General features: G+C 39.2%; 3 protein-coding genes across 4 annotated transcripts; 2 read left to right on the plus strand and 1 right to left on the minus strand.

Moving 5' to 3' along the window:
- Positions 1 to 1,579: 1,579 nt before the first annotated feature.
- On the plus strand, positions 1,580 to 28,984 carry gxylt2 (glucoside xylosyltransferase 2). The gene is made up of 7 exons (XM_023353387.1): positions 1,580 to 2,047; positions 9,248 to 9,446; positions 13,605 to 13,736; positions 15,795 to 16,046; positions 16,291 to 16,414; positions 19,744 to 19,916; positions 26,784 to 28,984. Exons 1-7 carry the CDS (start codon positions 1,761 to 1,763, stop codon positions 26,958 to 26,960), a joined length of 1,344 nt encoding a protein of 447 aa, XP_023209155.1. The 5' UTR covers positions 1,580 to 1,760; the 3' UTR covers positions 26,961 to 28,984.
- A 1,377-nt stretch (positions 28,985 to 30,361) lies between these two features.
- ppp4r2 (protein phosphatase 4 regulatory subunit 2) lies at positions 30,362 to 42,850 on the plus strand. The gene is made up of 9 exons (XM_005814681.3): positions 30,362 to 30,499; positions 31,156 to 31,237; positions 36,616 to 36,786; positions 38,353 to 38,446; positions 38,536 to 38,573; positions 38,677 to 38,751; positions 39,182 to 39,322; positions 39,415 to 39,692; positions 41,476 to 42,850. Exons 1-9 carry the CDS (start codon positions 30,466 to 30,468, stop codon positions 41,814 to 41,816), a joined length of 1,254 nt encoding a protein of 417 aa, XP_005814738.1. The 5' UTR covers positions 30,362 to 30,465; the 3' UTR covers positions 41,817 to 42,850.
- A 6,390-nt stretch (positions 42,851 to 49,240) lies between these two features.
- pdzrn3 (PDZ domain containing ring finger 3) lies at positions 49,241 to 175,807 on the minus strand. Of its 2 annotated transcripts, XM_023325438.1 has the most exons (10): positions 174,845 to 175,807; positions 161,010 to 161,096; positions 156,839 to 156,946; positions 59,287 to 59,540; positions 56,452 to 56,539; positions 53,728 to 53,826; positions 53,546 to 53,608; positions 53,339 to 53,440; positions 52,368 to 52,487; positions 49,241 to 51,085 (listed from the first exon to the last, which is right to left on the minus strand). In XM_023325438.1, the coding sequence occupies exons 1-10, from the start codon at positions 175,556 to 175,558 to the stop codon at positions 49,562 to 49,564; spliced, it is 3,159 nt and encodes a 1,052-aa protein (XP_023181206.1). In that variant the 5' UTR covers positions 175,559 to 175,807; the 3' UTR covers positions 49,241 to 49,561. The 2 variants fall into 2 exon arrangements, with proteins under 2 accessions (XP_023181206.1, XP_023181207.1); XM_023325439.1 differs by lacking the exons at positions 156,839 to 156,946; positions 161,010 to 161,096; positions 174,845 to 175,807 and adding an exon at positions 74,310 to 74,430.
- Between the last annotated feature and the right edge of the window lie 112,551 nt (positions 175,808 to 288,358).

A 288,358-nucleotide genomic window follows, 5' to 3' on the forward strand; every position in this document is an offset into this window, starting at 1 on the left:
AAATTACTGCATAAATTTAGTTCCACAGGTTGAAGTTTCAGCTTGAAGTGTACTCTGCCTAATTCCTAACCCGTCATAAATATAGAAAAACTAGATAATATAGATTTTTTTTTCCCGGAGTTTTGTAAAGAAAAAACATTTTAGAAATGTTCTCTTTATAACGATATGCAAACTTGTTTAAAATAAGAATGTTTCTTGTTATAAAAATAATCTATGTTGTTATAACAAGATATAAAACTTGTCATAACAAGATTTATAGCTCATTAAAACCAAAATGTTATTGTTTAAACATATAGCGATACTTTGCAGGACGTTTGACATTGGCAGAAACAGAGTGGCTACGCAAGTGTTTAACTGCCAAGCTTAGGAAATAAATTCAGGAGAAATATCTCATGATGAGCAATGTTCTCTTTTTAACAAGATACAAAACTCGTTTAAACAGGAACGTTTCTTCTTGTAGCAAGAAACTTGTTTTATCGTTTTTTGTCTAAATGAGAAAACTTGTCATTTTAATGAGTTTTGCAGTAATGTTTCTTTGTGTAACGATTTTGGCATCAAAATTTCTTGTTTGCATCTCATTGTAACAAGAATATTTCTTGTTATAGTGAGATACTCCTCCTGAATTTATTTCCTATCTCTGGCACCCATGATCTAAAACTATGGGTAGCCTATATGTGGAAGTCCAAAAGTACCACCAAATGTGGCAAGATCAATACTTCAGGCTCACAATTGCTCTTTAAATTTTACTTCTATTTTTTTTTTATTAGTCTCGCAACCCTAGCTCAAAAGAGTTTTTGGTTTTAATTTGCTCTCAAATAATATTTTGCACTTTCTGTAGGAAGAAATGCAATTACATGTGTAATTAAAATATTTTGTAGACACCTATAAACTTTACCCAAATCCTGTCCTAAAATTTAGCAAAACAATTAAAAGGAAAAACCACAAAAACACCGTAAGGTAAGAAGTTTCATTCTACATCACATAAGTAATAGTAATGTAATAGTAATAAGTAATGCCGATATATTGGCATTGATATCGGCAACACTGGCCCTGTATTTGGTATGGCATCATACCAAAATATGCAGTACCGCACAGCTCTGGTGTCTGGATGTGTCAACTGGTAACTCCCCAGAGTTGCAGCTGTTTTTACAGCAAAGAAGTACTGATGCAAAGTATTATAATAAATCCTGAAGCAATCCATCAAATAATTTCACAAATATGCACTACTTTGTTTTGGGAAATCACATTAAATCCCAATAAAATACTCAGAAGTTTGTGGTATTACAGCCTAACAAAATGTGGCATGACTGTGGAGAGGAAATAGTCTCAAAATACCTGTGCGTGTGTAATACTGGATTTATAATCGGTTTAAGCGTCTTTGTGTGTAACTTTGGATAGCTGTATCTGTGAAACATGATTTGTAAACCGTTAAAAAAATGTGCGTAACTCCGGGTACTTGTAAACATGTGGTCATGTGGTCACTTAAGAAATTGTGAATACAAGTACACGACTACTTTTGCAATGTATGTGCAACTTTAGCTGTCCGTGCAACATTACGGTAAAGCTGTAGAAACCCCTCCTCCGCCGTCTGAAACCCTCCGTGGACTGAGAAACTGCTCTCCGCTCTCCATCATCATCTGCCCAAAATTGCGAGCGGGGTGCGGTGACAAAAATGTCAACTTGGGCCACTCGCCCTCCGCCGTAGACATGAGCTCGGCCGTGGCTGTCGCTTCTTCCACCCGCAACAAGTCGTTCTCACCATGCGAATCCACTGCAAAGTAGTTGCGATCGCCGTGGGTTTCGGAGTTTTTCTACTTCTGTACTTCTTCGGGTGGAACGGCGGCGCGGATGAGCCGCCGCCGAAGGAAGTTGGAGGGGATCGGGAGTTGGAGGAGGTCGGCAGATCCCCACCTTCGCTTCTCTCCGATTATGTGGGAGGTGATGCCGTGGCGAAGTTGGCCAGAAAATCAGCCACTGGAGTCGGCGAGCGTGTGGGGCGAAAAGAGGGCAAGGCGACTGGAAGAGAGGGCAGCGTGAATGCAAAAAGGTAAAAGGACAGTTTGAGCCTCTCTTTGCTTAGGATCCAACGTTCTCATCATTCTTTCTTTAGTCTCTTTTTTAGTCATATTTTAAACTGAATTCCTCTATTTCAAAAATTTGTTATCAAGGGCGAAGCTTCATCTACAAAGATTCTCCCTTGTGTGCATTTAACATAATGTATTGTATTTGGCTGAAAATATGTATGTACTGTGTGCATAGGCACTACAGGAGGCAATAAATGTCAGTATGTTCATCATTTAATCCCATTTTGTAGGAACTAGGCCATCATCTCATTCTTCTAATTGACTTAAAGCTGCAAAAGTGACCATAATAGACAGGTTTTGCATTAATAATAATAAAAAAGGAATTGCACATGTGTACAAACTGACTCAGTGAGATATTATTAGAAGCAGCATATAAAGGAAGCCCATCCTGTTCATCTGAAAATTATCTGATCTATATTTTATTTTATTATTATTATTTCTTTTGCTGTTCTTTTTCTCTCTTTTTGGGGAGTTACAGAAAATCTCTGATCAGGCTTGGAACGTCACTTTCACTTTCTGCTATACAGGATGGACCCAGTTTTTTATGTTCTCGAGCCTCATGCATCCCTTGTGCTTTCACCTTCAGTCTGACTGACAGCGTCACAAGTGGAGACACCCTCCTCTACCGTAATATGTATTCAGCACCGACACCGGGGCTGGAGCCCCCAGACGCCGCTTGCTAGATAAAGAGCCATCAAGGCATTGCACTGAAGAAAAGTCCTTTGCGTCCTTGCAGAAGGCACGCCGCTGTTGCGTGTGCTCAGTGTTGATAAGAGAGATGGGTGGAAAGGGGTCACCGGTGGGCCTGCTTAGAGAAAAAAAGGAGAGGAAATAAGAGACTTAACCAGATGAAAAATGTTCCAGAGTGACTGCTAAGAATAGAGGAGGTAGTGAAGAAAAGGTTCAGGTTTTTTGTTTGCTACAGACGATCAATGTGAAAATGTTTGGATGGAACCGTTCATGCAGTGCCAGATTGATATTCTGGGATATAAATTACTCATGGTTGTCCTTTTCAATCCCTGTTCTGTGGTGAATCCGCTGTTCTGTTTGTCTATAAGTCAGAACGCCAGACAGATTTCCTGCAAGACTTACCAGATGAACACATGTCCAAGTTTTAATCTTTAAATTTCCTCTGGACACATCACATCACTTCCTGCAGCCAAAAATAGAGAAAAAATGGCTCCAGTTTATCCCCTCATCCTCACAATTTAAACTGTTGTCACAGTTTTGCTCAAAGTACAGACATTTTTCTTACTTTTAAAACAATTGTTTAGTCATATTTACTAGATATTCAATCTGCAGTTTTTGTAAAGCTTTGGGTTGTAAATAAACAAGCAGTAAATAAACACGCAGCTTCAGACCCCTCTTTAGAAATCATGTTGACCTTTCACATTGTTGAAGTTGATCCATGAGGTCACCAGCTGTGTGTTCTTACACAGTGCACAGTGACTGTCTGCATTCAGGGACTGCACCTATAATTCCAGTGGTGTACCATCACAGGAAACTAAGGAATCTCTATTTGTCTGCAACAAGTAGATGTTTTACACACAGATAGAAAACTAATTGTCTTCTTTCTCAAGTGCAGTCCACTTACTTAGACAGTTTGACCCTCTGCAGTCAGGAGACCCACACCAGTTTGATCCTCCAGAGGGTGGTTGGAGAAGTACTGTGGCCTCCTTCATGATAGAGAAATGTGTGGGCTTCTGTAAATGTGGTCTCTCTGGTATCCTCCTCGCCTCCACAGAGGCTGTACGCCTTCATGACATACAGTACAGACCAAAAGTTTGGACACACCTTCTAATTCAATGGGTTTTCTTTATTTTCATGACTATTTATAAGGCAAGAAATCCCACTTATTAACCTGACAGGACACACCTATGCAGTGAAAACCATTTCAGGTGACGACCTCTTGAAGCTCATCAAGAAAATGCAGAGTGTGTGCAAAGCAGTAATCACAGCAAAAGGTTGATACTTTGAAGAAACTAGAATATAAGGGGTATTTTCAGTTGTTTTATACTTTTTTGTTTAGTGCATATTTCCACATGTGTTATTCATAGTTTTGATGCCTTCAGTGTGAATCTACAATGTCAATAGTCATGAAAATAAAGGAAACTCATTGAATTAAAAGGTGTGTCCAAACTTTTGGTCTGTACTGTAGTTCTCTCCTGCAAATACTTGTGAAGCATCTTCCTCAGACAGCGTTATCATGGCAACACTAAGCGCATCCCTGATGTTTTTCATGTTTTCATGATTTTTGCCCTTTGCAATATGATATTGTATGAGTTTGTTTAGATGATGATACTAAGCTTTTCACAATAAGCAATTAATCAGTTACTTGCGTGATAAATTTAGATGAGCTCAATTTGCATTTTGACTATAATATTCACATTTCTGTGGGAATGTCACTATATCACTTAAATGGTCTCAAAACAACATTATTGTTCACAATCACGGGGCAACTTATTGCCCCGTGATTGTGATAAATCGGCAATTTATTGCCAATAACATTTATTTGTTATTTGTTTACAATAACAAATAAAAAATTTTATTGTGACAGGCCTAATCACAATATGATATTATATCAATGTGTTTAGATGACAATATGTCTCTTGATATGACAAAGACTGTCATGATACAAATTTCGATTCAGTTCGATTCTCAAGTCTGCGATTGATATGACACAATATAATATGCTGACCTAAAATCTAAATCTAAAATGGGGAATCCACCTGATTTCTCTTTGTATCCCAAATCTTTAGTCAATCGTAAGTCAAAAAGTTATCAGTTCTGTGTAAAAACATCTTTGCAACACTTCCTTAAAAGATTCACTTTATGACTGCATGCTTCTTAAAACACTGTCATTTCCTTGAAGTCTGTGGCTGTTTGTTGCAACATCTCTTCTTTACATGCCCTTCTTTCCTTTGCATATCTAATAAACCTTGCTGTGGTGCTGCTTTGCAGACAGAGAGTTCATGTCCTGCTGTCAATTTGTGACTGAGATGTTGTATTTGACCTGGCCAGTGAAACACTTTCACACTGGATGCTAGAATACTTTGGTATACAGAGGAGTACTGAGTATTTTCAAGAACCTTGGTGAATGACCCAGTGGCTCTACTAGCCCAAACCATTAAACTTCTACCACGATGCGTCACAGTCAACAGGAGGTGACAAGCATTCATGATTTCAAGTAGTACTTATTCATCTCCGCTTTGGTGTCGGGGAAACAAAATAGTCTTTCTCCTGACATCCATCGAGTTACCACAGCATTTGGTTTGAGACACTGCCTTCTTTCCTGCATATGTTAATATGCAGGATTATATTTCTGTTGATGTTTTGTGTTAAAACAAATCTCTTGCCCTGTCACTTCAACTATAGTTAAGCAGTGTTTCTGGCAGTAAAGAAGTCACTCTCTCACCGCAGCATTACGCAGAGTCATAAAAATGTCGTCTTGCATGACTGAGCGCTCTCTCTGCTCTGGGTGTTATGAGATCTCCCTGCTGGCCTGAGTAGCCCGATGTGCTGATGAGACTCTCATGGTGAGTGAGAAGTCAGGAGAAGTCTGCTGTATATGTGTGTTCAGAAATTACAGCTAAATGAGTCATTAGGAGCAAAGGAAACACTCATTCAAAGTGAAATGCAGGTTGCATTAAAATAAAAAATTCTAGTGCAAAACTGCCTGTGAGCATGGCTAACAGTTTTGTGCTGCATCTGCACCTGGAGAAGGCAGAGGAGCTCGATTTTTTTTCATAGATTATCTATCTCATGTTTGGACAGCAAAAGTTTGAATATGTTTTTTTTTTTTTTTAGTTACATGCTACAGCTTTAAGGAGATGTTAGATGTGAAACTCCACTATCTGGTAGACCTCCAATACATCTGTAAAATATTATGTCTCAGTAGGGCAAAGTGGCGATCCAGCAGCCAGAGCAGAACCCAGCGTCTTGCACTGCTAACCATGACTTAAAATATTTTTTAGGTTTTGTGCATTTTGTGCTCATCTGGGTGATTATTGACAATTATGTGCTGCTTTCCACCACTTCTGATTTTGACATTAGAAGAGAAGAAATTGTGCTGTAATAAAGAAGTTCCAAGACTATTGCTATTTAATATACTGCATGTTCCCAACCTTGATCTGATTTTTATTGAACTCAGAAAAGTGAAACAAATTACAGTACATATATAACAGCAAACAGTAGCAGTTCTTCATTCAGACTTTCCCGTGGCAAATAATGCCATTTCCATTCCTTCGGCGATTGATTAGGGAATCACCTTTATGAAAGAACTCTGCTTTGTTCCTTCCTCAGATGTTCAGAGAACGTCTTTGATTCCAGCATCCTCAGAGTCCATTAAATGACCCAGTTCCATTCTAATAGCTAAAAAGCCCTGAAGTTGTGCTTTGGTACAGCTGTTGCTCTGGTTGTTCCCTCTGCATGTCTCAGTTTTTCTTCCACATTATTGTTAATCGTGCTGTAAAATTTTGCCCTTCTTTCCTTTGCATATCTAATAAACCTTGTTGTGGTGCTGCTTTGCAGACAGAGAGTTCATGTCCTGCTGTCTCTCTGGCGACTGCAATGGCTTCAATTGACTGCTTCCAGATGTGGGGAGCAGTCCTTCAACATGGTCCACTGTGCACGGCATGCCACATTTGCCAAACAAGGACACATTTCTGTTTGGTCTCTTTTTTTTAGAACTTTATTTGTCTATTTTTTCAATTTAATATACAGAAGTACAGTATATTCAGATAACATGTTCACAAAACATAAACAAAGCACCCCAAGTAAGAGAGAGAAAGTAAATAAATGTGTATATAAAATAAAATTAGATAATAAGACAATAATACTTTATTGATTCCCTAAGAGGGAGATATTTTGTTTGTCCCAGCATAGTACACAATGAAAATTAAAATAAATAAAGTAATAAGAATAAACATACAACAACAATAAATAACAATATATATAAATACATACACACATGAATGTATATACAAAGAAAAAAAGAGCATTGGGGGGGACCTTGGGAGGATCCTGGGGACTCTGGGTTGGCCTCTCCAATCTCTGGGGATGAGGTTGCCGACATGGTTACAAAGCTCCTTGGTGGCAAGGCCCCAGGTGTGGTTGAGATTCACCCAGAATTCCTTAAGGCTCTGGATGTTATAGGGTGACGCGACTCTGCAATATCACATAGACATCGGGGGAAGTCCCCCTGGATTGGCAGACTGGGGTGGTGGTCTCCCTGTTCAAAAAGAGGGACCGGAGGGTGTGCTCCAATTACAGAGGGGTCACACTGTTAAGCCTCCCTGGCAAGGTCTATTCAGGGGTCCTGGAGAGGAGGGTCCATCGGATAGTCGAACCTTGGATTCAGGAAGAGCAGTGTAGTTTCCGTCCTGGTTGTAGAACACTGGACCAGCTCTACACCCTCAGATGGGTCCTGAAGGGTATGTGGAAGTTTGCCTAACCAGTCTACATGTGTTTTGTGGACTTGGGGAAAGCGTTTGACTGTGTCCCTCGGGGAACCCTGTGGAGGGTTCTCCGGGAAAATGGGGTAATGGGCCTTTTTCGGGCTGTTAGGTCCCTGTATGACCGGTGTCACAGTCTGGTCCACATTGCCAGCAGTAAGTCTGGCCCGTTTCCGGTGAGAGTTGGACTCTGCCAAGGCCTTTGTCACCAATTCTCTTCTTTACTTTCATGGACAGAATTTGTAAGCGCAGCCAAGGTGTGGAGGGTATCTGTTTTGGTGGCCTTAGGATTGCATCTCTGCTTTTTGCAGATGACGTGGCCCTACTGACTTCATCAGGTCGTGATCTACAGCTTTCACTGGAGCGGTTCGCATCCGAGTGTGAAGCAGCCGGGATGAGGATCAGTGCCTCCGAGGATCAGTAAATCCGAGGCCATGGTCTTGAGCCAGAAAAGCATAGAATGCCTTCTCTTCTTCGGGGACAGATGTCCTGCCCCAAGTGGAGGAGATTAAGTATCCTACTATTTTGCTCACAAATGAGAGAAAAATGGAATGGGAGATTGACAGATGGATGGTGCAGCGTCTGCAGTGAAGCGGGCGCTGTAATGGTCTGCCGTGGTGAAGAGAGAGCTGAGTCAAAAAGCTAGGGCGTAGTGATGGGCATTTATTGTTTATTGTTTATTTGAAAAATTTCACATCGCGATAAGGGTTTTGATTTATTCTGACAATGATAAATTTCAATTAATGGTGTCTGATAACTCCAAATACCAAAAATATTGTTGGTATTGTTAATTTTACTACTTTCTCCAATGTTGGTTCGTGAGAGCATCAATAAAAATCAATAAATTTTCTAATTTATTAAAAATCAATAAATTAGAAAATCTAATTATACATAATTTGGAGTTTAGCCACAAAATCTCACATCTTTATGTAGCTGGTGTCCCAAAGCTGCCTATTTTGACGCTGGATTTGTCTTTTAAGAACAGTATTTGTATGCAGTAAGAGCCATAAAAAAAGACTGCAGGGACATTGTAAATACTTTTTTATCCTCACTTTGGTCATTGTTGCAATAAATACCTCAAAATATCTTAATACAATTTTAAGTCCATATTGCACATCCCTATTAGAGTGTCAGTTGATCCAATCAATGGAATATATTCAGACATCTGGACAAAAGTAAGGTACCCCATCCTGATGCAGAGAAACACTTTGGATTCTATACTTTTGTGTGTATGGTGCCAAAATGATGAAAGTTTAAAATGAACATGAAAATAAATTTTGGTATTGAAAACTCTATTTCTAACTTTAAAAAATATAACATTGGTTGAAGTAAGTCAAACAAGGCCTTATGTTTTTTTCAAATATCTAAATGTATTTTACTGAGTGTAGGTTTCTAATTGCAACCTAACTTTGGTTTCTTTTGTAATATATTTTTATAAAAGATATGGCTTTATGCCCATACATTTTGTGTAGTAGTATTAAAATCTTGCAGCATATAAACTATTCAACAACCAAACAGGAAATGATCATCTTTCTCATTCCTGATATCCACACACACATGTAGGTTTAAAAACTTGACAACCCAAATGGATTCTGGCAGTAATTTCTTAATATCTGGATTATTATTGTTGTTATGTCCCCCCCTCTATATGTTATTGATCATTCATCTGTTTTTCATATCTGAAGCTTTTTTTTTTCTTGTGTATTCCAGTAAATTTCTGGGCAACGCGATCCGACCTGTGACCAGGCGCAGGCGGCCTGAGGAAGTCATGCACTTAGCTGTGGTGGCTTGTGGGAAACGTCTGGACGAGACCCTGACAATGCTCAAGTCGGCCTTGCTATTCAGCTTGAAGAAGATCAAGTTTCACATTTTTGCTGAGGACTCCTTGGCCCCTCAGTTTGAAGAAAGGGTAAAAGACCTTCATCATGCAAATTCTAGGAGTATGTGTACAAGTTGTTAAATGGCTCAATAATGTCACACAGGAAATCAATGCACACAATGATTCCATGAAAAGACCTTAGGTTTTTATATCTCTGGTGTGTCTTTTCCCTGGAAATAGATTACATACTTACATACCACTTCTTCTCACTGCTTACAGTGCTTACAATTCAAAATTGATGTTTTGTCTCAAAACAGGAACATATTACGTAACTGAGATTTTTAGATCAACCTTTCATGGTGTGGGATCTTTCCAGTAATGTTATAAGTCACCAGCTACATAAACAATTCAAATTAATGAACCTCAAGCTGAACTCTAAACCATTCATTCAAATGTTGAGTTTACAAGCCTGCCTTCGTGCATGCTGAATCAGTGCTGCGTGTTGACTGTTGTTTGGGAGGAAAAAAGGGGAATTATGGCAGTCTGGGCTTGGATAGTGTTGCACATATGCTGGGACCAGCCACAGTGCTGAGAGACTCAAGGTAGGTGCTTGCCAAGTCCTTGTGGCTCTCAAAGCCAGTTCTGGACCAAAATTCACTGATTAGCAAAGACATATTCACTGACCTTCAGCTATTTTTATCTATTCTTTATTTAGGCTGTAGCTTCTGTAAAATGTATTTCTAGTAGTGTGCTGATTGATTGGCCACCAATTATAATGGTCATTTAGGATTCATAAGGACACTTACTGACTTAGACTTAGACTTAGACTTAGACTTGTACTTTATTGATCCCTTGGGAAGACTCCCTCAGGAAATTGAAGTTACCAGCAGCTCCCAGGCAAAAAACAAAGATAACACACAGTAAGCAAAAGTGCAAAAGAATACAAAAATACAAATTAAATACTAAGGTACACACTAAATGTGAGTAACCAAAACCTTAAATTATGCAAGAAACAAGGAATAAGAATATAGAATATAAGAATTTGGCGGATAGATTGACCAGTGATATCGTATTGCACTATGTGGTTTGACCTGATAAGTATGGAGAAAAATACAAGGGGTCACTACTCCTTCTACCCTCTGTCCTGTGTCACCTCCCCCCCCCAGTGAGGAATTGTACAGTCTGAAGGCATGGGGGACAAAAGAGTTCTTAAATCTATTGGTCCGGCACTTGGGAAGCAGCAGTCTGTCACTGAACAGGCTCCTCTGGCTGCTGATGACGGCATGTAGAGGGTGGCTGCTATCGTTCATGATGTCCAGCAGTTTGTTCAGTGTCCTCGCCTCTGCCACCGTCACCAGAGAGTCCAGCTTCATGCCGACCACAGAGCCGGCACGCCTGGTCAGTTTGTCCAGTCTGGAAGTGTCCTTCTTGGATATGCTGCCTCCCCAGCAAACCACGGTGTAGAAGAGGACACTGGCAATCACAGACTGGTAGAACATCCAGAGCAGTTTGCTGCAGATGTTAAAGGACCGCAGTCTCCTCAGGAAGTACATCCTGCTCTGCACTTTCCCATACAGGTGGCTAGTGTGTTTTGACCAATCTAGTTTACTGTCCAGCCACAGCCCGAGGTATTTGTAGGAGTCCACGACCTCAACCTCAGCTCCCTCTAATGCGACTGGTCTCGGCTTTGGTCTGGACCTCCCAAAGTCTATAACCAGCTCCTTCGTCTTAGCGGTGTTGAGTTCCAGGTGGTTTGTGTGGCACCAGAGAGCAAAGTCCCTCACCAGACAGCGATACTCCTCCTCTCTGTTGTCCCTGATACATCCGACTATGGCTGTGTCATCAGCATACTTCTGTATGTGACACAGCTCCGAGTTGTAGTGGAAGTCAGAGGAGTACAGGGTGAAGAGAAGAGGGGCCAGCACTGTGCCCTGGGGGGCTCCTGTGCTGCTGACCACAGTGTCAGACACGGTGTCCTTCAGCCTGACATACTGATGGTGAAATCAAACCCTCAGGCTGTTAAATAGGCAAATAAACACAAGTGAATAAAGAAAACCAATATGACATCACTCTCTTGAAAACTCCCCCGCTCCACCATGATGGACTTGAAACAACCTATGCGCTCCTGTAAAGCCTGTCATAAAGCGTGTGTGTTGATAACTACAGGGAAAATAAAATCTTTCATAGCACCCTAAATAAAACGCTTATCCATCCCTTAGCACCTGCAGAAAAACATTTCTGGAGCTGCCACTACACAGAAAGCCTTATACTCTTACTTTGTTTTGTATACGAAGCTAAAGTTGTCTTCTGAATGTAGCTTCTGATTCTGTAAATGGCTAAAGGGCTAGTCCACCCAATTTTTCACAACTTTGAGAGCCGTTTCTGTTCTAGCTTAAAAACTACAATTTGAGATGCTCAGACCACAACCAGAACATTCTGCCAGTCATTCAAACCCTATAGTTTTTTGTTTAAGTTTTTTCTTTCTGAATAGCATTAGCTTGGCAATTATAATCCCTTATGTCATGAGCCAGCATGGAGAAAAATATAATAAAAATATACAAAATATACAAAGTATACAATAAAAATGTAGCTATCTTCCAAATTTACCAAGTAGGAAGTATTTGAAATATTGTGCCATTGTTATTAAATCATTAAAATGTTTACTAAATAAATATTTACCTGCGGAAGGGGATTAGGGTTACGGAAAAAAAAATTCTGACTTTAATCTCAGTGTCCTGAGATCAAAGTGACAATTTAACCTTAAATTCTGACCTTTGAAGTTAAATTTATTGGAAGTTTTTTTTTTTCAATGACGTATCTTCAAAAATAAGTTAGTTAAAAAAAAAATCCAAATCACAGAGCTCAGAGCTGCAACTCCCAGCTCTGTAGCTAAGAGTTACAGTGCTGTCTTCTCTACATAACTGAAAACTACAGGTATAGCAAAAGCCTCCATGTTATTATTGGACAGAGGGATTAAAAAAAACTGCCAGAAGCTGGTTTTACATTTATTTCAAAAAATAGAAAATTATGTCAGTTAACATTTTGTCTTGTCTAAACTCCAGCATCTCTCAATTTGCACGATTAGCTCGATTAGTATCGTCAGCAACCTAAACAGCATCCTGTTTGTTTCCAAACAAACAATTCAAAACAATTTCCAAAATGGCAATAAAATTTTAAAATGTATTTGTCATCTTCTGGGACAAATCAAATTGTTCCTTTTAAATTGACAAAAAAAAGTAACTTTGCTGCACTGCTGCCTTCCTGTTACATGACGACGTTACATCGTGTTTAAAAGAAACTACAGTACAGTTTCCTTTCTAGATATTTTCTTTAGCTTTTGTGCCTTCTCTGAATGATTTTTGAAAATCAGTAATAAAGAAAGTAACTAACTCAGTCTTCTCTCAATATTATCTTCAATACTGAAGAGTGTTGTGAGCATGAAGTACTGGCATTTAAGCATGGTGCATTCACTGATTGGAAAACATGATCAACCTTTTAAGTTGTGTTTCCATTAGAAATGTGTGCAAAACTTTGTTGATTTTCTTCTAATGTCCAAAAAACACAATTTTGCAAAATTGTGCCGTTTTTCTATTAAATAAGAAATGCAACTAAAATTACACATGGGTTCACACAATAAGTGATAAGTGAAAAACGTGCTGCACCATCATCCTCCAACTCTTTTGGATCATCTCCTCCTCGTGGTTTGCGCAAGTGGCAACATCTGGTTGTTCATCAGATGACTAGTGATGTGAAGAAAATGTTTCCATTGCAGTTTTGCAAAATAATCCAATTTCAATATGGCCTAAAGAGCTATCTCAACTAACTACTTATTCTTAAACATGGGTTATACTTTTTGTTTTCTTTTTTCCTTCCTTTGGTTTCTTATTTTGTTAGTATGTCCTTCTAATTTATGTGAAGCACTTTGAATTGCCTTGTTGCTGAAAATGTGCTATATAAATAAAATTATCTTGCCTTACTTTCACTCAAACTTTTTATTGAAAAACTATTTTTTTCTGAATTGGTGTATTTCCATTAAGCGAACTTATTTTTTACATTTCAAATTGCGCAATGATAGGGTCAATGGAAACGCAGCTACTATCTGTGATTATCAAATCCTCAATCATTAAGCGTATTTTCGCTCTGTACTGGTCACCAACCAATTTCCTGGTGCATCGCTTTCATCTCTTACTTCCTTTTTGCCTTTATTTAAAATATATTTTCATGAGATGTGTATATCTTCCCATGCAGCTGAACCAGTGGCCTCAGTCGGTCTCAGCTAGGTTCCAGTACAGCATCTATCCCATCTCTTTCTCTGTGGGCGACGCTGAGGAGTGGAAGAAGCTCTTCAAACCCTGTGCTGCTCAGAGACTCTTCCTACCTGTAAGACCACAGCACAGTTTCTCATCTTATATCCTCAATATGCTTAATGTCACTAGTAGGCTAGCAAGCAAATATTTTTTTTCTCTTTTAGAGAAACATATTGTTTTTCCCGCTCCTGCAGTTAATTCTAGGTGTAGTTTATGGATATAATTAATTACAAGGGTGACTTCTCACATTTGTCTGCAGTGCGCACTCAAAGAAACAGACTTGTCTCTAGAGACGGAAACCAATGATTTCATTAAGCGGAGCTTGTGCTCTGGTATTGATTTTTCTTTTCAGACCGTTGTCCATTGAAATAGCAGTTGGCTTTCTAGCAATAAAAGGGACATAATGCTGGTGCAGCAGATTTGTAATGTTCTCCTCTCACTGCAAAGCAATCAGTCACTATTAACCCCAAAACAAGTCAGAGTTAACATATTACAGTTTCAAGTGCAAAAGAAAAAACAAACAGGTGAGGAATGAAATCCTGACAAAAGCTTCATCTGGCTCAGGAAACTGGAAATTATACTGAGGTCTTTTGGAATAAGATCTTAATTTCTATTGTGATTTGGATTTTTCTTTTAAAACTAACTGCTGTTTTTGAAGATATTTCATAGAAAAAAAACTTTCAATAAATTAAGTGAAAACCCACTGTAAATACACATTTAAAAGTGTGTTTTGTTGTTGTTGATGTTTTTTTTTTAAGAAAACCTTTGACTAGTTGTTGCAGCTGGCTGATTAATAGGAAACATGACCCCAACAAGAGAGCTGCTGGTGGAAAACAATGGAAAGTTATAGTGGAAGTTGGAACAAAAAAAGCATGCAGTTCCAGGCTCCATCCTGCAAACTTGCTGTGTCAGCTGCAAAAGAAAAAAGAACTGCAAGCTGACTTAAAATTATATCAGTGTGGGAATTGCTTATTATTTGTAAGCAGTACCTTTTAGCCTTATGAATATTGTATATGCAAAATATTGTATGTTGTAAAGAAGAATACTCCAATAACGTCAGGTTTTATCTCAACATTGTCTCTTCTGACAGTATGGCTCCACACTGCAGCTTCCAACCTTTACAGTTCCACTACACTGCTTCACTCTTGCATAACATTGTTTTGTGTGCAGGCGTGTGCGTGTGTGTGGGCGTGTGTGTGTGTTTGTGGGCGGGGGTGTGCATGTGTGTGTGTGTTTTTCCAAAGTAAAAATGTCACTAACAAATATCCCTAAAATCAGAGTGGCTCCTCTTCAAAGAGCAACAATACAATCCAGTGTCCAGTGATAGCAGAATCAGAGAATGGAAAGCTTATTTAGGATTATTTAAATGTATTGAAAAAACTGTTTTCTATGAAATGTGCTTAAAGATGCTAGACTTTTTAAATTATAGCATGTTATTACTCTATTAAAACATAACTTAAAAAAACACCTAAAAATGATATGCTAATTTTAAATTCTAAAAGTTTTTAAAAGTGTGTTTGCACCCAACGGCAAACACACAATGAGTTTTTTTGTCACGGTCAGAAGTTTCACAATGTCAAACATATCCTGAATACATACGGAAAGTTTTAAGATCATGATTTAATTAATTAAAGAAGTAGAACATTTGGAAAAAAAAGTTTGTCTTCTCTTGTTAAATCATAAAATTATTTTGACAACCCTGTTTTATTAGAAAGCTAAGTTCATTATATCTCATAGCCAAGCCTGAGTACTGCCGGACTCTTAGCCTCCAGAAGTCACTTCAGTTGAACCTGTCGCACAACGTGAAGTAGGCTGAAAAATTTCAAAAAGCAACTCATCTTACTTTGATCTAAATAAGTTCAGCAACAGCTGATAATATAATCTATATGAAAAAGGATGCCAATTTCTCAGTCTTCATTACTGTCATTATTCCTTAATAGACAAAAACACAGAAAGATATAAGGGTTGTATTTTTATTGGCCAAACTACAATACTAAATGAATTTGTAAGCTGATGTTAATTAGTCCTTAGTTAATCGATTAGAACAAACTTTAATCTAATAAACCATTAATTGTCAATGGTAAGCTGATTAATTGTTTGCATCTCTGTTATGTACTACTGTTGCCTCCAGATAATCCTGAAAGATGTGGACTCATTGCTTTACGTGGACACCGATGTTCTGTTTCTGCGGCCTATGGACGATATCTGGATGTTCCTCAAGTCCTTTAATGAGTCCCAGCTGGCGGCCATGGCTCCAGAGCACGAGGTGCCCAAGATCGGCTGGTACAGCCGCTTTGCCCGGCACCCTTTCTACGGCGTGACGGGGGTCAACTCTGGCGTGATGCTGATGAACCTGACAAGGATCCGCAGAACATTGTTTAAGGTGAGCTCCGAACACAGCCCCCCCCGTCACTCCACACTGTGATAAACACACTAAAGTGGCCTGTAATTTCTCCCCCCACCCCTGATTGCTCAGAGTGGCTCTGAACAAGACTTTTCAGATCACCACACAGACATCATGCCTCAGAGCTCAATTTAGCATCTCTACTGGCAGTACTTGGAAAGCGGAATGCAAATGTCCCACAGCTTTGATGACTTTCTTTCTCCTGCTCGTCTTGCTCTTGCAGAGTAGCCTGATTGCTGGTGGTCTGTTGTGGGAAGATCTTCTTCATCCGCTTCACCAGAAGTACAAGAACCACATAACGTGGGGAGACCAGGATCTCCTCAATATTATCTTCCACTATAACCCAGGTGCAGTGTTTGTTTCACTTTATTCATCACATCTAATGTGGATAAAGAAACCAAAACTACTCTGAAACGTTCTATATTAAAGGTTGAAAAGCATACCCTGCTCTGCTCACTAATCCTGTAGTGTTTTAAAGCGGTCCTTGTCATGGCTGCGGCTGCAGACCGAGTTTCCGCTGCAACTGTCAGATATGGGCATTAACTTCTCAGATGCAGCGGCAGAACGCTGGCTGCCAACCAACGAAGCCAAAACAAGCTCCGCTCCGATGTCTTCGGATGAATCCTTTACGTTTTTCTATAGACAAGAGTCCAATTCTTTACTCTGAAATCAGAAGCAACTTTTAGAGACTGAGATGTGAGGCAAGAGAGATGATTCGTAGATGAGATCTAAAAAGAAAGGCAAAGGAATTAGCATTTCAATTTGCTATTTTTTGGTGAAAGACTGCACCCTCTCTGTTTGTGCAGTTCTACACAAAGATTTTATGATAGATCATATAGATATAATCTATCTATAATAGATAGATTATATCTATATGGAATCTAGATAAAATCTAGATTCCATATAGATTATATTATCTTTTAGAAAGCAATAGAAATATCTTGAGGTTGCAAACATCTACGTTCTTTCCCAGCATCTGTTACCTATTATTCACCAACTCTTGAGCCAATGTATTGCAGCAACTGGAGGACATTTTACTTTGACAGAAACACTTTGTTCTACCTGCCTTGTGTGGCTGGCAGGTCGTAGACACCATGTAAAACATAAAACTGATCGTTTTCCTGATCCTAGGTTTCTTTTATAGACAACTCTACCTCCATTTCTCCAATTTTCATTTTCAAGATGCATCTATACAATTTTCTTTAAAATGTCCTTTTTTGGCGTGATTATTTTTTTTTTGCATAAATTACATTTTAAAATAAATTTAAAAACAATACACAATCCACAGCCATACGCAAATAACTAAATTCTTTGAATCCTTGATACCTCCTTCAAAACTGCTTATAACTGCCCCGCTTTAATAGTTCAAACACCAAAAATACCTTAATATGCATTGATATGCACAGTGAAAACTGTCTTAGAACTACCACAGAAGCTAACATCTACAGTCTTCCTTATCTCCACTCTTAGGTGTTCAGCCAGTCAGTGCCAAGAAAAGTTAACGGCACTCCAGGATTACCTGCTTTCCAAACTCCAGTCAGTGTGAAGTAGCATTGTGTTTAGGTGTTTTAGCTTCCAAGCTGCATTTTCTATCAAATAGTTCACAAATTTGATACAAAATATTTGTACATTTAATAGGGATGCATCAGATTTTTCCTGCAGATCACTGATACGGAGCACATGGATTAGCTGTTACTTTTTCTCCGTAGAGACCAGAGAAAAAGTAGAGATCACTATGTGATCTAGCAAAATGGAACCATAAAATCACCTAACGTAGACAAAAATATGCAAAATATTTGTAGGCACAATGCAGCAGGTATTCAGTCAAAATGACAACAGAAAAACCTGCAGTCAGTAAAACAATATTTCACAGTAAGGCCTAAAATTATAAATGAAGTCTAATAAATCTCCCAACACTGTCTATATCAAATATTGTCAAGTAAAAAAGGAAACAATCATTCAAAGTCAAATGCAGGTTGCATTAAAATAAACAATCCTGAGTTACTAAATCAAAACTGCCTGGTTAGTGCTGGTTCTGATGGGTTATAATTCTGTAGAACACCTGCAGGAGGTAGATCAGCTCAATTTTTTTCACAGATTATCTGTCTCATGTTAGGACCTTGGAAGTTTTAATATATATGTTAAATGTTGTCTGGTATGTCAGATGTTCAATGTGAGAGACGACTGTCTGGTTGAGCAAAGTTCCCCTTCACTTTCAGAGAGTTAAAGTTCCACACACCATTGCTTATTTGCTGGTGCGAGCCGACATAGTCTAGGGGTGAAACGATTAATCGGATTCATTTAGATTAACTAATTGTTCATTAATTAATCTAACTGATTAATTAATTGTAATTAATTAACTGGAATATACACACTCAGAAAAAGACCATCTGCTGAAAGAACACAATCAGAGCTGAAATTAAGCCAAAACACCACAAAATATATACATTTTGCATTTAAGATATCAAAAAATATTTTTCTGAAAACATTTCCTGCCAAGGTTTCATTTGTAGACCGTAGTACATTTCAGCAGCAGGATAGCCCGAAGTGCCCCATGTCACGACAGAAACGTTACATCTCTCAAAGTACTGTCATTACCCGTCAAATGCTGGTTAATGATTCATAGATTATGCGACAAAGCGGCTATAAAAGGTGGGTTTAAACTATATTTAAAGGATTTCTGATTCAGCTGTTTTATAGTATTTTCAGAAATGTTCTGGGATTGTAGTGCACGAGGCTGAAAACTGCTTTTGTTTGGTTCTGGGGAGGCAGAGCAGATCAGAACCAGAAGACCGAATGACCAGAAGGATGATAGGACAGCAGATGTTTAATGCGTCGAGGTGCTAGACCGTTCAGAGATTTATGAACCAACAACGTTTTAGGTCTGTTCTCTAAGCTGTGATGGCCGATGAGAGGACTTTAGAACTGGGGTGATGTGCTGCGTCTCCCTAGTTTTAATTAAGATGCTGCTGCAGTAATCAATGTGACTACAGATAAATGCATCGTTAAGTTTCTCGAGATCTTGAAATATTTTCATTTTGCACTGAGGGCGATGAGATTAAGTTTGGATCGCTACGAGATGAGCATGACTTTGTGGAATGCGGAGCACCTAGATAATAGGGACCTTCATCTGTCCTGTAAAACCCCCCAAAAATGAATTATTCTGAAAACGTGGAAAGACGGGTAGAATAAGACAGGATTCTTGCTGAAGCGGAAACTAGAGCGCGGTACGCAAGACCAGAATGAGTCAACATCGGGGGCTGGTGTTCTGTTAGGACGCCGAATGACTGATCGCCATACGCCTGGCACAAACGGATGGCTGCAACTGACAGAAAGGGATTACCAAAAACACTTTTTAAACTTTCCTAATAATTGATACCTTTACAGTAAGGATCATTTAGATAATTTGTAGCTTAATTATAGACTATCGCCACAGCTAAAGGCTGTAAAATGAATAAATGCCAAGAAATGTACTACTAAGTCAGCTTAATTAACTAGATTTGTTTGTTTTTTAGTTTAATTGTACAGAATGTATGTCACATTAAGGTGGAAATAGTTTTAAAATATATTTTTTCCCCTGCAAAAAGCAGGTTCTGTATCAGGGGTGTTTACACTTTAGTAAATGTATTAAATTTGAACATGTGATGACATGTTCTTTTTTTTTCTTCTGTTGCAGAGAATCTCTATGTCTTTCCCTGCCAGTGGAACTACAGGCCTGACCACTGCATGTATGGGAGTAACTGTAAAGGAGCTGAACAGGAAGGCGTGTCTATTCTCCATGGCAACCGTGGAGTTTATCATGACGACAAGCAGCCTGCGTTTAAAGTAGTCTATGATGCAATACGTAATGTAAGTACAGGGGGGAAAAAAACTAAATATTTATATTTTTGGACAAAAATTTCTCTCAATATTATTCAATCAAACGAAAACGAATCTCAATTAAAAAAATAAGTTGTGGTCAAATCTTTGAATTGTAATGAAATTTTTTGTTTTGTAATGGAATATTTAATTTTGCAAGAAAAAAATTGTCTAAAAAACTATTTTTTTAATTCAAATCACTTATTTTGGTCTCATGAAGAGAAAAAGTTATTTGCAAAATATAAACTTTTATTTGCGCATGTCAGAAATCTTTGGTTGCAATTCTCAAACTTTTGGTTTTGATGCTCACTTTTTTTTGGTTGAACTCAAATTGGATTGCTGGAAACATGAACATTGTGGACGGGGCCTAAGATCCCTATTGGTTAGCACTGATTAAAGCGGAAAACTCTGACTCCCTCCCACCTCAGAACTGATCCCCAAACTGCAGGGTTTGCTGCTCCGCTTCAGTGACAGGACACAGAATGTGAATGACAAGTAATCTGCACAAAATTATACCGTTTAACAGCTAGTAAAGTGTCCACGCTTTTTTCAAAGAAGAAATTTTACGCAACTTGTGATGACAGTCATATATTTTGTGTGTTGTGGTCCCAGTTAGCATCAGTGTTGTATAAAGTACTGAAATCTCAGAGTCAAGTAAAAGTATAGGTACCTCTCCAAAATATGACTTTGGTAAAAGTCCAAGTCACTGACTGAAATGTTACTTGAGTTAAAGTCTTAAAGTATCTGAAACTTCTTGTACTTAAGTATGGAAATTGCTGTAAAAATGGATGTACTCAAGTAATGTAATGAAAAGTATAAGTAAAAAGTAAAACAAGGCAAACTTGTCAAATACACTTAAAATAATGTACACAACCAAGTGCAGGCAAAATTAAACCTGCTAATAGATATACCTGCAGGCATAATTTAGTTAAGAAAATTAGGTGCTTTACCTATAGCACAAGGTTAACTTAACCTGCTTTACAACTGATTATTATTCGTTAAATTTAGTCTAAATTGCTATCACTATGGCTTCTGTCCCCCCTTGAACAGAGGAGTCTAGGTAGCCTGCTACAGTCAACATTAGGCCTAAGCTAAATACACCACGTGTGGAACTGAAACAATGCCAAACAAAGTTCATTTATACAGGTAACGTTATGCTCAAGATTTCACAATAGTGCCTAGTGACCAAGCTATAGTTACTGAAACAGGAGGATTATAACCATTTCATAAGACGTTACCTTGATGTGTTTCTTCAAGTTGGACGGGGAGTTTTTGTAAGATAGAATTTCCACATCTTTGGGCAGGAATAACATAAACTGCATGCGGTACGACGAATCTTTAACACCCACGAAAGAGTGTATTGTGTTTAAATAAGGCCATGGGCTCTCATCACCAGCTGGTGGTTCCCCTGGAGCCGTGTCCGACGCAGTTGCAGTCGTTGTGGTCTCCGTCTCCTCCTCCATGTGGCTGCTGCTGATTGCAAGACTTGCTTTGTGTTTAATTGGAGAAGCGAAACAGGTGTATCCTATTGGTGGTGATGAACAAGCCCAGGCAAGCAGGCTACCGACTTTGTTGCAGTCAATCAGTAGGTGGGGTCAAAACACTTGCGTTTCTCTCTCTCGCTTTTTTGTAACGAGTAACTAAACCACACATTGAAAATGTATCGGAGTAAAAGTATGCAATTAAGTTTGGAAATGTAGTGAAGTAAAAGTGAAAGTTATCAAAAATGTTCATACTCGAGGAAAGTATGAAGTACTCCAAAATATACTTAAGTAAAGTAGTGAAGTGTTTTTACTTTGTTACTTTACAACACTGGTTAGCATATCATGCTAGCTAATGTTAGCATCAGGTAAAGTGCCTACCCTAGGCTTGTGTAATATTTGCTTGTCTTTATGTTGGATTGGTTAACCAGCGCACTTTTGACGAATTGCATTAAGTATGGCAAAATACCAAATATATCTAGAGGAAATATATGTTACAAAACTATTATGCAAGGCCTCTTTGTGTGTATTGACTAGCAGCAAAGTTAAAGTGGGAAAACTCACCAGACCCAGTGTGTCATTAGGTCCACGTTAACCTACAACACACATGCAGGGGTGGAGCTGTAGGGGGAACTGGGAGGGCGGCATCACTATGGCTAGGCTGCTTTAAATTTGTGTTGTTTTTTTCATTAGTGACCATGTAGCCTGATGTTTTTGGGGTTTTTTCATGTCTTTTCTTCATGTCTGTTTGATGAACTTTCTCTCTCTGTGGTTCCAAAGCTTGTAAGTCCTGCTGTTGCAGGGATGTGTATGCTGTAAAATGATGTTATCATGAGCTTTGTCCTGCCCCGGGCCCAACTCTGATTTATTCCACTAGTGCACACATGTGTGCAATCAGATTATTTATTTACCAAGCACATAGTCAATGCTGTGGATGAGGAGAGACAATGTAACTCCTAAATATATATTTACTTCCAGTTGCAAAATGGAAAACCAAGTTGGTAGATCATGAGCTGAGGTAGGATATTCACATAATTTCTGTATTTCTTATTAGTGTTACAGTGTATGTGTCTTGTATTTAGTTTTATTTTGAATTGTATTATTTTGAATGCCTTTTGCCTTGTTATGCTATGAGATTATTCATTAAGCTTTGTTGCTACAGGACTATCAGGAGTGACAGCTGCTAATCAGACAAGTCTCACATTAAAGATATTTGATTCCTGCCAGTTTAATAAGGTCATTATTCAGGGACAGAAATATGATAATTGGTTAAGATGCTGTGGCAAACTTGGTTTTGACAAGACAAATATAAATGAGCATGCATATGTGTTGATAATGACATTTTTTGCAAGAAAAATAAAAAGTTACCACCAACATCCTGGCAGAAGTCTGAAACAGGTTTATATCTGAACTTTTTTTTGCATCTGGAACACATTAGAACCGAATGATCAAATTTCCTTTATTTCATGTTATTTTAGTTTTCTATTTTCCCTCTTTTCATCTTCATTGTAGCTGAAGCTGGACTGGAGTTCTGTTTGGCTTTGGTGGCTTTCTGAAGGGAGACATTGGCTGAGCTAATACTGCTAAGAACTTAACATGTTCCCTCTCCTGTCATTATCTTGTTTTGCTTTACTTTGACATATAAAGTAATAACCTCTAGTTTGAAACGGTGTGTGGCTGTTAGCTTTAGTGGTTAAGTTTTCTCTGCGGATAGCCATGGTCCTTTGTCGCCTTGACATCAACAGGAAAGTAATAAGAACTTAGCACTGGATTGTACCTGCTAATCACTGGATGGATACAACAGCACACAACAAAAAATAGTTGTTGTAAGAGTAGCTTGCAGATATTCTAGCTTTTGTGTCTTGATCACAGTACAGCTCTTTCAGCTGTCGCTAAAAACAATATGTAGAAAGAGGCAACCGGAAATGATTCAATGAATGATTGAGGTCCAAATTTAAATGGAAGTATGTCACCACTACTTGTGGCTTACAATTGGTTGTTTAAGGCACAGTTCAGAGGTGGGTTAGTCAGCACTAACCATTGGGACACATCTTTATGCCCCACCCAGGATGTTCATTTTTCCAGCAATTAAAACTCTGAGTTCAACCAAATAAAGGGACCAAAAGTTTAAGAATCGCAACCAAAGTTATGTGCAAATAAAAGTTTATGTGTTGCAAGTAATTTTTTCTCTTCATGAGACAAAAATGAAAGACATTTTTCAAAATGTTGTCAATCATTCATGATGTTCGACTGGTTGGAAAGCTGAAAAGGTCTTTGGAAATACTGCATCAGTAGCCATGTTTCCATTCAATTATGATGTAAATTTTTAGCAAATTTTTTAAATCTTGCAAAGAAGAAAATGTGAATTAGACGTGCTTCCCTCTACTGGTTTGAAGTGAATCAACCAGACCACGCAAAGAGTGATTTCAGCAGATGTTGACGTTACTCATGGCTGCAAAAACAAAAAAAAAGATGTAGTAAGACGTAGATACTTTTGCTCACATGTAGCACATACTGTACATGTAGCTTGCATTCAAATTATGAACGTGGGTATAAATTGTTCACCCACTTGTCAATCAAATTCCTCAGGGCTTTGACATGGAGGCTGAATCCACACTGCAGCTGCACTGGATTGGAATTACAAGTGGCAGCTAAAGTTTTGTGTAAACCATTGTACTATATGGTTGGACATTAGTATCTTTTTGTTATCCAAAAACTGATAGAAAAACATCTCACACTTCACAACAGTTGGCTGAAAAGGGTGGGACTGCTTCTTTAGCTTACAAGAAAGGGCTCACTGAAAAAATCTCTCAGGCTGGCTGTCGACTGTGATGTTAATTCTCTTGAGCTCACATTAAACAATCTGGGTCAGTTTTTTAATTTCAGACGGCAGTTTCGCTGTCAGCGAAGATAAACCTCTTAAAGACGAGGCGGGACGTAATTTATGATTAATACACAAACCATACCCCACCTTGCTGACAGAATTTGTAAATGCTGTTTACAGACTGTGATGAATTATTTTTTTAAAATACTCTTCATCTAACCTTTTTCATTATTACAGTAAAACATACAAAGCACACAGAACTTGGGGCACGGATTTGTAGTTTAGTGGGAGAAAAACAATATTGCAAAATGTTAGATCTTATGATTCCGTTGCTCTTATATGTAAACCATTTACACCAATGTTTGTTGAAAGAGTGTCCTTTGATACATAGAAGATATACCAGCTTTTCCATAGAGGGAATCTCCTCCACGAATTGCCAATGGGGAGGGTGTTTCTTTAGCCAAGACCAGGTTACAGTTTTTTTGTGGCTACCGATAGAATTTTAAATAGATAAATGTATTCTTTTTGATGCACCTTTCCAGATATTATTACCCAAAAGGGGAATGCTGGGGTTCATGGGGATGACATATCCCAGTATTGAATAGTAGAAAGGTTCTACTTTGGACAGGACCAAAATAAGAGAGTAATTGTTGTTCTCATGGCCAGACACATTCTCTCCAACATTGCTATTTGAAAACTAATAAGTGCCCACATAGTGATGGTACAACATGTTCAGGGAGGAGCTTTCCCCTGTCCTCCTCGAGTCTCTTAGCTGGACTCTGGAATAGGGCAGAGATGCCACCATCTTGGAGAGAAGCTGTAATATCTGTCCTCCTTAAAGAAGGGAAAAACATTGAGTACTGTGAATCATATTGAATAATCTCAATTCTGAATGTTGATTCTAAACTTTTTACATCAATAATCTCAATGGGAATAGAGCATTATTTGACAGATTCATGAAGACCAAATGGGGTTCAGTAAAGGCCAGCAAATTCATGACACCACAATACAAACACTACATATAATAGACCACGCTAAGAAGCAGCTGCAGCACTGCGGGGGGTGGAGAAGAGAGCACGGTGATCTGAGAAACACTAAAGGAATCTTAGTGTGTGGAATATGCACTAACCTGGTCTGCCGATTAGATACTGTACTGATCAACGAAGAAGGGAGCAGGTGGTGCACTGATGGGAGGCTCAGGGGTGAGAACCCGGGGAGGAGGAGTGTTGATGCGGGGTGGCGCTCCTGCTGTCTGCTTCGGTCCCCTACATGTTCAGCAAAATCACAATTCCTAATCCAAATTCCTGGGTCAGACGGGCTACAGTCATACATGAAGAGGCAGTGAACAGAATATTTATCCACAGGAGGATTTAGAGTGGGTGGGAATCTGTAATACAGGCGTGTGCCGAGATCCAGATAGACAACCAGCAACAATCTGACCAGGGCAAAGCCAGGGGGCAAATCCAGGGAACAAGAGAGCACAACAATGATGGTGAGATGAAGAGTGCTGGAAACCTACTTGCATAATACATTCGATAATATTGCAGCATGAGTGTGAATGAGAAAGGAAAAAACAAGAGAAAAAGAGAAAGAAGGGAAACAATCAGGGAGTAGCACAGGTGCAAGAAATAATGATAATGAGGAACATAAAATGGATCGGCTCAAAACAAAAGATACAAATCACCATATGAACATCGCAGTTCCATATTTGGAACAGGTTGAAGTCACGATCAACCTATTGGATCTCACGTTCTCACGATCAGCTTTTGGATATAAACATTTTGGTAAATGTTTATATCAAATAGCTTTATTTTTTTCCCAATAGCTGTATAAATTTTTTTTGTGCAATGGGTTGCAGCTGGCTTCTCAAAAGCATCTCAATAAATTGTATGACAGAGTTACCCTCCTGTCCTTCTGGGACCCCAAAGATACACACGTTTCTTCTGGAGTGGGACTCTAAATAAAGTACTTAGACTGGAGTTTCCTCTGCTGCTCGATGCAGGAGCCCAGCACCTCGATTGCTACCTTCGCCCAGTTGTAGGCCCTGTACATCAGTGACAATACTGTCCAGCTTACCGTTAATCTCATGTCCCAAATGGTCAATGTCTTGTTTTGGTTTTCCATTGTTCCCCTTTAAGGCCATCTTCAAATCATCGATACCCTTAAGTATTCCATCCGAGTCCATGATTGTTCCGCGGTTCTCAACTCCTGGCTCAGCCACGTTGTTGCTAGCTTCATTCGGACGCTTGTTAGTTTTTTGCGGCCGGAGTACTTTTATCCTAAGCTCTGAGCATCTTTATCAATTTTTTATGGCTCAACGTGCTTCTCCTTCTGTTCGTAAATTACGTTGTCAAGGTAGCAAGCAGATTAATGAATGGAAGTTTTTGATATTAAGGTAGGAGAGAGGTTCTGGTGCGACCATTATTCCATATGCTTCATGAAATCCAAAACTTGATGACTTCCCTTTTTTCAAAAATAAAAAATAAAAAAAGAAGCTAATTACACTGAAATAACTTTGGTGTTGGATGCTGATGACTGACTGTTTCTCCACAGTTCCCCTTTGAGGACAACATGTTCCAGTCACTCTTCTATCCCATCCAGAACAAGTTCTTGGACACTGTCAACACTCTGTGTGGTCGGATTCCCCAGGTCTTCCTCAAGCAGATAGAAAAGGCGATGAAGACGGTGTTTGAGGCGAATGTAGTGCGCCATGTCAGACCGCACAAGTGACTGAGGTTGGAGAGCTGGACTTTCTATGGATTGTGAGCAGCAATGGGATATGTTGAAGCAAACTGGAGGTTGTGTGGGTTGGTAGTGCTGGACACTATGAACCTCCTAGAATGGGTTACTTTACAAGACAATGGACTGCGATGATTTGGTGGAATGAACAGACAGTGCCTTGCTAAAGTATTTCCACCCCCTTTAACTGGAGTTTCATATTTTACTACGTTGCAATGCCAAGCTTTAATGTGTTTTATTAGGGTGGACCAACACAAAGGAGTTTGATTAAGCCCCCTAGTCAATACTTTTTCCAAACAAATTTTTGCCCATTCCTCTCACACTGCAGAGCGTTCCTTAAACTAACGATGCACCGATTCACTTTTTTCACTTTCGATACTGATACCAATGAGGTTTAGTATCAGCTGATACAGTACAGAAAAACAATGCTGAATTGACGTAGGTAGTATCTTTTTTTAAACACAAATATAAATGTACTGTATCAAATTATAAATTTGATAACTGCACCAGTACAGCTCATTTAAATACAGAACAGCTTAACAAGGTTGGTCAAACGTATGAAAACAGTACAGCATTAATTTAAGTCAGTGCAATTAGGAATATCACAGCCAATGTAAAATAATGAAGAAACTAAAACTGACAAAAATAACAGGTTGACTGCCTTGGTCAAACATGTAAAAAATAAACTTCAAGAAAACATATTGATCTTATTTCTGGCTTATTTAAAAAGATTTTAGCCGATACCAATTTTTTTAGTAACAAAGATGCTAAGTTGAGAACAATGGGGTGACTATTTTAACCACACATGCAGACGTGACCCGTCAGCCTTCCCTCCCCAAAAGAACAAAAGGTTGATTTTCAGACTTGTCGAGGTAGATAAGATCTGTGGATGAATTTTTTTTCTCATGTAAGTATTGGCTGATCGCCAGTCTCCCAAAATAAAGGAAATTGGGGGCAATTTATCAGTGCACTCATATTTATAGTGCTTTCATTAGCAACACAACTACAATTCTTGATATTTTTAATAGAATAATAGGTGCTATAAAATATAGCATTTTTTAAAATAAATATGCAAAACTCCATTGTAAATTACTTACACCTTGCAATTCAAATTAAATGTTGAAAAATTTAACATTTTTGCACTGGATAAAAAAGTAGAAAACTGGTTATCTATTATTAGCTCAGTTCTTTTGTTTCACTTTAAATATGCACTGTTTAGTGTTGGTCTGTCATAAAAAATCATATCAGGCCGCATTGTGGTTGTAATTTGACAAAATATGTGCAGTTCAAGGAGTATGAATATTTAAGTAAAGGCACAATGCTGATCAATGATGCAACAAAATATTTTTGCCTTTTTTTTATCCTGTGGTTCTACAAAAATAAGAATGTATCACATAAATTGCCATGGGTAAAGAAAATAATGAAGGTAGCACCTCATCAAAAGCGCAGAAGAATATTTTTAGGTATTTTTTTTTTGTTATGCGTTTTCCAAATTGATATTTTTTCTCACTTTTCATGCAATATTTAATAACAAACGAGTAACTTTCAGAAATATGAACCTTTTAGCAGTATTTTGAATCATAGGCATGTAAATGAGAACAATCCAATAATTCTGGGTCTGTTTTGCAATTATGCCACTATCAGTACACAATAAATTAAATATTATATTTTATGTTGAAGACAGATCCTTAAAATGCACTTTGTGACATTAAAATAGGTTTTTATTATTATTCTTTTAAAGTGAATGTACACATTTTAAGCAACTTTGCTTGACTTAAATCAAACCAAATGTGCAAGGTTTTTTTTATGGACTTAGTATGGTTGAGAATGTGCCATAAAAATATTATTGTGTGCCATGTTTACTATCAGAAGATTTGGAAGTGTGTGTGTGTTTGAAAAAGTGTCTCTGCTTGAAGATTTGTTGTGTGCCTGAGTTGTTTTTTTTATGTGTTATAATAGTGTAATTGTGTCACATATCTCGACTTGCAAATTTAAAATATAGTCCACATGTTTCTAAATAAAACAATGTAATGTTTTGAAGCTGCTTCAGTCCAATTTTTCTTACACTATATTCAATTAAAAAAACTTGTTTGTCCTGAGAGGCAAAAAGTTGTCCCTGGGGGGTAATTTTAAAAATGCTGCAAGTATGGTTCTATTTAAATATTAAATACGCTCATCTTGAGGATGCATTTAAGACAAATGCCTTCTGGGAGAAAAATATGGTCTTGGGAGATAATAAATATATTTAAAGGAAATGTTTGCACATTCTATTCCAAAAAGTATGTAAGCAGAGCTCCAAGCTTAAGTCACAGAAGTTTCCCTTTCAAAAAGATTTAGGATTTATAAGAAAAATAACACAGATTAATAAGAAATTACATGACATAGGTCATCATTTTCTACATGTTTCTGAACTGATCCTGACTTTAGATAAAAAAAAATAGTGAGTTATTCCAACTAATTTAAATAAACTTTAAATTCTGGAGGCAAATATTCAGTCACAAGTATGCCAAAAGCTTGTTGAGTTCTATAGACAGTGCATAACTGACACATAAGGAACTTTTAACCAAAAAATGTGGGGAGTGTAAGTACAGTCGTATTTAATAAATTACAATGTGCATTCAAATGAGGCCAGTTTGTCAGATTAAATGTACCTTTTTAAAATAACATTTATTTTTTAAATAAATGTTACTTATTAGAAGTACTACGCCATTTTCATGAAGTCCACATTTCTGTTTTTAAATATAGTTTTTTATTGGTGTGATTTAATATTATAATTTTAAATGTCTTGATCTTATTACTTGCACGTAAAAAAATAAATAAATAACAGATATACAGGCTTTCAAACATTCTTCTGTGTGTAATTAACTTATATAATGGGTTTCACTTTAGTGATAAAGTTCCTGACATAAATGTGATTTTCAGTAATATTCTAATTTATTGAATGGGTCAGTATAAATTTGACCATGCATTTGTAAGTAACTATTAAAAGGATTTTAGCTGTTATATTGAACAAACCCTCCATCATGGAAAAAGAGTTCAGACGAAGTATAATATTTTTACCAGAACTTTATAGAATGACATAATGCAATTTAGAATCTTGAATTACTTAAATAATAAGAAAGAAAATAGGATGTTTTTGTAAATAAGAAATTGTGCCTTCTCGGGTTGTGTCTAATGTAGGACAGACACCATAAGTAACAAACAATACTATCTAATATCTGGACAATATGGGGATACAAAATTTCGTTTTGTTCTTCTACAAAGTTTTTCTTTTATATATTTGTAAAACTTCCTCCCAGTGATATTTTAAAGGCTGTGGGGATAGAGTGTGGTCCACTCTACATGAAGTTGTGTCTGCTGCTAAACAGCCGGTGACCTCACGGCGCCATATTAAAATGCTCCCTCCTGTCTGCCTGTGAGCTTGTAGCTTAGCAGCAGCGGCTAGCCACCACTCTGCCTTTTACATCCTCAAGCCTGACAAGAGGGCAACGACGTGATGGAAATTGACTCGCTTGAAGAGGCGCTCAGAGGTCACAAATAGAATTTCGATTTCTTCGTTTTGATTAAGAACGCCTCGTAAAACAGATGTTTCGAAATAGTTGTTTTTCTAAAAGAAAAACGTGTTGCTAGCTAGCTACCTGTTTAGCTTTAGCTGATGCTAACATAACAAGTGCTTTTACGGAACTGTTAGCCGTGTGCTCACGGTGTTCGCTACAATAAGCCAACATGTTAAAATGATTAACCAGTACATTTAAACGCTAATACTGTTTTCCTATTTTAAGTAGTTGGCTTAGACTGACTTTTAGGCCACTGCTTTCAGGTTTTGTGTAGAACCGTTTAGCGGTCGCCTTGTTCGGACTAACTTAGCATTCCAAGCTATTCGGGTAACTTGTGCCAGTTTTAGCTAGAAAGCGCTCTGAACTAGATTGATTATGTAAATAAACTAGGCGAATCAAATGTTCCGACGGCTTGACTGAGACAGGTGTAACCGACCACCTGCTAACTGATAGCATATTTGGTTGAAGTAGATGATAACTGAAGGAAATTAAACATCCAGTTTTACGTCACAGAGTTACCACAATTGAGCATTATGCCAGGATAAATGAAAACTCCTTCTTCTAAACAACAGTGTCAACAGTTTACGTTTGTTGACGCTACTGTCTCCTCCTTTTTGACCTCATTACAGATTTTGATAAGAAAGCGAAGAAGGAGCCTATCCCCCTTTTGGAACAATTTTTATGCCATGTTGCCAAGACTGGACAGACCATGTAAGTGAAACCCACAGGCCCCATTTTTGCTATTCAATCGTGCATATATGCAAAGAAAAGTGGCTGATCAATGTACATTTCATAGCTGTTCAGTACAAGTTAAAAGAATGTTTAGGTTCAAGACAGACTTTTTTTCTTTTGTCTGGTGTGTGTGTGGGGGGGGGGAAGCGGGGGTGTTTGGATATTTCACAACTCTTAAGCATACACATAAATGTATGCTAGGCAGAAAAAAATAAAAGAATTGCCATTCCTATTGAAGACATGAGTGTATCAATGATGTTCTGTTCAAACTGAGAAATACGATTATTTTTCAGCAAGTGTGAAAGGACCTTCTGTGCTGTAAAAAATTGGGAGACGTTATCATCTTGCATAGATGAGCCAAGATATGTGTAACTACTAAAATCATGATCGAATGAGTCAGATTTATAAGGGATTATAAATAATCCCAAAACTTTATGTAGTTATTGGTTGTTCTGGTTAAAGATTAATGTAGCTTTATGGATAGCGTATGCTATACTTGGGTGTAAGCTATAGGTCAGGGGTCACCAACTTTTTTGAGACTGGGAGTTACTTCATGGGTACAGAAGAACAAGAAGGGCTACTTGTTTAATACAGACATCAATTATATTTTCTCAGCCTTTATGACAGTAATACATATATGATTACATGCTGCCTGATTATATTAATGTTAGGGACTACTCACAATAGGTATCAGTAAGGATTTACCGTTGCAGATATGGTTAATCGTTATTATGTGATCAGAAGTTCTTAGTTCACAGAGTTTTAAGTTTGATTTCTTTTTGAAGCTCTTCTGTGTGATTCTAAATTGCCCACAAGTGTGACTGAGGATTGTTGCAGTAGCACCTGCTGCTGTACGCACTGTGCCTATATTGAGATTTTCCTTTAAATTAAAAAACAAAAAGAATAGTTATTGTATTTTTTATTATCCAACCCTCTTTACTATTAACAAAATTGTGAAGAAAAAAAGATCTTTTGTGTCAAAACATCTTGTATGTAGCGCAGATCAGTGTCAGTCTATGTGGGTGGGCACGCCAAAGCCTAAATCTTATTGGTCAGTTTGCTTTTGTTTATTTTTCAGCTTGGCGCCTTTTCTGTAAGCTAAAAATGAATGAGTGGCGTTTTATCCTCCCGTAGTTCTAAGAGCTTTTGTTTGGATCGTGGCTGAGCTTTTTACAGTGTCCGCGGTTCTGGTGAGGTAGCAGGTTTATTAGCCTTTTTGTGGTTTCGCGAACAGAAAAGCTGACTTGTCACCTGTTGTCTAGAGGGGGGGGGGGGAGTCAGACGGATCGGAGGGTACACACAAAACGATCACTGCACCTGACCTGCAAGAGCACAACCACCTCTCCAACGCGCATCATGTGCACGTCGCACAAAACCAGCACAAACCTAAACCACAAAAGCAGCGCACCTTTTTTTTTTTTTTTTTTACAAACGATGCTAAGTAATAAAGGCATGGAAGTGAAACCTACCCATGTGATCCATGGAAAGTGGATGATGTTGATTCCCAGGTTGAAGTCCAGACGTCCAGAGGAGGAGAAGGTGAAGCAACAATATTTGCTTAATGTCTTTCTACTCTTTTGGGGAACGTTTGGACTAGATTAAATTATTTAACCCACAGTCTGAGATGCTCAGTAAGAGCGGCAGATGTCAGCCAAATGGTGACCCATCGGCTCTTCAGTTCAAGAAACATCAAAGAAGCTCATAAACTGGTGACCCACCAGAACCGCGCACAAGGTATAAAACTCAGCCGGGATCCAAACAACCGCTCTTAGAACTACGGGGGGATCAAACTCTGCTCATTCGTCTTTAGCTTGCAGAAAAAGCACCAAGCTGCCAAATAAACAAAAGCAAACTGACCAATAAGATTTAGGCTTTGGCGTGCCCACCCACATAGACAAGATGTTTTGACACAAAAGATCAGTTTTTCTCCACAATTTTATTAATAGTAAAGAGGGTTGAATAATACAAATTCCAGAAATTATTCTTTTTACTTAAAGGAAAATCTGAAGGTACTCTGAATGGGTCCAGCCGTATAGCTGCAGGCGCTACTGCCCTCCGATAATATCCTGCAGGCATCTGCGCATAATTCTGAACTTTAACCCTAGAAAAGACTTTTATACATAAAGCAATTTATTTTAAATGTTTTCATAATTGACTTTTTAAAATCTAAATATAAACAATTGTTATTACTTAAATGTAGAAACATTTAATTAAATATATAAAAAAAAATTTTTATAGTGCTCCCCAATGACAATGGCTATTTTTAGAACTTGCTCTGCGGGTGACTGACAATGTCCCCTCGGCGATTGGGTGCCTGCAGGGACCCTGTTGGTGACTCATATTATAGACAATGAATTAATTTTGGTAATAAGTATTTTTTCTCAATGTGGAAAGTATTTAGACTGAAATGCACAATGTGTATACTGAATGAGTCAAATGGGAGTTGGAATTTATAATGGTTGACTTATCTCTGCTCTTAAGTAAAATATGAAGGTTTTATTTTATGCTTGATTTCTATATCAAATCACACTGTTATGCCAAGTAGTTATTTGCAAACACAAATAACTACTTGGATTCAATATTTGGTAGGATATCATATTTTAAGTGAGATTCTAATAGTATATTGGGCCAGCTTGATGGTCTGTAATCCCTTGAGACAGTCGATATTTATATTTCCAGTGTATTGTATTAAATACGATACAATAGCTGTATGACACCATTAGCTCACTGCAGATGAAGCACCCAGAGATGTTTTACTTGTTTGTGGGAGACTTTATTCACATAAAACTGCCCATTTTTTACCAGCATGTCACCTTTTCTACATGGGGAAGCAACACTGTGTGTACACTAACATTCACTCTGCATACAGAGCTTTTCTTTGCCAACATTTTGGCCTCTCTGACCACATCTCTATTCTGCTGGCGTCAGCATATCATCCGCTGATGATACGGATTAGTCACTGTTTGGCCCAGGGATGCAGCCTGTGTTCTCCAAGACTGTTTTCAGTCTTGGAATTCACAGACTGGCAGGTCTTCAGAGAGGGAGAGGTAGACCCGGAGGAATACACCTCCTCTGTTCTTGGCTTCATTTCCAAGTGTGATGATAATGTCACCAACACTAAGACAGTAACCTGTCACCCGAACCAGAAACTCTGACTGAAGGCTAAGGTGAGATCTCTGCTGAAATCTAGGGATGCTGCATTCAGGACTGGTGAGGCATCAGCACTCTGAGAGGTGAGGAAAGGACTGACTGTTGGCATTCTGAGGGCCAAAGCCACACATACCCAGAAAATTCAAGGTTACTTCACCACCAACGACCCCCAGCGCATGTGGAAGGGCATCAAGTGCATCAGAGATTACAATATCAGGGATGCAGAATGCAGAAACCCCTCATTGCCAGATGTACTCAGTAAGTTCTTTGCCTGCTTTGAGGATCCTGACACCCCCTCAGCACCAGATTCATGCCACCACCTGGTGACGCACTCCTCTGTAAGACCACATCAGATGTGAGGAAGTCCCTTCGGGAAACCAATCCCCATAAAGCTGCAGGCCCTGACAACATCCCAGGGTGGATACTGAGGGATTGTGCACATCAGTTGTCTGAGGTGTCGGCAATAGTGATGGGCAGATAAGGCCTCATTGGGTGTATGGCACATTTCCCAAACTGTGTCAATTCTGTGTTGAAACTGTGTTACTATATCACTTGATGGTGACATCTGTTTGATTTTAAAAGCCATTCCAGGCAAATGCAATGAAGACTGGAGACAGACTGAACAGGGTTCATTCATGTATTTAAAAACATCAGCTGCTGTAACAACTTTGGGTCGAGGCGATTGCACCATTTCTCCTGCTTTTGAGGACACCCTTTCACAGGGCACTAATGATGACGGTGTACAGAGAAATTTAATTGCAAGTTTGTATAACGTAGGGTAATGTAGTCATTGCGTTTCCCAGTAGTGGATCTTGTGATCTTGGCGTGTTCGCCTCAGAGATGCGTCTTTGAACCTTGATAATGGCATTGGTGGTGACATTTGAATTAGCCTTGTTCTCTTCAGCTTCCATGTCCAGCTGCTGCCACAAGTTATCATCTGAGGAAAAAAATAAAATGCATAAATTACACTCCATGTAATTCGTTGTAATTACATGGAGTGATTTGCAAGAACATTAAAATACACATTTAACAATCATGACAAACCTGAACTGGGAGCAGATGGTTGAGTTGAAGGTCCAGATTTGGGCATCTTCCATTTGTCCGTCCAGTGTTTCTCATTTCTGCTGCGCACTCTAATTTTAGTCTTTTCATTGCATCATTGGCTTTTGAAGCACCTAAGAATCCCATCGTCTTGTACAAAGGGTCCACTAATGTTGGTATAGTCATTCCACTTAATGACTCCAGGTTGCACAGTGTTTCTAGTGTTCTTCTCTTAAGGTTTTCCACAAGATTAATTGCGGTTTTCATGGTTACATTTAATGCATTGTGTGCAATGATGCACCATTTTAAGCATTGGAATTACACTTTCCACTCCCCCCAGACCCAACAGCTTGGTTAAATAGAGCAAGCACACGGAATGTGTTCTCTATGATTTTATCATCTGTAGTTAGCTGAGGTATGTCGCTTTTTAAAGAGGCCAGGGACACCAACACTGACTCCTTCTGTTCCACCATGCGTTCCAGCATTAAATACATGCTGTTCCATCTAGTTGATACTTCATTCATTAATTTCTTCACTGGTCCTCTAGTCTGTAGCTGGACTTCTTCTCTTTCTTCTTTTCTCTCTGCCAGCTCCTCTTTGGCTGTAGTACTGGTTCTAATGTATGCAACGATCTGCCTTGTTTTATTTCTGATATCAGTGAGAGTCAATTTGGTAACATGATTTTGGAACTGTTGAATTTAAAGAATGCGCTATGCAAATCGTGTGCCTGATTAGGAACTTTCTGACACATCCAATCATGTTTGCAGTCACATCTGTGACCAGACATGTCACTTTCTCTGATATGGCCTACTTCTCCATTATTTATTTATTTTTTCCTTGGGCCAGATTTTCAGCAGTGTTCCACTCCCAACATTTACTTACAAAAATGTATGGTTCTCATTGTTGACATAGTGACAGATCACAGCCAAGTAAGTCTCCATGGATGTTGTTGATGGATGTTCACATGTCAGTTGTTAGGCTAACTGCAACTGCAGATACATTTCTACGATTTCTGGCTACATAGTTAACATGAATTTACATAAAAGCTACTTTTTCTGATTTAAAAACCTCAGAAAAAGGTTTTCTGAACCTGTTCTGAATGCAGAACCTCTGTTTTGGTTTTTGTATTTCACCTCATGATTTTATTTATTTTTTTATTCCTCCAGGGTTCCATGGTCACAATTCAAGAACTACTTCCTGTTTAAATTGGAAAATGTGATGGATGACTTCAAAGCCTCCACACCTGAGCAAAGAGCTTCGGCGAACCCAAACGTGGAGTCGGTTCCGTTTGAGGATATGAAGGAGAGAATCTTGAAGATAGTGAAGGGATACAATGGGTAGGTGCCTCCGAGAAATGTTACATCCGGTAAATTATCTTAAAAGAGGTGTGTCCAAAGTGCAGCCCATGTGCCATTTGTGGCCATTGGAGTGATGTCTTGTAGCCCACAACTGCAGTTCAAGAATGATACAAATTTGTTTCTTGAATTTTTTATTATCAGAAATTAATACGGACAATTTTCAACATTAATGCTGCTAAATTTGATGCAGCTGCGCGCATTAACTCTAAGTGGACAAAGCAATCGATTTGGTTTGATGCACCATGTAAACGTAAAAATAATAAAATATGGTCACGCATCCTGCTGGTTTTGAGGTGAGCGCGAAAGCTCCATCACAGGCTGATGAGTGGTTAACACTAGTTTGTTAACCACTGGCCAACCGGGAACACATGCAAACACTTTAAATTGCAGACAGAACCACACGCTGGGCAGCATGTTGAGATGTAAACTCATACGCTGCTCTTAATTCTTTGTTCACAGATATAAATCATTCTCACCGCTTGCTCAACACTTACCCCTGAAATGCGACTACGGGTTATACCTGTCTTTCACATAGATCTGCGCAACCAGAGCTAACGCGGTGGGTTTTCTTGACTCCTACATTGATCAAAAACTCTGGAAGGAAACATACGGGGTTGATGTAAATATCCATACAGGTCAGCCCTTGTCCAGTTTGAGTGAAAGGAGGGACGCTGAGGGCAAACATCAGAGATCAAGCAGTGGGAGCGCGCGAGGCAACGCGTAGAGGCGCTAACGGTGTGATTGGTTGCTCTCCTGGCTTTGTACCATTTAAATGCATCAACTATAAACCTTTCTTTTAGGAATAATTCTGCTCTGCAAGTAAAATGCTCAGCACAACTGAGACGCTTGCAGTGGCGTGCTGTGGTGGCGCAGCGGGTTAGCACACCCCACATTTGGAGGCCTTAGACCCACGGACGTCGCGGGTTCGACTCCCGGTCCCGACGACCTCTGCCGCATGTCCAAAAAATGGCGCCGGCTCAGCTGGCTGCCTGCAGACACAGCTCCTGTCGTGTGCTGTAACTGCGAAATAATTTCCCTGCTGGGATGAATAAAGTAAAAATTAATTAATTAATTAAATTAAAATTTAATTATTATTTAAAGAAAAATAATTAAAAATTAGGCAATTTTTTTTCTTTTCCCTAAAAACATAAACATGTAACGCTTAGCTTGGTGGAGAGTCAAGCAAAGCATGGGGGTGCCGCCAGGCTTTTAATACACTGAGGAGAATCCTGCTTCAGATATTTCACAATTTTATTCCAGCAGTGTGATTAATACATCTTTTCTTTTAAAAAGACTCACCTTCCAGCCTGAATGGAAACATTTAAATCGAACTTTATTCATGGGTTGTAATGACCAACCCATGTTGAGTTTAAACCTAAATCTAAATGAGTCTATAACTGACGCATTTCACTGTTTTTATTTGTAAAACATTGAAAAAAAACCTTATGTAAAAGGCAACAATTCTGCATTGTTTGATTTTTAGGTTACAAACTTATGTTAGAAACTGTAAAAAAAAAAAAGTTTTTTGTTTGTTTTTTTTCTTAGAATCCCCTTCACAATCCAGCGATTGTGTGAGCTGCTCACAGAGCCCAAAAGGAACTACACTGGAACAGATAAGTTCCTTCGAGGCGTGGAGAAGGTTGGTTCTAATCGGTGTCTGTGATTGTGCCTCTAAACTTTTCAAATGGTTGTTTTGTTCTAAATTGAGCTTCGTTGTTTCTGTTTTAGAATGTGTTGGTGGTAAGCTGTGTCCATCCAACTTCAGAGTAAGTGTATGGTGTACGCTAAAGAATCACTGTATTTTTAGATGCACCAGTGGGACAATCACATTTTTAATCTTGTTTTAATCTTTTTTTCTTTTTCTTCCAGGAAAAACGGATGCAGCACTGTTAACCGAATGAATGGAGTGATGCTTCCAGGAAATGCATCTGCTTTTATAGAGAGGTAGAAAACTGAAATCAATCGTCTTTTTTTTTGTAACTCTTGAGTCCTCGTTCTTAAAAAGTCTTATATTAATGTGTCTAAATTCAAGGCCTTAAAATATCTTACAGGGTTTCCCCTAGAAAACTTGCTAAGCCCGGTGGTTGGGGCACCAGGGCAAAAATTTGAGTCGCACACAAATATTTTTATTGCATTTTGTGACTCAAGGTGGTACCTTTGCTAGCTACCTGGCCAGGTAGTTGTGACTGTATCATTGGTGCAGTTTTTGCTATGGTTGATTATAGTGGAACAAGTTCCGTCAACCATCCCCTCTAGTTATAGATTTTTCAATTTTAAATTTTATTAAAGATTGCATTAAAAAAGTCTTATAGTCTTAAATTTGGCTTATTGAAAAATGCAGATACTCTGTAACTATTTTTTTAATGTCTGTCAGGAAAGTAAACGGTCCAGGAACCCCTCGACCATTGAACAGACCAAAGGTGTCACTGGTCAACTCACTAGCAGCCAATGGTCTACCAGACAGCACAGACAACAAAGACCTCAACACAGAGCAAGATGATAACCAAGACACCAGGTAGGACAGGATCTATAGAAAACACATCTGCCCTCTTCAACACAACCAGCAGTCGGAATCTGTTTCTGTCATTTGTCTCCATTCCTCGTTAGCAACGTTTTGCCTTCAGAAGGCTCCCCGGGGAGCGCTGTGAAGAACAAACACTCGGACGAAGAGGAGGAGGAAGAGGACATGGAGGCTGAACACCAAGAGGTGAAGAGACTGAAGTTCTGTAAAGACGAGGAGGAAGAAGAGCAGGAAGTGGAGACGCCGAGGTCCTCAGACAGCAGCCACCACTCTAAAGAAGCAGAAGCCATGGTTCAAGAGGAAGAGGAGGAGGAGGAGGAGAAGAAGGAGGCGTTCAGCACTGAAGCTGCCACTGAGGAGCTAGGTGGGTTCTGATTGGATTCATTTCTTTTTTAATGTTCTCCCCATCAGGCTTACAGACAAGGGTTCTACTCCAAGCTGCCGAGAGTTTTTGGCTTGCTGTCAAAGTTGGCTTTAAATAGTTTATCTACTTCAAAATGTGCATTACACAAAATAATTAGCTGAATAATAGACTACTGGAAGTGCTATGGAGAATACTGAGGCATAAATTTGCTGCTCCACCAGACCCACTAATAAATAGTGATAACTATGAAAAGTGATAACAGAGTACCAAACTGAAGAGAGAGCTCAAGAGGATGGGGTTCTGTGTGGATATATATATATAAAATACGAAATTATTTTTTTAACTGTCCTGCCTACTGATTTAAAAAAAAAAAAGGAAAAAACGTTTCTGGTTGGGTGATGACCAGCCTGGTTTGTGGTGTATCTCTAGCTGTTGACAACTGCTTTATAAAAACAGATGCGTGTATTTAAATGTAGCCGTATATTTAGGCCTGTCGCGATAAACGGTAAATCAATTAATCGTACGATAAATTAATTATCAGCATTATCGTCTCTTCCGGCCTTTTTCTCTTTCTGTTGATGACACCGAATGAAAAAGGCTCAACTCTGGTGCTCTCCACTGACCCTCCCTTCCTCATTTTACTTAGTGTAAAGCCCAGCGCACACGAGCTGTCGGCCGATTGTCGGCCCATTTTCAAAACCTGACAGATCACACATTACCCACAGAAATCCTAGGTATAACGGTTCCATCGGGTTCGGTCCTGCCCTGTGGTGTCCAACAATGGGCACAAAATAATTGCTATAAGTTCAGTGAACTAATTTTAAAACCAGGCATTAATCAATGCTTTACTACAATCTACCTGCAATGCATGTGGCTAGTGTCAGTTCTGACTGAATGAAAATCATTATAACCTATTTACGTCACGTTAACGAAGAACAGCTGAAAAGTTACCGGGTTTATCAACTGCGGTAGCAATTTCGCTCCAACTCCTCCTCTTGGCATTTCTATATTCTTTGTATGTTGAATAAACATTAATATTGTTTCCACATATCATCTCCAATGTCGGCTGGACTTCGGGTTGCGCCGTATCAGCTGTTTGGGATTCCTCTCTGTAATTTCCCCTCAGAAAGCACGAAGGAGAATCCAGCTTTCTGATTGGCTCCCTGTCACATTCAACAGGCTGCGTTAACGATCCCAGTCGGGGAAAACCTCTGATTTAGATCAGAGCCTAGGATCTGTAACACACCACACAATCTTAGAAAGACCAACGTTCTAAGATTGTCATAAGGGGAAAAATAAGAGCAAAAAATCATGTAGTGTGAACTATTGCATCAGGTAGTCGAAGTGCCCATTTTCTCTATTTAAATCTAATTATTACTGAAGGGCAACATAATATACATACTTCATAATCTGCACTCTTTTGGTTGAATGCAGTATTTATTTCCACTTTGGCTTTATGTTGTTTAGTTTTTTTTTTCAAGTGAGTTTTTTGTTAATGGAGACTGAGAATCCATTTTATTTTTGGTTGTTTTGTTTATTTTGTTTATCAGTTCCAGTGTTCAGTGTTCTTTTGAAAATAAAGTGTATCTATCTTTGGCAGGAAATCGCATGCATTATTATGTCATTTCCATTAAATCAGTGTAAAAAGGTCTTCAAACAATATTATCGTTTATCGCAATAATTTTTTGAGACAATTAATCGTTCAGCAAAGTTTGTTATAGTGACAGGCCTACGTATATTGTACAATTATAAAAACTTGTTGTACCCCCTTCTTGTTGTTTAGAACCAACTAGCGGCACAGTGTCTGAGAGTTGCGAAGGATCCAAGCAGGATGGGGGTGATCCGGCTGAGAGGGAGGTACCATGCGCTTCAGAAGAGGAGGGTAGCGACATGGACCAGACAGACCAGCAGGCCCCCACTAGCGTCCAGGAGAACCAGGAGAGCAGCCGGGACGGAGAGGAGAGAAGCAGCGACCCGGTCAGCAGCAGCAGCAGTACAGAGGAGGGGGCAGAGGCAGCCCAAGAGGAGGCTGCTGTCGCTCCCTCCTTCAGTACAACTGAACCTCCTACAGAGGGCGCCACCTTAAACACTGAGACCACCGAGGAGCCTATGGAGCAGGATTAGACTGAAGGCCACCCCTTCTTCCTGCAGTCGCATGTGACCGTAAACCAGCTCGTTCTTTCCATCAGTGGTCGCCAAGACGACAGATGAACACCTCGCCCCGTCTCTGGACACTCCTCCAAAATAGCTACTATTTTGGAGGAGTGCATTTTCTGGGCTCCAGAAAATATTTTTTCTTTTTATTGGAATATTTTACAGGTTTTTGTTTTAAAATCCAGCAGGGTTGATTTTATTAGCCTTGGAATTTTTTTCCTCTAATTATTTTGATGATCAGTGAGTTTATTTTGACCTCTGTGGTTTATGGCTCAAGTTTTGGACCATTTACTCCAACTTGTAACAGGAAGTAACTTGCCATTCTACAGACTATTATCATTTAGGAGACTTTTCATAAGAAGTAAAACCACTTCTGAGTTTTCAAGTGTTGATTTATCTTTAATCCACCAGGCTCCATCAACCATCAGCTCCCTCAATTTTACAATTGATTTCTCAGTTCCTGTGAGATGAGAAGCTTTTATTTTTACCACTTGCTATCCTCATATTTGAAGCGTCTTTCCACAGTGATACACTACCAGTTCCACTGAACTATACAGACATGCTCCCTTTTGTAGTAGCATCCTCTGTAAACTGACGTTTTCTTGGATGCATACAACCATAATTTATTATGATTTCAGTTCACTGACTTCTTCTGGAGTAAGTTTTTGGGGGTGTTTTTTGTCTGCCGGTTGTAGTTCCTGAAAAAACCAGCTGTAAGTACAAAGATGGAGCGCTTTCTTTGTATCGTGATGTCACCATGTTGTTTCACCGACTGACCGATATCCAGTTTTTGGTTACAGTTCTACACCTGTTTCTGCAGCTGTACTTTTTTGATATTTAGAATTTTAAATTTCTGTAAAGTAGATTTTTTTGTAGATTGTAATACAGTATGTGTTCACTGCCTTTGTGAAACAATATATTATTGTATAATTTCTGTGTATACTCTGAATGCTTTTGCTTTCAGCGCGGTATTCAGAAATAGCAATAAATGTTAACATTTTTAAGTGTGGTGGTCGTGCTTATTTATAGGGCTCAGAACTGTTACAGCAGAGCACAGTTGTGAAGGAGAAAGAGAATATTCTAGGTTTAGACCTCTGAAAAGTGCTGTGCGTTTCCATCCATCTGTTTTCTTACACTCTTCTTCTATTGAGGTTAAGAGGTGCTGGTGCCTGTCTCCAGCTGTCAATGGGTGAGAGGTGGGGTCACCCTGGACAGGTCACCAGTCCATTGCTGGACAAGCAACCAGGCACACACACTCTCACCTAAGGAGAATTTATACAGACAAATTATGTATTTACAGTCATGTATTTGAACTGTGGAAGGAACCCAGAGAGAACCCACACACAAACAGGGAGAACATGCAAAAAGACCCCGGGTCGGGAATCGAACCCAGGATCATCTAGTTGCAAGGCAACAGTTCTACCAACCGCACTGTGTTGTGCATTTGTAATCAACTTTTTTACTTTGATACTCATAAATTCTATTGCAACCAGTAACCTTTAACTTTAGTGACATTTTTTCTCCCTTTTAAAATTTTTTTTATGAAAGCAAGAAGAACAAGCATTTTTGCAAAATTAATAAATGTTTACTTTTATTAATTTAAAGGTAATTTATCATAAATGACCTTCAGGATGGTTTGCACCACAGTGGAAAAAGTTCTAGGCAAACGACCAGAGCATAACACGTGAAAAGTTGTGGCAAGGCTTGATTGGTTGGTGTAGAGCTGATCTAGCTGTAATTTCAAGCAAATGTTATGTTGAAGTAGGGTGGAGGAGGTAAGGCAGGAAATGATGGTGAGAGGATAGTAAAGGGGAAAAGATGGAGACCTCTAAAATATGCAAGGCACTGTGCCTGGAAGACCAGGGTTGGGAAACACTCTTAACTTATCTTTTCTGAGTTCACGTAAACAATTCATTCCTTCACTTTAGCCCGTGCCCTTACGGTTTGTTTTGATAATTGACTTGCAGGCAAGCCACTGGAAAAAGTTCATTAATGATTCCAACAATAGATAAAGGAATAACTAAATCAAAGTGTTTGTTTTCTTAAACTCTTCTTATTACCCGCTCAATGTACACTCACGTGTGATTTTCTGTGTCTGGAGGACATTTTGAGCTGGCCTGGATTTTTTTTGCTGAGAAATGGTGGACAGTACACCTGGCACTTCACACAGAGATGAGGAATTCTTTGTCTAGCACTATGACCATGTCTTCAGTACGCAGGCTAGCCAACTCTGACCTCATAAAGAGTTGTTTTGTCATTTATTGACCCCTGAGAGTGAAGAAACAAAGGTCACCTCAACCAGTGGCGCAAAAAATGGGTATGCAGTGTATGCAACGCTGCATACAGAGGGGGCGCAAAAAGTTCAGGAAATCTGTTGAAGCAGCTGCAGATCTACTAGAGCCATGGCTGGACAGAACTCTGTCTCCCCACTCATTAGTCCAGAAGCTGATGTCTGAAGCTCAGGAGTGAGTTTATCATAGGAAAACACAATTCAATTTTTGTCCTTTACAAAAAAGAAAAATGGCTTTTCATTTTGCTATCTTACGATTTTAAAGTTGTTATCCAACTGGAGCCAGCACATTAACAACTTAATTCTGATTAAGGTCCACTATGGTTGTTTCTTGCCGCTTGCGCATATCAAGATGGAGAACAGTGATGCTTGTCGAATATCAATGTTGTTCAGGCTGGATGAACGCGACCTGGCTGTACAGACTCGGGTCACGTTTGAAAACATCTGGCACATATCGGATTTAGAACCACATATCCAAGAGGCCTGGGTCACATTCAAAAAAATCCAATCTGTGTTGTTCAGACTTTTATGAAAAAATCAGATTCAGGTCACATTAAGGTAAAAATTTGGATCACTTCAGACTGCAGTGTGAACATAGCCATAGCTATTTGATTGTGCTATAAAGTGGCACTATGTGCCTGGAAAACACATAATACTGCCTCTTTAAATATGAAAATGAATGGTCAACACATTGAGCAGCTTTCAGATTCTCATCTAAACTCAGAAAAATATTTAATACGTCAACAGAAAGCAAATTCAGGATAATTAGAACATTTCAAACTGCAAACATTTAAGTTACTTATCTCAAGCAACATCAACAACCAATCGGCCTCAGAAGATGATACAGAACCGAGCGATTAAAATTTTGGACTGAAATCCTGTTAGATTTCATCATTGTCATGTTTTGTGATTTCTCTCATCTGAAGCAGGATGTTTTTGTGTCAGACACCCTGACTGGGTTCAGCTGGAGGACACACATCTCCTTCTCCACACACGCGTTCTCCGTGTCATCCAACAGAGGGTACTGTTTAGTTTCCACAGCAGGGCGATGAAGTTCAGAGACCCAGAGATTAAAATGCAGACCAACTCTTCCTGCTGCTGGCGTCACATTCCCTACATGTCCTTATGAATCACCTTGAACCCCCTCCAAAAAAAACTGAAGCTCAGTCATCATGACCTTCTTCGGCTTCTCCAAACCCCGTCTGAAGAATGTCGCATTTTTTCTCTTCAGCCTCGAGCTACACACTCTAAATGTAGCCAATTTGCATTGAGAGCGCTGTTTGCTGTTGCTGCAGCTCGGTGTTAAAACACACTTTCATCTCGCCTTGTAAGGAAAAACCCACAGGCAAAACCAGCGTGTCCCACTCCTCACAACAGAAAAATATCAGATCCTCTTTCTTCTCCCATGCTGCCACAGTAAGACTGCAGAAATACACCAATCCGTCAGAAACAACCAATCAGACGGTCTTACTGCTGTCAAGACTCATGTTAGACCCATGGGGAAGTGAAGGGCCAATGTGGCTCTTCTGGCCTTAAGGGTCTTGTTCATAATAGTCATGAGCTTTTAGAGGCAATTTGAACTGCCTTATTGCTGAAAAAGTGCTATATATATAAAACTTCTTCAGTTTGTTGAGCTGGAGCCTGCTCTTTGGGGCAGGTTGTTAAAGAGTGAATGGGAGACTAACATACATGCAATTATAGAGTGTGTTTACATGCAGTGCTGCTCCTGCTGGCTGGGACTCTGTATGTGCACCATGTCATGAAGGAGCTGGGCTGGATGATGATGAGGGTAAGGAATATGCTGTGACACAGGATGGAGGAATCCGAGTCTTTCCATGCTGGAAAACGTCTCTTTCAGATGTACAAAATGTGAACGGGACAGAAGGTGTGTATTGTTATTTATCTTTGTATATAACAGAGTTAAATAGTACAAACTTCTTTGTTTCAGCCACTCAAGCTGTATTGATTGGTTTTTTAGTTGGAGCAACATAAAATTGGAATGTAACTGGTGAGAACATGCCACAGATTTTTGACCTCCATGTGAGGTCTGAAATATTTAATATAACAACTCTAGATGAAATAATAGGTGAACAGATCTGGCTCATTATCTGGCAAGAAACCAGTCAGTTGTGTTTCTTTCTTACCCTTAATTAATGCATAATAAGCAGTTATTCATGATTTATAAAGTGTTTATAGTTTATTTAATAACATAGCTACAAACTATTTATAAGCCATCTGCAGGGGGAGCCTTATTGTAAAGAGCCATTTATTTGCCATATCTGACTGTCTTGTTCAACATCAGATCTTGAAATATCCACTCTCCAAACCAACGTAAAACAGTCACTTAACCATAAAGAACAGAAAGGAAACTTTAGATTCCAAAGTTGGGGTCCTCAACAAATGAGCCTGAACTTGGCTAGGAAAGCCATCTAGCCCTGGGGAAAAATCCTTCCTTTGAAAAGAGAGGAGGGCCCCTGTTTCGCTGGGGGTTAGCATTGTTTTTTTTCCTTTAAAGGTTTTATTGGCTCTGGTGGCCTTTATTTGGTAGTAAATGGACTAGAAAGTGTCACCCACTGAAGCTGTTTTTGTCCTTTATTTGTGTGAACAGTACATCTTTTTTGCCTAAGTTGAGGTTAAGGAAAATGTCAAATATCACATCTATCATGTCCCTTGTACAGAGCAAACTATCCATGATCTGGGAGATCATGGATCCCGATCTGAGTCTTCACAGGCATCAAATTTATCATAAAGACAGCGTAACAAACTTTTAAAAAATATTGCCAAAATTGGATGACTGTCCCAACAAGTTTTCTGAAAGATTAGTTCATACGTTTGTTTTTAGTAGATTTGATAATTGCAACACATTTTTACTGGATTTACTGATTAATTAATAAAATAGCTCCAGGTTTCCTTTCTAAAACAAGAGATCAGCACATCAGTCCCATTCTGAGATCCTTCCACTGGTTTCCAGTTGTTCAAAGAATAGAATTTAAAATTTCATTAATGGTTTATAAAGCACTTAACAATAAAAGCCCAGGCTACATTTCTGGTCTTTTTCAACCCTCCATGCGCTAAGACCTTTAAAATAACCTGAATTAAACCTATTCATAATTCCAAGAGTTACAACTAAACACACTGAAACAGTTTCAGTTTTTATGCACCAACATAAAGGCTTCCTGCTCACTGTAAGACTGATCTCACCCTGAGTTTATTTAAAACAAGGTTAAAAATCTTTTTATTTGCGGTTGCCATTAAATTTTTATTTACTTATAATTTTTTTAATAAAAATGTTTATATTTAATCTGTCTAATTTTAATATGTTTGATGTGTTTTTGTTTGTATGTTGTTTTTAACTTCTTTGTACAAGCACTGAATTGTCTTTGGCTGAAACCTGCTATATAAATTAAATTCCCTTGCCTTGTGGAAGTTCTTTGTGGTTTTCTTCTTTCCATCCCATTTCTCCATTCAAGACCCCCTTACAATCTCCACTTTGCTCACCCTTTATCATATTTAGCAAGGTATGGGGGCTATATTCGGAGGAGCAACCAGCTTACGTGGCCAGATTAGAAGGTGACCGGAACTCTGGTGTTTAGGGTTTGGTAAGGAGAGTTCAGACTCACCATGGAATTCGGAAGTCAAGTGTTTCATCCAGCTGCCAATAGTTCCAAACTGCAGCAGTTCCAGCATTGAAAGCAGTTAAATCTCTGTGTCTAAGACGTGTTTCTCTGGTAAGTTGATGAAAATATATTTTCTTGCGGAAGCATTTAGCTGACTGTTCTGTATCACAATTTATCAACATTGATGTTTTGATGTATTATGTTGCCAGTTTTTGTTACTTAAGCATGTTTTCTTGCTAGGTGTATTTTTACTGCAGCTAGCTCATGATTTCAGTGAGCTGTTGAAGCTTGTTGCATACAAAGCATGACAAACTTAAGTTCTCATTTTCGGTCCTACAAAATAAGAGCTGAATCAAGATATTGGAACAAAATGACCATAACTTTCACAAAATGCCTCTCTATATATACATGTATAATTGTAGCTAGTGTCTTCTGATCGACTCTTGTGGAAAAAACACTTGTTCTTTAAAGTGGGTGTTAAATGACTAAAATGTTTCCTCATCTAATAAAAGTCCCAAACGTGCTAAAGCTAGCGGTGGCCTACATTATCTGTGCACCCAGACAGTGTCCTCCAAGAATGGCATCAGATTTGTATTTTTTTTCTCCTTTTTTGTTAATTTTTCACTGCAACTTTACAAACAGCACCTATGTAGAACAGCTTCATTTTATTCATTATAAATTACACATAAGTAGACTCAACTTATTAGGTCACATTTTAAGACTATTGGCCTGGGCTGAATACAAATCTGTGCAATGTATCAATTTTCTTAAACTGCATGATGACTCACTACTTTGCTTTGGACTATAACATAAAATTCTGGTAAAATGTACTTAGGTTTTTTGCTGTAATGTCACACAATATGAAAAAGTTCAATGAATATCAATGCGTCTTGAGCAGCTGCACAAATATGACAATAAAATTAGCCTTACAAGGATTTCTGATCTGCTTTTACTAGTTTAGGTCCTCAGTAATTCTCATAAATGAAACTTCAAAAACATTTCAAAGTTCATCATATATAAAACAATAATTTATTATCTCTCATTGTACAAGACTCAAATTGTGAGGCTAACTAGGGATTTGTTAAGCTGGTTTCTCTTCCCGATACATAAAATTCTACAAAAGCAAGAGCATCTATATGTGTGCACAACATAAAACACATACTCCACATCTTACTCTAAAGGTTATCGTACATACACACACATCAGTATCAATGTTCTCTTCATGTTGGGATAGATGGTACACCGCCGGTAGTCTTTAACTTTGGGAAATCAGCATCTTTTGGGAGAAATTAAAACAAAAAAACCCACACATTTTATACAAATTATATTTTATAATTCTCCAAAATCCTTATACAAAGGTTTTCTTGATTGACTTTTTTTTAAAGGTAAAATGACATTTTCTCCATAAAAGTATCACACTAAAATCACATATATATATATATATATATATATATATATATATATATATATATATATATATATATATATATATAAATGCTGGCTGGTAAAGTATGGCTCACATTTTTTTACACACTTTCAAAACCTTCCAAAAAGAGTCAATATTGCAGTTTCCAAAAAATATCTAAAAGAGCTCAAAGGTAGAAAAGGTTACTGAAAAAAATCATTGCTTCAGTTGCAAAGTCCCATTCAGTGAAACCCAGCCATCACTTAATGGAGCCCTATAATGAAAATGTAGGAACTGAAAGGCTTTTCTGATTTCCTATGTACACATGTTGGTGGCAGCCCTCTCTGTCCAAGCCAGTACCGCCATATGTACACGCTGGCCCACTTCCACCTTGGAGTGGGAGTCACACCGTGGTCACAGACAGAAGTGAGTTATAAACCCTAGTCCCATCAGGTGACTTGGTGCCATGGGTCAGCAGTTCCTGGATGGTCATCCAGTTGTCAAAAATTTTCTTATTTCTCTTTTTCATCATCTTTTTGTGGCTGAGTTCGATGATGTTTGGCTCCTTCTTGTCCTCGGGAGCACTCTGGTCCTTCAGACAGTCCACTCGGCTCTGCTTCATGAACTCGCGGCGTTGCTTCTGCTCCTTGGCCCGCATGGCGTGCTGCTTCCGCTCCTCCTTGCTCCAGTAGCGGCCCATCTTCAGTTCGCTGATGGCGTCGTCGTCCGTGGTCATGCCGCTGCGCTCTTCATGGATACGGAGAGCACGCTCCCTCAGCAGCCTGTCCCGGACCGGCCGCTTCGTGATGTACCGCGTGCCGTCGCTGCGGATCTTTACCTTCCACTCCATCCTGGGCTCATGGTCACCGGGGCTGACTGCATCCCGGCACATGCTGACCAGACTCATCTGACTCTGGGCATATTCCACTGCAGATTTCTGCTGGATCAGCTGCATGTAGCTTTGGTAGTGCTGGGCGTGGGCCGGGATGTGAGCGTGCTTGTAAGGGGAATGTGGTTGAGAGCCTCGTCCACCCTTACCCGTCTCCCCAAGCTTCCTCTCTTTGCTCTCGGCTTGTAGCTCTCCGTCCAGGTCTTTAGAGGAGACTCTGCACCGCCTGGGGCTTCCGGCTTCCTGCACCGGGGACAAGAGGGGCTTGTGAATCTTGCCATTTGAGACTCCAGATCCAGACAGTCCTACTGCGCCCTGATTCTCTGCTCCACGACGGAGGGAGTTATCCGGAGACAGTTCTAGAGTGAGAGGAGTGCTGCGGCAGCTCTCGCCGGTGTTGTAGGCACTTGAGCTATCCTTGTCTGATTTCTCAGGCAGCTCTGTGATGTCCGGCAGTTCGTGGCGGCGAGCGTCTATGCTGGTATTGTAGTTGTGGAAGCCACTGTTGTGGAGCATCCATGATTCTCGGCACTGCTCCCTCAGCTGCTGCATCTTGTGGGCACGGACGATGTTCAGGCACTCCAGCTCGATGCTGCGCAGCTCCTCATTGAGCAACTCCAGCTCCTTATCCACGCCCTCCTCTGTCTGACCCTCAGTGCCCCCAGCGGCCAGGCTGAACAGGCCCTGAGCGCCGCCACTCCTCATCTGACACTTTAGTTCCAGGAGCTCTCGGAAGCGCTCACACTCGTCGACTGGGATGCCCAGGAAGTCGGTGTCGGCGTAGTCTGCAGAGATGAGCGACTCGCCGCTGAAGGGCAGGTCAGTGCTGCCGAGGGTGTCCTGGCTATAGGTCAGTTTCCTGCAGCTGCCCAGCGTGTTGGAAGCTGTGGTCGTCTGATCGTCACCGAGGTTCTCTTGCTCAGAGCTCTCATCGTTCCGGGTGCTCTCGTCTGTGCGGCCAACACCGCTGTCCTTTTCGTGGTGGTTGGAGAGCAACGTGGCCGTGTCTGTGGTGCCCCCGTCCTCCTCATGCTTCTTCTGCAAAGACAAACAACCAAGTAAATTTGGAAAGTTGTCTAGTCGACCATAAAAGATCTTAAACTCAGATGCACACCAACATCCACATTTTCAATTAACTTTGTAGTCATCTTAGGGATCAACATCTTGAACTGATTACATTTTGTGCAAAGCTTCATTAAATTCTAGGATATTTGGTAATGTAGATGTGCTATTACTCTTACTTCAACAGTTCAGTCTGAATTAATGGATGTTTTAACTATTCTCTTGTAGATTTACAGACAGTTTTTGAATCAATGTCCTGTTGTTGACCATATTGAGACCAAGCTTCTGTTGTCACAAAATACTTACCAAAGGTACTACAAGCTGCAAAATAAGCCAAATGATCAACTTTCTACTACTGTGCTTGGTGTGAGGTTTTCTAATGTGTTAGTTTTTCTCTATATGTGGTTTTGTTCATTATGTCTGAACATCTGTACTTTGTTCCTGCTCATTGCTAAACTATGCCTCGGTTTGCAAAGTTGTATTTTCAGAAATAATTTCCTTCTTATATCTTCCAAACAACCCATACTTGTTTTTCAAAGTATACCGTCAACATTATAGGACCTGACATGTACCTCTTGTCACCTCTTGGATGACCAGTAAGTGGTTTATCGTTAACATCAACCTGAAAGCTTGTCCACTTCAGGGAAGGTCTAGAGCTGAACCATTCTCAATTTTAAACAATGTTTCCTATTTTAGAATGATGGACTTCTAAAATAGAAGTCCATTGGCTTTTTGAGTTGGTCTGCAATAATTGCCTCACTAAGATCATTGATGATGTCTTTCCACCAGGGCATTGTGTTAATACACACTGGACTGAAGACTAGTTAATACACACTGGACTCCAGACTACTAAACTGACAAACATTTAGCTGTTGTGTTTGATGCTCTCTTTTTTCAAAGATATAGGAAGAAATGTCTGGTTTTTTTTTTCACCATTAGTTCTAGTAGCTAACATTTAAGACTTTGTTCCTCCTTTACGTCAGGACTTAGTGAGCTTTAAGTATTTCCTGCAAACAGAATGTAAAGATTCTGTGAAAAGATGTATACACTGCATAAAAGTAAAGGCCCATGTTTTATCTACAAATACTGCAAGAAACTAGTTACAGATTAAAAGGTTTTATTCATGAACCAATGTCTTCCTAGTCTCCTTCTGTTAACAATGAAAACAAGAAACCCGAAACCAGTCAAACATTAATTACTCAGATTGATTGTGTGTCTTCCTGCTCAGCATGCTGTGAAGGTGTGTGTGTGTGTGTACCTGCTGCTCTAGCACGCTGGCAGTGAACTGCATGGCCTGATGGTGTTGCTGCTCCAGCATGTCCATGTGGAGGTCATCCAGGAAGTCGTTCCTATCATCATCCATCCAGCCCCCGTCCAGCTGGGATGCCATAAGGAGCACAAGAGAGACGCATTTTTAGACACACATATGAAACATGAAAATGTTTCATATGTGAGCCATAAAAACAAAAAACACAAAAAAACCCACACAAAAACACTCAGGGAGCAGAGGACATGCTTCTGATATTCAAGGCCTATTTGTCATCCAAAAAGCATTATACAGTGTTACCGGTTATCAGTTATTGGTCAAAAGTTTCAAAAAGTTTCATTTTAATCAGAATTTTATGGTCAATTTAGATACAGATTTAAGACGCAACATTAATAATCTTTTTCTCTGCTTCCTGTAAGCTATACTTTAGCAGCAGAAGTAATGTCACATTGTGTGGATGGATGACCAATCGCTGTAAAACGGGTAACAAGTCCAGTTTACTTCAGGAGGTGTGAATCACAACTGAATTCTGATGTGGACCAAAAAAGCAATCTCTGGTTCGCCTAAAAACCTAGGTCATGATTTGGTTGAAGTGAACCACTAGTGGACCAGAGACTGCTCCAAAAGCAGAAAGCAGACTAAAGCGCATGGCATTCTGGGTAAATACAACCAAAACAAATGTGTGTGTCTAACGCTAGCAGGAGAAATGAGGGAAAGGGAAATCCTACAAACACAACCCACAACAAAATTGTAGAACAAAAAACACAATTTTGTTGTAGGTTGTGGTTGTAGGATTTCATTTCTCCTGCTAGCATTGATCAGAAAATTAGCAGATTTTTGAGTTTCTGGGTTGATCAAGATGAAAATCATCCAATTCCAATCACCAGATGATTTTTCTGTGAATCTCTGGGTTTACAGTACGAACCTGTACTATACCACACATATTCTGACATGCTTATTACCTGAATCTCTGGTCGGGCCACCAGCAGAGAGATGTTCTGGTTGCCCTCAGTGGTCAACAGCGCCACTGCATCCTCTCGGTTTTGGATCTCAACACCATTGATCTGGACGAACATAAAAATTGGCTGTTTATCTGTTTTTAACACTAATTATTTCTAGTTCTACTCAAACCAACTGAAGCTTCTAGCATTAGTTTTTGTAACTCTTACCTGTATGATTTTGTCCCCTTCTCTAATTCTACCATCCTTTGCAGCGATGCTGTTTGGATCGATCTAAAGGAACATGTTTAAATTATGAATTAAAGCAAACATTATTCCTTTTGACAAGTACAGTTTGTTTACATTATTCCTAAGTGTTAAAGTAGATCTGAGCATAACCCTGGAACTTTTACCTCACTAATGTAGATCCCAGCCTCATCCTCGTCATCAGTCCTGTAACAGATGGTCAGGCCCAGTTTGTCTTGGATGTTTGCTCGGTACAGATCCACCTCCTGGTTAGATACAAATTAAACCTGAAATTACTTTTTTCCCCCCAGCGAAGCAGGAGAAAAATAGCTGGGAGCTCGTGTAAGTGTGTTTCTAGACAAAGTAAATGTATTGACCACAAAATGGGGCCAGAGAGCAACGCAAATCTATCAATCACTGTAATGAATCTTTCAGCTGGATGCAGGAGGCCATCGGCTTTTCTTAGAGGCCCACTGACAGCATGAAGGATGATGCAGTGAGCTGCAGACAGCCAATGTGCTGTTTTTCACTTGTCAACACCTTTAATCTCACAGATCCAGATAAAGTTAAGAACAGCATTGGTCTCAGAGGCCAAAGGCCACGCTCTGTGAGGGGTAGCCCCTAAAAAAACTAAGCCATGAGTGATTTGGTGGCTAAATCTGGAGTGATACTCTGCTTTTGGCCCAGAGTTGGATGTAATGCTTCATGTTGAATGCTAACATTTATCGCAATTTCATACAAATCCACAAACAAGTGCGATTAGCTAACTGATGAGGTTAGACAGCATGCTAACTAAACCAACTGAACTATCAGTGCCGCCTTTTTTCTTCCTCGCTGACCATTTTTTTTACTAGTAGACAAGCATGAAAGAATGGTGATGTGCAAAATTTGACCGTTTTTCTATGAGGTAAAATGAGGTTAAATGCACATTTGAAAATAAGCAGTTAATTCCTTCAGATTTTCAGTTTTGTAGTTCAGGAATGGTGAAAGTATGAAAACCCCAAAGTTTTTTTTTCTTTCAACACACATTTTGTCCAATCAAATTTTTTTCTCTTTTGACATTAAAGTCATGCGCAAGTAAAAACAAAAACTTGTAGATTAAAATATTAATGTTTTTTTCCCCTTCTTCGCACTCCATTTTTTCCTAGTAGACAAGCATGAAAGAATGGTGGTGTGCAAAATTTGACTGTTTTTCTATTAAGTGTTTCTCACTATATAAACCGCATTTCTTTTATTTCTACAGTAAATAACCAAAAGAGAAGAAAAAAGTCTTTTAAGTCCTTGTTTTGTTTTAGCTCTAATGGCAAGTGCAAAAATATTGTGCCATTTTTTTTCCAACACAGAAAAAAGCAAAAAGACTTACCAAAAAATGTGTTTCATTTTCTATGTGCAGGAGAACAAATAAAAGACCAAAAAAAAAAGAAATTATTAAAAACATTATAATCTTCAATTTTTCTCTTTTGATGCACATGAATTTTAAAGTTAATAGAAAAAATTAATTTGGTCAGACATAGAAAATTGATTTAAAAAAAAAAAGTTCTGCCCTGCCTTGCTGTAAAAAAGTCAACATTTCCCATTGGAGGGGAATTCCTACTGGCTTATTTTTAAAATCTACGTAATCAATTAATCAAATGAACATATTAAAGCCCCTGCTCTGCTTTTAAGACCACTGCTAAACTGGGGGCCACCATTCAAGGATTTGGATTAATCCTCTGTGGGTGCCTTTAACATCAGGGAGAAGATCACCTCCAACTAGAGGGGTCAAATGTGTCAAAGGTCATCAGAGTGAACATCATACACTCACCCAGCAGCTGTCAGCGGTGGATGCAGCTGTTATCTGTGCCGACTAATTATCTGTGTTGTCTCCCTTGGAATATTTTGTTTGATTTTAGTTATTGTGAAACAAAAGTTGTACAACAGAATTTTACTGCCACCTGGTGGACATCGGTCAATAAGTTTGACCTTCTAATTTGGTCTGAACTGGTCAGGCTGAACGCATGGCGTCACTGGCTGTCCTTAAAATACATTGTTCCTTGGAGATTATTCATATGTAGGTTCATGTTATCAATAATTATTTGAATATTATGTAGTGCTTTGTTAGTTAAACTACTCATTTCTATGTGCTTCAGCTAATTGTACAAGGTACATCCTTGGCTAATTATCTATGTTAAGAAGCATCTCCAGGGGAGTCAAACTCCAGTCCCCAAGGGCCGCTGTCCTGCAGTTTTTAGATGTGCCACTGGTACAAAACACTAGAATGAAATGACTTAATGACCTCCTCCTTGTGTAGATCAGTTCTCCAGAGCCTTAATGACCTAATTATTCTATTCAGGTGATGCAGCAGAGGCACATCTAAAAGTTTCAGGACAGTGGCCTGTGAGGACTGAAGTTTGACATCTGTGATCTATGCTATTATTAGTTGAAGTCTAGTCACCTTTAGTATTTTATGTATAATTAATAAATACTTACCCTCATATTTTGTTAAGGCTTTACAAAACAAAATGAAATAGAGTTGTGAATAAAACCAAAAAACAATCGAGGACTGGATTATTCCCACTTCAGGTGTTAGCTAACTGTCTGGCTAGCTGTATCGCTAGGTTTGTTAGCTTTGTAAAGTAACACATTGTGAGGACAGCATATTATCTGACGAGCCCCTTGTTTACTGCATGAAGTCAGGTTAATGTTGCTAATAAATAATGAAGTCAGTGCTGTGCATGTTAAAAGAAAACAGCTTCTCCAGTCTTGTCATTGATAGCTAACAATTGATAGCTAACAGGACGTGGTCACCACTAAAAAAGGCGATTCAGCTGGATTATTTCATCTCAGGTCTACCTCTGCTCTCGTGTTACTGATAAAACAGCAGAGAGATCTAAATTGAGATTAAGTTTTACCTCATATTCAAGCCCCTCACGCTCTATCTCCTGTTGGATGCCCTCCAGGAAATCGTTGGGGTCAAAATATGTGTGCTCTGGAGGAGACCTGGGAGAGGAAAGAGTGTGTGTGAGATAAATCCGAAAAAAGTGAAAAATAAATTAGGGAAACAGTTCATAACGAAGCCCAAAGCTCAGGAACCCTTTAATGTGTTTGGAATTAATTTTACCCCAGGTTCTAAAAATAAAATGACACAAAGAGGGAATGCAATTGGAAGGAAATCAGTCTAAAATCAGATATACTGAAGCTACACCCAGAGGCTAATTACAAATTAGCATGTCACATTATTCATTTGACTAAAATTAAAAGAAACCACTTATTATTCATTAGAGGCCACATTCCTGATGTCACGGTGCATGTGTACTCATGGTGTTGGAGCTGTGATGTCTCCCACACACACAGAAAGAGGAGCAGCAGCTTGAGAATATGCAATTATAAAAGAGCAGAACTGTTGTTTTAATGTGCCCCGGAGCTGCCGTCATCTCTGGTGATTGGCAAGAACATTTTCCGTCAGACTGTGACGCTTGCTTGCTCTTTGTTATCAAAGCTTTCTCCAGAGGCAAGACAAGCCATCATTCATGGGGTGTTGATGGCTTGAGACCATAAGAGAGAAAATCCAAATATCAGATGACCTCATTCTTTGGGCTCATAATGTTGCTGAATCTAGACCTGATCAACCACAGCAACCACTGAAGCCACAGGCTTGTACAGTAGGCACATCACTGCATCTGTCTGTACTGAAGCATCGTCACGTTGGAAGAGTGTAATAATGGACTCATTAGACTTTTTATTGCTTCAGAGCCTAACTTTATGCTACCCTGCAAATTAAAGGGGGGTTGTTATGTGTTTTCCAGGCACTTGTAATTTTACAGCGCAATAAAGCAACTGTCTCCTTCAGTTGCTATGAAAATGCTGTATATATCAAAAGTAAGAAAAGAAATTTGACTTCACATCTGGCAATATGAAATTGGCCTCTGTCTCTTTAAGAAGCTTCTACCCTTTCTGGCACTTCAGCATCACAACAATGTTTGTGATGCCTTTTACAACTGTTCTTAGGAGCATTGGCATTTTTTCAGCAGATGCTGAGTTCCACCAGGTGTTTGCTCATTTCTGCTGCCGCTAGTCTGGAGGAGTTGAGTGGTGGAGTGGTTCTTTGCCACTCCACAAGGTGGAGCTTTGTATGAGCAGGGGATCAGCTCATACAGAGATTCAAGGTTTTCTCAAACATACAGTAATGAGTCAAAGCAACCCTCCAGGCATGGACGGAAATACAAAAGGGGTGGGGGGGATCCAGACTCCCCAATCTTGGAAAAGTCTAGAATTGAATGTCTGGCAAGTATTTTCTTTTTTACTGTCAGCTGCTCTGATCTCGGCTCCCATACAGAGCTGTTGGCTAATGGTAATACTCAGCCCCTCCAGTTTCAAACTCTTCTTATGAAAGTAAGAGTTAGAAAGCTTAATATAATTGAAATACCTTCAACAGAAAAAAGAGCAAAGTCTATGAAAGCAATGTAGCCAGTTTAGCTAGTTTTGATTTAAGGCAAAACGAGGCTGTTTATCATGACTCAGCCAAATCAAACTGCAACTATCTGCAGTCTGATATTTATTGTTAATGTCTTTCACTCTATTGAGCAGTGGAAGTAAATAAAATGTGTTACATGTCTTTTGCTTTAAGTATTTATTTACTGGAGGGTTTTTTGTTTGTGCTGCAGAGCCACAGCTAGCTCCTCACATCAGCGGCTCTGACGGAGCCTGTGGTTCAGCGCTGCTGTTGCTCCTCCTACACTTTGGACTCTAACTAAGGTGGGAGTGGGCTAAAAAAGTGGGCAGCAACAACTTTATCTTCCAATGTAACGAATGCCCACTAAACATCCCAGAGCAAACCGTGTGCTTTGATCAGATGAGACATTGAGCTGTTTAGCGATTAACGCTACATAAAACACAGGATGCCCATTGTAAAGCACGGTGGAGGAACTGTAATGCCGAGTATCTATTGTTCTTGGAGTGCAAAGTATCAGCAACTTTTTCTTTGTGAAAATTAATTTGTTAGTAAACTGAACACAATTGTGTTTATATATTTTTTTTATGTACATCTTGAAGTGTCACATTAGAAATGGCTGATTAAAGCAGCAAAATTCAAAATAATTTCCTCAATTTCGCAAAATATTTTTTCCCGCCAGCTTGAGGTAGTTTTTGGCTTTTCCGAACAAGAAAGGGATGATGGGAAGATATGCTGAATAAGTTCTGATGTGGCAAACATTCCCAGTCCAACCCATAAGCACGGAGGGGAAGACTAGCCGGTCCATGCTAGTTTGCAACCTTTATATATATTTCTATGTTACAAAATGTTTAAAAGTGGTGACTGATCAGTCAGATCTTAGAGAACCAGAGCGGACCAGAACTAACACCTGATTGGTGCATCTCTAGAGTTTGTTGGGTTCAACCACATTCTGTTTTCATCCCAGGCCACACACACAAAACATTTGTGGTGAGAGAAGAGGTTAAGAAATTGTACACAAAAAGAACAGTTTAAGATCCCTCTAAGTTGGTCACAAACACATCTTTACCAGGTGTGTCAGCAACGTCATTTTGTCTGTATGTTTCCTTTTACATCAAGATGGACTTTTAATTTGTAGAAAAGGAATTTTCCTGGTTCATCCTCTAAGACTCCATGGAAAAAAAAGATTAACTAAGTGGAAGAATAATCTATGCCAAGACCTTGACCGTATTCGGTCTTTGATCGCTCTGAAGTTCCCATGAATCTGCGATGCAGCGCTATCAGTCACTCTACTCACTCCTCCGGCAGAAGATACTCCTCCAGCTCCGTCATCGGGGGTGAGGCGGGAGGCAGCTTGGTGAGAGCCACGATATGCTGGAGGGTGATGTCGGTCTGGGTGCTGATGTCCGACACCTGGGTGTCTGTGATGGGGGCGAGCAGTTGGGGGTAAGGACCCTGGCGTAGAACTTGAATCATGATGGGGTCCTTGGCGGTGCGGAATGCCTCCACTGCTTGCTCATGGGTGGCTTTTGAGAGGTCCTTCCCATTAACCTGCAGGACAAAGACAGAAATGACAGAATTAAATGTTTTCCTCTCTCCTCGCAAACAAACTAACGTAATCACTCTTTAATTAAGACTATCAAATAAAACAATGAGTACAAACTTCTCTTTGGTAAATGAGGTACCACAGTTTCCCCCCTATTGTTACAGGGTCATAGTCAGATCAAGTGCAATAAGACATTAATTAGGAAGAGTCTCTGTTTAATTAATCAAGTTCATTAGCTGTGGCTGTGTACAGGATTCATCTTTTAGCTAAGTAGTCTCCCTTCTGTCAGAGACGGTCGGTGGAGGGAGTGCTGGGCATTAACCTGAGAAGATTAGTTTGAGCAAAAGGCTGCGGTGTGCCACAGAGAAGAGGCTAATTAAGTCTGCTTGAGCCACTTAAAGGCTCCATGTGCTGATGAAAGCACAAAGCCTCTAAATGCCCTGCTCTCACAGGAATTTGCAGAGATCCAAGAAGTCTGAGACCAGATCTAAATGAAGATTCGCCTCTCAAACGGCAGAGATTGAAATCAGATGTCAGACAAAAAATTTCATGTTTTCTTGACAGCAATCTTTCAGAATCATTTTAAGTCATGAGTGAAATGGGCTAATATAAGAAAAAAAATGTCATTAGATAACAATATTTGCTTGCTTTGAAGTTAAAAAATTGATCATGTTAGCTGTTTGTGGTTGCTAAACATCAGTGTGTATTGAGAATATAGAAGATAAATTACTAAACACTTACAGTACAGTGAACCCTCGCTATAACGCTGTTCACCTTTCACGGCCTCGCTGCTTTGAGGATTTTTTTGTGCAGTTTTTTTTTCACTGTGCATTGTGTTCTGCGTCCTGATTGGCTAAACAGTCTCCATGCTTCTTCTCTACCTGTGTGCCAATAATGTTACGGTATTTAAATATACGTAATACAGCTTGGAAAATTTTGGTAAATGTTTTTGCCCAGAAGAAAAAAAGAGCAACAACAACTACTGATAATAATTATGTTCCTCTCCCGAAAAAACACACCTGCACCACAGGCTTCAGAAGAAAAAGACACTAGAGAACGGAGTCAGGCCACAGCGTCACAGTCAGAGGAACAGTGAAATATGCGAGTCACAATTTGTCCTGCTGGGGGCTTAATACAAATGCACTTTGTATTTTCAGGGGGGGCTTTTTATAGGAAAAGGAACAATGTATCTTTTTCCGTCCACTTTATTGTGTGAAAAAGTTAAAGGAGAATAAATAATTCTGCAAGACAACATAAAATAGAAAATGCAGGTTATTATTGCACAGAAATAAAGGAAGTTCAGAGAAAAAAAAAGTCGTCAACCTCTTTATTGTGAGTTTAAATCTAGAGACGCACCAATCAGTTTAATTCTATGATTTGTGCTATGAGCAACATCATGCTCATAAATCATTATTTATTTAGCATTATACTTAGAATTTGTAATTGCACTTTCTAATCCATTTGAAAGGTTTGTTGAAGACATGTTTTGTGAAACATGTTTTTGACATGTTTGACAAACATAGTCAACCAACTGTTTTTGTCAGTTTCTTTAGGATTTATTTTACATTGGCTGTTATACTCCTTTAAGCAGTTCTGACTGCACAAAGTAAAGTTATGTTGTTTTTACATGTTTGACCAAGCTTGTGGAACTGTTTATTTAAGTGTGCTGAGCTGCTGCAGAGTAATCAAATAAATTTATAATTCTGTACATACGGTATCGCAAGTAAAAAATGTGGCTCCGTATTTAAATCCAAACAAAAACAAATGCTGGCACAACTTAAAGAGAAAAGACGTCTTATTACTGCCTTTATCTTTTGTGAGCTGCTCTAATTTACCCAGAATTTGACATCCCCAGTTTTTGTCTCCCACAGCAAGGTGTGACGTTACACATCAGCTGAGGAACACAGCTGATGTGTTCCTGAGGCAGGGTTTTGTGCTGCCCTCTCACTGCACGGAGGCTCCAGCAGTCCAACATGGCTCTCTGGAATCTCGGCACTCCAACAAAGCATTACAGTGATCCAGAATTAGTTGAACATATTGGCTTAGATATGTTGTAATTTTCCTATTAACTAAAAAATTTGTGATATGCCAAAACTCATAATCACTTCAAAAAATGTATATTGTTCTATTTCCCACCAATGGAGGTCGCCATTTTTTCACCTAATGGGTTAATGACATCATTTGGTCTGTTCTGTACTGGAATCTACAGAGTAAACAAGGAAGGCTGACTTTGTCTGAGTAGTTGTTTATCATATTATAAATTTAGATAATGCCACACTGTGTCACTATTGGATGTAATTTAAAACAAAACAAGACAGTGAGGTGAATCTGGATCACTTCCAGATGAGAAATAAAAGAGCGCAGTGGGAGAGAGCCAGACCTGAACACAACATCCAAAAGACCTACATTTGTGCCTGCAACGTTTCTCTCCAGAAGACTTTGAGTCATTTGTACGAGGAAAACTGACCAGACCTTAAACAGAGATTAGCAGACCTGACACAAAGGTATAGAAGTACTTTCCGGATCACACGGTCTGACCAGAGGTTTAAAAAATAAATCAGTGACCAACCCTTCCTTTCAATAACAGTTATAAGCCTTCCATTCATGGGGTCTTGATCTGTGGATGACCAACTTTTTGTGCAGCAGCAACCACAGTCTCCCAGACACTGTTCAGAGATGTGTTGTTTTTCTTCACCATAAATCTCCCGATTAAGAAGGGCCCATAGGTTCTCATTGGGGTTTAGGTCTGGTGATGAAGGGGGGCACTTAATTGTATTTTCATCTTTAAGGCCTTTACTGGTTAGCCACATAGTGGAGTATTTTGATGTATGTGATAGAGCACTGTCCTGCATAACAATCATGGTCTTCTTGAAAGATGCAGACCACTGTATTTTGGATGTACCACCTGTACCACTGCTTGAAGAAAGTGTCTTCTATTCAAGTTTACACAATGTGGAGTTTTAAAATATGCATAAAAATGTTGCTTTGGTCAAAACTAAGACTTGCCTAATAATTGCGCACATAGTGTATTGTTACAACTAATCAGAGACGAAGCCTTTAGCCTGGTGAGCCCGAGGCATTCTGCATCGGTGCTTTTAATGAGGGGGACCAAATGGGGCATGGAGGTCTCTCAGTCAGCCTCAGTTCAGTGGGCTGAGAAGCTCATTCGGCTTCGCTTGCACGGACTCCATGCAGATAAAGACACTGGACCTTTACAGGCTTGCTGCTCTGAAAACCTCTAACAGAAGGTCTGGGTTGCATGTACAGAACACAATGCTTCTGTTCCTGTGTACAAACACAGAAGGATCTCTAGTACATCTTGAAATGGGTTTCTCTTAAATCTATTTTAACAGCAGGAGGGTAGCCATTCCCTTCTTAAAAGAATACTAATTAGATCAAAATCAAACGTATTCTGTTCCACTGTCAGGAGAGGAATTTACACAGCTGCGGCTTTGTTATTCGCAGCCCATTTTCTTTCATTAAAATGTCACATTTGACCTCTAAGACAACACTGGAAACGACTACCTGCTCTGGATTTGGCTTTTGTTTTGCAGCTAATTTAGAATTTCACTTCTCCTCAATGTGCCATATGGCAGCTTATATGGTTCTTCAGCCTGTTGGTAATAATTAGGGGCAGCAGGAGGCAGCTGTGCTTTGAACTGTGATGTCAGCTCATCTCTGTGAAGCAAATCAAGTTGGACTGAGCCATCAATGAGGGAGTTTGTGTGTTTTCCTGTCTATTCCGAGGCTGGAAAACATACAGCAGAAAACTGTTCATCTGCCAGGCAGCTGGCTCGAGATTTCCCATTATTGTCTTTGCATTACTGTGGATGGAGTGAGGCAGCAACAGTTTTATTAGACCTTTATTTAATCCTGCACTGTCTGGGAAATCAAAATTCAATTATTTATTAGTTATGAGAATTGTGAAAGAGGGAAAAATTAATATTTTCATATCTTCATAATTTCACTGATGCTACACAAAGGCATATAGTTATTGTGGTTGTGAATGTCACATTTGTTGGAGGAAAAGCATCAGTTTTAATATATCATTTGTATTTTTAATTTGTATGATAATACATGTGTTGGTGACATCTTGACATTTTTTATCTGAAATGGGCCTTAGTGATTAATAATAATAAAAACAAACAGACGTTTTTAGACACTTTTGTTCAAGTTTGATTTCATCTGCTTTTCTGACTGAGTTAAAGTTAGCTCAATAGAATGGTTAGCTTGGCTGTGTTTTACCTGATAAAGTACTCAAAAAATAGAACAAAGGATCAAGCTACTGTGAGAAAACATTTTATTAGGTGAGAATATTAATTTGCCCTTAGTCAGAAAATTTGCTCATGCTAGCTTCTTTTGGTTAATGAACAAATTGAAATGAGAATATAGAAGATAAAACACTAATCATTTATAGTGCATGTCTTGAAGCAATATTTTGTTCTTTGCTAACTGAGTTAACGTTAGCTCCAATAAAAGGTTGGCTGAGCTGTATTCTTAAGGATAGCAAGACCAATACATTTTAACTGAAATTATTGGATAAAATATCTAGTTACTGTAAGCAAAAACCTGATGAGATGTAAATAAATATTGTTTGATATTAGCAATCAGAAAATTCCTCATGCTGCTAATGCTAACTATTTTCTGTAACTAAACATCCATTTGAAATGACAATATACAGTAGAAGATAAAGTTTTGTGCAAGCAGTTCTTAGTACAAACAAATGTAACTTTCAGATATTCTGGGAGGAATAATAATGGCCACTGGTACTTGAGAATATGTTTTTTTTTTTTGCTTTGCTAATCTAGCTAAAGTTAGCACCACAGAATGGCTAGCTGTGCTTTTAAGTTACCTCTGAAATGGTCCATGAATATTATCTTGTAAAATACTACAAATGATGGGGCTCTAGTGAACAAAACCTTCATTAACTGTGAATTTTGGACTTAGAAATTGGAAAAATTACCAACACTGCTGTTAGCTGTTGCTAAACATCAGTTTAAGGAAACTAGAAAAGATCAAACACTAAATATTTAAGTCTTTCATATAAACCTTTACCCATCAAAAGATTTCAACTATTAATTCACTAAGAAAATATAAAGAAAGGTTTATATTTCTTTACCAAAAGAGGGGCTCCACAGGGAACTGTGCTTTCTCCCTTTCTCTTCACCCTGTACACCACTGATTTCCAGTACAACTCTGAATCGTGTCACCTACAGAAGTTTTCTGATGACTCAGCGGTTGTCGGGTGTATAGGGGATAGAGGGGAGGGGGATAACAGGACACTGGTGGACAGCTTTGTGGAGTGGTCTGACCAGAATCACCTGAGGCTCAACATTAGTAAGACCAGAGAGATGGTGATTGACTTCAGAAGGAAGAAGATACCTTCACGGCCACTAAAGATCAAAGGGGAAGTGGTGGAGGAGGTGGAGGATTACAAATACCTGGGAGTTGTAATCGGCAACAGACTGGACTGGGCATCTAACACTGACGCTGTGTGCAGGAAGGGGATGAGCAGACTCTATTTTTTAAGGAAGCTGAGATCCTTCAATGTGTGCAGCAAGATGTTGGAGACCTTCTATCACAGTGTTGTTGATGGTGCCATCTTCTTTGCTGCTGTGTGTTGGGGAAACAGCATCAGAGCCAGCGACTCTAATAGACTAGACAAAATCATCAGGAAAGCTGGCTCTGTACTGGGACTAAGGCTGGAGTCCCTGGAAACTGTGGTGGAGAGGAGGACACTGAAGAAGGTTCTGTCTATTATGGAGAATAAACAAACCCTCTCCACCACATAGTGGACAGACAGCGGAGCACCTTCTCACATAGGCTGCTCCAGCTCCGCTGTCGTAGGGACAGATACAGGAAATCCTTCCTGCCACATGCCATCTCACTGTACAATAAAAGCTAAATCATTGTTCTGCACTAATCAGTCCAATTTTGCACAACTGCACTGTGGCACACTTGCTGTACATATATTTACATATACATACTGTATCTGCATTTTTTGAATCTTTGCTAGGACTGCTCTAAGCAGCTTTTTATATTGACAGCATGTTATATTTTATTTTTATTTTATCTTGTCTACAATTGCTACTCAGTGGTGGTTGTTGTGTGTCTTGTCTCTATGCTGCTGTAACTGCGAAATAATTTCCCTGCTGGGATGAATAAAGTAATTCTATTCTATTCTATTCTATTCTATTCTATTCTATACTGTATAAACCTGTATACTGTTGCTCTGACAGAAATCAGAATAGTTTTAAATGGGTATTTGTAAGAAGTTTGAGAAATTGGTGATCAGAAATGAGCCACTTAGAACCACAACTCTGGTAAGTACATCTCTAATATTAGGAGACTGGTCTTATTATTGCATTTTAGAAATGTTCTGCCAAATCCACCTTTCATAAAAGGACAAAATTACCTTCAAAACGACACATAAGTAACATATGCTAATTTTATAGCTGTGGAAAAGGCTTTGAACAGATGTTAACATGAGTTTATGATATGGCCTTTTAATCCCCACATAATCCTTTAATAAAGAGGAGGGTTATTAAAGAGCCTTTGTCTTCCTTCCTTGGGGATATGCAGTGAGATGAACAGAGGGGAAGCTGTTAGGGAAACGAGGCCTTTCAGTGTGGCGGATGGAGCCCCAGAGAACCTCACACTGTAGACAAGCATTTAGAAGAGGCATGAGAGCCAGGCTGTTCTGCTGCTCTTTATGGTTGAATACACCTTTAAGAAAAAATCCTCAAAACCTCCATTTCAGAACAGAGAGGATTGTTGACATGATCGAGACCATGAACACTTGAAAGGTTATTTCGAGGGGGGCCTATAGAGAGGTTTGAGTGGCAGTCTGAATGTAGGTCATTCCTCCTGCCAAGCAGTGTTAATCCACCCTTTATTTAACTTTAACCTTTCTCATAAAAAACTAACTGTGAGCAGTATAGTGGTTTTCTGTATGTGGATGTTCAGTCTTAAAAGTGCTTTAAAAAAATCCAAACATATTGTTTATTAAACTGAACAGAAATAAGACCCTCCACAGTGTGAGGCTGAAAAACAGCAGTCTTTATTTACAGCAGAACTCCAGTTTACTGAGGATTACAGAACAAACAGCTAAAAACTCCACACAGGCTCAGAGAAACAGCCTTGTTTTCTTTCCCCTAATCAGATTTAAGTATGGGATGTTGTGTTATCCACAGATGGTCAATTAACAACGCAAATTCCTTCCAGTACTCTGTTGCCTCCCTGAGAGTTTGATGAACACAGATGAAGGTATAAAGTGCGTCTCTCAGAGAGCTTAACCCGACTTTAATGCCAGACTTTTCGGCAACAAAAAGACTTCAGATAAAAACAGTTGATTATCTTGTCATGATTGTAATTTGGCACAAAAATAACATTTGACACTGTCTCCTCACAAAGCCTGAAAGATTAAAGAGCATTCAGCAGAGAGCATCGTTCTCTGCTTTGTGTGAGGAAAGCCGACATGGAGCAAAGTGCATGGTGGGCTTCACAGAAAAGCCAATATCTGTAACTGGACTGAAACCCAGTTATAGATATTGGTAAGTACTGTACGTCTCTAATATTAGTGGATTAATATTAGAGATTAGTCTCCAACAACAACAACAACTGCTTCTACAGGGTTGTGTCATTAACAGTGTTATCTCACATCACTGCCCCGGGGTTCCCTTTCTCCCCACAACAAACACAGCAATTCCCTATGAAGGCTAGCAGCACATCAAAGACCCTGGTCATATCTCACTGACCACTCAGTGGAAATGAGGCACAAGTGACTTGCTGTGAAATTCGACATTGTGAAAATAAATTTGCTCAATGGAAACAAAGCAATTTTGAAAAGATTCTTATTTTTCACTAAAAGGTTTTGGTACAAGAGTGTTTATATATATATAAACACTCTTGTATATATATATATATATATATATATATATATATATATATATATATATATATATATATATATATATATATATATATATATATATATATACTGTATATATAATATTGGCCAATTTCAATAGGGCCAATATTTGGCTATGTTGAAATTGATTTATTTTTCAATACTGCAATGGAAACACTTTTGTTGCATCATGTCACATGATCAACAACCAGATGTGGCTACTGGCGCAAACCACGAAGAAGACAACAGGAAGTAGTTGGATAATGATGGCGTGGCATGTTTTCTTTTAATGACTCATTGTGTGAATAAACATATTATATCATAGTCTCAAGTCTTTTAAAATTCTTTGACATGTTTTTATGTATCCATTTTCCAATCAACTCCCACCATGTTGTCTGTCCCTACTAAAGAAAGTCATCCCTCAGATGTTGCCACCACCGTCTCGCACCACAAATGCACATCTCAGAGTATCATTTTCTTCCCAGCATGTTTAACTTTTTAACTAAGAGGTTGGGTGTTGTATTGGGTGATGGATAGATTAATAGATGGGCCGATGGAATGAGGAATAGATGATATACGGATGGCTGGACAAGAAGATAGTGCTGTGGATGAATGGACGATGGATGGACACGCATAGACAAACGATTCATGGATGGATTTGTTTTTCCTAACATATGATTGACTTGATTACAGTAAGGTTTGGATGCCTAGTTGTATCACTTGTATACAGTTTAAGCAAACAAAAAAAGTATGAAAAACAAAGGCGATTCATCAGGATATTTATAGATCACCAATCTGAGCAAATGTCAAACCAAATACCATCCATGGTTTGTCTTTAGATCATTACTGCTCTCGTGGGGATCTTGATACATAATTTATCCCTCTAAATATCATTCATCTTTCGTTTTAAACAACCGTAGGACTTCCTGTGAGTTCTCCTGCACTGCAGCCACCTCCTCCATGGTTTACCAGATGTGGTTGCTCACCATTGCCAATCTTAGCGATTGTTAAAAACTCAAGTGGTTGTGGTTGGTGCTGCTGGTCCCCACATTGTCTCCTTATGCAGTTGGTGTCAGACCTCATTACTGGCACCAGGATCAATCTGGCCAGACTGCCTCTTCACAAACCCTCTCCCGCCCTTATGTTGTGGAACTGGCCTTAGTGGTGGCAGAGACTGACAGTGGGCCGGACTGGATGAAGGACAGTCTTGTGAAAACATTTCCATTCCAATTCTCAGTTAATTTGGCCATACTGAGAACGTCTGGTGGCGACTTAGCTCCTTGAACTAACTGCAACATATTTCCTCAATAATAAATGTGGCTAATTAGGCAGCTTCCTAGAGGAAACGTTCCTCTAGGAAGAGCAGGAGCAAATGAGCAGGCTATTTCTCTGCAGATCAATCACTTTTCTTGCAATTTGTCTGCAAATTTCAGAAAACAAAGGTGATCAGAAAAAAAAAGGAAAGGTTTTAGTAGAAACATGATCCAGCGTGGACCGCAGACTGAACTGGCAGCTTATGCTCAGGCTCTAATTAAGCTCAGAGTCTTGGAAGACCTGCAGTGAGGCGCCACAGCTGTAACAGGGTGCTTCTGGACAGATTAACTGACCTCTGACTGTCAAATAGAGTTTCCAAAGCTGCTGCACTAAAGTACCTGACAAAGGAAAGTGAGCCTGCATCTCCACATGGTGCTTACCGCTGCTTTGAAGTGAGAGCTGAGGGATCCACAGCTGTCAAATAGGTCAAGTATTAAAAAAAGAGAAAAAAAGAATGCAGAAAAAAAGAATGCTGTAACTCGAGACTATCAAAATAAGGGGAACGTGTTTGTCTACTCTACATCCACAGAGTCAGATGTCTTTAAATAACGTCTGATTACGTACAGCAATAAAACAAAACAAAAAAAGTATTAATGCAACTTTTTCCCGTTTTTTCACATTGCAAAAAAAACCTTCAATATGTTGTGTAAAACTATTATTTGATAATCCAACAGAAATGATTGCATAAATGTGAAGTAGAAGGAAAATTATACATAGTCTTTAGGATTCTTTGTAAAATCTTGAAGAGTGTATTCAGCTGGTACAATCCAATATTTTTGGCAAACTTCAATCTAGAAAAATTAATTATATGAAATTTTCCTTTGTTTTTTACATTTTATTTTTCCAGGAGTAAACAACAAATATTTTTCAGTTTTTGAATTTAATTTGATTTTATTATGTTCTAACATTAAAAAAAGTGGAAAATTTAGAACTGACTGGAGATTTTGATGGATTTCTTTTCAATTATTTCAATAGTATGTAGTTTACCTTCCCATAAACTCAGACCTTCTGAAGTAAAATACTCCTAAAGCATGATGCGCCCATCACCATATTTCACTGTGGGGACAGCATATTTAGCGTGATTTCCCAGTACACGCAGTATTTTAAGTGGAGGCCAAAACAGTAACATTTAGGTCTCATTTAACCACAGTAATTTCTTCCTCCTGCTTGCTGTGTTCCCTGATGGTTTGTGACAAACTGTCAAAAGGAGTTGTTTTTTTCAACAATAGGTTTCGTATCAACACTTTTCAAGCAAGGCCACAAAACTAGCTGTCTGCCTGAAGTAGGGCTGTAGCGATTTCTCGAATGATTCGAGAACCTTGATTATTAAAATTCCTAGAGGAAATTACCTGCCTTGAAGCTAAATAATCTGTTATTATTTAGCACACCTAACACGGTGCGCTAAATAATAACAAATAATCACCGGCTAGGTGATTATTTATGTTACGCTCTTACTTCCATCTCTGAGTTGTTGATAACAGCTAAGTGTTAGCAGCATAACATTCAATTTTGAAGTGTAGTCCAGGGGAATTTCATTGATTTTGGGTAATATCTGGGTTTTTATCGTTTTTCGGGGATCAATAAGAATAAAAAATAACTGGCACGATGCCTGGAGTACGGCAGACTTTTTCCTCCCAGAGCTGCTGCCTGGTGGCCGGTTCAGAGTGAATGGCGAGAAAGAGTGTGGCAAGTGTATTTATACAGATGAGCAAACAGACTGAACATAGTGGGCGGCTGTGCTGTAAATGATGCTTAACCTAAAACTACCAGAAAGTGTATCTTTATGGACAAATCAGAAAATATATTTTATATCATCATGGTAGCAACAAATTTGGGCGGAGCGCATCGTGGCAGTACATAGCTGGTAAATGTGTTTCTGTGTGTGATAAAGGAACTAAAACCCGCCGCTAACATGGACACAAAAGCTATGAATGGCTGTGCAAAGTGAGAGTTCATCCATTAAATTGACTGAAGATGAATACATAATCTAAAAACCGAAGTATAAACATTTTTTAGCCTACCTCTTTATTATAAAATTCAGATTTTTGTATAATTTTTCTTCAGGTTAACTTAGAAAGTGAGCTATTATTGTTACAGGTTACATTTCTAAAGGTAATTGTTAGGGATGCTCAAATATGAATAGTAACAATAGTAATACTGCTGTTATGGCAGAATTTACCAATATTTTATTTGACCAAATTCTTATTCAATTTCTCAATTAATCGTCAAAATAATCATTAGAATACTTGATACAATACTCGATCACTAACATAATAGTTTACAACAGCAATAATCTGAAGCACACTGAAGTTCATATGACATGACACAAAGTAAAAAGTTCTAACAGTATGAATGAAACCAATTAACTGAAGCTCCTTATAGTGTTTAATCAGATGTTTAAAAGCCACCAAGTGTAGTAAATGCTTCTTATCCTGCCAAGTCTTTAGAAACACCTGCAGGTGAAGGACGATGTGCTGGCTGTTAACTTTTAGAGAACCGTATTTTTCATGACTTCAATATGCTTAACTGCTAAATGAACTGGAAAGATTTCAAGTGTTCATGGATTATTAACACGCCTAAGAGAAATGATGAGAAGAGCAGAGCAGGCGCTGCGCCAGGCTTTCTGATCTCCATGATCGTCTGTACTAACAGCAAAGCAGAAACAAAGAGAACTTCCCAGAATCACATACTTTCAAATCAAGACACTTGCTTACACACCTTTCAATTCTTAACCATGACTTTTATGTAGGACAATGAGCCATTAAAGTACTCCACTACCTGGTTAACCAGTAAAGGCCTTAAAGATGAAAGAGTAATGAAGTGGCCCCTTCATCACCAGGCCTAAACCTCACTGAGAACCTGTGGGCCCTTCTGAAACACAACACATCTCTGAACAGTGTCAGGAACCCTGTGGTTGCTGCTGCACAAAACGCTGATCGTCAACAGATCAAGAAACTGACAGACTCCATGAATGAAAGGCTTATAACTGTTAATGAAAAAATGGTGGATATGTTGGTCACTGATTAATTTTTTAAATGTCAGAAATATTTGTCAATTTTGAGTTCTATGTTTATTATTCTCACTTTATCAGATGATAATAAATAAGTGAGATCAGAAAGTTTTCAGTTTTAATTCAGTTGCATAATAATCCTGCACACTAATAGTTTCCCAATTGTTAACACATTTATATTGTCCTAAGAAAGTCAAAATCTCACTTTTTTCTCAAATATTCAGGTTTGAGAGGTTATTGATATTTTGGATTGACCAATAGCACGGTAGTTGTTCAACAATAAAATTAATCCTCAAAAATACAACTTGCATAATGGTTGTGCACACAGTGTAGAAGATAATGTATCCATTTTCTTTTTGCAAACATCTTATGTTGGTTTTCACTTTATTTTAAAATCTAAGCATAGAAATAAAATGTAAACTTGGGCTTTTCCGAAAGTTTGTAATGTGTGTGGCTCTAAACAAGGTTTCTTTTAACCTGCACTGATGGTATAAAAATGTCTCTTTGGACTGAGAAGGTTGCAGACCCCTGGTATCCAACAAACTGCTGTTGGAATATGTTCAACAAAACTTTGATTAATAAGTGTTTTCCTGGCACATTTTAACTCACAGGAGTTTCTCAAGACTTCTGTGAAGAAAGTGATTTTAAAATCTTCAGTGCGACATATCATGAGAAACAGAACCTTGTCTAATAAAATGACAATGAATCATTCTGCTTTAGCTCTAATTCGATGACAAGCTTCCATGATACGTGCTTTGTAATACGTACAAAGTACGTATTACAAAGTACTACGCTTACAAAGTAATCATACCATCCTGGTAGCTTACTTCGTAAGCGTATGATTTCAGTACCTGTAATACCATCCTCATATATCATCCTCAAAATAAGCAACATCTTTAATTCAAAAGCTTTTTATTAAATAAATAGATCTCAACAATCCAGTTTATTGTTTTTAATCTGTGATTTAGGTTATTCAACAATCTAATTGGACTCCTTTGAAAAAAAAAACTTCTTTAAATATGTGAACACTGGCATGTTTTGGATTGAGGTGAATAGCTAACTCCTTTAAGCACAACTTGAGCAGCAACATTTCTTTCCAGCGTCCCAGTAGTTTGATGTTTGAAGCAAAAATGAACTAGTGGGTCAAGAGAAACAACAGTCGTTTACTGCTACTGTTTGAAGATGTTGCTTGTGCATAGATTTATGAGTGTATCAGAAACATGTGAATACAAGGTTCTGGCTCAGGAATTTTGCATATAAAAAATATAAAGAAATACATTAACTGTGTTAAAATTTTGAACACATTGAGATTGATGTAATTAATCTATATTAAGGCATTAAAGTAGGGGTGGGTAATATGAATTTAAAGTTTTAGCTCAGAATTTTGGGGTAGTGATATCATTATCACTATTGTGATAATTATAGAAAGTGTTGGTAAAAACTATTTATAGCATCTTTTTAGGTTAATGTATGACTGTGTGAATTTAGGACACCTCATAAATATCTCATAAAGAATATTGTGCACAGTAACTGCATTTCAAATTTATTGGGATTTTGTTAAATACTTTCATTGAACAAACAGGAGAAAATAGTAAAATGATCAATACCAACAATAAGGACAGTTGGGGGGATTTCAAACATCACTAATTGGAATTTATTGTGACAACAATGAATCAAAATTCTTCTAAGAAATTTATGATGATAAATGAAAAACGATATGCAAATGCCCAACCCTGCGTTAACACCCCCGACCTTCTTTCTACCATTGGTGGAAACAACAAAAAAGGGAATTGTTGCTTTTTCTTAAAATACCACTACAGTCCAGGTTTTGTCCACTCAGTATACACCAATCCACTTCTGAGGGCAAGAAACATAAATGATGCATACACTGTAAACTTCAGCTGACGCATGTTGGTGGGCAGATGGAAATCTAGTTTTAAAGCATGAGAACAATCTGCTGGAGTTCAGGAGTTTGTGGTATCTCTGACGTGAGCGTATGTTGCAGCGTAAAAAAAACACTTGGCGAAACCCATTAAACGTTTCTGCCTCTAATCAGGGTTTGCACTCAGCTGCCGAAGAATGCAAAAAGAAGAACCCCAAATCCTGCTCCAGTCCTTGGGTCTGAGAATGCTCTTCAAATGATGCATCTGCTACAATACCTGCTCTATTTTCTTTTCCATAAAGAGAATTTGCAAAATAAGCACTCAACTGTTAAATATAAACTTTGGTGAAAAAGTGAAGTGAGGATAGTCAGCGTTCGGAGGTTGGCTGCAGAGCCACCGGGTCATTAAGAGAGCTGTCACCTCTTCATCACCTCCTTTTAAGCACAGCACGCCGCCTCTCGCTGACCCCAGCATCCAGAGGTCAGACCCCCTTTAAGTTGGCAACAGTTTCCACTTCACTCCGCTGAAACTCAACCCAATGACCCCTGAGACCGACAACAAGTCAGCAATGATAAATGACTGAAAACCGGAAAAAGATTGCAACAAAGGAAAAAACACCCAAAAACTCCTGAAGTTTGAAAGCACACGGTCACAGTACCTTGCAGACTTCGTAGAGTAGCTTATATTGCTCACGAGGCTTCCTCAAAGAACAGAGGCTGCATCCCATGGTGGAGAAGATCCCAGCATCCAGGGTCTCCCCTGCAGCCACACAGGCAGGAGAAGAAATCCCAGTTTCTCCCCTCACTCAGCCCACTCTCTCTTCTGACTGTTTTCAGCTGACGGGACCGACTGCCCCTCCGCCCCCAGCTGGAGGCTGTCTCGACACGGCTCAGCACACCCTCCCTCTGTTGTTCTCTTGCCCACTGCTGAGCTCTCGGAGGTCAGGTCTCTTCTGTACACACACCCCTTTATGTTTATTAAGCAGCTGCTCATTGAGAATTCATAGAGAAGGCTGAGGAAGGGGGGGAGGTTGTTTTTATTAACTGAGCACCATTAGATTTAATGTGGGAAAAAAAGCTGAGCAACGGAAGCTTTTCATTTCATAACAAAGCAAATGTTTGTTTCTTCAGATGCCGTCCAGTTGCTTGGTCTGCTGCAGACTCTCACATTTTAAAGCTGCAGTAGGTAACTTAAATAATTTTTTTAAAGATATTTGTTAAAACTATGACCATGACAGTATGTTATGATCAGTGGTTATGATCAGTGGTGGGATGTAATTACTTAAGTTGCTGTACTTAAGTACATTGTTCATGCGTCTGTACTTTACTTAAGTAGATTTAGTTATGGGTACCTTAGACTTTTACTCCACCACATTTTACAGTAAGTATCTGTACTTTCTACTTTACTAAATTTCCATTAAGCGTTGCGTTACATTTCATCCAAGTCCACTGCAAAGCAGAAAAGTACCATTAGACCCTCAATCAAGAACAGCAAGGCAGGTATTCAGCACCTCCAGAATCACTAACACCCAAAATGGAGTCCACCAAGCTGTCAGGATCTGTGTTTTCTGTGTTCATTTAGAGTTTTTTGTGTCCTTGCGTCTCTTCGTTGTCCTGTCCTCCCCTTGATTGTTCCCAGGTGTGTCTCGTCTCTGTGATTACCCTCCCGTGTATTTAACTCCACCTGTGTTCTTTGTTCCTCGTCGGGTCCTCGTCGAATGTGTGCTCTGTCTTCCGTGTTTCTGTCTGTTAGCGGTTGCTACCGGCGTCGAGCCCTGGCTTCAGCTCGGCCGTGCGGCCCGTTCCTAGAGTGTGTTTACCCTTCATTAAAGACATCCTTTTCATCTTACCTGGGTCTACAGCGTCTGCCTCACCAACCCTCACCACACCTTATGACAGAAGGACCCGACCAGGAAGTACGGTGAGGCACGCGTTTTTCTTTTCACCATGGACCCGGTGGAGTTAAAGGAGCTGACGGACACGATCGGGGAATATAAGGAGGCGATGGCCAAACCGTACGCTGCCTGCAGACGGCTCGGTTTCGCCATCCGCTTGGGGCTCCTACTGGACTACTGGGTTCCTCGTTTTCCGCACCAGGGGTTGGTGGAGTTGCAGAGGGAGGCAGAGTGGGAGCGTATGGCGGCTCTAGCCGTCATGGCTGGCGAACCTCTGCCTCCCAAGCCGCACAGTTTCTCCGCCAGCCCGGATCCAGCTCCAGCTCCGGGACCAGCACCCCCAACCGGTGCGGCCGGCGCACCCGGGGCCGTTTCAGCCGGCGTTCCAGCCGGCGCACCCGAGGCCGTTTCAGCCGGCGTTCCAGCCGGCGCACCCGAGGCCGAATCAGCCGGCGTTCCAGCCGGCGCACCGCAGGCCGAATCAGCCGGCGTTCCAGCCGGCGCACCCCAGGCCGAATCAGCCGGCGTTCCAGCAGGCGCACCCCAGGCCGCCCGGAGACAGCGACGTGAGCCGCCGGTGGACCCGGCCCCTCGTCGCCTTCCGGAGCTGTCACCTCCGCAGCCGGTTCCAAGGCTTCGCTGCGGCTCGCCTCCGCGGCCGGTTCCAAGGCTTCGCTGCGGCTCGCCTCCGCGGCCGGTTCCAAGGCTTCGCTGCGGCTCGCCTCCGCGGCCGGTTCCAAGGCTTCGCTGCGGCTCGCCTACGCGGCCGGTTCCAAGGCTTCGCTCCGGCGCACCCGAGGCCGAGTCAGCCGGCGTTCCAGCCGGCGCACCCGAGGCCGAGTCAGCCGGCGTTCCAGCCGGCGCACCTGAGACCGAGACTCCCTGTGTTCCTACCGAGACTCCCTGCGTTCCTCCAGAGACCCTGACCTCCAGCGTTCCTCCAGAGACCCTGACCTCCAGTGTTCCTCCAGAGACCCTGACCTCCAGCGTTCCTCCAGAGACCCTGACCTCCAGCGTTCCTCCAGAGACCCTGACCTCCAGCGTTCCTCCAGAGACCCTGACCTCCAGCGTTCCTCCAGAGACCGAGACCCCCAGCGTTCCTCCAGAGACCGAGACCCCCAGCGTTCCACCCGAGACCGAGACCCCCAGCGTTCCACCCGAGACCGAGACCCCCAGCGTTCCACCCGAGACCGAGACCCCCAGCGTTCCACCCGAGACCGAGACCCCCAGCGTTCCACCCGAGACCGAGACCCCCTGCGCTCCGACCGAGACCCCCTGCGCTCCGACCGAGACCCCCTGCGCTCCGACCGAGACCCCTTGTGCTCCGACCGAGACCCCCTGTGCTCCACCAGAGACCCTGCCTCGGGGGGCTCGTCGTCGCCGTCTGTGGGCGGCCCCCGGGACTCATCGCCACCTCCAGCGCCGCGGACGGCCGCCGGACCGCCTCCGTGGTTCCCGCCTCCAGCGCCGCGGACGGCCGCCGGACCGCCTCCGTGGTTCCCGCCTCCAGCGCCGCGGACGGCCGCCGGACCGCCTCCATGGTTCCCGCCTCCAGCGCCGCGGACGGCCGCCGGACCGCCTCCGTGGTTCCCGCCTCCGGGGTTCCCGTCTCCGTGGTTCCCGCCTCCAGCGCCGCGGACGGCCGCCGGACCGCCTCCGTGGTTCCCGCCTCCAGCGCCGCGGACGGCCGCCGGACCGCCTCCGTGGTTCCCGCCTCCGTGATTCCCGCCTCCAGCGCCGCGGACGGCCGCCGGACCGCCTCTGTGGTTCCCGCCTCCAGCGCCGCGGACGACCACCGGACCACCTCCGTGGTTCCCGCCGCCGCGGACGACCACCGGACCACCTCCGTGGTTCCCGCCTCCTTTGCCTCCGCCCACCCTGTGGGTAGTTTTTTGTTTGTTTATGGACTCTTGGCCCTTCTTGTGTTTCCGCCCACGATGGTGGGTAGTTTTTTGTTTTTCTGGACTCTGGCCCCCCGTCCAGCGCCCCTCCGCCCACCCTTGTTGTGTTTTTGTTTTTTCTGGACTCTGGCCCCCCATCCGGCGCCCCTCCGCCCACCCTTGTTGTGGTTTTTTTTTTTTGGGCGTCTGGTAGCCGCCCTTGAGGGGGGGGGTACTGTCAGGATCTGTGTTTTCTGTGTTCATTTAGAGTTTTTTGTGTCCTTGCGTCTCTTCGTTGTCCTGTCCTCCCCTTGATTGTTCCCAGGTGTGTCTCGTCTCTGTGATTACCCTCCCGTGTATTTAACTCCACCTGTGTTCTTTGTTCCTCGTCGGGTCCTCGTCGAATGTGTGCTCTGTCTTCCGTGTTTCTGTCTGTTAGCGGTTGCTACCGGCGTCGAGCCCTGGCTTCAGCTCGGCCGTGCGGCCCGTTCCTAGAGTGTGTTTACCCTTCATTAAAGACATCCTTTTCATCTTACCTGGGTCTACAGCGTCTGCCTCACCAACCCTCACCACACCTTATGACACAAGCGTAATCATCCAGAAGACCAGCGTCAGCCATGGCCTTATTTAAAAGATTTATTTGAGTTAACCGGGTCAAAAAATGACTCCTGCAGATTCTGGTGCCACCTCTGCCTCCCCAGAAAGCATGAACTTCTAGCTTTCAAAAATTCACTGTAGAATCTGAAAAAACATATTGAGATAAGTTAAGTTGCTAACCGCTATCTGACATTTGGATGTGAAATTGCTTTAGGTTAGTGAAGTTTTAAGTAATTTCACCAACTTGTTGTTGAAATCGACTGCAATAAGTAAACTAAATTGTTATAAGCTAGCGTGAACTGGCCAGTAACATTGATTACTGCGGTCGGGGGCACATGGAGCACAGGATCTCCTGCCATGAATGTCCCAGGTAACCTCCTCTCTGTGCTGCTATTGCCGCATGAAGAAATGCACCACTCCTAACCAAAAACAACCAATCAGAGCTAGGAGGAGGGGCTTAGTGCTGTCAATCAAACTTGTGAACCACTGTAAATGTGCTAATGGCAGATAACATATCTTTAGAAAAGCTACACTGCAGCTTTAATCTGAAAGAAGAGCCCCCACTCACACGTCAAACAGCAGAAGAAAGGCTACATGCTCATGATGGCACATCTAAAGCTCTGCAGCTTTATTAAAGCATTCTCTTTCAATGCCCCAGTTAAATTAGCACTCAGTGACCTCTGGTATGCTAATCCAGCAAAGAGACACAGTGCTCCCCCCGCCACCACCCTTCCAACTGTGTATATTTTACTCTAAACATACATGCCTGAAGCCAGAAGGAGAAAATAAAACGGATAAAAAATTATGCTGGACCCTCTCCTGTGAGACAAAGTTTACCCAGTGGGACAGCTATAGCAAAGCGACATGCATTTCTTTTGGTCAGCTCCGCTGCCCATCTTACCAACAAAGGGTATGGCTGCATAAGCCACATTTGGCCTTTTCCTGGGGTTTTTTATTATCATACATAAACACAAAATAGTGGAAAATTTGTTTACCAATAAAAATGTGTAGAGTGATATTTCCTCCAACCAGATATGTCCCCTGATCCATATCTATCTCTGAAATGCTCCCAGTAAGAGCAGTGATGAATTTCCCTTTTAACACAAATGCAACAGACCATACAAGTCTGTACAGTGAATATTTCTCTAAATAATTCAGCTTCCTTTAAAAAAAAAAAAAATCCATATAACAACACCTATAAGGGTGGGTATCAAGATTAACGCATGCAATTAGTCTAAAAGCGTAACGGTTTATATTACACACACACACACACACACACATATATATATACAGTATATATATATATATATACAGTATATATATATATATATATATATATATATATAATTCTGTTTTTTTGACAGAAAAAGCTTGTTAATTTGTCTGTATTACCATTTTTATTATTATTATGTATTGCATTTATACTGATTGTAACCTACAGATGTAAACTAGCCTTTATGGCCAGCGCTGTTATATTTTGTGATGTGCATTGTCCCTTTTGAAATAAACAACAATCTCCATGTCAGTCTTGAAATAAATCCTCATCTATTTGTTCCCACAACTACAACTGTAGAAAATAACAGAACAGCTCTGCCAGGAAATATCTTAGATACGAGATCGGCATCGCAGAAAAAAAGATGGAGATAAAAAAAAGTTGCCTTGGGCAACAAAGGTGTCTGTGTGAACTCAACAATCAGTCATTATTACAGTGGGCTTTGCTCGTCTGGCTCCTAAAGGCTCTGACTTTCATCCGGAGTAGCGTGGAAACTAATTCTCCACTCACATTAGCCGCACTGTGGTGCCTGAGGCGCTGGGATCAGTGTTGAGTTTTAAGCCAGTGATCTTCCTGGGCTAATCTTTCTTTCGTGCCGAGATTATCCCATTCACAAAGCTGGCAAAGGGAGAGCAGTGCTTCGATACCAACAACTGCACAGGAAGGGTTACGGCAGCCGAGGCCGAACAAACACGTGTATAAATGAGCAATTAGGAGCACAGAGAAGCTGCGGTTGCTAGTTCCATCTCCTTTGTTGGAGGTTTGATGTATGAAGATTCAAGTTTGTGCTTGAATTAAGTTTCATCTGTGGCCTTGCAGAGAAAATCACATGTGGGCTTTTTTTTCATAGATGTAACATCAACTGAGGCTTCCATGTCTGTGGGACTGACAAATAATCAGGCAAGTTGTCATAATGAATAGTAACATATGCTTTTGTCTGACAGATAAAAGACAGAGGTGACAACTGAAAGTTTTGTCACAATATTTTAGCGGAACCATAGCGATGATGATAAGAACAATTTTTTGCTTCTTTTCACATAAAGAAGCAAGATTTGTATCACTAAATTGCTCACAGTAACTGCACTTAATCACATTTTCAATTATATTGATATATAATTATACCATCATGGATGGTATATAATCCATGGTATAAGTCCAATAATCTGGACAGTTTTGTCTTTTTTAAACAACATTAATTGGAATTTAATGTTGGAATTTAATTCTTATCATATTATCATATCTTACCGTGATATGCAATTCCATTTGATTCTCATCTCCCTTTGGCTCAATGTCTTCAGGTTGAATTTCAACCAGTCAGCAAACAGAAAGAAGACATTGATTTTCTGCATCGTTTTGAATCCTATTCTGCTTCTATTGGATTGTAGTTTGGCAATGGCAGCAGAGGAAGTGAATGAAGCCTTTCAGTCCATGTTGGCCACACTTTCAAATATTGAACAACTAGGCCTGTCGTGATAAACAATAAATCAATTAATCGTACGATAAATTAAAACTATCGACGTCATTTTAATTATCAGCATTATCGTCTCTTCCGGCCTTTTTCTCTTTCTGTTGATGACACCGAATGAAAATGGGCTCAACTCCGGTGTTCTCCACTGACCCTCCCTTCCTCATTTTACTTAGTGTAAAGCCCAGCGCACACGAGCTGTCGGCCGATTGTCGGCCCATTTTCAAAACCTGACAGATCACACATTACCCACAGAAATCCTAGGTATAACGGTTCCATCGGGTTCGGTCCTGCCCTGTGGTGTCCAACAATGGGCACAAAATAATGGCTACAAGTTCAGTGAACTAATTTTAAAACCAGGCATTAATCAATGCTTTACTACAATCTACCTGCAATGCATGTTGCTAGTGTCAGTGTAAAGTCCTGACTGAATGAAAATCATTATAAACTATTTATGTCACATTAACGAAGAACAGCTGAAAAGTTACTGAGTTTATCAACTGCGGTAGCAATTTCGCTCCAACTCCTCCTCTTGGCATTTCTATATTCTTTGTATGTTGAATAAACATTAATATTGTTTCCACATATCATCTCCAATGTCCGCTGGACTTTGGGTTGCAGTATCAGCTGTTTGGGATTCCTCTCTGTAATTTCCCCTCAGAAAGCGTGGAGGAGAATCCTCGCTTTCTGATTGGCTACCTGTCACATTCAACAGGCTGAGTTAACGATCCCAGTCGGGGAAAACCTCTGATTTAGATCGGAGCGGCAATGACGATCTACCGTAACACACCACACAATCTTAGAAAGACCAACGTTTTAAGATTGTCATAAGGGGAAAAATAGGAGCAAAAAATCATGTAGTGTGAACTATTGCATCAGGTAGTCGATGTGCCCATTTTCTCTATTTAAATCTAATTATTACTGAAGGGCAACATAATATACAGACTTCATAATCTGCACTCTTTTGATTGAATGCAGTATTTATTTCCACTTTGGCTTTATGTTGTTTAGTTTTTTTTTTCAAGTGAGTTTTTTGTTAATGGAGACTGAGAATCCATTTTATTTTTGTTTTTGGTTGTTTTGTTTATTTTGTTTATCAGTTCCAGTGTTCAGTGTTCTTTTGAAAATAAAGTGTATCTATCTTTGGCAGGAAATCGCATGCATTATTATGTCATTTCCATTAAATCAGTGTAAAAAGGTCTTCAAACAATATTATCGTTTATCACAATAATGTTTGAGACAATTAATCGTTGAGCAAAATTTGCTATCGTGACAGGCCTATGAACAACTCAAGGAAGAGGAAGACGAAAGCTAAAGACATGTTATTGTTAGCAAAGATATAGGGACCTATTCGCTCTGGGGTTGCCAACAGCGGCCACACCTCCAGCTAGCAATTGTTTTTCAACAGGATCCAGATGACCCCACATGCCTGTTGTAACTCTTCTGGTTTGTTGTGGCCCTCCAGGTACTTTAAGCACTACTATATAGTCTGATTAAGACACAACCTTTTCAAAATAATTTCGTGGTACACAGCATTGAATAGATTTGACTACTCATAAATAACAAAAAAATTATTCAGGTAATGCACACATTGAACATGATCCTAACTGACCGCAGTCAGCTAAATGTTTTTAACCTGAGCACTGTTTTTCAACCTGCCATATGACAAAACACAGAACTATTTATCTTTCCGTCACCAGAGCAGAGGGGAATTTTAAGAGGGTGGGAGGGTAAAGAGTGACGACGTGGCAACAAGCAAAGAAACTGGACACTGATGGCACACAGAGATAATGTGAGAACGCATGATGATGTCTGAGTCCCAGGAATGTTCTGGCCAGACAGCGGGATGAAACTAAGGTCAGACATGTGGAAAGTTAGTGTGAAAATAATTAATAATCTGGCCATTTTATTAAGTTGAGAACTACATCTCTATAAAGCGTTGCATTACATGTTTCATCCAAGTCCACTGCAAAGTAGAAAAGCACCATTAAAACCTCCCTCAAGAAGAGCAAGCAAGACCACCAGTAGATGGAAACACACAATCTCTTTTCCAATATTTGAAAAGTTTGTTCAAATTTTGCATGTAAATTGGAAACATAGCTACTGTGGCAGAGTTGAACATTGAATTCCACACCCTTGATTCAACATCACACACAACATTCTTAAAGTGAATGCAACAAAAACAACACACATACTCCTAAGAGGTCAGAAGACTTACTGCTGAAAACAAGATCTCATTAATTTTCTCACATTGTGATCAATGTTGCCTTTTTTATTCTAATACATCAGCAAGATAGGGAATAATGACAGCACCAGTTGTTGGTAGAAATTCAGATGCATATAGAATAGCTTACACTGAACAGGAAATTGATAAGTTCTATTAATTAAAAGCAAGAGTTTTGCTGTAGCAAAAGGCAGCTACAGCCTTTTGCTGAGTTGCCTTTGACCACAACTTAATGTGTATGTATGTGTATGTTGCTCTAGCCCTGAAAAAAAATCGTTTAAAGTCTGAAGAGGATATGAGAGGAGAAAGGATCTGTGTTGTCTGAGCAGTAATGGAGATGCCAGATGAGCAAACACTAGCGACAAGAGGGAGTGAAAACTAACACAGGAGATGTTAAAAGGAGGTGTGAAGTAGAGACAGAAACCTCAGAGGAAGCGGGACAGAGGTACAAACCAAAATGTGTGGAGGAGTTTAATGAGTCTCCAGTTCCATCTCAACTGTACCACGAGGGCATGACAATCCGTGTGTAAGCGTGTGTGTGTGTGTGTAGTCTAAAAACACTAGACTATGCATAATTTATCAGACAGCTGTCAGCTTTGTATTCCTATGTACTGTGGAAGGGGAGATTTTCGGCCAACAGGGACCCAGCAGGAGGAATGACAGCCACTGAAACTGTTTAATTGGAGTCAAAGCACTAAGAATGCCATCACTATCTCTCTAATGCAATTGCTTGAAAATGCTGAGCTGTTAGTAAGTCAGACATTGTGTGATATTCTTCACTAGAAAAAGACAGAAGTTTTTAACCCGTTTACTGGTTTTAACATTTTCTCAGGGGATTTCTACATATAAGATCCAGATAAATAAAAGGCTGCAATATTTTTGCTTTAGGCAGTACAAAATAACTTCATTTGTCATACTCGTGGAAAAAAAAAACGTATGATTTTGTTTTGTTGGGGAATACCGAGGTGGTTTACTCAACCGTTTAGACCACTTAGTAATTATGAATTTATGGTGTACTATGAGTTTTCTATTGGTTAAATCTGCAAAGTTTTGCTTGTTTCATAAAGTTCTCCAGAGCATAAAACTGATATTTAATGGGTATCTAAACAGGCCTGTGTGGATGCCAAGTTAACAGAGGCTTGATTGGTAATTGCCTGATTAATTTGGTTTTATGCACAGGGGTTAGTGCTGGTAGTGAACATCCTGGCTTGACCCTGCAACCTATCACCACCTGCATTTAACGCCATGACAGAATCTGGACAATTACCCCTTAACCTTTGCTTCATTAATGCCATATCCACTACACTGTTATGATGTAGTAGAGCAAAAATACCATCTAAGTGCCAATAATTTAAAAGTCAAGGCATTCCTTCAGAGGGTAAGCCATGGTGCTTGTCAACACAGTTATTAGGAGAGATATTAAAAGGAGATCATATAACTGTTACCCTTTTAAGCAAATTAAAAACTGTAAATATGTTTGTTGCTGAGTTCATACATGTATTTAGGATTTTGAATTGAAAATGTTGCTTATTTTGTTAATCATCATTATTTATTTAATTAGTTACAGACCCTGCAATTAACTCAATGAAAATCTTTAATCTAGTCTTCCCATTAACTCAAAGGCAAAATTGTCTGTAAAATGGACTCTGCTAACAATAACTACAACCCATAGGTAAGAGATACTAACCTGATGGGTTATGGATTCTAGCTAAACATGGAATAGGTTTAGCTAGAATGCCCTTGACCAGTGACAGGCTGGTTGGAACTCAAATCTAATTTTTTTTTATCAAGATCACTGAACAATGAATACACATACAGAACTACTGGCAGGAGGAAAGAATACTTTTAGTAATTTAGGTAAAGTATTTAAAATAACAGCGGAAACACAATAAGCAAAAAACTATTTCAAAGAAAACTGTTTTCTCCAATATGTTGGGACACGTCGTCAGTTATCAACGGGTAGCAACAAAAACATGTGTTAAGAGTTAAACCAACAGATTGGTTGGTCTGATACTTGCTCATTGTGTTAAGTGATTCACAATCTGAAAAGACTCAAATGTCTCCATGTTCAAGTGTCAGAGAGGGTCTAATGTCAGAATACAATTGAACACTTTGTCTCCTCAGCCCACAGTCAAAGACCGGCTCAATTCTGAGGACCTCTCTGCTGCAATGAAATGAGAGGGAATAGAGAAAATAGCTGTTTTGTTACAGTGCCTGCATGTTATGGGGAAATTGGTTTGGTTCCTTAGGTGAAATGGAAGAATGAGACAACCTGTTTGACTGAAAGTAATTTACAGCCTAATCCGACAACAAACACCACAATCTTAGTGACAGACATGTTGGTTGACATCACCCAGATGCCTCAGTGCCCTGATAGACAGCTGAGTTCGACTTCGTCAAGCCACTGCCTCAGAGGAGACGGGGTGGCAGGGCGGATGTTGAGCTTTATCCCGATCCCCATCTTTAGCCTTTCACAGGAAATTTGATGGATTGCTAGTGATGCTAACTGGATGTCTTGACCAGTCTGTAAATCTCTTTACTGTGTGACCCCTGGCCCTTTGGTCCATCCAAAGCAGTGACCTCAAAAGGCTTCTGGGCAGTGAAGACTGAATCACAGCCACCCTGTCGTTTATTTGCTGAACCAGTGAGCTGCTTCAAAGAGAGATGTTCATTCCTCTTCAGAGCTGTTAGGCTCCACTGGCTGCTAGATGACACATTCTGAACATGAGCTTTAATCATGGCTTGCTCATCAAGTGTAGTTGAAGAAAACATTGGACAAAGGGCAAGACTTTAGCAAAAAGCAGAGTTTAATATTCTCAAAAAAGAAAACAGAAGCCTCAAACAGTACTGCAGGAGGACTGTCCTCCTCTTTAGCATTTTTACTTAACTTTTAAGAAGTGTGAAATGACAAGCTGTACATGTGTGAGATTCATCAATGCATAAGTCTCATTGGATAATGGAGATAATCTGCTTAGAGTATAAGGGCTGACTTTTGGGATTAGATAGGCAAAACCTTAATGTTTCTTGTCCCTGGCCATTCGAAAGTTAACATTACTTTGAACAATGCATTTAATTATGGTCTGTAATTCCACATGGTCTTATGTAACTGCACTTACCCTAAGGCTCTGCTTCACAAATTACATAGGCTACTATAAGACTATGTACACATAGCAGTGGAAAAAGTAGCCAAACTCAGTTACTTTTTAAAAATAGAAATTTTGCTCATGCCGCCCTGGGCAATTGCCGATATCACCCATATTAGAAACCGCCACAGAATACAGGGGACTATGAATATAATATAGATAATTTTGATGAAGTACCATGGGTTTGTTAAGACCACATTTAATACTAAGAAGAATTCATTTTATAGACCATAACAGTTATACAGAATTGATCACTTATTAGATTTTATTTTATATATTTAGTTTTTCAATATTATTTTTCATGTCAATGTTAATGTCATGGGGCTGTTAAGTGACTCCATGACACTTTCAATTTGACTCATTAGGATTTGATTACAAATCAGTTTTGTTCTTCGTAATTTCTACAGTAAAACTATAATTTATAAATCAATAGACAGATCTCTATGAAGATATAATCCATGTTTCTGTTCCTTATTTGTATAATATTAAAAGGATCTGGAACTTTTGTTTTTCTAATTAAAGCACTGGTTCTTACAGTAAATGCCATTTTAGTGAAATGTTATAGAAAATACTCTGATGTCCCGTTCTCCTGAAGGCAGCACAGAGCTGCATCACAAGAAACTGAAAGAAATAATGCAGAGCAGAAGAGTTATGATTAATATAGATACAGTTCTACCCATGTTTTAATGTTGCAGAGCACAGTCTTTTGTAAATAGTTCAGCGTTTAAACTGGTAATGTTGTGAATCTTGTATTTGGCCACTTTGATTCAGATTTAGCAACTAGCATCAGGCAATGGCACAGAACAAGAAAAAGCTGATAAAGTTCCAATTAATTTGTTTATTTATTTATTTTTCACTCTGATTGGCTGCCATTAGGCCTACCGATTTTAAATTGAACATCCATTGCATTTTTCTTAGACACCTGTAAAAATGATTTCTTTTCACATGACTTTTTTACTCTTTGGGAAACTAATAATTCAGTAATGTGTTTTTCTTTCAGCAGATAACTGGCCTGTTTCTGACTCTGCCCTAAAACACTGGCAGGCACAGAGAGAAGATGGCTGCCTCAGTGCATATTGACCTAGACAATGTATACCGATAATGAATTGTATCAAAGGAGTAACATCCACCAAAATCTAGAGAGGAATCAGCTGATTCATGTCACCTTAAGCAGAACCAACACATAACATTTTCTTACTCTGACACTTTCATTCAACAATGGTTGTCTTTTTGACACTCTTTCACCAGATTTGTGGACTCTTTGACCAATTGACCATACTCTTTCCATTCTCAGAAGATGAACCGAACAGTGCTCTGTGATCCATCAAATCTCTGGATGTTGTTTCTTAACTCCATTCACTATTTGTAACTTCTGAAGGCAGTTGGTTGAAATAGATTTTATTTAGGGGTGTCAGAGTGAACAGACTGTACTGCAACATACTGTATGCCACATTTAACAGATTCTGAAAGTCAGGTGTCATTGTCCTTCCACTTCACAATAATGCTAATCCGGCATGTTGCTTCTTGTTACTTTACCACATAAAATCTTATCATGTTTGTAAAGAACTGTATATGCATGAGGATCAGATACAATTGAGACAATTTGACCTTTTTTGACAATTTGTTTTATTTGGAATCCCTTATCATGTAAATTATCACAAATGGCCTATAAATGTCTTGCTAATGTGTCCCATGACACACGTGCTCAGGACAATGCAAACCAGGTTTGACTGAAGTTAATTCAATTATCATCCACCAGGGATTCCATTTGTGCACAATGCTCCCATTATCTGCCACTGATCCAATGATGCCCCTCTAAACAGCAAGGCTTTTAAAAAAGAACATGCTAATGACATTTGCTAAATGGAAACCTCATTTGTGGGATGTGTCAATAAATGTCTTGATGTGATTGTGCCAGGTGGTTCTTGGGAGTGCAAATAAAGACATTTATGATGTTGATGTGGTATTCAGCAAATGTCATAAAGCTAAGCCAAGCACACACACATTAGGACACAAAAGACGAAACATCAGCAACAACAGAAAAACACAGTTTGTGTTGTTGGTCATAAAAGAGACTAATGTCACATTGTAGTATGGTCATTCGAAATTATGTTGAAATTGCCAGCCAAGACAAAGGTAAAACACAGCTGCAAATACGTAGAGAAGGTGGATTTCTTTTTTATGTTCTGACTTCCCCAGAAAGTCAGAGTATTTCATACCAATACGAGAAATGAAAAATGGCCAACAAATGCAGGTTTTCCTTTGATTCTCTGAACAGCATTAATCCAAATATAATTAATGAGCCCTCTTACCACTAAAACACTTTCAGATGGAGTGCAATTGATTGAAAAACGAACCAAAAACAGTCACATTCGGCCTGTTGGTACGTGCTTTCACACCCCATTCCTTTCCAAATGGAAGAGAAGAAAAGAATGCTTTTAGGGAACCAGAGCCTGTAATTTCCATCTCGTTCCAGCCTAATTTGCCGCAAAGTATCCTGCGAATGCTGCCTCCCCAGGTGAGTGCCGAAAAGAGTAGCTAGTTCATTAACGGGGAGTGAGACAAAACCATCCTGTGTGCGCAAGAAGTGGACAGACTAGGCGAGTGACAATAGAGCAGCAGACCAAAAAAGAACGACGGTTAGATGGAAGAAGAAGGGAGAGACAGCTGTAGCTTAATGAAGAGACAGTGATTACAGGAGGTAATGGGAATGGGATGTGGGTTGATCTTTGACCTTTTAGATCCCTTGGTATGTGTGACAGGCATGTGTTTAGAGGGTGGATTAAGGTAATCAAGGGTACTAATGAGAACAGAACACACATTCATGAGCCCCGACACTCCAAGAAAGCAACAGTTACTATCCAAGCCACCGACTTCCATGTTCCTGTATCTGGACAATGTCTTTACCTGTGCTGGCTTACAATGCAACACAAAAACAGGATGGAATCGAGAGAAAAGTGTTAAAAATAATCTTAAACTCAATGTTAACCCAATGCTTTAAATGAAGGAATATTCTTCAAAAAGACATAGTGCTCTGTTTATAGAACTTTGAATTAAACAAAGCTGGATGGTGGGGAATGAGAAAAAAATACTGATCTGACATGAAATAAATCATAGCCAACCATGATTACTAGTTATTCTTAAAACCCAAATTACTCATTGCAGCAATTTGATTTGTTAAAAACCACCTCCAAAATAATCAAACTCACAATACAGTCAATCCTCTGGATAATGGCTAAAACCTAGGAGTAAGCCACTCCATCCAAGCATTTGGAAACATCATAAATCTCCTGTCATCTTTGACTATCTCAAGATCCCAACAATGCTCAGCCAAAGATGTTTCTGGAATCAATCCAGGAGCCCTGAATTGAAAAGTACTGGAACTTTGACGCCACTCTCCGCAACAAATCTTACATGAACATGGACATAACGTAGCATGAATGTTGGTGCCAGACACGCTAGTATGAATATTTCCAAAAACGTCTGACCTGTTGGATTTTCATGCACAACAATAATGATAAAATGTTCTGGAAAAGATGAGCAATGCAGCGAGCTGCAGTTGTGAAGTCAGAGGTCACAGCTTCAGGCTCATAATGGTTGTGAGGGGGAGATGTCCTTTTGCACACTTTGGATCTTTCAGGACAAATCAAGCATTGTGTACACACCACAGCCCACCTGCTTATCATGTTCATCCCTGTAGGACTAATGACCTCCAGTCACCAGATCCCAATCAAACAGAACACCATTGGGAGGTGATGGAATGGGAGATTTGGGTCACAAATGATCAAAAGATAAATCTGCAGCCAGTACATGTGGAAATCAAGTCAGTATGAATCAGGTTCTCCAAGGGATGATTTCAACACCTTGCTGAATCCATACCACAAAGATTTAAGGTATTTCTTTTTTAAAGGTTTTGTTGGCTCTAGTGGCCTTTATTTGAAAGTAGTTGGACAGGAAAGAGGGTAATGAGAGAGGGGTAAGACATGCGGCAAATGTCGCCTGGCTGGGAATTGAACCTGCGACTACCACCACGAGAATTATGGCCTCAATATATGGGTCATGCTTTGCCCCTGCGCCACCACAGCACCCCGATTTAAGGTATTTCTGAAGATGAAAAGGGTTCAACAGTGTACAGTGTAGGTAGTACTATATTTGGGCACCACTAAAATGTCAGCTGAGCTAACCCTAAAGCACTAATCATAAACATTAGCCCCCCTACAGCTACATCATACAACAAGCTAATGCTAAATTGTTGACCTCAATTCCAAATATATCTGCAGTTGAAAGGCTACAACACTGGAGCACCAAAGTAATTTTGATTTTATAATTTAAACGTTCTATAATGTCCTTAGATATTGTACTCATTGTTATATCTTGTTCTCTACTGCCCATGTTTTATTTTGTTTCTGTATGTTACAAAAGAGAGAGAATGAGAGGAAATGGAACTGCTGCATAAACAGTCTTCACCCACTTCCAAATAAGAGCATGAATTAAATGTACTTGATCAATTCATGGCAGTCGATAACTAAAACTTCAACAGAGATGTCAAACTTTATTCAGTTGAAAGTTTACAAAACAGTCAAATAACTGAGTGATTAAAATTTTATCCAAATATATATATAAATATGTATAAATATATACGGTATATATACAGTACATATATATAGGGGAAGCTAAGAGCACTAAACATGTTCAAAGTTAGCAAAAGCAGTACACAAAAAACTAGCTCAACTATCAGCCCATTAGCAGGAGTGTACCCACCACTGGTGGGGTAGGCTTACTTAATTAAGTGCCGGGTAAGTGTATAATTTTACAGGATAGTCTTAAAATAGAGAAATATGGATTAAAAAAGTACTTTAAAACTACCAATAAAAACCAGTGCTGTAGTTTTGATATATTGTAGCACTTTCTGAAATGTGATTGAGATTTAACAAAAAAAACATCAGCGATCAACTATAAACAGACAAAAGACCCTAAATACAATACATATGAGAAAAATAAATATGCTTTCTAAAATTCAGAAAAACGTAGCTTAAAGAGGCCATGTGAGGAAAACAGTGACAGAGGATAAGTTGTGGATTTCAATTGACTGAATCCTTTCCGGTCTATGCTAAAAACAGAAACCCACCAGAGGAAAGCTACTACACCACAGTGTGCAAAATGGATGAATCCAGAGTGCTCTGTATTGAAGATAAATTAGTTAAAAAAACTACTTTCATATGATTCAACACCATGGTACACAAACCCATTAAAATTCCATTGCATTTCTTCCAGAAGGTAACCTATAATAGTTTTTAACTTAAAGAAGGTGAAATATTTGACATCTTTCTTTTGCTTCAGGAGAAAGGAGGGGAACAATCCCCCAGTATCCCTGCAGACACCCTGACTAAGTCAAGAGTGAGGAGGTACCTTAAAGGGTCACGCTCCGTCTGCAGAAGACAAGAACATGACTTCATCCTGAGGTCAGCGCAATCCTTTTCATCCACTTCAATAAACCCCTCACTCTGGCCTAACACCTACAAAGAGACATTTGAGCCCCATAATGAGGATGCCACATGTCCATATCACCTTTCACAGGCTCTACTTGACCGCCGCTCCTGTTGGATGGAGTCACGTTCACTGGAGCATGTCATGCCTTTTTTTTCTTTAAGTCACATGTTTGCAATTACCTTAACAGTTCACAGAACTGACTTTTTTTTGTTGCTTTAATTAAATGAGGACACATGGTGATAGGTCAGGCGGCTGGAGGAGGCAGAGGTTGGTTGTGGGGCTTTGTCCAAGACAACTGAGTGACAGGAGTGAGATTAGGCCCTGAGGGCACGCAGTTATTACTTTGTACCCGTCAGTCAGCCATGACACAGACAACCTGCTGAGAGGCTGAGGGGGGGCATGCATGTAGAGAAGAGTGAGGTGAGAGGTCCCTGGCATAGGGCACATACCCCACCACCGGATGACCTCCACTCACCTCTCTGAAAAAGAACAACCTTACATAACAATAGCTGGTGCAGAGCATCTGGCTCCTGCAAAACTACCTCAATTGTTATGAAATTACAAAAAATATCCTTGCTCAAGCAAAGATAAACGGATCGACCAATCAGTCTTCTGGACGTTGCCTGATATTAGAATTTTGCAATTTGTGATGCGCTGCTACTGGTTTTAACTGGCTCTGATTTCCCTTTTACTTTCTTTTGAATTTGCAGTCTTGTATTAAATAACCCATGGAACGGTACTGGTCTGAAGTTCAATAGTTTGGGACTTCTGGTTTACAGTGTTACTGGTGATCCAACTACTTGCAGCTGAACTAGTTGATCATTTCAGATCAGCTAAGATAACTCCACATAGAAACATGATGTGATGGACAAAAATGAAACAAAATTTTTGTATAATATTGTAAATATTCAATTCGTATTTACTTTGCAACAAGCTTATGGTTGTAAGGTGTGGTATTAGTGCCCAAATTAAGATTATTGCTAAAGCTACTTCCTTTGAAACAGGAGCCTACATTCATTCTGAAACCAGCTGATGTGATTAATTATAGACTGGCATTGTAACAGAGCGGCTGGCGTTGGCAAATAAGAAGAACAGCATTAATATAGCCTGCTTTTATTATAAAACAATCTGATGCATGTTGAACTGTGTAAGTATAGAAGTTTATAAACTTGTGCAAATTAAAAATGCTCAAGATAGTGAAAAATTGGAATTGGTGGAATCAAAAGAACATCTAATATCACTTACAGATGCTGTATAAATTTTTCTTTGAAAAAGAAAAATATATACAGCATATAGAAAAATATAAATATTTTTCTTTGAAAAATATGAGTCACATTTCACTCATAGGCATGTTATTTGTTAGGCTATCTAAGGCTTACGCTACTCTACCTGTACTAATGGACAGCAGAAAAAGAAGGAAATCAAGTGCATGGCCTGCCAAGCAATGCTAGTCTTTAGTCTCTCCAAAGCTAACACAGGGGAGTAGATAGATACATAGTTTCTTATACAACCAGTAAACCTTTAGTCATCTTTATTCAGTACTAACATTCACACCAATGTGACCTAGGAATTACTGATTGGAAAAAGATCGTAATTGTTGAGTTTTCAAAAAGCAGGTCACTACATGACTACAAAGCTGATATTTGGCCAGTTCCATCCATTATGCCATTCTCTGCTCCTCTCTTGTACAAAGTCTACCACATGCAGATAACAAGAACGCCAACAAAACAATCATTTTATTCTCCTTCACTTTGCTTCTCTTTTATTTTTTCCACAACAGTTTGTGCCAAATTTATCACTAGGTGCCAGGAGAGTCTGGACTCTCTTCCGCTGAAGGTAAAACTCTTTCAGCCTCATCCATCTCTGTCAGAGACTCTCACTACAAAGAGCTCCCTCCTCAGTCCAGCACTGAGTGTACTTCCTTATCAGCTGCTCTCAGTCACCACCCCATCATTCAGTCTGTTTCCAAGTGCAGGACAAGATGGAGGGAAAACAAAAATTGATTTTTTTTTCTCTTTTAGGGACTGAGTTTTGGACATGAGCACAGCTCAGTGGTAACTGATAAAACTCACACCAACCTATATACAGTATTTCATGTGTCTGTGAGTCAGAATCGTATTTAAACAGTAACAATATATACGTATGTATATATGTAGGTAAAAGTTGTTATAATCTAAAAAAAGGTTATGAAACAACTGCAGGACACAGGTCTCCCTCAGAGACCACATGAATTGCCCACAGAAGATTCTAAAATGTCTATTTTCAACACTGTCCTTGGTTGGAAAAAAAAATAGTTTGCTGTAGAACCTTGTAAACGTATTCCAGGAAAAAAAATACATATATAAAAATAGGGTGACATGCATTTGTTTTTAACCTCCTTTACTATCTTCTATATACTTCTTAACAAAATGTAGCGACATTAAATGATCCCTTATTAGTACACAGAATGTGCAATGCAATCTGAGGCACGTTTTATTTTGGAACAGCTGCAGGGATCAAACATTCAGGTGGAAATGTCTGTCGACAGGCTATTACTTGTGAATTCAGTAAATTGGGCTTTTATGAAGCTGAATGCTGATTCTTCATGTTTGGTTCTGGTTCTGATGCAGAGCAGACCAGAACCAGAAGACCTGAGAGGTCTGGAAGGTTGATACAATAACATCTTATTCTTGTGACCATACTGTCGGTCATTGGTCAACAACTCATGGTCCATTATCACTCCCATAAACAGCGTGCTACTGTATAATATCAACGTTCTTCTTTCACACATATGGGTCGCTTTGGGGTTGTGATCTCTTCACACAGAAGTCTGACTGTGGCTAGACTTAATTAGCAGTTTGAAGGACTACACAAGTAAAAATCATGGAAAGCAATATTCATTAGCCTGCTCATTGCTAAAGTTCAGCAGTGAGCAGGCTAATGAAAGTTGACCCACATCCCCACCCATCAGACCGTCTACAAGGCAACTGAGAAGACAATGATCATAAAACTAACACTGGGCAAGATCCTAGTAACCAAGGATACACAACTGGTTTCTGACTGTTACTATGGTAACCTGCATCCAAAAAAAGTGTCCAAGACTTCCCCTCAGTGTACCCCTGTTGGGGGTGTCAGAGGGTACATAATGCAACTTACATGGATTCAATAAACTCTTTGTTTTGTAACAAAATAGGTGATAATCTTTCTGAAGTAACACCATAGTCATATATGCTAATGCTTACCAGCTAGTCAGATCAACAGTTCTGTTCTACAGGCTGTTTACCCGGCTCGGCTGCACACAGCCATGTTACATAACCAGAAGTTATTTACCCCAATCCGCTGCTCCTTTGTGCAATGAACACTAAGGATCAGGTGAACCTCAACTGTTCTCCATCTCTCTCTGCTCGTTCTTTAGTAATGAGATTACTATTCAAACGGGAGAGGGTTAAAGATGGTGGCAGCAGGCGCAATATATGATAAACACACTTTGCACATTGGCCTGTTGGTCCCACTCCACGTGCAGTGGGACCAAAATTAATTCCTGATTACATCACAAATCTGCCCCCGACCTGGCTGATACACACTTCATGGAGATTTGGATTTGAGAAGCCAAGCCGGATGACACAAAATGAAAAACAAACACATGCACGCTTGCTTGCTGTGCATTTAACGTGCAAGCAGAGGGGGAAAATAATGCTTATACCTGGCATAACATGGCAACTTAAAAGTGCCAGAGGCTGTTCAGAGTTCAGCTAAAAAACTGCAATTCATACTGCTTTGCTCACAGGGCAACAACACAGCTGTGATCATCCTTCCTGCTTTTGTTTATAGAAATACATAACCATATGGCCAGCGAGAGATTTAAAGAGGAGCGGCAAAAGCTAAGGAGGCGGATTAGCAGTGCTTGCTAACAAATGATGGTGTGATCCAGGACATGTTACTGTGTGCACTGATTGCAGTTTTCTGGCTGATCATCAATCCTTAAAAAGTCTGACTTACTGTTTTCAATTTTGGCTGATGCCAATTTTGTTTGAAAAGTCTCAAGATACAGAGAAAAAGTTGCTAAGTTGGCAACAGTGGTATGACTGTTGTAAACCATGTATGTAGAGACATGATCTGTAAGTTAGCTCACTTACCTAACTGACAGACAGTAGCTGATTTTCAGACCTTTGCAGAGGTAGATATGATTGTTTTCACATGCATTGATCACTGATCTCTCAAAATGAAAAATAAAAAAATTGGTCTAATTTATCAGTCAATCGTTTTGTAAGTGCACCCCTAGTGGTGTCTATTATTAGTTTCCTGCCATGCAGCACATTATATGAGAAAGAACGCTATTAAGAAACCCAGCAGGGGTCTTTTTGTCTTTATCAAAAACATTTCTCCATAGTGATTATAAGGTTCAAAATCACACAGGAAATTTCCATATAGTGAACTTCCTGGCCTCTTCAAGTAGGCAAGGGCTTCTTTTCTGTAAGTGAAACCAATCATGTGCGAAGATTACTCTCTGAAGTGTAACCGAGGAGGATTTCTGCATTTTATTGCAAGAGGAAATGACAAAACTGGAAGCTAGTGGGTCAGTTCTGATGCCTTTAGCAACTATTTTTACCTAAAAATCACAGCAGTAAATGAAATTGTAGCTGCTTCTGAAAACAAAAGAGAAGAGCTCTGGAGGAACTTCTGTAGAGCCACATCGCCACCTACTGATGACAATCATAGGCCTGGGAAGGAATATCTAAAACACTAAGAAACAAAGAACAAGCATGTTCAAAGCAGGCTCTTCAGGTGTTATATGATAAAAAATGATAAAAGATGAGTTTCTACTGCAAGCAGCATTGGTTAGATCAAAAGTAGACACAAAATGGAAAAAGCCACACGGCTTTTAGCAAACAATGAATGTGTCAAAACAGTGGCTCAGTCCCTGGAGTGCAGGGGAGGAGCTACCCTGGTGTTTGCCTGCTACATTCTACAGCAGCTCATCAGTCTGAACTTGGGCCTCTCACCAAAAGGCCGGAGCCCTGCTGCCATCTCATCACTCCTCCCTCTTTCCCTTCCCTTCTCCTGTATCAAGGAGCAATCCCAATGTGTGTGTGTGTGCGTGAGTAGGTCTGTGTTTGGATGTTTAAGTGGTCAAGCTGGTTGCGTTTGCAGTGGGAGTAGAGGACAATGAGCCTAGCTAGCTGGAGCCCAGGCTCCAATCTAGCATGACTAACATGTCTGGTTGCATTCATGACCCTGGAGCAACACAAAAATATATGTAACATGCACCATAACATCATGTTCTCCCATCTCCACCCTACACACCCTCCACTCTATAATCAGTACCTTCACTTTCCCCTATGCTAATCAGCATGTCCCAGTCTCTAAGCCCAGCTGCTTGCCACGGTGATAACAGGAATGATGGGAGAGAGGGGAGATGGAGAGCAGTATAGAGGAATCAGAGGCAAGTCAGAGAGACCGATCTCTGAAACGTGGCGTTTCCTGCTGAAGAATGCAATGCCCACAGGAGAGCAAGCAAACTGGACAAGGGAGAGGGAGGATGAAGGGAGTTGGAGCATCTATTGCCCTTGGGGAGTACAGGGGGGTGGAATGGTCCACCTGTTTAAACAGACAGATTTATCCCAAGGAAATGAAAACTTCCATCAGTCTCTGAAGAGCTGTGCAGATCATGCACACCGAATCCCTTCTTTCACATCTTCGGTCGCTTGTTTCCATTTCCATAGATGGGATCCAGGATCGTCCTATCGTGGCACCTATCTGAAACATCTGAGGAACACAATCCAGATTTCGTCAATAATAACTAAGGAAAATTGAATTCAGTGTTTTTTAAATAGCACCTTGGAAAAGCATCCAAAAGTCTTCAACTTTGTGTCATAATGCACCCAAACTTTATTGAAACTCTGGGTGTGTGTCCAGAGTAGTTGTTATGCCACTAAGTGAAGCTTTGATATAGAATCAAGCCTTTGCTCAATTTTTTCCTCAAACATTGCCTTGTATTTTTCCATCTCCAGACTGATGTGGCCACCACTGTGCTTCAACATTGAAATGATGTCCATTTTCCCCTGCATGTGGGCAAAGAAGTTCTGTTTTTTGGAACTGTTTTGCTGAGCCATCTAAATGGCTTGTGACAATTTCTGGGGCGATAGTAACCAGGTAAAAAACAGCTCCTTTTACTACACTTTGCTTCGTAGAGAAGGTCTGGGCTATCAACTGTAGAGAAATGATTGCTTCATGGAGGATTGCTTTCTGTTGAAGTTTTAGATGTTATCAATCCATAACACTTGGCTGCCACGTGTGTAATGCAACATGAAACTTATTGGAAATGGTCTGTGCTGTAAACAACCACCATCATCCTCCAAAGACAGGAGCTGAGCTGAAAGAGTCGGCTGTCAATGTTGATTCAATATTTGAAAGTGTGACCAACACGTACTGAACGGCTTCATTTACTTCCTCGGCTGCCATTGCTAAAACTACAAGCAGACTACAATTACCTGTTTGACCTGAAAGTGCTGGGCCAGTTTTAGACGTCAGAGTAACCCAAGTGGGGTGAGGTAACAAAGACAAGCAAAACCGAAAAGCTTTGCGTGTTTGAACAACTGTGCAACTTTACACCTGCCATTTAGACACTACCTCTGTCTCATTTGGATTGCTGGGAAATACAACAAATTTACTTTAGATTACTGTTAATACTTCACAGACAAGTTAGTTTTAACTTCAAGTCTCTGTCTCTTCCTGGTCAATCTTGGCCTTATCGCCAGACTGCCAGTGTCCGATGAAGGCTGACTGCAGTGTCTGGAAATAAACACCACCATGGCAATATCTTCAGGAGGAGGAGGAAACAAGCCGATGGCAGACAACAGTCTGCTGAAGAGTGCCATCGGCTTCTCCTATGGGCAGCAAATGTAATCTTGCGCATCTGTCAGGCCTGTTATCACCGCCGTTCGCCAGTTCTTGAATACAGACTCATCAGGTGATTCATGCGACGGTGCGAGAGGAGGCGCCATTAATGGATTCTGCTACCCAATCACCTCACTGTAGGTGGAAAAGTCTGATCCTCTGAAGACAGAGAGGAGAAATGCTGATCGAAACACCGGTTCAGTCCCTTGGAAGACATTACAACAGGGAGAGATTTTTTTCTGTTTTCATCCTGAGGCTTCCAGCAGAAAACCTCAAATTACACCTTTCAGAGGTGCCATAAATCAGAGCCTGTTGGTTAAACGCTTTCTTGTCAAACATAAAACATGAGCTTGACAGGTGGTTGTGGGTGAGAGGGGGAGTCAGCTTGTAAAAAGGAAAGACACAGAAAGTAAGTGTGGTGGATAATCATCAGGCGGAAAATTCAAAAGACTGCAACTGACATGTTTCTGTTGGTAAATACTGTTTTCAAAAGATCGGCTCTGAGAAGTGAAACAAGTTGTAAGGACACACTCTGCCCACCAGGGGTCACTCCTTCCCTCTGATAGTTTTTTTTTCTTTCTCTCTTGGAGTTTAGGAGTCAGCAGCAGCAGAACCAAGGCCTGATCCAGATTTAAAAGGCAGGCTGACCCCACCCTCCTCCAGCAGACCAGAGCTCCGATTACACGTAAAATGCATATTTTGAAAGGAACATATAAATATTCATTTGAAGCTGTCTAAAAACTTGTAAATCCCCCTTTTCATTTGTGTGGAAAAAAAAAATCTGCTAAAATATTTCTTTGTTTTGGGATTAAGAGCTCCTCCCTTTTCCCAAGTACAGCTTTAGGATTTATTTCGGAGAACAGTGCAAAAAGAAAAGTGAACACAAGGCAATACACTTTTGGGCTGAATTAGTATTTAAACCTGAAATCTGCTTGTTTTGGCAGAGCAAAGAGACCACACAACTAAGGAGGGGGACAGACACACAGACACTTTCATTTTTAACTATCTTTGTGATCCCGCTGGTTGGCATCACTGATTCCTGCTTTTTCAACGGGCATACAGGAAACACCTGGATCCCCCCACCCTCTCCCATCCTTGCTTCACATCGACCGGAGAGGTCCTGTGCAGGACTCCATAGCTCCGGACAGGAACCCCTCACCCCCAGCCCCTTTGGCTGCCTGGGTGTAAACAAACATTCTCTGAGCATACACGGCGCCCAGGGAGCACACTCTTTCATTCTGCTTCCACCCCGAGGCAGAGAAAACAGAGGGAAATGCAGCATGAGGGGTGGGTTGGGTAGGCTCAAAGATCTGCCTCTGCACACTAAAGCCTTCAACACGTTAAAAGTCTTTTTTCCCCTCAGCTGGGGTAGAAAAGGGAGACCAGAGAGAGCTATCACTGAAAAAGTGAAGAAATAAATAATAAATAGGAGATAAGTTGTGGAGTTTGGTGTTTGTTAAGAGGTCTGAGTGTGAACGGGGCGCAGGACCATGGCCAGGGTTAGAATAGTTTTGGGGTCGTAATAATAGTTTAGTTTTATTTTGTTGTGACTTTTTGTTTGTCCAATTCAGTTAGTTTTAGCTAGTTAGTAGAGAGTGTTTGCTAGTTATCAGTTATTGTTAGTTCAATAATTGTTTTTATTAGTTCTATCAGTAGTGTCAATTTTTTACATACTTAGGAAAAAAACTATCGATCATGTATACATCGATTGGGTAATGAATGCACAACAGAAGATACCATTTTATAAAAATAGATTAAATTATTGTTGAACAATAACTGACTGTCAACCATAATTTGCCAAAAGCTGATCTATACTGCTTGTGTGCATAGAAAAAAAATCTATTTTACATTAGTTTGTAAAGTTTCATAATCAGACAACAAAGGATATTTCTATAATTTCAGTACGTTTTTGTATGTTTTATAAATGCACAACAGTCTCAGGTAGGTATGGTTTTTCCATATAAATCATCATTTTTATTAATTTGAGTTAACTAAAAAGTTTTCTCAATTTCAGTTTTTGTTATTTTGATAGTTTTAATGAACTATAATAGCCTTGGGTATATTGCGGCTGAATGACAGCCAGAGGCCAGAAGCAAACAAGTCATTCTGGCATTGGAGGCTGAGGAGTAATCGCTGCTGCTCATGGAGAAGATGAAGAGAGAGACGGAGACATGAAGGAGGAGGAGCAGTGGTAGCAAAGGGCGTGTTGGGGCGGGGTGGGGGAAATGGTTCCAACCCTTCAAATCGATCTTTATCTATAACAGATTCCCAGGAAAGGAACGCCTGAGGCCAGAGAAGGCTTACAGCAGAGCTGCACTCTGAGGTCAAACACTTCATGCTGAATTCTCTGTTCCTCAGACCAGCAAAACCATCTCTGGTTTAACAGAACCAGAAATAAAGTCAAAGGAAACTGGGTTCTGAATTTAAAACTGAGAAGTAAAACTCCAATCCAAGCTGTTGTGATCCAAAAAAAGTCTGCCTACAGTGCAGATCTATGGGATCTATAAGGGAAGAGCCCCTGAAGGAAAAATAAAATGTAGCTGGTAAAAGGGAAGATAAAAGTGGTCTGCCCAGAAGGTAGTGATGTAGAAAGATAGGAGACTTAGGAAGGATATGTAAAAAAATGGATAAAATGTAAAAAAGAAGAAAAGTAGGCAGGAAGAATGGACTACAAATAGGCAGGCAAAAAGCAATAGATGGATGGAACATTGAAATCCTGAAAAAAATACACAATAAAGGTCTCCTTGATCACAAACCATTTTATATTTATTCACCAATCTTCAACTTCATTATAGTCCACAAGTCCCTGTGCGCTAAATATTTGTCACAAAATTTTAACTTTACTCTCCTGCCATCGTCAATCAGCAGATCTGATAGCAAAGGTTAGAGTTATTTGCTACAGTGCATGTAGAATATATTCACACCGCTTCACTTTCTTTCACATTTTCCTATGTCAACAGCCTTTCCAAATTGTATCAACCTAATCTACTTCCTCAAAATTCTACACACCACTTCCTAGGGGTGCACTGATTGCAGTGTTTTTACAAATTTATTAAAAACAGAAAACCACAAACAATTGCACAAGTATTCACAGCCTTTGCTTAATACTTTGTCAATGAAGTTCAAAATTGAGCCGTTTGCACCAATCATCCTTGAAATGTTTCTACAATGTAACACGAGTGTGGTAAATTCGGTTGATTGGACCTTGATTTGCAAAGGCACACGCATCTGTTTGAGATGGTGTGTCTATACGAAGTGCTGCGAATGCTTTCCGGATGCACTGTGTGTGTCAGTTCCAATAATTCATGACTATATTAGTCTATGTGTCCTATATTCCCTCAAAGAGAGGTCAACTCCTCTACAACTAAGCTGACATACCCTCTGATCTCCACTGGAGATTCCATTTCACCTGGGTTTGATTAATAAATTAGCAAGCTTAGAGACATATCCAGCAGTATATGCATGAGCGACACGATTGCTGGAGATTAAGGTGTTTTTATGCCTGGATTACATAACATTTAACACCCCCTGCAGATAAGTGGAGTGTGAGAAACAGTACTGGGGTTTGAACAGACGAGGATTGCCAGGTGTGCACTTGAAGATTAGAGCAAAGCTTCTGGTAATGGAAGAAAAGATGACCGCAATCACCTTTGAAGTCCGACCAGATGGAGGATGGAGGAAGAGGGGAGCATAATAGAAGACTCACCTCCAGTTCCTCTCCTAAGAAAAGGAGGCTCTTGGAGAAAAAGATCTGCACACACAGCTTCACAGAGGTCAGCGGCAATAAGAAAAATCTGGATTAAACCAGTCCTCCCAAGATACCTTTCTTCCTCCATGTTACTCCACTAATTGAATTTGATTTCTTGAACTGAAGCAAAAAAGCCTTTCCGCAGTTGCTGGGGGCGACAAGGGAAGTCTTGTTCTTAACTTTCTTCATTGCTCATTGGAGTTTCCTCATTTCAGAACATCAGATATTGCCATTCTTATTTAGGGATTCAACAAGAAAAGCGATGTGACACATTGTGAGATGTAATGCTATTTTTTTTGCAATAAATAATAAAACAAGCCAATATAAGAGACTCATTATGTAGAATTTTGTTATTTTGTCAAATGTAATAGATCAAGAGATCAGAATAAGGACAAAAAACTTGAAGAAAACCCCACAAACAAGGTGAAATGTGCGTCAGAGTTGTGGCTCCGGGCCTGCCTGCTGGTCAGCAAGAGATGCCACTGATGGACATATTTGACATTGTGCTAACAAGCAATAGAGATCTGCAGTCTACTGGCTAGCCACAGTATTGCATGTTGATGACGTAACCAGACAGGCATCAAAACAGAGCAAAGAGGAAGCAGAGAGCACAAGGGAAGAGCTGGTTAAAAAGGCAGGTGCAAAAACATCAATTATCTGGACCTGGTTCTGGTTTAGCCTCCCGCGGTCTTGGCGGAGGTAGATGTCACGGTCAGACGGGTAAAAGCGCATGTGGGATAGGTATGATCCCTTCCATCCATTGATGCGCACGGCCCCACTGGATCCCGTTTCTTACCCCTCTCTCAGTGTTAGCGCAATGCTCAGGAGGAGCATGGCAGATGTCATGGTCAGACACAGGGCAAGTGCTGTGGGGCGAGGTGACAGTCTGAAGGTCTTTTCAAAACTACATGCACCAAAAAAACCCCGTAAAAGCCCACAGTGCAACTCCAGCTGGACCGAGCACAGAGTAGAAAACTTGTAGGGTTTAAACAACTCTGAATCTTATGACCAAGGAGGAGTTACACAGTATAATCAGGAGCAGAAAAATGTAATTTGCAAAGTGTGTGGAAGTGAGGAAATACAAGCATTTAGTCGGGTCTCCTTTCAAATTAGATTTTTTAAAGAAAGAACACATGCAAACTGAAGCATGTGGTCGAATGTTAATTTGGTAACATAGATGTTCAGTTTCCAAAATTGCTCCATCTGAATAATGCTGTCTTGTCAACATGGACCAACATCTCAAAGGAATGTTTCGAACAACTTGTTGAATCTATGTCATGAAGACATGGTTCTCAAATGCAAAAGGGAGCCAAACAATGACCAAGGTGGACCTTAAGTGGTAGATGAGGGAATTTCCTTAAAAATAGTGATGATTTAAATATTTTCTTATAAGTTGTTAGCTTTTGTTTCCTAATCTGAAAAGAGAGCAACTAAAACACCTAATGACAGATTTTCGCTCAAATGAATTCTATCCGTCTAAAAGTAGGTTCCCTTCCTATATTTAAAGTCCTTCACAAGAGCATCTGAATAGGTGAAGGATTCTCAAGCAAATGTCCACATCTACTAATACACCCTGCTGTGTGAGTTGCTCTCCACACAATGGTAGTGTAAGATTTTTATCCAATCAAAAGCGCTTCCCTCCAGCTGTGTATCACTTCAACGGGGGATAAGTCAAAGTCAATATACACAGCTCGCTATGTTGGCACTCCAGTTAAACCTGCGATCCCTCTCTGTAACAAAACCCTGTCACATTTTCGCCCTTGTCTCTTCAAAAAAAAAAAAAATTGTCAGTGACCCCGTATTAATTTCAAAAAGATTAATTAAGGATGCTTTGTTGCTTCCATGGGGCTGCAGTCGGCAGTTCTGAAGGGTGATGGGGGATTCGAGCCAGCAAATGTCATCATGCTGCCAGTCAGTTTATTGCCGACCCCCGCTTTCCAAACAGATGCCAAGGCGAAGCCATCATGGATCCCGATGGGCTGGAACTGCTTACCCATCACAATCCAGAGCTGTTATTCCTGTGTACTTCTGACTCCCTCGTGTAAATCATTGGCCCATCAGAGAATGCTGTTCCCTTTCTTCCCCCTTCTTCATAAACTGATAAAAAAACTAAATAATAAATGTGTATTTATGTACAGAGGCAACTTAGGACTGCCAGCCTGTTTATGTCTATAGCTCAATCACAGCAGCAGATGGTACTGATCACAGAGAAGTGTTGGGGAGGAGAGAATGTGAAAGGGTAAGACAAGGCTCATTATCACCTCTTTCTGTATCACATGGAACACATACAACCCTTCCACCTCTTGTTTCTGCTTCAATAACAGTGATTTGCAAGTACAGCAAGGCCTCTGGGCTTTCAAGGTGAACAAGAGTGAGACTGTATATTGCGTTGACAGACCCTTTTAGGAGATATGACCATTTGGTAATTAAGTTACCTTTTTTGTATCGGGTGACTTTGCATCAGGTACTGCTTGATTTTACAGCTGCAGGTAAGGAATTTCTGTCAACTGTGAGCTTGTTAGCTGATTGTGTGCTCTGTTAAAAAAACTGTTAAAAAACTTGTCTGGGTTTGTCAGGTCTACCAGAGTCGCACTGTGTGCTTTACCCAGCTGCCCACAAAATGTTTTACTGCATCATTCTCCTGCTTAACCCATCCGCTCTTCGTTTTCACCGGCACTCAGGCCAAAACCAGACCGCAGAAACGAAGCAAGTTCAGAACATGCAGTACAAATCCAGTTGGCATGGTAGATGCGTCTCTGTTGACCTTCCAGAAAAAAAAAAAACTAATTTCAGATCCTTTCATTGAGCAAATGCAATCATAACTGTTTATAAATACTGAGGGGTACCTCAACCTCTGCTGGATTGTAAACCCAAAACGCAATTGAAAGCAGTTAGCAGCCAAGCGAGGCTAAACGTGATCCCTATCTGAGGTCATGACTGCGCGGTTGAGTGTGAGGGAGAATGTGAGCAAGCCAGCAGAGCTATCAACGTTTGGGGATGTGTGGTCTGGCCAAAAGTGGATGAAGGTTTGGAAAGGAAATGAGGGTGAATGTGAGACTGCACAGCACTAACTGTGCCCCGGTCTCCAGAGTGGGGTTGGCTATCCCAGCATAGAATCGATTTCAAATGTTCTGTACAATCTAGGAGCTAAAATACACCGTGAATGTGAAGATGGATGACACAGTCATTTTTCCCTCCAGGACAGGAAAATATCTGTGATATCAACCGTTGCAAGCAATGCAAAAGGATTTGGCCATGAAGCAATGTCTAAGGGTTTGAAAAGGGATAAGACAAGACACTGCTTACCAGCAAAAAATCCAGACAGCCCTGTTAAAATGCTATAACCTTAACTCCATTCTTTTTGAAGTACCTTTTGGTGTTGTTCAGATAGAAGTTTATCAATATGGTTAAGTCTGGGCTTGGCAAAAAAACTTCTTTGCAAAGACACACACCACATCTGTCATTGATGGACTGAGAAGATATCACTGGTGCACAACTCTCTTCAGATTCAAGTCTGGGCTCTGGCTACACCATTCCAAAACTTTAATCATCTTCTGGTGAAGCCATCTTGTTGTTGAATTCTACGTATGGTTTAGGTTGTTCTTAGGACAAAAGTTGAAGTTCATCTTCATCTTTCTGGCAAAAACCTGCAGGTTGGAGTCAATAATGATTGCTATTTGCTACCTCTCTCTACCTTGACTCTACCTATAGGAAAACAACTCCAAAGCATAATTTTGCCTCCACTGTTTCTTTACTGCAGGTTTGGAGAAGTGCTACGCTGCTTTCAGCCAAACAAACCTTTTAGAATTATGGTCAAATATTTCAACCTTAGATTCATCAGATGGAATGAAAATGTAGCTTAGTAAAAATTTTGGACGGTCTGCTTGTGTTTCTTTTTAAGAAAATTTGTCCAACTTTCCAGCTATCCTAGAAGAATATGGAAGATTGTTTTTCACATGTACAACACAGACAGTATTCCAATGTAACTATGTTTCCTTCCAATTTTTAAGCACATTTTGAGTAAACCTTTAAAATGTTGAATGTACTCATTCACTGTACTCACTGAAATGTGAGTTTGAATGAGGAAGGTAATGTAAATTACACATTTGGTTTTCAGATTTTTTTTCCATTTCAGTTCTTCATAATAATTTGCAATAACTGCACAAGGTGCTTATGGAGTTTTGGTATAGGACAATCATAAATGTTGGTTTTAAAAGAGAAAGCAAATAAGTTGATTCAGTTTTTCTTCCAACACTTTTTGTTTTTGTCATATTCTTGGAAGTGCTGCTGATGCCGACCAAATCTATTGTTGACTTTGTTCATTCCGCGCGATAAGGATGTCTACAACTTCCCCACGGTGTTAGAGTAAATGCTCTTATCTCTAACAGCCCCCTTGTCATGCGGCCCTCCCCCGTGCCCCGTTGCTTCCAGAATGTTTCTGGATGTCGAGGAAAGCAGGTGGGATATGCAAACAGAAAGTTATGTGTTTAGGGGGAAGTGAGCAGATGTTTTTGTGTCTGTGCTTTGGGAGGAGTCCTCTTCCTAGGAGTCCTTCCCCATCTCAGATGAATCCCTAAAGACCTCCAACACCTTCAGGGTTCTTTCTGCATTTTTATCAGCCAATGCTTTTGTCAAAGATGAACAATGGAAATGACAATAAAAGTTGTAATTAATTAGTTTTCTTGATAGAACACACAGAGTAACTCATCATTTTATTGGTTATTACTAAGAAATGAATTCCCAACCAGTAGAAATGCTTTAGCAAAGACAAGAGGATTTTCCAAACATGTAAGTCAATGCAGGTTAAGTCTCCATTATCACATAGCCAATATTCTTCCTCCTGACGCCAAACCACCAATGGTAAGTGGCTTCTTTTGTGGCACCACGCACCGTTGAAAGAAGGGAGATAGCATCAGCTCGCGTCTGCAATCTGTGGCCAGCTTTTGACTGACGCGCAGCATTATTAGCATGACACAGGCTGTGGAATGGGAGCTCCTACATTACAATTTGCACATTATCTTCGTACGCTGCTCAAGTCAAAAGCCTGTCACAACAACAGGTACCCTGGGGATATCACACACACACTCCAATACACACACAGCCAATAAAACATGAAGCCGAGACATGGGCTGTCAGGAAGTAGAATGGAGAAACAGATAAAGAACATGAAACCGTGACATTTTTACTTACTTGGAACATAAGAATCAACTGTTTTTTGAAGTGGATGGAAACTTTCTTACCTGCAGATACAAAGAGACAAAGGAAAGGAATGTTTAGGGTCTTGTTATTTTAGAGTTAATGTCACTTCTCACCTATATGGATTCATATTCCTATCTCACAGGGTGAAACGAAATGACTGAATGTCCATATTTGGGTATGTCAGTGCTCTTCTTGTTACTCTGTTTAATGACACAGTACCTGGTTCCAGCTGGTTCAGTTGATGGGCAGAATTCCTCTGACTGCAGCTAACTCTTATCCTCAACAACATGCACAACAAAAAGTCACTTTACATGGCAAAATGTAGCACTCATCAGAAAAAGCATAAACTAAGAAAAAAAGAGAAAAGCAAGAATGGGGTTGTGTGATTTGTGCAAAAGCTGCTCAAAAGAAAGGAGTCAAAAAAGGCAGGAGGCAACTGGAATCATTTGGTTTTTCTTCCCCAGTTTTACTGGTGGCCAGCTGGTCGAAAAAAAAAAAAAAGGTTTTTCTGACCTTTGATTGCACCTTGCATAAACTTTACCACATCATGCTGACTATAGCACTCTTTGGTGTGAACGCTGTTACTGAGAAAAAAAAAAGATTTTCAACTTTTTCCAGTATTAAAGGTTATACAGAAACACAGAGATAGAAGAAGCTGAAAAAATCTTCCATAGGAAGACAATGACCAGTCTAGAACCAAACAGGAATTGCTTTTATTTTTGAAAAACTTAAAGAGTCTTAACTCAAGTTCAAGTTGCAAACTTGAGTCCCCGTCTCTGTCCTGAGGTTGAGTTATTAGAAACTGTAGTCTATTAACCCAAGATATCCCATGTTCAATTTCCATTCCCCACAACACTTCTAGTCTTCTAATGTAGGACTCTAATGTACAACATTACCCAAGGCTTACAGTTCACAAAAGAGACATGAGAGAGAGGGCGGGCTTCCTCTTAATTCCCTGTCTAATTACTCGTCCCAACTCACCCCGGGTCAAAGACCCTGTAGGTCCCACTCTAATCCATCTCCTCGGCCCACTTCAAAAGGCGCTGATTACAGGGAGGAGAAAAATGAAGAAAGACCAAGACCGAATGAGAGACAAGGCAGGATAGAAGAGACGGCAAGATAAAAAGGAGAAAGAGAAGGGGAAGAAGGTGGACCGAGTCAGAACACAAACATATCTCGTCTGTCTCTACGCAGTCTGGCTTGTATGGTCCGTACAGATCCCCCCTTTCGATTGTTTTTGCCTATAGCTCAGCACCAGAGGGGTCTGTTTACATGTTCTGCAGCTGAAGTACACTCACGAGTAAAAACCAAAAGATCTTTGTGTCACATAAACAGCAGACCGATTCTCAGAGTGGCAATAAAACCAAGCAGACAAAATGCAGCACAATGACAGCACTGTTTCAGTGAACATGTGCGATTTTTCTTTTTTCCATTTTTTCACCGAGACCACATGGATTTTCTATTACACAATTTCTGAGGCAAATTCTTTCACAGGAGATAAGAGAACCATGTGCAAGAACATTGGTTTCAAGAACAGCATACTGCTGTTATCTTAACCCCAATACCAGTATGTCCAGTGCAATCTGTCTGTCCAACTGTGGTTTACTTTAATATTCAAAAGACAAGCCAACAGTTTGACGATCTGTAGAGTAACTATCAACTCTTTCTTGGTATACGTTTCCTGCCTCTTCATAAACCCATCGCCTCCAACGTGCCTGAGGTTTTTCTTTCAAAGAGGAATAGTAAGTGAATCCTGACAGCACGCTATACGTCATCTCAATGATTCTCTAAGTACTCTAATATATGCTGTCTTACGCCCACAAATGGAGGGTCTGGAGGCCGAAGAAGTTGTAAAGAGCAATTTCAAAGTCAGAGATCGAAGACGAGTCAAGGGAGAAAACAGATGAAGGGAATAAATGGCAGAGGATGGACTTAAAAGCCTCGGGGCTGGTTGACTGACTCTCTTTGGTGGGTTATTTGTCTTTCTCCGTACCATGGATGATCCGCGCCTGGAATGAGGCCGCCCACTGGCTAGACTTGTCTGTCTACAGGTTTAAATTTAGGACAGATCAGGCGCCTAGACCGGCTTTGCTGACCGCCTTATTGTTGTCTTACTCTTACCTCTCACAGAGAAGGAAACTGGCCACCCAAAAAGTGGTTGAGTCATGATGCATGTACAGGCTTAGGAATTAAGAGGCCCATTCATATGTTGTAAAAGTGCAAGTACAGTGTCTTGGACAAAAACATTTCCACATTAATCACATTACAAACCACTAACTTTATTGAATTAATTCGGGACAAAGTAGAGCATATTGTGAAGTGGATGGAAAATATGCGGTATTTTACCACCTGCCTGAGGGAAAACTTTACACAACATTTATTACAGTCAATTGCAGTATGTCTTGAGATGCTATGCATATTCTCACCTTGACTTTTTTTTTTAAATTAGTGAATAAAATGAGCGCCTAAAGCACATGTGTCAAACTCAAGGCCCGCGGGCCACATGTGGCCCGCTACGTCATTTTATGTGGCCCTCTCCCCCCCACCACCGTTTTACAGCCCTATTGATTGACTTAAAATAGGTTTTGAGCACGAATTGACTACAAACTACATCTCCCATAATGCCTTCAGATTCTTACCAGCCAACATTACGGCTTCTCGCCACTAGAGTGCAGCAGAGTCACCTCAAGCTGATTATTAATTTTCCCAGCGAATAAAACTGAAACATCGACAAGCTAACAAGCTAAAGAGCGAAATCGAGGACTTTTACCGTCTCCTGCCCCTGATTTGATGCCACAGCTTCGACTCCATGTAGCTCGTGTTTTTTGTCCATGTTTGGAAGCACCTATCTGTGCGAACAGATGTTTTCAATAATGAATTTAAACAAGACCAAACACAGATCGTGCATTACTGACGAAAACCTACACGCCATTTTGCGGATTTCCACAGAATAGAACTAAAACCAGACATCGACGAACTGACCAGGGGAAAACATTGGTAAGCACGAACAAACTAAATTTAAATAGAATGAATGTAAAACCAAAACTCAGTATACTGGAATATGCATATAGTTTATTGATTTTGCTTGTTTTGTGTTTATTTACACAACACAACACAATGAGGATGTGTGAGTTGGTGACAGGGTGAAGAGGATCAGCTTTGTGTTCAAGGACAGGCAACATCACCTAATTGTTTGGTTCTTATGTGAAATACATGTTCGTTGTGTAATAAATAACGAAAAAGTTTTGTGAATGAAGTAGAGTTAATATCAAAACTTGTTTTTATTCTTTGTCTGCTTATCTTTAAAGCAGACAAAGAATAATTTTCCCAGGGAATAAAACTGAAACATCGACAAGCTAACGAGCTAAAGAGCAAAGTTTAGCTGAGCAGTTTAAAAATACTGAGCATATTTTTAAACTGAGCAGTAATTTTGCATCCATGCAAATGTAATATTTAAAACTTGAATACATAAAATCAGTCATTTAACAATATGAGGTGTTGTTTAATTTATTTTTAACATTGTATTTTAATACATTTATGCTAGGGTTGCCCAAGTCTAGTTTTCCAGACCTATCAGTCTGCAACTTTAGATGCGTTCTTTCTCTAACACACCTGGATCATAAACTCATTCATAGGCCTCTACAGAACTGAGTTGCTGCTAATGAGGGAAGTCAACTTTTTGTCTGGGGTACGTTTTAGCAGGGACGCATCTAAAAGTTGCAGTCTGGAGGACTGCACTTGGGCATTCCTGGTTTATACCGTCAATGTGGCCCTTTGAGGGTGGCCAATATGCTGAAGTGGCCCTTGGTGAAATTGAGTTTGACACCCCTGGCCTAAAGGATCTTGATGCACAATTTAGCAAACATCACACTAAACTGTGCGTGATGTTTGCATTTGTTTCACTGTTGACCTATGGGAGCAGAAATAAACTTCAATATCTTTAACAAACACAATATAAATTCAGTTATTATGTGATGTTTATTGATCAAATTTTAATTATTATTGTAGCTCTTGTCTTGAAGTAGCTTATTGTACAAATATTAAGCTGATCTTTATGAAATTTTGTTAGTATTTTTTTTTAATCAGCAGCATTTGTGATTTGGGGCTTTAACTATAGTTAAGTTCAGCCACTGAAATATAACCTATTGACAGAAAACTATTTAAAGGACTTCTATAAGTTTTTAAAAATCCATTGTACTGTCATCACAATAAATACCAGAGAATATTGTGATAAACTCGACAATAACGGTCCATAGTTATTGAACAGACTGCTGCATATAAACACACTTTTCAGATTTTTATTCAATTAAATTCACCACCATGCACTACTTTTACTTCTCATCAATTCAATATAATCCTAGCCTGGCAGAAGCCAGGCCCTTGGTTCTATGCTTGTCCTATGTTTTGTCCAGAGGGTTTGGACTCTTGGCTACTGAGAAGATTGCTTGGTGGAGGCCAATCGCTAACATTTTGCCATGTCGTACGTAGTGAATGTTGAAGGGAGTTGTGCTACAAAGTTTACTAGAAATTACACATGCTGTGCACAACCATTCAAAATTAGACTTTAGCCAAACCCTGTGGATAGCAGGGTACATTCTTTCTCTGGTTTAAACGGCTCAATATTTGGAAGTGTGGCCAACATGGACTGAACAATTCATTTTCTCCATCATCATTGCCAAACTACAATCTTATATAGGCAGACTACAATTCAAAACAGCACAGAAATTTAACATTCTCATTGACAACTCCTGTTCACTGATTGGCCGGGATGAAATTCATCCTTTGAAATTGTCCTCAATTGGAGAAATTTCAGACGGAGGACTAAAGGGAGATGAGAATCAAGCAGAATTGCCCAGGCTGATAGAATTCCAGAAAAATACTATAAAGTTTGTTTATTTACAGAAAAACTTGAAGGCTTTAGGAAAGGAACTGATTTGCATTCTCTGTTTGGTTTACTGCAAACGGTTACAATTTACAGGACAAACCAAATGTAAAATGTGCACAAGTAGCTCCTTCATCAATTCTTCGTCAGTTTGACAACTACAGTAAAAAAAAGTAAAGAGCTTTGCCATCGTCCAGCGAACAGTTTGCTCTCCTTCGTTTTCAGCAATGTGCAAACAGCCCAGGCAGCGGTAGTGATCATGGTGAGATGTCTCATCAGCGCCTCTCATGTAGAAAGTCTGACTGGCATTCAAATCAGCAAATAATGCATAATTGTGGTAGTGAGAGGGGTGCGGGGCTTGTTCATGTCTGCTTCCATCAAAGAGCAGCAAGCCCTGAGTTTCTGTTTACCAGCCATTACTAACTTCCCCCCTGCCATCCCGCTTGTTGTGCCGCGTTCCACTATCTTTTTCTGTAATTGTGCCTTATTTTGCCTGGTGCGATAAGGGAATAATGACACGAAGAGGGTGATGCCGCCTGTTGTGTAAACATTTGAATACTGTTTCTGATGGTGTGGTATCTCTGCAGTTTTCTCTCAATGTCTAATAAAAGTGTCCGTTTGCTTTCGGGGGGAGGTGAGGGCGTCCGAGAGGAGACAAGCTTCAACCTTTTTCAACAGCCAATGAGGAAAACTCACGGCGTGGAGTCAGTGCAGCTGTTTCGCCGCAGCCACAGATTAGAGAGCTTTAAATTGAATGTGAACGCACCAGCTTTTAATTTGGCCTTGGTTTCACACACATGCTCACACACACACATACACCCCCATAAGTAGGCTATAGCAAGGTGGAGAGGAAGACAACCCCCTGCCTCATCCCAAACATCACTTCTCTCCCTCCCCTTCTCTCCAGCCAGCACATCATACGCTTCTAATTACAAGCCATGGGAAAGCAGGGAAAACAACAAGATTTTACAACAACAAGACATTGTGATGAGCTCAGATCAAGCGGCAACATCCGCTGAGTCTGAAATCAAGTTATGGAGCACAAGAAGAAGTTTTATTTATATAGCACTTTTTCAGCAACAAGGCAATTGAAAGTGCAAAGTACAAAAGAGAGTAAAAAGAAAGAAAAAAACAAGGAGAAAAAAATTACAAAAAAAATAAAAATAGAGGCTCGGCTATGTAAGGAACGAAAACATGTGAGGCTACGTTACAAGGCCTGTGTATGCATTCCAACAGCTGTGACCGTGCAGACCAGTGCAACAGTGATGTAGAGCTCTGTGCTCGTCCACAGAAGAAAACACCACATCAGGAGCGGATCAAAATCCAAGCACAAGGTTATTTTTTTGATTCGCTAACTCGATAGTGTTTCTGGGACTGGCATATGGCTTTCATTTCTGCTCCGCTGTAGGTAGCCAAGGAAGAGTGGTAGGGGGAGACAAAGGAAGGCTGAGATAACACAGCTTCCATCACCGGCTTTGGTTTCTAATGAGCTCGTGGGAAGGATGCCTCCTTGAACTGCTCAGCTGACTCGTATTTGCTGTTAAATGAGCGCACGCAACGTCGTGGCAACCGGTTGTGTTCACTTCCTTCCTGAAAATGTGGGACTGTTTAATGCCACGATGAGGCCAGTATGTTGTTGCAGCGCCCCCCCACTGTGGACAGACATGCACACACTTAACAACACAAACACAAGTAAACACGGAGAGGGAATGTGAGTTTTGTGTATCCATCCATGAAACACACAGTCGGTGCTCCTTGGGTAAAACAGAGCATCTTTTTTTTAAAACCCAAGCAGCACTAACTCATGGGTCTGACATTAGAGCGCTGCAGGCCATGTTGTGAGGGCCTAAGGCAGGGGTCGGGAACCTTTTTGACTCAGAGAGTCATGAAAGCAAAATATTTGGAAATTTATTTCAGTGAGAGCCATATAATATATTTTAAGACTGAATTCAACTAAATGTGAGTATAATAAGCCTCTGAATTTATTCTTTTACCCCTCCAGGGGGTCTTTTGTGGGCTCTAGTGTCCCTTATATGATAGTGGGCTGACAGGAAACGGGGAAGGAGAGGGGGGAAGACATGTGGCAAATATCGTCGGGTCCGGGAGTCGAACCCGCAACGGCCGCGTCGAGGACTCAAGGCCTCCAAATACGGGTCGCGCTAACCACTACGCCACCACGGCACGCCCGAATTTATTCTTTTAAATAATGTTGTTACTCACCATTAATGCGACTTCTGGTGCTGCATGGATTTGCTGATGGCTTTGTAGTCTGGTTGGTACTTGGTAAGGTTAAGCTTCATGCAAGCGTTGAGACTTTCATCCGTTAAACGTGATCGTAGGTTGGAGTTGATGTTGTTAAGATGTGAGAATGACTGCTCACATGCATATGTAGATCCAAACATGGTGCTGCTCAGTAGCTCTTGGCACGCTTTCTTTCTGCTGTCTCCCGCCGGGTATTTTGACGCAAAGGTAGCATGGCGTGTGTTGAAGTGCCGCTTTACATTCGACCGTTTCATCGATGCAATTTTGTCATTGCAAATTAGACACACCGCAGAACCTGCTCTCTCCACAAAGGCAAATTCTTCGGTCCATTCGTCCTGAAATATACGATACTCATCGTCTTTTTTTCTTTTCGCCATCTTCTTCGTTGAAGGGTTAGCTTTGAGCTAATGCCCGAGCAGACTGACTCAAAAGGGGGCATTTACCTGTTTACCCAGCAACAGCCAACGTAGGCTATTATCATCCAATTAAAATAATGGACTGCTCCTGCAGCCAATAGCAAGCCTGAACAGGACATGAGCGGTGGAAAATCGATGGATGGATAAAAACTTGTTTTAATCCATCCAAATTAAATATTTTATGTTTAATCTGCGAGCCAGATGCAATCATCAAAGAGCCACACCTGGCTCGCAAGCCATACGTTCCCGACCCCTGCCATAAGGCATGTAAACACTAGACAACAATAAGGAGATGGACCAGAGATGGACTGTCTTTTTACGAGCCTGTCCCCACAAGCCACAGAGCAAAGCTAGGAAACAGTACATTTATTTTCCATCATGTTCTGTCAAGGTGGTGTGGGACAAAATCAGAATCAACATGTACCTAAGTTTAGGACAAGGTACAGTTCCAAAACATCCCAAGTGATATACCTTCTAGTATGGTTTAAAGTTCTATCGAAAGATAGCAGAGAAATGCCAGGAATTAGAATTGTTATCCTTAGCCACACGTTACGGCAAAACTAGCCCTCTCATGCTTCTTGTTGACTGAAAGAAGATTGCACCTTTACCATTGCTTTCAAGTAAAACTAATTTGGCTGTAAGAAGTTGAGACATGCCTGCATATCATTCAAGCTGCAGTAAAATGAGAGTGAGAGACCAGAAGACGTAAAGCAGATAACACAAAGACTAAAAGGAGTAGAGCGCAAGACCTGTTTTGTACTTTTAAGTTTTCGACTTGTCATAGAATATCTGGGATTTGGAAACTTAAGTTAGGTATCTTAATTTTCTACTACATACACAGGTGTTTCAGTGATGCTAGCCACACAAAACGTGCTAATTGACCTTTGGCACATGATGTCACACCTCACTCTGCCATGACAGATGTCAAAATAGCCCATGCACGCATTAAGTCCTATGTAGTTTTTAAAAAACAGACAGTTGGTAGCCTAAAATCGCTTTTATTTAGTTGATTTCACTATAAAAATGGGTGTAAGGTGCTGCGCAGTCGGCTGAATAAACAGCCGGCTGCGCAGCTGGTTCTAAACCAAAGTTGTCATTTTATTGTGTAACTTTTGATGAGGAAAGAAGACAACGATAATTAGCAGTCATCAGTTCTAAGAACTGACAACTCTCAGTGTATTTGCAGTGGACACTTGTTAGGTGGAGTGGAGGATCCCCTCTTTTTCTTTCATGAAGCACACGGACGGGCTGGCTCCCTGATTAAACACAAGCTGACATCCAGCTGGCTACAGCCCTACTTGGTTGGCCTTCAAATTAGACCGGAGCAGGCAGCAGTGCTGGTGCACACCTCTCTCAAACAGGCTGTTTATTCCTCACAGAGACATTTTTTTTGCATAAAAAAATTATTGTTCGTATAGGTCTTCTCGTCTGTCTTCCATTTTCATCAACGCCATTGAGCTTCTCTTAGTACTAAAAATTTAGCTTCAAAAGTGGGAGACAAAAAACTTTTCTTCATGAACTCAGAGGAATGCTGTCCTGATTGATCAATGCAAGGCTTTAAAGAAGCTACGAGTTTTTTAGCTGTCAAGAAATTGAAGGGGAATTACTTCAAATCCTATTTTAAAACATGACACCATGCTCAAGAGAGAACAAACTATCATCTCCAAAGGTCTTGCAAGGCATTTATTTGGATCAGTTTCAAATTCCATCTGGAGATGTTTAAACATCATTAAAATATGTGCTGGCTGAACAGCTCTGGCTCAAATTACGGCCCCTGAAATGGCTGAAGAAACACGCAATTTCAACACCCACCCCCGACTGTTGTTCCAACGGGGTACCGGAGTCGGAGTACACAGCTTCATTGGTCAAACGTCTAGGATTCGTTAGTATGAAAGCTGCTCTGGTGGGAATCCTGATAGAGGCCATGCTTCCTTATAAATTCAGCCAAATGAGAGCAAAAGCGAACCGAAAAAGGGAGAGACCAGGATGGTGGGAGGAAATGCATAGAAGCCATGGTTCAGTGTGACTGTCTGCTTGCGGCCCATGCCAAAAAAAAAAAAAGAAAAAGAAAAAAAAACAATCCCTGAGCGTCGCTGGGATCTGATTTCAGCACAGAGCCAAGGCAGGAAACGGGTTTCTCTCAGAGGGGGGTGAGATCAGGGGTTTTGAACCTCATCTTCTCTAAGAGGAGAAAAAACAAAGAAATTTTAAAGTCTTCAACAACTGTTCCCACCACCCCTTTACTGATAGCGCCTTATGTGTTGTCAGCATTTCTATAAATGGGTGCATCTTCACCTGTATAGTCCAAACCTCCACTACCAGCAACACAATCACACAACTGGGCTTGAGTCCTTGTCGTGGATGCTTGCTAACAGAGGGGTTAGCTAAGTTCAGAGCCTTGTATCTGCATCTGGATCACAACCCCACTTCAGTGGAGCCGGAGGGGGATGCTCAGTACATGTGCACTGAATTAGTTCTGGCTACACAATGTTCAGAGACTTAAAAACCCTTTTGTTACTCAGCCGTTTTGCAACACGCTACCCTGCATGTGCACAACAGTCTTTATCTTATTTGTCACCAGTTTGGTCTTCACTGCTTGTAGGCAGCTTCCCCCGATGTAGGCGACTCCAACGGCACAATGCTGTAACAGCAAGTTCGCTGGCATTTTGTCACAGGGCCACGAGTTCAACTGCAAGTGTACATGAGGGAATGGAAGGGAGTGGAGATGGTGGAAAACAGCTTCTGTGTCTCAACAGATGAGAGGTATGATGAGGAGAAGGAACTCTTGTGAGAACAGATGTCCATGTCAGAGGTGTGCATCAAGAGAAAAATGTTTCCTGCATTAAGAAACAGCATGCAGCCTTTTGTTTCAGTTTTTTTGGTTAGGGCAGTTACCTACTTTTTCTCACAATACCATCAATTTACGTACGGTGTGAATAGACAGTGCCTTGTAACTTGGGCTGCATCCACACCAGCCCTGTTTGGTTCGCTTTAATCAAACTCTAGTTCGTTTGCCTAGAGAGTCTGGTTTGGTTTGGAAGTGAAAATGCACAGTTGAAGTCTGATGGGGACCATAAGACCGCCTTCTCGGAGACCACTCCAAAAGCAGGAAGTGGACTACAGCACAGGGCTTTCTGGGTCAATAGAAATAAAGGAGCCTAACACTAGAAGTCTTTGGTCTTTTACTTAGGATAAAAGAGAAATCCTACAATCACTGAAATCTGACACTACTCCATTTTTGTTTACATTTTGTAAGGAAGAACGTTGTACTTCTGTCTTCTTTTGAGGTTTTTGTGTCGTTTTCTTCAGTGGTTCTTGATACAGCGCCACCACAGGTTCAGGTGAGGGAGTGAACAGGTTTCTCAAAGGGTTTGTTCTGTTTGACACAGTGCAGTGTGAAAGCAAACCAAACTAGCTGACAACATAACAAATGTTGTAATTTGGGTCCCCAACTGATCCCACTACCAGGTGCGAATACACCTTTGACCATTTTCTGTCAGGTAATATCACAAACTTTCAATTTCAAATTCAAATTGAAAAATACTTTATGAATCCCAAAGGGAAATTAAATGTTGTTGTAGCTCATCAATGGTATTGAGATTTTATTATATACCAGGACAAGATGGTTCATAACTGTGAATCTAAAGGAAAATATTTGATCCCTTTTTCTCTTATACGCCTAAATAAAATCCAGTACAGCCAATTTTATAATTAACAGGACCTTTCACTTCCAGGACAAGTTCTTTGGGTTATGTCTATAAAAGTTTTGCACGTCTTTAGAGTAAGACATACATCTTGCCACAATTTCTTAAATGGAATAGATTAGTCCTTTGACTGGGCCAATACACTACATGAATGCTCTTTGAAACAATCCACTGTGGGTTTGACTGGGTGTTTAGTCACTTTCCAGCTCGATACTGGAAAGTGACTAAACTTTCCAGACTTGAGGCAGGTTGTGAAAGCCTCAAGTCTTTCACAACCTGTAAATGGTTCTTGTTCAAGGACTGTTCAGTTTTGAGCTTCGTCCATCTTCACAGAAACACTGACCACTTCTGCTGCCCAGCCCTACTATGGGTTGACTTATAAAGTTGGTTGCTAACTTTATAAGACTAAAGAGGCTAACTACATGTACTTTATACTTTACTTTGCATTGGCTCAATAGAAATACAAGATTGTAGTTGTAATATGACAAAAATGTTAAAATTTAGAATATTTGATTTCTGTGATGTGTAATTTTGCTGCAACAAAACTACACATCCCATAATCATTCTCCCATAATGGGAGAATGATTATCCTCTTCTTATATTAGCCACAGCCCTGTGATTCATCACTGGCTAGAACAACTGGAAGCTTTCCCTATCCAAACGCTGTGTATTCCAACGACAGAAAAAGATACAAGAAGCAAGACTGCGCTGACAACAAACCTTGGGCTCAGCGTGCTCAAAGCCCTCGAGGGGACAGACAGTAAAAACAAACAGGGCGAAAAACACAAAGACTAACCCTCTGAGCACCTGGGTTGGAGGGGGCCCTCTCAGTCCCACCAGTATCCTACCACTGCATCCAACCAGACGACCTGAAGGTAGAGCTAACGGCACCAGATGTGACCACTAGAGCTGATGAAGAGCGGGGTGTTGCTGTGGACTGCTGCACAGCTGTGGCTGCAGCTGTTCTCAGTGCCAGTTCCAAGAGGCAAAGACACAGATGAAGAAGAGAAAGAAGCTGAATAATATACAGGTGGCAGGGGAGATGAAACAGAAGAGCCGTCCTAAAATTATCTGCTAAGATCAAAGCAGCAACATTGTCGGCTGATTCATCTTCCTTAACTCTTGTAACGTTAGAAGTAACGTGGCCTTCCAGATCTGTAGTCGTTTTGTTCCATTTCTTTCTTTCTCATTCACGCCGTCTGCTCGACACATCAGCTTAATATCTTGCTCTGACAGCAGCGTTCCTACAAATCCAGCCATCATCAGGAGCTACGCTATAAACCTGGGCTGTGAGTTAGGGGAGATATAATACGAATCAAATATAGGCAGACCAGCTGGAAAAAGATGCAAGGGGGAAAAAATAGTCAAAACAGCAAGAAAGGCAGAAAATTGCAGGAGCTCTCAACTTCAACAAGTTGACTGCATTCAGATTACTTAAAGATTGAGGCAACACAGTTCTGAATTATGCAGATGCTTGAGGAGAATATGGGTGGGATTAATGTGTAGAATTAATGACCTCTTATAGTTTGGCAGATTCTCGCAGAATACTTTGACTAACTCAGTGCGTCTTATTCCGCTGAGTTTCTGCCACTGAGGATGCTGAAAGTGAGGCATTTTTTACAGAAAAGAATCTGGATTTTTAAATTTGTTTACAGTAAGGGCCCTTTAAATGGAAAACACTCCTGATTGACGGCCTTTTTGCAGTGTGCTCATGTCTCTCCATTGCTTGCTTACTTTTTCTCTCATGTTTATTTTTCTCTTGCATTTGTCCATCGGAGACCCGCTTATCCTCCCCAAAATGCATTCCTTTCCTGCCGACAGGGTTCGACCATCTTACAAGAGATCTGGCCAAATTAAGAGATAGCAGCAGCACACTGACACAACAACATGTTGCAACACATTTTAGATAAAGTCTTGTGATGTTGCCTGAGGGAGAGCAAAGGCAAACATTTACTTTTTTTTGTTTACTAAAACTTGTGCTACATCAGATGAACCTAGAGGTAAATATTTAAAATATCCCAGACTCCAGTTTGGAAATCTACATTTTACAAAAGGTGTGTCCGTTTGGTGCCAAAGTCTCTAATGGTAGCCCATAGAAATGTAAACCTTTCAGTGTGTTATTCAATTTTGAAATAATTTTTGATTCAGAAACAATTTTTAATTCACTTGTTCTCAGTTCCAGTTCCAAGAGGCAAAGCATGGTTTCTCTCCCTGTCTGTCTGTGCAGCCGACCACACAGCTTCCTATGTCCATTTCTAAAGTGAAATCAACTAAATAGAAGTGATTTTAGGCTACCAGATGTCTGTGTTTTAACAGGCCTTCAAAGGAGCATATAAGTTGTTTTGATGTCCGTCATGGCGGAGTGGGTGGAGTTTTGGAGAGTGTGACATCATGTGCAAAGAGTTAAGGTTCTAACTCTTTGAGGTTCTAAAAACACAATCTATTCGTGGAGATTTTGAAACTATAAAACTTCATAAGACACATTTTCACTCCATAAGGTACCACAACAGACAAAGTAAAGAACGCTAAGCTAGCAAAGATAATCAGCATTCATATCTCTAAAAGTAGAGATGAGAGGAAAGATGAAGGACTTAATTCAGAAAAGATGGACTTCAAGAGAATTATAAGTTTTGTAATAAAAACAGATATTCTTTAAATGATAAACTAATTGGAGCAAACGTCTAATTATACAACCCTGCCCTGGTGTGATATTTTTAGCATCTTATTTACAGAAAAGCTGATGATGTGTTTCTTCTTCTATGCAATTACCCTGATTGCCATGTTGTTGCTTTAATCCAAGTCTTTATCTGTCTGAAAACAACCTGATTAAAAAGCACTCGCTTTCCGTAGTGGCTTCTCCGAGCAAATGCTTTTAATTTAGTTAGATTTCACTCATTGATAACACAAGTAGTTGCAACAAACCTGATGGAAAAAATAGATCAAGTTTAGAATTATTTAAAATGATGGAAACAGCTTTGAAAACAACAATAAAAACAAACAGAAATTGTGCAGTTAAACTAGCCAGTTACAACTAACACTCTTTTGATACCAAGCCTGGAAAACTACAATGGGGATGTTTGAAAAGAAGCTTTTTGTGCACTGTGATTGTTTAACTCAGATTTGAGCCTTTTTACTCAAGGTTATTATAACATAAGATGATGCATAACCATGGCAACATTATATCTCAGAGGTACTGAAAAGGTGGCTTTATGGATGCAGAACATAGCCAAAGAGCAAAAATTGAGCTGTTATGATGGGACTGTCATACAGCAACAGTCTTCAGTCAGAGGCCTCTTTACATTTGTTGGCAGACTGGCTGCTACTGTATATCACTTCCTGCCCACAGCATTACCATCCACAACAACACTTTCAAGATTCTTGGATGCTATAAATTACAACAAAATTTTAATTCCCTTTGGGATGAATAAAGGATTTCTGATTTGTATTGGATTTGACCGAGAAACAGTTTGGTGACATAACCCAGCGGTTTTTAAAGTTTTTATTGGCAGATGAAGAGACGCTAAACACTTTCTTTCCTCGAAAAGACTTTAAAGACAAGCAGTGCTATTTTTGCTTGAGGCTTTTAGCTAATTTTTATCACTGACAGTCAGTTTAATCCCCATTGACTCATCATGTCTTCATGATCCAGGATCTGGACAGATTTGAACGTCGCTGACAAATCAGTAGCTCGACCGAAGCATTTTTTTCCCCCGCCATCTCTCTGGAAGAAGCTGACGCAGCTTCAGTCCAATCACACAACAGACGCTCTGTTCTACGCCTGGCGAGCTTCTAGCCACCGCCGGGGCCTCCCTGGATGAATGTGGACCTTTTTAAGGCCCAAGCCACACACACACACACAAGCACCCCCCCGACGCACTCTCATGTATATACACACAGAAGTGAAAGGGAGGAAACAGCATCCACATGCAAAAAAATACAGCAGTAAATTTCACAATTAAAAACTTGTATCACAGAATGTGATTGAGAGCACAGCCAAACTCTCCCCCCCCCCCTTTTTTTTTAGCAACCTGAAGGTAAAAAAAGTTTCGTTTAGACAGAGGCCTCCCTCACCTTCAGACTCGCTGTTAAAGGCCGACCTCAAAATGTGTAAGGATAACACACGACCTTATCCAGGATAAACACACAACCGGAGCGTTAGAGAGAGGGGTGGGCGTGTGGGTGTGGGTGGGCGTGTGTGTGTGTGTGTGTGTGTAATACAGCATGAACAGCATGCCAGTGTTTCAAATGGGACTCAAACTACACAGAAACCCTCGCGGCTGATTCCCATGCAAACAGAACATGGACGTTTTAAAGCAGAGGCCGTTAATAAGAGGTTGTTTAAGAGCCTTTGCTCTACCATTCGGATACATATGTGGTTTTTATGCTGTCAGTGCTGCTTTATGCTCCTAGTTATCAGTTTTAATGCGCTCTGAGGAATGTAGAGGCTGGAGATGGAGTTACGCGCTCATCAGAGCTATTGCTTACCCACGACGACAATCACTTTGACACCTCGCTCCATCCAAGCGCAGAGATAAGTCAGATCCTTTTCTCACGTGTCAAATTAGATACTGATATGCAGCTTGCCAGTGGTGTCCAAAGTGCGGGCTAGGGGCTACTAGTGGCCCGTTGAACTGATTTTTTTATGGCCTCCAACTGCCAGTTCAAGACTGATATAAATTTGCTTATTAAACTTTTTGAACAGGGTAAAATTATTACTGAAATATGGCTTGTCAAGAAGATACATTTTGCGGTCCCATAAGTAATTGCAATTAACAATAACCTTTTGAGACCAAATTCAAGTAATGGGTCTGAAATCTCATAGACCAGAAGTTGCACAGTTTGTTACAGAATCAGAATATCCGAGTAAAATCTGCCTTAGCTATCTGACAATGTGCACGTTTCACTGACTTTAGAATATATACTGGAGAGTCTGGCTTTACTATAACGACTTCTATGAAGAACCGTGAACTGAATTAGTCGAGCACAAGAAGTTGACCTGTTCACTGTATGTATTACGTGATTTCACATCTCATCAAAGATGTTTATTCCAAGTTCTTCTGACATGCTGCTCCGATCTCATTGAGGGTTACTGACTGATGAAGTGCCATTATGTATTTTTGAGATGAGACCTCTACATTGAGTGGGAGTTTGCAAAATGGCGTCCATTCTTCCACTTAGAGATTAATAGAGAAATCAAGGACTAATGTTACAAACAAATTCTGGAGTCTGGAGATTGAGGATATGAAATTTAGACGTGCTGGCATCAAAGATAGCAAAACTTCCATCTATATAATGATCATTACAGTTATTTAAGCCTGCTCTCCACAACAGGGCAAATGCAGGATCTTATATGGCTGGCAGGAAAACATGGTTATCACATGTGGGACTGTAGACAGAGAAGTTTGTCATATTGAAGTGTTGTCTAAACTGTGGCCAGATTTTTAGGGTGGAGATTACAATTGAGCATGAAGAGTATTGCTTAGGGGAGAGAGGGAGCTTTGAGGTAACTAATGCAGGGAATGATGATGGTTTACATGCATTCAGTTCTAATTGGTACCAGTCAACAGTTGGTTGTTGAAGCAAACAGACTATTTTTTTGCAGGTTTGCTCCCCAGTAATAATACGTCAGGTTGGGTGGAGTCACAACGCCCTCTTCTTTGTGTCTCTGAAGGAATCGCCTACTAATTCTGAGGTGTTTATAACCACACAAAAACGAGGACAGCTGTTTATCAATAAGTCTGAAGAATGATTTTGAACAACACCTTGTTGAAACAATAATTACTGAAATAATTTTGTTGGGCCATTAATTTTTGTTGAGTTCTTTTTTAGTCCTTAATAAAACTATAGAAATTTTGGATCTTAGTGAATATTTTGATATTCACTAAGATCCAAGAGGACGTGCTGGTCTCAGCCTCCTGGCAGTGTTCAGTTTGTCACCTACTGCCGAAATTGACTCAAAACCTTCCTGCGATCGACCTATTGACCGACCTGTTGATCGACCTGTTGATCAACCTAATGACCGACCTTTGTAAAGTCTTAAGTATAATTGAAAGTGGTTTGATAGCTAAAGCAAAGAGGAGTGGGCTTAGAGGACAACCCTGCGGGGTACCCCTGGATACAGAAAAGGGCCTGCACCTTAGTCTGTTAGTGATTATACTTGATCTGAGTGATGTATTTAATATTTGTATAATGATGTAAATTTGGGCCCAAATCCAAGTTTACCCCATACTGCAAATAGATAGAGCCACTTGACCCTGTCAAATGCTTCTTCTGCATCGAGGAAGACCACCACCTCAGAGGTCTCCAGGGATGTGGAAGAATTAACAATAAGCCTGTGTATATTAGAGAGAGAGTGGCGAACCCTCATGAAACCAGTCTGGTCTGAGGAAATTATTTCTGCCATGGCAGCATCCAGTTTCATAGCTAAGATTTTAACGTCTCCATTTAGGAGTGATATGGACCTACAGGAGGCACAGTCTGTTGGATTTTTACCATGCTTTAGTAAGAGTATGATGTTGGCTTCTGCAAGGGTCTGTGGCGAGGTACCCAGATCCAGCATGGTTAAATATCAAGGTCATGCTTTATCATTTATTTTACTTTACATTTAGAATTCCTAATTGCACTTTCTGAACCATTTGAAAGGTTTGTTGCAGTTTATTTTTCCATGTTTGACCAAGGTAGTCAACTTGTTATTTTAGTCAGTTTCAAATTATTTATTATTTATTTTACATTGGCTGTTATTCTCCCAATTGAACTGACTGAACAAATTTAATTTAATTTTACATGTTTGACCAAGCTTGTGAAACTACTACTCATTTGACCAAATAGAGGAGAGCAGTCAAAGACATAAACGTCAGGATGTGAAGCTGGCACCATTACCGAAAAAAAAAAGAGTGAGGTTAGTGTTCCTAAGTTCACTCCTTCATTTGCAAAAGTGCTAAGCTATGAACATAATTCGAAGAGACAGTCTGGTAAACACTTAAATTTATTCGGGTCACTATGAGAGCCACTAATCATTGCTGTCCCTGATTGGACCGATGACGTCTGACCCCAGCTATTCGACCACAGGGCCGCCGAATATTAATAAGGCTCTGCAAATGTTACCTCTCACTATTTCAAGCCCACACAAACACATCGTCTGTTTCTCCACTCAGCCCTGACTCAGACCAGGAGGAATGAGCTCAGCTCCAGCTGGATGCTGAGGCAAGCTTTACCTCAGGCGGCCGCTTCCCCCAGCACACATTGGCGCCGCCAAATTTAACATGGCTGCCTCCCACAGCAGCCCCGGATCGCAGCAGAACTGCTCTAACTCAGCTGGGATGCCGCTGTATATCAACCACATATCGACTTTCACTGGGGTTGGCTTTGTCTGCAAACAGGGGCTGTTAATGAAATCAGAACAGAGTTCATCAAGGTACCGTCTGATTTTGAACTGGACCGTCCCTAGGCAGATTTATGATGTTCAATGGGGAATAAAACGGAGGAAAGTTTGGTTTTTTGTTGTTGTTTGGACCTAAATCACAACTGAGCAGCTAATTAGTAGAGCAGCAGCAGCAGCACGGGGAATCTGATGGTGGTCACATAAGATAGACCTCTGTTGTTTTTACCACACTCTCCACCCCCACAACTCTTAGCAGAAAGATAAAATACACAAAGAAGCATCCGGAGTTTCAGTTTGGAAGTCATCTGCTGAGTCACCTCCAGCAAATTGGCCAGCTGGCCGGCTTTCAGGAGGCACAGTGACTTCAGAGCAGCTAGTTTTGACAAATGCGGGATGTGCATTGGGACTCGGACGTACATAATGCATAATAATAGCAGCGGATCGCTCCTGAGTTCCTCTGTTCTGTTGAGAGGAGCAGAAAACAGCTGAAAAAAAAGGCTTAATTTACAAGGCCTTGCAACAATGTTCTTTTTTTCAGCTTTTATTACAGTAAAAACACAAACACCACTGCACTATGTGTGATTTACCAACACAGGCAGAACCAATGTATTTCATTTTCCAAACTTTCCTTTTCCTATGTTTCCCAAATTCCACTTTTGCGTTTCCATTGCACTTGTTCACAATCTTTGTTGCTATTCCGCTAATGTTTAAAAAAAACAAAATTTTGCAATTGCAGTATTTCCATTAGATAAGAAATGCAATTAAAATTTCATGAATAAGTAAAGTCATTAAAAATGATGGCAGTGATGGATGTAAACAGTTACATGATAAATATTCAGAATTCAGCCATGGTGCTAGCGCACATCATCTATCTATCAGCCCATATTTCCATTTTGTTGAAATTGTAGTCGGTGATTTTTCCAAAGAGTTATGGTGCAATGTTGGAATTGCACACAATTATTTACACACTTAACACATTATTTAACATGTTTGCACTTATTTAAGCTCAACTACATTAGAATATACAAATAATTTCCACAGTACTGTCTATAATTAAAGCAAATTAATAAAGACAGCTGATTTATTCAGACCTGCCAGTCCTCATTTACAGCATCAAGCTCCAGCCCCACAGGCAGCATGTGTGGCTAATTTGCACGCAGTCAATGTTGATTAGCTGGGTTATGACACCCTGCGACCTTGGCTACAGTTTACTACATAGACACGCGTTCTCCAATTAGCCCTGTGGCATAAAGGCCATCAGGCTTTAACGGGGCTGCGAGGCAAGAAAGTTGAGAGGAAAGTCCACACATTTCTACTGGGTTTCATGCAAAATTCACATGCAGAGGCATGCACTGCATCATGCACTGAATAATCTATGAAAAAAGGTGTTTTTTACGCAAACTTCACCCCAAAACACCCATTGAGCGCCCGAAAAGCTAATGATAGTTGTGGCTTGCAGGGTTCACAGTGTTCTTCTTTCATTACATGTTTCACAGCTCCCAGCTGAACCGCCGTTATCCCCTCTTCTGTGAATGAAATATGAACTCATAAACAGCAAAATTGCTCTTAGAGAAACTTTGTTTTTTCAGGCACACAGTTGCTGGGAGGGTGAAGTAATTTAATCTGCCAGTCAAGGCAGCAGTGTGAAAAAAAGCAACAAGAGCAACGGTCCGCGCACTACCTGACGCCACGGCTTCATTTCATGACAACTGGTTGATTTCATTGGGATAGCTTTCAGATAGTAACATATGATTATTCAAAATATAATGATTGCTACATATAGTGAGAAGTAAATCCATTTGTCTGAACTGTGGAGCAGCATTTTCTTTTGAAAATACATTAATTCAACTTTTAGGGTGCATGCCAGGGATTCTTGAAAATAATATTAAAGTCTTGATTATGTTTTGTTCTCACAAACTCAATATTGAAACTGGTCTTACACAGTTTTGGGCATTGCTGCTCCCCTCCTAGCCACCCTGACCATTTTTTTATTACTGACTTTTTTCTTAACCAAAATAGTGAATAATCGAGCAGCCCTAAATATTTCCTAAAAACTGAGTCGCAGTGGATTGAGCATGAGGGTATGACATGGTTTGTTCACAAGTATTAAATTGAAAGCTGGAATGAATGAAATGGCAATGCCTGAGTGTGAACTGCAGGTAAACTTTCCCAGAGCCATTACATTATGTCAGGAATTATCTTATTTCAACAATCATTTCCATTTTGAATATACACGGTCTCTTGCTAGGGTCATTTTTTTCTTCCAATCAGCTTTTTGCAGATGTTTAGTGCCTATCAGGTCTATTTTTTAAAAAATTGGCAGCTCATCCATACATGTAGAACTATGGAGGATTTCGTTCTCCAACTCCAGACCACAAAGTGATTTCACAAGACTCACTAGCATGACAACTGAAAAAGTTGCTCTTACTTGAAGAAACACATAAACAAAACACACAAAAAAAATGGACAGACATCCAAGAGATGTGATGTCACATGTTCTTGACAGAAGCTGTCCTAGATGAAGCATGACACACAAAGCAAAAGCAGATCACACATGAAGGAACACAGGAAAAAAACTAAAACCAGGTCTGGCTGGCTAAATCAAAACCAGGCCAGCGGTGCTTTTCTCGCCTTGAATCCCAACCTCAGAATTACTCAGTGACTGTGGAACGAGGCACTATCTGCATCCAACGAAACTCAGTCCTTTGTTGGTATCTTTCGCAGGCAAGGCGACAGATTTAAAGCTGATCTTATGAGGCTTAAATGACTTAATGGAGTGACGCTGACACTGAGTACCAGAGTGGAAACTTAAAAATTGAGAGGTTAAAACGGTGGAGCCCAGCTCCTGATCTACAACAGCGCATGCAGTAATGGTCTGGATCCATATTTTACTGGAAGGGGACTTGAGCTTCCAGTGAGCTGCTATGGAGATGATCCAAGCCACCGCAGTGGCTGTAAAGGACTCCATGGTTGGGAAGGGCAGAAAGACCAAAGAGAATAACTATTTGAAAACATCCCCGTCTGCTCCCCCCACCTTGCTGCCCATGTAATAAGTGATATAACCTGCCAGTGAAACTAGTACTTTTCCATCAACATTAAGAGATCATTGATTTACAACAAGCACCTGCAGTATATCTTGCTAAAGCATTACTTGTAAGTTAGTTTTGTCTTAATAGACATTTGTAGTAGGAGTTAAACCAAAATTATTATTTTTGTGTTTTTCTTCAAGCCACCAGTTCTTTTGAGTGTATGGAAGAATCCAAAGTGTTTAAGTAGAAGGCAAGTGAACTTCTCTGGTTTCTCGAGGACATTTTGATTATCATCCAAAAAGCTCCATTAGTTTGGAACATGGTTAAAAGTATCAGACTTAGAAGTCAGAACAATCACATTCATAGAGCTGTAGGACCACTGTGTGTACAAATGTGTGTGTGTAACCCTACCACCCCCTAACCAGGTCCCACCACTCTCTCCCTCCTAGACATGCTCTGAAGGAGAGATAAGCTGAAGGTCATTCTGAGAGAACAGAGCCTCCACTGAGGAATGCGTGGAATGACACTCTCTTGTTCATTTGACTTAAAGCATATCGGGGGAGGGTGAAATGGGGGGGCTGTCATGACGGCCCGTGTCATCACCATGCTCAGTATGAACCAACGGATGATGGCTTGATTCAAGACACCATGGAGGGTGAAACGGTATAGTCAGCACATAGGGAAAAACATAATTAGCTTTGATTCTCCTATTTTGTGATGCTTAACTAGGAAAGCAAGTCCAAGAAATAAGTCAGATAAGAGAAAGCTTGAGGGTAATTTCTATCTGACTGGGAAATGTTCAGCCTTAAAAAAACAACAAAAAAAACTACGGGATCTAAAAAGCTGTAGGACACAGACTAGTGAGAAAAGCTGGAGAGATACTTCTGGAAAGCAGATCTCCCTTAAAAACTCTTATAAAAATGATAATCCTTTAGCTTCATGCCAAGCTATTCATTTTAAAAAAAAGAGAGAAAAAAGTGAATTCTTCATCCCCGATATCACATAAACTTATCAAGACACGCCAACATCAAACAGCTTAAACATGACCAGCTTATCTAGTGGAAAACTGTTGTTTGGATAGGCAGCAAAACATCCAACCCCCCCTCCACCCTGACTACATCCATTAGTCCCAGTCTCATTTCTCCAAAATATAAAGAGATCCAGCTTTTACATCAAGGATACGAACACAGCGATAAGCGAGATGTCTACTGGCAACCTGACTCGTGCTCTGCTCACACACATTAATAACAAGCCTGGGACATGCGAGCCTCCCAGCTGCTTCCCTTCCAGAACCGCGGAGGCCGAGTGAGTCAGCATGTGACCTGGAGAGTTAAACCTGCCTCAAACCCAGAAAAACATGAATATGGCTGCAGATCTGATATAGAGCATAAAGAGCATAATCTCACCAAGTTCAACGCTGACATATTAAGATCCAACAACCACTGAAAAGCTCATGGACCGAAATAGGTTTTATTATTATGGAAATCATTATGGAGTGGGTGACTTTGGGCTTTTGGAAGGAAAACAAAACACAATATGTCACAGATAATCTCCAGTTACCATAACCAGGAATGGGATTGTTCTTTTATTTTTATTTTTTGCTAGTCAGGTTTGATTTATGGTGAAAGTGGTTTATTTTAATGATTTTCTAATAGTCTCTAGTGTGCCTTAAAGGAACCCTGAATAATTTTTGCAGGCCTGTTTATTGCATGCGTCCTACTGAATGCAGGAACTAATAAAGCTAAATTAACTTTATCTTGACAGACTAAGTTTCAGGAAAACCTCTTCTGTTGCTTTAACAATATCAGATGAAGCCAAACAGCACTGAAACCATCAGGGTGTAAAAAAAAGTAAGCAAAAAACTATGCATAAATAGGTTATTACGTGTTGAAATTACCTAGTGCAACATATGACACAAATCAAAATGCCCACCCAAATTGACCATTCTTTTTCCTTGGCGCTCATTGGCTGTATCACTAAGGAAGACTGAAGATTTTAGTTTTAGTGGTAATGCCAAGACAGTCTGCATTGTGCATATGGACACATTTTGATTTGGTGTTCATCTATTAAAGTAGGCAATTAAGTGTATTTAGAGGGGACTAGAAATGTGCAAAATATACGGTATATGGTAGAAACTAGGGGCTGCACAGTGGCACTGTTGGTAGAACTGTTGCCTTGCAGCAAGAAGGTCCTGGGTTCGATTCCTGACCTGGGGTCTTTTTGCATGTTCTCCCTGTGCGTGTGTGGGTTCTCTCTGGGTTCCTCCCACAGTCCAAAAGCATGACTGTTAGGTTAATTGGTCTGCATAAATTCTCCTTAGGTGTGAGGGTGTATGTGCCTGGTTGCTTGTCCTGTTTGTCTCTGTGTTGGCCTGCAATGGACTTGTGACCTGTCCAGGGTGACCCCACCTCCCGCCCATTGACAGCTGGAGACAGGCACCAGCACCCCTCCAGACCCCAATGGGTCAGGGGCGTAAGAAAATGGATGGATGGTAGAAACTATAGAAATTTTGCCTACAACAGTGCTGGCTGCAGTAATGCTTGTTGATGATGTAACTGGCTGGCATCAAAACAGAACAAGCAGGTAGCAGTGTGGTTGAAAGCGCAAATGAAGAGCTCGTTAAAAAGGTAGGTAAAAACATTAATTATCTGGACCTGGTTCGGGTCTAACCACTTGTGAACTTAGCACGGTGCTCCTGAGGAGTGTGGCAGTTGAACAGCGAGCCGGGGGAGCGGGGTGACAGTCCATTGGTCTTTCCAAAACCACATAAATATAAACCCCGGAAAAGCACACATGGGTCAGTGCGACATCCTGGACCGTGTGTACAGCAAAAAAACTTGTGGGGTCTAAATGACCTAGTCTCTTAAGACCGCAGGAGGGTGAACATGGGCTCTTGTTGTTTCCAACCCCGTGATCACTGGGGGAACACTGTACCTTGTTTTATGGTAAGAATAGTGTGTTCATGATGCAGTACAGTGCTAGTTTTCTGACAGACAAGGCTTTTTGTATGTATACAATAGAATTCAGCTTTTGCACCATTTGGTTAGAGCACATCATGTATTTGCCAAGTCCATTACACGGCCTGCTTAAACCTCCAAATGACACTTCTTCGTCATTTGATGACAACTTCAATAATCTTACCAGAGGCTTCTTCTTGGCCACATGGCTAACATATGTTTTCCTAATGTTGACAAGACAAAGACGTTTGCTGTTTTAAATTGCCTTCAGGAAGCTGGTGCAATAATCAATGACCCTGAGCTGATCTGATCTGCTGGTTAGTGACCTGTTGCCACTCAAATCCACAAACACTTTGCAGTTTTCTCAGCAAGAAGCATAGGCAGAAGGAACCCCTGGTGAACACGCCAAATTTATTCAAACACTGGCAGCATCTATCAGCTGGAAAACAGACTTCATGGCATCTGTCAGTCTTGTGTCAAGCAGATTGAAGCTCTAGCTCTAATATCATAGCAAAGCCCTGAAAAGTGACATCCTAAAGCCCTGTGGTTTCAGATCCATCCAAGTGAAATCCAGTTGCACCCTGATGTTCTTACTTCATATAAGCAGCCATGTTCCCATAGCTAATCTTTCTAATCTAATCGTGGTGGTGGTGGTTTTTCCCCAGAACAGGAGCTAAAAAGTGTGATCTAGTGTGAAATAAAGAAAATGTCTTTAATGTTCCTTGGCTCAATTAAAGCTTGATATGAGATACTTTAATTTCTGCCTGAGACAGGAGGTTTAAATGGGATGAATATGTTCAGTTGAGAAATGTGAGGGACTGAAGAGGAAAACTCCCTCTGCGGATATTTGAAGACGTGAGGACAGCAAAGGAAAACCTGCTCCTTCGTCCACAAAATAAGGAAGTTGGCACTCAATACTGAGAAGTTTAATTGCTGGTGTAGTCCTCCATATCTCTGATGGTTTCTGTGATGTTAAGTCTTTTACCACTCACAATTGGACTACAGATTTTGAAGGAAATATAAGGTCTAAAAGTGAGCATTGGGTGAAAAAGTGCAACAGGACCGGATGTGCTCAGATTAGTGGAAACTGGTGGGATCAGGCAGGCCCTCAAGCACTGCAGCTTTACAACAAACCAGTAGGAACAGAGACTTTCAATTCCACTGCATTCTTTGTCTCCTTCATATGCTTTTCTTAACCTGCACAACTTTTTCTTTTCTCCTTATGTGAATCCGACCAGGAATGTTTTTCTTGGCCTCTAAGACACAATCCTCTTCTTTGTGCATTTCTCTGTTTTATAGAGAACAAAAAGTTATTTCAGCAAAGCAACAAAATCTTTATGAAAACCCAGTGATGTTCCACTTGCTAACCAGTGTAAAACTAGCACATGTAACATAATGGTTGACAGCAGAAATGTTGCACCTAAAAAAAATCCAAAACACCCCAAAAAATGTTCCTGTTCTTCCTGACAGTCACCATCGTATGACTAGCAGGAGATCTCAGACTAATTCAGCGTCCTTTGAACATTTCAACCAAACAAGCATCTCAAGAAGATGGCTCTCTGTATTGTGCAATAAAAACTCATTTCACTCCAGTTTTCAGCAAGAAATATTTACATTCCTAAAGGAGAAGGCTGCAGAGCCTTTTTTAAAAAGGTCAGGAATATCGACAAGGCAAACAAAAACTCCTGGCTCCAACGTTCTCCTCCAAAAATGTAAATTGTCTCTTGTTCCATGACCAGAAATAAAAAAAATATTAATATATATTGATGTTATTCTCACAAAAATACTTCCATAAAATCAAACAAGCTTTATTTATTTATTTTTTTAATGACTGACATCCATTTAAGGCAAGAAAACCAGTAAACATTTGCTAGTTTACCTTGTAGGCTCTATAAATGGAACATTTCTATCAGCAGATATGTTTAGGGTGCCTTCGCTCCAGCCCTCTTTAGTCCGATGTAATTGAACTGGGGGGTGTGAATGAATCCAACTATGATGTGGACCAACAAAGCAAACTCTGGTTTGACTAAAAGTCTCGGTTTGGTTGAGGTGAACTCTGGTGCCATTCGAATGTATATGTGAATGGCAAGTGGACCAGAGTCCACTCCTAGAGCAGGAAGCAGACTAGAGCACAGGGCATTCTGGGTAAATACAATCAAAACAAATGATTGTGTCTAGCACTAGAAACAGGTTGGTTTGACGCAGTGTGAAAGTGAAGAACACCAGCTGAAAATGGAACAAATGTTTCAATTTTGGTCCCAATCAAACAGAGTCTACCAACCAGCCCTCCCTCCTGCCAAGCTGCTGTCTAACGAAAGGTCACTCAGAGGGCCGCTCAGTATTAGAAAAACATGCAATATGGCTTTTGATAAATAACACCTTTCTGCTTAGGTATCAAACATAGACTACAGATAATGAGTAGTCTATAAAGCTACTGAAAAAAAACCCATTATTTTTGTTTCAACAACAAGGCTTTATTAAAGATGTTTCCAGCATGACAATGTTTCTTGATGACTTGCCGACCTTATCGCCTCTTTTTCACTTTAAAACTTTTTTATGATGCATTAAACCTCAAGTGTCACCAAATGCAGTGGCGATAAACAGTATTCACCCTCATGGATGTTTGGGGCTGATAGTGGGAAATGTGCCCTGGAGGAGAACATGAGGTGCAGGGTGTTACACATGCAACACACCGTTAACACATATCATACTGTATAGTACTATATAAAAATAACCATTTTAATCCAATGGTGGTTTATGGAATAGTGGGCTCCTGGACACAGATGTACAAAAAGTTAGTTTTTTTATTTAACTCTAGTCATCCATTGTCGAGGGTTGAGAGGGATAATGAAAAAACAGCCCCTTAAATGTTAGGTTCTGGTGAATTTTGTGGACAGAAATGGACAACATTCTGAGGAGTGATGGCAAGTAGAGTTTAGATCAGAGGTCTGCAGCTCAGGAACCACAACAAGATCTTTGGACCTTCCATAATGGCTGTGAAAAACAATGACTAAAAACGGATCAAGAAACATGTTTTACAACTAGATAAATAAGTCCAGATCTTGGCTAATTTTCTTTTTTTTATGGAGTAATTACACTTGATGTCCACAACAGAATGACACAAAGTACAAGTCAGTTTTTAGGTCTATTTTCTTGTTGTTAGACTGGAAACTATGTACAAATAACGTGCCATGGAAGAAAATGTAGCCATCATTTTTTAGAAAAGGTTTTAAGTTTTTCTTTATGTAAAAACCTAAAAGGAGGAATAAAATGGTTGATCTTTAAGAACAACAGATTTCATATACTAAATATTTATCCAAATTTATAAGATGTCTTTTTTTCAAAAGGTGTGGTAATATTTATGGATCTAAATCTGTTTTACGTAGCTGCATTGAGGCCATCAATGGTTCATTAGATTGTAAAGGTTGCAGACCCCTCCATTAACACCGTGTCCAGCTCCATCCAGCTCCACTAATTAACTCTAATCAGTGAACTCCAAAAATGATGTTAAACTATAACCAGTTAAACTTCCAGACTTCTATCTTTGAACTCTGCAGGTTAAGTAGTGCAACTTCTGAGATGTTTGACTGACAGAAGCCGAGCAGCTTGGAGCCGCTTGTCTGTTAGACTCTGAGATAAATCTCCAGGTGAACCAGATGTTATTGTTCTCCACGGTACGGCACCACACCTGAAAGCCATCAGCCCAGACCCTGTTTGTTGCTTTTAGAAAAATCAGTCATGCTCAACAAAATTTGCTTTAGCAAAAAAACAAACAAAAAAAGACAAAACAGAGTAAACCCTTTAAAATTCATAGTAAAAACTGATTTATACAAAATGATGAAATAAAAATATGAAACATAAAATAAGTGATAAGTGAATTTGGTCAGTCACTCCTTCAAAGTGACTGACCTAATCCAACAGAGGTCCAGCCAATTGGTGCTACTGAATGGAATGGAGATCGACTCAATTCAGCACCAACAGCATTACACAGCTTTTAAAAGAGACGGGCATGAGAAATCCTAATGTAATAGATTTTTGACCACTTTTTCACATTTGTTGCTAATGAAAACAAAGACTTTATTATATAAAAAAAGAAAAGCTCTTTTATTAAACTAGATAAATGAGAACAAACAAACAGATTAGTGGGTTCTCAGTGTTCAACAAGAACATTCAGTATTTCTGTTTTTATCTGGGAGAAGTAAGCTGGTTCTTATAGAAAGAACCGGCTTTCTAGTGAACTGCCTCATACCTTGGATGCAAGATGAAGTCATCTGGTTTGATATGCATATTTAAATATTTTAAACAGAATATGTTTAGAAATTAATTTGAACATTAACTTGATAGAGTCCAGATGCTTTTGGATCTCTCCTCAGTTTTTTTTCCATTTCCATGAGCTTCTTCACCCTTCTTCTAACATCCCCCCAACCTTTTTCCTCTAACAATACACTTGCTTGTAGTTTGCAGGCCGAGCTCTGGAATGAACAGCACAACAGCGGGGTATTTTTGAGGTTGTATAAAAAGCTTTTGTTGAGCAGACCCACTAATTGACTAAGTGAATCATGTGTTTGTGGTTCAGCGTTGGTCCTCTGGTTCCAGCTGGATGCTTCTTGTTTCTTGTGGGGAGACCAGTTGTGCTGACTTTTTCCTTTTTCCTCTCTAACGTGTAGGAGCGGGATAAACGGCACAGTCGGCTGTAAAAATGTCTGTGTAACGGTTTCCTCGTGAGACGTCAAAGCAGGAGGGGATGGGCCAAAGGCGGCTTCCAACCAGGTAGTGTAGGTGGAGAAAACTGTCATTGAGGCCTGTTGGATGTGAAAGACATGTAGATCACGACATGTCTCCCAAAATTAATCTAGTTTTTCTTTCTCATAGTGGGTAAAACAGTCAAGTCTTGAGGTGTTGGCCCTCAGGGATACACCAGAAAAATGAGGATCACTAGACACACTTCATTAGCTGGGAGCATTGTTTTGTTTTCATCAAAATTCAACTTGAGTTTTCTGGTTTGGTAACATGACCATAAAGACAAGCCCCTCAAAGTCAGCCATGCAATGAGTGCTCACATAAGTGAAGAAAGGAGCAAGTTGGCATAGCTGGTAATTACTTACAATGTAATGAATACTTTACACCTACTCAGCTCTGGAGAGGCTCTATCATACTTCATCCAAAATGATATCAACTCTCAGTAGCTATGTATCCATGACCATGGAATTTGACATTTTGTAAAAAAAAAAAAAGTGCTTAAAGTACACAAGCCAATTTTGAAAAAAACAGTTTTGATAAGTTTTGGAGCTAGGATCAGGTGTTTTTTTTTTTTTTTTGGCCGTATCAAACTGGTTTATTTCACAAAACAGTAATAGACTCAAATCACACAAGTCACATGATCAACAACCACATTTTGCCACTTGGGAAAACCATGAAAAAGATAACAGGAAGTAGTTGCAGGATGTACTACAATGACTTATTGCATGAATAAATTTATTCACATGTAATTAATTGCATTTCTTATTTGACAAAAATGCCACAATTGCAAAATTATGTTTTTGTTTTTTTTAATTAGCAGAATATCGACAAAGTTTGGCACATTTGAAATGGAAGTCCAACTACTCACATGAAACAAAAAGCATTTTGTTCACAGGGAGGCAAACCATTGGACTCAACCCTTTCTCCTCCATAGACTTCTGATCTTTAAAATAAAAAGCTTCATCATCAGTTCCACTGAAATGACAAAACTTCTGCGGTCCAGCACTAACAGACCCTTAGCACATGAAAGGTTCCCTTTGGTTGCAAGCCAATGAGACTGAAAGAAAAAACCTGGTGGAGGATGAGGTTGGGAGGGACAAATTTCACATAAACGCTTGTGTCACAGTAAAGACCTAAATCCAAATCAGAATCTGTGGCGAGACTTGATAATTGATGTTGACACACTACAGGCTTGTACACAAAATTTGTCTGTTCATTCAATAAAATTCTACATGAAATTGTTTGGAAATGTGGAAACACTTCTGTGAGGTGTTGTAACTTCTTTCGGCAGCTCAGAGGCACAAGATCAACTTCAACCTTTCATTCCAAATTAGTTCTTTCACATCAAGCACTGCAGGATATCCAGGTTTCTAAGTTTTTTCTCAAAGGGGATATGGTCAAGAATGCACCAAAGGACTGATACTTTTACTCCTCTTTCCCCGAAGTTCTGACTTAATATGTAGCTACAAACACACCATATTTGGACTCAATGACAATAAAACAAACTGACTAATGTGCATTTTTCCCTTGGAGAGTCATACTTAATTAATCAGAGGTTGAGGATGGAGAGAGAAAAAAAGAGAAGGAGAATAAATGTGTAGTCAAGATGAGGAGAGAACCATCTGAGAAAACAGTGGAAGAAACAGACAGCTTTTAAAGTCGGGAGCACCTCCTCGTCATGTCAACACGATGGCACTGAATCTTTGTGGAGGAGGTAGACCAGCAGAGCTATTTCACCCGCTCCACTCACATCGCTGTGTGAGTGGAGCCTCCAGTCTGGCCCCCTAGAGCTTCGGCATCATGTAATTTAATTCACGGGCTGCAAAACAGAGCCAGTAGAGGCTCAAGGAGGATGGAAAGAGAGAGAGACACGCACACACAACCGCAGCAGCCGTTCAAGGATGACGGAGGATTTTCTGCTGTTACTGCCAGACAAATGAGAACAAAAACATCTGAGAAAATACTCAGATGCTTGACTTAATTCCTTTTCTGTATATAAACAAGCAGGTTATGGAAGAAAACTTGAGTTGAGATCTTGCAGTACCTCTACCAGTGGTTATATGTTTACAGGCCTTTTCTTCATAGTGTTGGTATGCTCTAAAAACAAAAGGTGAACTATTCCTCATCTTGTGTAACTGGGCAGCAGGGCTTCTAAGAGATTATTGTCACAGACTAAAATTACTAAAACTTTATGTATTGCATCAGAAGCGACTCAATCTTGTTAAATAATTGATTTAAAGGCATTTTACAGTCAAATGGTAAAACACAGATTTGAACGTGATAAGAGTCAAGTCTTCAGTAGATTTCAACACTTTAGGCTTTGACTCATCATTTGGAATTTAACTTTGGTCAAGGCAACTTTTCAGGGCAAGATGACAGTCAGATAGTAGGAGTCTGCATTGAGATTCACGACTTCCAGCCGACTCAGCGTCTGATTACCCCACAATTCTTTGAGGCTTTCTGGGAGTAGAGTCAGAGGAAGGACACGGATAAAAACATTTGATCAGAGTTGTCCTTCCCTGAATATATTAAGACATTGACATACAGACTTTGTCGCTGATTGTACATTTAAAATCTACATATTGAACAACATTTGCGAGGCTCCAATAATAATAAAATAAATAGAATTCAATTATATATATTTTTTTATAATATATATTATAAAAATATAATATATATTTTTATTATAAATATATATAATAAAAAATAGTTTAGTAGTCTTATGACATGAGGGATGAAGCTGTCGTGGAATCTGGTTGTTCTCCATTTGAAGCTGCTGAACCTTTTCCCAGAGGGCAGCAGGGAGAACAAACCCTGGTGAGGGTGGAAGGGGCGAGCGACTGTGAGCGGTGTCAAGGATGGAAGGAAGCTCAGTCCCGAGGATTTTCTCAGCTGTCCTCACCACACTCTCTACACGTAGCCAGTCAGAGGTGTTACATGCTCCAAACCAGACAGAGATGCTGCTGGTCAATATGTTCTCTACTGTCCCTCCTCTGAAAGTGGTGATGATGGAAGGGGGGAGGTTTGCTCTTCTCATCCGAGGTAAAAAGTGCAGACATTGCTGTGCTTTTGTTCACCAGACCAAAGGTTTGGAGGGACCAGGAAAAGTGTCGGCGACCTGGCCCACTTTGGATTTACATGTTACAAAACCACTGGACTCAGCATTTTTAACGTCGCTGCAGGGAAGATAAGAAACAAACTCTGACTTAATGCCATTGAGTAGATGGGGATCTATGAGAAACCATTTGTCAATGGGTTTTTAAACAACTGGCTCTAGTACAGATTTGTGTATTTGCTTAAAAAGCTACCCTATAACACCCCGACCAAAGATGTTGAGTAAATAAACCTAAAGCCCAGGAAAAGCGAGCTCATAACTCAGCCTGTTCTTGGTTTCAGGAGTGAAATAGGGTGCAAGAAAGGGTTCCTGTACAAACTCTTCCAGAAGAAAAAGTCCAAAGTGCATTTATTTCCAGGTGAATTTTAATTCATTTTTAAATGTGTTTCTTCATAACTTACTGTGAATTGATGGCACACATTCCTACAGAGGTCACACTTGAAATATGAAACCTGCAAAAACCACAAAAAATATGGATGGACAAACATAACAGATGACTCAATGGAGAGGGTAGTGGTGGACGGATAAGAAATTTAAATTCTGAGTTCTGCTCAACACTAACCTCCGGTGATCACCACTAACTAGGTAGTAAGTTGTGCCAACCCTAAAGCACTAATCATAAACACTGATACCACTAATGCTAAAGCTAATGCTAAAGCTAAAGCATTAATTCAACCAAGTTGATACCCACCAAGAATCTCTGACACGTTATTTTGCCCTCAAATGATTTATTGCACATTTGAATGTATTTGATCAATTAACTCCCCTGATGGGGTGTTCATGTAAGTGTGTAAGTGGGAAAATGTGATTGTTGTAATTTTTGGTTGTATTTTGCTGGTCTGTATTGTGTTGGTTTTTTCCTTTAACAATTCGAATACACTGAACTGATGGCTGGTTGTCTAAAGAGGCGGAACACAGTAATTGGCTTCTCGTACAGGTGTCTGCAGAGACTAATCAAAGCCAGATAAAATGAGCCGAGCTAGAAGGAAGACGCGAACTGACTTGGTGAGGCAATCATCACAGACACGCTCCAGAAAGAAGAGCAAGAATCCCTGCACCAGGCGCAGAGTCCTGGCAGGTAGACCGGCGGGTGATCGGGGCAGAGAGGAGCCTCAGGCCACACCCTTGGGGCTGGAGAAGGCGTGGCACGCCAGAGAAGTGGAGCCGTTCCAGAGCATCACAGAATCAGCCGTATGCAAGCCTGAGGAGTGTATTGCCTCAACTCAAAGCAACCCAGTAAGTGGAGCTCGATGAGTGGCTTCTGGTACCAAATGTGGCCCCTCAACTGTTGACTGTTAAAGATAATTGTTAGACTCTGGCTCTGACTCTGAAGAAAAGAAAAACTGAGTCCATCACTAAGGTGAACTTAAATTATATGCAACTTGGTGTTTTCCTTGGGTATTTGAGTTGTTTGCTTCATCTTGTGTTTTGGGACCATTCTGGGCACAGTTGTATTTTTCTGTTTGCCTCGTTTGTTTGTTGTGTGCTTGCTACTTGCCCAATAAAATTACTTAACAAAAAAAGAGAAGGTGAGGCGAGGAAGCAGAGCTGCTGCATCAACAGCTTTTACCCACTTCAAAATAAGAACGTGAACGTAAACATTGAACTATCTGAAGAATTCTTAAACAAATAACCAAACCTTCAACACAGATATCAAACTTTAGTCGACTGACATTTTACAACAAGAATAACATAGTAAATTATACTTCAGAATTTCTTGGAAAATTTAGGGGAACCTAAGTTTTCAAAGTTTTCTAAAGTGCTAAACAAATAAATTAGCTCTGCTATTAATAGATTAGCAGATTATTGTGATTTTATAAGACAGTACCTCAAAAATATAACTGTCTAACATGATGAAGCCCAGACTTGATGTTCTAGATGAAAGAACTTTATAACTTTAGGGTAACTATGCACATCTTTAATAGAAAATAATATTTTTTTTGCTTGTTTGTTTGTTTTTGGCCACGTTTATATTTTAGAATTTCCGATCAAGCTGACAGCATTATGGCTAAGTTAAAGTTCTATTTTCCATATAAATGTCAAACACAGCTAACACTCATCCACTTCTCAGGCTAAATCTCTCAACAAAGGTCGCAAAGTGCAGCACATTTGGTTCAGATCATTGAGGTCGTGACCCACGCTGGGTTTATTTGGACCTTTGCACTAAAATAATAAGAGAGCCCAGACTTCTGCTGAGACGGACATTAGCAGTCTGGAATCACTTCAATTTCTGACTGCCTTACCTGAAACAAGAACTCTGAGGGCGAGACACTTCTATGAGCATTTCCTAATTATAGTTTGAATTATGAGAGCTTTGGCCGTGCTCCTTACAGGAGGTGAAGTGCTTTCTGTTGGAAGCAGAGCAATAGAGCCTGTCTTTGTGGTTTGTCTGGAGGAACGACTCGGCTGTTTGGAGGTACGGGACTGGGAGGTGGGCCAGATGAAGACAGAGAAGCTTTCTTTTTTTTTTTACATTCAGACAGACATGCAGCTTTTATTTTCACAGCAATTTTAACACACTGTGATAATGTTTTTAAAAAACCACAAGCCTCAAATCTAGATAAATAAAGAAAATAAAGCGGATAGCGAGAACCAGAGAGAGAAGCTGAAACATTCCAGGATTTGTCCTGGGTGGCCATCCCCTTTGCGTGTTGCGCAAGGCTCTTTTCTCTGAACAGAACAGGCTGCAGCCATGCGCTTCCAACATACTCAAGAAATCTGATAAAAAGACCTCATCTTGATGTGCCAAGGGACAGCTGTGAGAGCAATCACAGTTCGTTGGCTCCAGCTCAAGAATTTGAGCCACAGAGTGAAACGAGCAGCCTTTACCTGAGATACCTTGCTTAGGTCTCCTAAATCAGGGTAAGCCAGGAGTCAGGTAGCAAAGGAACTACTGTAGACTGGTGGATCCTTGCAGTTTAATGGCAAAATTCAATAAATGTTTAGATTCTTCCAAGAAGAGATTTCCTTAAAAAAAAAAAATAAAAAAAAAATCAAGGCCATAAGCCCACGAATAAAGGACCTTGTGTAAGATCCGGTGCGTGTGTGAAGGCAAGCCCCAGAAGTCAACATTCCTTTACTGAGAGAGACAGCAGCTGTTGGCCTGATATGGCATTGCTAAAGAGCAGAGGGGCCGCCGTGTTGGAGATGGACCTCTCTCACTCCACGAATAACTCCAGAAAGTAGGTTCAGAGGAAAATCAGCCAAATTCATCTCAGTGTTTGTTATTGGATAAAGAATTTAAAGAGCAATGCCAAACTGAACTTCCAAGAGTGGGACAAACTGAGTGGTGTCTTTTCCCTTTTCTGCCTTTGTCTGAATCAGTACCGCATCAGCTGGCTAGATTCCCGAGCTCTTGCTGTTTTTTCTTCCGTTATCGCCCTAAAGTGCATGTCCTGGCAGAAGTAGTGCTGGGTGACTTCGTGTGATATGGAAACTAAAGATAAATGGATATCTGCTGTAAATCTGGGTTTTGTCTGAGTGATGATGGCAACCCGGTGCTTGGCAGATGAACCCCGATTTAGCAGACAGAGAACAGCCCTTCACGGTATGCACAACTAGACACAGAGGAATGACATTCTTAAAGGTTTCTGCATGGCAAAAAGCAGTAAACATCACACAATCAAAGAAAAAAACAGAACCCACACCAATCAATGGTCTACAAATCAGAATTGGAAGGATTTTTCTACTATTCAATTATCTAGGCCAACTTCAACTTTCTGCTTTGGTACTACTGTTTTTACATGAGAAAAAGGAAACACATTCTCTTTAAAGTTAGTCAGGAACGTTTACTCATCGAGGGGGCATCCTTAACCTCCTGCATATATCAATCACCCTGCTGCTCTGTTCACTTATGGAGGAAAATTTGCTTCCATCCAGGCAAAATGGCAGCCACTGGCATACCTCTCTGATTAAAAGCTGTTTAGTCTTGCTGAGGCACTAATCAAAGCAGCCCTCTGTTACCGAGGAGAAAAGGTATTTTTATTGACACCTTGGCATCGGCCTTGGCACTCCCTACCGTCCACTCAGCTGGTGGTCCAGGGGTTTTTCTCCCTGGCTTGCCAATTATTTTCTCTGCATAAGCACTATCGTATGTCAAAAGTCTGCAGGAATTTTGTGGACACAACCTATTTGACCCCAGCTACAAGGTGTACCATTTTACAGAGTGGATGAAGGTATTAATATTTTTTTTGTTGGTTTTTTTCTACTCATGTCTGAAAAGCTATTACCCAAGCTCTGTTTATTCAAACTCTTTTAAGTTAAGCCCTTCAAATATTTACAAAAGGGGTTAAAGAAAACAGTTTCTTTTTCATCTCAGCAGCTCAGAACATGTGGCATTTATCAGTGAATACACAGGTGGAATGAGAGTACAGAGAAGAGTGCACTTGAAGACAAGAGCACCTGTATTTTCTCAGAGAAAGCATAGCTAGCTTGAAGGAAAGAGAGAGAGTGAGACAAAGCACACTATACTTCCCCACAAAGAATAACTCATGTACTGAAGAGAGGGAGAAAAAGCAAAAACACGAGCAGGAATGTCTGAGGAAGGCACTTCTTTTCTCGCATTTTCCAAAAAGCTTGATCAATGAGCTGACAAAGATCCCTCCAGGGTGTTTGTCCAAAAGAGGAAGCAGGTCATGACTGAGACAGAGAGGTTACAATTGAAAGAGAACATCTCTTTTATGCCAACAAGAGGGCAGGCCAGAGAAACAGAAGCATGCTGATGAGTGGCGCCCTTCTATTTGCACATATTTGCATGAAAAAAAAGGCAGGAAGGGTGCCAACAGTTTGGCAAATTGGCCACCGACCTGATGGGATTTTAACTGCATCTCATGAGAGGCCGGCTGAGAGGGAGAGCAGTGAGATTAGTTAGTAAAGTGAGCAAAAACATTTTGATAGGGGATGCCAAGTTTCTGCCGCTTGTAGCATGTGGCCGATGACTGCCAGTCCATTTGTGCTTTTTGCACTGCAACCAGCTGGTGAAGACAAATAGGAGGCTAATCCTGTTCCCCAGCCAGGGGGTGATTAAAAAAGAGCGAGTTCAGGTGTGCCAACTGTCTCACACTGCAGAGCTACTGTATGTCGATATGTTAAGCCATTGCATGTGTGTTGCAATTTTTTTTCCCCCCCCATCAGTACCTTCTACTGCTTTCCAATTAGTCTGGATGTTACTGAACATCTGTCATTTACAGAAGGGACAATTATGTCTGGTGAAGTCAACCCTGTGTGCTGTGCATCTGTTGGGTCCTAATGGAGACCCGGCAAATAAAGCCCAACATCTGCTGGCAGCAGAACGAGCCAAGGCCACAGTGCTGCAGTCTGCATTGGCTGATTAGGCAGCATCACACCCGCCGCGAGGCTCAGGCTGGCACAGAGGTGACGCTCTTTGGAAACGTTAGTATTTCTTCATAGCAAGCCTTGTAGACAGGCTTATGGGACGATTATTTTTTGGGGGGGAGGACAAATGCAATTGATTTATTTAATCTTACTTTTTACAGACTGTTAAAATAAGCACGATAAGTCATTGCATTGAATGGTAAATATGAATAGCTACGCAGCATCTTTAGAAACTCCAAATATACACTAAACATGTTCAACATTAGGACCACTTGCCTGATTGTGGTGTGATGGCTGCCAAAACAGCTTTGAATCGTTGAGGGATGGACTCAACTAAACCCCTGAAGTTGTGATACAGCAGATCCTTTAAGTACTTTAAGCTGCAAGGTGGGGTTTTCATGGACTGGAATTATTTGTAAAACCCATCCCACACGTCCTCAATTGGCTCAAGATGAAGGAAACGTTAAACCCTCAACACCTCAAACTCATGGTAGCTTCTTAAGTCACTCCTGAGCTATTTCTGCTTTGAAGCCAGGCACATTATCCTGATGAAAGAGACCACAAATGACAGAATATATTTTGCTCTTGAAAGGCCGTAGATGGTCTGTGACATTGCATAAGTAGGTGGTAAATGCCAAAGAAACATTCCCATTGATGGTGGGATCCAAGATTTCCAAGCAGACCATTGCCAAAACATCACACTCTAGCCTATGGCTGGCATTTTCACCATAGTGAATCCTGGCAACAAAACTTGGCTGTGTGTTTGATGTAAAAGAAAAAACGCGATTCACTAGATAAGGCAAACCTTCTTCCATTCCTTTATAGTCTTTCTGATGCTTCACCACATGCTTACTGCTGGTGCTTTGGCCAATGGACAGAGGCCAGAATCTGTATCCAGACTGGTCTGTTGCTATGCAGCCCCATATACAACAACTCCCATGCAACCTACAATCAAAACAACAATTAACACTTTAAGCATTTTGAGCAACAGCACCTGTTCACATGGCTAGCCTTTGTTCACCATTTGCATCAGCAAGTTCTAGCTCACCATGACCCTGTGTGTGGCTCACCACTGATCCTTTCTTGAATCACTTTGATACATACTAGCTATGTTTTTATCCAACTGTTATGCAACTTTTGAGTAAATTTTTCAAATGTTGCAAAAAAGAAAATGTGAATCGGGCATGTTTCCATCTACTGTTACGCAAAGAGGAATTTCATCAGCTATTGATGCTACTTACAGTTTTAGCAAGAAGCACATATCTCACTCAAAAAAATGGAAAGTTCTCCCCTCCATGCTGGAGTGTGGGACTGCAATTCGTTATTTCAGAACTTATTCTGCAATAATATTTCCATCTCCCTTTGACACATTAACTCTTTTTCTAAAAGCCACCTCAAGTGAGCATAAATCTTTTTTTGCAAAATTGAGAAAATTATTTAGAATTTTGTCATTACCATCAACCTTTTCTAATACTTCAAAATGTGCATAAAAAGCTGATGGAAACATGGCTGCTGAGACACCATAGAATAGGAGGAAGTCACAAGGACTGCAGTTTTTGAGTCATCTAACCATCAATATTGGTCAAACTCAGTCAAATCTGTATGTTTAGCAATTTTTCTGCTTCCAAAAACTTTGAGGATGAAATCTTTACTTGCTGCCTCATACACCCCATCCACTAATCTGATGAAGAGATAGTTGGGTCATCACCTTTCAGACTTCATTGATACTTCAGTGTTACTTGTCTAACTAATGACTGGTTCAAGACAAAATGAAATGAAATCCATTCTAAAACAAAAATCACCCTTGAAGCAACAAAAATTGAAACTTTAAACTTTTTGTAGATGATAACACCAGCTTGAATAAAAGTGGAATATCAAGATTTGTTTTCAAATGTTTTATTTGAATTCTTTTAATTAAGAGTTGAGATGCCACTGTTGGCAATGGTTTCTGAAAGGCACTTTTGGATATAAAACTTTGAATTACGATGAAGGGAAACTGTCTTTGACATAATGAGAAATAAGGTTCTCTTATTGCACTAATGTGATGATGTTGGCACATGTCTAACAGCTATAACATATTAAAGTCATGTAGAACTAAGGGAAAGGAGAAAGTAAAGTCTCCATCTTCCTGTAGAAGGAACTGTAGTCGTTTCCTTTGAAAGAATGACAGGGATACTCCTTAAGCTTTGATTGATGAGCAAAATATAAAGCCTATAATCTGCTGAAAGACCAATGCTGGATCAGATGGTGCCACATGTTTAAATTACTGTTAGCATGGAGCAATTTCCATTCAACCAAACACACGTGTCAGGGCGTCTGCTGTCAACGAGCAGGACTTTGAGTCGGCATTGCAGGATGGGAAAGTCCCTCAGTTTTTAATCACACTGTCGCTAACGGTCTTAAAGGCTCTCACGAGGATCCAGTAGTAGTGTCAGGTGGGATACAACTGCGCCCATTGTTCAGCTGATATTTTTATTCAACTAAAACCACATGCACCTCAACATCTTGTGATTTATATTTAAGATGGCAGCCTGTTTCTGTCTTGAAGTGATTTCCCTTACTCACCACTCCGAGTTTAGTGTTTGTGATAGCTATCAGCTCTTTCTGCTCTGGCTCCGTGTTAAACACTCTGGGACAACAAACAGGATGACATATTTTACTTGTTTAGGTTGTTTCTACTTTTTGCTCCTAGAATTAACAGAAAAGAAGAAGAAAGACGAATCTTTTGGCTTTCATGCAGCAGAAACCAAGCTGACAGATTTACAGTCTCTACAATTTAGTAGCACAACATTTTTAACTGTGGTCTACACAGTAGAAGAAGAATGTGGTGAAAACTGTCATCACAGCTAGGGAGCTGATTGCTCCTCGTCGTTGCCACCATTCCCTATTTCGCTTGCCTTATGTTTTTTTGCGCAATTCCCAGCTTTATCGTCTCAGATATCGATACGTTGGGTTATTTTTAGAGCAGTTACTCAGAATAACAGAAGAATGACTGCTATTGCTAAGCAAATGTTAAAGCACGGTCTTCCCAATGAGTTTATGGGGTGTAATCAATTAGTTAAGAAGGTTTGTGCTAAAAATTTCATTTCAAATGCAAACAGAAGCCTAACATTTGCTCTGATGTGTGAAATGGAAAAGTACAATGAGAATTTTTTTACATTTTGCTCTGTTACCACAAAAAACTAAAATGTACCTTTTGGGAATTTAATATGATATTGCAATAAAAAGTAATACATTATTGTGAATTGGAAGGAATACAATTAACGTAATTTTTCAACTATGAAAACTAAGCATGTCAGCTTAGATTGATAGTAGTGGTAGGTGGTAGGTTTTGGGCTCAGGTGGATATTGTTTTATGATCCAATGCTGCCTTAAACTTCTTAGTTTTTTCCCTGACCTGTCTGCTCTTCTTCACTAATGTTCTCAGGCAGCTAGATAACCTGGATGCAGGGATCTTGATAATGTTGATGAAAAAAAAAAACTTTGCGTAAACGTTTAACCTGATTAAAACATGAGAATATTTCAAGCCTGTTAAAATAATATATGTCCTGCTAGTGAAAAAAGCCTGAGCAGGTTGTGATTAGCAAGCTAGAGCCAAGATGCATATCTGAGGGGAGCTGGGAGGAAACAACGGGCCATTACAGCACAACTAAGGGTCTGTTAATCAGCCTATTGGGTTTAATTGAGGGTAGTTAATTAGGAGTCAGTGGGCAGTCTGTGCTTTGAGGTCAGGGGCCGACGCGACAAGCAGCAACCTGAGCCGACCATTCCTGTTCCTCTGGGGCCAGTGATTGATAGGCAGGATGATTGGTCTTAACTATACCTGTCTATTTCTGTCTGTTTTAAGACTTTTTTTAGGGGTGGTAAATTAAGCTCTAGCAGCAGCAACAAGCCAACAGGGATGGTGCCGGAGCGGAGCAAACACATTTACAGTACGCCCAGACTGGATGGCTCCACAAAAAACATTATGAAGCGCCGGCTGGCCTTTCAGCTGCTGAGCCATTTAAACAGAGTGGAAAACACAATAAAGAACCCCGAACGGCGCAGACAAGGCAGGAGTCACACCATCTCCACTCTGAGACAACTCCACATCCTGGAACCCTCCCTCCCAACAACCACCACCCACCTCACATATGGTGCAGTGGAAAACAAAGATGTGCTTGTCTCCGATGCCTAAAAGCCGCTCCAGCATTGGGCAGTGGCTACCACCAGAAGCTGATTAGGGACTCTTTAAAGTTAGATTTGATTTAGCGTCCCGCTTGGGCCCCAGCTGGACCATGGGGCACAGGAATGTGGCTTGCTGCGAGGATTGGCCCACTTAGCCCCGGGGTTTGGATTCGTCCCATCTACGGGGCCGGTCGTGGGCCGTGTTGGGCTCGCCCCGTCAGGGGGAATAGACGTGCTGCATACACGGGGGCCAAAATCCAATAAAAAGAGCCAGACAAAGGCCTGCTTCTTCCCTCAGAATGAGAAACAACATGTGATCCCTCTAAGGGTTAATATGCCCCTCTCCCCCCAACAATAACGAGCTGAGCAACTTTTGCTTGATGCCATGCGCGCTGACAACATATTAGTGTCAATTTGATTAGGCAACTCCAGGCATTGTATTACACAGAATAAACCTGTTTCCATCACTGACGACAATCTAAGCACCATTTTGGACAGGATGGTGGAAAGATTGATAAAAAGGCTAGATCAGACATGCCTTAAAGGGAAAGTGCTATGTATTTTCCAGGCATATTGTACAATTTAATAACATAAGTAACTATGTTATCCTCAGTTGTTATAAAGATGCTGAAAATGTCAAATATGACTTGATTCAATGCCTTGAAATTGGGTCTCTGTCTCTTTAAAAAACTCTTGCTCTTTCTGAAACGCCACCTTCAAAAAGTCATCACAACATGGCTTCTTCATCAACTCTAAGAATCTTCTCGCCAGCGTTACACTGAGAAGTATCTCCTATAAGGAGCTCAGGAGTTCAACCAGGTGTTTGCTAATTGCTGCTGGCTAGTCTGAAGGAGCTGGAGGACATCTGGAAACTGTAGCTCCAAGTTGCTCCATGAAGGTGGAGCTTTGTCCTTGAAAGCAGAGCTAGGTCCACTGAGGTGTTTTGCACAACTGAATGATTGCCACATGAGATTAAAGGTTTTTTTCAAACATGCATGAAAGAATCAAAGTGACTCCCCTGGTGTGTTTTTGATGATAACATAATATTATGTAGAGCTCAAAAAAGTCACCTTTCTATAACACTTCCCCTTTAAAAACAAATATTTCTTAATGTGGAAATATTAATATATTTCTTAATGTGGCCCACAAGGGTCATTGACCCACACAAAAAGGGTCCAGGCTTTTGAAAATATAGAATTATATAGTAATTTTAAAACACAATTCAGATAATAAATCAATTGGGCATGTGAATAGGAAAACAAGCCTGTTTGTAAGAGCAGAGCTGAAACAGAACTTTTTCATGAAACCACAAAGTAAACAGTGGCAGCTCTGGGCTTACGAGGCGAGAGTGAAAGCAAACACACCTCGAGGTTTTAAGAGAGAAAAAAGTCTGTCTGAACAAGGCAGTATTCATGTGCTGATTCATAGCAGCCTGTAGCTCAGGTAGGGGACGCCCATCTGCCCTCCAGACCCCCAGCCTGTTGTGAATCCTCATGTTGTATCTATTTATTGCTTCTGGTGGGTTCTCTGAGTTTCAGAAGCTGCATTTCTATTACAAATGTGCACAAATCTTTGTCTATCTTCCGCTAATGACATAAAAACACAATTTCACCATTGCGGTGTTTCCATTAAATAAGAAATGACATTAAAATCACACATAAGTGAGCTTATTGACATGATAAGTCATTAAAAATAATGGTAGCAACAGATGTAAACAGGAACATGAGATATATTCATAATTCAACCACAGTGTTAATGCTCATCTTATATCAGTCAATCAGAGGTTTGCGTTTTATTCAGGCCCACTTGGGAGCGGCTACCTGTGTGGCATCATGGGAAATTGTAGTCTTTAATTTTACAGAAAAGTTATGGATTCGACACACAACTTTTTATGAACTTTTTATGCTGTGAAAGCTGCAACAAAACAAACCATCATCCTCCTGCTACTTCCTGTTGTCTTCTTCTTCATGGTTTATGCCAGTAGTAACATCTGGCTGTTGATCACTAGTATGATGTAAAAAAAAACTCCAAAATGCTTCTATTTTGATAGGATAGAAAAAACACCTGATTCTAGAACAAAACCTTTTAATTGGAAAATGTGAAGTTTTTTTTTATTGCTGTGTTTCCATTAAGCACATTTCTGATGCAACTCTTATCTGATCAAACCAAAATGTCATTTCCAAACAATAGACAGGGAACAGATTTGAGAAAATTATTTCAAATTATAGAGCGCCAAAGTCAGGACAGAAACAAATTGGTAAATGGTCAACACATTAAGGAAGACAAATCATTTTCATTCCCAAAATAGTAATGTACGGCAAAGATTAAAAAGAAGAAAAATGGTGAAGCAACCAGAGAGGGTGGAGATGGGGATCATCGCTAAATGATAATTAGAAGTCTACATAATACTATAATTGCTGTTTTTCAGCATTTAAGTGCTTCATACCAAGTACTGAAATAAAATGATGTAAAAAGTACATCATTTAGTACACCATAATATTAGATTGAGTCACATTCATCATTATATTGGCGTTCTACATTAAAAACAAAACAGAAAAAAAGTGGATTAAAAAAAAATCTGAGAAGCATCAAAAGGGCAGCAGCTGGCTGGACTGCAAATGTCAATGCAGTATTAACATGGCAGTCCTGAGCAGGAAAACTGCACTACATGTATCCTTCATGATTAAATGATTAAAAGAAAAGTTTGAGGAATTAATTATTACAGAATTCTGACTTTAATTCATTCCATTTTCCATTTTCAGTGGCCATAATCCTCTTCCATACATCTACACCGAGTCAAACGAAGGAATCAAACAGATCACCTGTTTTCAGGCCGATTCAAAATGAGAGAGAAAAAAATTACCTTTCAAGAAGGGAGGATGAGAAATGACATTTTAAAGGTTTCTGTGTTTACATGCACTGTGCCTCACATTCAAAGTTAACTAGGACGCCGCTGCACACAGTCTCAGCTAAAAGTTCAAAACAGGAACAGGAAGCTACCTTTCGCTGACTAGGATCCATTTCTTTTGCTTCAGATCTGCAAACCACAAGTTTCAAAGACCCAATCACCTGAGGTTACAGATGCCACTTACACAAATGCAAACGGTGTCATGACATAGCATTTCTGACATGAGAGAGTTCTGCTTCAACCCATTAAAACAGAAGAATACTTAGAAATCAGAACCTTTTTTATTCTCAGGTTTCACCTGAAAAAAAATTTAAAAAATCAGCTCGCAGTCTTTTGTACATTTCCATTTTAGCTGAGAAATGATTTATCTTGTTGGCTTTTTGTCTAATAACCCTTTGACCTCTTAAGCAAACATCTTCTGGCTCTCCTGTGTTCTCTTGGCACTCTACTTCTCCTCCTCTGGAAAGGTTTCATGACTTCCTCAACCAGAGGTTGGGAAACAAGACGAACAAGAGTACAGCTTATGGACTTGTGGCAAAATCTGCACTGTTTTGCTTCCCTCAGTATTTGGCTCTCAAGTAACCAAATGTGTAAACATCAGGGGCCACATGGACAAGAGTGTGCAGCTTTCACATTAAAAATTGGCGTACAGACAAATTTAGGAAATGTGGCGCACAAAAAAATTCGGATGTATAAAGCCGTGCGCACGCACGTGCTGCGAACCTTTACTTTATAAATCCTAATTTGCAGGAAACAGAGCAGCTGCCCTGTCACCAAAATACATTAAATACATTAGTATAAAAACTCCGAAGTCTGACACCACATGAAGCCATAACCATGGCAACGGTCCTTGCTTGCAGCAGTATAAGTATTTATAATAATAATTGTTATACATTTTATTTAAAAGGTGCTTTCAGGGCACATAAGGTCACCTTGCAAAAATAAAAATAATACATTTTAAAGAAAAAAAATCAAAATAGAAGAAAAATAATAATAAAGAGATTCAAATGGAAATTCTTGTTTGAACAGCAGAGCGTTCAGCCGAGATTTAAAGACAGACAGTGTGTCAGCAAGTCCTTTGGTTGAGTGGGGAATGTGGATGTTTATTCTAAATAGAGAAATCATGTCTATCAGTTGCACGTTTACAGAATAGAGATGCTTTCTGTCCATAAAGCCACATTCATAAAGCAGGTATAGCTTGACTGAATGATGACTGTCTGACCTGCAGCAGCTCCAGCTGCACCAGTAATGCATGGATCCTTCTTTAAGCTTTGAACACAGCTAAACGCTCATAAACCATCATCAATATTTCCCAGCAGATCAATCTGATCTCTGAACACACACTCCCTCCGGATCATCAATGTTCTCCATCAGAGTCAAAGGGTTCCACAATTATGTGACATACCTTTGCACAGCTGCTTATATACGCTTGATTTTCTACATACCTTGTCCACCTTAAGAATAATCAAACCTGACTGGTTCAGAGTTAAACTGCTGATCCGACTAAATTTTCTTTTTCAGTGAGAATGAAAGGGTCCCACAGATAACATGCTCTCCATGCGCTTCAGCACACAGGCTGATGCACAGTTACATATTTATGTGACAGAAAATGAGGAAATGTACTAGTTAAAGCTAAGTGAGGTTTATTTACACTCCTTTAATTTTTATTTAATTTATTTAATGTGTGTGTTATGTTGTCTGAGGATAAATGTGGTTCAGTTTCACCGTTTATGTTTAAACAGTAACAGAATAAAATCATGAAAAGCTTTGGGTTTGATGCACTTTGGGTTCAGTAACACTGAATGGAGTCAGATTTCAGTGCATTTAGGTGAGTTTTGGTGCTTTGTAGTTTGTTACTGTCCACAAAAAAAATGTGTGTGGCTGCCGCACATTTTCACGGCAGGTTCATTTGTGATATATGACTTGTGGGTAAAATATGGCGCCGCACATTTTTTGTGCGTATGCATGCGTTATACATGTGTCCCCATGAACTGTTCTCTACTTACTAGCACAAAACCTCATAAAAAGGAGATAAAGTAAAATTTTTTGATGTAGAGATGTGAAAACATGGGCCAATAATCAATATTTACCAATATTCTTCACATTACCCTACCCTATCAGCTTGGTGAAAAACCGCCTACATTGCTTCTCTGCTTCCTCATAAAAAATATACACAAACAGCAACAAGATGGAAATAAATAATGGCTGTTAACATCAGCCAGTTTCACTTATCGATCATAAAATTTGGCTAACATACCGATGCCGATATTGATGCTGCTATGTTCTCTTATCGCCTTAGATCAGCTGCTGTTCCAACTAAGCATTGGAGTAAATTTACAAATTTAATTATATGAAAGCCCAAACAAGCCCTGTATTGCTTACAGTCATTTGCAAAACTATTCAAATCCTATTAATTTTTCCAGATCTTGTCAAGTTACAACAGATTTCCATGTATTTTCATTGGAATGTTATGCAATAGGCTTCCTTTTACCATGGCAACCTTCCTGTCACTCTGCCAATAAAGTGGGCCCTTCCCATTAACTTTAAAGAAAGTATTCCTCAATACTTTCATTGCCCCACTTTGCTTCACCATGGGGCTGGTGTGTTCAGAAAGATACGTGGCCGTTTCCCTTTCTGTTTTTTCATGACAAATTGAACAATGCTCAGTCACTGCATTTCCAGTAAAAATGTACACAAAACTTTGTTGATGTTCCACTGATGTTGAAAAAATGCAATTTTGCAATTGTGGCATTTCCTCCTATGACTTCCTGTTGTCTCCTCTTTTGTGTTTTGTGCCAGTGGCAACATCCGGTTGTTGATCACATGACTTGAGATGAGATTACAGTGCTTCCATTGCAGGCACAAAAAGGCACAAAAGCTCATAACAGTTTTGGCCGTAACAGCTTTGATACAGCCAAAAAAAAACAACTCATTCTAGTGCCAAAAATTTTTGTCGAAATACTAGTTTTTCTGAAATTGCTGTGTTTCCATTAAGCAAATTTATTTTCAAAATGTCAAATTGCACAATCTGACCTTTCTGATGTCTTCATGATGGTTCAACAATATTCTCCAACAACCTGATTCCTTCACAGAACAACTGGATTTATACTGAGATTAAATCTGACTAAAGCAGACAATCATTACTAAAAATGTGTTCAAAGTTCAAAACTCATCTTTCAACTTTACAATTATGCATGACTTTTCATAGAGTGTAACTTCAAATCCTGATAAGACACAGTAGCTACGTTTTCACTGACTATATAATTGAGCAATTTGACAATTCAAAAATAACTTTGATGGTAACAGCAATTTAAAAAAACTCTCGTTCCTGGATAAAACTTTTGCACTAGGATCAAGTGTTTTTTTTTTTTGGCTGTATAGATTTTGGTTTATTTTGCAGAACTGCAATGGAAACACTTTTTTCACTACACATGATCAACAACCGGATGTTTCCACTGGCACAAACCACGATGAAGAAGACAAGGAGTAGTTGGAGAATGATGGAGCGTCAGGTTTTTTCATGACTTATCACATTAACACAAACTTATTCACATGTGATTTTAATTGAGTTTCTCATGTAATGGAAACACCACAAATGCAAAACAGTGTTTTTCCAACATTAGTGGAAAATCAGCAAAGTTTTGCACACGTTTGTAATGGAAACACAGATGGTGATCTTTGTGACAAGATGTCAAAAACCTTAAGGGGAGTGATTATTTTTGTAAGACACTGTTTGTCTTTCTGCAACATTACTTAAGAGCATTCTGAGCCCTGAACCAGAGAAGCTGGGCCATTTTTTTCTGTATATAGAACAACAGGCTAGAGTGATCAACACGGCCCAGATGTTCTCTCTTTTTCTCGTAAACACTTTCCACAAACATTTCTGTGAGCAATGTGCTGTTCAAAGTGCTCCAGGGCCGGTTTCGCTGAGGTTTGACAATAAAGCCAGCGACAAACCATATTTGTCATCTTGTGGCACGCGGTAACTACACACTCTCAATCCCTCGCAGACCTCCTCATTTCAATGCAGGCATTATGTGGGAGTCCGGCTTTCTCTGTAAAAGCAACCTTTGTGATTTCGAGTTGCTCAGATTGTCCCTGGAGTTGACCTCCAGGCGTGAGCCGTCTGTTCCACACAAGTTTGCATTTAAAGGCAGAGGGGAGGATGCGACACGGCGGCTTCTGTCAGAAAGGATTTGCCGACCGGGAAATTAAGAAAATACAAAGCTCTCTCTCACTCAGTGAAGGAAAACCAGAGTTTCATCTACAGCGATGCTACACTCCACAACAATACGACCTCCAGATGAGTCTTGCTTTGTGAGAGTATTTGTTGAAACAACAGAAATCTGAAACCAAAACCCGAAAAACGCAAATCATGGTTTCATGGGTCACCTCGGACTGCAGCTTTGAGAGGTCGCTGACACGCTCCTGATGGACGTTTAGAGTACATTGAATTCTGTCCCCCACTTTCACATGAAAAACAACACAGCATTGGTCACGTACCTCCATTATTCTGTCGTGGATCTGAAGGCCTCCCTCCTTGTCCGCTGGACCTTTCTCGACAATCTTGGACACAAAGATCCCTTCATGTGAAGTGCCGTCATTGTCGTCCTGTTGAACAGATTGCTGTTATTTCCCCCATAAACAATAAAAACCGCAGTTCTCATTTTAAAAATGTGGCCCAAAAAAACATTTCAAACCAATTTTCTTTAAAGGAACCTATAACGACAAAGATAAACGGAAGGAAAACAATCCCATTAGCTACTATGATTAGCCCCAGATATAAACATATGTACTTTAATCTTGACAAAAACAACTGTAGCAAATTTTGAGTAGCTAATTTTGAAATAAGAAAGGATTTAGTTCTTGAGTTGACAGAGTCACTAATAACGCTTACAGGCCAGCCAATTGGCTGCAGGCTGGCCAATAATACTCAGTTACAAAAGCTTTTGAAGTCTCCACTGCTTTTACATTCAAATATCTGGTAAATCTTTTTGTGCTCTGAAAAAAACAAACAAAGAAAATATAGTAAGATTATCACAGCTAATACAGCAAAAATGTGCATATGCGTCAAACCTTTTTAAGCTAAAGAGCTACAACAGATTTAATTGTGTTGACCACATATGATCAAACCTTAAGTGGACTCTTCAGATCTGAGCACAGATGTTTTAAAAGTGGTCGGGATTAATAAAACCTCTCTTTAGCATTATTTAGAATTAGACCAGTTAAAAAATATGGAACTTTTAAGAGTCTGTTAAAAATAACTCTTAAGCAGATATTAAGCATACTTCTCATTAAGCTCATGTTTCAGGATTATTAAATATGTTTTTCTATAGTCTGATACAATTTCTAATATAAAATGTAGAAAATCACCATAATTAGTAGCAACACAGGCCTGAAAACATTACCCTCTGTGTAATTGATCTATATAAGGTGTCTCACTTAGTGAAGTCACTGAAATAAAAAAAACTTCTCAGTATTATAATTTCTTAATCTGACTGGATGTCAACCAGTCAGATTTTACGCATGGCAGGAACCTCACTGCATAACAACCTGGAGGGAAAACACCACCGTTTCAACATATCATTTAATGTTAAGTTATGACAATGTTATGTAAACATTTTATTAATTTTTTTTATTAGAATTTTTCAAATGCTTATGATGCTGAATAATTTATTGGCCAATGACGGGGACTTATAGCATCTGGCAGCACACTAAGCTAATATTACCTAATTATAGACATGTAGCTTGCTAACAAAACAGGATTATGTTATTAATAGTGCTGGGCAGATCTCCTAGTGTTCACACCATGACCGCCAGCATCCTTCATGACCGGAAATGGAACCGTTAATCAGCAGTGCACCACAAGGAATGGGGAGGGAAAGTCCTCCGAAGAAACATCCACTGCAAATCCTTCAGATCAGGAATTTACAGAGTAATTTTGAAATGGTAATGTTTTTATAAACCTCTTTAGACTCTGGACAGTATCTATCCTTATTCCACACTAATTACAGAATATTTAAAACCAGGTTTATTTTGGAGTACCTTACAGATAAATTAGTTATCTAGAAGTATGAACTTTAAAATGCCAAACATTGGTTGGTTGGGAAGTAGAATATACTCGTGGTCAAGACCAAAGAAAAGAATATTGACAAAAAATAAAAAATAGATCTCGTTTGTGTGGTTTAAAAACAGAAGTGTATTTCTAGGCAGATATTTTACCATTAATCATTTTCATATTAGCCAATATTATTAAGTCATATTTGATATTCAACAACAAACTTTCAAACTATCTTGTAAACTATGTCACAACCTTTTAGTTTTCAGAGTGTATTCAAAGTTTAAACCCTGGTTTTGAGTAAAAGCATTTGTCTTGGCATTAACTACTTCCTCACTCTAAGAACTGTCCCCTGCACTACAGGGCTGAAAAAGTTGGTATGTTCATAAGGAAGGTTGCATCCAGCACAGCTGTGCTGACCCCCTCCCTCCACAGCCAGAGCTAAATCTGACTTAACAACCCCTCATAGCAGTCTGTCTGAAAACACATGAAACATGTCCCACACACCTGCTGAGCTGTTGCAGCACGACCACATTTTAACGAGTTAACTAAAGAAACCTCAGGGCAGGCAGTAATTAATGATAATTGGTCTTCAGGAAATGCAGTTTTATTCTACAAGGCTCTGCAGAGCATTTTTAACAAGTCTGCTCACCACAAGTTTTCCCAGACACCGTGAACAAACTACAGTGGTTAGCAAAAACGTTTTCACACATCCCTCAACTTTCTTCCTGTCTGTCATGTTAAACCCCACAAGCCTCAACGCATCACACTGGCATTTAATATGATAGACCAACACAAAGTGGTGTATACATGTGATGGGGAAGGAAGATGAAACATGGTTTTCATAATGTTTCAAATATAAATCTGAAAAGTGTGGCATGCATTCGTATTTAGTTCCTTTGCACTGACACCTCTAAATAAAAGGTAACCAAATGCCTTCACAAGAAAACCGAGTATGGATACAACCTAAAACATGAGATTGCTTCATTTTTCCCATTATCCACTTGAATTTCAAAATAATGGTCATTTTTCAAGATTGACGCCATTTATTTTCAGCGTTTTGCATAGCTGAATGGTTGCCGTGAGAGATTAAAGAATTTCTCAAAAACGCATGAAAGAATAAGGCAACACTCCAGGTGTGTTTTTGATGAGGGAATAACATTATTGCATGATGTAAAGGTCAACAAATTTTTATTTTATACAATAATGCCCTTACAAGTAGTTTGTCTTATTTATCTGTGCACACAAACAAACCTCCTGGCGCCATGTTTAATTCCTAACAGGAAGTCACGGTGGTTTTAAGCAATCTGATTGGCTGACAATTCTTAATTTTGTGCTACACTGCCATCTGTGGGTTTTGCATGTTTAAAACAACACTCAGAATCAAATTTGTGCATATGAAAACTTTTCTGTTACAATCTATTAAAAATTTATGATATTTATTTAAATGGTCATCCTATTCATTCAATTTTAAAGAAATAATTTGTAGCAGAATCACGAACTGAGAACTTTGCCGTTGGCGAATCTCACACCTATCGTCAAGTAGGACATGAAGACGTGTAACAGACTAAGAGAAAGTCGGCTAACACTAAGATGGTTTAGTGAGTTAGATGTTAATGATCCAAAATGTTTGGTTAGCTGAGCCCACCACTGGCAATAACTGCTGTCAATTGTAAACATGTATTCTTTATTACAACCACAGTGGAAAATTTTGAAAACTGTCCAGCCAAAAAAGTCAACTTCTATATCTGAGCACAAATTCGTTGTACATAGAATTTTTGTTGGTAAATAAATTGAAAATCGTTTAATACTTTAATTCAGAGTCACAAGTTTGAGCTAATTTATGTTAAATACACAAAATACATACACTGTACTTTAAAGTTGTAATGTCAAAACATGAAGCTCAAAGGATGTGAAGAGCTCTGCAAGATGTTTGATGTTGTCTAAAGACCACATAGATGGTTGATTAAAATTAACAAGCAAAACCAAGGAACCAGACATATAAAATATACAAAATCTGGATATTTATCTCCCTACCAGAACCTTTTAAATATTGACAGTAGCTGGGAAAGTAAAACAATCTAAAATTAATTGCAGTTTTGATGAAACCAGCACATCACGTAAATAGGAACTCAGCTGCAGAAAAAAAACCTATGAATGGAAGGTGAAGCGTCGATATTTCCAACCCTTCACTCAGCAGAGCGTGTGGCATCGTTAATGCCTTTTACCTCGTAGCCTGAAGGAAGGACACATTGGTTGTGAAAAGTTCAGGCAGGGATAAAAAGACCCCTTTTCCCTCTGAGCTTACCTCACCACCGAAATCCCCTCAATTAAAGACAAAACAACTGCGGTCATAACCGTAACCCCGTATTTAACTCCCATAAATGTAATTATAGTGCTTTTCATTTTTTTCCCCGTGCCAAATCCGCTAAGCCCAAACCAATAAATAAACACAATAAAGCTTGGTGGTGCGGTCTATCTCTTCACCAGCTACAAAACGCTAAAGCCAAGCATCTGAACCTGCGGCAGTCGGAGAAAGCTTGGGATTCCTCTGCTCTAACATTCATTGCAGGTCACTGTGAGACACCGGAGTGGCTGTTGTCAGTTTCAACCTACCGCACATGGCCTTCCTCCTACGATGTTAAAACCCAGAGATCCGCCATCGCGGAGTAGGACAGCTGTCACGCTCTTAGTGTTGTCTTCCTACAGAAAGACAGGAGAGAGACATGTGAGCAAGCAGACAGATTACTGCAAGTAAGAAGCTGACTGATAAATTGACAATTTATCAATTTATCATGGTGGCAGCATATTGGATCTGATTTGTTATTTTTCTGGCCTTTTGTTTGTAAATTTTTGGTTGAGGCGTAAGTTTGGACAAATATTCCCCCTGCTCTTTACTTTTGGAAAGCTTTTAGAATTTGTAACTGTGACATTGAGATCTGTTTTTACAACTGAGTGGAGCTAATTAGCTAATCTCAAATGCGCAGAGGCAGTATTGTGTAAAATCGACTTTTTTCACCTTTACATGACAGATGACAGAAGGAATTATAATTATAATGTCATCAAAAGCAGACCTGAACTGTTGCTTTGATTCTTTCATGTCTGTGTGACAAATCCTTTAACCTCCATGGCAACCATTCAGCCAATCAAAACACATGGGAGAACGTAGGCTTCCGAGCTCCTGCCTCACAGTGCAACCCTCCTCCAGGACTCCCCCATTCAGCTCCTTCAGACTAGCCAGCAGCAATTAGCAAACACCTGGTTGAACTGCTGAGCTCATCATAGGAGCTACTTCTCAGAGCAACGCTGGTAAAACATTGTTAAAGAGTTAATAGAGGAGCCATGTTGTGACGACTTACTGGAGGCTGTTTCAGAAAGAGCACGACTATCTTAAAGAGACAGAAGCCCAATTTCAAAGCCTTAAATTACAAAGTAAAATTTTTTAGATCAAATTTGATAACTATAGTATTCTTATAAAAACCCAAAGGTAACATAGTTACTTAATTATTCTCTAAAATTCCACTCTGTCTGGAAATTAAGTAATACTGCGCTTCGAAGGTGGAGTTGGGTCTAACCAAGCGTTTTGCACAGCTGAATGGTTGCCTTGAGAGACTAAAGGATTTCTCAAAAACGCATAAAAGAATAAGGCAACACTCCAGGTGTGTTTTTGATGAGGGAATAACATTATTGCATGATGTAAAGGTCAAAAAATTTTTATTTTATATAATAATGCCCTTACAAGTAGTTTGTCTTATTTATCTGTGCACACAAACAAACCTCCTGGCGCCATGTTTAATTCCTAACAGGAAGTCACGGTGGTTTTAAGCAATCTGATTGGCTGACAATTCTAAATTTTGTGCTACACTGCCACCTGTGGGTTTTGCATGTTTAAAACAACACTCAGAATCAAATTTGTGCAAATTTGTGTATATGAAAACTTTTCTGTTACAATCTATTAAAAATTTATGATATTTATTTAAATGCTGCGACAAAGATGTTCATTTTTATAAAGACCTGGCTATGTGCAAACAAGGTCTTAGCTAACTGGATAATATAATTACAACTTAAGAGCGTTTGGGAGGAATTATGTATTTTGAACCAAATTGACTTGACTGACAGCAAGTAACCAGTCTGGTATTAGAATAGTAATAGTACGAGACTGTTGGAGAATATATTGGGTTTTATCATTATTCCATGAGAACTACAATATTTAACAAATTTAAAACATTACTGCAATATCAATGTGTGCTATATCACAAGAGCAAAGGACTGCCTGGAGGAAGTGCTTGATAGGATTATATTTCAGGTGCCATGCATGCAAATACTGCATGCCAATAATATTTTTGCCCCATTGGAAAGATTTCCACTTCTTTCAGTGCCCACACTTTGTGCATAATTTTATTGGTCAAGAAGCTGAAGCTCGCAAAGTGGTAGAAACAATCTGATGAAGAGTAAGAGGAAAAAAAGTCAGGAAATGTATTTTGGTAAGATTTTTTTTTTTTAAAAAGAAAAAAAAGAGCAAACTCCTGTATAGTTTTTCTGAATGCGGATAAGACAGAAAGAAAAGAGATTTTCCATTACAAACACCCTCTATTTTCACACTAAAATATAAAGGTTTATCAAACTTGTTCTAATGTCATTAGGTGTAGTTGTAGTCCATGACAGAATCACAGACCTGGTACAGTCAGGAATCTCTTCACTACCTTTTCTAAATTTTACACAGACTGTTTAAATGTCAGCAGTCATTACTTATTCTGCTATAACAAGATAAAGTGTCTGCTGTAAAAAGTGTCTTGGAAACTTGGAACCTCCTTTTTTAATATGGAAATCTACATGGAGCTCTACGTTGATGGGTCTGCCAGGAAAACGCATAAATAAGAGTCAGACCCTTCATTTATTTTCTCCCACAACAGCAGTGACCAACAACCACAAACATTTCAAATAATGCTGAAAGAATCTCTCCAATCTCCTCCAGTGCTCACAACCTGAAGATTTAACAAAAAAGCCAAGTCTAAATGCTAAAGTAGTATGCAGAAATCTTATGCTTAAGCAGTTATAACTGAGAGACACCACATGTTATACAACCTTATAAACGCTTAACAATGTTGCGAGGGAATTTCCAGTCTTCCTGATGTCTTACATATCCCCAAGGCTCTATATTTTTGATTTATTGCAGTCTATTCTTGGAATGGGTCATTGCAACATTTTTATTCTATTCATTTTTAGGTTGTTGCAGAATCGTGTTAGGCCTTGTAATCTCTATCCTGCTTCCAGACTTAGTCTTGCATAAACTTTGCTAATAATTGCTAAAAAAGCTAATGATTGTAGCATCTCTGATACTATGTTTTTCAATAGGCGTGAGGTATTTGTACTGAAAATGCCATGTCTGGTACCCTCCAGTTGTGGAGCTGTGCATTGTGGTCAACTCCATGTTTGTTCTGACACAACCTTGAAAATAATCCAAAGGTTTCATGTTTCCTGGCTTTCTCCTTCCAAACCTTCCAAACAAGTCAAACCTGTTCAGTCTATTCCCACTGCTACTCTTCTGAACTTTAACCTGCTCTCTGGGGTCTGTTAGTAACAATTCTTTTATCAATTACCCTGATATCTATGCAATCTCAAATCCAAAGTAAGCCAAACCATCCCCGTGTGGAAAGAATTTTATCCCTTAATTCAACGTCTAAATTCCTCCTTCTTAAGTGAAAAAAATGTTATTAAAGTACACTTATTTAGTTGCATCTAGAAACATTGCAAGTTTATTCTAGCTCAGTGTGATGAAATTGCCTTTGCTGTTCTCGTGTTCTTAATAGTATATATATTGAATCGGTGGCATGTAATTCAGTGTTCTGCTGTTTTTACCAAAACTGTTTTTCATATTTAAGGATCAACTGACCATCTGGGAATGGTACTTCAATGCCTAATGAGTGCCTCCAAATGCTTGCATAATTAATAAATAGAGGCATACTGATAAATCGGCCCTGATTTTCTTAATTTTGATATATCATCTGATACTTCCATGAGAAAATAATCTGATCTACCTCTGCAAAGGTCAAACAATCACCAGTTAACAATCTCCTCACTGTTGCCAACTTAATAGAATAGAATTACTTTATTCATCCCAGCAGGGAAATTATTTCGCAGTTACAGCAGCATAGAGACAAGACACACAACAACCACCACTGAGTAGCAATTGTAGACAAGATAAAATAAAAATAAAATATAACACGCTGTCAATATAAAAAGCAACTTAGAGCAGTCCTAGCAAAGATTCAAAAAATGCAGATACAGTATGTATATGTAAATATATGTACAGCAAGTGTGCCACAGTGCAGTTGTGCAAAATTGGACTGATTAGTGCAGAACAGTGATTTAGCTTTTATTGTACAGTGAGATGGCATGTGGCAGGAAGGATTTCCTGTATCTGTCCCTACGACAGCGGAGCTGGAGCAGGGACAGATTGTTGCTGTATACATACAAGTCACCAAATACAGCAACATTGTTGCTGTATTTGGTGACTTTTCAGACATAAAAAGCTTTAAAAAATTTTAAAATCGGTATCAACCAGAATCAAGATTGCCACGTTAGGCTTTTTAAAAGATTGGTGATTGGCCAGAAAACCACAATCAGTGCATCCCTAGTATTAGTTAAATTAATCAGAAAAACATCCAGTCACTTTCAAACACTCAGCATTCTGAAGTGAGTGAAACGTACGTAGCATAGCATGACATTCAATTATGAATGACATAATTGAATATCTGTAGCATTGGTGTGTGTGATGTACATAATTCTGGAGGGCTGTGTTGAAATTGCCTTTGCTGTTCTCACATTCTTAATAGAATGTTAAGAATGTATATTAGTAATTTCCACTGATTACTAATATACAGTATATTAGTAATCAGTGGAAATTTGTGATGTGTCAAACTTTAGAATCTCTGGCAAAACTCTGTATCAGCTGTAGAACAAAACTCCAGGACAAACCTATGTAACTGAACAGATACATCATTGTCATGATGACTGGGAATATCATGTGGCAAGAATTAGAATTCATTTCAAACATTTAAATGTTATGATTATTTAACAATTTTATAATATCTTAAGTCCTTAACCACAACACTAAAGCCGATCTTCAAGTATTAAGTTGGTTAAGACCAAAGGAATTAATTTTTTGTTGTTCTATGTAAACTAAATCACCAGAGAATGTAAGCCTGTTGCAATAAGAAATAAATAAATCACATCTTAAATTAAAATAAGCTTGATCATTTCCATGTGCTTGATTGATTGATTTTCTTGTTTCTCTCTTTCCACCAAAGACTGGATAACAAAAGTCTTCAGTCTGGGATGTCGGTTTCTACTAATCTCGTTCTTTGAAGAGCAATTTTGTTCACAGAGACTTCAGTTTTGTTTGTTGCTTTGTTTGTTAATTTTAGATATTTACAATGTTTTCCAGTTCCAATGCTAAATGTTTGTTAGAAATTAAAATTTATTGATATTTGAGAATGTGTACTTGCATTGTTATGCCATTACTGTTATGTTATTTGAAAATGGTCTCAAAATAACAATATTGTAATTTATCGCATGACAATTTGTCATCCAGCAAAATTTGTTGCATCTTTTTCACAAGTAACATGACATGAAAACCTTTGGAAAACTCAGAGTCATCTTTTAATTAATTCTTTATATCAAGCTAGACTTAGGGTAGGAGTGAGATAACATTATTTTCAGCTGGAACACTAAATATAAAGCAGATATTATTGCCATGTACAGTGTCCTAACAGCCATGACAGCTAGAGAAGGCCATCATGTGCTCGTCAGGTCATGGTGGAATGTGCGTTCCAGCACAATTTCACATCACCATTAGTGACACATGCTTCCAAATTACAAACATTACCGTCTTCAAGACAACAGCTGGCTGTTCAGTTTGATACATAGCCAGGAAATATTTGCTTTTGTAGAGACCAGAACAGCAAGAGCTGATAATATCTAAGTAATAAGTACCTAAGCTCCACTAAACTCATCCGATGTTAATTGAGTAATTTTCCACCACTGAGTACATGTTTAACAAACAAAATCTTAAACATCTAGTATTTTCTGTTTTCTACGCAGCCCTGGGAAAAAATTGTCTTTTGCGTTCCCTCGCAGTAAGGTTTGTATTCCCTCGCAATACGCTTACTGCAATATTTGCTGGTCTATTTGGTAAACAGTCACAAATGTCGATTTAAAATTTCAAATATATACACATTTAAAGAGTCTCATTGAAAACGTGTTTATTATTAACTCTGGTGTAAAAAATTGATTGAAAATCGATTTATTCACTGCATGTTTGTCTGTTTGTGTAAGCTTGATATGGAACTGCACATGAAAACAGCCCTTCAAACCATTCAGGCCAACACAAAAGAGACACAATCAAAACTATCAGATGACTTATTACCACGAGATAATAACTCAGAAATAGTCCAAATAGTTTGGATGTATTTTTTTCTTCCTTTCCAATGGAAAGTTTCTGTTTCTATCATAGGTTTGTGGTGAATTTCTATCCTAAAGAAAAATATATAAAACTTCAGGTATTATACAAGATTTTAACATACATGGAAAAACCTTACGAAAACCTTATATGATAGCAGAAAGTACAATGAAGCATGAACTGATTAGTACATTATTGCGAGAGAACGCAATGCCTATTGCGAGGTAACGCAAAAGGAAAAAAATAAATCCCCATGTCCCCTAGAGGGCTCCATAGTTTTCCAGTCACATACAGTAGAGTCATTTTATGGCATAATCAAGTAACTATGTCACCTTGAGCTATTATAAAAATGGTTTGTAGATCAAACATCCGCGAAGTAGAAACCTTTATTTTTTTACAATTATTATACAATGAAATACTCCATAATACATTGAAGCCAAAGAACAAAACCTTTTTACAGGCCCCAACATTGGTTTAACAAATAAAAGTACTGTACTGTATAAACATTTGGGTTTTTTTTTTTTACAAATAACTACTGTACTGTAAAATAATAATTTTAATATGAACTGAAAGCGGATTCCCTGCCCGAATTGCGGAGATCAGCGCTGCCCCACCGCGACCTGAGTCATTGGATTAGAACGGGAGAAAATAAAAAAATGATTATGAAAAAAAACAAAACAAAGTACAGTAGGACAAATAGTGACTCACGTGTATTTCACTGCTCTTCTGACTGAGCCGCTGCAGCCTGACTCCGCTCTGTAGAATTTTTTTCTTCTAAAGCCCGCGGTGCAGGTGTGTTTTTTCAAGAGAAGAACATAGTTATTGGTAGCTGTTGTCGTTCTTTTTTCTTCTGGGCAAAAACATTCCTATAAACCAACATGCCACCATCGATTATGTTAAATTTGGCAAGCTGTTTTACGTATGTGTACATATTAAACTGCAACGTTGTTGACACACAGGTAGAGAAGAAGCGGAGAGACTGTTTAGCCAATCAGAATGCAGAACACAATGCACGATGCAAATCTGTGAAGCAGCGAGACCGTGAAAGGTGGACCGCGATATACAGAGGGTTCACTGTAATATATTAATATGTTTTTTCAAGTGGCCCAGCTGGAGTCCTGACTTCCATAGAGAATCTGTTCAAAGATCAGGGTGATGGCATGGAGGCCTTAAAACTTCAAAGACTTGAAGCTGACCACCAAATAAAATTTGTTACACGGACTGCTAGAAACATGCAAAAAGCTGGTCTGTGTTCATAAGAAACAAGCTTCTAGGTTGAATATAAATAATTCTGAACTTAACTGTAGGTTCAGTGGAAAAAGAAGGAAATGGTCTGTGACAGACATGTTTCATCTGCCACTTTTTGGTGAGCTTTACCCCTCGGCGTGTGTCACACTTTCCGAGTCAGTCCACCATCAAGCTGCCTCTCTCCCCAGTATACCGCTCAGCATAGTAGTTCTAATTATAGAGTAGGCACTGTCATGCAGAACAAAAGGGAACATATTGATTTACAAAGCACTGACACGTGACCACGAGCAAAAAGAACTCTGTAACCTTGTAATCCAGGGGGTTTAAGCTAGCAAAACATAGATTTTAGAACAGTTAGAGCAATCGTTGCACAGTGACTGTGAAAGAAAACAGAAACCTGACAGATCTATTTCTTTATTCTAATGAAAATAAGTGCTAAAAGCTTTATTTATTGACATTTCTGTCATAATTCAAAAAAATAATCAAGCCTTTAAATTCCCAATAGGCTGCAATGGTTAATTAAACCATCACATAGAGAAATGTAGAGAAATTAGTCAAAAGTCTGCCTAACTAGATTGAGACCATGATTACTCTCATCATATTCAGTAGAAGTTAAGTAAATTATTTATAAGCATATTAAAAAAGATGCTTATAAATTCATAACAGTCCATGAATTCCGATAGAAAACAGAATGGAAAATGTGACAGCACCTTTCCTAGCGCTGAGGAGAGCCAGAAGAAGACAAGATCAGAAGCTTCTTTTGTTTGTTTTTGCTTTGTTTTATTGCTCTAGTTGGCTTGCTTAAGAACTATAATATAAAGAACCTTTATAGGAAACTAGTCAGTTATTCCACATACTCGGGTCAGCTCGCAGTTTTCTTTTCTTGGCTGGTTTATTAAAAGAAGAAGTTGAAATCCTCCGTCTGGAGCAGAAAAGCCTAACCCGAGCAGCGCAGCGCCAGCCAAGCGACGCGTGAGGTGATTGAAAAAGCTAATATGTCATAAGGAATCTCCTCCAGTTTCTCTTTTCTATGCTGCCATTCACTCTGTGAGGTTTGCAAACTGAACCATCACTTTACTGCTCAACTAGTTACAGTGAAAGGTTTTCTAAGTGTTAAAAAAAAGTCTGAAATTGTCATTTACACCAACAATATGAAAAGATAAGTATATATAGTTATTACATATAGAAGATTTAGGTTTGACAGATATGATGAAAATAGATTATAGGGATTTTCAATGCAGTTTCATGCAAGAAAAAGGTGTACTGTTACGTTGGAGATGAATCAAGATCAATAGTCAAGAAATGGACTGTTGATCTGAATGAGGAACATACACCCTGAAGCACTGCACATTAGGGCTGCACATTATATTGTGAATGTGTTAATGGTGTGAATTTATAGAATCATTTATCATAATAAATTTCTTAAAAGACTTTAGATTTTTTTGTTGTCACAACAGATTCCAATGTTTAAAATATCCCAAAGCTGTCTACATTGATTATTTTTTACAATTTCTCCAATCTTTGTTCAGTGAAAGTATCAATAAGTATCAAAAAACTGAAAATATGATTGAATGCACTTACTGTCAAAAGTGAAAAAAACACTTGAAATTTTTATGATACTGTATTTAGCCAGTTGGGCATAGTCTCACAGTGGCAGATGCTAACACATTACAGTAATGACATTGCCCAAAATGCTAATGGCGGAAATAATCATCATAATATCTACCAATATTGTTGCAATCATACAATTTTCTAATATCATTCAGTTAGGGCTGAAACAATTCCTCGAATGATTCGAGTACTTTCATTATTAAAATTCCTTGAGGTAAATTAATCTGCCTTGAAGCTTCGTTAAATTATGTTTTATTATTTAGCGCATCGTGTTCAAACTGGACGGCGGGAAGAGCCTTGCAGGAGTATTTCTAGAGGTAAGCAGATAGACTGAACACGGTGGGCGGCTGAGTAGTTGATGCTACTTACAGTGTAAGTGTATCTTTACAGACAAACCAGAAATTAATTTCATATCATCCCGGTCTCAACAAATGTGTGGCAGAACGCAGAGAAACGTTACGTAGCTGATAGATGAGTTTCTATGCATGACGAATGAAGGTGAGAAATCCCATCACTAACATGAACACAAAAGCTATAAATGTCTGGGCAAGGTGAGAGTTCATCTATTAGATTGACTGAAGATAAATACATAAACCAAAAGCTGGAGTAGAGACATTTTTTATAAGCGTATTTGTGAGCCTGCCTCTTTATTATTAACTTGAATATAATTTCAGATTCTTGTATAACTTTTCTTCAGGTTAACTAAGAAGTGAGCTATTATTGTTACAGGTTAATTTTCTTAACTACAAAAAAGTAACTGTTAGAGATGCTCAAATATGACAAATTGGACTGATGTTTTCTCCCTAATGTATAAAAACAACTAAGATAAACATTTTACTTGTCTTGTAGCTAGTAGCACCATTAGATAAAAATAAGAAAAAAATGTAGCTTAATATTTAACTATCAAACTTGATTTCTACTCAGAAGTTGGTATTTCTGAATTCGAAATCAAAAATATGTCTGAACACACAATGAATTTCAAAGTCAAACCACATTTAATATCCGAGATATCTGCCACTAGTTTCAAACCCATGAATATTCAATGAACAGTTTTGACAGTTAGTGTCTGATTAAATTAGAGGCAAACATAGTGTTATTTATGAACATGCTTTTTTGGTGTTGTACTACCAATAATGGATATAAATCAACTTATTTCTTTTTGTGGTGATAACAGTCAATGAACTACATGTGAATCAGTCAAAACTCACTGTTTTCTGGCATGTGCTCTTTCTGAAGCAGTGAAAAACTAATTTGTCAGCTGAGTTAATGTGTCATAACAAATCTATAGCACACCTTTCTCTCCGCCTACACACTGATTTGTAAAACCCACCTCGTAACGGATTCACTCCATTTAGCATGTTCCAGATCCGTGGCAGTGTGAGTGACGGCTAACAGGAAGGCTAGCGCACAAGTTGTAGCCTGGGCTTTTCCTACCATGAAGAGTCAAAATATTCCCAATGACGTATGATTAATGAGACGCAGATGTAACTCCAGGTGATAGGAATTCATCTTGTGAGATCACAGAGGAGAGATGAGGCTGAAAGCGACCGGCAGAGGTAATTTAACATGTGTTATTCGGTTTCACAAATAGTGCAGCAAACAACAGAGTTCACTGTTTGATTTGATCCAGTGAAAACCTTTGTGGGAGGAAAAATGCTTTTAGACTAACCGCGCAGTCAAATATTGTTTCCTCTCATTCCAGCCTCCATTTTGTCCTTCCTCTTTAGCATGACCTCTGAAACAACTTCAGGGGCTCTTATGGATATTCAAGTCGTGCCTAAAGTGTTAATTTCCTGTTTACGTAATAATGACAGAACAAGACAGACGGACAAAAAGTGTGTCTCAGCAGCAGGACCGATCTGCCTCTGTAATGTAAACTAGGTATTAGTAAAAGCCCGGTGAGCACCATTATATCACTACTAGTGATTTCAACATTTGCTCGCCTCGGTGCTTCTGATGCGCAATTTACCAGTCTACTGGAACACATCTGGCTTGGACCACATCCATCCAGTGAGCAAATGAAGCCAAAAAGCTAAACAAATGAAGAACAAAAAGATAAAAAGGAGGGATCCAACATATAAATATCAAAGGTGATGTAAAATTAAAAGGAACATTTCGAAAACATTCATGTAAGTGGGTCAGCTGTCGGTGGAAATTCCTTCCCCTCTCAGCTAGAGTTCCTAACTAAGCCCTGATCACATTCTGACCACTCCTCTCAGCTGTTCAGAGCAGCAAAAGCAGCCATCAAACACGGTTCAACAGTCGGTACATTTGCATTGTTCATAATCTAAATCATGAGAACCCCTTTCAAATTGTTTCTGTTTAATTTTTAGATTTAAAGTGATAAAATCTGGATTTCTTATCTCAGGTTTTGCTAACTGGCTGTGAATAGTTCCTGTTCTTGCGATAAATTCCACTCAATACACAAAAGTATGTGCAACATAGCAATGTTGGTTGACAGGTGATTGATACCTACATGTGGCAGAAAGGTGGTTTGGGTTGAGGAAATGGGCTGACCAGACATTTAACGTCTTTGTTTGGGCTAAATTTGGACGGGACTTATGGGCTAAATAAAACCTCAGGTTACATTGTATGGGCTAAATAAAAGACAAGGTCTGGCCAAACTGAAATGTGGCTAATGTTTAGACAGCAACAACTTATCTGGAGTAGATAACTCTTTTGGCATCTTTATTTAGTATAAAAACAGTTTAGTAAAAGATCTGGAGGTGTCAAGACCAAAACAGACTTCCACCATTTTGAAAACTACAATCTTCAAATATTCATGTTATCTTATTGATTTTTTACACCACCTTCAATATGCAAGACAATTACTCTGCATAGAAATTCTGAAATGTTCCATTCTCTAAACATGTTTCACAGGGAAGATTATTGGAGGTGCACTGCCTCCAACGGTTGTTTCCTGTTAAGATAATCACCAGTTACTGTGTAAATAACCTTTAAAGGTTCAAGAAATAACATGTGATGATATTCTGGGCTACTTTCTGTCATTTTCAATGGTTTAAGTACATGACATCAAACTCCTCCCACCCCACTGTGCTGGACACTGTTCATCAGCTGGCTGAAAGACTTCCAGCACACTTTTCTCTGTCATCAGACAAATTTGGCTGTCTGGAAATATTTCTGATCACAGAAGAACATCAAAGTTCCTGGTGTAGAAAGTGAAGGGGTTGCTCACACAGTTTAAAAATTACAACTAGCACAGCAGCCAGGGCTGTAACAATTCATCAAAAGATTCAAGGACCTCAACTTTAAAACATTTTTAGTGCATATTATCTGCCTCAAGGCTTCGTTGAATTATGTTTTACTATTTAGCGCACCGTGTTCCGGCCAGACAATTATTTGTATTGCACAACACTTTTGCTTTCACCGACGAGATGCTGACGAATGCTGAGTGCTATTAGCAGCTGTGGAGGGAGGCAGTGAGGGACAGAAAGAAACGCTGACGAAGAAAGAGACAAAAACTGTTAAAAGTGTGGGATCTCTTTAAGCTACGTTTGTGACTGCTAACAGGGGACACTTTTGTTGTCGTCATAACTTTCATCTGTGTTACTACAGAATCTGGCATCTTATACATAGACAAAGAAATACCTTTTGGCTAACATTACATGTACTTGTTAAACAGGAAGAGTAATAATGAGAAAAAATTTGATTAGAAATACCTATTAGAAAGTTTTCTCATACTTCAAACTTCAGTATAAAAGTGACGTTTGAATTGTATCACATTTTAAGCAAAATTATTATTTTTTAAAAATGATTTTTGGTAGCATTTCTTTCACATAGAGAATATGCAGCCTTAGCTACTAAAACGTGGTAGTAGCTGAAGTTGCTACCACCAAACGTTCAAATTTGGTACTCGATTAAGAGACTAAATAAATTGATAAATTTCTTAAATGCTAAGATTGATTTACAACAGCCGTATTAGCAAGGTAGGAACAAGTAGAGTTGGAAAGTCCAGACATAAATCCAAAAACGAATTTGTGACAATATTACAAAAATAGATGTCGGCAAAAATGTTCCATCACAGTTCGACTGAGCTTGAGTTATGTTCCACTAAAGAACTCATTTCAGACCTCAGTGATGTTGGCCTTCAAATTAAATGACATGCTTAAGCAAAATTTTGTTTTCTGCTGTTAAAAGTGTTTATAAAAAAAGTTTTTAGAGGTTAACAAGGGCAAAAAAAAAGCTACTTTATTTTTTTACAACAAACATCAAAGAAAATTGATAAAAAATTAAATGTGGTGCATTTGTGCAGCTAAAATTTTTTGTAGCACTGTTGATTGACACCAAATCTGTTTGATTTTGTAAATGTGGGGTGGCTGGTTGACCCTTGATGACCTCTGGAAACATTTATCAATATCTTCAAAATGACAACAGCACGAAAAAATAAATAAAATTGGTGCACAAACGTTTGACACAAATTCTATTTAATTTGAAGAAAGAGGTGGAGGAGGGGAAACCCCCCAACAAACTCAAGAGCCTCAAATTCAAATGCACGTCACATTTTTCAGATTTTTATCGATCCCTCATAAAAAAATATGAAACTTGTGGTTGCAATGTAACACTGTCTAAGTAGTGGAACCCAGCTCTTGTGTATAGAATTGGAGTAAATATTTGACCCTTCCCCCCACTCACCCCCACTCACCCCCACTGGCCTTAATACTCCCCAGCTGGGACACAGGCACAGCTGACACCCGGACAGACAAGGAAACAACTGAAGACTGGACTTTTCCGAACCATCTTCCATTCTCAGCAAAGATGGAGATCAACTCAAAGACAGGGAGGTCCAATAATAATGAGAAAAGGTTTTTTTGTTGTTGTTGTTTTGTTTTGTGTTAAAGTGACAATATATTTAGAAATAGATTTTACAGAAGGGTGGTCATGAAATCTTCGTAAGGATGCTGGTCATAAATCTTTGCCAGCTAAATGTCAGAGTTGAGAGAGAGAGTGTTTCCTGAAAGCTTTATGAGTTTAATAATAATAATAATAATAATAATAATAATAATAATAATAATAATAATAATAATAATAATAATAATAATAATAATAATAATAATAATAATAACAGTAAAGGATGGAATAGAGGTACAACTCTCAGGGCAGAAACTTTTACCTTGCAGGAGAAAGCTACGGTCTTGGTGAGCGAGTCGATCCTCTCGCTGTACTCGGTGAATTTCTTCTGATACTTGAGCGCCGTCATCTGCAGCTCGCTGTGCACAGCCGACAGCTGGGCCAGCAGCGCCTTCTCCCTCTGGTTGGCCCTGATCGCCTGCTTCTTCAGCTCCCTGTCCAGGACCAGCAGCCTGCACTGCAGCGCGCCGTTCTGCGCCTTCAGGTCTCTCACGCAGCAGTGGCCGCTCGACTTCTGCTCCCGGAGCGTGAGCGTTAGCCCGCAGCCGCCCTCGCAGATCCCCGCCGCCCGATGCTCGCACGCCTCCCGCATGTGCGCGTCCAGGTCCCGAGCGCTCACCACCTCCTCGCAGCCTCTATTGCCGCACTTGGCCGGGGAGAAGTCGCACGTCTCGGCGTGCTCGGCCAGATGCTGCAGCGTCACCACAGCGTCGCAGCCCCTGGCGTGATTGTCGCATTTGATCTCCAGCTTCAGGATGAGGTTCCTCAGCGGCAGGACGTGGTTGAGCTCCTTGGCGGAGATGCGCCGGCACTTGACGGGGCAACTGCTCTGCTGGACGACCCAGGGCAGCACACAGCCGGAGCAGAAGACGTGGCCGCACGGAGTCGTCAGTGGGTCCTCCAGGACTTTGTTGCACAAGTTGCATTTGAAGTCCGGGTCCACGGTCCCCTTGAAGCGGTCCAGCTCGAATCCCATTGCGCCGTTTAACCCCCCCCCCCACCCCGAATACCCCGAAATCCAGAAGTCAAACTCGCGGGCTCCCCCCAACCCTCGGCAGGTCTTGTGTCGGAGGAGCAGCGGGGTGTTTAGTTGGTCATTGGTGGAGCGACTTACCAACTCTGTTCGTTCACAGACCAAAACTCTGCTAATTGAGTGGGACTTTTTGTTGCGTTTATGTGCGCCTCGGAAACAAGAAAGAAGTTGATGGAAAGTTTTTGTGTAAAAAAAAAAAAGAAAAAAGAAGGACAGTGCTTTACTTTATTAAACTTTATTAAACAAAAACACACGTGTTGCTTCTTGAAGACTGATAAAAGTTTAATACAAAAAAATCGTTTTATTTTTAACTCAAAACTTCGCACGTTTAGAAGAGATTAAGAAAAAGTTGTTTAAAGTCAGTTTCATTGGAGTCTGACAGAATTTTACGTGATTCATGACAGTATATGATTAAAAAAGCATTAAAGTCAGGCTCTGCTACCCTTAAAACAAGACTTCAGCGATTAACAACCACAGTGCATAGAGACCTCAAAGGCAACACTGATCAGGGCGAGAGTGTGTACAAACCTTGTACCGTAATAACCCAAGTAAAAACGCACATTGAGCGGGAGGGGGGAATAATGATCTCTCCTAATGTAACATCACTGCTTATGAAAGCATAGGCACCTGTTAACCCTTTAAATACGAGTGTATTTATATACACTCGTATTTAAAGGGTTAACAATAGCTCTCATACACACAGACATTAATATGATTCTGTACAGACGTTTACGTACAATTATGGACATTAATGTTACATTCATTTTGAGTTGCTCTTTTTACAGAATGGAGAAACTATGAAGTATACAATTTCAATGTTTACTAAAAACATTGACATTGTATATATATATATATATATATATATATATATATATATATATATATATATATATATATATATATATATATATACTGTTAATTTAGAAAAGAAAAGATTAAGCTTGGATTTCACATTTTGCATCATAAATACCCAAGTAATTATCAAAGGCAAAAAAATAAGTTAAAAAAAGTTTTAAGCACTACAAAAAAACACATAGAAAACTTCAGCTGTAAAAGCCACAGGGCTGTTAACAAAAACAGAATAGTGGATCAAGGCAAAAAATTCCTGAAATCCTGGTTTGTAAGCCTCGATTCTGTCTTACAAAAGTGATTAAACATGTTACCATGGCAATTTATCCTGTGAAACTAGCCTGCTGCAAAGGGCTGTAATTAGCCATACCTGTAATTAGCTATACCTGGCTAATTACAGGTATGGCTTCATACGTAATTAGCCATAGTGCCATTTTATAGCACAGTCAAAAATACTGTTATCTTCAGTTACTCTAAAATGTCTATATCAATAATGACTTTAAAAAAAAATTACTTCTTGATTTGACATCATGAATTTAATTCAAATTCAAAAACACTTTATTGATCCCAAAGGGAAACTAAATAAAAATTGGGCCTCTTGTATCTTTAAGAAACTCCTGTTTTTTCTGAAACAACATGGCTCCTCTATTAACCCTTTAACAACCTTTTTACCAGCGTTGCTCTGAGAAGTGGCTCCTATAAAGAGCTCAGCATGATGCGCAGGTCCACCAGGTGTTTGCTAATTGCTGCTTGATAGTCTGAAGGAGCTGAATGGGAGAGTCGTGGGGGAGGGCAGCTCTGTGAGGTGGAAGCTCAGGCGAAATCAAGCATTCTTGGAAAGACATTAAAAGAAGAACAACATGTAAGACTTTCATGTTCCAGCAGACTTTGAGCGAGGAGTAGATCGTGTAAGACTCAGGAAAATCAGCGGGGATTACAGCGTGCAGCATTAAAACAAGTGTTTGGGGGGCACCTCTGTGGAATAATGTTTGAACACACCTGTCACCACGCTCCTTACGCACAGAAACCACTCTGTGATGCTTATTTAACAATCGCACACTATGATGAGAATGTATTTATCTTAGCAGGAGAGAAAAACAGTGTTTGAATTGGAAATGAAACTCCAGTTTACCTGCAGCGTTGAGCTCAGTGAAGGAAATGAATAGCTGCTCAAGCAGAAAACACAAAGCCTGTGTTGGTGCTGACCCTGACCTCGTCCACAACATCCCCCCTCCACCCACCATTCGTACTGGTTACTTACCTCCTCTTTCAGAAATACACTCTTTTGGAATGCTCAATAAAACCTTTCCGTGTGTATTATCTGAAACTACAAACATGAGGCTTAGAAAACACTTCATAAAGAAAGTACACTTAGAGGAGTGTGAATAAAGAGTTCACACTCTTTATTAAGCTTGGATTTCACATTTTGCATCATAAATACCCAAGTAATTATCAAAGGCAAAAAAATAAGTTAAAAAAAAGTTTTAAGCACTACAAAAAAACACATAGAAAACTTCAGCTGTAAAAGCCACAGGGCTGTTAACAAAAACAGAATAGTGGATCAATGATATGTACTATATATATATATATATATATATATATAGTACATATCATATATATATATATATATATATATATATAATCTTTACAACATCTTAAGTAAACATAGTTAACAGATTATGCCTGGAAAATGTATAGCCCTGCCCCTTTAGTAGGGTTAGCAGAAAACTCTCATTCATGATGCTTCTTATAATCTATAGATGATACTTTGTTACTTGTCAGCTCAGAACTTAAGGTTGCTATCAGATCTTTGGTTTTGTTCTGGATGCAGCAGAGTCCTGTGCAGGGATATCATCTGAAGCACCGCAGAACCAATTCAGGAGCCTTCCAGCTACACTCAGCCTCTCGACCTCTGAACCAACCAGCCGCCTTTGATTTATTACTTCAGTTCGGCAACAAACAGTCTGCCTGTCTACGTATGACTGTTTACTGTGAGCTGGAGTTGTTTGGTCTTCTTCAGATGGGGGAATATTTGCTTCCAAAGTGGAGACAGAATAAATAAACAGTTGTTTTTTTTATATATGCTGTGCTGGAGACAGAGTAAACAGGAGGCTGGGGCTGAAGTTTTGAAAGTTTCATGACATATTTTGTTGTAGAAACTGACATGTACAGCACAGGGCTGCCCAAGGAATGTTTTTTGAACTCCAAGAGGCAGCAGGGGCAAACCCTTAAACAAGTCCATACTGGGTCTGGCCGAAAGACAGATCAGATCCCAACGGAGATAATAGTTAATCCCACGCCTCCAAGCCTAACTGTGAGTGAAAGTTCTGGACAGACTGGATTTAAAGACTCTAACCTGATGTGGAACCTCGAAGAAAGAGTCCAATCTTACATCTCCCTGCTTTAAAACTCTGCAGGAGACTTGATCACAGCTACTTTTTTGGGTTCACTTTCTACATGATATGTACTGTGTACTATAGTGCAACTCATTACCAGTTGCTTCATCAGTTGAAGCAGAAAATGTTTCACTAATGGCAATTGGAAATGTAATGACATGAATTAGCATACTAGCAAGACCTGACCCATACCAAGCCAGTCACAGTGTTTAAATATTTAATATATGTAAATAAAAAAATATCTGAAAAGTTTGCTGTGCCTGCATGTTCTACCTCATTTAACACCTAATTAGGAAACAGCGTACACCCAACTTAAAAAGTATGGCACCAGTGCAATCCTATCAAGACATGGTGGTCTCCCTAAACTGACAGGCTGGTGAATTTTAGACTTACAAACTTTTTAATGGCATCTTGACTAAAATTTAAGACTGAAAAACTATAAAATAATATAGGGGAAGGTTGGGCGTGCCGTGGTGGCGTAGTGGTTAGGGCGACCCGTATTTGGAGGCCTTCAGTCCTCGACGCGGCCGTCGCGGGTTCGACTCCCGGACCCGACGATATTTGCCGCATGTCTTCCCCCCTCTCCTTCCCTGTTTCCTGTCAGCCTACTGTCATACAAGGGACACTAGACCCCACAAAAGACCCCCTGGAGGAGGGGTAAAAAAAAAAAATATAGGGGAAGGTTGGGAAATTCTGCTGTACAACAATCAAGCATCGATAAAACTGTGAAATTTCCACAGGTAAAAACAATATATATGTTTGGATATCGTTTTATAATCTAAACCTGCGTTAAACCATCTGACAACTTTCTCTCTGACCCATCGCTGTGTTTGTGGCTGATGGCTGCTTGGACTGAGGCAGGTTTACTGGAGGTTTTTTCCTGTAAAAGGGTATCTGAAGGTGTCAGTAAGTCCAATTTAAGACTTTATGACTTTTATAATGCTACCTTGAATGAAATTTCAGACCAATGAAACTATAAATATAGCGGATGGTTGGGCGATCCTGAAGTATTAGCCTAGAGTCACAGAACGCAATGAATATGTTGCAGGTGACTCAAAATTTTAAATAGTTCTGACATGCCACAATATAAGATTTGTGATTAACATATTTAAGGCAACCTAATATTTTCATGAATTTATAACATTTTAACACCATAGTGTTGCATGAAATAAGATTTTTGGCACTGAAGTTTTCAGCCTGTTTCAACATGCTTGGAAATCCAGTGAAGTAGGTTCTAAAATAAGGGGCTGGTACCAAGCACTGCTGGAAAACCCTTCTAACCGAGTAGACCTGCACTAAGACATTAGTTCTCTGTTCAATGTTTCAGCTCATAAAGGGATGAATACATAGATTCTCAGTTAAATAAGCAAAATCATACCAGGCTTGGGTGACAGTGAAAAACCAATGCTCTTTGGATTTCATTGTTGAAGTAACTCACTTCCTTTGAGGCTTTATCTAAAGCAACAGAGAGATGTCGGTTTCATGTGCATGAGGGCATTTGGAAATCAGCCACTCAGCAGTCATCGCCACTCGAGTCTCGATATGTCAGAGATATGAGGGCTATGGGCAGGCGGTGCTGTGAAGACACCATTTCGTGTTGCGCTGAAACATGATGTTCTCACAAAGGGGATGCACTATCCATCTCCTTGTGGTTTCCCACATCCACCTGACTCCCTCAGGAGTCAGTAATATTGTCAAAACCGTTCTTTACTCCCAAATGATTTACACATCAATAGTGCGGTTTGTTTTTGTTCCAAACATCGGTGGCTTTTGACGCCTTTGCACACTCTAAGATGGAGTTTTGCATGTCTGGTGTCATAAAGGAGAGAATTCATTGTGCTAAAGGTAACCTTGTGGGAAGACCTGGCTTGTGACTCAGACGCTGTTGATTTGTTATGACAGAGGACATCAGACCAACCGTCAAACACCCTCACAAGCAAAGGTGTGTAATTGAGTGGCAATGATTGCGCCACAAAGGTGTCAGCAGTGCTGCTAAAATCAACTCCTAATAGTAGGATGCCACCCAACTGATTATTAGCTAGTTGAGCATCAGGAGCAGCTTCTCACTTAACACAGCTGATAATCAAATGGAGACAGTTAAAAATGTCTTTGCGTCTTTGCTGCCAACTGCAATGTTATATGTTCTTATACTCTGCAGACATCTTTATCATTTTGTGCAAATGAAAAAACGAAGGAGGCTAATAAATGCTTGCCTGTGCTTCCCCACAGCTGCCTGCTCTGAATTTACTCAGGCAGGCATAAGGCTGGATGTGGGTCAGTGTGTCCCAGATTTGTCCGATGACAAACACAGAGCAGCAGAGAACATCTTAGTTTTTGTATTATATTCGCGAACCTCTCGAAAAACAATATCTGACCTAAATCTGAAGTGTACACAGGAGCTAATTACATTTTCAAGGCAGAGACTGAACAACATAATGCACAGGCATAATGCCCCTTGAAGGAGAACTTTGGTGTGAACTCATAGAAAATTGTGATTACCATTAATACAGGTTGAATTGGTTGTTCCTATGGGTATTAAAATGATCATTGTGGCAAACTAAGCCTTTTAACTCTGAGTCTGTGTTTAAAGGGACAGGACAGAACCCCAGTGTGTTACTTTAAAAGTGCTGTGGCTGGTTTTTGTATTTTTCTGATGACACATATTGTAGTTATAAAGGTTACTTACAAATATGTTCCTATGGATATATTGCTTTGAGGTGAGTGTAACTAACTCTTTAGCTAGCGGTGTCCTCCACGACAAATGGTGAAATTGTTCAAGGGGTTTGAATACTTCTGGAATATTAAAACCTCATTCCAATTTCTGATTGAAATTCTGCTTCATTTTAGGAATGATGGAAAAGACAAAGGGCTGGAAGTTTTTGTGATAATAATTTTAACAGATGAATTTCTGAGGGAGTGTGTTGTCTGTGAATATTTCATGGTTGGTCGACTCTAAGTTCTGATGGATTGTGAACCCAGGTGGATACACTGTTTACTCATGAAATGTTAGATAAATCAAATGTTGACCCAGGGATGCTGCAGTGAAACCAGCCTGCCAGTCTGATGAAAGTTTGAGATCTTTATTTCACATTTTAGAGAAAAAAGCAATTATCGGAACAGCCTTGTAACATAACTCAATACATCCCCTGTCAGGTAAATACTGCTAGATGGGAGACGTGGGGCAGAGAGGAGGCAGCAGGTGGATGGATGTGGAACCAAGGACTTTAATAAAACATAAAGAATAAAGCAGAAGCAGGAATAACAGAAACAAAACCACTGGGATCAGCAGCAACATTTCATCAACTTAGGGTAAAGTATAGCAACAATACAAGAAGTATGCACTCACCAGCCACTTAAATAAAGAGGACTTTCTGATGTTTAAACCAACAATCACAATGACGAAGAGAATTTAACTCAGATTTTATTTTTTAACCATTTGGAATAAATTGCATTTCATTCAACAGCATTATTTCTGAATTGAATTGAATGAAATAATTTCATATGGACACATTCACTGCTTTTTTACAATGAAGTCTATACTTAAATTAAGGGACATGAAGGAGCAGAGAAGCCAGTTGAGTCCTGGCAGAGGAGTCCATCCAGAATGATATTATGAGCATATTATGCGTGTGTGGCCTGTATTTGTGTGGTTTAAGTTTGTGCTGGTTTTGTTTGACACACACATGATGTGTGTTGGAGATGTGGTTTGTGCTCTTGAGGGTCAGGTGCAGTGATAGTATTGTGGCACCATCTGATAATATTCGGCAGGCGCCCCTGTGGATCAGAATCACTTTATTGCCATTGACACCATTCTATCAAAGCTAGGAAATTGCTTTGAGATCATGGTGCAAAAATAAAATGATAATGAAATAAAATATAGATATGAAGCTGAAAAATAAAAATAAATGTACCTTAGCTTGCAACAGAAGTCCATTACAAGACATTGAACCTCTTAGATATAATTTAACAAAACGTGAGAAAGCTGCAGGTAGACAGCTGTGACTTATTTTTCTTCTTTTCCAAGACTACATCATGTGGCAGAATGTTCCAAATCTCATATGCAGCATCAGAGCTCACTCACTCAACTAATGATTATTCTCAATCACTATATGTTTTGTCTAAAACACAATCAGTACTGACTCCTCTCCTGCAGGTCTCTCACAAAACCCTTAGCAGTTTTTCAGGTGGACTAGCGTAATGCATTAGCTCCAGAGGTTTCCAGAAGTGTGCAATATTAGGAACAGATGAGTCGCTCAGCAGACACTGTGGGGAAGAGGGGGGAGCAAATGCACCCGGGAATCTCCAATCAAAAGTTCCTTTTTCTGAAAGCCTGTGAAGCACTGCTGATTTTCTGGAAGCTCTGTTCCCACCGAGTCCATAAATAACACTCAAAGTACACTTGGCACATCTTATCTCTGCAGCTTGTTAAAGCAAAAACACTTGAAGAGAGAGGATCAAATAAGCCATGCATGGTTTAAACGGTTTGATTTCACACTCACATTGAGCGCATTTAACGCTCAATACCTTTTGATTTGGTTTGGACAAAGAGGAGCTTAATGCAAGCAAAGAAACATCAAATCCTCTCGTTTGCTTGTTTCGTCTGTCTGTCACTTTAATCTGAAGCAGGATCCACCAAGGATCAAAAGAACCCGAGTGCTGATTACTGTCTTGCTATCTCAATGACTAACAAAACTGGGTCTTAATGAGTTTTTAATGTAGTAAGCATATCCTTTTGTGGCACTGTAATTAACACAATGCATGCTAACATGCTAACATGCTAATGTGGCTGCTGCTGGGTTTCACAGGCCTGGACAAGTCAATGGAGCGTAGTGAAAGCTGTCCTCTGCTCTGGTCCAACACCTGATGAGAGGCGACAGCGGAGCCAGGGCTGCAGATAAGAACAGCCACAAATGAGGCAGCGACCCTGAACCTGCAGGCCGGGGCTGACATGATGATCGGTCAACAGGCAGGAGTCACACTTGTTCACCAACTGGTTTTCACGGACCAGGAGAACCATCTGAAAACAAATGTTAGTCATTCTTAACAGGACCACATTGACAATCTTTTATTTTTATTTTGCGGAGCCTTACAAAAATATTCATATCCCCAAACTTTTTTTTTTTTTTTTACATTTCTACAAACATATTTTTTCTGTTAATTGTTGGTTTATGCAACAGACCAGCACAAAGCATTGGATAGTTGGAAAAAAAAGAAAATTACACATTTATTACCTGTACAGTTCAGGAAGTGATAACCAAAACTTCAAGACATTGAACTGTATTCAATGAAAGTTTACAAAACAGCCAAGTAAATTAGCTGTTTCGGGAAAGTTAGCAAAACTGCTAATGTTCACAAAACTGCTAAAGTTAGTAAAACCACTAAAGCACTAAGCAAAAAATGATTTTTTCTGATTAGCGCTTTCTCAAATTAGTAGAAGTGTGCCCGTCGCTGGCATTCAGTGACTTGTGAAGATTTTACAAGCCAGATTCAAACTCACGTCTCACAGAAGAACGACAGAGGAAGCTACAGATCAGCTGATCTGTTCAGTGACCCCCTCTGCCCTCCTATTGTGACATGCTGTTAGCATATCATCTGTGCTGAAGGTCCCTGACACAAAATCAGGATAGAAGCAAGTTTAGTGTACAAGCAAGTCCTGAGTTTAGTTCACTTCAGGAAAGAATGAAACTATAGTTTTACGTTCCGTAAACTTGTACATTTTTTTTTCTTGTGCACTGTCGATACCTCTGCTCATAATTGTGCAAGCCTTAAATAAGCTTACTGGATTTATTGTGTTTGAAGTGTAAATTTAATAAGACAAAAACTCTGAATATAGTCCGTAACTCCATGTTGCTGTTTATAAATCCCCTGGTGACATATTCCTGCGTCAGTTAGTAATACAGCCTCACAGCAGGAAGAACGTGGGATTTATCTTGCTGTTCAGGTCAGTTCTTCCCAGAGTTTGCTCGCTCTGCACTGCTGGTAAAAAATAAAATAAAATCCGGTGACTGACTGACCGCAAGGTGTTTGCCACCAATCCAGGATGCGTCTGAAAGTGACTACAGTACATACAGGAAAAACTAGTGTCAACTCTCCCTTAACCTAAAATAGAACAACATTAATCCCCTTCTGTAAATTAAAAGTTTGTTTTTCCTCAAGTTAGCTTCACATTTTTCTCATCTCCCTTGTGTACAAAGCAATGATGCTCAAAATAGGTCAGCTGGAGATTAATATTTGGATCAAGGAGAGTCAAAGATGTAGAAAACATTTGTCCACAAGAGTAACAAAGAAGTACTTTTTGTTCTAGATACATAATTTAGGATACTAAGATGAGATCCATACTTATCAGAAAAAAGGGGGAATTTGTGATTTATTCTATGAAATGCTAACAACTAATTTCACCATCTTATGTAATTTGCTTTCAGAGCAAATTAAATGTTGTTTGCCATTTTTCTTTTTGTCACACTTATATGTCTCACATCAACAAGCTAATTTTAATATCATACAAAGACAACCTCAACAAATAAAAACACTGCTTTTGAATATAATTTCATTTATTAGGGGAAAGATTTTCAAACCAACATGACCATAGGTGAAAAAGTATTCTACTGTCTTATTAAATCATGAACTAACCGTGATTAACCACATTTTTTGGTTGAGTTTCACTTACCAGGTCTGATTAGTTCCATCAGTTTATTTAAGGAATCACTGAAAGAGAACCTGTATGACAACTTGAAGTAGGCTAAGTGATCTACTAAAGCAACTGGAATGTCTCTTTCTGAACTAATTCAAGAAAAGACGAGAACATCATTCGCTTCTGTCTGGAAAAGGGTCCAAGGTATTTTGAAGAGTTTGGAACTGAACCACAGAAGCTGAGTTTCCATTATAAATGTGCACAAATCTTTGTCTGTATTCTGCTGATGTTGAAAAAAAAAACCCTATTTCACAATTACGGTGTTTCCATTAAATAAGAAAGCTTGTTCACATGATAAATCATTAAATATCATGGCAGCAACAGATGTAAACAGTTAAATGGACAATATTCATGATTCAGTCATGGTGCTAACGCTCATCATCTTTCATCCAATCAGAGGAGACGTTGGTGTTTTATTCAGACTTTGGAATGGAAAGTCACCCCCTACAGACAGACAGACAGACAGACAGACAGACAGACAGACAGACAGACAGACAGACAGACAGACAGACAGACAGACAGACAGACAGACAGACAGACAGACAGACAGACAGACAGACAGATAGACAGATAGATAGATAGATAGATAGATAGATACATAGATAGATAGATAGATAGATAGATAGATAGATAGATAGATAGATAGATAGATAGATAGATAGATAGATAGATAGATAGATAGATAGATAGAACTTTATTAATAAAAGATGAAGTTACATCTAGAGTTACACACCAAAAATTAATAAAACTTTATTAATCCTTTTGGAATTTTCCCTGAAATTGCAGTTCAGGGATATGATATGTGGTGTTTTGGGGAAATTGTAGTTGGAGATTTTACATTAAAGTTACGGATTCAACACATTGGAACGACACACAGCTTTTTTTGATTTGTGATGCTATGAGAGCTCTGGTGGAGCCAGGTGGACGTTGTCTGAAAAAACAAAAACAATTCCAGTTGTCTCCTTCATCGTTTCCAGCAGTAGCAACATCTGGCTGTAGATCACGTGACTTGTGTGATGCAAAAAGTGTTTCGACTGCTGTTTTGCAAAATACATCTATTTCAATGCTGCCAAAAAAAAACACCTCAGCTAGTCTCAAAAACTTTTTAATTGAAAACATGTTTATTTTATTGCCATGTTTCCATTAAGCATTTGTTTTTAAGCATTAAGCATTTCCATTTGTAATTTTTATGATGCACTTTTGGGGTTAATGGAAACACAGCTAGTGACAACATCTACGCCTAACCCACAGGGTCACAAGAGAACCCAGAACATCATAACGATTCTTTTGCCTCAGGTCAAAGTTCACAGTTGGACAATAAAAAAGAATAAATATGAAAGTTGAAGGCAAAAGCACAGCTGACCACAAAGAACAGAAACACACATTCATCCATTTAGCAACATCTGTTTTTTGGTTACTATAGATTTTTAAATTTATAATAGGTTTCATGGTTGTGATGGAAACATTTAAACCAAAAATATAACTGGAATATTTCAGTCATTAAAATAAAGAGAAGAGAGAAGGGTTCTCTTGATACCAATGTCATTTCTGCAATGAAGAATTTCATTATTTTAAGCAATTTAGTCTGTTCTTCATTAATTTTCTTTTCTGAGAAGCAATCACGAGAAATACATTAGATGGCAAAATTAGTGGGATAAAACCCAGACTCAACGACCGTATCGTTGTTGTTGTCGTGTTTGTTATCCAGGACGAAAACAAACAGGCTGATTGGATGTTTGGTACCAGCTATTTGAGCAAAGACACTCAATGAGGGATAACTCAATATGGATGGAAACAAGGCAATGGTCTGTGTAAGTGACATTAAGAGCTAATCGGAAACAAGACCCCTCTAATTAGCCATTACAAAAATAACACACTGAGGTCACAGTTATTGCTTTTCCTGAAAGCAAACATTGGTCCGGGTTTGACTTGATTTCAATGACTGCTGAATTTAAATTTACATTTGTCTCATTTTTTTTGCAGTTATTAGTTCATTTTTAGTATTTTTGCCAACTGTATCTAACTTTTCTCTAACTCAGTTAGAGTTACACACCAAATGTGTTTAGTGTGTGATGCTGCTGAAATTGTTAAAACTACAGTTAAAGCTACAGGAGCCCCTCCAGCCGGAGACTCTTTACAACAAGATGCACCACAGGAAAACATTGCTGCCTGTAGCCATCAGGCTTGACCACGCATAACTCTGAGTAACTTCAATATATATTGTATTTCTATATAAATAGAATATTTATATATTCTATTATATTCTAATAGAATATATAAATATTCCAATTCATATCTTGTGTCTTTCTTTTTCACAATGAAAACTGACTAAAAAAATGGAAATGGAAAATTGTCTCTAACCTAAACTCTGTCAGTTTTGCTAATGTCATAAACCATTTCCAGGACTCACAGCTTCCTGTTCGCATGCTCTATCTTATGACAGAATCTCCATTTGTGTGTAACACGTGTAAATACTTCATAATAAATCACGTTTAATTATGGCTATACTTTTTTCTGATTGGCAGTGCGCTCATGCTGTCAAAGAAAAGGCCTGATTGCTGGAGCAGTTCGCACACAGCTGCAGTCGCCACCTCGTTTCACATGCCTGAGAGGCAAATACCTCGACTCCATTTGGTCCAAAGGAGTCTTCGCCTGCCAGCGGCTCAGCTCTACCTGGACAGATCAGATGGAAATGGAGATAGCATCTCTGCTGATGTTCTTAGGAGCAGTCTGAAAACAAACACAGCCTCACTGCCCAGCTGAAGACAGCCTGCTTGTAAACAATGTCCAACAGGAGGAAAAAAACACTATTTGTTTTGAGTATTTCATCAGTAGCTCCCATCTGGATCACAATTTACTCAACATCAAGAAGCAGTGTAGGTTTGACCAGAAATAACCATTCTGGTTTGCGTTGATCTGAAATTATTATGCAAGAAAATCTGGTTAATTCTTCATATGAGACAAAAATATCTGCGTGGTGTTCTGGTTTCTGACCTACTTGTTCCGCACAAACGCACTGGGCTTTAAAGACTTCTGAAAGGATATGAAAAATATTAACCTTGAGGTCGCCCTGCCTTATGTCTATGAACATAGAACTGCTTTTGACATAACATAGAGTAAATACTGTATGTCTACAGTGCAGAGAGAAATCACGTTATTGAGAGGAAAGGCTGGAAATTTTTACTCTCTTTTCCAAGCTGATCATGTTCATTGTTTAAATTTAAGTTTTGCATTTAACTTACTACAAATAAGTGTCACTGAAGTTAGCAAAACTGTTAACACAAAAATCAACATTAATGTTATATATTAAAACTATGATCAACAACTTCTCATTCACCTGGTTCTTGATGTATCAGCACTTTAGTTCATATTCACCTAAATATTTGATGTCAGGGCACTTCTGAAAACAGCCTGTCTGCTTGTTGGGAGGTATGTATGTCTCAATTCAGCCTCAAAATGTGGTCAATTAAAGGCACAGTTAAGATAATGCTAATCTTAGGGTGAAGCAGCCCTGTATACAAAGGGAAAAGAGGTACAAAAAAAGTATCACTGTCAATTTTGCCGTTTTCTACAACAACATATGAGGGCCATTGTAGATGAAAGAAAAAATTAATTTGACCAAAACTCTGAAATTGCTAGATTAATTTCACATATGTACAAAAAATTTGATTTTCACTGACTTCAAAAATAAAAAATATGCATGAAAATAAGCAAAAAATGTGCGGTGTTAAAACCAGGATGTTTTCTGACATATATATATATATATGTATATATATATATATAATGTAACTATGTATAAATAGTTACTAAAGCAACACTGCACTTCATCAGTATTACATGGTCTATGAGACTAATACATTGCTAATCTAGAAGCTAACTTTCACCAACTGACTGCTGTATCATTGTTCTTGATAGTGAAGGATAGCAACCATGTTTCCATCAATGTGTTTTATTTTCATATTGAAGTATTGAGATGTGCGTTCTATGCTAGGTTGGAACCGCTACATCTTGTCAATTACAGCTGTGATTAACGTCGACATCTGACGAAATGACAACCTGGTTGAGTCACTCCACACCAGTAGATGGAAACATGCTAAATTCGCATTTTCTTTTTTTTTGTTTCTTTTTGGCAACATTTTAAAAGTTTCCTCAAAATTTGCATGACAGTTGGACGGAAACATAGCTATATGTTTCGTTCTGGGGTTTCAGCATGATAACTGTAATTTTTCCAATTCAACACGGATTAGCCAAGTTAAGGAAGCTATAATGTTCCAACATGCTCACCTGAAACCCACCTTAGCTTAGTTTGTAAGCAAACATCTGACACGAAGCTTCAGATGTACATACATCTGAAGCTGTATGTACATCTAGAGTAGGTCATTGGAGGGATAGGCTAATGTTAGCAACCAGGCCTCTATGGCTGACCAGACACACCTGCGAGGTATTCAGCTTCATTAGTGTGGAGCATAAGATTAGCGGATCACCAGCATTCAAACACCTGAGTGTTTTGCCTGTAACGGTTTCTCCACGTGGTGCCTTGGATTTTACCCACTGTGTTGTCTGAGTCCTTCGCCTATGGTTTCCCCTTCAAATTTCCCATTGTGTCGCCTGAAGAACCACAAATCCACAATAGACAGTTCCTCTGGAAGATCTTCTGGTCTGTCATTCTGTATGTAGATCAAGCGATTAGCTCCCACCATGACAAGCACTAAATTAATAATACCTACATTTCCAAGTTTCATTGAGTTACGGAATTATTCTACTGCGGCGGCGAGGCTGTGGATGGCATATAAAAGAAAAGTGTTTTTGCTCTCCAGTGTTGTCCGCATGAGCAGAATTTCCGTATGTAAACAATAATATGCAGGGGGTCTTTATTTGTAAATCTGATTATGATTAAGTCAGTGCCTCACATATGAACCTCACCACACGTCACTAATGTATACAGTATATATATATATATATGTGTGTGTGTGTGCGTGTGTATGTATGACTCATATTTTGACTTGTAAAGTATTTCAATTGACAAAAGCAACAAAAATCTTGTTTTTTCACTTCACAAACTTTGTTTGAATCACCAGATGGAACTAATCTATCTTCTTCATTGTGGTTTGTGGCAGTGGCAACATCTGCTTGTTGATCACGTGACTCGTATGATGGGAAAAACCTCTTCCTATGCAAAATTAACAAATTTTGATATGGGTGAATAACCACCTCATCCTGGTGCCAAAACTTTTCAGTGGAAAAACAAGTTGTTCTTTTTAATTTGCCGTGTTTCCATTTAGCAAATTAATTTTCTAAATGTTGAACTACGCAATCACATGGTCACTGGAACAAAGCTACTGACTGTTGATGCATATTCTATTTCGCCAACTTGCATACTAAATACCTAAATGAATATATATTGTTTGTGTTATATTCAGAATAAACAACCTCTACCTAACCTAGAATAGCTTTGACTGCTAAATAATTTCCCACATTTTTTAATACCTAATTACAAATATATTGAGGTTCATACTTTAAATGTTCATACTTTCAAATCAATATTCTTTTTTTTTTTTAATAATTAGCCTTCTGGAGTATTATACTTTCATATGAGCAATTCTCACCATCCAAGTGAAATAATAGGAGTCACAAAGCAGCAGGAGTAGAAGTTTTACTATAAGTTTCTGTTCGACAGCTAAGAGTGAAGAAGAAGGCCTGTCGTCCTGATCTGCTGGAGTTATAGGATGAGACAGTTTTAATGCTGAGCTCAGCTCAAGCAGAACTAACACTCCTTACAGAATCACGAGTCCATTGGGACATCATTAGTGACTTTGACAAAGGCAGCTAGAGCAACTGTGATGCTTATTAGAAACAGACTTTTTTTAAATGATGTGCTCAGCCCAAATCAGAGCCATACTTTTCCATAACACTCCCAGATATACGACACCTTTTCGGACACATTTCTTCAGAGTTACTGTTTGGAAAATTGGGAGAGGGGGAAACAAGAACATAATATGAAATGATTAAAAAGATTTAAATTAAATTTACAAATGACATTTTGATACCTTTATGATCTTCCTATAAAGTAAATTCTTTGCTGGAACAGAAAATAGTAGTAGCTGGAAACCTTGATGCACAATTAGATGTTTTGTTGGGTTTTCTTTGGGTCATTACTTGTGTGAGTGAGCTGTCCATGTGGCTGCCCCCCCCCCGCTGCCCTCCTGGTCAAATGTTGACTCTGCAGTGGGTCCAGATTCAGGGATCTTCAAGGATGTCTAAATAAAGCCTTGTGCTGCAGTCCTTTCATGCCACATGTAATAAAGCTGTGGGGCTGCATGCACAGTCCTCGCCCCAGATGGGGCTTAAATGACTCACATATCCTGCCACTTTTATCTGGATGTTGTCCAGCGCAGCTTTGAGTTAGCCCACAACGTCATGCCTCCCAGTGTTTTGGCCAGACACATGATTTTTTTCTTGCACAGAAATATCATTGCTTAAGATTCCATGGTGAAACAATAGGAATGGAATGCTTCTGGCAATGAAAAAACTTTTTTAAAAAGTAGTTCTAGCTAGTTCAAGCGACCCACTTGTGTGTTTAGGTACGTTAAAATTGCCTCAACCTTTTTCCTGTAGTTCCGAGCTACAAACCAACTTGATATTTCTTTAAGTTTAAAGCATCTGAAATCGTTCTGACTTCAAAATGATATTTTGGAGTCTATAATTATTGAATAGATTATTGGACACCACAGGTTGAATGGAAGGGTGTGAGGAGCAGTTTTCTAATTTTGCACATCATAAGTGTTTTACTCGACAAGGGAAGCGGCACATTGAAAACAGTTGAGCATTGTATGCTTACAAGGGAAGAGGCATCGAATGAATGTAACTATTGATTAGATGAGCAGAGTTAAGAGTCGGAACATGGAACAAAGCACTATTATACTCTCCTACCGGGGAGGCTGCCGGCTGTTGGCTGCTCTGCTACTGTGTTCAACACTGAAACGGGTCGTCAGTTACCCTACCAGGGGCATGAAGCCATTGACAGCAGAGCTCTTAGGATCACTGGGACACTAAGGGAAGCGGCTTTGTCATCTATCACTGTTGCTTCCAGATGTTGTCTGTGCGTTTGATTTACAGGTGTACCAAAAATAAGTAACTACAAAGGTTCTGGTTCAGGACTTTCTTATATAAAAAAATTGTGATCAATTTCATAAAGGTTTTTACTGTGTTAAAGTTAATGTAAATAATAATTTAAATCAAAATCCAAGCCCTAATTAAAACACATTTGGGATAAGAATATTACATCAGGAATATCAAAAAAATAATCCTCTTAAATACAGAACTATAGGCTTCATTAAGTAGCAGTTTCGGAATGTATGTGGTTGAAATGGAACGTCTCTGAAAAGTGTTCATACTCTATGGACTTTTCCAAGTTTTGCCACTTTTCGTCACCACAATTTAACATCTATTTAGCACTAAGTTAAGTATATCAAGGTAACACAAAATTGAAAAGTTAAAGAGGTGGAGCACTATAACATGTAGCATTGTAACATGATTAAATATAGCACATTGTTCAAATGACAAAATTACTGTTGCAGGAAACATTTTTACATAAGAAGTTAAACATAAAATAAGGAAGAACAATCCAACCCACAAAAGACACAAGTTTTAAAACAAATACAAGCTTTGTCAGCATGGATATTCTACCAGAAATTCTTTTTCCCCTCAGCCTCTTTGACCAAGACAAAATGATAGATGAACTAGCCAAATATATGGAAGGGGCACATCTGCACATGAAAATCTCCCTTGGTGAGCAGACAAAATGAGATATCTTGTGGTGTTTGAATTATTGATGCCACTTCTAAAGTAGTCATTGTAATTCCAGGCCTGTGGCTTTCAGTGAATCACTTCATTTCTTGGCTCTGGACATTCATGACCATCTATTCACTGGCATGAAATATGAATTTAGGGGCTTTTACTATGTCATAACAAGAGCTTGTATCCAAGCTTTATTGCTTTATTACAGCTAAGAAGATGCACTAGAAACATTAAATAAATGTTTTGGTGTAAAATGAAACTGGGGAAATGAGTGGCTGCTTTCCACAATACAAGCAATGCTTTGGGAAGACAGTTCTAGCCTTGACCGCCACATCAGTTTTCTGTTGTCGTTTTCACCTCTGTCATGTCTCTGCAGCATCATATTTGGTTTGTCTCAAACCACTGATGCCATCAACTACATTGCAGAGCAAAACATTGTTTGGCCAACCGCAGAGGGTCTCCAGCTCCATCATATTCACAAAAGGTTTGGCTTTCCACACTTGACATCAACCTCAGATCTTACTGCAAACTCTTCCCAGTGGCTCATTTGAAATAAACCTTCAGGAGTCCCAAACTTCCTGAAGGTTTGAAGATTCCTCCCATGTTTCATGTCTCTTTGGTGAAACTTTTCATCTTTAGTCCAGTTTATCATCCTCTCTGGGTCCTCAAATTCACCATTCCCCTCTGTGCTCACTCTGGACCACAAACCTCCACTTTCAAGTCACACCAGAACCAGATTGGCTTTTCTCATGCACCTCTCAGCCTCAAAACACAATAAGCCATCCTCTCCATAAAGAATTCAAGATTATTTCAAGTTACCTTCAAGAGCAGAAAAGAACTTACCTCTACTCCTTCAGACAGACCAGCTGAAGCTGGTCTGGTCCTGAGAAGGAACTCCTTATGCTTTGCGTTCAACATGGAGCTGGAAGAAGTTTGAAAATTTTCTTTGGGCAAACCGATGAGGAGTGAATCTTCTAGGCTTCTAAGCCATCTCTTAAAACCAAGAAGTAGCCGCAACATCCGTTTGGGATTTAATTGTATTTGCACAACAACCAACTGGAGAAAGTTTTTCTATACACAAAGGAACAGACGACAGACACATCATTGTTCTAGAGAAATTCAGCTGATTAAGTGGAAGGAAACGGGACGAAAAAAAAACCTTGACACTGTCTTCGGAGGGGAATGATGAAACAAAAAAGTCAGTTGACTTCCTATTGGAAGAAGTTAACATGATATATTAAACCCAAATAAGCAGGAACAAGCTTATCTTTGTATGATTTAGGTGACGACATCAGGGAGGAGCTAGAGGAGGATCTTGTTTGTTCTTGTGAGTCTTGGTTTGGCAGGAGACACAACAGCAGAGGATTCTTGGGTGACAGACGATTTGGTAGAAGACAGGAGGCGGATTCATGGGAGAACGAACAAGTAAAGCACAATGGAGAAGGATGATGATGGCGGTGAGTACGGCAGCCAAACATCAAGATAAATTCCAGTTCTACTGACGGAGACGAGATCTTGACAAGGTAATCCAGATGGATCACCTCCAGAGGCAAATCTGCATATAGTTGGAGATTTGGCAGCTGAACGCTTCAGTGCTCACCCTCCCTTCCTCCCAGCTGAAACTACCTTTGGCCTTAAAACCAGAGTGGACATGCAGGAAAGATGCAGACACCCCCAGGACCAAAACCTCATCATCATTAACCTTGTAGAACAGCCACACTGACCACAAGCAGAGGGCTGCTGTTCATAGCCTCACCTCAGTTTTTGATTCTTCTGGTGGAAAGATGGAAAGATGATGGGTTCAGGGAAAGATGTCATATGAGGGCTTAAAAAGCATAAACATCCGAAACCAAATGCTCTAAATAAAAAGGCAGCCGATGCTCAGTAAGGGCATACTTTGTTAATTGCTTTTTCCTCAGAGCTGATTTGTTTGTGTTAGTGCAACTTCTCCAGCGGTGTGCGGATTTGCCTTTGAGACATACCCTGGGTTAACCAGACTGGTGCGAGCACTAAACCTCCAGCCCTAGAGTTTGTAAACTATCAAAACCACACATAGAGATTCTGGGGTTTTTTCTTGGTAGAAATGCACGCCCCTTCATGTGCTAAGCCCCAAAATGACAGTATAATAAAAAGGGCCATGATGAACGCATGACACAGGTTCAAAATATCATCCATAGATCTGCTGGAAAAAATACTCACTGGATGAAATTTAGTGCTTTTTTTTGCTCTTCATTTAAATCCCTGATCCTCTTCTTGCTGTGCTTCTGCTACATGACATGTGTGTTCTATTATGCCTCGATCTCCAAAGACTTGTGGCTTCACAGTCTCCCAGAAAAAGGAGGATTAGACCATTCTGAAATTGATTTATGTAGAGCTCTAACTATTTATTAAATATAATTGACCATCAAAGTTGTCACAGAAGAAGCAGGGGAGAAAAGGGCTGCTATGACGACCACAAGAAGGGGAGCTTTCTGAAAAGCTATTTATCTAAAGAATGTCTTGGTCAAAAAGGCTGGACAGGAAGGGAGAAAATAGGTCATACTTCAACCACATGTATGACTGCACTTAGGAACTGCTGGAATAATAAGGGCTCAAGTCAATAAATGTGATTAGTTGGATCTAAAATTCAACAGTTTTTTGTTATTTAACAATAATCACAATGAAAATCAATTTTTCTTTCTTTCCCAGATCATACTTCTTTCTGATCTTGTGTCTTGACTGCTTGTTTATAAAAGCCCAAAGCAGAGCTGTGCATTAATCCAGTTGTACTGATTACTGTGCAATCACAGGAAATCTAATCCAGGGCTTTCAGGCTCATTTTCATTTTGGGCCAAGTCAAGTTCATAGGACAGGTTGTGCCAGAATGTATAACATATATGTAAAACCACTTAAACTGTTAATATATTAATAAGTAGCTGTGTCTACATTCAATAAGTACTTCTTAAAGTTAAATAATATTGAACATCTTTTGACATTTATCAGTCCCACCAGGATTTTATGATTATTTCAAATTTTTTACTATCAAAATCACAGATTTTGTGTTGTAAGTTGGGAAAATTTTCAAGATATTTTGCTATATTTGCAATTATGTATGACAGTAAATGTGATTTTTTGTTACCATATGGATCATAGACTATAAATTGACATCAAGTAAGGCTGAGTATGAAATACTGCCAGCTGCAGGTGGCAGTTAGCACCGCGTAGACATATTTTTGACCATTCGTGCAGAAAAATGGTAATAAACTTACAATTTTGGATTAAATGCAGGGGTGTAATGATTTTGTGAGAATTTCCACAATTTCAAATGAGTGGAGGAACTTTGACATGCGAAATTTAATCTTATCTCATTTTTATTGGCCAAGATTGTGTGCAAAAAACAAGATATTTGACAGTGTAACATAAACTATTGATGTGAAAACTATGAAGGAATGAAATAATAAACATAAACTGTGTACGTTTGTGCAGTCTTTTTCAAATTAACATTTTTATATAAAGAAAAGCAAAAAAGAACGCTTGTTGTGAAAAGTTGCCTATTTTGTCTCCCAGCAGAGTAGCTGACTACTCAGGCTGACTCTGTGGTGCCTGTTGTTTTTGCAAACAGAGCTCTGTAGTGCCAACCTGAAAGTAAAAGTGTAAACAGTTTGTGTACAGCATGTGTGGGGTCTGCAGAGATGTTAGCTGTACTTTTGCTTTTCCTGACCTTAGACCTGTAAAAGTCCTAAGTAGGTCATCCATGATCCTCTGCTTTATGGGATATACATCGTGAACAATTAAAATAAAAAAAGCAATGTTAGAGGAGAAAAAAAAGTTGGCTAAATGTGGATATTCTTCAACCAATATGTTGTTGAAGCACGTATAAATTCAGTTTCAGCATTTAGTCTCCTTGAATTCAGAGTTACAGTGAATTTGTCTCAGGTGAAATCGAGTTCAGCTCTCCTGGTCGGATCAAAACGATGTGATTTTATAAAGGTACCAGTCAGAACAAGGGTGCAAAAAACATCCACCTTTTATGCTTTTATGACACCACCTATGACACCTGTCACCATTCAATTAAGAAAATATGGAGCAGCAGGGGCAGTGATAACTGGTCAGAGAGGTTGACAAAATGCAAACAGCAACAATGAAGGAGCTGAAGAAATGTCTGTCAAGAACTGGTTCAGAAAGCTAAAGGTGAGGAGGGATTTTATTTTTCAGGGACATATTGAGTCCAAGCATAGTTGCAAACCAATAAAAGGAATTTTGAATAAACCCAATGAAAAATCTGTGGGGTCAAAAACTATGTTTCCATGTAATAGTCATACAGATTTTTGAATACTGCAAAAAAGAAAATGCAAATTAGACGTGTTTCCATCTACTGGTTTGAAGCGATTCAACCAGGTTGTGCAAAACGTAATTTTATCAAAAGCTGATGCAACATCTGGTTGTAATAAACCAGATGCAGAAGTTACAAACTAACACATCTTAGAAGAAGCCTGGGCTTTGACATGTTTCTGAGTTTTGTGCCTCTGGTAAGGCACAGACAGGCCAGTGGGTGGAGATCATTTGTTACATCAGGAGTTATTCTGCAAAAGTGTCTCCATCTTCCCTTTAGTACATGAACTCTCTTTCAAATAAGCCAAAAAACGCCTCAAGCAGGCATAAAAACTTTATTTTGTAAAACTGAGGAACTATTTCAAACTTTACCATTTTATTCAACCTTTTCTGATGCAATATTTCAAGAACATTTATACAAAAATGTTGGTGGGAACATGGTTACAGTCTCAAAAAAGTTTTTTATTATAACTCCAACAAGACTTGTTTTTTTATTGTAGCTAAACTATACAAAATACATATCATGTTTTATGAAAATTTTTTTAGAGGTTAAAATAATTTTTTACTTCAGAAAAACTTGCCATCACAGGTAGATTTTTGAGACCCTCACTTCAAAAACATATTTCCTAAAATAAGTCTTTACTCCCATATTTGATGGACATAAAGTCAGGAAGTTGTGATGAAGAGGGGCTGCTTCCTTTAAAGATGTCGACCAGAGCTGGGACGGATCCCGACTGATTCGTGTCAACCATATGTGGGGAGGACGTGTCACAGCCATGGTGGTCTGATCAACATTATTTGTGTCTTAAACAAAGGATGTCTCTGGTTTGTGTTAAAGATGAGACAGATGTCAAGCTACACCCACTGACTCTGTCATGCTGACAGTTTCAAGACAAAACGCTCTTCTGTTTTGTGTCTGAAAGAGGAATGACTTGTTAATTAAAAACTAATAAATATGCTGTATTATGAGTTTTGTGGCAGACTTTGGTCCAGCTTTACCCTCCAATCTCATGCATGACTTTTGAAGTGATAATCTAAGCTAATATGGAGCAAAAGGGACGATCTTTAATGACTTTAATGTCATTAATGACAAAACAGATAATTGTGCAAAGGCAGGCCATTTTGAGCAATAAATATATATAAATATAAAGACTAAGGAAGCATAAATGATAATTAAGTTAGAGAGACTGGACATATTAAGCCATCGACCAAACTACAGCTGCTTCCTGTTGGTGCATCTTCACCTCAAGCTAATGGCAACAACAGAATCCTTTTGCTGCCATTTACAAATTGGAATTTTGCACAATGATAATTAATTCTGCATACTAAATGCCTAGATCTAAAGCCATATTCAATAAATTAGAGTAAGACAAACAATAATTTATTTCAGTAACTCAATTCACTAAGTGAAACCCCATTATAATATAGATTAATTCCACTCACACTGGTATTTTTAAGCCTTCATTTCTGTTGAATATGATAATTTCCAACTTACAGCTAATGAAAAAAAAATGTCTAAAAATGACTAGGTAAGCTACCCGGCTTATTTGCCAGCTGCCTCCCATTTGTTTCCAACTTTCTAATACTTACCCACATAATGACTCAACAAACGAGAGATAATGTTACTGCTCTTACTTTGTGTTTTATGTGGAAAACGGCATCAAGCATTCTTCTATTTCATTAGAGGCTGCTGTTAGAAATAGACCTCTGCTTTCTCTTTAGCAAGTCCTTATCTGCTGAGTGTAGCCCCACACTGCAGTGAGAAATGAAGGTACGAGTTGATACAATATCTTTAAATGGTGCTAATACATTAGCAGTGCCTCTCAAACTCACACATAAAGTCACTTAGATAGGCTGTTTTTATGCTCATCTGGCTGATGAAAGTTAATGTGCTTCTTGTTCACATGAACAGAAGAGCAGATGCTACGCTGGTTGACTAACAAAGACATTATTAGCAGCAAATAGCAGCAGCCTAAGAGATGAATTGGAATGTTACGGTTTTGGGTGTTGTTGTGGTGCTTGCTTAGCTAGCCATCCTGTCCTACACTATTGATTTCTGAGAGCAGAGGAGTAAATTCCTCAGTTTTCCTGGCAGACTAAACTGCAAATAACACAAGGAGGAAAATGAATCAACTATGGGTTGAAATTGTTTCTGGTGTCTGCGACTATAAGAGACTATTTATTTGATTTTCGTTGTCAAAAGTTAGAATTTGAGAAAAGTTAAGGCCAGACAACTAAGATTTTCCCCGTGTTTAACACACAAATGTGCTGAAATGACCATGGGCAGATCTGCCAGTCAAATATTTCTCACGTTAGAGCAGAAGAAGACTGTGGCTGATTTCCAAACCTTTGCTGTTTGGAAATTTGCGGAATAACTAAGTATTTGACCGATAGTTACTTACTTCACGTTTAAGTATCGTCTAAATACCGATCCCCCAAAGTTAAGGAAATCAGCACCCAAAAGTCAGCTGGCCGATGAATATATCTTATATATTCATATGGAATATAATGTAAACAGCTCTGTCAGAGATGCAATAAGTTTATAGCAGGTGTGCCAATGATCTAATCATCTGACTGTTAATTGCATCAATCCACATTGTTAGCAGAGGTAGAGGGCCCCAAAACCAAATTTCACTTAGGGCCCCCTGGAGGCTTGGGCCGGCCCTGGCATGGTGACATTATTACTGGAAGCCTCTTGCATCATTTCACTCTCCTTTGATGTAAACAGCTCTTGAAAACCAGCTCCAGTGTCTGTAGGTGGTGAACATCAACTGAACTCTGTAGTCTGTTGACAGGTGGGTCAGATCCATGTCATTCATACCTATCCACCACCGCTGTTTATTTTAGCATTTCGCAGACTTTTCAGTAGACACCATCAACCATTGCCTTCCATACAGTAATGGGCTGAAGCTGTAATGATGTGTGTCACTGAAGAAAGCTCACTACTTAGCTAAGCTGCATGCCAGTTCTCAGAACACTGACTTTCAATCATTTTTTTAACATCTGGAACACGCATGGAATACATTTAACAACATGCTGAAAGTGGGGTTGGGGTTAGTTTCCATCACCACAGGGGGATTCAAAGATGAACTGGAAAGTTGGGGGAGCAAAGTGAGAGTTTACAAGATGAAACATAAACAGGGGTGATGGATGGGTCAGCACAGCTCACTGTTCTCTGGAGGAAGTGCAGTCAGGAGTTCCAGGACTCCTGCTAACAGGACCAGATTTGCTCTTGGGAGCATTCCTTCTGTAACGTCGGTTCTTGCAGCATATCAAAGTCACATCTGAAATCCTCCCTGCTGATGCTCTTCCCCGGTGCTTTGACCCATTGCCTTGTATGCCACTGGGTTAGTAGATGATACAAGGAATGTTAAGAGAGAGTATTTCACTTTACAAAGCTTACCTCATGTAGCCATTTTGAGAGCAGCTGCCGAGGGACATGAGTCATACAATAGGAAATTTTTTTTTAATGCTTTATGGTTGGACAGAATGGAGTTGCACCAATAACAGGATTACAGAACGTCAACAGCGATCCATTCATTAGCCATACCTGTTCATCTGGGCAGGGCCACGGGGGGCTGGTGCCTGTCTCCATTGGGTGAGAGGCCAGGTACACAACAGACAGTTCGCCAATCCATCAAAGGGCTGCGCTTCCATTAGCCATAAAATTGTGCAAATTAAATTTATGAAAATAAAGTTGCGTAATGGAAACACTAAGATTTCTGAAAAATTCACGTTTTTGGATAAAAAGGTTTTGATCTAGGATGCGGGGGGTTTTCAGTTGTATCGAAATAGATGTATGTTGTATGACATGTTCGGATTTAACCTTCTGACCCACATGCAGAATCAACAAGTCAAAGTTAGGAATAGGTTTTATTTCTTTCAAAAGAACAAGCGACTACTGACAGGTCTCCTTGATGTTTCTGGGAGGGGTGAGTGTCACACAATCCATGGCGCCTGGAATGAGAGTTGGGTTATTGGTGGCCTGTGATGAGTTGATCAGATGCAGTAAGAAAAAGCTTACTTTCAAATGGGTTTGGTGAAGTGTGGGAGAGAGGTGCCCAGGGGTCCTGTGTGGAGAATGGTGATGGTGCTTCCTGAGGTCTGATTGAGCGGAGTGGAGATGGGGGGAACGATGGAGCAGGCAGGCAGGTACTTGCTGGTGGGTTCCACAGGAGGAGAAAATGGTTGAACTAATTCCTCTAGAAAGATCCAGTGACAAAACCTAAGCAAACACAAAGACTATGAACTTCAAATAGGTACTCAAGAGACTGATCAAAAGCTTAAGAAGCCGACAACAAGAGGTGGCCAGAGTGACTACCAGTAGACGTTAATCATCCAGAACTGAATGAAGGCTCTGCTGCTCCTTTATCCCCAGCACTCTGATGAGGCTGATGAGCTCCACCTGTAAAGGCTGCCCAGGCTCTCCACCAAGATCCTCGCTAGAAGAGATATGTTACTCGCACTCACACACGCACACAGGAACCCTGACATTGTAGATGTTACTACTGGAAGACAATGGAGAAAACAACAGAATGTGGTAGGAGGATTATGGTTTGTTTTATTTTTTTGTTGTTTTTTTTCATACAATGTGCAGCTGGCTCCACCAGAGCTCTCACGGCATCACAGTTCATAAAAAGTTGTGGTTCATTCTATCATGTTGAATCCATAACTCTTCTGTAAAATAGCAGACCTCAATAAACGGCTCAGAAGTTTTGCAGTAGGCTTTATGGGAAGCTTCAACACTCACTTGTTCCGAAGACAGAAAACCGAGCAGCTTTATCTGTCTGCTGACTGTATGATATTCACTCACAGATTCAGGGAGCATGAGGCAGAAATGAGCCACAAAGTTGCCTGTCAGGTGAGAGACTATCAGTCAGGCCCCGAGGTATTTAATGAGACATTTCTGCTCCAGAGAAATGTTCCTGATATGAATGATGAAAAATGTTCAGTGTCACCGCCCTATCTGGTCGGCCTTGTCAGAAAATACAAGTTGAACGTGTTACTGGAGGAGATTCAGGGTTTACTACGGAGATATGAACAACTCAAAACCTCACCATGAACATTATGGATACCTTTGATAACGCTATGGTTGGGAGGTTCAAACCAAATATGTTTCTGTGTGATAATGTCATGTTAATTTCCACAAAACACAACATTTTATGGAATTATGCTGTTTTCTATCACATAAATATTGAATTAAATGTAATTGTCTAAGATTACAATCAAAATGTAAAATTTGAATTGGATTTTTTCAGCAAGAGCAAATAATCGTACAACTAACTGAAAATGATTTTTGAACACATTTTGACTCAATAAAGTGTAAAATAAATTGGATTTACATGGAATGACAATTGATGTCCAACATAGTGTAAAAATACTTTAATATTATCCTTGGTACACCTGTTTATCTTTTTATTTAGGAGGAGAGATTAAATAAAGCCTACATTTATGCTTAAACAATATTAGACTGTTAGGACAACAACTACTATAAAAACCAAACAAGGTTATCATTCATAAAAGAGATGGCACGTTTTTCTGTAGAGGTAGATCTTTCAGAAGAGGGGCCCAGATGTCTGAAAAGAATATGAATCATTTTCTAAGTGCCAGTTTAAGAAGACAGGAACATGTAGAAAACCAGAAGTGACTGAGAGGTTCAGATAAATACGAGAAGCCGAGTCAGAACAGCAGCAGATAACTGGCCTGTTTATCTGATTCTGCCCTAAAACACCAGCAGGCACCAAAAAGATGGCTGCCTCAGTGCATATTGATATTGAATCTGAATGTATGTTGATAATGAATTGTGTCAGTAGAACACCCTCCAGTTATGTCATACTATGGATTATGCAATGTGTCAGTGATGTATCCATTTATTGCAGGAAATAAGTGGAACTAGCGCACCATGTTTATTTCATTTGAGGTGATTTTAAGCATTATCGTTCTATTAACTGAAACTAACGAAATCACCAAAAAGGAAATTGACAAAAGATTTTCATTAAATGAAATAAATAGAAATTAATGGGGAAATACTATTACTAACCCAAACTATACAGTATGTTTATAAAACTATCTAAAACATACATACCTAAAAAGGACACTATTATCCTTCATTTTCATGTTTATTTATCTATTTATTGAATTGATGTGAAATTGATTTTCTTCCCCATACAAACAGTTTACTTCACCACTTACATTAATGGCAGCAACAAAAGTTTAGAGGAATCACCAGAACCTGTTGATTGTTCAATAACAATTGAATATATTGTTTTGAAAATGGTATCTGTTGGTGAGTTTTCATTACTCAATTCATGTACGCATAATCACAATTCAATGATTTGACCTTTTCAAATTCAGCACCTAAATTTAACCAAAGTATGGAAAAAATGTTAAACTACCACTATAATAAGAACAACCTAAACAATATTTAACTGTTAAAAACTAGAAAACACTCTACAAAAACTAATTAAAGCAATGTAAAATAAGACAAGCAAAAAGTCAAAACAAAATAAAACTGAAATATAATGAAAACCCACAAACTATTATAACCCTGATTCTAAAACATATATCTAACATCTGAACTACAGAAAACCTGACTGCCTTTTCCAGTCTGGAATTGGTCATTTCTCGATTTGGATCACCTGCCTTGATGTTCCAGATAAAAGTCTGGACAGGAAGCAGCTGACCACTGTCTCCTGAGTCAGAAGCAACATGTAAAATTTATGAATTTTTACCAGTTCTTTGATCTAAACCAACTCTGACTGTACGTCCAGTTATTTTGTCCTGCTAGAGTATGAATTTGTGTCTCATTTTATTAGACCACCTTCTTCAACATCTTTGCTGTGTCACTTGCGTGACTTGTGGCAAACTTTAAATAGTTTCCATAGTTTCAAAATAGCTTGAAACCTTCAGGTTATTGTTGAAAGTTTCAGTCTTCAACAATAGTTTTCCTCTTCCCACTACTGGCCACAACTCGTTTTTCTCCTACCTACGTATTCTGCCACCTAAACTGTGAAAAAGTAGGCACTTTGAACTGTATGTCAGATTAAACAGAAAAGGCAGACTTTACCTCATAGCCCTTCTAAATAGATGACCAAGTTGCTGATGATTACTTTTAGTAAAACTCCTTTCGTTTCAGACTTTAGCTGTATAGTTACTTCCAAAATTTATAACACAGACACAGTATCCAGCTTACATCATAAAGGAAAGTGATCTTCTGTGGAAGGAAGAGAGGAAGCAGCAAAGATGGGAAACATGTGTGGGGAGATTTTTTGGTTGGTTGATGAGGTGGTTGACAACGGCACAACATGTAGCATGGTCTTTCTTTTCTTTCTAAAACTGCAGCCCATTGTAAGCGATCCATAAAGAGTGTGTATTACCGCTTTAAACTGTTCTCTGTAACAAAGCAGGGAAAGGCCTCAGAATAATGACGACTAAACGCTGTCAAGATTTACAGCCTTCATAAGCCAAATGTTTAAACTTATGTCAATCTGATGAAAACAAATTTTAATTTCAACATAACACACTGTAGTCGAAACTGGATCATTAATGTTTCCCATCACTGATGCTGACGTTAAAAATAGAATCATAGTTACTCTGTGTTTGATCGTTGATTTGCTGTGAGGACAGGAACCTTCAACACTCCTGCAGCATCAGTTTCATTCTCACTTCATGTTTAAAACTGTTTGATTTGGACCTGAAGTTCTCATTTTCAGTGATGTTTTCACAACTTCATTCCACTTATGTATTTTTTCTGAGTTATAAAATCTTTTTTTCTAAAGGTGAAATTTGATCTTTCAAAATAAAGTTTTATTGCCAATACTATAAAATCTTAATATCTCACCTTACCTCAGACAAAAATATCAATCTTTTAAAACTTAAAAATGTTAGTATGCGCAAGTTGTACATCTTAAGTTGTTTATGCAACTTGACTATAAGTTTGAATAGCATTAACTTGTGCAAATTTAGTGACTATAACTTAAGATAACTTAATAAATCTGAGTATGTTATAATTACTTAATCAACAACCAGAGCTTAGTTTCTCTTGAACTAAAAACTACTTACAGTAGATAACAAGGACATACTTATTGAAACACTTCCTGGCTTCTGCTTTTAATTCTTTTTCTCTGTTTACACATTGACAAAAAATATGGAAAACAGTCAGTTTCTTCACTGTTTTAAAGTAAAACAAACACAATCACATACAAAGCTACACCATCAGGCAGAGTCATGAGAATGAGCACACAACTCACTAAAGGTGCAGGTTCATGTATGCAAATGAAAATGCTGAAAATAGCTAAAAAGTGCTCTGCTGCTCTGAACGTAGCTACATTCTTGATGAACTGACCTTTGGAGTCTATGTTTATGACTTAATCATCTTCAAACTAATTTTTGTGACAAATAAAAAAGTGGTTTCATTAGTTGCTGCTGCTGTTGGGACAATGCATTGTGGGATTCTGTGCTGGCCAATCCACACTGTCACATGCCCTAAAACAAATTCATTTATTGCAATATATAAAACAAATGAAACTATGTTGTGCGATTTAAGTGTTGCCGACCTAAAATAACTTGATACATTTTGTTTAGCTGTACACAAACTAAATAGCAAAGACATCTTGCTATTTGTCTTTGGTATACATAAGGTATATACAGTATGCAAAGGTATATGTGCCTTGAGTGTTGTTAAATATTAAGTTATTACAACATACTCAGATTTATTAAGTCACAAAAATGTTTAAACCAAGTTTGCAGCTATTTCTCTAAGTAGGGAGGACTAAATCCGTTTTTCCAGTTAAATCTATCAGTTCTGTATCAGTAGAACTTACTCAAAAGGATCAAGTTTGTCAATCTGAGTAAACTTAAGATGCACAACTTCCACATATTAGCATTTTTAAGTCTTTAAAACTTGATTTTGTTTTCTTTTGAGGCAACGAGTTTGCATACATTTCTAAAGCAATAAGTAGTAAATTCTAATTATTTGGTTTCTTTTGTATGAAGCAAATCCATCAGAATAGACCTTTAAATATCCTCTGACAGTTGGTTTTATGTGAGTGGAGCAGAGCCATTCTCAAAATGAAGCAGCGTCATCTATGAACCATCTGATGCCAGATGGTGTTGACGTTCCCCAGACTGGCTTACCAGTGCAAGGTGATGTGATCCCCTGCAGCTTAACACCAGCATGACTCTGCTTCCTGTGTCAGCACCTTAAGACCTCTAGAGGCAGCATCTGTTCCTGTTTATCATCTGCACTTGCAGAGGCTTCCAACTGACTATGAAACTATGGTGTGAACAATAATACTTTATTAAAACTAAAGACATTGACTGTTTGCCAGCAGCTAAATGCTGAAATGTCTCTACATGTTTTCCGCCAAGTTGCAGGTGACTGAAGAGACCTGTGAGCGCTAGGCAAACACACTAACCCATAGCCCAGAAATGTCTCTTTCTGTTGGTGTGACCTGCTATGTTTCACCCCGGGTTGTTATGCTGATGAATCAAGGGCAGCAGGAGTTGAAAAGAGCATGAGAGATGGGTCAGAAAATGAATCCGCCCTTGACTTTCGGGACTCTGTCAACACTGATTCACTCCGTCGTGTTAGCTGGCCTCGTAGCGTGAATCTCCAAAGGACAGCCATGACAGCTGTGCTTTCTGTAGCACCACCTGGCCAATGTCACCACTGACTCTATGACCTCTGGCTCAAGTTGCTACTGAGAAATGGATAGCGAGCTGTTTTAGCAGGTGATCTCGTGTCACCAGCTCTCACCACTGTATTTCTTGTCAAAGTGAAGACTTTTGGAGTGCTGTGGAGGTGCTGTTAGCATGTGATTTCAGCCAGTAAAGTAATTCGTATGAGAACCGTTTATTGGTGTGTATATTTGAAGCAAGAGTTTGTTTTTGAAGCCCTGTACATACAAAGACAAACACTGTAAATCTTTTGTAAGCTGATTAAGAAAAAATGTGCATCCACATTATGTAGTAGGTGTGCCAGGCCTGTCGGTGGCGCTGTAACACTTCCACAGAATGACAGAAAATACAAAATGGCAGCAATTTTGTTATTTTTGAGTGAGGTACATGTGGATAGATAGACAGATGTCACTGTGGCCACACGGAAACATGAAACCAATGTTTTGAAATATATCCACCCTGGAACCTGGTTTTATTAAAAATTAATGCTTCCGGGGCGTGCTATGGTGACGCAATGGGTTAGCATGCCTCACATTTGAAGGCCTCAGTCTTCGACGCGGACGTTGCTAGTTCGACTCCCGGTCCCGGCGACCTTTGCTGCATGTCCTCCCCCTCTTTCCTGTCTGCCTACTGTCGCAAATAATACGAGCCACTAGCGCCGCAAAAACTCTTTGGAGAAAAAAAAAATGCTTCCAGTCTTTAGAATCCATGTGGACAAGCAGCCTAAACCAGAAAACATGTTAGAAGACTCTCTTAAAATCGTCGCCGTGTGAATGGGGCCAGAGAGATTTTAACGTCATGAGGCTGAAACGTCTGATCATTTTTCTTGGAGAAACAGCTCAAGCTAAGTCTGAATCTGTATATGTCTAGATCATTTTAAAGTCTCTCTATAGATTTTCAGTTAGATTTCGAGATTGTATCAGTCTAGCAAATAAACACGGATCTATAATTGATATACAGTGGTCCCTGGGATTGGTGTGGGTTAGCGACCATCTGCGAATGGCTAAATTGTACAAATACCTGAGACCTCCATTAAAATGCTTAGAAGTTCCTATTATAACTGTTCAAACACCAAATATCCCGTAATACACATTACTTCATTCAGAGGAAACCATTTTAGCACTTCCGCAGATGCTAATATCTACAGTGTTCCTTGATTTACTTTTGGGCCACAACCACTCAATGCATACAAAAATAAATGAGAGTCTTGGATTGGCTGCTTTGTACACAGCAGCCAATAGCGTTTCAAGTAGCATTAGACCTTAGCATTTCAGCTTCTTAAATTGCATTTTCTTTCAAATATTTTAGACATACTGTACAGTTCTTAGTAATGACATTTCCATTACAAATAGAAATGCTTCGTCGATATTTCATTATAAAACACACTCTCAGATTAAATACAATTAAAATCACATGAAAATAAGTTTGTTCACATGATAAGTCGTTAAGAACACACCACGTCTCATCCTCCTACCACTTGCATATGATAAAAAAAAAAAAAACCCACCTCATTCTAACGCAACTCTTCTGTAAACTTTTCCAGAGCTTTCTCTCTGACTGTCTGCTGTGTTTCTTAGTCTATGTTATGCTTTTGGTTCGGTAATGTTTTGGATTTTATTGCAGACTGAATACATGCATATTTTTGAAAACATTGCTTCATTTTCCTTTTCTTTCACAATTATGCCTTGATTAATATCACATCAGATGCCAAATAAATTCTGTTTAAATTAAGGCAAAATGTGAATTGTAGCTGAGTAGGTTTGAATACTGCAAGACAAAGTAATTAAGTAGCCGACCTTAATCTCCACTGACATTTGTATTTTTTTGTATTAATGCAAATGAGTTGAAGCAACAATCCACTTTCTTCACGGGCCAAAATACCGCCTGTACTAAAAAACCCTTTGTAGGGTTTTCAAAACCAAGAGAGGCTTAGTCAAAGCAGATTTGCTGCTGTTTCTTCATCGTACACGAGCCTCTAGGTCAAGTCAGCTCCTACGTCATGCAGCAGCTCCTTCTGCTCAGCGCTCACATGTGAACTGACATTGGACAGAGCAAAGACAGCTAAATTAGACCCTGCAGACAGCGGTGACGGTGGTGGGGGGCCAGAGGGGGGGTTTCCTCTCAGCATCAGTCTGGGAAACGAGGAGTCAGAGAATCAGACGCAGCAGATTAGTGGTCCAGAAGCCAGTGTGGCTGGGGGAAAATGTGCCTCTGATGATAATGAGCCTAACAGAGCATCCACTCCGTGCTTCCTCGTGATGTCTCACTGAAGACATCGACCGGGTCGGTGTCTTCAGATTTAGCCGAGTTCTGTCAAACGGGAAAAAAGAAAAGCTTCCCGCTAGGAGAAGGTATGTCGAGCTTAAAGCCGCCTTCGCGCCACAACGTGGAGGCCGACATGGAGAAAGTAAAGGTTTGCCGGCTTATCTCTCCAAATAAACGGCCACTGACTCAAAAAGCGCCCCCTGCTCCTCGTCGTCTTGCTCATCGCGTGGCGTGGCACAGCCCTGCAGAAAGTCCACAAACCACTAAATTACATACATCATATTCCCACTGCCGGACGCTCGCATGTGAAAGGCGCTGTCAGCGAGACGTGACGGCTCTTAGACAAGCAGGCACCAAATAATTGAACGTCACGACTCAATTAAACGTCTCAGTCATGTTGACGGAGGTTGGCAAGCCCCCATCGGTAGCGTTTAACATAATAAAAGAACATCTGGATGAACAAGATTCTCTCTTTTAAGCGCAGAGTTTTCACGCCACTATCGTGTTGTTATTCATTAAGTCTTAGCAGCAACAAGTAGTGTTGCACAAGCCGGCATCAGACTGCAACCCCCTCACCACCATCTCTATAATTGCTAAACCACTGGAAGAGGAAATGTAATCACATACAGTATACAAATTATGGCCCAATAAAGATTAGAGGAACAGCATGAACGAATTAAAGCGCTGCGAAAACGGAAGGATTAGCGCAATTACGCTCATTACGCAACATCCATCTCTCTGGCCCATGAGTCTGGGGCTGGGAAGCAAAAAGAGCAGGAAGTCGAAATCCATAAAACGTGAAGGATGGGAGATGGTGGGGGAGGGGGTCTGTGAGGAATGCTGGAATCCTTTAATACACACATCCAGTCTGAACATAGCAACATGCCTGAACAGCAGTTCGCAGGGAACATAAAAGGGCAGCAGCAGAATTGGCTCTCACCGCGGGGACCGGGCAGATCTGAAGACAAGAATAAAATTACTACACTCTAACACAACCTGCGTGCTTCTAGGGGCTTTAGGAATATAAACATTAAATATCAGTTTTAGCGCTGCTGAAAATGTCAAGCAGTATAAATAAAACAATTTTCAGTAAAATCTAATTAAAAAAAGGGACAATTTCTGTTGGAAAATTAAAAAATATGATATTTGAATATCTATTCTCACTAAAATGGCTAAAGGCAAAGAAAAGCATCACATCAGGTCATTTAGCCTGGTCATCGTCGTCCTACACTATTCTGTTCAATTCTCATCTCCTTTCAGTCCTCTGTCTTGGATTTCTCTCATTGATATGGATTTCTTGGGTAGAATTTTTACCAGACCAATCAGCAAACAGGAGAAGTTGAGAACGATGATGTAAATTTTCTGTGGTGATCCGGCATTGTAGTCTGCCTGTATTTTCATCAATGGCAGTGAACCAAGCCGTTCAGTCGGTGTTGACTGAACTTCTAGAAAATGAATTAACATTAACAGACATCTTGTTTAAGCCAGCGCTCTATGCAGTGGAGAATGGTTGTTTACAGAGCAGGACATTTCTGGTAAGCTTCATAGTGTCAACTAGCACACAGCTAACATTATCTAGTTGGGTAAATTGTAAACTTCATCACAGTCTGTGCCTTCAGGAAGCAACCGTTTCTTAATAGCTGAGAGCCCAGACCCTCTGTACGAAGCAGAGCATAGAAAAAGGCTGTTTTTACCAGGCTACTGGTGGACAAGATGTGGGCACAAACATATGGTGAGATTGAAAGAGCTGTTTAAGGCTAACATTGTATTAGCCTTTGTCGTTTCAATGATTCAATGCATAAAATGTGAATTAGCCATTGAACTGTACAGAAAGTAATCTGCAAGTGGAGCACATTCAAAACAACATGCCCCACTCTGACCAACCAAGCAAAGGCAGAAGAGGTGTCTTGATACCGCTGATATGAAAGTGTATGCTTGTACCTACTTTCACTGGATGTCTGTAAGGAGGAAAGCTTGGCTTCCTAACCCCTGAATCAGAAGCCAAGATAACAACACAGCTTTTGACCTGATTTTCCACTTCCAACAATCTTAATGCAGCTCCGATTATTAGTATGACAGTTAAGATAACCTTATGAGATATCCCTTCTGTTGTGTGCTGAGAGTGATATAGTCTGCTCAGACGGAAGTTGTGACCGCTCCAATCTCAAATCCTCGTTTGGAATGGGTTGTGTGGTCGAAACCCTTTTGTGCTGTTTTTTCTCTGTTAAAAATAGTCTACAAACTACCAAAATTCTTCCTAGGTAGTTAGCTTTTTTGAATCTATCATGGGTAAGTGCAAATTTATCACCGATTGGTTGGATGGAGTCTGCACATTTGCTTGGAGATATACAGTAGGTCTTAAATTCCATTCATAGTGGAATTTAAGACCATTAAAAGTCAAATTTGGTGAAACCTGCACAAGCCCTGCTATAGAGCAGGGAATTCTGGGTAAATACAATCAAAACAAACATGCAAGTCTAGTACTAGCTAGAGAAATGATTTGTACTCTTTGGCCCAAATAATACAAGTACACCAAAATCTGAAGTCATTCCTTTTTTGTTTACTGTTCATGAATAAGGAAGTTGTGCTCAGTGTCTTCTTCAGAGTTTTTTGTACTGTTTGATTCTGTGGTTTTTGTGCAGCCCCCCCCACAGGTGAGGGAGGGAACATGTTTTTCCAAAGACATTGGTTCATTTGAGTCAGTGCAGTGTGAAAGTGAATCTCAGTGGTTGAAAATGGAACAAATGTTGCAATTTTAGCCCCCAATTGAAGCCAAAATGTGTCGGGTCTACCTGACTATCATGTGCTGTCAGCTAAAACAATAGAATAGAATAGAATAGAATAGTACTTTATTCATCCCAGCAGGGAAATTACTTCGCAGTTACAGCATAGAGACAAGACAAAATAACAACTACCACTGAATAGTAGTTGTAGATAAAATAAAAATAAAAAAATAAAATATAAAATGCTATAGATTGTAAAAATATAAAATGCTGTTAATATAAAAAGCAACTTAAGAGCAGTCCTTGCAAAGATTCAAAAAATGCAGATATGTATATGTAAATATATGTACAGCAAGTGTGCCACAGTGCAGTTGTGCAAAATCGGACTGATTAGTGCAGAACAATGATTTAGCTTTTATTGTACAGTGAGATGGCATGTGGCAGGAAGGATTTCCTGTATCTGTCCCTACGACAGCGGAGCTGGAGCAGCCTATGTGAGAAGGTGCTCCGCTGTCTGTCCACTATGTGGTGGAGAGGGTGAAACATATATGAACATATAAGGTGTCCTGTTTTTATCTTATGACTGTCAGTTTCACTTTAGAGTATGATGAAAATAAGTTCAGTAAATGTGTAACTTCTTTTTGTTTAGCATATTCCCCTTATGAGTCAAGCTGGAGCCAACAATCACACTCCCACTCTTATCTGGGCCAGGGAATTTGTCAACCCAGATGATGGGGGGAAATAAAACCCTTGCTGAGATAGAGCCAGCCATTTGTTGTTTCTTGGTAATATAATCAGTTCTGCACAGTTAAACAACAGGGAAGTATTCCCATTCAGCGGGTGATAATGTCGGAACATCATTCCTTAATTACTTTTGCAAATTTGAAAGTTAATGGCAAGAGCAGTCTCATGGCCATCCATTTACCTCAAAGCTGCCAAGCAACTATATGTGGCTTTGAAAACTCGTCCGTTAATTCCGAGTTTGTTCAGTAGGAGGAGCAGGATGTCGTTATGATGATAATTAGACTGCGATGACAGAGGTGCCGAAGATGGCAGTAGTGGCGGTCTCGGAGTGTTGATTGGGATAATCAGGATGATGATCATTACGATGATGATGACAGTTATCCGCGGGCCGATGGAAGGATCCCCGTTTTTTGTTTGACGTCATCTTGGTCTCGAGAAATGTTCTAGTAAGACTCAGGGAATCATTTCAAAAGGTTAAGCATACATAACATGGAAGAAATGAGAAAGTGCTATGCAAAAGTATTCACACTGAAACTTTTCACACAGTGACACGCTACAATCACAAACTTAATAGTACTTTGTTGGGGTGTGTCTACCAGTTCTGCCAATATATTGATTAAAACTTCTAAACACAGTTCTTTGTAAAAATAATTAAAAAATCCCAATCTCAGTCAAATTGGATGGAGAGTGCCTGTGATACATGGGGTTACATTACTGCCAAGAATGGCAGTAAGGGACCCTTTTAAGCAATGCCAACATTGCTTTTATTATCTGAGGTAAAGACACACCGGGATTATTTTATGTGTATCCACAAATGTTTTTGCAGTTTTTTGGGAAACCAGAAACAATTATTTTTAAAACCAGATTCAAGAATGGATACATTTAAAAAAAATTGGCTTCATGTTTCTGGGTGGCCATGTGAGCCACGTCTTTTTTTTAAAACAATGACATCCTAACTCCATCTCTCTCTCTTTGCCACATACGCCTAGGGATGCACCAATCCACTTTTTTCACTTCTATACCAAAATCTGAGGTTTAGTATTGATCAATACCTATTGGATAGATAAAGAAAATGCTGAATTGTCTCAAAATGTTTTTTTAAATACAGACATAAGTGTACTGAATTACAGATTTATGTGATAACTCTAATAATAATTAGTACAGCACACTTAAAACACTAACATCTTCACAAGCTTGGTCAAACATATAAAAACAACACAACTTTAATTTGTTCAATGAGTTCAATTAGGAGTAAAACAGCCAATGTAAATTAATAATAAATAAACTGACAAAAACAGTCAGGTAGGTTGACTACCATTGTCAAACATGTAAATGTAATTAACATTTAATTTCCCTTAGGGATCAATAAAGTAGTTTTGAATTTGAAAAAATAAACTGCAACAAACTTTCTTTCAAATTGTTCAGAAAGTGGAATTTGGAATCCTAAATACAATGTAAAATTATATTTACATAATGTAAAGTTATATTTACATCACTCAGAGCACAAAGCATAGAATTAGATTGAATCGATTTGCCCTTGTGGATTTGGCACATTGTCACGCTACCCGGGACAACGCGCGTGACAATTCAAGATTTCCAAAAATCTTGAATTCTTTTCAGTATCGGCACTGATACAGATACCAATATTGGATCGGTGGAGCTCTATATGCACCTCACTCTCACAAATAAACATGGCGCCATTCAGTATTTTTTGTGTGTCTTTATATGGCAGTGTTTTAGCCCTATAAATGGCGAAGACCTGGAGGGGGCGTACTTTACTGCACGCCATGTTGCGTTCATGAGTCTATGAATAAATGGAAGCGCCTGCTATCAGAGCTATGTGTCTCTCAGTTAATAAATGCATTGCTGTGATTCCTCAATACACTCCTTAGGATTTTTGGCAGGAGTTTAACACCACATCAAAGTCTGTGGCTGTACCATAAAAAAACTGGCAAAGCAGTATAGATTTGCAGACTGCATAAAATATGTATGTACCTATTTCTTCAAGAAGAAAAAGAAGCGGTCCTATGTCTTGAATAAGTTGAGAGCCATTTTTGAAGCGCATTTATCTCTTTGTGGATCACACATTCTCATTCCACTCATCCTCTCTCCGGCCTGTTCAGATGACAAACCTGTCAGGACTCTAAACGGCGCTGAAATCCCACAAACTCAGAAAATAAAACATCCTCCTGCTCCAGTTGAATACCTGGGGCAGGAGGATGCTGTAGGATGAGGAGGGTGGGGGGATCTGGGTTCATGTTCATGTTGTGACCTTTTCTGAGACTGAGGCATTTAAGTTCCACGCTTCAGCTTCAGAAGTTCAAGGGGAAGGAAAAGGAAAGGAAATCTGAACACATGACCCTCTTTAAGGATACGCCTCAACTGGCCCTTTGTGTTGGCTTTGGCTGACAGACACCAGGTGCAGGATGAAAAAAGTCTCCAAGGGAGGGGCAAGAGGTGAAAGCAGAGCTTCATTGGATAATACGGCTATGAAAGATTCTGCACCAAAGACCCAACATGATATCAGTTTTTTTCATTTTAAAAACTATGCATAAATTACTAATTTCCCTACATGATCACCATTTTTTAAAGAGTAACTAACCCGTAAAGCAATGTTTTATTTGCAGATAAACTGTATAAATTGGTACAATGGCATATTATTGTCATTGTAGGTAGGGAAAAAAGAAGCTTATTTCTGCCAAAGAACTCAGAACTCTTCAGCTTAAACCCAGAAGTTTTGTAGAGAACAGGAATATAGAACCAGTAAAGGATTATGATTGTACTGGGTGAAGAGAATGGGTGACAGCACCGTCCCCTGCGGGACTCCAGTGTTGGTGTCCACAGAGTCAGACATGATGTTATTCATCCTGACAAACCATGGCCTGTCGGTACGGTAGCTGGAAGTCTAGGTGACCAGGCAGGAGTTCACGTTCATTCTGTTAAGTTTTTCCATAAGTGCAGGGGGCTGGACCATATTAAAGACACTCAGAAAATCCAGGAAGAGAATCCTGAAAATGCCACTGCACTTGTCCAAGTGTGAGTGGGCTCAATGTAGGAGGTAGATGATGGCATCCTCCACTCCAACCTCTGCCTGCTACTACAGGAGGTCTTCCGCCTGTTTTACCTGCATCCTGAGGTGGTTGAGGAAGAGCCTCTCTGGAGTCTTCATCAGATGTGATGCAAGTGCCACAGGTCTAAGGACCTTCAGCTCATGCTTCTTATGCATGATGTCTTCCAGAGTGTGGCCACGCTCCCAACTTGCAGGCTCAGTTTGAAGACATGTAATGGTGCCCTGAGCTCAGCAGCACAGAATCTGAGCGGATACTCTGCCAGGTCATAAGGAAAACTTAAAATTACTTCAAACTCATTTGCAAACATTAATAACGCTTCTAAAAAATTCTAACTTTTTCACATATTTTATTAAAGGTCAGTATTATGCATTTTCCAGGCACATGGTGCCATTTTATAGCATACATGATACAAGTAACTATGCTAACTTCAGTTGTTATTAAAAAGCTGTATATATCAAATATGACTTGAAAGATTTTTTTTTCTTAATTTAACACTTTGAAATTTGGCCTGTGTCTCTTTAAAATCTCCTGCTCTTTCTGAAACTCTGCCTTCAGGAAGTTGTCACAACATGGCTCCTCTATTAACACTTTAACAACATTTTTACCAGCGCTTCACTGAGAAGTAGCTTCTAAAAAAGCTCAACATGATGCGCAGTTTTGCCAGGTGTTTGCTCCTTTAGACTAGCTGGCAGCAATTAGCAGAGTGGGGGAAGCTCAGGAGAAGGGCTGCTCTGTGAGGCGGTACCTCAGCAGTTTGAAATAATAATGAAATAATCAAGGCAGCACTCCAGGTGTGTTTTTGATGAGGATATAACATTTTGATAATGTTATAAATAACATTATAACATGATGTAAACCTCAAAAAAGTTTATATGATACTGCCTCTTTAACGGGATCATAAATATTTGAACACATAAATGCCAATTCATCAAGATAATCAAATTTTTAGATGTTGGATTTACTTGCTTGTTCAGCTATTGGTGAATATTTTGACTTTTGCTTTTTTATTTTGTGCATATTTAAGTAAACTCAGAACTATTTATTTTTTTGTTTAACAAATGCATTTAGTCCCTCTAATCCTAATTTGTAACTCAGTTCTTTATCTAGGATTTTATCATAAGCGCACAGAAATTATTTGAGCCTCAGTTTCAGGACGTGAACACCCCCCCACCCCCCCACCCCACCCACACACACACACACACACACACACACACACACGTGAACAAAAATGAGAGACAGGCTTAATAGTAGATAATGGATCCTGGGTCAACACCTGGTGATCCTTACATCAGAGGAAGGAACGCCTTGACATTTTCCAGAAAGTGCTGAACAACATGCCTGTAATAAGAAGGTCAGCTAACTTTCACGTCAGGCCACTCTAGAACAATAGGGGCCCACAAACTGAATATGTCAGACCTTTAGATTTCAAACTGAAAAATGAACCTACTACATCATGACTCCTAAAGGCAAAAATTTTAAAATGGAAAATAAAAAGTAAAGTCAACATGTGAGCGCTCATTCGTGGAAGATTTTCAATATAATTACTAGGTTGGGTGATTTGAACTCCGTTTTGGCAAAGCTGGTAAAAAGTTCCACCTCAGCTGAGTTTATAGGGCTGGGTTTTGGTTCCCCCTGTGCGTTTGTAAGGGTGCGCATGCGTCTGCGAGACCACGGTTGTTAAATGAAAGGACATGTGCGCTCAATGCTTTCAGAGAAATCCAACATTTATAGACATGTAAAGGATGCACTTAAGTGGGATGTGAAAAAAGTTCCTCCATGGAAGACTGCACACTGCAAAACACTAAACCTTACCAAGTGTTTTTGGTCTAGTTTCTATTGTAAATATCTTTGTACACATGAAATACGACACCATTAACATAAGAACAACTTTTCAGCCAGAGGTAGGAGCTTTTTTAAGTCAATAATACCTTAACATTGATGAAAAAGTAGATCCACTGGTGGGTTGGGAAAATGTCTTGTCAGACTGAAATGATTAATCGGATTAATCAAGATGAATCAATTATTGAAATAATCGTCTACTGATTTAGTAATCAATTAATAGTTAACTGGAGTATACACACTCAAAAAAGGTAATTTGCTGAAAAGACAATATATTCTGAGCAGTAATTAAACCAAAACTGTACAAATTTACATACATTTTACTTTTAAGATAAAGAATACCTGTCAATAAGACTAGAGCTCATGCAGTGTCATAGTTTTATCTGTTAAATTCTGTTAAAATAAAATCTCCTACTTAAGCATCTTTTGATCATCAAACGTTAATCCAAAAAATAATCAACAGATCAACTCTACATTGTACTGATGCTAAGTTAACAGAAAAGGTGTTTTTTTCACTTTTTCCTGCAAATGCATCCTTTGCTATAAATGATCAAGTGCAGACTAAAAGAATACTATGATATTCCATTTTAGGCAATAACATGTTTTTGTGTTACTTTAAAAAGGAATTAAACAATTTATTTGCATCTTTTAATGTATTTCTAGTTCTGCATAAAAAAAGGCTTTAGTGCCACCATGAAAAATCTACAGAACCAGTGATTATGTAAGTAATCAATTACTAGTTATCATAAAATAGTCGTTAGTTGCAGCCCTGATGTTTTGTTATAAGTTAAATAATTTGCCAATTTTTAATGAATATTAAGAAATTATTAACTTAATTTGAACTTTTTACATCTTGCTGAAAAGTTGCATGTATATTATTTTTGTCTTGTTTCAAGTGGACTAAAATATTTGCACTGGAAAAAAGACGGAAAATATTTGTACAATTTTTTGTTTTTGCAGTGCACATTATGGATTAAGTTTTTTGGCAAATTGAGACTCCCATGGTAATTCAGCCACCAAATTAGAACAAAAGTAAGAAGAAGAAGAAGAAAAACTTCCAAGGACAGAAAGTTAGAGGTGTCAGTCAGTGTGGGATATTTTTAGATCTAGTTTCCCTCTGATTGGCGGTGAAGCAGTAATGAGGGCGGAGGTAACGGGGCAGGGGGCGACGGGGAGTTCAGACAAAGTGAATGTCCAGTTGAAGGAGTTTGATTTGGCCTGTTAAGTCTGGCAACACAATAGCGCCCCCTGCTGTATGACCAAACTCACCCCTGTCACACAGAGACCTGCACCGCCCACCTCCGACCTCTGCCGGTGAGAGCTTCGCCCCATCGCAATAATGAACTCCTCAGCTCTTTGTTTCCCCAGCAACCAAACTTTCAGAAAAAAAAACAAAAAAAAAACAAGCCTCCAGTTTTTTCCCCGAGCATTCCTTTAGGTTTGGCTCGGACTGAAACCCTTTGAACCACATCTGGTTTCACTTTGCTAACCACCACTCACACACACACACGCACACACACACACACGCACACACACACACACACACACACACACACACACACACACACACACACACACACACACACACACACACACACACACACACACACACACACACACACACCACACACAGAGAATTGGGGCTTGTGCTGCTTATTTGTACAGGACACAATGAAATTACAAGGGCTGTAATTGGTTACTTCCATAATTGCATAGAAAGTAATTCATATTGTGCCTTTGGAGACGCCAGATGAGATCAAGTGGAATGATGACAGCACCAGAGTAAGGAGACATTTATTAGATCTTCTCTGCGGATCCTGTCAGTTCAGCTGCAGGAACGTTTGTGTGAGCGAGCTCTTATAGAATGGGTTGACGTGTGTGAGAGTTAGGACGAGTGTGTGACACTTGAGTCGTACTATTATTAGAGAGCCACTGGAGGGCAGTGAAAGAACTGAGTGTGGCAGGGAAGATCATCACAAGTAGATGCATGTGAAGCTCCGGTAAACAATCAGCAGAGTGTGAAAGAGAGGTCACGCATCATCGGCCTAGAAACACAAACACGGACCTCTGTCTCGTCTGCCCCCCCCAATCAGCTCTCCTTCCCTGCACGTGCAAATGTAACAGGATGGGTGGGAAATATTGTGATCGACACATTTGGAATTGGCTCAGAGCTTCTGCTGTTGGTCTTGTGACACGGACGGCAGGTAGAGAGAGGTGGGGAGGGGGAGCTACAGGGGGAGAATGTAATAACGATATAACATTAAAGCAAGACCCGGTGCAATTATACCAGCATGTTGCTGTCGGTTCTCCGGGGAACACTTCTGTATGTAAATTAACTGAGACAAATGTAGAAAGGAAATAATCCTGCTGGAATAACAGCAACACAATAGAACCATGCGAGCGAAGCAGTTGTGGAGAATGCACAGACGAGCTGAAGTATTCACACCCCTATTAAACATTTCCTCATCTTTTCATGTTCACTACCACAAACTGTAACTGTGTTTCATTGTAAGGTGGAAATGACCAATCCATGTGACCTCATCAAGCATTGATGGATCAATGCTTGAAACAACTGTCAACTAGTTTAGTGATTGATTAGTCGTTAACTTGATTATACAGACTCAAAAAAGGCTATTTGCTGAAAAATACAATACACTCAGAGCAATAATTAAGCCAAAACTGCACAAAAAGTAGATACATTTTGCATTAAAAAAACAACAAACTTTGTACATATGGTCTACTCAGAACTTGGTTCAGATTCTGTAAAAGACTTCTATTAAGCATCTTTGCTATCCAATTACTGATCGCAGTTTAATTATTTTAAGTTTTTTATTTGTAAAAAACCCCCATAAAATAAGTTGTGATTACTAAGGTAATCGTTAGTTAATCCCTATTTTATTGGGATATTTATTAGACTGTTTTATTAATTTTTCCATTGAGCTTTCTTTGCTCAATAAAGGAACAGCAAAGGAAGAGGATGGATTTAGGTCTAGACTTTGACTGAGCCGTTGTTACACATGAAAATGTATAACAATTTAAACTCATTTTCATTGTTACACATGAAAATATGAGGTGCAGAACTTTTATAATTCAAAGAGACATTCTTTAGAACCGTACATGTTGCATGACCTTTAAGAAAAGGACAACTGACAATTTTTGATAAACATGTACTGCCTGAATGTTTTATCATTTTTAAAGAACAACCATTTTATTTTTATATTTAGTTTTTAAAATAAATAATTTTTTTGTTTGAAAAGCACCTTCTATGGAAAAAAGCACATACATTAGACCCCTGCCTGTTTTCTGTGAAATGTAACTCGAAATTATTAGCGGAAAACTTTTTTATTTGCTGATTTTTTTCATAGCACATGTCTAAGCTATTCAAAATAAAATGCTACTTGGGAAGTAAAAATACTTCTGCACTATGCTAGATGAGATGCATTTGTAAAGCAGCCAATTCATGAGAGCCACTTTTTCCCTTGACACTGATTGTCTGTACCTAAAAGTGAAAATAAGGAGTGTGGTTTTCCATTATGCATATTAATGCATATTAAAGTATATTTGCTGTTCGAACTATTAAATTAGTCAGTCATAATCGTTCTTAGGGGATGTCAAGTATTTGCTGCTTGAATCTTTTCTTGGGAGATTCAAGCTTCCAAATTAATGACACAAAAATGAATCTAAAAATGTTTACTTTTAGTGTAATTTTGTTGTGAAAATGTAATGATATTATTCCATAAAAATACTAAAAATAGTGCTCAAATCTGCTGCAAAAACAACCCTTTGTAATATATTTTTTAAACATTCATTGGTTCTTCATTTTAACCAAAGTTATTGTGAAAGGTCCTAAAGAGCTAATTGTGGTTCCTGAGCGTCAAGTGAAGACCCCTCACCTAACCCATTCCACTGGGCTTCTGGTTGAACTGAGGACTGTGGTCCAGTTGGAAAAAGTCAACTCCCAGTTCAGCTGGTCCATTGATGCATTCAGCTACATCAGGTAAATTCAATTTGACTGCATTGTGTTGCAACAAGAATTGTACTGGAATGTGTGACTCTGTTGTTAAACTGAATTTTACTGGATTCATTCCACTATGTGGACATTAATTACATCTGTTTTCCCTGTAAGGCGACTTAAAGGGACATTTGTAAAAGCTGCTTTAATAATAAACTAAAATGATATTAAATGATTACCGTAATCTCTGCCCAACTCTCAGTCCATTCATCTTCTCTATCAGGTTTTCTTGTAGAATACAAATAGATTTTATACCACCGTAATTTATTAATGATTGTAAACTCTTCCTAATCAGTTGATCTACAACTTTTATCACCAGAATTCATATGGAGAAATGTCTAAGTCACAAATAAAGTTAATACATTTGACACAAAATAATCAGTGAGTGATGCATTGACCCATTTAAACTGTGATGACAACGACTGCCTGACTGTAGATTTTGGTACAACAGTAGTAATTGTTTTGTGGTGGACAAATGTTATCAACTACATCAGTGTTTTTCAAACTTTGTCAGGCTGAGGATCACTTAACCCATTTAACAAACACTCAGAGATCACCTGACTTGAAATTGCCTTGCAATAACACAATATTTTAAAATAAAAAAAAAAAAACTCACTTATTGTTGTCTCCTTTGTTAATTATGATGAGAAGATTCGTGTTGTTTTGTAAATGTGACAAAAACTCGACAAAACCATGAACAAATCCACTGGGGCATTTTGAGTTATTTACAGGTTTTGAAAGTGTGCTTTCTAAGTTTTGTTTTATTTCTGCCTGATGTAAGTTATTACTTCCGAGATCATCTGATTATAGCAAATTATAGCAATTGTAGCAAAATCTAGACTTGTTTCAAATGACTGAGGTCAAACTCTTGTGTGCACAACCAAACAGACTTTAAAAAGAAACTGGAAGAAGAGTTAAAAGGAAATAGGAGACATCCTATTCCTAAAGGAAAAAGGAAAGCTGCCGCTAGTCAGTGTGGGGTGTACCACTGCTCACCGTCTTATTGTACCGTACTGAGCACAGCCACAGCAGTGCAGCTCCAGGCCAGGCAGACCTAGACATGCTGTGTATTGTACTAGTGTTCTAAAAACAACATTTCTGCAACTCATCCTGAGAAACTAAACAATATTCCTGCCAACATGATTTCTTCTGATAAATAATTCTGGCATTGTCTTCTTTCCACCAGTGTCTTTAACTTGTCTTTTGAGTGACCCGGTCTTAAGCAACTTGCCCATTAGTATTTTTAAACACAATCCTTTGGTAAACTAACTGTGCTTTTACATGCAGTACCTTGCGGACCACAGATTCAGAAAGACTGAACTAAAAGGACCATTGACGGCAGCACATAACATAAAGCAACATGATTTTGGGATGGTAAAATAAAATCTGTTGAATTCTGCTGTTTTTTTCACTAGTTCGTATGAATCCATCTTATGCAAACTGCATACAAAAAGGACAAAGGAGGAGGTGCCCTCAGTGTTTCAGGTGAGGTGAAACCGCATTCAGAGTCGGAGAGCTGAAGAGTGAAACGTGTTCAGGCTAAGCTAAAGCCTCTTCCTGCGTCTGCTCTGCAGCTTCAAATAGAAGGGTGTCTTTTTAGTGCAAATCACAGCACACAGCTCAACAGCTCAGCAGGCAGCTGGCTGGAACGACCTCAACTTTCCACAAAAAACCCAGAAAAATACTCTCACGCGGTGGACGGATGATGGAGCTGATACCGTTTCATTGTCTCTAAGCTGTCATTCACTTGTTCGTTCGCATTTCATCAGCGGACGAATCCTTTGGGGACTGCATCATCGGGGATGACAGGGAAGCATTGCTGTTCTCCAGTTTTGGCCAACCTTCTACATTCCCCACCTTCAAATAGTGTTTGAATCGATTGTTTTTCAGGTGTCCCACAAAAATGCAAATGTCCTCAAAAACTGTCAACGTTGGTTTTAGAGTTTGACGTCTCAGTGGGCTTGAAGTACAAGCCTCACCCAAAGAAGCAAAAGACACAAAACAGCCTTTAGGTTTTGTTCTGCACTTCCTTTCAAGCTGCTTTCTGTAGTGGGTTTGCACACACTCTGAGCATCTTTTTTATTTTCTTGTGCAGCAAGTCTTCCTCCACTCACATCTCTTGTCTGTTTGTGTCTTTTCACAGGTTCCATTTCCTGGTGGTCTGTTTGCATCTCCTTCGTGCTCCTTGTTTTTTATTTGTCTTGTCATGAATGGCTCTTTGTGCTTGGTTTGCTTCTCATTTTCTAGACATTTCATGGCTCTTTGTGATAACTTGGCTCATTTCCAAATAGGGAAAAAAATTCAAGCAGGCAAAAAAAGAAGAAATAGTCTGTGGAGTTGAGGTGACAGGTTGGGCCCAATTCCCAGTAGTGCTGTTCAGAAAATCCTCCCATCCGGATCACCCAGGATCATGCTGTGCATTCAATATCCTATTAGGCTAAACCACAAACAAAGTAGGTTACTGCAGAAAATATATTTTTAGATCTTTCAGTCTATTTACACAAGCCACACACAGTGATGTATCTTGGTCATCATGGTAAGTCTGGCAGCAGAGCAATCAAGTCACAGCTTTCTAATTTGGATTACAGGACCCTCGTGGCCTTGGTGTGGAGGGAAATTACAACCATGCTCTGACCAGCAGAGAAGTTGGTCAGAGTTTGTTAGGAAAATGGATGAAACCAATTAACCTTCAAGCTGGACAGCGTCCACGGTTTACAGCAGTGTTGTATAGTAACGAAGTAAAAATACTTCACTACTTTACTTAAGTATATTTTGGAGTACTTCATACTTTCCTCGAGTATAAAATTTTTTGATGACTTTCACTTTTACTTCACTATATTTCCGAACTTAATTGCGTACTTTTACTCCGATACATTTTCAATGTGTGGTTTAGTTACTCGTTACAAAAAAGCGAGAGAGAGAAACAAAGTGTTTTGACCCCACCTACTGATTAGCAAGTAGCAAGCAGGCTACCGAACAAAGTCCGTAGCCTACTAGCCTGGGCTTGTTCATCACCTCCAATAGGATACACCTGTTTCGCTTCTCCCATTAAACACAAAACAAGTCTCGCAATCAGCAGCAGCCACATGGAGGAGGAGACGGAGACCACAACGACTGCAACTACGTCGGACACGGCTCCAGGGGAACCACCAGCTGGTGATGAGAGCCCATGGCCTTATTTAAACACAATACACGCTTTCGTGGGTGTTAAAGATTCGTCGTACCGCATGCAGTTTATGTTATTCCTGCCCAAAGATGTGGAAATTCTCTTACAAAAACTCCCCGTCCAACTTGAAGAAACACATCAAGGTAACGTCTTATGAAATGGTTATAATCCTCCTGTTTCAGTAACTATAGCTTGGTCACTAGGCACTATTGTGAAATCTTGAGCATAACGTTACCTGTATAAATGAACTTTGTTTGGCATTGTTTCAGTTCCACACGTGGTGTATTTAGCTTAGGCCTAATGTTGACTGTAGCAGGCTACCTAGACTCCTCTGTTCAAGGGGGGACAGAAGCCATAGTGATAGCAATTTAGACTAAATTTAACGAATATAGGAAAGGCATGCAAGTTCAAAACCAGGTTTACAGATGCCAATAAGCTGCATTTCCCTCCCAATTCTTTTTCTTTTGCATAATGACCAGTTGTGTGCACCACCTACTGATTGTAGGATTGACTGTTTCACTGATTTGTGAAGTAGAGTAATCGTAGCAGATCTTTTTCTTCATGTTGGCCGCATTTTCTGTACTATTTATTTTTCTCATTTTCAGCACTGACCTTACTTGAAGGGAAAACTTAAGGCTTACAAAAACTTTGTATTTTCTGTCCTGGAGGGTATACTAAGAAGCTGGTTCAGTTGTAAAGCAGGTTAAGTTAACCTTGTGCTATAGGTAAAGCACCTAATTTTCTTAACTAAATGATGCCTGCAGGTATATCTATTAGCAGGTTTAATTTTGCCTGCACTTGGTTGTGTACATTATTTTAAGTGTATTTGACAAGTTTACCAAAATATAAAAAATGTCATTCAAACTACATTTGCCTTGTTTTACTGTTTACTTGTACTTTTCATTACATTACTTGAGTACATCCATTTTTACAGCAATTTCCATACTTAAGTACAAGAAGTTTCAGATACTTTAAGACTTTAACTCAAGTAACATTTCAGTCAGTGACTTGGACTTTTACCAAAGTCATATTTTGGAGAGGTACATATACTTTTACTTGACTCTGAGATTTCAGTACTTTATACAACACTGGTTTACAGTAGATGAAAGTGTTTCTTCATTAGGTTGGTCCAGTCAAAATCTAGTCCTAAATTCAATTGTGAATATTTGTCAGGTCCTGAAAACAATTGTTTTATAGATGCTATGCATCCAATATGATGGATCTTTAGAGGTTTTTCCAAAGGCTGATAGTCGTTCAGAGTCCAAGTAGACTTTTGACTGCAATAAAAAAATGACTCTGACAAAATATTGACTGAAAGAGCTGAAGAAAAACATTTGTTTAGGTTCTCATTTGTGAAACAAAACAAAAACATACAAAGCCCTCCCTCCAAAAACGAAGCACATTTATGCATTACTTAATGTTGGTCTTTCACATAAAATTCCACTCAAATAGATTCAATTTTGTAGTTGAAACATGACAAACGATAAAAAAGGAATACATTTTCACTCTATAGGTGGTAAGCCTAACTGTGTGGTTGGTCATGCTGTTTGTTTCCTTCACACAAATATTGTTCTTATGCAGTGTGTATCTCACAGAGAACATGGTGAGATCAACATCTATAGACTGACACTGGTACCAGGAGGATGTGTCAGAGCCAATTTGCTGGAGAAAGATCCGGGGTCTGAGCAGCTGATCCCACCGGATGGGACCCGCAAAGCCCCATCTTCAGCTCCTTGCAAATATGTTGCACCATCCTCCTGCCCTAGTTGTTTCCCCTTATTACCACCCCGTGGTTATAAGGAGAGGCATCTCTTTTCAGTTTCCAGCTAACGGGTTTAATACACAGATGACCTAAAATCCATATTTAGTTGAAGGGCAGTACTAGACAGATGAAATCCAATGAATACGGGGAGTTGTTTACACCCCCTGCTGCTACTCCAGGCGATAGAACTATAAAATATTTGCAGATATGGCAATAAACAAGTCACACATTTTGGAGGTGTTTTATATTATAATTCATCTCCTTTTGGTGCTGCTGAAATGCCTCCTCTCAGGCAAACTGCTGCTGCATGCGGCATTGAGTGTTTAGTATCTGAGGATGAAGCAACTCAACGATTTTAGTTCAGTCAGGATTTGACCTTTGTTACATTTCTTTTGTCTTGTAATTTGAGCTGCCACAAAATATAACGGCTTGAAGAGCTTGCTACGAAAACCTCAAAGCAAAACATAAAAGTAGACTAGGTATAATTAGAAAATCTGATTAAAATAAAGGAGAGACGCAGTGGACAGATGTCTTCAGACTGCTCGTTTCAGACGTGCCAATTAGTCTTGAAAACTTTATGAATCTGAAGTACTTCTACCATCGTACATCTCTCCTGCGCCACAACAGTTGGCTGCGATGAAGCTTACTTATCGTTGCTCACAAAGAACATAAACTGAAACCAACCAATGCTCCTGTCACTTACAGCCGATGTAATTGCTGATGAGCTTTCACCAGGGAGAAAACATTACAGAGTTCTCCAACCATTTCTGCTGCATAATCCACTTCCCCACCGTCCATCTGTGCAATCATACGTCGTGAATAGGCATTGTTTTGCCAAATTAGCCCAATAAAACTCTGCTTTGCAGTAACTGTAGTACTGTTTTAGTTCACAGAGAACCCTGAGAGTGGAAAGCAAAGTGGGAAGATGCTGCAAAAAGAATTTCAAATGATGTTTCTGTCAAAATGTGAAATGAAAGAATGATGAAAACAAGCAATGCAACTGTTGTAGTCACTGTTTGATAAAAACAAAATTACATTTTCTTTTACTTTTTAAAGCCAAGTGTCTATGAAAGCAGTTTTTTTCTTATTTTGGCAAAATGTGACCTCTCCATTATTAATTATTCTTTTTTGAGGCTCACCGGAAGTAGCGGCACCCATGATCCACTAGGGGCCAGGGTCTCCTGGGTATAAAAGCAGCAGTACTCCATGTGTCAGAGGCTGGCGGAGCTGATTTGAAGCTCGCTTGGAGCTGAGATGACGTCTTCGCCCAGCTCCACTTACACCTGACTCTGTTAGGAGGAGCAGTCCCGTCTTGGCTGCAGCTTTACCAGTTGCCACAACGCTGCCTGATTGGTTGTTTTGTCTAATTTTTGCTCAATAAAAAGTTCAATTATTTTTTAAGTCCATGTCTTCCTGTCTTTTGTTACGGCTCAATGAGCTGGGTTGTTACATAAATTAAAGAATCCTCTTCAACAACTTTTAATGGAAAAAAAAAAAAATCAAAGCCATGGTGACAAAATAAACAAGCTTTTCAATTTAAAAACTCTTTATGCTGTTAAATTATTGACAAAAAAAACATGTGAGCTCAGCCATAGATATATTTGTTGTATTAATGTGTTATTTAAGTTACTCAATCATTAGATCAGTGAAAGGTGCTATTCGGCCCATTCAACTTTCTAGTGTTTCCGGAACTCCTCATCATTAACGGAACTTCTGTAGAGATGGGGTCTGTGGATGCTGACATTAGCATTGGGGACGTCTGTGTTGCTGCTACATGTTTAGCACCGAGATGCTATTTTAGGCTCGAATAGCTTCACTGATAGGTTAACTCTTTATACCATGACTTCAATACAATTATTATGTTTTCCAGTGTCCCATCTGAAAATTTTTTGAATTAAGAATTAACCCCCACTCGTCCACTGCTGTTTGTGGATGTCTCTTGTGCTTCAGATTTACAGGAGTACCAGAAAGGCACAAACACAAAAGTTCTGACTGGAACCTTTATATGTAAAGATGTTTTAAAAAGTGAAACCAAAAGCTTATGCATTTTTTTAAACAGAACGAGATTCCCTTGTTAAATTATTTTGTCACTTTTGCTCATTTACATAATTCAATCAAGTCATTTATATAATTTAGTTGATTTTTGTTTTTGTCTTACATATAAAATTGTTGGAAAACCATTATTTTCCTTTATATGGTGGCACATTTGTAAGGAAAATGCTTTTGGGAGCAGCAGAATCAAGTAGGTGGGTTGTACTCATGAAAAACAGGCCAAATCCTTCCTGCAATGCCAAACTGCTTTGGGCGGAGGCAGTGTTATGGTCTCCATGGTAGTCTCCATGGAGAGAGATATTGAGTTGAGATTCTGCAACCAGTTACAATCCCATATCAACTTTCCTAGGTACCAAATCAAAGTAAATAAGTAGGGTAGATTAGAGACCTCTAGATGTTGACTGTTTTCCTGACTTCAATCCTATAAAACTTGGGTGAGTAGCTGTAGTGTCTGATCTCACATGAGGACTTGTTTGGTAATGTGTAAGAGGACTGGCCGAGAAAAAGAGACATTGAGTTCAAAAAGCAGGTTTCATATATGGACTTCAGATGCATTAGCAGACATACCACTGTGACCTGAACATGCCCATATCGGGAAGACAGGCATGTGACAATGTAAACTTTGCATGTAACAATGTAAATGTTGCATGTGACAATGTAAACTTTGCATGCAACAATGTAAACTTTGCATGTGATAATGCAAACTCATCATACATAACGGAACAGTATGATGTAAAATCAACTTTTCCATTATACATATATAAACAGTACTGTCCAATGATCGGGGGGATTTTACTTCAATTGGACCAAGATTTCCTCACAATTCAGTCATGCTGATTTAGGCTGTAATAAAACTTTGCTCTTGAACCAAAGTCTGTAGCACGCAGAGTCTTTTTTCAGCAACGTCATCAGACAAGAAAAGCCGGACGGCCAAACACTCAATCCTCTTTATTTGAAACGTGTTGATGATTAGCCACATTATTATAGAAACTTCTCCAACGTGAGAAAAACAACTGTTTCTTTTTTTCTAATATTTTCAGTAAAAGGAAACGCAGAAATGTGTAAATGCATGTAAAGGAGTTAGAATATGGGGAAAAGATCCAGTTAAAATGATACAGGTAAGAAGATTATGTTGTGATTTTATTATGTTATTTGACTGTGCAGAAAGGAAAAGAAATCTATGTTTTATAAAATATTTAACTGAATTATACAAGCTCATAAAAACAGGCAGCAGTGAGTGAGTGGCCTTATATCTTTCAAGCCTACAGATGGTGAGTGTTCATTCAAGTACACATTCTAGAAGATAAAATCTCCGCCAAGGCTGTCCGCTTTTATCTTCAAATGTTTGTATTACCAGAACACAAGTTCTGGTAATACAAACACGTTTACAGCAGCAGTGAGTGACTTGAAATGGACCACATGTAATTTCTCCTCACTAGTTTCCATTACTGAGCTGCCATGCTTCATCCTCAATATCCCCCTGAGAACACGGGTGATGAAAAGGAAGTAAACAAACCGAGTTTTGCTAAATGTTCTGAATTTATCTGCTGCCTCACATTGGCGCGAGACGGCTTGGATGAGAAACACTCATTGTGTGCGCCGGTGCCGTCGCCACTGAGGAAGGCCCGCAGATGAGGCCTGGAGATACAGGTTTTACTGACGCTCTGATCACAGACACAGGATATGACTGAGCTCCCACTCCCTGCAACAGTTTTATCTTGGATTGCTTTACGTTGAATGTCCTCCGGCCTCTATTGTGCTTCTACCAAAATATCTATCTCTCTTACACTGACTTACACAATCCCCGGACAGTCGCAAACAGCCGGTGTCCCGGGCGGGCTTTCTGTGGGATGAGCGCAGGGGGCTTGGTGGAAAAAAACAACACATTTGTGCATGGTTGAGTGGGTGGATGTGTTTGTCTGCGCTCGTATTGTGGAGCTTCATGTAAGTTCTGAATCGCTGCTTACATCTCATGTTCTTGGATCAATGTTGCTGGTCTATTCACAGCGATGTCAGAAGCATGGCTTACCAAAGATGTCACACATTTGTATATACAGTATATTAATATATATATATATATATATATATACATATATACATATCCTGCCAGTTTTCATCAAGTATGTTATGCCCCCAAGGTGTAGGGGTTCAAGGGATGTAACACAAAGATGTGTCCAGAGAAATCAAATAGAATTTAAAATGATTTATTACAAAACAATGGCTTCACAAAACTAAAACACAATACAATTTACCCCAATTAACACAGAAGAAAAGGGACTAACAAACTGAAGAATGTTAAGTGCAAATTAAATTACAAAATATCCAAACAAGTCAGCCTAAAGTAAACTCAAATAACCCAAAAGGAAAAAAACACACAAAAGGAGCGCCAAGCCTCCCAAACATGAGGCTGCTAGCTTGGGTCAAAACAATCTAGAGCAGAGTCAAACTACATAGCTGAACAAGCAGAAACAAAATACTTCAAAACTGTCCAAAGCAGTTACAAGCATCAAAGGTGGGGGAACAGCTTAACAAAACCTCTTCCTGCTAGCTGCCCCACTGGCTTCAGGAGCCTTTTATAGGGAGCAGGTGAAGCTCATCAGCATCTGATTGGCTTGACCATCCTCTGCTGGCCCAATAGTGTTGCTGCTCTCGTGCAGCCTCCAAGCAGCCAATCAGGAAGGTGTTTTCTCACAGCTGAACCTGCATAACAGAAAGAAGCCTGAACAGCCTCAAGAGGCCAGGGGTTGGAACCCTAGAAGATGATGTCCAGTCTTTGACTGAACTGCAGTGTACCTACTCTCCCCACATGAAGAGTCTGTTAACATGTATGTTATGGCGCAGCAATAAGACCATGGTGCGGAAAAAAATGATCACACATGTAAATATGACAACTAACAAGTAAAATGAATAACATTTCCTTATATAAGGCATTTTTTAGTGGGTGGGATATAAGCAAACATAATGTTCTCAATGCTGAAAAAAATGACAAATGTAATTATTTGAGAAAATTTGATGAGGGCCAAATTATCATGGGCCAGACATTTCCAAAATTCCAGCTCTTGTCTGTTGTTTTCGGTCTGCAGTGATCTGTACCTATCAAAAGTGGTCAGCCAGTCAGACCCACTACTACAGAATATTCGGGAGTTCTACTCAAATGTTACATCATGACCCAGTAACAAAATGTCATCCTACACCACGCAGACACTCTGTCTGCACCAATATATCAATATAATTAGCAAACTCGTAAATGTGTACGAGACATATCAAAGAAAAAGGGACACAGTTTTGCTACTAATTATCAACACTACACCAACTAGATAACAAGGTCAAAGAAAAGTTTTAATTTAATGCAAAATACAGAGGGAGAGGAAAGTAGTTCAGTTATTTGACTTTGACAACCCTAGCATGTAGATGTGATGTGGAATTCTGTGTCTAGTTACAAAATAAGAAAAGGCGACTCACCAACTGTGACAGATCATCAGTAGAACAGGTGTTTAAATGGGCTGATCTATCAGCGCTGTGTTAGATTAGCTAATAGCAGCGGTAGCTAATCTACCACAGCGATCACTTAATAATAATTGCAAAAATAAATATCAAGCTTAAAAACATAATAATGTAATGGACTGAATGTTCTGTTCTTTATGAGGGAAATGTTTGATTGTTTTTTGCAGTGGTGATTCCTGATACATATAGTGACCTTAATGTCAATTGCTATGGCAACCAGTCTATGTGTAGAGTGCAAAAAGAGTGGTTCTGAGTTGTTCTACGGTTTTTCTGCCTACATATCCAGGTTTTGTTTTGTTAATGGAATCGTTCTCCCTCAGCAGCGCGGCTATGGGTTAAAGAAATGTCTTTTTGACCTCCAGCGTTGTGTGCATGAACAAAATTTCATGATGTAGACATATTTTTAATGTTTATTTTTGTCACTATTGTCTTGTCCATTATGACAAGTGTTGCCGCCTTTCTTGTCCAGGTCATAAATATTAAGGTCACTTGGGAAAAAATGAAAAACTTGGTATTTTGTTTAATGGTTTTAAATTAATTGCACCAACAATAAAGTTGCTGAAATGAAAGGGAAAAAAAGCCAAAACGATAAGAAAAACATTTAAAATATTAAAATCAAAATAACACTGCAGCAAAGACATGCATCAATGATGTAAATAAGCTAGTACTTAAAAAATCTATTCTTTTTTAGCCTTTGAAAATGTGGAAATAAACTTTCAGCATTCAGAATTCCCAGGTCTATGAGTTGTGATTCTCTAGAATAGATTTTTTTTCTGCACCTCTACCAGATACCAGATAAAATCTTCATGGGGTCAGATCGGTTTTGGCGGCAAAAGTGGGACCAACACACTTTTAATAAATAGATAATACTGATAATGCTCTTATGTCTAATGCAGTTTATATGGCGCTTTTTCAGAAAGTGCAACGATTCCAATCTTAGCATTGCATGCCAAGAAGAGGATCCGACTTCATGGGATATTTCTCTGTTCTGCGACTGCAGTCTTTACTGTCACACCACGGTGCGCAACCCGTGTGTGGGCGCAACCATTAACCCGTAACAGAATGTGACTCGCCTTGCATTCACGCCTGGTAAGGCCCTGGCAGAGAAATGTAGGCCAGAGAACTCATAGCTGCTCTGACAAGTAGAGTTACTGATTGTCAAACCAGAATCGTCATGGCATGGTTATGGTAGAAAACACGAGCAGATAACTCCTATAACTCCTCCCCCTTATCTTTCAAATTCTCCAAATGATGATCAATAGAAAAAGAAAGTTCTCCCAGTCCCTGGTCCGATAAAAGAAAGATTGAAACCTTATCGATTTGGGTTTGGAGATGCAGCACATCCAACTTAAAAGAGGACTCTGAGATTTGCTGAGGCGCTGGATTCCTTCCCGCTCTCATCACAGTCTCCCTCCGGCCTCGGGGTTCCTATCGCCACACGCTGCGGTGCCAGCAGTCACTGCGACAGCTGGTCCCTGAGCTTTCTTTCCACTCTCCCTTCCAGAACACCCTGCTACCACCGTTTCCCATACAAGTCAGTCCATGCTTTCATCTCTTGACAGCTGATATGCCTCTAAAGATGTTTGTTTAAATCATTAATATAGCTCCACCGCTGAAGATATAGCATTCTCCTGGAGAGCCCAGAGAAGTCTATTCTTGTTTTCTTTTTTTCCTTTCCCCACCCCACCAGCTGTGAATATGTGGATTGGACTATACCTAGTTCATTAGTCCGGTGGTTGGGGAATTTTTCAGAGCTCCCGCCGCTGCTGCTGCCGTAAGCTGTAATTCCGATATGACACAGCCTGATGAAGCCATGGTTCATCGCAATAGGCTGAGAGGCTTAGGGAAATTGCCGAGCGCAGAGCCGCTGGGCTTTCAGTAGTTTCCACTTGATTAAGCTCAATTCAACACGTTCAAACTCTCGCTTTAATTTAAGAACTGCGCAAAGAAAAAAAATGTAATGAGAAAGTTAAATTCATAGATATAATGTAATTGACTTTGATGAACATCTAGGAACATGAAAGAGTTTGATTAGTTGGACCTAATCAGAGTTTAATTAGTGGACTCAGTGCGTCTTCCGCGGAGGATCCTACATGGAACGACGGAAGAAGGAGGCAACGCCAGGCAGTGATTGATACGTCATTTATGTTAACGTCTCTCGCTGTGGCTCTCCATCTCCTCTTGCCTGATTTGATCTACTTTTCATTCCCGGATTTTTTCTTCACCATCACACTCCCTTCCTTGATTACAAGCTGCTTGGCTAATAGAGTACGTTGTATTTCAAGCCAGCGCTGACAGGCGTAGAAAGCCCCCAGGCTCACTGTTATCCTGTCAGGAGTTTTCTGCTGCATCTTCACATCATCTTTGTTGTACAGTATATCAGCCCCCCCCTCAAGGAACCCACTAGAAAATGTTCTCTGCTTGTTTTCTCGCTCTTCCTCACCACCCCCTGATGTTCTCTTAAGGTTTTGAGTGGAATTTTGCCTCAGTTTTTTTGCGTTGTACCCTTCATTCATAAATAATAAAGGCACATGTAAGGTTGTGATGTGTTGGGTTTGCTGGGAACTGCAAAAGCTTGCCCTCTGTGTGTGTTTGTCCATGTGAGACCCGGCCAAGCGCCACTGAGCAAACAACCTGGCTCTGAACAAACACAAGGCCTCAGCAAGGATTCAGTTTGGATTCCTCCAGCTCATCACTTCCAGTGCTTTCAGAAGTTTTCTCACCAGTAAACCTTTTTTTTTTAATATACATTTTGTCATGCTGCAGCTACAAACTTTAATACATTTTTATTGGATCATAGATATACTGTATAATCATAGGCTAACTCAAAATAAGGCATGAAAGTTGAAGAAAGAGCAATCTTAACTTTCAAATTGTCTCATGCCAAGGTCACACAGCAAGATCTTTATCCTGACTTTCCTCTTCTGTCAGACTTATTACTCTCCATTTATTGAGATGGCTCTTAAGCTAATCTTAAAGGTATTATGTATTTTCCAGGCAAATAATGCCATTTTATAGCACAATCAAATAACAATGTCACCAACAGCCACAAAAATGCTATATATCAAATATGACTTAAACAAAATTTTATTTCATAATTTAACATATTTTAACAGCTTACAGTTGGGTCTCAATTTTAAGGTGTTAAACAATGTATACCTTGAAATTTCCTAACACATGACACCTGATAATTCCTGACAAAAAGGTCAAGAATGTTCTAAGCTTTAAGTTATTTATTTATTTTTGGGGAAGACGTCAGTGTTTCAGTAAGTTTACTCCCCTTGGCAGACTGGTGTATTCTGTCTGTGTGGAGATGAGAGACGAGCTGAAACCAGGTAACAACAGGACAGGAGCTGCAGCGGCAAAAACACCACAGAAGCTGCTGTACATCTTTACCTTATCAAAGGTAGCAGCTGAACTTCACTTCAGTCCAGGCAGAGAACCAGCTGACCAGCTTCATTTTTATGGCAGTTCAGCCATGTTTGCCTTCACTTTTACAACTTGAAGCGAAGTGCTGCATGGGAGACAGGTGACGTGTTAACGCCATGAAATTAGCACATCATGATAAAATTTATACTGGTATTATGAACGATATATACCATATACCATTTATATTAGGCCAAAGCCTAATATAAATAGTTATTTATATGTATTTCTCAGTGAGAAGAAATTTAGGAAAGAGACAGGTGTTTGTGCAGGTTAAAGGATAGCATGGTTGTTTTAATTTTACAATGACCGTACAGATTGTGTCTGCTGCTTTTCTTGGTTATTTTCTATGGAAAAGCAGGAGATACTTAAAATGTTTTTAACCATATAATATTTCATTGCTGTTTTTCATCTATAAACTACTTTGTGTTGGTATGTCACCACAGTCCAAACCATAAAGTTCAAAATATATTGAAGTTTGTGGTGTAAAATGACAAAATGTGGAACAGGGATCCATGAGGGTTTGAATACTCCAGCAGCACACTTTGCCCCTCAGCCTTGTAGTTACTTTGCAGACAGAAATCTGAAAACACTTGACAAAAAGTGTATTTTTTTTAATGAAGATGGATTCATTTATCTCATCTAGAGACAAACAAGTTAAACTGCAGGTACACCTTGCAGTTGATGGGAGAAAACAAGACTTAGAATGAGATAAAACGAAGGTAGAGGAACAGTAAAGGAACAGCAAGGAATCCTTGGACTCTATCAATATGAAATGGGCTGTGTTGTCCACTCTGTGTAATACATTTTAATCTTTCTCACAATCCCCTTTCACCAGTTCACATGCTCTCTTAGAATACTTCAGTTTTCTAAAAACATCTTCACTAACCTTCCAGTTAAGAACTCCTCTTTCCCTTTAGAAATTATTATTCCTATTAATACCTAACGCAGCTTTAAAAAGGACAACGAATCCCAAACAATGTTAAGTTCCTACATTTTAGTAACCTTCAACATAGTTGCTATGCTGTTGGTTAACATGGTTTTGTTTAGGTTTGTAGTACTATTAATAACCTCCTCATACGCAGCATATTTGCCTTTCATGTTATTGATGTATGAAGACACAATGCCATTCAACACCTTGAAACTGTAATATCTACAATTTAAACACCAGCGAAAGCAGGCTACCATGAGTTTTAAATTAATTCAGTTGACCCAATAATAAAATTGGTTAATATTGCACCGTTTGATTTAAAGAGGATTTCCACACTTTGGCATGCCAGATTTTTGAAAATGATCGTTTACCCTTTTTTCAGATTTATTACACCATTTCTGGCTAAGCTATCTAAGCAGAAGTTATTTTGTGAATTAGAAATAAGGGAAAAACTGAAGTCTGAAAAACATTGATATGCATTTTATCAAGTATTACATATTTTGTTTAAATTAATGTCTTTACCCAGTAGAATTAATTGTTTTGATGCCTAAAATTGGCTTATCCAAGTCTTGACTTGACAAGAGTTATGGAAAATATTATCAATGTTGTGAACGCATGTTAAATAAATCCCATTTCCTACAAAAACTCACAGCTGACACAACTGCAGTAGAGATGATTGAACTGCAGACGTGTGTTAAGCATCTTTGCTGGAAACACTTTGAAATGCACTGAGAATGAAGGCTGGATTTCTCCCTAAGTTTCTCATGTACAACTATACGCATTCTTTAAAGTTTTATTATTTTTGGTGGGGACAAAATATCTGCTGATGTCTATGGATCACTTAAAAAAAATATCCAAATATATTTCCTCAAAGTGTTGCCACAATAATTAACTGTAGTAGCAACGTTTCATTCATTGTTTTGCATTTTAACTTTCCTACCAATTACTGCTTGACTAACATTATCTCAAATGGACTTTTCAGGGCCTAACAACATGTGATGTGAAAACCAAGTGAAAATGGATACAGAGTTTGAGAGACATGATGGAAAGTATCCTAAAAATATTAAGACAGCAACATTACAGCAGAACAATTATATGATCTAGAGTAAAATATAGAGCAGTTATGTGGAGAAAAGTGAGACTTGCACAACTGCAAAGCTCATAATTATAAACCATTCTGGTGACACATTTTATTAAAGGGAGGAATGGAAACACTGGGTTAAGTTATCCAGCGTTGGCCTCCATTTACTAATTAGGTCACAAAATGGATTTTAGTTGTGGGTACCAGAGTAAAAGGGTGTTTAAGATAAATAAAAGGTGATCATTTCCTTCTCTTTCACAATGTGCTACTTTGTGTTATTCTGTTTTGTTTATCACATTAAAATCTGAATAAAGCACATTGAGTTTGGTTGGGAAAAAATGAGGAAAAACATCAAGTTTTGATTAAATTTAAGGCACTGAAAAAGCTTTTCTTTCTCTCTGATGTTTTAAACTTGCAAGATAATCTTCACGTCCTTCTACAGTGAATATAAAGAACATTGAGATGAAAAATGACCCAGAATAAAGGTCCTACTGGACTAATGCCCAGACCCGCTGAACCATCTAAAATTCCCCTTCATGCGATGTCTTTACTTGCAAATGTTATTCTCAAGCAGCCACTGGAAAATGTCTGCAACAAACCACTATACTTTCTAAATGCTATCAAGGCATTTTTCTATACTCCCTATTTCATTTGAAACTTGCTGATTTACATTTACTTCATGCGCCAGCCTTTGTTTCATTCTCAACATGACAGCGCTAATCTATATCACCAGAGAGAATAGATTTTTTTTCTCCAATGTGATTGTGCACATGCCACTGTGAGCTCATTCCATGCCCAGTGAGGTGCAACGGTGAACTGCTGCAACTCTTTTAACAAGATTATTGATTACTGACCCTCCCCTCTCCCAAAGTATGGCTGCTCCTCAAAATTCATGCTAATTACTATTTACTGTGTGCTTCAGTGGGTGAAAATCCTAACAAAAACCCAGCACAGTGTTTAAGTATTTAAACACTTTGGATTTCTTAGCATTTTGTCACGACATGAAACTTCAATGCATTTCATTGGGGTTTTATTTGACAGACCAACACAAAGTTGTTCACAATTATAAATCAGAGGGAATTTTATATGAGGTCTTCAAAATCTTGTACACATAAAAGTCTGAAATGTTTGCCAGTGAACAAACATTTGAGGGAGGGATTTTTAAAGCAGTTATTTCTAAGACAACATCCTAAGCTTTGAACATATTCAAAGGTCTAGAGAACTGTTCATCCACCCAAGAGGGGATGAAAGAGATCAATGAAAAGAGAAAATTAAGAGAAGCAGCCATCACCCTTCGATATGGTGGGAGAAAAAACTATTACTGAAAAACTATTGGTTGTGCACTCTGACAAACCCTAACCCTAAGAAAACCATTGTTGGAAGAAAGCCATAAAGCATTCTATTTGCAGTTTGCTCTGTCCCATGTAGGGGACAGAGGAGACAGGTAACAGATGTTGCCATGGTCAGGTGAAACCAAAGTTAAGCCCTTACCCTTCAGGCAATTTATTATGTGTGACAGAAAACAAGGACAGAACTGCACATCACCCTAAAAACGCCAAACCTGTATGTGGTGGTGATGTCATTCAATTCAATTCAAAAATCATGTGTTGAGATTTTGACAGACGTTCACCCTTCTGGAGGACAAAAAACCCTAAACACACATCCAGAAACTGAGAAGAAAGGTGGGCAAAGATTTTAGTCTCCACAAGAGACAACAGTGAAGACGACTAGAGGAAGGGACAGACTGTACATGTTGAAGCTCAATTCTATAAATCTGTTGTTGAGAGTGTAATCTCCTCTACAATCGTTTGTTGGAGGAGCAGCATCAGAGACAGGGACATAGAAAGGTAAAAACAAAACAAAAACAAAAAAACGGATAAAAAGGCAAAACAATCTCATCATCATCAATGGAAACACAGCTGGTACTCAGTCAGAGGCTTTTTCAGAACAGCTGTAAAACAGACTGCTACAGTAGATCCTTCCTGCATACAGCCAACAGGGCCTACAACAACTCTTTGAAGAACCTTGGATAATGTGAGTTACAACAACTATTACCCTTTGGGATCAATAAAGTATTTTTCAATTGATTTGAATTGAACTACCCCAAAAGATTTGTAGCTGTAATTACAGTGAACAGGGGTTCCATACAGCAGTACCTTAGGGCGGCTGCCAATGTTCACCACACTTTTCAAAATTTGATTTGTAAAAGTGTCTCCTTGCACATTACAATTACGTTATGAGCTTCTTTGGACTGGTTTATCACTGGTCTTTCTCTATGAAGGTTAGTGACATTTATGATAACATGACCAGATGTGAAATATTCCAAAGCAGTTCAAATACCTCATTGTGAGGTGCAGCGGTAGAAACATTCACAGCTTATCTCATTTCATGCTTTTTTAACCACAGGGCGACCACCTCTGTCGCTCCTGGAACAAACAACACCACAGTGTGGAGATGGATTTCCCAGTGGAAGGAGGACACCCTGTGTTTGCCAATAACCCTCTGCGGAATTTGATCAGGAAGAAAAAGTTTGTTGAATACAAATAAACACACACATACCCGCACACACCCCATCGTCCTTCCACCACACAGTCATAAAATTGCACCTTCTCACCCCCTTAACAAGTTCAATAGATTACCCCCGTTCTATTTATTTTTATCTGTTTTCATCCTCGATCTTCCGTTAAACCATCCCAGTCTCCGCCTCTGCTGTTTGCCTCCAAACTCCTGGAGTTCTTGTGAGGCACTGAGCCTTGTTCTTAAATCTGAAAGTCTTTTTTTTTTATTTTTATTTTCAGAAGCCCACCAAGGATGCAGCTGCATGTCATTTCATTCAGAATATGAATGAATCCTCTGCTGTGTAATCCTGTGGTTTCCCTCTCTCACTCCAGATGGCATTTCACCAGGAACTGCGCTTAAAGAGTCTACCATCCCTGCTGTCTCTGCTGCCAGTCTATCACCGCCTCCTCTCCTGCAGTGACTATCCATGGGGCGATCCGGTCACCCTTTGCCCCCCTCCCCACCCCGTAATGTTACTGCTACCCACTCTGTGCAGATTTATGCCAGTGCACATACGAAGGAGGGATTGACATTTAAATCAAGCGTAAAGATAAGCAAGAGGAGACAGCTGGAGCTTAAGATAGATACTTATATCCATGAAACCCAACATTTGTAACAGATCATTCAGTGGTACGACTGAAATCTAGGTTTCTGGTAAGTAGTGATATCTTTAAAATAAATTCTCTACAAAAGTGGTTTATGAATTACATAAGAAGGCTAGGACAAACATTAAAGGGGAACTATTGTGCAAAATCAACTTTTTTGATCTTTAAATCATGCTATAATGTTATCCTCTCATCAAAAACTTACCTGAAATGTTGCCTTGATTCTTTCATGAATGTTTGAGAAATCCTTCAAACTCCATGGCAACCATTCGGCTGGGCAAAATGCCTGGATGGACCTATCTTCATCTTCGAGGTCAAAGTTTCTTCTAACAGAGCACCTGTCCCCCCAATCAGCTCCTTCAAACTAGTCAGCAGTGATTAGCAAACACCTAGTGGAGCATCAGCAGAGTTCTCATAGAAGCTACTGAGCAACGCTGGTAAAAACATTAAAAGTTTAGTAGAGGAGCCATGTTGTGTGACTTTCTGAAGGAGTTTCAGAAAGAGCAGGAGTTTCTTAAAGAGACAGATCCCCAATTTTAAGGTATTATATGATGAAGTCAAATTTCCTTTAAGTCACATTTGATATAATATTTAATGATGCTGTATGTATAAAAAAGTGAAAATATAATCAGTTTGTACCTCTATCTACACTTTGTGTTTCTGCCATTGACAGGAATTTAAATATCTTTTCTATACTAGTTTTGCTTTTTTTCCAGCATTGTGTGCTTTTTCTGTTTGTGACTTTTTCGGTTGAAAATGGCTGAATTAGATATAAAAACTAAATTAACAAATAAAAATATAAATATCAAAAATATCTCTTCCTGTGGTTCATATTTTAGAGTTGGATAAGATGAAATTGCATAAGATGAAATTTCAAAGCTTCATATTGAAAATGTATTCATTGGCTCTTCACCACCCAAAATTCAAGATGTTCCTTTTGAACCTGATCACCAGTTTTTCCACATGTACTGAAATTTGTAATTGTTGTAATTTCATCCAGTTGAAATTACAACGTGCTTATCAGGTGCATACTTCAGACTGTAATGGCAGAATTGGCTGCGTGACACAACTCGGCCACAGCTTCCTATAATTCATCTTGGTGACAAAGTAAAAATTTCTCTTAGGTGAAACCTTCAGATGGACTGGAATTCCTTGTCCAAATAAGAACAAAAAATAAAAAAAAATATTACCCTGAACAAGATGAAAATATTACAGTTCAGATTAAAACACATTTTTTCTTAAATCTCTATAGTCATAACAAATTTTAATTAACTTCACTGAAAAGTCACCAAAGAGGAAAAACATAACCAATGACTAAAACCCTTTCAGCATCCATCACTCTCAAGCAGGAACAAGCTGCTGGAAGGGAAACAAGACTGATGTTTTTAAAGAGACTGCTGCATTTGACAAAATGTCCTAACCATTTTCTTTACTCTTTGCAGAGACGAAATGACAGATTTGGATTAAATTGAAACATTTTGTCAAACTTCTCAATTATTAGAAATGTCTGAAGACTCCAGGTAAAAGTGATTTCTTGGTGAACAGGGTTTGAAGCAAGATTGTGCTCTTTATGGTGACATTAGAGGAAATGTTTGATTTTTACAAGCCCTAGGAAGTGAGCTCCAAACTGAAATGGAACATGAGTCACATGATGAACAGCTGGATGCTACTACTGGCGGAAATGACAAAGACAACAGGAAGTAGCAGGAGGATGATGGTTTTTTTAATTGCAGCTCTCACAGCGTCACAGTTCATGAAAAGTTGTGTCATTCCAACGTGTTGAATCGTTAATGTTACTGTAAAATCAAAGACTACAATTTCCCCAAAGTGCTGCATATGTGTCACTTCCAAGTAGGCGGGGCTTGTTGCCCCAACGCCTGAATATAAAACGCTGACGTCTCCTCTGAGGCTGAAAGATGATGCACCATGAATGAATTATAAATATACCTCCTGTCACAGTTTAACACCATTGCTGCCATTATTTTTAATGACTTATTGCATGAACAAGCTTATTCACATGTGATTTTAATGGAGAGCGATCATTTTATAGCGTTAAGACTAGTGCTGTAAGTGGTCCTGTATCCAATAATAATACCAGCACTTTGAAATCTTACCTGTCAGCATGCTGGGGCTTTTTCAGTTATTGTAACAGGTTTGTGAGCCTGCATTTCCTCATAGATTTAGTTGTTGGGGTTAAAAAAAAAGATGCTCACATTGTGCAAAACTCAGAAACAGGAAAACCGAGACATCGTTATAATACAGGGGACTGTATAGCAACCACAGACAGACACTATTTTCAGATAAAAGGAAAGATAATATTTTTGAAGTGCCATGGGTTTGTTGAGACCACATCTAGTACTAACAAGAAATTTGTTTTATAGGCCATAAAAGTGATAAGGAATTTATTAATGTTTTTAATTATTAGATTTTATTTTATATATTTATTTCTTCAATATTATTTTTCATGTCAATGTTAATGTCATGGGGCTGTTAAGTGACTCCATGACACTTTCAATTTGACTCATTAGGATTTGATTACAAATCAGTTTTGTTCTTTGTAATTTCTACAGTAAAACTATAATTTATAAATCAATAGACAGATCTCTATGAAGATATAATCCATGTTTCTGTTCCTTATTTGTATAATATTAAAAGGACCTGGAACTTTTGTTTGTCTAATTAAAGCACTGGTTCTTACAGTAAATGCCATTTTAGTGAAATGTTATAGAAAATACTCTGATGTCCACTGTTAGACCTTTTATTGTAATTTTACAGTAACTTACTGGCAACACTGTTGCCAGCAAGTTACTGTAATTACCATTCTACAGTACCCTTACTGGCAACGGTGTTGCCAGTAAGTTACTGTAATACTATGTACTATACCCACAATGCAATGCAAATTACAGTAACTACTTGTAAAGATGTCTTATGGTAGTTTTACTGGGCATTTTGTGGTATTTAACTGTAAAAAATACAGCAAAGGCCAACAGTGTCCCGTTCTCCTGAAGGCAGCACAGAGCTGCATCACAAGAAACTGAAAGAAACAATGCAGAGCAGAAGAGTTATGATTAATATAGATACAGTTCTACCCATGTTTTAATGTTGCAGAGCACAGTCTTTTGTAAATAGTTCAACTTTTAAACTGGTAATGTTGTGAATCTTGTATTTGGCCACTTTGATTCAGATTCAGCAACTAGCATCAGGCAATGGCACAGAACAAGAAAAAGCTGATAATGAAAGTTTGAATCAATTTTTTTATTTTCCACCCTGATTGGCTGCTGTTAGCTCTACCGATTTTAAATTCCATTTTCTTACACACCTGTAAAAATCATTTCTACTCACATGGCTTTTTTCTCTGTTAAACTAATAATTCAGTAATGTGTTTTCCTTTTATAAAACACACCTCCAGAGAGGCTCTGAGCTACATTTAAATGAAAATAATGTTCAGTGCAAGTAGCCTACATCTTCTTTGATGGGGGGCGGTGAAGGACCTAGATGACGGATAAAGGGCGCTGGCTCAAAAAAGGTTTAGAAACACTGGTGTAATTAAAGGAGCTGTGCACAGTGTTGTTTAGCAGAACAAGTCATGATGTGTCCTTGAACATACTGTTAACATATTGAGTAACATAATTTTCCAACATGGGATTCTTTGATAGTCGAGTGAATAAAATGAACTAAAGAGCTTCAGGCACAGCAGCAAGCAGATTATGTGATGGTGAGGGACTTCCAGCAGAGAGTCCTTTCACCTCCTAGCATCAGGTGTTCGGTGATGTGGGCAGAGTGATCTTTCTTTTCTATTACACAAAGTTGGAAGCAAACATACCTTGGAATGAGGAAAAATTCAAAAATATATCTACAATCTTCTTTAAGGAATTCCAGTTGAAAGAAAAACCCTCAGTCCACATTCTTGTAGGACAACATGCCTTGTCTTAAACGCCGACTTCATACACAACACTTCAGCAGATGACTCATCCCTCCCCCACAGAGAACCGATCTGGATATCATGGAGTCAGACAGGGACGCCATGCTGAGACAGAAGACGCCCTGAAAGACTTAATCCACTGAAGATTTGTAGTAACTTCTCCAAGACATTTTGAACAGTAGTATAGTGAGTGCCAAGAAGAACAGTGGGGCCGGCTGTCAAAAGACAAAGAAAAGTATTTAGTTTGCGCAGCCTAACAAGACTCTGTTAAAGATCCACATTTGGACATAAAAACAAAGTGAAAACTTGATCAAATGGATAAGTTGACAGCAGTGCTTCTTTCGTCCTGATCACAGCCCCACTCACCCATCCGCTCATCCCCACACTCGGCGCTGTCTCTTGGCTCCGCCCACTTTGCTGAAATCTTTCTAAATTTCTAGGGGCGGAGTTAAGCTTCCACTTTAAGAACTGATTTGAACCAAACTTGAGACTTGACTTGAGTCTTTACTGTAGGAGGATAAACCCAAATGAATACATTTGAGTGCACACAAATTAAGAGAAATGTAGCTCATTGTGTAGGGTGTATATGATGGAGTATTAGGACTCTTTCTTCAATTACAAGAATAAAGTCATAATATTGCAACACAGTCATAAGCAGATTAAAGACGCAATATTACCAGAAGAGATCTATAAAACTCCAAGAAAAATATAGACTTTTTCAATGATAATTACCAAGATTTGACGCGACGTCTAGTCCAATAAAACAAGATAAGATAAATACTGTATCTTTCATGAGGGAAATGTATATCAAGTAGCCCAAAGTACATGCATTCATTCCATATATCCATTTGTCCTGGATTCTTTCTTGAAAATCATATCAAAGATCTGCTACTAATAATAATTTGAAGCTGATGTGTTAAAAGATGAAGTATTTCCTTATTTGTAGAACAAATACCAAAACTTAACAAAATCCTCAACATTTCTGTAGCAATTCCCATAAAATGAATCCTTAAATTACTTTATTCGTGTGGTATTTTGACTGTTTTCATAATATTATGACTTTAATCTCATATTATTACAACTTTATTCTGGTAATATGACTTCATTCTTGCATTATTTTGACTTAGTTTTCAGAATATTATGACTATATTCTTACGTTTCAGCCAGTGTTGTAAATGCTGAATCAAAGTCTGCCTGTAAACAACCCACCTGCACGGCTGAGCTTTCCCTTCAGGTGTAACAGTACTTTGTGAATCCCCACCTGGAGGACAGCCCACTTAATAAGGCCTAAATAAAGTTTGTTTTTTCCAGTCGTATGAGCCTTTATCGCCTCCCGGAGAGTGAATGTCTCTTATTTGTTGGTGTTGTTGTGATTGCCCGGGAGAAACCCAGGTGTGTCAAAGAAGCCGAGTAAAGCAGCATGGGAGAGCAGAAAATAAAATAAAAAACAGCACATCTGTTATGGGTCACAGTGCTGTCAAGCGTGTGGACCATATGGGCCTCCGTCCCACCCCACTCCCTCTTCCCCCCACTAATCTGACGGTCGCCAGAGAGGCTCTGAGCTACGTTTTAATGAACATTGTATGTTATTAAACTCATTATGTCTAGACTCTCCTTGCACCGCAGCCTCCTGCAGCTTCTTCTTTTCTCACCTCATTTCACTCATTCACACGAGGAGATGCACAAACACAAACATCTACTACCTACAGACAACACTTACGACGCGTTCAGATCTCTTAGCTGCTGGCGCTACACCGGCTTCTGTTGCAGCTTTAGGTGCAAAACCACAAATTATGATATTTGGCCTCCCCAAAAAAGGATCTTAGAGACATTAGCATTCAAACTCAAACTGCATGCAAATGCATATTTTATTTCCTGTACACACATCAACCCTCTACTCTTTTGTTATTGCATAAATCATTTTAATCAGTGTCATTAACCCCTGGAGATATGTCCTTACATCAGAAAGGGAGAAATAATTACCCCCGCCGATCAGTCGATTTTGGCTCGGTTTGTTGGCATGTATGGATTTTCAAGTGGAACCTTGTTGTAATTATCTTTGCAAATGAAAAGACATTAGCAAGGCGTATTGATAGTTGTGCAGGGGCATATAACTTGATTAGCTCAAAAGAGGGGATCAGCACGAGCAGAGATGTAATTTGCGGTGATGGATATTTCAGGAGTCATTTCACTCGGGGGTCCCACCTCCTGTCGGACGTGCCTCGCTTCGCAAATGAGAAAACAGGCCGTTCTCCAGCCAGCTCGGCGAGCAAAGAGAAGGAGAAAGACATCAGCTTTGGCAAAAGTTAGGAATAAAAGTGGGGGGTTGTTTTAATTGATGGTGTTCATTGGCCTTGTTTTGTAAAGTCTGGAATTAAGGGGCTTTTCTCTTAATGTTTACAGAAATTTGACATTAGAGACGAAAATAAGCTTAAGTTTACAGGGGCAGTATTATGTAAAATTTTGATGACAATATATATAATGTCATCAAAAACATACCTGGAGTGTTGCCATTTAAGTCTGGGAAATCCTTAAAAATCAGCTGTGCAAAACACCTGGGTGGACCTAGCTCCGCCTTCAAGAACAAAATTCCTCCATGGAGCTGCAGTTTCCAAGCTTCCGCCTCACGAAGGGCCCCTACCCTGCCACGTTCCAACTCAGCTCCTTCAGACTAGCAGCAGCAGTTAAAAATATTGTTAAAGGGTTAATAGAGGAGTCATGTTCTGATGACTTCCTGGCTCTTCAGAAAGAGCAGGAGTTTCTTAAAGAGACAGAGGCCCAATTTCAAGGCATTAAATTACAAAGTAAAATTTCTTTTAAGTCATTTTTGAAATGTGTAGTATTTTTATACCTGAAGGTCACAGTTACACATAATAATGCCCTTTAAGCCTCTGTCCTAGAAAACAAACAAAATAAAATTTTCCCCATTTTCTCCTTTTGAAGTCACATGTTAAATGTGACTTCAAAAATATTAAGACAGATTAACACAATTTGATCCACAAATCAAACAACTCTGTATAGTGAAGTAAATTCCCATCGGAGTTCTCTTCTGTCACTTTCAAATGCTATTTTTGGTTCCACTCTGACAGAGAAAAGTAATTTCTTCATGCAACTTTTCGAAAGATGAATCACAAGATTTCAGTGTCTCTTTATTGTGATTTTATGCCATAAATCTGCAAATAATTTTTTTCAAAAAGGTTCTCATTTCAAATTAGATTTGGACTTTGACTAGGCCATCTTTGCATTAGAATCATCTGATCCAAAAGCTTTCATTGTAGTTTTGTCAGTATTTGTGGAGTCGTTGTGTATTAAACCTCTAAGTGCTCTGTTTTTATGTGCTAATAGGAAAACAATTGATGTTTCTGTAGAAATATTACTTCTTGCAGGCATTCCAATTAAAGCTTGCAGCACAGCCACCATTTTCTGCACTACTGCTGCTGCTGCTTTTCCCTAAGCAGTCGGTGCCTTAAATTTGCATATACTTCTGGATTATAACCTTGAATATAAAAATAGTTGCAATGTGCATTCTCCATTGAGTTTGTGATTTAAAAAGAAGACATACAGTGCAATTTCTGGCTTAGGAACCTTGGGCTATTTTAATTGGATAAAACATTTTCTAATTGTAATTCTTGCGCAAAAGAGAGAGAGACATGAAAGGGAGCATGGTAATTAATGTGACTGGTGTGCTACAATCATATTTCTGTGTTGCCGTGTTGCAGTTTTCTGCCCATGAAGGCTTTACAGACCATGGATGCAGAAAGTAATAATCTTATTTTAAACAGATTAGGCTTGTGATAATCCTGGAAATGACTCACAACGTGGAGCCTGATGATGGAGATGCTGGCAACGAAGTCATTATCGCCTCGCATGTGTACTGGAGAAACAGAAAGACCCACAGACATTTACCGGGTCAAAACCTGACTGCAATATCATAAAACCTAACTCACAAAAGTGCAAAGGATCTGACTCGACTCCAAACTATTTGTTTCAATAATCAATGACAAATAAAGAAGATACTTGAACTTAAACAACCAATTGTAGTAATAAAGGAAAGGACTAATGCTAATCGTCTGATTGGTATTTAAATATTAAAAGCAGTATTACATGTTTTCCAGGCACATAGTGCCATTTTGTAGCACAATCAATTAACTGTGCTAACTGCCACCTATGGTTTTACATGATACTGCCCCTTTAAGTGCCATATGTACTTTTCTTGCAAATTTGAATTTGGTTAGAAGACAATCAGTATAAAAGTGCTTTACTAATACATGTATAGAGACTGAAATCTCTGAATACCAGATTCTCATTTGGTTATAGGTTTGGTCTTTGACTGGGCCATTCGACTGTGAGAATAGACATTGAGGTGAATGATTCTTCTGGTTGTATATTTGGGCTAGTTTCTAGTGCAAACATCTTTGCACACACCATATAAAACTAACTCACAAAAACCTTTCAGCAAGATGCAGGAGATTGCTTTGAGTCACAAATTCCTTAACAATGTACTAGTTTCACTGGCAAATTGTTTCACTTATAATATGGTAAAATCATCTTGCTGTGAGAGAAATAATTTCCCAGTTGAACTATTACTTTTTAATCAATATTACAGAAATTGATGACTTAAAAACAAGCTCCTACTTGGTGAAAAGTAAGTTTTGTCTTACTTTTAGTTAGTTTTGTTTTATTTTAAGTATGCTAAGGAATTTGAGTTTGAGTTTGATTAAAACGCCCCTTGCACGGCCAGTCACTGAAGGTGGCTTTCTACATTTTGGTAGTTGTTATAGTTGTGCCAACCTTTTTTTTTTTTTTTTTTTTTCAGATGACGAATTAAGCAGAGCTCTGAAAAAATGTCCAAAGCTCGGGATGTTGTTTTATAATCCTAATAAAAGACATTAAGCTGCATGGTTGTTATGTGATATAAAAGAGAGAAAATCTGCTATACTGTACATACTTTTACCAAACTTCTGTAAAGGTTTATTGTCTATAAAAGTTTAAAGAAGAGAGTCTCTCAACATAGAGGTAAATTTGTGCTCTAAGGTTTGTTCTTTTCCAGCTGTAGCAGTGAAACGCTGAACTGCACACAGCGGGGCTCTCACACATTCAATCTGTGACCGGTTGCTCATCTAACATCTAACGCTACACACAAACCACATTCTGACCGACGACACAAGGGCACCTTTTCCTGAATAATAACAAACAAACAAAAGCTTTGTTTGTTAGTCTGCAGCCATAGAGAGTGGCTGCAGACTAAGTGGAAGTCATTTATTTCCCTCTTTCCATGTCTTCAGATTTCTGGGAGATACATGTGTGCTCTCCGACTCAAACAAGCAGTTGATAAATGAGTTTGGCAGCGTTATGTAGGACTATGATTCTAGTGTACGCCTGCAGTCAACCTGCCATTTAGTAAATGTGTCAGCTGCTATATACTGTACAGCCCACTATGTCAGAGTGGGAGACGGGTTGTAAGTGCTCTGCAGCACAGCCCAGACTCTGACAACAAGGACCAGTCCAAACACAAAGGTCGACGTGGTGTGGAGAAAAACAATGCAAGATTAAAAGAACATTCCACCCTTTTCTGCATCACATACCAAGCAGTAACCATTATCGCTGCAGGAGACTTTAACTACAAACAAACAGGTTTTCTTGTAAATGCACAGTTTTGGATTCTGTAATTGCACATTATCCAAGTCAGTTGAGGTTCCTGAGTCCACCCATGACTTACCGCCCACTGACAGGCTGGTCAGTGGGTGTTACTGACCACCCACAGACCACAGAACATTGAAGAGTGTACAAACAGAAATAAACAATGTAGACAAAAACTGACTAGCCATATTTTTAAAGAAGTTTTCAAGCTGGTCCTATGAGAATTCCTCCAATGCTAACGTCTTACTTAACTTGAAAACCTCAGTCGGATTCCTGGCTTAAAGGAGATTAAGGACCAATCACACAGCTATTCTGAGCAAAGAAAGGACTAAACCTCCCATCTAATACATTCTCTCCAACAATGCATATTCAAGACATGCATACAAGGTCAAAGATTCTCAAATTCAGGAATTATGGATGTGGGAAGAGTTCCAAAGCTTGAAAAAAGACTAAGTTTTTCAGCCATTCATCTAAAGTCTTTGAATAGCTGCAAGACATTTATAATAAAAAACAATAATATAGTGCACTTCACTAACAAAATGTCAAGGAATATATTAAGAATTGAAAGGAAAGTAACTTTGTAAGGCACTGGATGAAAGACATCTACCTTCCAATGCTGGACATCCATGGACTGTTTTACCCTGTCCAGTTTTAGGTTAGTTCATCCAAACACCTTTCACCTTTCACAAATGAAACTAGGTGACAGACTAGCATGAAGCCCTCTTCTTTCTTTAGGCAAAGTCTGGACTTCACATGAACCATTTATCCTTTTTTCTAAGTTGTTACCCACGTACAATAGGAATGCTTTTAATACTAAATAATCTTACTACATCGGATTACCATGGTCTTGAACCAACGCTCTAAAAAGCCCCAAAAAACAAACAAAAACAACAACAACAACAACAGCAGCAGCAGCTTTGTATGCAGCAGCTTCTTTTGGAACATTTTGCTTCTGCAATTACATTAATTGGTCATTTTAAAAAGCACCTTAAAAAATGTAAAATAGATAATGAAATTACATCAAATTGATGAAGTGGGTGAATTTATACTCAAAGTGAATATTGCTTTATTATTTATCTCTGAAAATATGCATAAAATATTAACTTTGTAAGGTATTTCATGACATCCTTTTGTTATGTTTTGTAAAATGTTAAAAAATTTCTGGCTGTTGATTTGATTTTAGTGTTTTGATTTTGTTTGTGTCTTAAGGTATTTTGCTGTGTCTTTTTCTTTGATAATGTTTGTAAAAGTATGATTTTATTATGTCTGTGGATGAATGCTCTCTGCTCCATAGCAGACAGGGATCCTCAAACAGACAAGAAACCTTTCATCCTCATCAGTAGACATGGTTACTTTTGACGTTTTCTTTTTCACCTTTCAATTCTTAACAATTTATCCAAATGCTATCAGGAAATGGGTGGAGATTTTTGTTTAGTGGGCCGACCACGACCAGCAAAGGGCCAATATTGGATTACATTAAAAGATGAACACATACATTTTCCATTTCAAGACGACTAAAGAGGATCATCTGGTTCTGACCAGTGAAATCTGCACACCAACAGGCTTGTTTAAATTTTGTCTGCATGCACTTTAGACACACCTAAGAAATGTCATAACTCCATAGGTGGTTAGATTTAAGCCTGAGTGTGGCTAAGGAAATTACACTCCACTTTTTGGAAAGCCATAGTTAATCTATGATTTTACAAAATGTATTTTCCAATGGAGTCAGACTGGTGTTTTCTACCCTTAAAAACATTATTTGCAAACTATGTGGTGTGTTTAATCTGGTTATCTCTTGGATGCTCTAAAAAAATTGAGAATAAACTAGGGAGGAAAAAAATGAAATCTACCTGTGGGGAAAAAAAACCTTTCTTGGTGCATACTTTTATTCTTTCTTAGAGAATATAAAAATAAAGGAGAACTTGGGACAACTGAAATGGAACTTGGAGAAATAAAGTAAATGTTACACAGTCCTGGGTTTTGGAGATGCAGTGCTGGTAAAACTGCTGCTAGAGGATTAATAGAGGAGCCATGTTATATCATGTTATATATCACTTTTATAACAACTGTGAGTAACGTAGTGTTATAAAACAGCACTATGTGCCTGGAAAACACATAATTCTGTCACTGTATATTTTGTTCATCAGTGGGTAGAGAAAGTCCAGCTCTCCAAGATCTTTGACCTCATATAGGAATCAGATTTTAACATTCAGTTTGAGAAAGCTTATTGTTTATACTGACTTTGGATCAGTTATAGACCAGTAATAAAATAATGCATTTTATTTATGTTACAATTAATTTACAGCCAAATAGGAAGAGTTCAATAATTAACCTATAGATAAATTTTAACCTTGCCTACTACTTGCCTGTGTACTACTGGTCTTTAAAAATGATGATGTCTTGTAAACTATGAAGGTATCCATAAAAAAAATAAATAAATAAATAAACAGCAGCATCACAACAAAAGCTTTGTGACAAAAATAGCCAATGTAAAGAGTAATCCTGTGGGACGGTTTTCTGGCTGTATCAAGAACCTGCAGAATAAAGAATCATTTTTATCATGACAGTCAGCATACATAGATTCTGCAAACATGCTTTGCATTTTCATTCCAAGTGGAAAGGATTAAGCCAGCATTTGCTATAACCTCTGTAACAAAAACAGAGCTCAGTAGCACAGCAGAAAGTTCTGTTTGACCTTTCAGTTGTTCAGATTTCAAGTGCTGTTATTTGTTGTATTTGTTGTGGCTGAACGCCTGTGAAGAACTGCTGACCGCTGCGGAGATCCAAGCGAACTGAGTGGCTTGTTGTGCGCTGGGCATAAAGGTATTGATTATCGGATTAAACGGTGGTACTTCACACAGGATTTATTACATACAAAAGATTTTTGCAGAGACCTTGAATCTGATTTATGGATATTCAGCAGAAAAAAAGAACAAAAAAAAAAACAAAACAAAACAATGACCATGACAGTTTAAATGATTACAGTTTTTACTTTTCTGTTTTAAACTTAATGAAGTTTAATCCTAGTTCAGTTCCATACATTCAAGGTTCTTTGGAAGTGATTTTCACAGAGCTTCTTTCATTTTTGTAACTATTGTCATAAAAATACAAAGGAATATTAGACTCAAACTCTGTTGCACAAATGAAATCAGAATATTACAAAAATAAAACCATAGTATAAGAATAAAGTTATAACATAAGCAGAATATAGATCCAATATAACCCCCCCCACCCCCCCGTGCATGCGGGTGTGTGTGTGTGTGTGTGTATGCGTGTGTGTGTGCGTGTGTGTGTGTGTGTGTGTGTGTGTGTGTTATATTGCATCTATAACAAAACAAAAAGCACAACCATTCTGAAAATTTTTACTAAAAGCAAATTAATAGGGGTGGCAGATATGGGCATAAAATTGGATATAAAATGATTATCTGCTAAGGTGTTGAAATATTTACATTCTTTTGTTATCTTGTTATGGAAACTTTCTTATATTCAGCCTGAACTTCTGTGAATTTGGAAAAGTTACATCTGTTGATGTCAGTTTGTTGGCTTAAAGGCAGGGGGCCGACCTTGTGTGACATTTTGTAACCAGATAGAAAATCTATCCATCTGAGATTCACTGTATGTACAACTTAATTAAAACATGCTCCAGCAAGTCTGTTTTTCTCCATTAATTTCTGATTAAAATAATAATGGGAAGCTATAGTAATCAATTATCACCTTTTATCATCAAGAATCCATAATAGTGAGAACAGTTCTGGGTGCACAAAGCCTGAAGATAGAAACCACTGTTGACTATGTGTGACCTTTAATCCCTCAGACAGCTCAACATGAGTATCTGTCCATCCACCATGATCAATACAGCCACATGGGGTCAGAGCAGCTATGGAAATATATCGCCATTCAATTCTGCAACATGACCTGTCACTTGAAGATGAGTACATAAGGTGAAAACTGTGCAGAAATGCTGCAGGCCCAAACCTGTTGTAAGGGGCTGCTGAGAACATCTGGCAGAGTCTCCTGTAAGACAGAGCTTTAACTCCCATCTCCAGCAGAACTTTGAACATGTTCGGGGGAGGTGGTGAACCTTGAGTCTGAATGGACCATGTTCCATGCCTATATTGTTGAGGCAGCTTATTGGAGCTGTGACCACAAGGTTGTCAGTGTCAGGCTGAAGAAGGAGTCCTTATCGGGCTTTTTTGGCCTGTGGGACCCTGGAAGTACCTGATGGGTACCGGCAGTCCAAACGGCATGCAGCTTGGGTGGTTGCTGAGGCAAAAACTCGGGCGTGGGAGGAGTTTAGAGAGGCAATGGAGAAAGACTTCTGCATGGCTTCGAGGCGATTCTGGCCCACCATCCAGCATCTCAGGAGGGGGAAGCAAGACAGCACCAACACTGTTTATAGTGGGGATGGTGTGCTGCTGACCTCAACACAGGACGTTGTGGGCAGGTGGGCAGAATACTCCGAAGACCTCCTCAATCCTACCAACATGCCTTCCATTGAGGAAGCTGAGCCTGTGGACTCTGGGTCGAGCTCTCCAATATCTGAGGACGAGGTCGCCAAGGTGGTTAAAGAACTGGCAAGGGTGGGATGAGATTCACCCAGAGTTTCTTAAGGCTTAAGTCTGGTTCTCCTGTCTTAGGCTGCTATCCCTGCGACCCAACCCTGGATGAGTGGAAGAAGATGGATGGATATATATATATATATATATATTTTTTTTTATTTATTTTTTTTTATTTTTTATTTTTTTTAAAATCTTTTTTGGGATAAAAAGATAGAGTTGTGGAAAGTTAAGAGGCTGTTTCTTTAGATGGACAAAGAAGGAGAAGCAGTGTGTGGTGGCGGTATTGAGAGCAAAATGCTTCACAGCCAATGCTTCAGGGATGTGCTGCTGAAAGAGACAGCATAATGGAAGGTCTCTGCTTGTCGACAGACTATTTGCTTCCACCCAGTGAGCAGTTCTCCTCCCTATGACTGAAAGCAGGTATGTTGTACAATTCCAGCAAACAGGAAGCTTTTACACAAAAACTAATTCTTCCCAATTAAAGGCAGAAATGATTATTTAATGAACCTGAACTGATATCATCTTCCTTGAGGGGACTTTGCATATTCCACGGTTAGCTATATGTGTGGCTATCCTGCTAATGTAAAAATAAATAAAAAAATAAAATTTGCAATTGCACTGAATAATATTAAATAGAAATAATATTAAAATCACACATGATAAGTCATTGAAAATCATGGCAGCAACTGATATAAACAGTTACATGAAATATATTCATAATTCAGCCACACTGCTTTCATCTATCAGCCAATCAGAGGAGACGTCTGTGTTTATTCAGGTGTTGGAGCAACAAGCCGCGCCTACTTGAGCGGCTACTTGTGCAGCATTTTGGGAAATTGTACCGTAATGAACCATGAACCGTTCACTTTTTATGAACCGTGATGCTGTGAGAGCTGCAACAAAACAAACCATCCTCCGCCTGCTACTTCCTGTTGTTTTCTTTGTCGTTTCCACCAATAGTAACATCTGACGATCAGGTAACTCGTGTGATGCCAAAAAATTACAGCTTTGCAAAATACATCTATTTCGATACGGTAGAAAAATCACCTTATCCTAGTGCAAAACCTTTTTACCAAAAAACATGTCCTTTTTTAAAATTCCCATGTTTCCATTAAGCAATTTCATTTTTGTGATTTCAGTTGGTTAATGGAAATGCAGCTAGAGAGAGAAAAAAGGGTTAAGGGAAATGATGAAAGACTGAAGTAAAATTGTCTCCGATATTCATGACGTTATTCACTTGGACTTTACTGCGTATTTCAGGTATTCCAAGATGTAAGATGTTTCCTCGATGGCATCAGCTCACGCTAACATGAAAAAGTGAAAAAAAAAATCTAATACAATGAAGACTTATTTTTTGTCAGTTTAAGTTTTCAAACCATGGAACAGACCATGATATCCCTGTAAATACAATATAGAGTATGAGGTTTTTCTTATTATATCAAAATAGCTTTCCACACAAACTGTAGGCTACATTTACACAAGACTGCTGTCTGAAAAGTGCTGGTAAGTAATCACAACATCAAATTAGGGGATTATTACTTTTTCACAAAAGGCAAGGTTGGTTTAAATAAATTTTGTCCCTTAATGAATGAAATCACTTTTTAATACTGATATTTTTCTCCTTTTCTATGATTTTGATATGACAAGAAAGCAAAAACAGACAAACGCTCTAAGATGCCATTGTAAGATTTTTTATTATTATTTGGTGAAAAACCTTTCAAATGCATTAGAACTTTGAGATGATTCAATATGTGATGGGTTAGAATATGAGTCACATGCTAGAGGAGCAACTTTTTAATTCTTATAGAAAATAAAGACTTTGATGCTGAAAATCACAACATACCGACAGCATAAACAGAGCATTCATGCACACACACACACATAGGGCATGAAAACGTAACATTTGTGTTATGTATACCATTTTAAGATAATCTCTGAGAATGGCTAAATGAATATCCCTTGTTGTACATGACAGCAATTCAAAAATAGTTGAAGTTCCCATGTGCTCATAGCTTGATAGAGAAAGAGCCACAGCAAAACCGATGAGAAATTATGCAACAGCTTTGGCACATCCTTCCAAGGAAACCCGAAAACATTTTTCTCCTCGCGGGGCAGACCGGCCTGGGGAGTAACTGTTCACAGTAAGATAGCAGCTTTGGTTTCTTCAAGGCACACATGGCTGCATGGCTTTTAGAGAGCAGCTTTCTATTTTAGGCAAATGTAGGATGGATGGTAGTCAGCAGTGTACATCAGAAATTACTTTGGTAAACTTAGCTACACTATCAACTCTCACCGCACTACTTTTGAAATTTTTCTGGCTTAAAGAAAAAATATTAATCATCCACCAATCTATTAAGAATCATAGTTTTTCTAAAGCTACAATTGTGCTGTTCAGTTTGACTAAAATCTGGCTTCATACAGTAGATAGTCTGGGCTTTTTCCCGTTGACTTGGATTCCTCCGGTAGAATTTCAACCAGACCACTCAGTAATCGATGACTTTGATTTTCTGCTTGGTTTTGGAATTGTAGTCTGCCCGTTGGTTTAGCAGTGGCAGCAGAGGAAGTGAACGAAGCTGTTGGTCACACCTCCAAATATAGAATGAACATTACCAACTGAATGGTTGGAACATTTAATGTTTCAACCATCCTCCACTCTCTTCACAGTGGAGGATGGCTGTTTACAGTGCTGACAATTTCCGGTAAAACTGAACCATTACATATACCACAGGCAAACGTTAGCCTGTGGTATAAGCATTAGCAATTGAGTAAAATTTAAATCTTCAACTGAGTCCATGCCTCCATGAAGGAATCATTTCTCACTAGCCGAGAGGCCACACCCTCTGGATGAAGCGGATAACATAGGACAAGGATCTGGTTTCTACCAGGCTACGCTTGACATGTAGATGTTGTCTACATCTTCTTGAGAAGATTGTTTAAAGCTTTACTTCATTCATCCATCCATTTTCTGTACACACTTGTCCCCAGTGTAGTGGGGAGAGGTGATGGTGCCTATCTCCAGCGAACGTTTCAGGCGAGAGGCGGTGTCACCCTGGACAGGTCGCCAGTTTGTCACAGGGCAACACAGAGACAGACAGGACACACAACCATGCGCACACTCACAACTAGGGAGGATTTAGAGAGACCAATTAACCAAACAATCATGTTTTTGGACTGTAGGAGGAAGCCAGAGTACCCGGAGAGAACCCACGCGTGCACAGGAAGAACATGCAAACTCCATGCAAGAAAACCCTGTTGCTGCAAAGCAACAGTGCTACCTACTGCACCACTGTGCAGCCCTAAACTTTACTTTTCACAGGCAAACATCATTTTTGATTTATTCAGTTTAGAGTTGCAAGTTCTGTAACATTGATTTTAGATTCACATGCTTACATATGTCTTGAAATAACAAACATGTTTCCACCACCTCTTGTTGTTGCCAATGATGGACACATTGAAATGCAAAGTTGGCCTTACATGGAAATTAGAACTTGTTAAAGTTCAGCCTCGCAGGTCTCTTGCCAATCTGTGTGACTGTGTCACAAAGAATCCAGCATGATTAGAAATTAAAGTTGGGAGGAGGTAAAAGAGGGATAAAAGATCATTCTATTCTGGGTGTGAATGTGACATAAAGTCTCTTGCATATTTAAAACTATTGGAGAAACAAGGCAATTGACCAGTTTCTTTAGCTGGCTTTTGTCACCTTTTTCAGAAGTGGCTGTAAAAACCCCAAATAATAGCATAATTTCTGAATTTTCTATCTTAAAAACAGCAGATTAAATTAAGTTAATAGTTTTTACATTGACCACAAAATTGTGCAAATTGAAATGATGAAAACAGATTTGCCAAATGGAAATGGATGCTAATTACACGTTTTTTGATAAAATGTGCACTAGGATGAGTTAGTTTGTGAGCTGTATCGAAATTCATGTATTTCACAAAACTACAATGATCATGTGAATTGTGTGACATCACACAAGTCACATGATCAACAACCAGATGTTGCTATTGGCAGAAAAGACAAAACACAACAGGTAGTGGGATGATGATGATGATGATGATGATGATGATGATGATGATGATGATGATGATGATGATGATGATGATGGCATGGCATTTTTTTAATCATTTATCGTGTGAAGAAACTTATTGGGAAATGATTTGCCCTTCTTAGCTAACAGAAACACCACAAAATTGTGTTTTTCGACACTAGTGGAATAGCGAAAACGCTTTGCGCACATTTGTAATGGAAACATAGCTGCTGCCTAGCATTCACCCATCCTGATTAAGCATATAGTGATGATAGGAAGAAATGTCCAATGGCCATACACACAAACTTTAACAGATCACCAGCAGTGCAGCTGTTTACATTTGTTTAAATAAAACCGCAAATCTCTTATCTCGAAAACTATATTTTATTTGCAAAATAAAGATCATGCCTACAAATGTAACAGACTAAATGTTCTGTTCTTTGTGAGGGAAATGTTTGCATGTTTTTAGTGCTGAAAGCTGATACACTAGTGGAGCTGTTGTCAGTCATTTACAATGGCAACAGGTCTGTAAGTAGCCTAGTCGACACAGAGCGAGAATAAAGAAGAATGAGTTGTTTTGGGTTGTTTTTCAGTGGTTTCTCTGTGTTCTTTTCCCTTTACACTAAACTAATAATACCAAGATCTCCAGGTTTTATTTTGTTAGCAGTATTGTTCTACCAGTGGCAATGAGGCATTGATGACAAGTAAAAGAATCGTCTTTTTGCCCTCCTGTGTTGTGGCGCATGCATGAAATTTCCAGATGTACACAATAACATGCAATGACATCTGAATAGCAGCTTTTACTGATGTTTCAATTTAATCGTTTTCTCTAAAAATGAATTAAAAGAATCAGTGATGGAAGTACACCAGCTTCAGCTCTTACAGCCTCATGCCAACTGTTTTTGCTCCTTTCAACTTCCACCAATTACTTTCTGCAGCTTCTAGGGAAGCAATATTTTGGACATGCTATAGAAAATACACCCCATTAAAGAATGCCAATGCCTTTTCTCTGTTATAATTGGATAAATAATCTGTTAAATGACGTTACAGTTGAAAACTTAAAGGCTTCATCAGATCATCAGGCCAACACCCCACATTGCATCTGTTTTTCTTCTTCTTTTAGTTGATAGTTGTGGTCACTTTGTTTGCACTGAAATCTGTCCACTTATGATTAGATTACCCAAATTAGGAAACCATCTGGTGCTCAGTGATGTGTTGCTGATAGTTGTATAAAACCAATAAGGAATACAAATAAAGAAAGAAGAGGCATGAAAAACAGACCATTTGCAATCCACTTGGATAAAAAGATCATCAGCTGGTTTGTGAGAAAATGAATGAATATTTTCTTGCTAATGTCTGGTCTGTGTGTTATGTGTTTGACATTAAAGTGGTGCTCAGGGAGCCCAAACTCAATCAATTTCTGCAAGACAGTAAGAGAGAAGCCAATTGCTTAAGTGTTCAGATAGTCTGATTGGAGTCCCTGGCGACGGCTGCTGTCAGTAATGAGATATAATAAGTGTAACCCTGGGAGACTTCTATTCACGTTCTACCTGGGGAGACCAGAGTTGCGATGGCATTTAAAGTCTAATTGGAAATATTTTTGTACTCTATAAAGGATGGGGCAACTTATAGGTACTTCTTGCTGGGTGTGACACAATGACAGAACTATTTGAAACTATTTTATAGAGGTTTAGTATCAGCCGATACGATACAATATAGAAAAACAGCTGAATTTACTTCAAATGCTTCTTTTTTTAAAACACAGGCATAAATGTACTTAATGACAAATGTTTTTGATAACTCTGCACCAGAATAGCACACTTAAAAACACCAATAGACAAGACAAGGTAGAGATTCATCATGATTCACCTACCTGTTTAGTGTTCACGGAACCTCTTCCACAAGAACCAATAAGAAATGGTAACATAGTAAAGTTCAATTAAATTCAAACATACTTTATTAATCCCAAAAGAATAAAATAATGCTATATAATAATACTTATACAAAGATATTATTGTCTATCAGCCTTTCTTTTTAATTCCACTAGAAGACATGGTGCCCTATTAAAATAATACTCCCATGAGCATTCCTACATATTGTAATATCAATATGCACAAGTATGGTGCGCAAAGAGTAAAAGTTTGATCAACGTTATAACATCTGCCCAATGATATTTGTACTGTCTGATTAATTCGGCCTATAACAATCTGATCATTTGGCACATTCATAAAGTACTAAAATTTCATGCCCAGACTGTCAGCTGATCATTTAATATGAAAAAAATAGCAAGAGACCGTGACCTCATAGAAACGTGATGTACCCAGTGCAGAACACTGAGTTCTATGCCATTGGTCTCAGTACATGAACTTTTCGTAACAGTAGCAGATCCCCATAATGACTGACAGTACTAAGACCCTCCTCCTGACTCTAATTGGTTGTTTCTGACCAATTAGATGGCAGTAGGATCACAGGGAGGCAGCAGAGGTGCATCAATCTTTCACAGATTATCTGTGAAAGATGGCAGCAGCACCTCCCAACCCCTCTAGGGACAAGGGTGTTAGAAAATGGATGGCTGGATGGGTGGGTGGGTGGGTAGATGGACTGTAATGTGCTGGGGTTGAAGCATCTCTAAGGCAGACCTTTCCAGGTTGGAGAAACAAATCAGATGGGCCGGCTCAGTGGTCGACACAAGGCTGGACTCTCTGACAGCAGAGGCAGAAAGGAGAGCACTGCAGAAACTCGTGGCTACTATGGATAGGAAAGCAGGTTCAGTGGGAGACTGCTTCTTCCAAAGAGCAGGACCAACAGACTGAGGAACTCCTTTGATCATCTCCCAATGAAACTCTTCAACTCCTCCCCGGAGGTTGGAAGGAGAGCTAACAGGAGTACAACAGAAACAGAGGGATTCTAGGATTGGGATGTTAATGTTAAATGAATAAAAATAATGTTTTTAAGTATTTGATGTAGTGTACATACGTATCCATCCATCCATCCATCCATCCATCCATCCATCCATCCATCCATCCATCCATCCATCCATCCATCCATCCATCCATCCATCCATCCATCCATTTAATAGGATTTTCTGTAAGTATGTATAGCAACGTGGCTGGAAATATCACTATTCCTATGCATGGCCAAGGCTTAAATTTTTATTCTTGTGTATCTTAACATACTGTAAACCATTTGGGCAGAGAGATAAACTAAAAGACTAACATTTCATTTATGTAGCGTTTGACCTGTCATGTCAAATCATATCCAAACAACGCTCAACAGACCAGCAGCTCATTTTGCCCATTCAATAGAGGAATTATTGTTATTCTCAGCCTTTGATACCGAGGCAACTGACCATCCAAATGGTTCTCCTGGAAGCGGTGGACACAACAATGGCTGAATGGGAGCATGGGGATGAACATGTCTGTGGCGTCAGCGGTACAAAGCGCCTCTGTTAATACGGGGCTTGCAGAGAACGCTTGGTGATGCTGTAACAGATGCTATGAATGGCTTTATAAATGTTTGAGTGGGCTGTCAGAATTATGCGTTGTGGCATTTCACCATTTGTGATGTATAGAGGAAAAAATATGATGTGATAACCAAGAACAGAGCTATCTGTTCTGTGGCACAGAGCGCGGGGGGGTTGAGTGGGGAGAGAGAAAAAAATCTGATCCTAAAGTGCGGATTTGTTGGGAATAATGGCTTTCACAGCACTCGCAGATAAAGCATCTCATTTTGTAGATGTCACACAGTGTGATCAGTGGGGACTTCTCCATGGTATTTCAACCCAGAGATGCCTTTGAGATATGAAATCTTTCTAGACTGCTGCCAAGGATCAATGTACCTCCTCCTAAGCAAACATTTGCATTCGCCACACAGGCATTATTGTATGAAATTGTCTTCATGCAAAGCGCAATCCTTTAGAAAAAAAGCTGTGGGGAGCAATTTTTCTAGCTTACAAAAAACCCTGCTGTGGCCTTGTTCAGTTCATAAAACCTGCACAACATCTGTTAGATCAGAGTTCTTACCATTAATAGTTATCACATAAGTAATTATGAAAACATGTTTCTCTAGTTTAGAGTTAATAAGTAAGTACATGTAGAATCCTGATTAATTATTGTCATTCTTCACACGGTTGATCTGTTATCTTTTTATGTTATGCAAGTTCAAGAAATGATGCTGTAGTATATAAAGCTAATAATTTATTTCTCAGTGATATTTATCCTGTATGAATAAAGGTCAAATAAATAAAGAAATATAAAGTTATTTAGTTCATGCAAGTCATGCATAACTGAATATTAAATTACATGTGCCATTACAATAGTCATTTTACATACCTTATAACAGTTGATTGTTCAATATTGAGAAATATGTCAAAAAATTAATGACAAAAATTAACAAGTGATCACAAGGCAACAGGAAAATAACATTTTCTTTGATATTATGTCTTGAACACCAAACTTGGGCATCAATACCAAATATGGTATTACTGATAAATAGCACAGCACTGGCCAGTAATGCTTTACCATTACTGATAAATGCAGATGAAACAAACATGAAAATACTAATAAACTTGGGCGTGGTGAAGGCTCGGGGGTGAAGTGCACAGCCTTCTGATAACTCATACATCTGCTGTCTGATACTTTTTAACAATCATAATTATTAAAGTGTTTTTTCTTAGGTTCTCCAAAAAAGCTTTGTAAATGGCAAACAGAGCTGCTTGCTACTGCAGAACATTATTTTGTTTATGGAATGTGGGTTTTCAGCCGAAACTCAAAGCCTTCTTGCATCCTTAAATATGACATTTACAGTGAGGGAAAAGGTATGCCTCTGTGTAACAGAGGGAGCAGCTCAATGCACAGCTGACAACCCCACTTAATTATTTTTTACTATTTTAAAAACAAAGCAGTACACTGCTTTGTAAAGCAGAACTGCTTTCTGTAAGCTCTGTCTGCACACGATTAAATGCATTTGCAATTAAATTTATTACAAGTCAAATTATTAAGGGTCATCAAAACAGATTTCCTTATAGCCTACTACTACTAGCCAAAGTAACATTCAACAGATATAAAAGCTGTCAGAACAAACAAAGCATGAAAACTAGCCGTATGTGTTTAGTCAGCTATATCTTTAGGTCAAATGATAAAGTAAAGAGCGTTGTAGGTGACACAATGTCAGAGCTTTATCCTGCAGCAACATTCTTTATCCAATTAAGCCTGTGTAGAAGCAGTACCCAGAAAATCTCGGTGGGAATAAATATCGTTTATTGTCAATGTAAAAACAACAACATATGGAGCGACTACAGCCTCCAGTCAATTCATACATATGAATGTGACTCCAATGCCTATTTTTAAATGCTTAGGAGTGTAAGTAAAATATCCTGATGGGAAGCGTTACTGATTTAATGAAATCTGTAGACATCAGCAGGTTTGTGCTGACAGAGGAACCAAATGAAGAGGAAACAAAGTAAACAGAGTTTCTTTCTACGTCTGTCACAATAACAAATTTTGATGGACAATAAATTGTCCCAGAAGTTATTGTGTTAAAGATATTGTTGTTTTGAGGTCATTTTCAAATAACATCATGGTAATGGCAAAATAATGCAAGAATATATTTGCAAAGATCGATGAACTGTAAATTCAAATGAAGATTTAAAACTAGAACTAGAAGACATTTTAAGTATCCAAAATAAATACATAAAACAATGGAAACAAAAAATAAAATTTATATTGAAGTTTCTGTATACAGTACTGTCCTTCAACTAAAGGGCTAATAGAGACCAAAGAATCAGACTGAAGACTTTTGTCAGATTTTGGAAGAAAGAGAGAGAAAACAGGAAAACAATAAATCATGCAAATGGAAATTATTGAGCTCATTTTATTTTTTCATCTGATTAATTAATTTGTTGCTTATTGAATCAGCCATATTTCTTTCCTAATAAACTTTATGCTGACAAACAACAGCTGGTGGTATTGATATATATTAGACATAGTGGATCCATGGGTATGGTAGAAAACATTTTTTTAAATTGTTTTCAAAATGTGTTGTTAGTTGTTAGACAATATAAAGGCCAAATATGATGCATGTTTAATACTTTCAAAAATAAATAGGTTTTCCAACTCAAAAATATGATGCCCTTTAATTATAAAGCTGATCCCAAAAGAGGAGTTTTCCCTAATATCAAAGTGTGACATATAGTAAAAACGACAGGGTTGTTGTGTCAAGCTTGACCTTAAAACTTTGCTAAAATAAATAATAAAACACAAATGTCCAAGGCCTCTGAACTACTGTGGCTTTAGCTGCGAGTTAATTGGATGTCTATGCCTTTAGACAACTGATTTATTTTCCCCAGGATAATTCTTCATCTGGAGCGTAACTCTGTTAATGTGCAGCCTGAAAGCTGACATGGCCTAATCTCCTGAGTCACCACCTCCAGTCTTACCATTCTAAGCAGCTCTGCCTCCCCCACAGCCACGAGCCCCAAACACACTCTTCAATCCGTCCCACAGAGCAGACCTTAAAGTAGTTTCTGGGCTCTCGTGCCCACTGAGATACATTTAAATCAGGTATGTGACAGCTGTGTGTATATGTACACTATGAATATAAATACTTGTGAGCGAGGAAAAAAATATAGGGTGAATAAAATTTAAAGTAGAAAAGGCTGTTTTTTAAAACTGCTTCTGGAGCTGCAACATCTAAGCTGCATCTGCCAGTAGCTGAAAATAAGAAGGTAAATATGAATTGATTGGAAGTGGAACTCCCACAGTGTAATGTACTGCGGTGTTTAGAAGCTAGGCGAAGAGGCAAAGTGAAAGGCTGTGGGCTTTAGAAATGGGAGATTCTTAAAGCAGTGACTGAATTTCAGGAGCAATATATTGTGTTGCAGTGACAGAACCCTGACTCCCTTACCCCGACTATTAACGACTTGTAGTAAATTATGAAAGCCAAGTCATGCACTCATAAACTGTGCTGGGTAAAAAAGTTTTCAGCTTGGGTTACCTAGCAAAAACAAAATGCTAGATTAAGTATGAGCTGATCATGCACTGGCTTGACTGAACATAACAGGATTGGGTAATGGGTGTGACCCAGCTTATTGGGTTAGGCTTTTTTTTAATTCAAAATGACTTGAATCAGCAGATCATTAAAGCTTGGGTATGTAACTTTTGTAAAAAAAAAAAAAAAAAGTGTTTTATATATTTGTTAAAACTATGACCATGTGGTAACAGCATAATATGAGACAGATAATCTGTGAAAAGATCAATCTGCTCCACCTCCTCCCTGAGGTACTATTGCCCTCTGAAGTAATGCACCGCTCCAAACCCAAAACAACCAATCAGAGCCAAGAGCACGGTTGTAGCACTGTTAATCAACCTCGGATATGTGCTGCTCGACGTGCTAATGAAGGAGAAATACCTTACCGTGCAAGGAAAACCGTTTATTCTCCGTCATCAGTGGCTAAGCTAACTAGCCTTATCATTCATGGAATAGCATAGCAGAGAGAAAGAGGAAGGGTGTGAACACAAGAGTGATTGGCAGTGCTAAGACCCATCTCTTGGCTCTGATTGGTTGTTTCTTAGGGGTGTAATTCTGTTGTTAACACTGGGAGAAGGCAGAAGAGCTTTATTTTTTCCCATTTTGTCTATATCATGCTAAAATGTCATGCTAAAACATTTACTTGTTAATCACAAATTAAATTTTAATCACAAAATTCAATCACAATAAAATATAACTTTTCTATATTGACTTTCTGACTAATAATTTGGTTAAAGTCGAGAACTGAGGCATCCGTATATGGGTTGGCAGCTTCACTGCTGTGATCCTGCCACACCCCAGAACTGAGACTGTTTTAGGCAAAATACTACAGAACTAAACAAATTTACACAAAAGTGTCAAATTTGGACAGAAACTAAATGATATAACCATAAATAATATATATAAAACGTTTATCAGCAAAAGACAAACATGATTATGGGAGTTAATTACACTTTATTAATAGACACAAAGAGTAGTGAAACTTGAAATATGATGTTTTATTTTAGTTACATTGTCTCATACTTAATTTATTTCTATCTCAGACTAAACTCACTTTATATTGTGTAATAATTACAACGGGGGTGTATCTAAAAGTTTTCCAAGTCATTGCTGCAGGAACCAAATTGACACATGGAGCTAAAGCCGAACTTTTAGCTGGATAATGGGCTGTTTTGGCTGGGAAGAGTGAGGATCTTTGTGGCAGTCAGCCATCTCCTCTACAGATACAAGCACAGGCACACACCCACCCCCCCAGGCCCCCACCACACACACACAGAGCATCTGCTAATTTTCTTGCGTTGTGATGCCTCGGGGGTGGAACAATATTTGCAAAGCCTAGACTGAAGTATGACCTTGAGTTGCAGCCTGGGTACCTCCACAAGAAGAAGAATAAAAAAAGAAGAGCCAAACGAGTTTTGCATACCAAGAGAGGCATGTTCCTTGTTTTCCAGTCCAGCAGGGGACCTCATGATGGTGGGTTGGAGCAGGTCAAACGACACCTCCCTCCAACTTACACTCTGTTTACTTTGTCCTAAACACCTGCTGTCTCTCAGCCTGGAAATGAGGGGGTGCAACACAGGACAGGCTTTTTTGCTGTATATGTGGGAGAGTAGCACACAAGGATTAATTACCAGCACAGTGATAAGAGTCCTGCTTCGTCACCAACACACACGCATACACACGCACTCAACACTTCTCATCAGAGGCTCCAGAGATGCTCCCTATAAAGTCTGTGACACCACTGCCAAGCCTCACTCCTGTGAGGATGGTGACCAGCCTTCACACCTCATCATGGTTTTATCTATCGGCTCGACATCTGGTTTGCTGATCATTTCAGTGGTGATGAAAGAAAGCGATGGACTCAAGATGGCTTTGAGTGTCAACATACTGGATCAGAGAAGAGGTTCATGGAAAAAAGCAAACAGAAGTTTTAATATGAAAGTAAAATGATCATCGACTCACACAGACCAGTTTGGGATACACCTGTCTCCAAAACATTACATCACAGTAAAGAATGTTCATTTGTCAGCTTTTAGCTATCCACAATTTTAAGGTAAATTTTCCATTATTTAGCTTTTTTAAGCCAATGACCTCTGCAATGGACTGGTGACCTCTCCATGGTGACCCCGCCTCTTGCCCATTGACAGCTGGAGATGGCACCTGTACCCCTTGCAGCCCCACTAGGGATAAGCATGTTAGTAAATCTGATACTCCGCCTTCAGAAAGTCATCACGACATGGCTCCTCTATTAGCAGCTTTTTTTTAATCATTGTTGCTCTGAGAAGTAGTTCCTATCATGAACTCAACAGATGCTCAGTTCCACCAGGTGTTTGATAATTGCTGCTGGCTAGTCTGAAGGAGCTCAGTGGGAAGTTGTGGGGAGAGCTGCTCTGTAAGTCATAAGCTTGGAACCTGCAGCGTGACGTGTTTTGCTCAGCTGAATGGTTGCCATGGACATTAAATTATTTCTCAAACGTGCATGAAAGAATCCAGATAACACTCCAGATATGTTGTAGATGAGAAAATAACATTATAACATAATATAAAGTTCAAAAAAGTCTATCTTAAATGATACTGCCCCTTTAAGTCAACTTCACCCAGTTTAGAATGTCACAGTTGTGATGCAAGGATGCAGAAATGTATTTACAGTGAACCACCGGTATTCACTGGAGGGAAGACAGTCGCATGTGAATAGCTAAAATCTGCCAAGACCTCATCCCTCACAAAAAAGGCTAATAACTACCTGTTTTAATAGTGCACACACCAAAGATAGCCTAACTTGATATGCAAAATTCAAGGTAGGCTACTATCTACAGTCTTCCTTATATCTGTTCTTGGAGGTTGAGGCCACTCTGTGTTCCTGGTGTTCCTGGCTGCTTTGTAAATGGCATCCAGCAGCATGTCCAGTAGCATTATGAATTGCTATTTTTAAATTCTGGGCATACATCATTTGCCCAGAATGCATTGCAGCGTAAACAACATGGCGACATCCTGGTGACAATATTTTATTAAAATTTATACAAGCTAAACAGCATGCGCTATTATTACTGTATTGCTTTTACATCTAAAAATATTTCTCAAATGGTCTATTGTTACAACAAATCATGGATCCCTTGTAATCTTTAGAGGAGCATAAGGCTAACAACTAGCCAAACAGGTACAACTCCACTTTTAGTTGATTTTAGTGATACAAATCTAATTAATAGTGTTTCTACTCTCTACTGCTTTCACAGCAGTTCGTTGTTAAGCTTGTCACAGTTTTCTCAGCCAACAATATCCATAATATCGTGTAAAAATGGTTTAAGCTGCCAGCAGTATTGGCCCACCAGTGACTCATCAGTGTGTTAAAAGTCTGCCAAGAATAAAGTAAACTTTTGGATTTTGCTATAATCTCCCATTTGTGGACAGACATGAAAGATGGTATCTTTTTGTACTTTTCAGGTAGAAGATAATGGGCTGCTGGCATGATTTACACAATCAGCCTTTCAGGTGTATTGCTATAGCTGGCAGCTTCCAATTTCATAACTTTCATAACAGATGTTTTAGCTCATGAAACAACAGAAAAACTTAAAGACTTCTTGTAAAAGCATAAGCAGCTAAATGCAAAGACACTGCATCCCACTGATATGAACTATTCACGTTTGCAGTATTCTATATGACAGCAAGATTTACAAAAAACCTGATCTAACAGACTTGGCAGAACCATCCACTTTGACCATTTCTTGTACAAAGTGTCTCTTTGCACTTTGACAGAGAAAGACAGTATCTCCAGTACCTAGATCTCTTTCAGTCCGTACCCAGGTCCTCAGTTGTTGGAGGTTCCAGTTTGAGCCATTGTCTTGTCAGCGCCTTTTTACTCCCGGTGAGTAAATGTACAAAATGTTTTGATCATCATAGTTCAAAAACTAGGGTGAGTGGGGTAGGCTCCCTGCATACCGGTTTGTTCACCAGCATATGTTTTCAAACATCTGTAATCCTCTCCGCTTGTTGCATTCTGAATTTATAAGAAAGACGTTTTAGTGATTTTCCCCCTACCTCCCAGTGCTTTTGCTGAATAAAAATATTTTTTTTTTCTGGGGGCGTGCTGTGGTGGCTCAGGGGGTTAGCACGCCCCATGTTTGGAAGCCTTAGTCCTCGACGCGGATGTCGTGGGTTCGACTCCCGGTCCCGACGACCTTTGCCGCATGTCTTCCCCCCTCTCCTCACCCTCTTTCCTGTCTGCCTACTGTCACAAAAAATACGAGCCACTAGCGCCTCAAAAAAACTCTTTGGAGAAAAAAAAATCTGTTTGTCAATCATCTAGTTCGTTTTTAAATTTTAGAAAATCAGATTTAATGACGTTGTTAAGAGTAACAACAATCTATTTTCCAAGTGTTTACTTTTTTTTTTACCAGTTTTCTTTTTTAAGTGGGAGGAAGTCCGAATTATTTCCCACCTTATCACCTCTTTGGAAGTGTCCCATAATATTTCTGGTGACACCTTCTCATTATTGTTTATCTAAATATTTCTCTATTTCTTTTTTCTAACTCTTTAATATTTGGGCAATTAGAATCCAACTCCTTCTAATATTGTGTTCAACTTCCAAGAAGTTGAACACAAACATGTTCAGAGAAATATCAGCATAAACTGCGTTATGACTGGAAACAATACATGGACCTTATGTTATATATCTATCTTCCTTTGTATTCTGATATGTGTTCATAGTTAAGAGGTCCAGACAGGAAGCTCACCCTCTCCCCTTCGCCTCCCAGAACTGTAGGAAGAATAAAAAACATGTTTAAAACCCATCTTGTTCAGTTTAACATGCTCATTATCAGCTAAATGTGTTTTCTTCAATAAAAGAATTTGGGCATTCTGTTATGCCCAAATTCTTATCTAAATATTATCTTTTAGACCTTCCACCTTTTTACTGGACTATGTAAACCATTAATGTTGTTTGACATCACTTTTATTAACCTGCTACTCATCTAAATAGTATTCCTTGATAATTACACAGTTTTATGGGCTCCCCGCTCTCCTTCATAAACACTGAACATAAAACATATGAAAAAGTCAAATCCAAAAGCAAATAAAAGTCAAACTGGACTCCTAACTTCTACCGTGGGGAACTCAGAGGTGGCTCCTCCTTCACTTCCAAAAACAGCTTCGCCATTGTTAGAGAAAGTCTCACTGTAGAAAATACTCTTGACAAACTTTGATTATTTACTAATTATGCACCATAAACTAAATGCAAGTCATAATTAGCAGGAACAGATTGAATAAACCTCAGTTTCCCAAGGGTGTAGGTGATGTCCTCTTGAAGGCTCTGAGGTTTTTTTTGTAGCTGGCTGTAGGGTGGCACCGCTCCCCGGTTCGCCCTGCACCCTGCTCCAGGTCAGCTGTTCCAGGACCGTTTCTGGTGACTTAACAACCTGCACAGGAGTCTCTACTGACATTATTGTGGGGGACCATAAATAGGGAAATTTGTTAAGAGCAATTCTGGGGTTAGGGGTCGGCAAAGTTACAATGAAGTAAGTAAAATGTGGTTTCAAAATGTTTTATTGTGTTCAAGCTGCAGTACCAAAAATGACTAGTAAGTAGTAATGAATAACAAATGTGTTTTTCTCAGTAAATAAACTGTTGAGATCCATAGAAGTCAAACTAAGATTCAAATGTTGTTCAGATACAAGTTTGGTTCAGAGTTACTGATCTAATCTCTGGTACACCTTTACAAAAACTTAAGGCTCTAAATGAAAACAAGTTTTTATGGGTAACTCCACTTAATAAAATTCCTCCTTAATAAAATATTGATTTATTGCAGTGGCTCTTAATACAAATTATGTGTTATTTAAATTATAACTTCAGTTGCTTGAAACTTTTTTTTGTTTGTTTGTTTTTCCATGTCCTGGATGGCTGAGAACCTATAAATATGTAGAAATTGAGTATATGGGAAGCATAATAACTTAAACATAAGGCTCAGCACCAGAGTTTTTCTAGACAAATATTAAGCTTTTATATTGTGGTTTTAAAGGCCCTACATTAAAAATGGTAAAAAAAAAAAAATAAAGGCATACTTTATATTTTTTTACTGTCTATTTTGCAATAATCCCTCTGCTCTCGGCTAGTGGTAACAATCAGCCGCACTCCTTCTTGTGGTGTTCTATCCATCCATCCATCCATGTTCTTACACATGGATGTATGGATCCATGTGTAAGATAGGCACCAGGGTAGGCACCATGTGTAAGATAGGCACCAGGACCCTTCCCCATTGGGGAAGGGTCCTGGTGCCTATCTCCAGCTGTCAATGGGCGAGAGGCTTGGTACACCCTGGACAGATCACCAGTCCATCTCAGTCTTGTGGGGTTCTTGTAGTTCATATTTCACAATTTTCAAACTAGGAATTTTATATGCCTAGTTTGTGAAATGTGCTATAAAGATAAACTTGATTGATTGATTATTTTGATGTAATTAATTTTTCATAGCACTTCTGCTTTTACCTTCTGTTTCACTACACAAGAATGTAACCTGTCAATGATTTAGCTGCATTCAGCTGAGGACTCAGGTGCACAATAGCTGCTGATTGCCAATTAAAACCTGCAAGCCACAAGTATTGAAGATCACAGTTTCACCCTGTACTTGTTTTTTTGACCCAGTTGTTCAAAATGATGACAATTTCTGAAATGTTAATTTAAAAAAGCAAGAGTTTGTTGAACTAAAGCTGCACAAAGCTGCTAGACTGCATCAGATCTACTGAACATCCAGGAGGTTTCCATGTTAGCAGTGAGGCTGCTTGTAACAGGAAACATGTGTTTAGATTACTGAGGGTCTAAAAAGCAGAAAGATAATCTGGTCACACAGCAACTTCACAGATAACTGAGAGCTGAAATGTCAGCTAAAAGCCAGAAACTGCTTGATAAAAAATTACAGCTGGCAATTACCAAATTGTTAAAAACATTAGCTGCATTTTCATTAATGTGTGGAAAATTTTGTTGATATGTCTCTAATGGAGATAAAAACACAATTCAGCAATTGCAGGGTTTCCATTAAATAAGAAATGCAACTAACCCTCTGATGCACGACTTATTGACCATACAGTCTTCCACTAGTGGGTCTTTTTGGACCCGAGTTTGAATCAATGTGTTTTTATGCTACTTTTGTCATTTTGATTCAAAATAATGTTTTGTATCATACTTTCTGGTGTGTTTTATTTCTCACAAGAATTATTTCATGTTTGAAATATTTTTATTTTTCACTTTTTTAAGCATTGATAGGTTTATTTTGTCATAACCTGCAAAGAATCAGCCAGAGACAGGGATTAGGTTTCTTTTAATTTCTTTTCTGCAGAATAGGAGAATTGAGAACAGACGCGACGAATCGCTGTCAAACACTGTCTGGACTCAATTCTGCCAGATCTTTCTTTGCATTTCTCTTTATTGTATAGAAAAAGGAGGTTGGGCTTCTTCACACAGTCACACAGAGAATTGACCAACCGTCTTTACATTCTGGAACCTCCTATGGACATGCCCTTACAAGGGCATGTGGCTGACCACAACTAATCAGTCACATATGGAACTAATAACACATGAATGTTTAACGTTTTTAGCTTCCAAGCAAACATCCTAAACAAAGTTAATAATATACTACAAAAGAAAGAGAAGTTAAGTAAATATAAAAAGAAGAATAATATGAGAGTAATAATATAAAAAGAATAATATGAAAAGAATAATATGAAAATATAACTTGTAAAATAAACTCATGAGTAAATGAACAGGAGGATAATTTTTCTAACAAGCATTTTTAGAACAAATTGTAGAACATTTTTGAAATGAAATGACAACAACAGCAATTTTACAACAGCAATGTTGGAACAATGTCAACGTCCATTGTGTGTGTGTAAGAGGGAGGGGGGACAGAAAGAGAACGTTTCTTGAAACTTGCTAGCTAACCAAGATAGCTAACGTTACTGTCTGTATTCTATTGTGTTATCTGTTTCATGCATGCGAGTGTGTGTATGTATGTGCATTTATCCATCCATCCATCCATCCATCCATCCATCCATCCATCCATCCATCCATGTTTTTCCACTTGTCCGGGGTCGGGTCATGGGGGTAGCAGCCTAAGAAGGGAGGCCCAGACTTCCCTCTCCCCAGCCACTTGTTCCAGCTCCTCCAGGGAAATCCCAAGGCACTCCTAGGCCAGCCGAGAGACATAATCCTGGGTCTTCCTCTGGGCCTCCTCCCAGTCAGAGGCCTGGGGCCTGGAACACCTCTCCAAGGAGGCATCCAGGAGGCATCCTAACCAGATGCCCGAGTCATCTCAACTGACTCTGAGTCCCTCCTGGATTTCTGAGCTTCTCACCTTATCTCACCCTACGGGGAAAATGAATTTGCTGCTTGTATCCGAGACCTTGTTCTTTCGGACATGACCCAAAGGTCGTGATCATAGATAGAGTAGGAACGTAGATCAACTAGTAAATCAAGAGCTTCACTTAATGGCTCAGCTCTCTCTTCATCACGACAGACCGGTACAGCGCCCGCTTTACTGCAGACGCCGCGCCAGTCAGCCTGTCGATCTCCCGCTCCACTTGGGGCAGGACATCCTCCCCGACCCAGAGAAGGTACTCTATTCTTTTTCAGCTCATTAATTTATGCGTTTATTTAAATAGCCCTGAATTTTTATTTTATTTATTGAGAAAATATAAGAAAGAACCTTGAACACATTGATCAACGGGTTTTGCATGTCATTCAACACATTCTTTCTCTTTTGGTTTTTTCATCCAGGGTGTCAGACAGACACAGAGACACACACACACATAAATAATACACATGCACAATAAAGTACAGGCAGTAATGATAACTAATGTTGGCTAACTTTGAAGGACGCTAATAGGTTGATTTGTGACAATAACACTGTCACAGCACTGATGATTGACACACACACGCACACACACACCCACATCCCTGTGAGGTAAAGATAATATTTATATGTAAGAGTTCTTGCTTTGTAAAAATATTATTACTCAGGGGTGAGAGTTAGGACTCAGTGGGTATGGTTCACAAAAAATGTTTTCCTGACAGTGACAGTTGGTAAGAAACAAAGATTCCCATTAAATTAAATAGGAAATGAATGTGGGTCCTTTTGGACCCACTTATGGAAGAAGGGGTAGTGATATAAAACATGCTATTTCTTAGAATGTGTAAAAGGTAAATTAAAAAAATTGAATTGCATGATATTAATACCATGTTTGTTGAGGAATACCTGGAATATGAAGTGATGAAAACTTTTCATTACAAAGATATTGCAGAATGATGACCTCACCAGGTAAAAGGACCCACTTATTCATCAGATGGTTAAAATCACGTTTAGGTTTGTTCACTTCATAAGTCATTAAAAAACATGACAACCCATCATCCTCCAACTACTTCCCATTGTCTTCTCCGTAGTTTGCGCCAGTAGTAACATCCGCTTGTTGATCACATGACTTGTGTAATGCAAAAAAAAGTCCCTCAATTTACACCTGCATTTAACAAGGACAATGAACCACATAAAGCTGAGTCTTTGTCCTTTTTGTGAAGTAAAACTATAGTAATCTGTGTCAATGCTGGTAAAGTCTTGTGTTCTAATGATTTATTAAACATAGCCATTTTTTCTCTAAACCTTTTATAAAATTCAATGAGAAACCCATGAGGGCCATTGGTTTTATCTGACTGCATCACTTTTATTAAATTTATTACTTCCACAAGGCTGAGTGAAGAGTTCAGGCTCCTAGTAGTATCCATGTCAATAACATGACTAGAAAGACCTTAAGAAATTCTTCCATTTTATTAGTCCGTGGGAAATTCTGATGTATGTAAAGAAGAACTAAATGATTTAAAGTGGAATTAATTTTAGTTGTAATTACTTTAGGTATTTTGAAACTAGGATTTATTTAAGAGCTAGCCTGACATCGTAACTGACGTGCCAATAAACGGTTAGCCTTGTCACCATATTCATAACACGAACTTCAACTATACAAAAGTAAACACTCAGCTTCTCTCTAAGTAATTATATCAATTTCTGATTGAATACCCATACCCTCTTTAAATAATTCTGGTGAGGGATTAATGGCACATCTCTGATTAAGCTTAGCAGCTTAGTGCAGTAAATTATTTGTCCTCTCAGATAGGACTTAAATGTCCCCCATAACAATGACTGAGATGTAGAGTCATTCTTATTAAACACCAGAAACTCATCAATGGCATTAGAAATAAAATTTTCTTCATCTGCCAATAAAAGAAAATTAAACAGACATAAAGGTTGGCTATGTTTGTGGGAAGTCAAATTAATATCTAATAATGGTGTGTGGTCGGATATCATTATATTCAAAGAATCAGAAAAAAATACATATGAATTGTGAGTCTGATCAATAAAAAATAATACATTTTTGAGTAAGAAACTTAGAAAATAAAGAATTTTTTTACTGGTTGGACTTTGTGATCTCTAAGGGTCAATAAGACCATTGGCCCGTGGAGTCAATGGTGTTATTGAGGTGAGATCATGAAATCAGAGAACACTTGAGCTTTTAAAGATTTAGTTCACTTACCATCATCAATGTTTGGAGCATATATGTTTATCAAAAGACCCTTTTTCTGCATTAATATTCCAGCAGCTATCACATACCTACCGTATTTATCAGCTCTAACATCAGTGGGCGATAAGTGTTCTGTTTTACTAATCAAAATGTCAATCCTTCTGGATTTAGAATTAAAATCAGAATGAAAACCGTGACTCATCCAAGGACAATTTAGCATTTTGTAATGTTTAATACGAAGATGAGTATCCTATAAGAACACTACAGAAGGTTTTAACTGTTTCAGATGGGAACAAGCCTTTCATCTTTTGACCAGGTGATCCTTGCCCTTGATATTCCAGCTAATGTAATGAAGAGATGTGCCTGGTCCTAGAGATTCCTCGCACAATGTAAAACATCCAGACAGTCACTGTAGTAATGAAGCCTCAATCACTCGTGGTTGGTCACCAGGTTTGGGTTTGGGTTGAAGATGAGACTGGTCCACTAACGGTTCCTTCTCCAGCCTGAGCGCTTCCTTCAGTGGCAGAAAGCAGGAGCCAGCGCTCTCCTCCACACCAATAATCTTGATATTGATGCGCTGCGATCTTGATATTAAGTCCTTACACTCTTCCAGCATGGTGATCTTAGCAGTAAGCCACTCAAGAGTTGTTTTCATACCGGCGATGCCATCAGTACAACCTGTGAGCGCCTCCACCACATCCCACACAGTAGCAGTTAGCTTGACTAGATTAGCATCATTACCAGCATAGTAACTCGCTAGCTGTGTTTTCATAGCTTGTACCTAAGATTTAATGGATAACAACACATTTCCAAGAACCTCTTGCAGTTCCTTCTTAATATTTCAAGGTATATCTTCTTTTAAGGAAGACAGTAGATTGAGTTTTAGGGGGTCGGCATCCGGATTCATTTGATATGGGGCCGGTTCAACACCTGGACTTACAGGCACAGAAGCTGAGGCCTGTGAGATTGGTTTTAGCCACATATAAATAGTACAATATTTTCCCCTTCCAGACATTGCAATGTGATGCACAAGTATATATGCAGGTCCAAAGTGCAAAAGTGTAGAGAAAAAACTTGGCTTACAAAGAAAAGCACAGCTGAATAAGAATTTTAACCAAAATTGTCAGGAGCTGCAAAATCTCACTTTCTACTTCATTGACCGCTCAACAGCGTGCTTGCTTCGTTTTTCTCAAAAAAAAAGAAAGCCACTTCATTCAGTTGCGTTTTGCAGAGTTTTGAAACATGTGAACAATGTTCTTAGTGCCACCAAACAGTGAGTCATGCTTTTAAATTCCCCTCCATTAAGCTCAACTGTCTCATCACAAGATCTGACAGATATGCCAGAAAACCTCAGCTGATACCCACTAACACATTTTCTCATCATGCTGTCCTCCCAGTGCCTGCTGAGATCTCTCAGGATCAGTTTTAATATTACATGTGGGACTTGTCATGGCAGTGCAATAGATTATTGTAGTCAACTTATGACCCCCTTCTTGTCCCAAAGTCCTCTGCGGTTTGGCTATTTATGTCTTTAGCTTTGGCAGAGTGGAGTTAAGAGGTGGTTGACTTGTTTTAGCTGCTCCAGTTATTCAGTTTACATAATCTCTCTTATTATTTCACCAAAATCTCTGAAAATCTAAAACAAAAATTAAAGAAATTTTTGTAACTTTTTGTGTTTTCTGTAACAATGCTTCAACAGGTGTTATCCAAAGATTTTAGCCGTGAGAGTCAAAATTGTTGAGTTGAAAGAACTTGAGGCCACAAAACCTATATTTTTAAAGCATGTTTGTGCTTTTTAACTTTTATTTGCTGAACAAAATTAAACAAATTATAATTTTATTAAAATCGACCCTGTTCTGTCTGTTTACTGTATTCTTTTATGGGCTGTACTGAAATTAATTTTGCTGTGCTTTTGTACTATAACAGTAAAATATTATTATATTGAGTAAAATATCTGTGGTTCAAGTTAACCCAAAGTTAAGTTGAATGCAGAAACCTTTTTGCAAATATTTTAAGATGTCATTTAAATGTAAAAAACAAACAAAAAAATGTCCCAGTAGATTAAGTGCATTTCAGCTTAAATTATTTTTGAGCAGGTGAAAAAAAAAACTATTTTTGGTCCACAATTCCTGTTGACTTGCTGATTTTGGCCCATGTGACAAAATGTTTTGACATCCCTTATCTAAGCCCCAAAATGACCCCAACCAAGAGTCGGTAGCAGCCCACATACTCTGCTGCTTAACCCCACAAAGACAAGTCCCTTACAAATTTGGCAACACTTAAAAGGAAATAAACAGGCTTTCCAAGAATGTGAGTTTTATTGCCAAACCGTCTTGATACAACAAAGAAAATGATAAACCAAACGCAAATGTTTTTGACTCAAGGAAGGGCTTTGCATAATTTTGTTTGGCTATGTTATTACACACATTTTTCACTTTGCAGTGCAGTTTCCATAGACGTCTAAACTCTTCCAAGGGCTTTATGGCGCCACAATCAGTAGGCAGATTTATTTCAATACTTTGCTACAGCAATTTTGATTGTTGTTTGAGACAAACCTAGTTCCAGTTACCAAAGATAGCTTGTTTACCTCTAATAAAAAACAACCTATTAAGAAAATATGGATTCTTTTTGCTCAGTGCCTGGAGCAAGATCTCTGGAGCCGCATCAGTCTCCATTTGATTTCATTAGGTTTGATGAGGGGATTGTTTGGAATAGCATCTCCCCTCCTGCTAAGTCTGCGTTGTCTTGTAGCTTGAGCATCCCCATCTGTTTGTCTCCCCTTAATATGAATGGAGTCGCTGGAGCTGAAAATGTGTTGCAGGACTAATGTTTACGGAAACCAGTTATCCTAATGCAGGCTGGAGCTAGCAGCATAATGCCTAAACATTGGGCTTATGGCGCAGTGTGCATGACAAATATAGAAATGATTAGAAAAGGCAGTTTCTGGAGCATTTACTCACTGCTAATGGAGATCCAGTGTTAAAGGTGTGAGAGGGAAAAAAGTGTTTGGCTGTATGGACATGGACAGTCAATTTCAGCAGCTGGCATCATTATCGGGTCATGGATGCATATTAACAACTCTGTGTGATGTTAATAATTTAAATACTCTAATTCCTGTCAAACCAGCGACAGTCTGTGGGTTTTCCAGGAGAGCCAGACTGAAGCACAGAAGCCGGGTAATAATGTGAATTACATTTCTATGCTAATTTTTAAAAAAAAGTTTTTTCTTTTTTTTTATGCAGAAAAATGTTGGATTGGCACCTTCAGGTTGGGAATGAGTTATTGGCCCGGAGGTGAAGCATTTTAAGTACCTAGAGTTTTGTTTGTCGGAGAAGGTGAGACGGATCAGCAGACTCAGGATTCTGTAGGAAACATGTGGAAAAAATTCTGAGGTTTGATTTAAACTTTTCCCAGGTCTGGATGAATATGAAAAAATATCTGAATCTTCCCAGACTTCATTTACTGGTAGTATATTTTTTTGCTTTGTATGTGTAAAAGAGGCATAATGATATCATAATATGATTATTATGATATCATAATATCATTATTATGATATCCATCCATGCACACAAGAAAAATACTTATTGGTCACTCTGAGCTATACAGGATTCATAAATCCCATATAGTTCACAGTGTCCATATTGATGCATATTTGCAGTAATTCAATCTTGTCTTGCTCTCACAAAATCAACTTCTAACCAGAACCAAAGTCAATTTCCTTGTTTGTATATATAGCTGTGAGAGGATTTGGATTTGCTGAAATCTGTATCGGCAGGTTGAAGCTTTCAATTCGATGAGCCACAACATCATCACTGCAGTTCTGTGCTCATCAACATTTGACAAATTCATGAGATGGAACACTTTGCTTAGATTTCACCAAATCTACAATAGAGCACAATATTTCATTCACCCACAGGACATTCTCCCTGAAAGTCTTGTATGTTTTTTTTCTTTTTTCAGATGTTCTTTTGCAAACCCAAGCCTTTCTGGCATTTTTATTTTTAGAAAAATACAAGGATTTCTCCGGAGACTCCTTGAAAACCAACAGCACTTGTTCGGTGTTTTGTTTTCTACCTCTACTGTCGTAAATGTCATCACTAGACACTAACTGCAGGCAGTAGAGTCTGCCATGCAGCGATGGAGTTTTAGCAGTTTTCTTGAGCGTTGTATGACCTGACCTCAAAGCGAGCCCGCTGGGACGTCCGCATCCTGGGAACATATTACTTTCATTCAACACACCACTCAGGCTGCAGAGGGAAGCCATTAGATCACTCTCAAGTGTTTATGGTACCAACGTTTTACAGCAAGAGTCACTGAAAACACCTAAAAGCTAAAGGTTTTATTAAATACTTTTTAGAAGTATTAAAAAAAGTATTAAAGAAGCATGTTTTGGCTAGAATGAACATGTTAATTCTCTTCCTGTCACAATAAACAATTAATCAATAGCATACTCAATTTAAATTAACTCAATAATTGGCATTCTGAGGAGCATTTTATGTTTACAGAGACATCATAATACTTTATTTTAATAGTTTCGATTGTGAATGTGCACTTATTTCTTTTTCTGTCATTTAGCTTGTCTTGTTTCATTTTGGATATTTAAAATATTTCCCAGTTTCAGTGTTAAAGTCTTCTTTACAAAATCAAAGCTAGATAGTTTTATTATGCCATTGTAAATATATTACTGAAAATGGTTTTAAAACAACAATATTATTGTTTATTGCAATAACTTCTGGGACAATTTATTGTCCAATAGAATTTGATACTGTGGCAGTTCAAAAATTTATATATATTGTCTTCATTTATGGCTCTTTTCCTTCCCAAATAACAGCAACAGACAATCATCACATGATAACTAATGTAAGCGGAGACGTAAAAGGAGAAAGTCTTGTCTTAACTGCCATGTTTTGCAGTTTTGACTAACTTTAATCAGCCCTTTTGTGCGCCTGTTCTCCACATCTTCTCAGGTTCTGAAATGCCGCCTTCCCCATCTCCTGTGTGAATCTTATCGTCATGGGGACGAACAGGAAGTTCTTCACTTTTTGTCTTTGAATTCTAAATGGAGGAATGTGCAGCAGATTTTATCTGTGGCACATGCGAGAACTCAGAATGTTAATTAATTAAACAGTCCTGTCTCGTTACTTGGCTTCTTAATTACAAGTGAATTAAACAATGCCCAATGTGAATTGTGTCTAATCAGAGGAATAGATTTACTCAATTAAATTGCCCTCCAGCCAGGAGGTGGAAGAAAAAAATAAAAAAATATGTCGCAGACTTGCTCATAAATCCAAGTATTGATTGGAGCTGAGAGGCGGGGTGAATTCATATACAGTGGCTCTCTCTGTGCTTGGGAATGTAAGCGCCGATATACATAGAAATTAATGATTGGGTAATCATGGGGGTCATAACGTATTTCTCAAGAACTGATTTTTTTCTACTTTTTTTGACATTATGTGTAAATATTAAAGTGGCTTACTAAAGTATTTGAGGGACAGGTCGTTACTGTAAATAAGAATTTGTTCTTCATAACACACCTGGTTAAATAAAGGTTAAATGATGCAGGATTAGTTGAAAATGTAGTAGTAATTTTTTTACAAACTAAAAAACTGCTGTTTGTGATATGCCAAAACTTATAATTACTTCAAAATGTATATCTTTTATTACACTTTTCCCCATGGAGGTCGACATTTTTTCATTTGATGGGTTGATGATGCAGTTGGTCCATCCTATACTGGAATCTGCAGAGTAAACACAGGAAGGCTAACTTTTACTGAGTAGTTGTTTGTCATGTTGCATTTGACTGGTGTAATTTTAGATAAAGCCACACAGTGTCACTGTGGGCTGAAATTTAAAAAGACAAAACAAAGCAGTGAGGTGAATCTGGATCGCTTCCCACACAAATAAAAGAAGGGCGCAGTGGGAGCGAGCCAGAGCCAAACACAACTGCCTTCAATATTTCTCTCCAGAAGACTTTGAATTATTTGTACGAGCAAAACTGACAAAGGTTCTAACTGGTGGTTATTACCTTTACAAGCTAAAAATAAATGCCATGCTGTCGTGCTGAAACAGGCCGAGCTGGAAACGCTTTGAAATGCTAATGGAGCTGGTACTGAATATGAAACCACAGATATGACCGGACCCAGGGGTTAACACAACCCCTGGCCGGGGGGGACTCTAGTCTGCCTTACAACCTCAGTCAGGGTTGGGTTGAAGTGGACTGCATTCGAAGTGGGTCGAATGCATATATGACTGGAAAGTGGACGGAGAACACCCAAAAGCCAGGAGGTGGACAATATTCTGGGTATTTACCCAGGGTATTCTGGGTAAAAAGTTTAATTGAAAATACACCAGATTGCTCCAATTTCTTCTGGGTTCCTGTAGGTCACTTGGCAGCGTATTTAAGGAGTTTCAGTCTCAACAACAATCAAGTTTAGAAAGATTTTCAAAACCTGAAGACAGTGCAAAAAGCAGACATCTTATTTTTCACTCCTTTTCTGACTGATACATTCATACAATTACATCCTTTTAATATTAACCTTCCTTGAAGCATAGCACATAAAAATGAAGGAAGTCACATGAAACATAAGATAACCAAATTTAATGTAACTGAGGACAGTTGTGCCCTCAAATAGACTTTGACATTGATGTAAATCTGACATTTTAACAGATTTAACAGTGAGCCACTGTAAGTTTGACCGATTAATTTTAAAACATTCGCAATTCAACCCAATTACAGTAAAAAAGGTGATGAAAAATCTATAAAAGGAAAATACATTTAAAAGAAAAAATTAAACTTCAAGAAGGTTGGATTTAACTGTCAAACAAGTTGAATATGCACATCGGTTCACTTTGTTGGTACACAACGCCTGGTCTCTCAGTTCATACAACAAACAGCAAGCATAGTTTATATCTGGAAACCACCTGAACTTGGAGCGGAGCCATGAAGCATACGACAAAGAACTCATCGGCTGCTTCAGATAAAGTTCTGTTGAGCTGTGAAACTCAGCCTGGAGCATTGCAGTGGCACTGATGCCAGCCCAGAGCGTAGGAGTGAATGATCACCTGTGTCAAAACATGAACTACCAACCCGGGGAACTAAAATTGAATTTTCTACCTTAGTTACTCAATTCCTCACCTTAAGCTGAGGCTGTCTACCTGGGTGGTAAAAAAACGCAAACGAAAATTTCTTTAGAGATTATCAGAGCTAAAAAAAAAACACAGAAAAATCCTTTACCTTTTGTCTGAGAGCCTTTTGCAGAAACAAGCTCAAGGAGATTAAACAGCGGGTACTTACTGAATAACAGTCACTTCGGAAGCTTACAAAAGATTTGCTTGGTAGAATGAAAAAGTAAAAATGCTAAATAGTAAAAAAAAAAAAGAAGAAAAAAGACAGCCATATTGTAGTTGAGGAGTTTTGTTTACCCGGCACTATTATGTTTTTTTTCAGCGTGAAGTTGATTTCTCTGCGGTGGCGTATTAAAATTATTCACACCGCTGTGAGCCGACATCAGGTTGCAACCTCAAAATGTGTTAAATCAGAGAGCTAAAGAAACAACAATTTAGTGCCAGAATCTTTGAAAGGTTAAAAAAAGCCTTTCTCCCTTCTCTCCCCCTCTCTGCTCCCTTACCGGCTTGTCAGGCTCCATTACAGCTGAAGAGAACCTTCCAGACTCACCTCCCGGAGCAGCCGCGCTGCTCTACATCACACCAGTCACCATCCATGCCTTTGCTATCTAATGCATAATTTGCTGCCTAATTTGACAGTCTTCACCTCTGCCCGTTTTGTGCCTATAGCTTCGCAGTCAGCAAAACACATGCTGCAGGTATTGAAAGCTATTTTTATCTGAGTGATAGGTAATTGTGAAAAACCGTTGTCTGAACAGCATCAGTGTCTTGGAACCTTGAACAGGCATTGTGCTGTATAATGTAATGAGGTTGAGACTGCTGTTTTATTTACTGTGTTATTTCATCAATTGGAATGGGGTGGAATGTGTGTTTTAAATAGATTAAATAACAACACATAAATGAGACACTGAATTTAAAATCTTCTCTGCTTCCTTTTATTTTTTACAACACTAGCTGCGTTTCCATTACAAATGTGCGCAAACCTTTGTCAATATCCTGCTAATGTCAAACAAACTCAGTTTTGCAATTGTGGTGTTTCCATAAAATAAGAAATGGAATTAAAATCACACGTGAATAAATTTGTTAATGCAATAAGTCACTAAAAATTGTGGCAGCAACCTGTTAGAGATTTTTTGGTATTATCATTTCATTCTTACTCTGGTTCACCTTAAGTCTATAGATCTTAGTGATTTTCTGTTTAAAGTGATCTTCTGTTTAAAGTGATTTTCTGTTTAAAAAGTTCTCTTCTTTAAATGACCTGGAGGTCACTACTGTCTGTTCAACTTTACGAGAAATAGATAACACTGAGTTTCTCAGACTTTAAACCCTTTTGCAAGAACACCTCCTAATTTAATCAGTCGTATATTGTTTTCTTGACAGTATTGACCGAGATTTGAACCGGGCTCAGACCTTTGATCAGATATCACATCTGGAACTGGGTTGTTAGATGTTTGGGTTAGAAGCTTTACGACCTCTGTTGTTTTTCCTGACTGCCCCCTTGCCTGTCCTTCTTTGACAATAAAAACAGGAGTTTTTGTGAGAACAGGTCAGAACGCTCTGTAGAACTGATCGGAGGAGAGGTTTTGATAGAGCGTTCTCCTTTTGCAAAAGCTCTACATAAAATTCATATACGTTGTCTGTGGTTCTTTCTTTTATTTAGGTTCGAAAGGAAAATACCTATCACAACCAATGTCATTCAGTCATGGTGCTAGCGGTCATCATCTATCGGCCAATCAGAGGAGACATCCATGCATATGTTTTTAAAGCTAACACCCCTGAACCATCAGGTCATTTGATATTTTTTCTGTTAAAAGTTACATTTCTGGTAAATTACAAGAAGATATCAGAAAATAAAATCAAAAAAAATCTTGCAGATGCCGTCTACTCATCACCTTCTTAGACACTTGCACCACATTACCTCACTGTGACATATAGAAAGTTGATACACTAGTAGTAAGCCAATTACTGATTCATGAATAAAAATATACTTGCATGGGGACAATGAAGATCAGTTAACCAGAGTGGAAAAGTGCAGTGGTGGGTAAAAGATTTACATTGTGTGATGAATCGCAGTGCTCTAAGATGAACAACATCCAAAATCTGTAACGCGCTCTGTAATTACAATGTCATTACAATGACATTATTTATGCCACTATAATGACATAAATAATGTAATGAATGTGAAGTAAGAAGATGGCTGTGACAAGTTAGTTTTTCACCAAAAATGAAAAACGTGATTTATTTTAATACCAAAACCCAAGTTTCAATCTGACTTAAAAATAATCAACCATTCAAATATTTTGAGCTAGCATTATAGCATACAACTCTATCATCAGTGTAAAAGATGGACAAACTTCAGATTTTGCATCTTCTTAATAAAGTAAGCCCCATAAGATATTGGTCCCAATACAGAGTCTTGAGGGACAACTTTTGTAATAGGATGATAAAAAGAGCAACAGTTGTGGCATTTAAGATACAACCAGAAAGACAACTTGTAAGCCAGCACACAAATTTGTCTGAAAGATATCAAAATGTAAAATTGTCATTCTGCCCAGTTAACAAAAAAGCTATTATATTTTTCCTGAAATGAAATCGAACAGCACAGACAGTCTCATCTGCAGGCATTGCTCACACTCTGGAGATGGACTCCCTGTACGCATTCACTGTGCTGAGTGTTTTATCAGCAAACAATGGTTCAATGCGCTGTGGTCTACCACAAGCTGCGCTCCTCACACATCAAGTGGAGAGCCATTAGACAGTACCAGGGGAGGGTGGGATGCAGGGGGTTGGTGCCTGAGGACAAAGTCTCTCAGCGCTGCAAGAATTGTGCTGACTGAGGGCATTTTGATAGAGAATCCATGTCTGTGTAAGGAGCTCAGAGAGGTTCAGGACTCCTGAGTGAAAGACGAAGGGAAAGCTACAGCTAAATAAACATGCAGCTTTAGGTCAAGCCAAGATTATTTGGATAGCACATTTCAGCAAAAAACAATAATCATTCGGTCTAATACCATTATTAAAATCAACAATACAGATCAAATATGTTGATCAAATTTCCATTTGCTACTAATCAAAGGTATCTGTAAGCAGATGGGATTTTAGTCGTGATTTAAAGGAACTCAGTGTTTCGGCTGTTTTTCAGTTTTCTGGAGGTTTGCTTCAGATTTGTGATGGATAGAAACTGAATGCTGCTTCTCCGTGTTTGGTTCTGGTTCTGGGGATGCAGAGCAGTACCAGAAGGCCTGATAGGTCTGGAAAGTTGATACAACAACAGCAGATCTACAATGTATTGTGATAATAAGCCGTTCAGTGATTTATAAACTAACAGCAGTTTAGATTTTTTAAGTCTATTATCTGATCTGCAGGGAGCCAGTAGAAGGACTGTTGAACTGATGTGCTCTATCTTCCTGGTTTTAGTCAGAATGCCAGCAGCAGCGTTCTGGATCAGCTGCAACTGGAGGATTGATGTTTTTAGGTAGACCTGTGAAGATGCTGTAATCAATGCCACTAAAATTAAATGCATAAATAGTCCTTTAACCCTGAAATAGTTCTTAAGGTGGTAAAAGACAAGCTTTGTAACTGTCTATATGTTTTTATGAGGGTCCAGGTAAAAGTCTGTCACTACAACCAGATTTCAGGCCTGATCTCTAGTTTCAAGGTGTAATAACTGAAGCTGTGCGTTCACTCTTGATTGTTCCGCTTTAAGTTCAAGGATAATAACTTCAGTTTGTTTCTGTTCAGTTGAAGGATATTATGTCACACCAATAGATTAACACAAGCTTTTATCCAGGAGTCGCATCTTGAGAGTTGGCCTCAAAACCTCAGCTTGAATTCCTCAAAGTTGTAAGTTTAGTCATGAACCTGAATTGTCTCCTAGCTTTTGACTTTTCACTTGTTTCAGCAACAATTTTGAGTGCAAGAACCAATGCTGAAAAATTGCACCATATCCAACTGCCATTTTAGTCGACCCTCAAAACTCTTCAGTTTTGGACAATTGCTTCCCAAACTGCCTAGATATTAGTTCCTCATATTGACCTGTGAAACACCATTGTACTTTTCTTGTTTCTTCCTCAAATGATGTGCAACTGTCAGACTTAAAAAGTATACAGGTCAGAAAGTGAGATTTAGTAAAGTTACTTATGCTCTCAGCGAGGTTTTATCGCCTCTCAGCTCCAAGACAAAGGTAATATTCTTATTAAGTATAACTGTTGCACACGTACTTTGAAGTCGGCGATCCAAACATTTCTTGTTATGTTGAAGGTAGGAGCTTATTATTCTCACTACAGTCATTGGCAGCACTTAATATGCAAAGTAAATTTATTTGGTTGCCACACTTCATTTGATTAAACGCACGAGATCTTTTTTCAAAATGTAAATCTTAGATAGTTTTCAGATGAGGTTGGATGGTTAATCCGTGCAAGCTTTGCATCATCTT

Source organism: Xiphophorus maculatus, chromosome 20, assembly GCF_002775205.1.
Source record: "Xiphophorus maculatus strain JP 163 A chromosome 20, X_maculatus-5.0-male, whole genome shotgun sequence".
In the NCBI taxonomy this organism is placed as follows: domain Eukaryota; kingdom Metazoa; phylum Chordata; class Actinopteri; order Cyprinodontiformes; family Poeciliidae; genus Xiphophorus; species Xiphophorus maculatus.

Excerpts from the sequence above, each read along its gene's own strand:
- pdzrn3 (XM_023325438.1), bottom strand. The coding sequence starts at position 175,558 with ATGGGATTCGAGCTGGACCGCTTCAAGGGGACCGTGGACCCGGACTTC. Across the intron at positions 161,097-174,844 it reads CCGTAGCTTTCTCCTGCAAG|GAAGACAACACTAAGAGCGT; the intron begins GTAAAAGTTTCT and ends GTCTTTCTGTAG. Across the intron at positions 53,827-56,451 it reads GTGAGGGGCTTGAATATGAG|GAGGTGGATCTGTACCGAGC; the intron begins GTAAAACTTAAT and ends GTATCTAACCAG.
- gxylt2 (XM_023353387.1), top strand. The coding sequence starts at position 1,761 with ATGCGAATCCACTGCAAAGTAGTTGCGATCGCCGTGGGTTTCGGAGTT. Across the intron at positions 2,048-9,247 it reads GGCAGCGTGAATGCAAAAAG|TAAATTTCTGGGCAACGCGA; the intron begins GTAAAAGGACAG and ends TGTGTATTCCAG. Across the intron at positions 9,447-13,604 it reads CCCCTCAGTTTGAAGAAAGG|CTGAACCAGTGGCCTCAGTC; the intron begins GTAAAAGACCTT and ends CTTCCCATGCAG.
- ppp4r2 (XM_005814681.3), top strand. The coding sequence starts at position 30,466 with ATGGAAATTGACTCGCTTGAAGAGGCGCTCAGAG. Across the intron at positions 30,500-31,155 it reads GCTTGAAGAGGCGCTCAGAG|ATTTTGATAAGAAAGCGAAG; the intron begins GTCACAAATAGA and ends ACCTCATTACAG. Across the intron at positions 39,693-41,475 it reads AGCTGCCACTGAGGAGCTAG|AACCAACTAGCGGCACAGTG; the intron begins GTGGGTTCTGAT and ends CTTGTTGTTTAG.